This window comes from Drosophila grimshawi, unplaced genomic scaffold (assembly GCF_018153295.1).
Source record: "Drosophila grimshawi isolate 15287-2541.00 unplaced genomic scaffold, ASM1815329v1 contig_1148, whole genome shotgun sequence".
NCBI classification, from domain to species: Eukaryota; Metazoa; Arthropoda; class Insecta; order Diptera; family Drosophilidae; genus Drosophila; species Drosophila grimshawi.
In genome coordinates this window covers 2,866-289,085 of record NW_025062646.1, presented here as the reverse complement: position 1 = coordinate 289,085, position 286,220 = coordinate 2,866, and the positions used below count along the sequence as shown (strand labels likewise).

Genomic DNA, 286,220 nt, shown 5'->3' with positions numbered 1-286,220 from the left:
AAATTGGACTATTGTGATAAAATACGAAGTAGGCAGATAAAAAAACTATTTGTATATTAACAATGAGATTTTGCACAATGATGCCAGTAGGGCAAAACAAACTTAGTTTGAGATTAGCTTTTAGTTAAAGTTTTCCTCCCCAATGTGTCGGTATATACGTCTATTTCGCTGAGACAAAAGTCAGGTATTGATCAAATATAAAGAAATCAATATTTAATTATTTTAATAAAATGCATAGATCTGCGATTACTTATTTTTAGAAGTCACCAAAACAATGTTTTCCACAAGAAATTTGAAATTAGGCTTAAAAAATTTGTGAATTAATGAGAATGTTCAATTACACTATAAAACAGCAAACTGTCTACGAACGCAACTTTTTTCAATACCCTTGAAGCTATACTTCGAAAATACATTTGTCTATGATCGCGTCAGACAAAATGTTAAACTTTGGATCCAATGTCGATAAGAACAAGCTGATAAGACCATATACCTTCAACAACTCAAAAGCTAGACACAAAACTAGAGGCCAGTATCAGCAAAGCCGCCCACTGCATCCACAAATTGGAAATGTGTATATCTTTCACAATCTTTGAGCCAGAGACACAAATTTTGATTAAAAGTTTTCTCCGCCGTAGGTTGCCCTATGGGCACTCTTCACTATCTGAAAATAAAGTGCTAGTCTCTCAATGATCTACACAAATTTCGCTCGATTCGGGTCACTATAACATATAGCTGTCATATATATGCTCTTGCCGTCTTTTTTAAATTTAAAAATTATATTTATTTTTGCAAAGTTTATATTTTTCAGTTAAGGGATCGTTCTGGTTCTGAAAAAAATTCATTTCTAAAATAATAAAAATAATAGAATGATTTGCTCATGTCAAATTACCACACAACATTGTTGTAATTTTCTTTAATTGCTATAAACTCTTCTTCCAATTCAAAATCGTCTCTTCCATTCTGCATTTTCTTTTGTCTAGCCTCAGATACACTTTCCTCTACAATCAACAGGAACTATGCAACTAACCAAACAATTTTAATCACGTATCTTAAGCACAGTAGGTGACAGGTTATAAAAAATATTGAATGATCTTTGATCAAAAAAGTCAAACTGTTGGCAAGCAACTGTGGGAGCTTTTTTTTATAAAACATCTCTACATTTCTGTTACAAGTTTTCAAGCACGCCCATCCATGCCCACAAAAACGATAAAAGCCTATATCTCTCGCAATTTAAGAGTTACAGTTGCCAAACTTGGAAGGTATATTACTAAGATCGTACTCCACTATTTTTTTTTGTCACGCCCGCTTCCAAAATTCCCAGAAGCCTATCTCCCGCAATTTAATAGCTACAGTTACCAAAATTGAAAGGAAGCTTACTAGGAACCTTCTCTAATAATTTGTTTGGCCCACTCCTATCCCCAAAATTTTCATAGTCCCATATCTCCGTTTTTCTTGTTATCCGCTGGAATAACTTATGGTATCAAAGTATTTCGCAGTTTTTAATAGTTTAATAGCTCATTATGCTTAACAATTATTACTAAGTCATAATTTTGTAATAAAATAAAAAATAATTGCGTTAAATTTTCCCTAAAGCGCTCGCTCATTTTTTGTAGCCTTTGAGGCAGTCTTCTGAGCGGATTTTTCTGCTTCAAATATTAATAGCGTTAGCACGACCAAACAAAAAATGTCTTTTTTAAAATTGAAGAAAATGGAGATAGATTGATAAGTTTTTCAAATAATATGCCACAACAATGACAAAAGTTGTATTCAACTATTGACTCAAACAGTAAAAAGTAAGAATGCTATAGTCGAGTAATCTAATTTTATTGTCAAACTCGCCTTTAAACATTTTTAGATACTAAAGTGAGAAAGTGTTCACATTTCTTATATGTGTACTTGTAAATAAAAAATGCTTGCTCCTACTGATATTATTCAGATCAATATAGGAATTCGCTTTAGATATATTTTCGTAGATTCTTTCTTCTGGCTGTTACACACTTTTACACAAAATTATTGTACTCTTTTTACCCATTACATTTTATATTGATTCAGAGAAAAGACTTTATACCAGAAAAGTTAACTTATCGCCATAGTGATTGATAAGAAAAAGACTTCGACTCGCCCACCCAATACATAAAAATCGATATCTTCCACAATTTTGGAGCTAGAGCCAACAGACAAATTAGTGACAGACTTTTTCAGTTGACAAGGCACGCATATCTACTGTCGTCACACACCTCTTACTATCATCTAGTATTAGACTGGTATCAGAGTAATCCTCAATCGGTTACGACCGATTGCACAGTTTGTAGAAGAAAATAAAATAATTACAGTTAACGATTTTTTTTAAAACGAAAATTAAATCTAAAAATCTTTAGCCACATAGTTTTATGGATCTTTTTTATTCTATGAAAATACAAATTGTACCAAAATAAAAATTTAAAATAAGTTTTAGGGTCCGTTATTCGGTTTTTGGATGGATGTGTAGGCCAGGGTAGATCTACCAAATTTGGAAGATGGATAACTGGTAACCAACTTCAAAATTGATGTTAAAAACATTCCAGCTGTGCTTATACCTGACACGCGTAAAAATCCAAACAGGTCAACAATATTATTTTCCCATAAAATATTAGCAATAAATTTCTAGCATAAAAACTAGAGTCACCCAAATTTGTAACTAATAATACTAATATTTTAAGGATCAGCCAAAAATTGCTTGGCCACGACTTCAGCCGCCCCGCATAAATCAAGAAAGCTTGTATTTTCCACACTAAATTCGACTATCGCTTGTCGGCTACGTAGGATCTCCATCTTTGCAAAAAAAAATTGTGCTATTTTATGAGCATCTTATTTTTTACATATTAAGTACTAATCTACTTATTTGTTTCTGAATTTTAATACAATGAGGACGGGAATTCTTCATTGTAACTGTTACTGTTTTTTTAAGATTAATTAATAATAAGGCAACTTTGATGGTGTGTAATTCCTTAACTAATAATTGGATAATTTTCAAGAATCTATTCTCTATTGATAAAATACCGCCCATTTCACATTTGTCGCACCTTTGATTCTTGCACGGTTTTTATAAATTGTATATTTCGTTTACATCATTTACTTATTAAACTTAATCAAATAAAAAAAGTCAATTATACCTTTTATTATACTTGTGTACGAGTTAACTATTTTTATTTGAATAAAAATAAAAATTACATTAAAATTAAATATTGGTTAATACTATTACATTTCATGTTGGATAAATAAACAAATATTAACACAAGGCAATACATTTAACACTATTTAATATGTTTCTGTTGTGTCCTTAACACTGCCTGTACTTTGAAGAAAACTTTTGTCAATTGAACAAAGCTTGCATAAAAATTCGCCCCACATGCGTCGCGTCACTGGATCTAAAATTATGAAATATACAAAAATAACAAACCCTTGCAGTGTTGCTGTGAGACAAAAAAAATATGAAAACACAATACCAGCCTTCATTGTTGATAAAAAGCCAAAGCACCATGTGAATCCCATTAAGAAAAATAAAAGTACTGATAGTCGTATCTGATATATTAAAATAGGTTTTTCAGTGTGCCTAATTGGTACGCTTGACCTAACTAATATGTTATATATAATAAGACAAAATATAACAAAGTTAGCTATTATAATGATCGAAATGGGAAAAATTATGCCGAAATAAAGCGCGTATCCTGATGGGTAGCATATTGCGCCTTTACTAAAAGAATCATGATCCAGAATAATCACTAAAACTACAGGTATGATTGGCACACCCCAACAGAATGCGGCGGACTTCATAAAGAATCTGTGCGGTCTAGTTCCCGCAAATACCTGAACATATCTCTTGAACTGTAAATATGCAATGACCATCATCCAGAAGAATTGTACAAGCACAGAGTAGTGGAGTAAGGCGCCAATGGCTACACATCTAGGTACAATCTCATTTATAATTAAATGTAGTGAGTATTCCTTTGTATTGACAAAGCAAAGAATTATCATTTGCAAAGCTATTGCTGCCGATAGTTGTAGTAGTACCTTAGAGGACGGTTTTTGTCGCCATGAGTTAAATACTGCAGCGGTGATGAATATGCCACAAATGCCGAGAAGAGATAAAGAACAGCCTGTTACAGTTATTATATCAAGTGCCTGGACATGATCTGCATACTGAATATTGACTTCAATGTCTTCCTCCACTGTAAAATTAACGCCTACTAGGTATGCAAATGGTGTTAGATGGCTAACTTGACATAAAACGATATCTCTGTTAGTGCTTAACAGATTTGAGACCTGAATGCCATCAGAGGCCCAATTTTCATAATTCCAATAGCTACACATTTGTGTAGTATCATTGTGCTTATATGAACTATTATAAACTCGAAAAGCGAGCGGCAAATCCTCAGGTAAATGCGGACTATGGCCGGGTAATGATATTGATACCACACGGCCGAATGCAGATAGTGGTGTATGATTGGCTGGCAGCTGAAAAAGTTTATCGTTCGAGTACACTTTAATAACCACAAGAGTTTTTGTGTTTTTGGTGGCATTTGGTGCATTTGAAATTGTGTCCAGCTGGCTTAACAGTTTTTCTGGTACGTAGGTGCCAAATTGCAAATTTGGCTCGGAAATTAAGTCCTCAATTTCATAATCAGACTCCAGAAAACGGAAGTGCTCATTTTTAAATGCTCCTTTCAAAGTTATCGGTATGTCACTGTTATTATTATTTTGAAATATTGCAATTCCAGAAATATTGGCAATAGACGGATTAATTATAAAATAGATCAGATTGTGTGATATTTTTACAGATACTCCAATATCCACATAATCCAGCACTTCAACATCACTGCTATTGTCTAATTCATTAGAATTATCCACGGGATTGCTTAAGCCTGTATCACCAAAAACTGTTTGCAATGATAAGGTGTTCATTGCATTTTCAAATGCCTCCAGAAGTTTGTTAGTTGAGTTTAATTTAGCTGACATCCGAATCGTAGACTCTCTTACATCTATCAAATAATTGTAAATAGCTATAAGATCCAAGGTAGTTTCTTTAAAAAAATTGTGAGTAGGAGGCAAATTCAAAATATTTCTATCAACATTGTTAATCGAAGCTTGCACAATGTTAGCTGCAAGATGCAGATCAACAGGTAAGAACTTTTTTGCAGATTCTTGCAAAATGTGCTTAACCTCTTTTACTACTCTTTCCGGTGAAACTTTGATTAGTTTCGATTTTTCTAAACTGTAAAGAGTTTCTGTTACTTTTAAATTATTATGCTCAAGCTGACAAGTTATGTTTTCCTTCATTAGCTCCCAATAAGCACCATGTAAAAAATTGCCCTGGCAGCGACGTGTATATGGCATGCCATTACTTCGAAAACATAGACCCGACAATGTTCCCACCTGTCCTCTAACTGTCTGCTGCCACTGGTATATTACGCCGGTATCCAATCGAAACATATTTGGAAAACAATACTCTGTGCTACGGACTACATTCAAGCCGTTGGGGCTAAAAATTGAAATAACCTCTTGCAAAAGAGTCCAAACTCCCATGCGTATTGAAGTGTCGTGTCTTATATTATCATCATTTTCTAAGCTATCAGATTCTTCGCTGCTTTCCTCCTCACTATTGTCAACTGCAGAATTCTTAAGAGAAGCTGTCAAATGGATCCAACAATGAACATATGGACTAGATATCTGTTCAATACTCATGATACGAGTATCATGTATAACAAGGTCTCGAGCAACAACTTTGCTCCTTCTTCGTAACGTGTCTTGAACATGTTTTCCAAGCTTTTTGGTGTATTTAAACGGATTTTTACACATGTTCTTATTTTCATTTATACACGTTATATTTATCCTAGCAGCGAAAGCATGGCCCCGTATTTTTTTTGCAGCCACAATTCTTTCGGTGGTTACTAACTGAAAATTTAAAATAGAATGGCCTTCACACCAATACTCGCCAGGGTTGTCATTAACTAACTTCAATTTAAAAATTAACTTTGTCTTATTTTTATTTTCCCAAATAAGATCAATTTTGGAGCTTCGTTGAATATCAAAATCTGCATTTGTGAAACATTGTATACCATTGTGATTTCTATTGATACGCCAAAGATAATCGCTATTATAAACTATCAGAATTAATTCTTGTAACGTTGCGTCGAATTTCAAAATAAGTTGCGTCGTATTAAATTGATTTTTGATAGTTTCTTTGTACAAAATCGGATGTGTTTTTTTATCGTTATCAACAATTCGCATGATTTCATTCTGGTTCATTAGAATTAGAAACCCATCTCCAGATTTGTCAACAAAATGGTCTACTTCAAAAAATTCTTCCTTTTCAACTCTTCGTATGCCGTGTTTTAGCATCAGTCTTAAAGTATTACGATTCTGAAAATATTCTTTGAGTCGCACCTCTTTTTGCTCGCCTGACAATTTTTTTGGCCAGTTGATTCCATAGCATTCGTTGGGCCGATAGCTAAGAGCCGCTAGTCCATCGGGGCATCCTGTGCTTGATATAAGATTGCCGTCAAAAACACAAATTGTATGCAGTAAGTCATCACAATCGGTAGCCATTACGATCAACTCTTTTTTTTTTTTATTATGACTTTCTAGGCGTCCAGACATACAATTTTTATCAGATCTAAAATCTGAGACTTCTATTTTGTCGTCAACTACTTGCCCCCACCGCTCACCAGGCAACTGTACCTTGTATGGCATGGAATTATTTTCGCGTTTAAATGGTAACCAAAATTCTAAAATGCCTCGATCATGCATGAATTCTATTAAACTTGATGCTTCAAGCTTCGAATAATCAAATGGCAAAATTATGCTTGAGCCATAGCAAAAATGTTCGTCATACTTTTTTCGTTCAGAGGACGCTTTAAGACAAATGGGATCATCACTTTCATTATCAACTTCTACTAATTCCTCCGGGCAATATTTGTTTTGGTGTTCTTTCACTCTGCATACAACACTTTCTGGCTTCCATTGACCAGTTGTTGTGTCGCATTCACGCAAAAAGAGTTCCCAATCATCTTTCCAGCAAACAAAGTCTTCAGAAGTTGTGTAACGTTCTCCCCGAAATTTCCAGTATGCTGTGCCACCAGATGTTTCGGTTGTATTATCATCACACTTTTCATACTATAGGTATTGAAATTAAAACATTTGTGCAAATTCAATGGGATATTTCTAACCTTTTTTGTTAATCTGCATGGTAGATTTAAGCACATTACAAGAAATATTATGGCTCGCTTAGTCATTTTGCTAAAGACAAGAATATGTATATTATATTCGCTGAAGATGCTTTTAAGATTCCTACAATACTAAGTTCTTTATCGCAAAAATCTAAAAACCAAAGCGCAGTTGAGTTATCTTTTATTCTTTATCTCAATTTTGTTATCTGCTTCGAATTTTGTGCATAATACCCCGCTTATATAAAATGGGTGCCCGGGTGTTTTAATTTATGCAAATGGAAAAAGTAGATAACATAATACACAGTATTATTATTACAGTACCACAGTAATATTATTTTGAATGTACAAAACTATCCGTATCAAATACATTTAAAACTGATTCTAGTTTTTCGGTAAAACTTTAGCTTACCAATATTAACAGATTGCTGTTACATATTTTTATGAATGATCATTTTTTTTATGATTGCTGAGACCTTAAAGGGGCTGTACAAATCTACAACAGCGCGTGATAGTTCACAAACCCAAAGGTGATACTATTTAAAAAAAAAACTACCCTGAATTGCGGCATATGCGTGCCAACAACAATATCTTCATATGTAGATACATAAACTCATAGATCTGAAGCTCAACTATAAACTTTTGTAGAAACACAAGCTCACTGCTCCCTTTGCACTCATGCACGCAGAAACACAGGAAATGATTCCACTTGCTGCCATCTGGCTTATTGAACACAAAAAAATGTTTTCGTTAGCAACATCTGCGTAGCACAATTCCTATAGTTGATCGATCGCCCGTTGTTTCGACCATTTAAGATCAGCCACCTGATAGGAGGATGAAATCCATCCATTCACTGCTTATTATACATAAATTAAATAGATGCTCCAACCTCTGCCATAATTGGGAGCACCGATAGGCGGAAAATGGTTGGAGATGAGCTCCATGCTCGAATATATGAAGGACTTAGAGTAGTGTAGTGGCAAATTCGTAGTAAATACCAGCAGGATGATGCTCTATAAAAAAAAACCAAATTCTTGTACCGCTTAGTATAACTCTTTAATATTTGTAAAATTTCAACATGATTTTGGCGTGATTGCAGTAGGTATATACATTCTTCAGCAATGTCATTAGCCGAGTCGATATAGCCATGCCCATTCATGTGTCTATGCTCCTTTCTTATACCCATTTTAAAAGGTTGGACTCCTTTAGTTTTGAAGATGTTCCATACGTCACCATGTCTGCGTACGTTCTTGGTGCCCATGATGTGGATATCTGTTTCCTTGTGCGGTGATGCTTTTACTGTGCTTATACACATATACAAGAGCTTTCAATTATAAAATCTCCTTCGACGGTCACTATGGGCAAAAAATCAATCAAATGTAAAACGCTAATCAGCCGTGCTCCAATTTACCTAAAAATTTTCCGTTTCAACTTTTAACAAAAAATCTTCCGTTTCCATTTTGTGTGCTCCAATTTACGCGTAATTTGATATGCGATGTGAGTTTCAATGCCACCGTTGTTTAGGCGAACACATAACTACAACAGCTGTTTTAACTGTTTCTCTTCGAGGCAGAAAGAAGAAAAAATATTATAATAATGCTTATCTAAATACTTTCATTTCGATTTGATTTTGCCTTCAAACAGCATTTTCATCAAACATACATCATACATGTACAACAAACTAATTACAATTTTCACTTGTAATATAAGTAAAAGCACTCTAATACAATAATATTTAATTCTTTGTGAAATATTATTGGTAAAAATAAATTTAATTTGTCTTGTAAAATAAGAACAAAAGCATTCAGAAGTGTAATACGCTAAAAAGATGTGAGACACAGTTCAGATAGACAACATCACTATCTTACTTATAGTTCTTAGTTGATATAATAATTGATGGGCACATTAATGATGTAAGTGGAATTTTTAAAAAGAAAATAGATGTTGTAGTTACTATTTATGTATTTGAAAGATCTCATTGTCAATATATAGAAGGGATAGGTGTTAATTTAAAATATATTTAATAAAATTGTGTAAGCTAAAAAAACGTTTTTTTTTTTTTCAATTTGATTGTCGGTTATTTTTAAATTGTAATTTGAATTATTTCCACTGGGTTTGTTTACTTATTTAGTGGTGGACCGAAAATACTGTCAGAACTTTAAGAGGAACAAAATGATTTAGGAACATCCCCTAAAAATGAAAACAGAATGTTTTCCCATATTCGCAAATTGAAATTCGAGTGAATATATCGATTCAGCGAAGAACTTTAAGTGATGCTCACTTAGAGCACCTTATGTGAATAAGAGTTTGGTTCTCCGAATAATTTAAATGTATAATTGAAATTCATTAATTCATTATTTTCCGTTGCGTAACTAATACAACAAATATAATTTTTAGCAGCAGCGGCAGCAAACAACTTTAATTGATTATGAATTGTTGACATGTTTGAATTTAGAGCCCTGCGCGTCTTAATAATAATAGCTTATTGTTAGTCTTAATTACATATGCACATTATGTTAAGTGAAGTTTGAGCTGCAGCAGCCAGCGCTAGCAGCGCTCTCATTGTACAGCACTCTCTTTGTGAAGCGCTCTCTATCTCTCTATAAAGTGCGTTCGCTGATCGGCCGGCTGCTGCAGCTAATCAGTTGCTTCGCATAGCTCTAGCTTATCGATTGGTTTTAGTTGTTCTCGTTGTGAGAATGTTTAGCGGCGGCTTCAAACCTTTATTTCAGTAATCGACCGTTAGTTACTCTTGTTGAGAAAAGGTTTAGCAATTGGCTTCAAACCTTTAATAAACAAAGTGTTTCCTATATGTAGATACCTAATTCTTGAATTCTTGAGTAACTATACGATCTATAATTGTGCTAGTTCTTTTGGGTAAAGCAAAGGTCCTTTAAGAAGCCAGGGACATGGTTCCAGCCGATTTCACATAGGATATACATATAGTCAGTTGCCCAATAGTAAGTACTAAGGACGGCACATACTAAGCGGGTCTGTACTAACAGATTTGACCTTCTTTTCAGTAAGTACTTTTCGAAGTAGCTTGCAAACAATTGTGAAATTATTGTCGTGATAACTTCTGCGAACTTGGCATCTAAAGTAAAAAAAAAAAACAGATATTTAAATACCAATCTGAAAATATGATTAACCTGCTTTTTTTCTTTCAAGTATAATGCGCATTCTCAAGTTGCAATCACCTAGTGTGCTGTTACTGCTTCTGAGCTTTTCTTGGCACCATACAAGTCATGTAAGTAATGTAACATATAATGGACTCAGTACTGAGTTACAATGTCGAGGGTTCCAACTAATTTGCTTTAAATATTTGTTAATAAATAAGAAAATATGAATTAATATGGTATTTCTTATAGCTTTGATGGTACGTAAGTTCGATATTGGAAGCACTCGCCTTTTCCTCGCATATGTATGCATGTTAACTTCTATCGATAAATTCTTTAACCATTTTTCGACCAAAGTAAGTCAGCTTGTCGATGAAATGTTGTGTCGTTTCTCTTGTGGGAATTGATGGTGCACATTCAGCATATGTTGCAACCTCGACGCCGGTGGCAATCGCGAATCTTTATCAAATGCAAATGCCAATCTTTATCAAATGCATAGAAGGACGGCTGCGTTTTGTTTCCACTCAAAAAAGTGTATTTTTCGGAACCTGAACTCATGTTTGTTTACTACACTTAGGTCGGTTAACACTGGAAACTTGTCTTTTAAAGTATATTTTCAAATTAAAATTCAGTACTTTGGACTATTTCTTAATTTTAAAATACGTTATCGGTTTTCTCTTCATCACTTCTGCACAGATCACCGCTGATGTCTTCTGTAACCGTATTTCTTTGTCTTTGGGTCTCTTTGACTCTCTGACTCTCGCCTTCCACGGATTATGCTTATTTGCGAATGGATCTAGGTTCTTTAGATGCTTTGCAATCGCTACATATTTGTTTTCTCGTAGTTTTAATTTCATACCAAGACTTGGGATTTGGTTTAAGAAAAAGAATATTAGTGGATCCTTACTAATGCGATTCTTAATGTTATTAATGACTATAACAACGTTCCCAAGCAACTCAACTTTGGTTTTAATAGTTTCAGCTGACATGGTATGATAACGTTTCTTAATTACCACTTGGAAAGCCCTCTCGTAGCCTTAATTTTTTTAAGCCTAACTCTAACATGTCTCTATAGCTGGGATGTAATATTAATCTTTGTGTTAAACTAGTTTGATAGTCCTTGACAGTATTACGGACATCAAACATACAAATTGATGGAAAATAGTGTTTTTCACATACTCCAGTTGTTGATAACCAGCAATTTTGTTTGTAACTTTGGTAATTTGCCTTTGAAAACTTTGTTTGCTTATTTTAAAAACAAGCTGTTCTGCGACTGTTCTCAATGAGTGAGAACTGAACAGAGCTCCATGATTTGATTTATATTTATATTATGATATAGTAATGTTGTCTACCTTAATTAACTTTCGCTTATGTTCACGTCAGACAAAGAGTTAAATTTTTTATGCTACATCCACTGGCGGGCAACATATATCTCGGATTTACTCGGATATTATAAGACAACTGATTTAGATGCTATTTAATATACGGCAACAGTGCCGGGCGATTTGCATACAGACGAAATGAAAGATTTTATTGCGCTACCGCTCTTTTCTAACCTAACTTAATCTTAAACTCGCGCTAACAATCACCAAATTTATAAGGTATATCAGAAAAAACTGCTTTCGAGAATCGATAAAAAAAAATGTAATAACCACGCAAATAAGTAGTGTATTAATCCCAATAATAAAAGAAGAGTTACCAAAATTGGGAAGTAGATTGCTGGTGACCTTCTTCAAAGAATTATATTGCCTTCAAGACACTCTGTATACTCGTATTTCATTTTTATTTTCGATATTAAAGACAAGTATCTCAGGAAGGCGCTCCACATACGGGTCTTGGATCCGTTGTCTTAATTGATATTGTGGATCTTTGATTCTTTGATTCTTCAAAAGTAGTTGTGAAACCGTGGAGAGAGCAGAGCTTTTAAAATTACAAATTTTTAAAATAATGTGTTCACCTATACCTCTTCATATTTTCCAAAACGCAAGAACTTGCACTATATACATGTGCACACACATACAATGGGCATACATACGAGCATTTTTTGGCGTGCTGGCTTGAATATTCAAGACTTGTTCAATTTATAAAGAGTTGGATTCAGGTTATTTTCTCGACGAAGTTGTTAGACCACAGCATTTTTATTTGTTCTGCTTTAGTGAGGGATTGTATTTATACGCAGTAACAAACACTTTTATTTTTTGTTTTAGGGAGCCGTAAAGCGCAGCATAGATACATCGGCTTCCTTTGCAATGATAACAGATGATCGGTTGCCGAAAGATGTCGTGCCACAAAGTTATGAACTTCATATAGAACCTAACTATGAAGAAAGTACCTTTAGCGGGCTTATAAAAATGAATTTGAGTTGGACTGCAGACTCAAAGAAAATTTCGCTTCACGCTCATTATGATTTAAATATTAACGATAGGAAAATTGTTCTACGAAAATCTAATACGAGTAGCAGGTATTACGATAACATATTTATAGATAATATAATTGTATACTAATTTAACATTTTGATCAATCACGTTTTTAGTGACCCGCAGAAAATTACGGTTCTGCGCGGCAGTCGCTTTCCAAAGAAAACAATTTATATAATCTACCTTAAGGAAACAATAAAACAAGGTACAGAATGTGTTATAGAGATTCCTTTTGACGGAAATATTTGGAAGAGTGCGAACGGACTTTTCAAAGGATCTTATGCAAATGTAACCTATTTGGCCACCTACTTAAGGCCAAATAATGCGCGACGCTTGTTTCCATGCTTTGATGAACCAGGATTCAAAGTAAGCTAACTTTCATATTTTAAAAAAATTACAATCCTAAAACAATAATAACAATTTATTTACAAAAGGTTCCGTTTGCAGTCTCCATTACAAGACCTAAGGATTTTGTTACGGTATTTAATACAGCACTAGCTCGATCTGATGAACAGTAAGTATTTATTATTTGAAACATAAAGTGTAAATCGCCCTTACTGCTCAGAGCAGGTAATGTTGTATGTATTATATGTTTAGACTCAATCGTATATAATTTTTTTATGTATCAAATGTTGTCAAAAATTAAAAGTAAAACGAAGAAGTAGAACGGAGAGATAGACAGAGAGAGAGAGAGAGAGAGAGAGAGAGAGAGAGAGAGAGAGAGAGAGAGAGAGAGAGAGAGAGAGAGAGAGAGAGAGAGAGAGAGAGAGAGAGAGAGAGAGAGAGAGAGAGAGAGCGAGAGAGAGAGAGAGAGAGAGCGAGAGAGAGAGCGAGAGAGAGAGAGGACAGAAACATAAACAGATATAAGTTTACAATAGAAATGAAGAAGTGGGGCATAAAGGTGTATGAGAGAGAACAAGGTTTCAAGTAAGCAATTGTCTTTTTAAAAAAACGGAAAAACTAGAAAATTAGTTTATTATAATTATTTAAGTTGCAGTTTATTCTTAATTATAAATTAATAAATTAAGATTATCGAGGGCAGTTTTGAGTCAAGGTTAAGGCAACCTCGGTTCTGCCCACTACTTCTAGGTTAATGAATGTTTAACAACCAGAACTAGACCGCTTCTCCAGGCTTGCATTAGCTATAAGATTTCGGCGACGAGGCTCATGGAAGAGCTCCTCCAATCAACCAAGACACGACAATTATGTCTCGTGTTCAATTTATCTTTTAAATTTAAAAATTAAAATTTTATATGTTTTTTCGTTAGTACTTACTATAACAGTGACACCTTTAATTTGCAATTATTACTGTCCGATAATTTTTTTTATATTATACATTGCAGCTTAACTTTAAAGGACCAAGTAATAGACTATTTTGAAAAAACTCCACCAATGTCTTCGTTTACATTTGGCTTTGTGACATCGAAACTTCAAAAATTGGATATCAAATTGACAAAGAATGCAACATCGTTGTCAGCACCTGTTATTAATATTTGGGGTATTCCAGAGAGTGCAAATCAATTACAGGTATGATGTTGATATTTATCATAGATTAAATTCTTAAAGAATTATTATTTTTTACTGACTGCGCTATGGGTAAAAATAATTTTTTTTAGTGATAATTTAAAATATAAACTTGAGGCTTGAAATTTTGCTAAAAATTATAATTTCGCATTTTTTTATGAAAATAATTAATAGATGCATATATTTACTTTAACATTTTGTTTATTCAAAACCTTCATTAAATCTTTAATTATGAACGAAATTCAATAAATTTAATATAATTACGTTGCGTTAAGATTTGCCAATCACAATTATGTTATGATCATCAAATACAATTCTTATGTTGGACGCAAGACAAGACAAGGGTTTGCATTTCAACTGGTTCAGTTTGTTTGAATTATGAATACCTTCTATTCTTCTCTATTTATCAAATGCTTTGTTTTTTCTCATTTTAAGTTTGCAATTTAATTTCCCGCCTTTAATTTTATATCATTTAATTTGTGACTTTAATTTTAAATGTTTATTTATTAAACCCTTTTATCAAAATCGTGATCTGTATATTGTTAATTATATACATTTCTTTTATTCTAGGGCACTTACGAAAAAATCATACTTATTTACAAATTGATTCAGGATTATTTTGAGATACCTATCCCTCTATCTAAAATTGATGTGGTTGCCATACCTGACCTACCAATAGTACGGCCAGCAGATAACTGGGGTCTGTTGCTATTTAAGTAAGATACTTGACTTGATTTTGCAGCATCAATGTAATTCTGATTTTTGTTTAGAGAAAGCGATCTTTTGCAAAACCAATACTATTACATAGCGCAGGAATTAATATACCAATGGATTGGTTCGTGGGTGACTCCTGAGTGGTGGACTGATGCACATCTTAACAAAGCACTGGCAAGTTTTTTAGCATCAGAAATTGTAATACAGGTATGCTTTTAAGTTAAAAAAAAATATATTTTTCAAATTAATCCAGTATACTTACAGATAGATGGTGGAATCGAGTTTAACGGAAAGTATCCAATGACCACGCTTTATTCAGTATACTATGAATTCAGTAAAAGATATCCCCATTCACGCATTACTGGAATGAAACAAGAAACTATTTCACACAAAACAGAGCTTGTTATACGCATGCTAAATTTCACATTAGGAAAAGAATCATTTAAAAAGGGTTTAAAAAAATGTATTGAAGATCATCAAAATCAGACATTTGTCGCTGATGATCTTTGGGATGCGCTTACCTCTCAGGCGATTAAAGATGGACGTCTTCAGAGCCAATACAATGTGGCGGACATTGTCAGTCCATGGCTTACAAATCACCGCCTACCCTCAGTTCGCGTTAGCAGGGATTATGAAAAAAATTCTGCAAAGTTACAACAGAAAGTTTATCTTAGAGAACGGCCTCATGATGTGCCAGAGCAGGACAAAATGCTTTGGTGGATTCCCATTATTCTTAATCGAGAAGATGCAATTAACTTTTCAAATTGCAGTCCCTATGTATGGATGGAAAAGACTCAACAGATTAATATCCAAAACATGCCAGGAAAGGATAAATTTATTATTATAAATCAAGAAGAAATAGCTCCATTTCCAGTCAATTACGACGAAGAAAATTGGAAAATGCTGTCGACTTTCTTGCAAACTGATATTGGTCGAACTTTAGTTCCAACATATACTAGGTGAGTTTCATACAAAAAATCTTTTTAAAAAATCCTACTAATTGAGGGTGACTTGAACCCGAAACTTTCGCTTATAAGCTATTCATTCGATTAAACAATGCGGCAATGCGGCAATCGACAGCTAAGTTGTGCTAAATGTATGAGCAGTATTCAACTTTTGAATAAAGACATGCACAGCTTAGTTTTTTTTTATATTTTATTTGCCTTCAGTAACTGCTTGCATTTTAGTGTGGAGAGAATTTCGGTAATATAACTGAAACCTATAATTTAATCTATTTAAAATAATAACAATACATCTCATTGTCGAGCTTTTTCCACTAATCTATTTTTAATTGTTAAAAAGAAAGGGGAATTGATTTCAGGCTGTCTTAAGCACATAAATACGTTAAAAAAAAACATGCGTCCCATCGGTACAAATCAATAAAAAAAAAGTTTATTTTAACACACAATTTTCAACGTTCTATGTGTAGAATTAATATACAGAATGTAGATAAAGGGAATCTTACTCTGCTTTTTTACATTTCCAGAGCTAAAATTACTACATGATGCTTGGAATCTCGCTTACGCCGGTGATTTAAGTTTTGCTACTGCCTTCAATATGACTTTATTCATGAAATATGAGCGCAATCATATTGTGTGGAATCCGGTCTTCACTTTCATTGATCAAATTGGTCGGCATATAGATATGGCAGAAGTCCATAAAAAATTCGAGGCAAGTAATATAAACAAAACTAAATTAGTTTTGGTAAAATAATGTCTTCTTCCCATTTGCAGACATATGTTTTAATTATGCTATCGCCCTTATACGAAGAACTAGGTGCTGAGAGTGAAACCGAAGAGAGCTGGAAAACAGATCTTCGATCGTTGACTAAACGATTTTTGTGCCGCGCAGGCTTTCAACCTTGTATCGAAGAGGCAAAACATGCGTACAGCGTCTGGCAACAAGCAGCCGACAGGGACTTCGAAATACTGTTTGTATATCGTTACACAGTTATTTTCTTACATTTATATTTGACATGCATTGTAGGGTGCCAAATCATTATATGTGCCCCATCTTTAAGTGGGGTTCCATTGATGAGTGGCAATTTGGATTAGAGCGTGTGATCGATTTCCCAAAATCACGAAAGCAAAGTGAAAGAACTTACTTATTAAAACAACTGGCAGGTTGTGCAACCAACTCTGAAAAGATCAACCGACTGCTAAAAATGTCGATTCTAGACGACCACTCGAATTTCACCGAAAACGATCAATTCCTAATTTTTACTTCATTAAGCTCAGGTTCCAGCGGTTATTATACATTATTTAATTTCTTATCTGAGAATTGGACAACGATTCAAAGAAAGTAAGTACAGTTATGTTTATATAATGCTATGCATTTTTACTTTTCATTCGCAAACTTAGTATGTTTTATTTATTATTATAATTTTTAATTTAAATGCTCTCTTATAATTGCTTAGCCTCAAAAACTCAATTTTATAAGTTGTTTTTTTCTGAAATTCCATAGATTTTTAAAATTAATAATATATTCTGCAAATTTACTATAATTGTAAGTTGTCTATATCGCATGTGTTCTAGGACAGCCATAAAAAGGTAATAAAAAATTACCTACCTAATAGAAAGTACAGTAAATATAAGTGCTCAAAGAGCAAATCAACTATGCGATTGCTATACTTGACTTGCACTCGCTATGCTCATGCTCTTTCTGCTGTTGCTATAACTACAGGCAGCACAATGAAAATTTGTTTTGGAATGGCAGAGTAGAGCAGAATGGAAGAATATTTCAGATATTGGCTGGCTCTGCAGTTGCTAGAGAAAAATGATTAATATTTAAAATGGTTAATTTTAAAAATAAATTTAAAAAGCTAAATAAAAAAAATATGCTATTAAATTAAAAATTTATTTAAAAATTAAGCAATCTGTAAATAAAATAATATAGCTAGGTTTTTGTGAAATTGTCTAACATTTGTTACAAAAATTTGGGAAATCATAATCGGACCAAATAAATGTTTGAACTATTAAATTATCGAAGTTAAGACCGAAAGAAATAAGGTAAAGGAGAAAGAAGAAAACTATAGATAAATAAAGCGAACAAAATTATTATAAGAGTCAGAATCAAAAAGAAACAAATATAAATCCATTAAACAGCTTAAGTACTAATTGATCATGCAGCATTATTATTAATGCCTTTGCTAGTAACTGGACTCTGAAGAGTTTTGCGTTTGCAGCGGAAAATTACTCGTTCCACAAAATATGGAATCGGAGCAGACGCAACTATTGGTGGTACCCGAATATCCACTGGAGGTTAAAGTTGAGTAATATCTAAGCAACGTCACAGTCAACTAACGTGACTGGACAGAATAAAATGGTGAAGATGAAGGCACGTTTAACTCCAAACAACTTAACCCGAAGTTAAAAACTCTCCTTAAAAATTAAGGCAACCTGCCGGCAACTAAACTTAACCATAATTTAAAAAAAAAAACCAATCGATTGAGTGTATGAATAAATATTACTTCAAATTTGTTATCCAAATAGGTAAAATAATACTATTAACTGCTGCAAAGTTTTCCTACCAAGAACTCCTCTTTTTACCAATTATTTCAATTTGATATACCATCCAATGCTTCAAATGTAGCACTTGAAACTCGTTAGTTTAATTTAGTATATATTAGTGGTCCATACATGCGCTAATCTTTTGATTGTACTATTGATTAATATGCTATAAAACTATTAAGGAAACTAATTGCTTTCACCAAAATGCAAAATTTGTATTTACAAATCAGACGTTTGTATACACCTATTATAAGAAAATATTATTGTTTCCGTTCATTAAAATACCAGTTTTTGCTTTCAGACTTCAAAATAACACGAATTTATGGGACCATTTGATAAGTTCAGCCACTGGATTTTTTTTAACTCAAAAAGGCTATGATATGGTCCAGCAGCTATACGAAAAGCATACTGGAGAGTTTGGGAGTGCACAACACATTATTGAAAAGTCGCTTCGCAACATAAAAGAAGAAGCAAAGTGGAGTGAAGAGAACCTTCCAGTTATTCAAACTTGGCTTGAAAGCTTTTTATCTACGAATTAACACTGAACGAAGTGGTATACAATTTTTTTTAATTTCATTAAACAAACTATGGTTGTTGAATAAAAATATATAATATGTTGTCTACATATAAAGAATCGTCAAGTCCAATGTTGATTATGTGCGGATATTGTTTGTTCTGATGGAGCCTGCAAGCTTCTACTATCAACATAGCTGTTGATCTACAATATATGTGTTGTCTGCTAAGTGATTATATGCAGATATATGCTCTACCGAAAATATATAATACATAATATATATATATATATATATATATATATATATATTGAATGTCATTAGGAAGCTTCTAAAAACCGTGCCACCTGAAGCCGAAAGAAAATGGCCAAGACGAGGATGATCAAATATATATAAGAGAATTTTGATGTGCCTATATATACATGTACATTCCAGCTTGCCCTGGTCTTTATTAGCCCAGATGTCCCGTTTTGTAGAGATCTTCAATAAATACTATTGCAACTGCTGAATTCAACACTAACAGAGCCAATAGCAGAAAACTATAAAAATGATTGCGCTTTCGCTTTGCTCTGCTCTCCCATCTGCAAGATTAATAGGAGTATCCAGTCTGTTGTTATAGTAGTTGCAGAACAAACAAGGCCGAGAGCGAACTGTACAGCTTGTGCTCTTGATATATTATCGCATATTTGTGATGCTCTTCTGCTTCGCATAGCTGCTACGGAAACTACTACGATTGCTATTAATCTTACGTTAGGTAATTTTTTATTACGAGAGCTCAAAATACCCAGAATACAATTGTTTTTTTCTAGTTTTACTGCCAAATTTCAACCATAGAGCTTGGCAACATTTAAAAACTAAATGAAACTCGTTACATAATTCTTGGTTACATTGACCCTACCACTTAATTATTAAACATATTTTAAAGTGTTCATCAAAACTTTTTATTTTATTTTTAGAAAGTCTTCGAGCTTCCCTCGCTTATTTGTATTTGAAAACTTACTCTTTAAGAACGCTATCGCCTATAAAAACACTTGAATGCACGAAGCATCGGCTAGTCGATTTCCAGCTGTGTTTCATTACGGACAAAAGTTTGGAGATTCAGCGAGTTAAAATTTTCCTTATTTTAGACGTATATTGTTCCTAGTTAATTGAAGGACCAACGCTTAAAAAAAAGGCTCGTCAACAGAATCTGTTATAACGAATATGGTAAGTCTGATGAAATCAATTCCTAAAGTTTAAATTCTGTTGTTCAGATTAAAACGCAGAGAAGTTATACTGTTTCATTAAAATAAATTGATTCATATTTAGGATATATATTATGCAATATTATGGATTCAAACCACACAAACAAACCTATAACTATTTTAACTAAACTAGTGAAGAACTTATTGAAGAAATACTAATTTACTTATTTCACCAGCCATCTGTTTTCAACTGCGTATTATATTAAATGTATTTTTCGCCATCCAAAAAAAAAAAAATACAATTAATTTTTGTAGTAATTTATATAAAAAAAACATCAGGATATTGGTGAAAATTGGTTGTATATATTGTACGAAATAGTAATGTCTTAAGACAAACAAAAAGTTGTATTAAGTCCATTGGATGCAAATGTTTGCCAAAAGATTAAAAGTATTTAACAACTCATTGATGCGTCAATAAAGTCATGAATCATTGAATAATTCAGCTTAACTTCGAAGAATATAACTAGTTAATTTCGACCACTAGGCGGAAAATTTGAGACAGATTATAAATTGTGTTCTATTTGCCAAAAAAAAATATTTTTTTAAAGTCTAAACAAAGCTATATCTAAATAAATATTCCAAAACTATGATTCACATTAATTGGATTTAGACGATTTGTATATGCACCTATGGATATTCATAACATATACGAGTGTATGCACTCAAGCGACATATTAAATGCTTATATACTTCAATGCCATGACATCTGTATGCAAGCTAAAAAATGATTCTGACAATTTTTAAAAATATTAATTAATAAGAAAAATACATCCATCAACTAAATTTCCAAGCAATGCAATTTCCAATGAATATGGTACGCTTGTATCAATGTATATGAATGTAGGCGAAATATACGCATAAATTTATGAAGGTCTGCTGAACACTATTTTATACATGTATACATATATACGTATCAATATTAAGACCAACTAAATCAGCATAATATAATTTGACAATATTATATTATTTTAGAGGGAGTGCATTTCAGTTCACATAGGGCAGGCAGGCGTTCAGATTGGTAACGCTTGCTGGGAGTTGTACTGCCTGGAGCATGGTATTCAGCCTGACGGGCATATGCCCTCTGACAAAACAATTGGTGGAGGAGATGACTCTTTCAATACCTTCTTTAGTGAAACTAGTGCCGGCAAGCATGTGCCACGTGCCGTTTTTGTTGACTTGGAGCCAACTGTTGTTGATGAAGTGCGTACTGGTACCTATCGACAGCTGTTCCATCCTGAGCAGCTAATTACTGGTAAAGAAGATGCAGCTAACAACTATGCTCGTGGTCACTACACAATTGGCAAGGAAATTGTGGATATAGTACTAGATCGTATCCGCAAGCTGGCAGATCAATGCACCGGTCTTCAAGGATTTTTAGTATTTCATTCATTTGGTGGAGGAACTGGCTCTGGATTTACCTCACTGCTTATGGAACGTCTATCAGTTGATTACGGAAAAAAATCAAAGCTAGAGTTTTCGATTTACCCAGCTCCACAAGTACGTAACTCATTTTTTTGAAACGTTGTATCAATATCCGGCATAAATTGACTATATATATATATATATATATATATATATATATATATATATATATATATATATATAAACATATGTATATAAGACTGAAAGAAAATATTTTTCCGAGCTTTGGAAGAACAAACCCAAAAAAATGATATATATATATATACGTCTTAAATACACCATTAATTTTCGATTTTAAAGGTTTCAACTGCCGTTGTCGAACCATATAATTCCATTTTGACTACCCACACCACTCTGGAACATTCTGATTGTGCGTTTATGGTTGACAATGAAGCCATATATGACATTTGCCGTCGCAATTTAGATATTGAGCGACCCACCTACCTGAACCTAAATCGCTTAATTGGTCAAATAGTTTCCTCAATAACAGCATCGTTGCGCTTCGACGGAGCGCTAAATGTTGACTTAACTGAGTTTCAGACCAATTTGGTTCCCTACCCACGCATTCACTTTCCTCTGGCCACATATGCTCCAGTAATTTCCGTTGAGAAGGCTTATCATGAACAATTAACCGTCGCCGAAATAACTAATGCATGCTTTGAACCCGCAAACCAGATGGTCAAGTGTGATCCAAGGCACGGAAAATACATGGCATGCTGTATGCTCTATCGCGGTGATGTGGTGCCCAAAGATGTCAATGCAGCAATTGCCACAATCAAAACGAAGCGCTCAATTCAATTCGTCGACTGGTGTCCGACTGGCTTTAAGGTGGGTATTAATTACCAACCGCCCACGGTGGTGCCAGGAGGCGATTTGGCCAAAGTTCAACGTGCAGTATGCATGTTATCTAATACTACGGCCATAGCAGAGGCCTGGGCCCGTTTGGATCATAAGTTTGATCTAATGTATGCCAAACGTGCTTTTGTACACTGGTATGTTGGAGAAGGTATGGAGGAAGGCGAGTTCTCTGAAGCCCGAGAGGATTTAGCCGCACTTGAAAAGGATTATGAAGAGGTGGGAATAGATTCAACCGCCGATGTCGACGAAGGTGATGAATACTAAAGAATGTAATAAAATACAAGCAAAATACAAATTGAAAAATATTTAAATCAAAACATGACCGCCTATCTTCGGTACGTCGAAGTTTACACACCTTTGCAGAGTCCACCTGCTAATATCTTAATCACACTACACCCAATTAAAAATCAAAAAGTTGTTCATACAAGCATTATCCTCCGACCTATTATTCCTATTGGAGCTGAATAATATAAGTAGATATTTATATAGATCAATATATATTTGGTTGACAAAATATATTTATTTGATCACAGTATCTTAGTAAGCAAATAAATAAACAATATTATGCAAGAAATGTAGTCCGATTTGGTTGATTCCGAAATATAAAAAAAATTAAAAAGAAAAAATTATTCAATGAACTATATTACAAAAATATTATATTACCTCTGCAAGGGTATAAAAGAGAATTTTACCACAAACCTAACCAATTGAGCTGTCAGTAAATTTTTTCGTATATTTACTTTTCAAAATAAAATATTCACTAAAATTAGCAAACAACAATGATAACAAAAATGTGTTTTCATTTTATTAACTTCACTCCTGAATGACATCCTTATGCTTTTTTTACATAATTTACATATATTTATAATGCCTTTATTTTACACGTGAATCGTTAATATTAAAAGGTTTGTTTCCAAACTTAAGTAGCCGACCAATGTATTTCTACAATGTGTTCCTTCTATGTTGTTTTGGTTTCTGTAAAGGTCTGCGGTATACAGTAAGTATATCAAAGTTTGATCGGAAATCTAAAATATACACATATTTTCTTATTGTAAAAGATTTATATATATATATATTATATATAAATAGCCAAGCGGCTATTAAATCTATTGGTGCGATTTCAACAGAAATTAAATATAAAATTAATTAATTAAATGAATAATTAAAAGTTTTACTATTAAGACATGCTGCAAAAATTTGAAGAAAAAAGAAAAGTGGATGTAATTATTTATAAACAATTATGTTAGAAGTATTAGCAAAGCACGGAATATGACGCCAATGACACAACATTATAACACTGTATATGTTGAACACATTTTTCTAATATATTTAAAGTCTGCAACAAAATAATTTATAAAAAAGGAAAAATGGACCATCTGATGATGAACTTATTTTCTATCCAAAAGTAAGTACATTTTTAATAAGCCTGGATAAGAATAACTGATCGAGTTTACGAAAGCAATTGATAATTTATTCAAAGAAATAATATGAAAAATTCCGTATCAGAGTAAACAAATTGTGCAACTGAGTCCTTGACCTTGACCTTGAGTCTTTTTCCATCTGTTAGTAGTGTAAATCTTTGGTAAGACATTTTTAAAAATGATGTCTTCGAACATTAAACACAGTACTTGTCTGCACGTTTTTCGATGTAATCCTTCTTTACGTTATATAAGTAACATGCAACGAATTACGTAAAAGAATCATAATTCAGAGTTTACCAGAAAACTTCAATGATCAAATTGGGCTACAGTTGGAAAGACAAGTTGTTTTTATTATTTATTTTTATTACAAAATTTCACGATAACATTTCTAAATGGGTAGTCTATCTGATTTTGATTGTAGTATCAGGCATGTAAAAATATATAAATAATACCATCATCACTTTTGGAAATACAAATCGTGCATTAGAAATTCGCTGGCATCATGAATTAATTATATGATTTGTTCTTTAACTTTTTCAAGAAATCCTTAGCTTGTTTATCACCTTGTCGATACTCCAGTGCTCGGAGTGCCAAAGAATCTTAAAAGAAAATATTTTATAAATAATATATATTACACTTATTTAAATCAAAATGTTTACCTGAATACTCTGGTCTACAAAGATTCATGACAATTTGCTCGCCCTCATATGCTGTAATATCTGCAAACGTTATATAGCATTCCGCTATATATTGACTTGTCATTCCAAATAAATCTTTATCCTTAATAGTAAAAAAAATCAGGCTATCTTTCATTTGGCGTTGTTCTGCATTCAAATTACTGAATTATTAAAAAAAAAATATTAAAACCATTTAAATACTAGTCTAAACAGATTTACTTACAACCGAAATGTTTCGTCATAAAGGGGAAAACAATTTTTATTGTGAACGGCAGTTTTTACTGCTGCAATGCCAGTAAATCGACCAGTAGGAAACATGTACACTTTTACAAAGGAATCACACAATCCATTTTTATCCATAGAAACCAAATTTCGAGCATTTAATATTTCCAACTGAAATTCAAAATTCATAATTCTGTGCTGCTTTTATTATAACATACTCACAGATAATCCAGTTTCGGAAAACTGAGACCTAATTGTAAGTTGTCCAAATTGCGATGATGATTGTTGTTTTTGAACCTTAAACCGGTCGAGGTAATATTGATGGATAAGATCAGAAGTTTCGGACGCATGCAGATCTAGTGTGTTTTCAATATCCGTTAAAATTTTACAGTCACTCGCTAAAGCTTCACCAATTTTAAAGCAAGATATCATAGTGCGTAGAGTTTCCCTTAAGTTTTGAAAGAAAGCGGGAGGACGGCGTTTCTAAAGAAAATATTTTTTTAATTAACAAATATTTTAAGCCGGAATTTTCGCATACTCACATCAAGATTAGACTGAACAAGATCATATATTATAACTGCTAGTTCTCCCCAAATTCCATCTAATATTCTTCCAAAGTTTACTTCATTAAGAGTATCATAAAGGGTGGCCAGTGATCGTTCTAAATACATCATTAGCCTTTCCATAGAATTTGAGTCCTTATGGATGATTTCCGCTCCTTCAGTTAAAAATCTACGAATCGGTGGAGCCATCTTATGGACAACATGCTCTATTAATTCAACGATTTGATTGCGTTGTGTATCAACGGCGTTATCAATAACAGCCTTAATAGTATCAGCGCAGCGTTCAGCCTCCAAATTCGACCTAAATTCTCCGATGCGTTTTATTACGTCATCAGATCCGAGTTCCTTAAAAAAAAAATTAAAAATATCGGCATTAAATTATCTCTACAAATTATAAAATAAGCAAGTAGCGCCAATAACAAAAATGAAGTATATCTTAACCAGTACAAATCCTTTTAGTTTTGTTTCATTTTACCAAACATATTGTCATTTTAAACAAATATTTTTCGTTACACACATTCTTTTCTTATAATTCCATTTGAGGTCTGGATAGGGTCATCTCCGAACTGTATACTGTCTTAAACTAAAAGCCGGATATTTTCCAAGTTTAATCTAGATTGCTTTTAAACAGAGCAAGTTCAACGCATATAAAACTCTGAAAAATGGACATGGCTATATCGAATCGGCTTATAGAGAGATTTATAACGACTCATTCAAAGTGTTTGCTTTGAGTATAAATCTGCTATGTACATGTGAGAACGGATATTAATTTTAAAAAAGTGCTTCTCATAAAATGTGCGTATGTTAATGCGTATTTGCAAAAATGGTTAATAAAATATTGAAAATTGTATACACCACTTATCAAGGGTGCATAAGGACAGTGCTACTTTTTGCTGGCTTTACATTTAATTGATACCTTTATAAATGAAGGTAAACTCTGTCGAATGTAGTCCATATTGTTAATGGCTAAGCACCATTCTTCCGATAAAACTGAGATAAAAACATTATGTTAGGAATCTGATATAAAAGATAAAAATCATATCTACTTACTGAACATTTCTCCATCCTCTCCTACATTGGAAATGCTCTCCACTCGACGTGACATGCGTTGTGCATAGAAAACGCAACATCGGCATATATCCTGTTAGACGATGGTAAATTTAAAAATGAGTAAACCATTATCTCAAAATAAAATATAGGATGGTTACTAACGTTGATAATTTTTGCTACAAATGTGTATGACCCTTCAATTTCTGGCCAGTCCAACTGTTGCCAAAATATTTTAATCTGATAAAATATAGCTAAAGTGTCCACAGCAGATGAACTATATTTAACAGTTTCATCGACAGCGTGGAGTTGGTCCAAATCTATAGCTTTTTGGATGCGGTTTAAAGCTTTTATAATTGAAATATCTAGCCAATGGGTTACACCTCTTTCAAACCATTGATAAAAATCTGCCATCTGTAATTTATTATTGGGACAGAGTGATCGTCCTTAAAAAAATAAATTAAATTATTTAAGTTAAGTTTATAACATATTTAATATTATTACCTAATGTATTGTATCGTTTGAGAACCAAATAAACTTCAAATAATGTTGTTCCCATATTCACGTTTTCAATGTTCGGTATATCTTTAAACTGATCGTCGGGAACATCTAACATTTTAATGTTGGAACATACATTTTTGATGATTGGTTCAGATATCTCCACCAGTTTTAAGTCATAATATAGGAACAGTGTAGTGGAATAACTAACCCGAATTTTACTGAAAACAAAAATACAAAAATGTGGATGAATAATTTTAATAGTAATTATAAAATTAACTTAAAATCAAAATCATATATGTGGTATACCGCAATACGCTTAATTATTACCCAAACCGTTGAAAACAATACTAGTGTCAATTGCTTTGTACCGGATATCTTCAGAAACAAAAAATTATTCAATACTAGTTTCAATATATTATTCCTACAGGAACTTAATGAAATAATTATCCGATGAACAATTTCTTTCAAAAATGTTGATAACATCTATGGAGGAGACGTATTTAGTTATGATAGGATAATAAGAAATATGTTCTTAAATAATAACACTTTACCTGTACGCACACATATACACATACGTGTATATAAGCACAATTGTTTTTTTTACATATCGGACTAAGAAACGATTTTATATAAATTTTATTATTATTTACAATATTCTTTTAATTTGCGGATAGAATAATTATTATTATAAGATTTAATAAGCAACTCATCATATTGATTATTTTCTAATGAAAAAAAAATAAAACTAAACAAAAATAAGTATTAATTTGCAATTTTTAAATGAAATCGAATATGCGCTCGGACTTTATGACTTATTTTAAGAGACAAAAAATACAAACTGCCTAACCTACAGTGATTTTTGTATTTTATTATGTATATATAAATATTTAATCTTATTCAGCATCACCAGCTTGTTAATATAACCATGTCCACATGATCGTATTTTCGTTTTAAAGTCTGCCTTTAATTTTTACAACATTGTTTGAAAAAGTTAAACTGTTTCAGTTTTAAAGCTATCTTCTTGGGTATATATTCAACTTTTTGCTGAACACAGTACTTAGTTCTGAGCCAAACGGATTGGATCACTATTTTCCATAGCTGCTTAATCAGCCAAATAAGCATTTTATTATGCGCCTCACATTGAGAAAAAATCACCTAAATCAGACCAGTTATCGCACTTGATTCATATTCGTTTTATTGTTCGGCTACTCTCAGCGTATAATTTTTTTTTTATTTAGAATAAACAAGTAATCATTATTTAGGTTCCGTGTTTTAAAAATCACAAAATAACAAAATGGGTCTAACTACAATCAACCCTCCGAATTTAGTCTTTCTATGTTTATAAATTGTGGGAAATGTAATAGTATTTAATTTAAACTTCGGGGTATATTGTCGCAGTTCTATTTAAAATTGTATTGGTAATGACTGCACTACAATTCAAAGATTTCAAATTAATAAGAGGAATACTGGTGCATAAATTTAAGTTATAGTTTAATATGAAAAATATAAAATACTACTTACTGGTAGAACAATTTATCAAAATATTCCATTGCACGCTGGAGATCTGAGCGAATCATTTGTATTATTTGTATAACGTACTGCAATTTATCTTCATCAGACTCATTATCTTTTGTTTTTTTACTGCCTTCAATAATATGTTCCATCCATTCTTTCGCACCGCTATTTATAGCATCAACGATGGCGTTGTCAATATTGTATGTCTCAGAGTCCCCCTTTTCTATCCAGCCATAGACAGTTTGGGGAAATATATCAATTGTGCCCGGTATGTCAAAAGTTTTTAGCTTCGACAGAATATCTAATACTTCACTGAGAGCTTTGAGTATTTTGTTGTCACTGACATTTTTAGATCGTAGCTTTCTTAACACCGAAAAGCAAGATGGCAGTAATCGCTTCGCTCCGTCCCAAAAGGTTTTTACATCTTCACAATCATTCTGTAAACAGCTTATGACTGGAACCAAAATGTCGAGTATAGAATTAAATAGTGCAAAGGTAAGTTTGTGGGTCTCATGAACGGTACTATATGCGTGCCACTGACTAAGTGCACAATCAAAGGAGGAGAGTCCACTTTGAACAGCGTGTTGAGTTCTGATAGCTTCAGCCATCGAACTAAATTTTCCGCTCCACCAATAGTTAGTCACTTGAGACGTGTCCAGCTCATTCATGAGTAACAATTTTAAGAGATGCTTATGCTCTTGACAGGCTACATTTTTGTTTTTTTCAGCACTTAAGGTAATGTTGACCAACACAGATCCGCGGCTTTTAGTTTTGCTCCCTTTTTCCAGATTATACCAAACTGTGAGTCCAGATGCTGGAATAGACTGTAAGAATGTATTTTAAAAATCAGCGAGTCGATAAGAGCAAGTGAGAATACTATCGGACTTAACCGAAAATGTATTACCCTGAAACCAGAATAATATCAACTGAAAACAAATGGAAAGGAGAGACAGAGTGGAAAATTGTCAATCATAGACGATTAAAGTTTTGGGAAACAAGCTCTAAAAATTTGGGAAATCTAGGACATAGACAAAGCACGGTTGAGCGGACTGCACGGTGATAACAAAAAGACTAACTGAAATCCGAGCTGAGTTCTCGCAATTTTGTCAAGCTTGACATAACCCATAAGAAGCGCTTAGGAAGAGAATACGCCAGGAGCGAGAACTAAAGTGTTGATAGATATACAAGAGACTATCAAAAAGAGTAAAGAAAATCCGATGGATAGTATTACCGAATTGGTCCGCCCTATATTTCCCACCATCTAAAAGCTAGAGCTTCCAAATTTGAAATATATATTCTAAAAATCCCTTACAAGATATTTGAAGTAAATGTCCGTCCCCGCCCGCTTATTTTCATGAATACCTCTCTCAGTTTCAAAGCTGCAGTAACCAAATGTAAAATGTAGATTAATGACAGTTTTTTAATAGTTAATGCAAGCCAACCCAAGTTCATCTCACCACCACATCTGCAAAAAGTTTATTTGTTGCCTGGGACGAAATGAGCAGGCATGATAATGATCGGCTGCAAAACATTGATGAGCAATATTCAACAATATTCATATAGCAATAAGGAACAGGACAATGGTTATACTAATAAGCATCTGCTAATCACGCATTCATATATTACCCCAAAGTTGTTGTATTTAAAAAGCTTAAAAAAATCAAAACGAAGGCTAGAAATATTATTCAAGAAATTATTACTGAAGTTCCAAATTGTAATAATTATTACATTAGTCAACTGTTCAAATCAAAAATGTTCAGCTTATGACACAAAAGGCGTCAAGTCCACAAAAAAATGAATCAGGCTTTTCTTTACCAATTTCGTTATTTTAGTAGATTTGAAATTGATTGGATTAGATTTCCTTCCCATGAGTTTAACTTTCTATCAGTTTTGTGACTGTCGACTATTTAACTTTTTACTAACGCATATTTTAAGAATTCATGCGGAAGAATCTATTTTTATATATATTAAGCTAAAATTACCACTTGTATGTCTGTTTTCTAATAACATTGTTTAGTGAAAATCTTAAAAGGGGTATTATTGTCTCGATTTGCGAAATGGCTTGTTCGAACAGCCGCCTACGCACTGTGTCATGATCCCGTTGAAACCTATCTATGTATGCATACGAATATGTGTGCCGAGAAACGAATACCATAAATTTTGCGGGCTGAGGTTGCAAAATGTGGTCAGCAGTTAAGCCACCCCACTTTACGAAAGGTTACACATCGGGCCCAAAAACTAAAAAATTTAAAATCGACCGCCAGCTCCTTCATACATTATTTCATTATGCATTACTATCAACACACAGTGACTCCTTAATAAAACATGTATTAAATTCAATAATTTAAAATTATTTAGAATAACTAGATTAATAAATTAAAGTGGTCAAAGTTTTTGTTCTCAGTCAACGACAAAATACGAAATTTTTCGAAAACAAAAAATACCATAATCGGTGTAGATTTTCGGGTAATGCCTCTGATCGCCGTTTTTGAAGTCTAAGGTTCATACATTTTAAATAAAAGTTCCATAGATTCAATTGTACTTGACTAATCTAATCTAATCTCTTCCGATCATTCTTCCAACATTTGTAGAGTAAACTAACAATTTTCAAAATCGGAACAAAAATTTACATGTTAGCAGATAATCTCCGGCCTACAGTTATGTAATCTTCGATGTACCTAGGAAACCCGTTCATTCTTGTTTTATAATAATAAAATTTAAATATACTTTTAGATATACTCCCGTAATTAAAAACTCCATTGTATTGTTACTAATATACTTTACCTTTAATGAAATCATTGCACGGCCTATTAGTTCGTTATCATGTTTTCCAGAAGAAGCAGTAACGGCAATTTCTTTCATAAGCTTACTAAGGCCTCTTACGCCTTTGACATCCAAGAGTTTGTTAACCTTATCTTTGACAGTCTCCGCAGCATCAAAGTCCCTAAATAAAAAGATAATTATAAATAATAATTTTTAATTCAATTAAGTAACTTACAAAATAATTTTAACCTTAAGCGAAATATACACGAACGACTAGAATAAATTCATTGAACTTTTCTTTTAAACTAACTGAAATCTATCTATACTATATATACTAATACTTTTTTCGACACCATTACAGCTATAATTCATATCTTAGAAGACATAATTTATGCCCGCTTCAGTCAAACTTGACAAATAATTGCTGGTCCTTAAAAAATCAGCATATATATTTACCGACCCCGACAATACCGGACCCATCAGGGCCCAAAATCGGCAATAACATGTATATTCCACTTCGTTTAGTCTATACACACTCTAGAAAAAGCGAGAAAACATTTCACGGCCACACCTCATCCAGCCAACAAAAGTCGGTTAATATATATTACACAACTTTAAAGCTTGAGTTATCAAATTTAAAATGCACATTAATAATTATTCAATGGCTACCACCACACAAAATGTTTTTATAACTAACTTACACCCTATTCATTTGTTTGAAAATGAATGTCGATATTGTAATGGTATAAAATACCACAAAAATTACATAATATAAGACTTACCAAACTTCGATAATCAGGGCTTCCTCGCGAGGACCTTCAGTAATTGGTCTATTCAAAAAATTATTAAATAAAAAATATATTAATTTATGTGAAACTAAAAATCGTTACTATCGATTTGCTGTAACATCTTCATAAACATAAAATTAATTACTCTACTCCTTAAATATATAATGCTTAGCGATTCCGCCAACCCAAGTCACAATACCAAAAATATATATCGAAGGCTACAATAAAAAGTGCTCTTGTGGAGAGCTCGAATATCAAGAGTCAAGCAGTTATTCTGCTTAAAAGATCACCACATTTTAATGTATGCAAGTGCTCGAATTTTTACCAAAAACCACTACTCCAATCCCAAACAAAAGCGTGTCCACAAAAGCAGCAATAAAAAGGCAATTAAAAATATCTACTGGAATAGTAATGCTTAGTGGTAGGTTCTTAGATAACATGGCTACGAGGAGCAAAAGAGCCAACGAAATCACTCTGCTCTTGTTTTTGTTATTGCTACAACTGTAGATAACAAAATGTAATTTCTCTGATCTTGCTAATTCTATTGCTCTTGCAAAGAAAGAGCAGAGCAAAAGAACATCCATTTCATTATTCTTCAATTATCTCGATATCTTTGCTAAAGTTCGTAGCAGTAACTCTTGTAGAGCAATATTTTTATTGTTCTTGCTGCGGAGTAGTAAACTTAAACCCTGTGTACAGGATTCTAATCAAGCTCTCTTTATATATATAATTATACATATTAATTGTTTGGTCTTGCTAATTATATTGCTTTTGCAAAGAGAGAGCAATGCAACAAAACATTAATTCTTCTATAATCTCTATGTATTTGCTAAAGTTCGTAGCAGTAGCAGATGCATAGCAATATTTTGATAGTTCTTGCTGCGGAGTAGTAAATTTAAACACTGTATACTGGATTCTAGGCGACCTCTGTTTATATACATAACTATGCATATTATATGTATATATATGTATATATAAGTTTATTTATATGTACTTTTTAATAGAAATTTAATAGTATTGCCCAATATGCATATTATATGTATATATATGTATATATAAGTGTATATATATATATATACTTTTTAATAGAAATTAAATAGTATTGCCCAATATTGCATATATATAAATTTTTTAAAATATATTACAAAAACCACTTACAACGAGAAGTGTTCCTCCCATATGGGATTTAGAGTACACGGTTTTACAGATGAGTTATAACGGTGCGAGTTGTTTGATTCCAAGTATAATGTAACAAATGGATCGGAAAGCCCATTTGGATCTTTTGACATTAAATTTTCTGCTTTTATGATTTCAACATTTAATCTCAATTTGGGTGGTTCTTTCATCTTGGCAATTTTAGAAATTTCCAAATGCTCTGAATTAGGTATTTTAAATACTTCTTGAGCAAACTCAACTAGGCTGTTTGTACAAACATCGTTAGTCTCGCAACCAATGTTATTGTAAATCTCAAATAAAATTTCTTCGTACAAGTCTTCAATCTGAAAAAATAAACAAAAGAATGCATAGTTTATTTTTATTTTAATTATTTTAATATGAAAATTAAAACAGTCGCCAAGATAGTCACGATATAAAAAAAAGTTCGAGCAAAAAAAAAAAAAAAACAATAAAATATATAACAAAAAACTTGTCCCATAAAAGAGGAGGCCTCGGCGGCAAAGAAATCAGGACAGACATCATTACAGAGCTGAACGGTTAAGCAAGAAAAACAATATTTGCAACTCTGAAAATATTGCACTTTACAAAGTTTTCTTTTTTTTCAGTGTTTTAATCTTGTTTTAATCTTCATTAAAAGTATAATATTTACAATTAATTTTCAATCCTCCAAAAATATAAAAAAAAGAGCTTACTTTCTTTTAATTAGAACTAACTTATGATTGTTATTTAAATAAATATGTATTGACCCTACTAGTATTTTACGGGCGTAAGGCACATATAACTTAAATGCAATGGGAAGAATATTTGAGAAGATTTTTCCATTATAAAGAATGCCGTGTAATTTTTTAATAGTGTTCTCAAATTTGTATCGCGATTAGTTATAATCATATAATCTTGATCATACACCATAATTCTCTACTCGATACTGCTTGGTACGCTGAACCCAGTTTTTAAGTAAATTATTGTTCTAGCTTTATTGGCCAATTTCCGTTTTAAATGTTTTGCACACTCAAAGTAAAAAAAAACGCAGCGCATGCTTTTATTTGCAAACCCTCAGTGATATCACCGACACACGAGTGTCTACAATCTTTTTGCATTTGTGTCTACAAATTTTTTGTATGTATACACGCATCATAGATATCGGCACTCTGAAAAATACACGCCCATATTTACTCTCTCATCGATTATCATATGTACATGTGTCTGCTGATAATAATCAGATCAATATGATAATAGTTTTTGGCTATAAATTAAGATTAACAAATCTTGATCTAGCAGTTCGATCTAGAGCGGATCCTAACCTGGATATTAGATTATAACATGTTGACTTCGGTATAATGTTAAGTCATATTTTAACTGAGAGTTCCTACGGCAAAAATAAACTATCGGATCTGTTGATTCTCACATATGCACTGGCTACAAGAAATAGATAGATTACTATTTTTATTAAGATAGCTTAAAAACTTAGAGAGAGTTTTCATACAAACAATCGAATAGATGGACATGGTTATAAAAAGAACATATAAAATAAGTGAATAAGTGGGGTCGATGTCTCGTTCAATGCGCTACACACCTTACGACTAAATTAAAATGCTATGTGCTAGTGCATTAGAAGAGCTGCTTTTCTTAAGAAAAGTAAATAAGTTTGTACCAGGCAAAAAAGTGTATTGTACCATCTCACCATTACGCCCATAATAATATCATTGATGTACCAGCTTTGGGATACATCAGAATATGAGTTAAGGAATGTGAACTCTAACTAAAATTGTATACAACCTATTTTTGTGAAACCACTGATACCCTTAATAAGAAAAGTAAATTAAGTGCTTCCCAATAAAGTACTTACGGTCATTGAATGACAAATTGCCTTCGCGTGAGATTCCAGTAAATGCTTGTGAACACCACGAAAATGCTGGTTTGATATGCTTCCATTTCTGTTAAGCATTCGTTTACGTCGCTCTGCCGTTTCATTTAATGACAGCGTGGAACTCACTTTTTTCACCTGTCTTGTCTCATGGCCAGCAGTACGATTTAAACTTAGAAATTTTGAATTTCTATCCGTCGAGTTTTGCGAACTTATATTAGGCAGAACACGGGGCAGAGACAACTGACTCATTTTGAATATACGAATTGACTAAATTGAATTAAATAATGCTTTAAACACACTGCACTTCGGCTAGTAAAATATTTGATGCTCATCTAGCGGACTGTGCCGTTTTTCCTGAATATATTCTTGGTCATCGTACAAATAATTTTTGCATATATATATACATCTATAAACGCATTAAAATCACTATAGTAGTAACACTTCTCCAACACTAGTAGATGGAAGACCCGTTAACAATGCCAATGCCGAAAACTGAAAATCGAACAATTTATCACTTTGGCCATGAGCTGCTTTGAGTATGCATGAGCAGAATTCAATTTCGATTTTGTTTTCTAAGTATCTCACAAGATAAAGAGAAAAGCATTATGTAGTAGTGCTTTGAGTAAATGTTTTATTTTTGGAACTAAGAAAAAGCTCAATGATAATGAAAAATGTTTATTCTCAAGTATGTAAAAAAAAAGCTGTTCAGAACAAACGAAATAAATGCTTTTTATGTACATACAAAATATTTGTACATATAAACATACTATGTAGATAAGTAGATGCTAAAGCAAACAGTTTTGTAGACTATTTGGCTGCGTCTTTGAAAATGAGTTAATTTGTTTGTAGTTCGATATTATGGTTAATTAAACAATTCGAAGAGATGAATTTTGAACTTACATAAAACAAATACGTCTGCTGTTAAAAATTATAATCGATGAGATAACTTTATAAATCCGAATAAATTCATAATAATAATTAACATGTCACTAAAATTTATCCATGGAAATCTTCTGCAATCTGAACTTAGACATATAAAACGTGGGAAGTCCAACAAGGAACACAACTAAAACAAATGAAAAAATGTACTTTAAAATACAAAAGATTGTCTGAGATAGGTATCAGAAATTAATAATCATGCCAACAACACCTAAATATATTTACATAATATTATACACTTGCATGAGCTATTATAATTTTGTCGTGAAGTTTGTAATTGAAGGAGGTAAAATATTGATCATCTTGAACGGCCGAGTTAATATAGTCCCTGTCCATCCTTTTTATCAAGATCAGATTATTTTGCAAGTAGCTTCCTTAGAAATAATTGATCAGGTATTAAAAAATGTGTAATGCTACTCAGAGATATATGTTCTTTTTTGCTTATAACTATAATTAAATATAGATGCAATAAGATGAACATCAGTGGTTTCTTTCTTTTTTTAAACTCTGATACCCAAGGCATAAGAGTATATTGGTTTTGTGAAGCGTACATCACTGTCCGTATTTATAACAGTAACTTTTTTCAAAAACCTTACATCTAGAGATTTCTCCCGATATGCAGTGTCAAAATTCCCGTCATTATAAATCTGAAACGGCTTATTCTCTACAGTTTTTGAGCTACAATCACAAAAATTGGAATGTAAATTACAACTAATTAAAAATATATCTACGGCTCCCATGATTAATAAAATTCTATATATTCAATAATGCTAATCAATTCTACAATTTTTAAGCTAGATTCATCAAACCTGGAACATCGATTGCTGGTGATATCTTTAAAGTATCAACATATTAATTTCCCAGCCACAAAACTATTTCGGCCTACACCCACTCGCATCAAGACGTTGAAGATGGATTACTAGCTATCAACTCACAAGATGGGAAAAACTTCTTGGTCACGATCAAAATTTTGCAGTTAAAGTTACCATACTTGAAACTAGCCACTTACTTAGAAATTAAATTATACTAATGCTGGAGACATATGTACCAGGCATATTCTATAAAGCGGGGATTAGATGCCTGTGGGTAGTTATTATTATTTAGGCCACTCGCAATTCCGAGAGAAATCGAAAAAAAAAAATATCTTTGACTTACCAAACATATTAGCAACCCCTTCCTAAGATTTATAAAAAAATACATTCGAATTAATTTTGTAACCGAGAGCCAAGCCACTTGTAAGTCTTGTATATAGCAATATATAGGAAAGATTTAATACTTACATTCATACAAATTGATGTGTCAAAAACAGTTTCTGTTATATCATCAACGGGTAATAGATCTTGTACGCTTCCCGCGCTAGAAGATTCAACACACGCATTTTCGTCACTTTTTGTTTCCAACCCGCTGTCGGTACAAGAACCGTCTACATCCCTTGCAATTACAGTCTCGTCATCTTCTTGAAATGGAGACAATGAAGTCTTAAAAACAGTTTCATCCAGTTGCGATTTCTGTCGCAACAAAAAACCGAAGTTTTCAAAGAAACCACCATCAGCATCCTGGAGCCTGCAAAAATATTTTAAGTTTATTAACTTTTTTCTAAATATTTTGGTATGAAGTAAATAGTCTTTGAAACATGTGTGGGATCAAAATACAATATATTGGCTTCAACCAAATACATTTTCAAACAAACTAATTGTTGGATTTGCTAGATCCGATCGCACAGTTTCACAGCGTATACAAACAAGATAACGATATTCTGCAGGAATCAAAGTTTTTATTTGTCTAACGACGCGACTCATTCTGCAGTCTAAAACGGAATGGGTATATGCTATTGTGAAATTAATATTTGAGTACATTCGAATGAAGGAACAATGCAAAAGTTAAGATAAGCTAAATAAGAGTTGCCAGATTGTTACATTACCTACAATAGAGTCACATTTGCAAACAAATCTCAACCAAAATCCATAAAAATAGTAATCAAATAAAGCAAACCTAAATTCATTCCAAAATTTAACCAAATGTAAGACAATTTTGATGTGTTCACCATGTCTAGCTGCTTGCACTTTTATAAGTATCACGCATCATTGTAATAACCGCTTTAAGTAAGATTTTTGTGCACATTGCAAAATAAGTTGTTTATATTCTTTGTATATATTTAACCTACTTTATTTCTTTTTACTGTGACTTAAATTATTGAGCAAATTTAAATTCTTTAACGCCCAGATACGCCTTTATAAGAAATCAAACGAAAAGATTCAAAAAAATTATGATATTAAGACTTGCAATGAAATATTTAATCATTTGTAGATGAAATCCGCCCGAGATTTAATACAAGTTTGCCAGGTACTAAATTAAATCAAATCTAGAAACTCTGAATATTGTACGATTGGGTTGCTATGCTCGTGCAATAGATTTCATTACAAGTTGTACAATTATTTACAAAGTACAAAGCCAGGTACAATGGTCACTGTGGATGGCATGCTAAGCGAATAATTTGTATTTTCTGTTTTTGTTAACAGTCATTTTTGGTATACTCTGAAAGTTACAATGGTATATATGTAATTTGTATGAAATCCTCTTATACCTCCGGTATTAGAGTATAATAAAAAGGTTATTAATTGAATATATTTACATTCAGATTTACAAAAAATTAATCCTCAAAATAAAAAATAAATACGTACGCATATATACAGGGATACAGGGTACCTTCTGGTCCAGCACTCTCGACTAGATCGGTCTTGTTTAAGTTAATTATCTGCAAGTGTCTGTATTCTACGGAGCATCGGAGATTGCTGCCCTTCATTTCCAAATATACATATGTATGTGAAAATTCACACAAGCTTTTGAATTGAAAATACGCGTCCAAGTTTCTATGTCTTTTTTTGCCTTCCTGTTTTACATAATTTGCCTTACAGGTTTAATATAGATATTGTATTCAATTTAAAAATACTGCAAGTATGTCGACCGATGCACTGTTTCCGGGTTGCATTTCTGGCTCCAGCAGTTTGAATTAAATTTTCCCAATTTATTGCATAATATGTTCACACATGTGCGCCCTTTATCCATTTAAGTTGACACCAATTAATTCAATAACTCAATTTGTTCTACAACTTTTTGGCTCCCTCAACTATAACATTCTAACCTACATTTAAGTAATCTCATTATCGGAAATGTAGTTCAGTTCATTGATTTATACATGCTTCTGTCAATAAACAATGTATTACCTATCTCCTCCACACGATTGTATGGATTTAGAACACTGTTGTCTTATATTTTTTAGTCTGTCACGAAACTTCATTTGTTTTCAAATTGCACTCTTTCACAATGTATAGCAAATATCATAATCTCATATAAAAATTAATTTTGTTTATCACAGAAAACAACAGAAATTTCTAGCTGCACAGCAAAAAAAACTAACAACTTTCAACTTGACATTTCCGTTTAAACTGTTCGGATGGTAAGAGGTTCAAACCTACGCAGCCAAAGCTAGCGGTCAAAAAACACAAAAACGTCATACATATAAATATTGACTTCACGGTTCATGACTTTGCAGACATACATATACGTATATATGTACATACTAGCATATAACCAAGTATGTATGAGTGGTTACATTTACATGCATAAAATAAACTAGCTCAACTATGTATGTATGTATGAATGTATGTATGCAGACGGAAAAACCAATTTTCATGACTTCGTTTGCTGGCAACCCTTAACAACAACAACATAGTGTGAAACGTGAGTATTCACAAATGTGCATGCAACAAGCAAAGATTAACATAAATACGTGCACTCGAGTTCAAATTTATAGTATATAAGCAGACAAAACAAAATACTTTCGTGACTAACTGTATATGTATGTACATACATACAGAGTCATGTCAATCCTCTTTTTAGTGCAGGAAGGCCTAGTAAATAGCTGAATTTTTATACGCTAAAACATAAATACAGAAGGAAGCATAACCAACATATAAAATATTTTCTTGATCAAAATCAACAGCGTGGTCGATCTAGCCGATCGATCTGCTGCTAATCTGTCTGCAGTTCCAAACCGAGTCGATGAACCCGCCGGTGATTCACCAACTAATTTTTGTGGAGATGCTAAACGGATGAATCTGAAAAAATAGTCTATTGGATTTGATGTATAATGTAGCCAAATGCATCTGTTAGTCTGTATAAATTAACAAATCTCCGAATATAATACGCGCATATCGATAGCTTTCAAGAATATCGATACAAATCGATATGTGAAAGCTATAAAATATTCTTTGAAGAGATTTCGGCCCTTCCTTTTGCTATATCGGATAAGAAACACGTAAGTTATGACCTAAAATGATGCGAATGTCATACTGATGACAAGCAATTTTAGTGTGTTCGTACAGATATGGGTAGTAGTAAGATGGGTGTGTGGATTGATTTAACTTTGGGCTTCTGAATAATAACATGCACTGCGTGAGTTACTTTGTCTTTAGTACCTGCTTATTTTTTAGTGTGCAGAGTCCTTTGATGAAAAATTTGACAAAACAAGAAGAATCCGTATTTTAATATTTCTTACTAATTCACTTTTTTTTTGCTTACATAGACTATTCGATACCCTGCTATTAAAAAGTAGTGGCTTTAAAAAGCTTTTCGCTTTCACAAAAATTATACAAATTAATTTTTTAGTGTGCAGAGTCCTTTGATGAAAAATTTGACAAAACAAGAAGAATCCGTATTTTAATATTTCTTACTAATTCACTTTTTTTTTGCTTACATAAACTATTCGATACCATGCTATTAAAAAGTAGTGGCTTTAAAAAGCTTTTCGCTTTCACAAAAATTATACAAATTACGATGAGAAACATTATGGCAAAGTTTATGGATATCATCAATACAATTATTTTATTATAATATAATTTTTTTATAATTTAGAAACCAGTAAAATAAATACGTCATTTTCAAACCTATATACCTCTGCAAATCGGGAATTGCACTGTACTTACTCCCAAAATTGCTCAGAACATTTCTTGGCCACGCATATCCCGCCCCATAAAATAGCAAATACATCTCCCTTATACGGTATTCCTCACACATAACAAGTTTTTTTTTATATACCGATTATTTTCTACTCAGATCGAAAAACAGTTTAAGCGAACGAACAGAATACTGTGCTGAGAACCAAAATATGTAAAATTTGTATTGTTAGTTTTTAAAGTATTTTTCAGGTGTGATTTGTATGCAATGGGAGATTTAAAAATTCTATGGAACAAAAAATTAAAATACATATAAGAAATTCAAATTGCAATCTTCTTTTTATTAAATATGAATATAATGTAATGTAAACTTATTATTGTGTCTCCTCTTTCGATTGATCTGACCAAGCAGAAATTCCGTTACAGCTGTATCCGTAATGTGCCCTCATGTTCAGCAGGATGGCTTTTCCTACAAGACAACCCTCTCCACTATCACTTTTGGCGAGCTTGGCAAAGATTACTTTCAATAATTTACTGAAAGACAAATATCAAAGTCTGTTTATTTCTTTTACATATGCCTGTGTGATGTTATACATATGCAGCTCTCCGCATGAATGTCTTCCTCAACGCTTTTCAATGAACTGCACCAAAATGCTTTTCTTTTACCAGCTTGCATAGAATTTTATTTGCCTCTTCTGCCATTATAAGAGCAAAGTTTTCTCATATAACTAAAGTACTCTGACCGTTTCTTGCGATATGCACTCTAAGTATTTATAATTTGTTTTTTCAAACAACAAAACCAAAATATTTGGTTTATAATACAGCTCTCATTCTCATTACTCCTGGACGCCAGTAGCTCTAGAGTATATCTACAACCTTTCAGGAATACCGACTGGTTACTCATGGGATTCTGTATTGGTTTTAAAGACAACGTGGCGTCCCCATTGATGACATATTGAAATTAAGAAACCTGACAAAAACGAACAGTTTTAATATGGGTTGGTAATTATGAATATATGTTTGAGCAGCTCGGAGCAGTATATTAACGAATCGACTACAGCACTCATACCTCAATATGTTTCCCAGAGAATGTTTACTGAATATTCAATTTAATAACGCATTTAATTACTTAATGTACAAAAGTTTAGATAATCAAACAGATGGTGACATAAGAAGGAAAAAATAATAAATAAAAAACGTTATTAACCAGCCATATCCGACCGGGTAGACTATATATTTCTTCTATGCTCGTGGGCGACCGAATAACAAGACGCGACACGACCCACGCCCATCTGCTGTCAACGCTTGGATCATCAGAGAGCCGGGAACCTCCAAATTCGCAGAACCTATATAGCACTTATGTCGCAGGATAGTCGTGCACGTAGTAGAGAATGTCTGGTTATCTCAATACAGACGCCGAGTGCCTGGCTGATTTCAACTTTAATAAAAATACTCAAAAAATAGATAGAGATGCTGGACACAAGTCAGTTCGTCCCACATGTCGAGATGGGCACGTTGTCAAGAACAAATGTCCAATTACAGGGCAACCTCATTTAAAGTAGATACGATAGTAATGCAACCTTAGAACTAGAAAGGAAAGGTATGTCTCATGGTGAAACTATCATCATCTTAAAAGTCACTGTTTCACAGTAATCACAGTCACATAATCGGCAAATAGTTGGATTTACTCCAAGAGTAATCGAGCGGAGGGATTTTTGTGTCTGAAACACCTCACCATTAAATGCTATACCGATTTTCGTCTTACATTGGTTAAGGAGTGGTAGACCTTAATTTGGGCTAGGCACATTCCAAGTCGAAAATTGTGCCATGGGAAAACATGACATCTGAGAAAATAATATCTGGTTCGAGTGGTAAGAACCAAACTAGACCAACATGAAAGTGGCAGCAAGCATGCACTGAACTTGCTTCCAGGTCACAAGGACATAGCTGGAAGTATAGGCGGCTGTGTAAGCAAAAAAGGAAAGAGCCCGGCTCCAATTAGGGGACGTAAGATTGGAGGAGATGACAGGAACTTGGGAATCCATAAAACACATTATTTCATAATGTGTAGCACTCGCTAGAAATCGAATAGAGTTCTGGGAAAGCATAACTTATGACAGGAGAGATGGAGACCCTCAACTCAAAAGAAATCTTAACGTATCTTTATTACAAGAGCACAGATAATTTTTAAAGATTATTCACAACCCAAAATCAAATCCGCAGAAACGTTTTTGTATTCTAATATCAAAGGCGTATTCGACTGCGCCGTATTCACTTGTTTTAAATTTCTTATAAGCGAATCGCACAGAGCGACATCTTGTGAGATAAATTGGAATTTTTCAAAGATATGAACAACTGTTCACATAAGCAACATCAGCATTAGTCTCAGCTGTTAGTTAGATGTATAAATCGTTGCGCACAGAAATGAACTTTTCAGTAGAAATTAGACGTTGTAGTTGGTAATTTTAAAACTCCTCTCAGTTTTGCAACATCAGTTTGTCAATGAAGATAGAGGTGATGGCTCAATGTAGACTAAATATGCAACTGTTGGCAACTCTGTGCACAAAGCAAAACACAAGTTGTGGAAACTGCATTTGACCATTGAGCTGCTTCTTAATTTATATAAGTAATAATTATTTACATGTAAAGACTTCCATGGATTCAAATACTAAATAAAGCTATCTTGTTTAAAAACCTTCTACGAAAGATGAAATTCTTTATGTTTTTCAAAATCCAAAGTCTAGGCAATGGGACTCCTTGGGATTCCATAAATACTGCTAACTTAAAATACATGTAATTTAATATAATAATCTTGAATATAATATTTTATTTTTATTTAGCTTGATTTATAATTTCAAATCTTGGCACTAGGTTTGTTTACACTAACGCCGTGAATGCCAATTATTATTAGTTGTAGACCGAAAAATACTGCCAGTATTTTGAGTGGAACAAAATGATTTAGGAACATCCCCTAGTGATTAAATGCTACATTTTCAGCACGGCAAATCTTTTTGGTTCCCAACTAATAATTTGGCAAAAAAAAAAAACACAGCTGACTTAATTATCAGTAGTGGAAGAGGCAGAGGGTATACATAAGTAGATTTTAAGCTCCAAGTCGCGTTTGCGCATTTATAGCTTTGATTAATATAAGAATTAGGTATTAAGAGAAATATTTATTGTTTACATATAAAGTCAAATTAAATATCATTAAACGTACACACTATTGTCGATACTTGACACTTGACGAGTCAAATATGTATTTAATTCCTATGCGACTAGTTCTTTGTCCCTCTTGATGTGAGTTGGAACTTATCCGTTTTTTTTCTGGTCCTGGATCGATCTGCTGTATCTCATAGCTCCCATATGATCAATCGGTCGAAAGATGAGTTATAAGTGGTGACATCGAGACCACCACGTAGCACGTAGCACTACATGGCACACCTGATGTTACAATATAACTACTTTAAACATCTAAACTTATTTCACAAAATATATTTTCTTCAAGTTTGGATTCGGATATAAGTCGGAAGATTGCAAGGGTATATAATTTTCGGCGTGCTTAAGATAGCCGTTCATTACTTGTTCATATTTGAAGCGCAACCGTCGCCTAAATCTCTAAAGTCTTCTGAGTCACTCGGAATGTAATTTTAATTTATTATGACACACGCTATACTCAATGACGTCAGTAAGGGATAGATTTTTATTTTTGTTGAGCAAGTGGAATATTATTCTAATTCATATTCTCAACATATTTCGATGTGTCTTAATAAAATAAATATGTTTTCTCGATAAATAAATAAACTAAAACATTTTGTGCATTAAAAAAGTATCGATATTTTTGAGCTTAGGCGCTCCGATTGTGTAAACAGTTCGCACGGCTTTTACGCAACAATAATACTCGAAACGCCGAACAAAACCGGATCTATGTGCTTACCTTAATTTCTAACTGTATGTGTATATTTGTATGTGTCATTGTTTGATCTGAGCAGAATCTCATTTCTGAGATAATGAAAGAGATGCACATGTACATATATATGCATATAAATGTCTATGCAATATATATATTATAAATATATATATAGGTATATATACAGTCCAACATGTGTTTATCATTTACTAATATGTATGCTTGTATGAATCCATGCTCACATCACATAATTTCAAAATTGTGACTCACAGGTGTACATGAATAACCTTTATACATAATTATAATCAGATGAATATGTACTCACTGGTGTTCGTGCTCTGTGGGTGGGTTCATTTTAATTTCTTCCAGTTTATTAAAAAACCCTTTCCACATAAGTTCCTCATCCATTTTTATTTTTTTTAATTTTGTCGGAATCAAGTAGCGAACAACTCAAAGCGCAGAGGCAGGCCAAAGCGTACTGATGAACAAAATCTGCTTCGGCTTACAGTTTCTCTTAATATCATGACGCTCGACATACATGACATAGCTGCGGTAAAAAATATAGCACCATAATAATAATCTGCCTTTGTTAGATTTTTTGTAATTCACTCAACGCTATATATATATATATAAATATATATACCAAATATATATACATATATCTATATATATATTTTACTTATATATTTATATCGTTCTGCAAGGGTATGCAATATTTTGTTTGCCTAAGACAGCTGTATTTTTAATACTCTGAACTGATAAAAGTAATTTTTTGTATATGCTGTATGTAGAGACGACATGTGTATATATGTGTACCGATGTATATACATGTGCATACAACTTTATATATGAGTTACCAAAAAGATCGTACAAAAATCGGGGAGGGGAAAGCTGCCCTCTGAATCTAAACTTCACATAGGCGCGCACACGATTGGTAATCAAAATTTCTGAAAAATTACAGTTCGACCCTCTTTGCAAAATGGAAGATATATATTTATACGAGAACTTACATTCGATATTATACTCTAATGCTAATCAAGAGTTTATACATATAAGGGGGTCGGAAATACTTCTTTCTTCATGTTCCGTATCTTTGCACAACTTAATCATATAATTTTTTTCCCATTTTAAGTGCGTTCAGGGTATGAAGACAGTTAGGCCTGGATGTCTTTAACCTAACGGACGACCCACACTTGAATGCTGATTTTTCGCAGCAGTGAGATCTGAGACGGGGGCTTATAAAATTCAGATCAGAGATGGGGAAAACCCGATGAATGCAATTTTTTCATCCAATCGGGTTCACATTATTTTCAATTGTAAGTTAAACAGAACATCGCGGCTAAATGGGGAAATTACTTCTAGTATTTTGCTCACAATCCACAATAGTAATAAAATTTGTAGTTGAAGCTTGTAATTATTATTGATATAACTTTAACATTTTTAATAAAAAATTCATTTATCAATTACAGCTTAGAACAGAAAAAAAAACTAAACTTATCTCTCTTGTGCTGGTAGTTATGTGACTAATGAGCAAGTGTTAGAAGTAACCGCGACAAATTTAAATATTGAGTAAAATGAGGGCGATAATATGTGTTACCAATAATAAAGAAAAAACCCTAGTTAAATGCAATTCGTTGACTCGTTGCTCATTTAAAAATAAAGCTCTGTGTCATCCACGAATTTTTTCAGAAACAATTCTTCAGATTTATTGGTACGTTAAAAACAGGGTTTCAAACCGTAACGAATTTAGGTTCTGGTGCATCTGATTCCATTTTAACAAAAAAAATTATCAACGTAAGACATATATACATATAACTCTGTCGGTTGGGAGCAGCAGGTCGACAAAACCTATTAAAAATTGAATACAAAATAAGGGATTACGAAGTGGTACAAAAGCATTTTTTATATGAAGAAGCATCTACGACTCCATAATAAACGATTCATACTTACACCTTACTAATGCGATCGACAGCTTCGTTGTTCCGGTAGGTTGTTTTGGTTACAAAACGGTCTTTTCGATACAAAGAATATATATTCTCGCATTTGAGTTTTACAAAAATTAGAATTTAGGATTCGATTTCGAACTTCAATCGGTAAAAATGCAGTTCCGAGTCCAATTTCGGTTTGACACACTGGTCATAACGCATATTTGTTAAGTTGGTTTCCAAACTCAATTTAATTGAGTCAACAACCCTGATAGACGGGACTCTTCCACAAGTTTCAAATGCGCTATGATATATTTTATTATCAGAATATTTATGTTTTTCTTGTACATTTTAATATATAAATTGATATCAGTGCTGTTGAGATTGAGGCAACAATGGGTATAATGAAAATGGTAACTTTAATTATTTCACATACTCAGTTTACACTTTATATAGATGAAAATAAGTTTTATTAATATTAGCAGTGCAGCTACAAGGAATGAAACAAGTAAACCCTTGACTTTAAATTGTGTACAAATCGATTCAATAATATTTGAATGAACTGTTCAAAAAAAGAGTCAATCGATTTATATAAATATAATAAATTACATAAAAATGTTATCATATTATTGTAGTTAAACCTAATTACCGGTTGTTGGCTTTATTTTCAGCTTAATTTTATCATTCTAATTTACTGCTTGTACACACATTATTTTTTTAGAAAATCATGAAATCAGCTAATCATGGGTGCACACAGGCATGAGGATTCTAAGTGGCGTACATTTAGACGTCCAATCAGTTAATTATTTTTTCCGCAGCTCAGTCACTTTAATAGTCATTGTTTCGCATCCTATCATTTTCATTAGTCTGCAACATAAGAGTTTATCATGTAATACATTTAGGAATAAAAGTGTATGCAGATATTCAAGGGGTAATGCATACTTTTGGTAAATCCCTTGTTGTTGAAATTTCGGCTCTAAATCGTACATCACTTTTCATTTGCTCAGTATTGAAATCCCGGTTATTTAACCTTGCTTTAGTTGAATGGCTGTGTGGATGTTCGTCTCTTCGGTTGTTAGGCCCATGACGTGATCCAAAATGGTTTTCTCGATCACTCTGCACAGTTTCTCTGTCCTTCGTTACATAGGCCGCACTAAGTGGTCGCTGGCAATCGAATCCTCGCCGATAGTCGCTATAGCTGTTGTGATAATTGCCGGCACCACTTTTATGGACTGAATTGCGATCACGAAAATTATTTCCACCGCTAAAATAATTCTTTTGAGACATATTAATAGTTAAGCTACGGCTGTCTCGCACATCGCGTTCCCGTTCTCTATCATCGTTTTCACGGACATAATGTCGGTTGATTGGTACTTGAGTTTGGCTAATGGCATCTGTGACATGGATTGTGGGTCGCTTTGACGAGACCTCCTCTTCTTGTTTCTTTTCATAATGGGAAAAATCATCGAAAATGGATGTTGAATGCCTATAGGAGTGTAATATCTGTAACACCTCTATGCCTTTTGTGTTTGGTATCTCCTGTGTATCTCTTGAGTTCGTCACTGATTTATTGTCATTGTTTTCGAGTCGAATATGTCGGAGTTTTCCATTAGGCACATCTTTGACATATATCCATTTAACTTTAAACTTCCCTTTCCACTTGTCTTGAGACCAAACGGTGGATGTGGAATTGTAATCCACTGAAGTCATCATTTGTGCCATGCCACAAAAATGGCCTGAGCTGTTTACGGAAAAAAAAAGCAAAACATTACCGCCCTCTTTGTGACGTTCCTTAAAAGCATCATCTAGGCGCTTATTGCCATGATCTGTTGAGCACCAGATCTCATATTTTATACTGCGATGAATGTCATCTTCAGAATAAGATTTTATGACAAAAAACCTAGAAAAACGGAAAACAAATTAATTCTTGTTTAATCAAATTGCTGGCAGATTTTTTTTTTACCGTGCGGAAGTTGCTTTATTTAAATCGATTTCTGTTGGATTATAGTTGTTCTTGTCCTTCAATTCGTCCAATAATATTTGTGGATCAGCCGTCGCCTCTTCAGGTTTAGATGCACTTGGTGCAACATGTGGACTATTTTCATCTCGGTTATTTTCATGTCTAACGTTTGTGTCATAGTCATTGCGAATTCCACCGAAATTTCCTCTACGATCGTTAAACCGCATTTGATTGCCGACAGGGACAGTTCGCCGGACAGGTTGAGCAGTAGTACTGCTCGTTTGTCGTATTTCTTGATGATGAACAGATTGCGGCGGTGCAACCCAGTTTTTTCGTGCTTGTCCATTCGGCGAAGGTTTAGCGCAAGCAAAATTACTGTTATTGGCCAACCTATGGCATTCATCTTTTTCAGATCGAGTGGCAGGTGATGGTTCTTCGCTAGTCGTTACAGAAAAATTAACTTCCGAATAGGACAAATCAATTGGTAAAGGCGGGGATGGTACTAGCGGTGGATTACTGTTTGGCATATCCCATACATTAACATCTAAATTATGCTTTCCGGGTACCATGGGGGGTGGCGGCATGCCGGGACCTTTCTTCTTATGGCTGGAAGCGGTAAAGGTTGTCTGTGTGTGCAAAAATGACAACAGAATAGATTTTACATTCACTTTACGAAAAAAAAACATATTCTACAACTTACTTTCGAAGTTATTTTTGCTGGTTGCGAAGCGATTGAAGCCCATGTTGTCTTTTTTGGTGCAACGTTAATTGCGGGAATCTTAATTTCATCCAAAGGTTCACACGTGCGATTGTCCAATTTTGATGACTGTCCATCCTCATTTTGATTCATCTACATTGCATTAAAATATTATTGTGAATTTAGCTATGATTATTTTTCCCAACAATGTGACAATTTTTTTTAGACTTGTCCTTGAAATAATAAAGTTTTTGATTATCTATATACGCAATTAAGCTTCGATAGACTACTTTTGATAGCCCAGATTTAAATTAACTGAATTCGGGTTAGTCATACTTACAATTTTAGTTTAACTACATAAGAAAATTTCACAATAATATTAAAAAGACTGCATACCCGTATAGAGGTCGCAGAACTTTCTGCAAAAAGTCGTCTAGAGCTCCAAGCATTTAATTGCTGATCGTCACGTTTTGGATTATTGTGAGAACCTGGATTTCCATATTTTTTTTTTGTATCTGAAAAGTATGAAATTAAATCATTTAATTATAATTGCCAAAGTATTCTTTTGTTTCTATATATGTTATAATAAATCAATTATTATTAATTATTGATTAAAAGAAATCAATTCAAATTTTTTCTGTGTAGTAATTTGTCATACTCTCCTGAACAATGCTATATTTTCTTCTAGTAATCTCACAATTAAATTAAAAATAACAAATGTTTAATATCTCTAAGAAATGTTATTAAGCCAGAGCCGGAAAATAAAAAATTAATAACGTTTGCACTGCTTAACACTTTAAATGCATAAAAACTCATTTTGTTGCATATAATAAGTACTCATCACGTAAGTATAATTAGAGTGATATTTATTAAGTTGTGTAACTAATGAGTAGCTTTCGATCGAAATTTGTAATCAGGTATTTGCATCGTGGACGGCTATATAAAGAAAACGCTAATTTTATTTTAACTCCAAAAGGAAATATGGCTTTCAGTTGGCACGAGGGCCTTATTTTTCAGATAGAATTTAGAAACTCGGAGACACACCCTGTAGCTCTGTCAAGCACATTTTTTGTATTTTTGTACCTGTATTGTATTGTATTTTTAATTTATTTTTCTGGATTAAGCTAGTCAGTTCAAATTTTAATTTTAAAATCATAGTTAAAAGATCGCCAAGCGAAACCAAAGCTGTTTCCCTTTTACGAAAAATCATATAAATTCTCAGTATTCGGAAGAGAGAGCTGGCCTTAGAGACAAATGCGGATATCACTTGTGGCTCGATTAGACCGCTACAGATTTCTAAGGGCACAACAAATTTAGAATTCTCAATCAAGCAAGACTAGACCTGAAGGGGCAATACAAAGGAAAAAAAAGGATCGTGTCAACGTGTCAGCAGTTCAAACAGAAAAGGAACAGGTTTACATTTTTTTGTGTTCAGTTCAGTTTTACCTGAAAATGGTGTAAAGACTGGGAAAAGTAAATTAAAGTTTTACAAGACACTTGGCAGAGACGGTTTCTAGCAATATTATCCATATTGAGCCTTAAGCGTAAAGATTTAGAAACCAAGAAGATCACAGGATAGTGAGGTAAAAGGGAACGAGAAACCTGAAGTCTTACGTTGAAGCGTTCAATGATGTTAGCTGGTTGGTTGGGCAAATAGTTTTTTTTTTTTTAAATTACATAGACCTATGGGAAGACGTACAATATCCAAGATAGCAATATTAATTACGAGAGCATTTGCAAGAAACGTAAGGCCCAATAAAGCATAAAGATAAGATTGCTTTCCATAAGGTTATATATGCCCCGGATTAATTTACCTTCTTCAAAAGATCCAGCCCTTATGGTTTGGGCTATACGTTGATGTTAAATCAGTCAGCTAAATCAGTCAGCACTTACAGTTTATTCATATACATCTATATCTACATAGATTGGTAATTACCTTCTGTGGGGGTTAAGGGAAAAGCATTTTTTAATTTACCAGGTATGCTAGCATTAGAAGTCAACTTAACTGACATTTTGTTAAATTCGGGATGAGAGAGTATACGTTCAAATCATTATCAAAATTACGTTAGATATTTGAAACATATTCTCAGAAGTATGGACGAAAGTAAAAATGAAGTCAAAATTGGAATTATTGGTGAATCTGGGCTCGACACACTAACTGTACTATCGGATAGAAAAGAATGCTCTGTATGCACACCCTTTGGAAAGCCTTCAGATCTTATTATTGAAGGATCTATTGAAAATGTGAACTGTGCTCTTCTATCGCGCAATGGACGTCTTCATGATATTATGCCATCGAATATTAATTATAGAGCTAACATCTGGGCGATGCGTAAGTTGGGATGCACCCATATAATAGGTACGCACACCGTCGGTTCGCTGCGTGACAATATTTATGCTGGAGACATTATTGTCCCGCACGATATAATTGACAATACATCAAAACGTGTTCAAACATTTTATGACGGCGCTGTGGGCAGCCCATTTGGCGTGTGCCATCTCCCAATGTATCCAGCATTTTGCGAACGTACAAGGGACCATCTCTTAAGAGCAACCAAAGATCTAAAATTTCCTATACATTCTAAGGCAACTGTAATCACATTAGAAGGGCCTCGTTATTCTACTTTTGCAGAAAATAACGCATATCGCAATTGGGGAGCTGATGTCATAAGCATGACACTATGTCCAGAAGCAGTTTTGGCTAAAGAAGCCGGTATCCTGTACGCATCTTTGAGTTTCGTGACCAATAAAGAGTGTTGGTGTGCTAAACAGCCAATAGCAACTACCACTGAAATAATATATACATTCAAAAAGCAGGTTGATAAAGTTCAAGCAATTCTAATGAATGCTATTCAAGAGATTTCAAAGATGGACTGGACAGAAGACATATTAAAAGCTAAGGTTAATTTTACAATTATTATTCGGATCTATTTACTTATTTCTATTTAAGTTGCAGATTTTGGTGTGCAGCAATTTTTCTAACCGTATCGAATAAAACCGATCTACTAAATATATGTAATAAAACTTGACTTTTCGAACTTCTTAATTTATTGATCAATATTCAACGCCAAAAAATTGATCTTTATATACCCTTGCAGAGGGCATTAAATTTTTTTCATAAAGTGTCACGTGTTGAAAGATAAGTCGTGGACACCACAAAGTTGATCAACAACAAGCCATGTCTAGCAAGAAATTAATGACTATATATTGTCTATGACTATATATGTCTATCATATTTCTTTAACCCATTCTCCCTAAGTTTTAAAGCCATTTTGATAAATCTTGGTAAACTTGATTCGGAACAGACCGAATCGGAGTTTCGAATTGCTAACTTAAATTCAAATGTCATCAGACTATCTCCGGTTTAATCGGCGTTCTTTCTTGTTTCTATCAATTAACTTTTTTACTTTCTTTGTTGGACATTTTCTGAGAATCGCCAATTGCTCATTCTTATTCAATGCTTTAAAGCTTGTATAATTTTCGTTTCATTAATGATTTGAATCATTTTGAAAATATACCCATTGTTGGGAGCAGAAGCAACAAATCTTTAGATTTCTAATTCAAAATTTACGCAGAGCTTTGCAACGATGCTTCTGTATCGAATTGTAAATAGTAATGCACACTATGTAAAATGCACATAAGCCGGTGATTCAAGCCTCGAATTTATAAACAATGAAGAATAAATATGAAAAATATCTGATATCGAAGGAAAAATTAAATATTAAAATTAAACTTAATACATGTCCTTTATATTGCATCTGACAAAGTGGCTATCTCTCTCATAGGAAATATTAGTTGAAAGCTAAGCTGTTATATTTTTCAATTGGCCTGAAAGCGTATGTAATTAATTATAATAATGAACAACAAACGCATAACAGTAAGTAGACACACTACGGAAAACGTTACAAAAATTTAAAATTTGTAGAAGCGTTTTGTAAAATAAATAAATGTATCTGATAGATTCCGAAATTTCGAAAATGTCTCACAGTTGGAATATTTCTCAATCTGCAACAAATCACTAAATTTACGGAGAAAAAATAATACTTTAGAGGGCAAAGTTTCTATCCAGATGTACCCTATTTTTTAATAAAAGTTAGTAAAATTTGGTCTCTTTTTTTCCATGCACACATTTCGATCGTCTTGTATCTTTTAAATAATTTGAAATAAATTATGCATATTTTTTATTTGCTTTTTAGCTTCAAAATAAAAATAAGAAATGTTTTGAAATATTTGAATGCCTCATTTTTAAAATTGACCGGTTGGTCTATGTGATTTCTTAAGCCAAGGATATGTATTTATTTATCTTTCAAGTAAATGTTAATAGACGAATAATTGTTTGGAGTATTATTTCGATTTCTTTGATTATAATACTTCTCTAAATGTTTCTAAATTAAAAATTTAGGATTACAGAAATCTTATATCAGTACCTGTATTGGTATATCGGAATGTGGAATTATGTTACAACACACTGTTAACATTCCATTAGTGCGGCTGTTCTATCTAATGAAGGTTTTGGAACCAAGCATATATTTGTGTTAAGAGAAAAGTTCCATAATTTTGTAATTATATTTGTTCTTTAATTTTCACACTACTATTATATTGATCGTAGCTTTATATGCTAGTCAACAGTCAAGTTGGCCCTAGACTAAGAATGCTATGGACCACATGTGTTAGATATTATGTATATACTGTTGGTCAGAACACTGTTTCAACAGTTATTAAAAGCGTAGCTGTATTTGACATTAAAAATTCAAAAAGTGAGATAATCTTCTAATAAGTTATAAAAAATAAAAAACATTTTAGTATGCATTTTCCAATTCCAATAAAAATATCTCTATATTCTCATAATTCAGTGGAGTATATACAGTTAATTTGTTAATTACTTACCATGATTGTGAGATGTTTTACGTCCTTTGCCCACGTTACCCAATGGTAAACTATTATTTTCTTTTACATTAAACGGTGGAAATTGGAACTGCATTGAGCTTTGAGTACCTGTTATATTAGAGAGGAGATAAAGGCGCATAGTAGTGTTAGTTTAGAATATAGTTCATTTTACGCTACCCGAGTTATCATCGATGGCTGGAGAAGACAGGTTTTCATAGGAGGCCTCATCGACTTGTTGGCTCCATGGTATATTACGCTCCTCAACAGATTTAGCTGATACATTTTGGGATTTAATAAACCGCAAAATGGCGAAATAAATAAACAAACATACAAATCTTGAATAGTATCGATATATGTTTGTATGTCCAAAATCAAATTTATTCAAAATACATATTAATAATAAACCATACATATGCATTTAAATAGACATACATACATACATATTCTTATAATTTTTAATGTAGAACTAAAGAAATAGTCTGAATGTGTATATTTGTATGTAGGTACATACATATGTATGTTGAAATTATGTTTACATATTGATTAATTTTGGAGAAATCCGGATTATATTATAAATGTACCTGCAGTTCCTGATTTATTCTGAAAGAAATAAACAATTAATTAATCTAACGTCAAAATTTAACTTCACACAGCACACACATACATGTGTGCACAAACATATATGTATATATTGTATGTACATATCTACATACGCAAATACGAATGCAGATATGTATATTTATTTACATGTACATACATACAGCAGATGCATAAAACTCCAGAAAATTTTCGGATCCTTAAAAGTTATAATGAACACACACGCACACAAGTGAATGCACAAAGGTATGCACACCTATGTATGTATGTATGTATTGATGTACATATACAAAATTGCTATTACCTGATCCACGCCTGACATTTGCTGCCGAATTCAGCTTTCTTTGATAGCTGCAAATATTAGAAATTTGAATTAAAACTGATTTTATGATTTGAAATGTGTCTCACCAAAAAAATAATAAATAAACACAACGGACTTCAAATTTGCAGTCAAAAACTCTTTAATAATTTATAGTATGTATTTTCCACATACAGAGCTACACTCATTTACACATGTACATGTAAATCGCACACATACATTCACAGACACACTCGCATACACATTCATAGTATTCAACCGTCAGAAGCCGATAATTTCTACAGCGCCGTTGCCTTGTATAAGGGTTGTCATGTTTTACAGAAACACACCTACCCATTAAAATGGGAATATATCCGAATAAGAATTGAGAGTCTGCCGAATTATGGAAATATCGGAATAGAGTTTGTATAATAACTACAGTGAAATTTTTCACAACAAACTTGATGTAATCTTACGTAGCTTACGTATCGCGACAAAAAGCTTAATGTTGGTGCGTTTAAAAAAATATGTTACTCTTCCAAGATTTTAATAATAAGGGTAATATTAAAAAAGGTAGAAACGACCTCTTTTACGTATCCTTGATCACCATGAAAAGCCCAATTTGATCTTGTCATGACCTTCACACAGATGGACGATTGAAATCATAATTAGGAACTAGTTCTAAAGATATACACAATTTTACTGTTGAATACGAATATATAATGACATAAAAATGGCAATCTGTAAATATATTTTTACAGAATATCAAAATACTTTAAAATAAGTAAGAAAGCCCTAATCGAGACTACGAGATACCCTTAAAACCCAGCTGTTAAATATGCTCTAGCTTAAATGTCAAATTTCCCTTTAAAAAGTTTTTGGGGGGGCGGCGTCAAATGTAAATACACTATGTCAAGAAAGTGTTTTGACAGAAAAAATGCATCTTTTTTCATATCATTTGGAAAAAAATGTACTTTGTTATGTATATACATACATATACTAAAAATGCTTGCGCCTGCCTATAGTAAGATATGGATACATGCAGGATCACCTTTTGGGTCATAACTTGGGTATTCCTTTTCCCTTTTATGGTAGTTTTAATATTTTAAGTTATTAATTTAAAGATTTGGTTTTTATTGCTATCGGAAATAGTTTTGAAGTCATCGATAAGAAAATTGATATGCGCGTGGCAGACAAGAACTTTTATTTAAAATTTAGTCGGTAATTCTTATAGTCTCTGAGATCCATTTGTTCATATAGACGGAAATGGCTAGATCGATTCTGCACTTACATACAATATAAATATTTGAGATTTGCAGTATTGCGCGAAGCAAGTCACAAATCTTTTCACATCCTTTACAATAAAAAAATATTCGTTTTGTGCTGTTTTGGTATTTCCCTTTTATTTTCGAAATTAGAGAGACAACTTTGCGTGAAAAATATAAATAAATGAAGCAATATAATACCACAACGAGATTAAGTAATATATAAAATGCAATGATTTCAGCTTTCTTGAGACCCAGCCACACCAGCCAGGAAAACATCAGAGAATACCGGAAAGCTTATTTAATTTTAGTTCTTTAATTAATTTGAATTCAAATGCTAATTACTACGCTTTGAACTTCCAGTCTGCACTCACAACAACAAAGATTTAAATAACATTGAACTGTTCTGCTGTTCACATACCTGATCGATCGATCATATTCTAGTAGTAACTAGTAAGAATTCCGTAGTCGAGTAAGGTCGACTACGAATACCCCGAATCCAGTTGTTAAATATATTCTGATCTTGCCGTCCCTTTCTCACACGTGCAAGCGCATATCAATTCAGACTGAAAGCAAGCGCCTGCTGATACTAATGAGATCAATCTGAGAATACTTTTTGGATAATAAATTTATTTAAAATTTCGGAGAAATTTATCCAGTCAATGTGTACGATATACCAATTAATGCTATCGGAAATCACAATGTATCGATATTAACGAAATTAACAGAGTTATCGATGAATTGAGATAAACTTGATCTGCGCGAAGTATACGAGCTAGCCAGCTCTAGCTAACTAGCTTCTAAACGGATGCACAAACGATCATTTGCACAAAAACATTATATCCTTTTTTCCCATTTTCAATGGGCTCAGTAGAGAACCAAGTGCCAAAATTCAGTAGAGTACCAAATGCTAATATATTAAATTAGAAACCTTCCTCCTCCCCCTTAATAACGTCTCCTTCGATAATATTATCGATAATATTATCTATTATCTTATTATCGATGTATATAATACTGTTGAGTGCTCGTTAAAAAGGCATAATGCTGGGCACATATTATTATGTAATAATTTTGAAAATAAATAAAAGCAATAATTCAAATTTAATAAACCCTACAAATAGTTACGTTAATGCTTCCTTCGCCGTTCGATGGCAGACATTTTCATAATATATGTACATGTACAGTGTCTCGCAGTTCAACTGGAACAGCGCCTAGCAAAAAAGTTAATTGCCTGCCATAAACAAATTATTATACTACCTAAATGACTATATGACCCCCATAAACTGGGGTTTTCCCACCGGCTAGGTCGGGTTATGTAAAAAAGTACCTTAATTTGTAGTCACATATTATGTGGAACAATGGCGTTATGGACACCTGGATGCCATAAAACCCAGAATTTTTACGTCAGGTTGATTATTTTTGGTATAAATAGACCAATCCTTCGTAGTCAGATTAGTTATATCCTGCATCTCGAGTGCAACCAGCCAACAAGGACTATGTGCAAGCGGACTACCATTGAACAACGGAAATTGATCCTGGAACACTTCAGGATTGGATATTCATATCGCCAAATAGCTAAAATGGTAAATCTGAGTACCACAACTGTATTCAATATCATTCGGCGCTTCGTCGACGAAAATCGGATAGAGGACAAGGGCAGAAAGGCACCACACAAGATTTTCACCGAACAGGAGGAGCGGAGGATCATCAGGATATAAAGGAAAATCCTACACTATCGGCTCCAAAACTGACTCAACAGGTGCACGATGAAATGGGGAAAAAGTGCAATGTGGAAACTGTGCGCCGGGTTCTGCGCAAACATGACTTTAATGCCCGAGTACCACGGAAGAAGCCCTTTATAAGCGCAAAAAATAAAGGGACTAGGATGACGTTCGCCAAAACCCACTTGGACAAGGATTTGGAGTTCTGGGACACAGTCATATTTGCAGATGAGTCCAAATTCAACATTTTTGGCTCGGACGGACGGAATTATGTGTGGCGACAGCCCAATACTGAGTTGAATCCCAAAATCCTAAAGGCAACAGTCAAGCACGGCGGAGGAAGTGTCATGGTATGGGCATCTATCTCGGAAGCCGGCGTCGCAAATATGGTGTTTATTGAAACAACAATGGACAAGAATGTGTACCTCAATATATTAAAGGAAAATTTACTCCAAAGTGCCGAGAAGCTAGGAATCCGGAGTACTTTCCAGATCTACCACGACAACGACCAGGACAACAACCAAGAATAAGTCCGGATTAGTACGGTCTTGGCATATCTGGAACTGCCTCCACATGATAATTCCACAGGCCCAGTCTCCAGACTTAAATGTTGTTTAAAATTTGTGGGCTCTGCTGGAAAATACCATCCGGAATCACAGATCCGATCTCAAGAATGCTCTGCTGGATGAGTGGAGCAAAATCAGTCCAGAAACGACCCGGAAGCTGGTATCTTCCATGAATAATAGGTTAAGGGACTTTATTAGGGGTAAAGGATATCATACTAAGTATTAACATCCTTATTTAAGTTTTTATACGCCTAATATGTTACTTTTCTAAGACTGTTCCAAAAAAACTTTGACATGTATTTTGGATATGTTTTCAGTATTTGACTAATTTCAGTTAATTATTTAATATTTTAATAAAAACTGAAGCTTCCTTTTCAAACGTGATATAACATAAAACAAATTGGCATTTAAACATTTTGCGTTTATTGTTTTGTTTAAAAGTTATAGCACTTTAAATATTTTGCTAGGCGCTGTTCCAGTTGAACTGCGAGACACTGTATGTCGAAGTTTTATAGGTGGACCAAAACTATCGAAAAAAAATACTATTGATTATGGCATGGAACAAACTGATTTTTGGAACATTTACTATAAATGCGGAATTTTGTGCAAAATGAGTACCTCGCCTTATGTCAATCCAACATATTTCTAACGCACTGAACTTAACGTTATATTAAAAAAAACACGGAAACTTAAAGAGTGGTTTGCCAGATTAATTGTACAATAGTAAAATTAAGGGTGTGCTCACAAAATATTGTACTTGTTTGCATTGTGAGGAAAGGAAATCCTCTATGTGCTTATCAATAACACAATTCACAATTCTTTTCCATTTATATTTATTTGTTGATAAAGTTGAAAGAAATATGTCGATTTCGAGCAATCGCTTCAAATATAAGCACAATTCTTCAAGGCAGGGCCGTTTCCGCCGACAAAATCTTGACACAGCTACTCGCACAGCTCTAAAGCAACTGCGCTCTCTCCTCTCACTGCTTGCTTGAATATGAAAAATATGTACAACGCATGTGGGTGTTAGGATTCGTTGTAAAATAGCTACATTTATTTGCATTTGTGGTAAAACCGAGGATATAAACTTTTAGGATCACGCATATCTGATGTGTACAGATATTTTACTCTGACAACACTTGCCAAAATTACACTTGGAATTTTGAGTGAAGGGATTTTGAAGCAATGAGGGTTTAGAAGAGCCGTAACCCATATGTAAGATATTGAACAATTATTTTATTCGGCCTATTTCGAAGGTGGTCTATGCAGCCGGGCGCCTTCAATCATACCTTCTATGCTTTTGTAAAAATCCTCATAGTTCTTCCGCTTGCTTTTCTTAATCTTGTTATAGGAGGTCAGACTTTCATGGCTTTGGTCCAATAATTAATCTCTCTTTCCTTTATTGCAGATGCGATGGGTGTTGAGATGCAGGCTCTCATGGCTGGCAATGAACATCCTTTTCTTTTTGCCGAGTGGTAGCTTTCTTCAAAAACATTTATTATGCTGCTATTAAGATTGCTAATACCTCGCTCTAGGTCCAAGGAACTTACGTTTATGCTGAGTTCTAGGGGTTGAGATTTGGTTACCATTTATTCGTATTATTCCAATAGAACGACATGCCACTCCCTAATGTGTTTCTTCTGCAACTGGTTGATCAGGGCAGTATCCAATACTTCTTCCCAGATTTTAAATACAAATGTACTCCTCCATTACTGAAGCTCCTCTGTGAGGTCGTGTGAGTACATGGGCATATCCACATTCTCAATCGCATCCCTCATTTCAGTCTCCCTGTCTGTTGGGGCTGGGTTATCCCTCAACTCTGTTTTGTAAGCCCGCTGACAGTGATGGTTCCGTAGCGGAAGAATAGCTGATGCCGTGTCGCAACATTGTTAACCGCAGCGCATAACGTGTTGGGGGTGTCCGTCGGCGGTGTTTGCGAGATGGTGTTTACTCGAAGTTGACCTCCCGAGATGAGGCCGGTCATTATCCACAACAAGCTACCTATCTGGTGGCCCCAGCTCAGCGTCCTCCAAGTTCTTTAGACCAGAAAGAGTAATAAATACAATAAGCAGAAATTTCAACAGGAACTCTTGCATAAAATAGTTCGTCATCGAAAGTATGTCGCAAACACAAATTGTAAATAAAAAAAAACTTTATCTGTTATCTTTTGGTGTTGCTGTGTAATGAGAGCGAACGTTTACTTTAACTTGCAAGGAAGCAAGCAAGCTGATAATTTAAAGACTTTGTAAGCGATTTTAAATAAATGCAAGTGGTGTGAGTCAATATACAAACCCTTATGTATCCGATTTTACTTTGAATTTACTTTTGCGTATCGAGCAACCTTCTGTTAGCACGATCTATGTGGCGGTAATAAAAGACATAAGTTAAGGTTATATCAATGTTTATTAAACAAAATATTAGTAGCATTAAAAATAATAATTTATAAGTATTTTTATAAAATTACGTTACTTATATTTACTTATTTTTATTATAACAAAATCTATCATCAAGTTTCACAAGCATTCGTATCGAAGAAATAGCCTTAATCAAGCCATCTGTTATCATGAGAAAACCATTTATAATTCAGTTTAAAACGTTTACCGCTGATAATATAGTAAGTCATTTCTCACTACAAATTTAAAATTTGTTTTTCATTCATCTCTATGTATAAGATTGGAATATTAATTATATCAAAAATAATACATTCGACAACTCAATAAAAACCATGAAAAACATTGTTTAACAAAATAGAGAATGCTAATTTGTTATATTTGTTGCAATTGGCACAATACTGGTAAGCAACAGGCCATAATTAGCGTGACAATTTTTAAATAGATCTTTTAAAATAATTACTTAAGTTTTGAAAACAAAAGTAAATAAAAAAAAAAAATAGAAAAAATGTTTCTGACTATTTCACAAGAGATCTCCAATCTTATAAGGATCTTATATTAATGATCAGCTATATAAGTTCTGAGTCTTGTTAAAATTTTTTGTCTCTAGCGAAGCTTTCATTATAAATAATAAAATCTTTTATGCACCTCGGAATAAAGCGGTAGAATAAAAATCTCACAATTGAAATTCGTTTATTTTTAAAATTACTATAACAAAGATTATCATTAAAACATACGAAGATAGCAGAAGGCATTACGTGTCCCTACGTATCATCCGAAATAAAAAAAATTGGAATTACACTGATGGTATGCTTGCATCGTACAATACAGTGTTTAATTTTAATGTAATAATAGCTTGATTAGAAGAAGAAGAGTCATAGAAGACATCAGAACAGAAGAATCGAGTTTTGGAAGCGCTTCGTTAAGGTCGTCAGTATGAAGTTGTCAAAGTGTAGCCTGCATATGCAATCAGAATCTGATATAAACATATCGCCGCCTTTCAACGAGTGACATTTTCGTGATCAAAACATGGGGACGCCTAATGTTAATATTTAAACAGCTGCCTTCTTTCAACGAGTGGCATTTTGGTGATCTTGCAATTTGACGCTCTTTAAGTGGTCAAATCATTAACATGCATAAAATATAATACTCATACTTCAATGTAATATACTTATAACTACATTAATTATTATTATTAATATTAATAATATTATGGGACATAATCAGTGCTACATACATACATGTATATATTATCGTTATCGCAACAAACCATCCATGCCCTAGAAGTTGATAAACGGTCAAACATTGCCACAATAGGTACGTAGTGAGATATCATTCACCTACACTATTGAATCAGGTGACAAGGCGTGAACTGTTTCCAAATAATTATTGAGAAAATTAGATTTCCCCAGATTGTATTTTCTTATGTTTGGTGAACAAAGCTCTCTCTCTCTCTCTCTCTCTCACATTTCTCATATAGAGAATCGCTAATTGAGAGAATATGTGACGCAAAGCTACCATGTATTCAAAAAAAAAATTACAAAAAATAATGCGATGACGGCAAAAAGCTCAGCCCATACTAAAGCCTACCCGTATGAAACAACTACAAATGCCTCGGCCCTTACATCATTAAGAATACGATCATCACACTGCCAAAACAAACACTGTGCATATCAGAAATCCTTCCAAAAATAATACAAAATTCTTAGGGCTGAAGAAAGCAAATAATAAAAACAGTGCATACAAAAGTTATCAAATAGGCGACAAAGTTTTTAAAATTAACGCTTAGGGAACAAGCACACACCACTCTGTTCCCAACAAATTTTTGAGGCTGACCTCGGTATGGCGATTCCTATTAAGGCGAGGGCTGTACAAGTTAAGAACAGTTATTACAAATCGCTCATGCACTTATACCAACCCGCTCCAGGTGAACACATTTCATCACCGTTGAACTCAGCCAATGATGCTAAACCAAAACCATCGATCAGTGCCAAGGCATATGAAAAATGAACGACAGGAGCGCCAAATTCGGACAAATACAAGATGCCAAGTAGCAATACGGTTTAAGTTTGTAAAGTTAATTTCTAATAAGGCAATCGAAATAAACGATATTTCTTTTTAAAAATCAATTTAAGGACCGTCTAATTGGCTCCCATGCAGGAACCGGTATGTTAAAAAAGGATACTCGTATGATTAAAAAGTGCCAATGAAATAGCCATAGCTCGTAAAGCGAGCCTGAAGAAGCCGCAACATAAGGAACACTATCACGTGACAAGTGTCAAAAAGGATATGTTAATTAGAAAAATCCTGCAGTGTCCGTATGCAGATTCCTCATCATTGTGGGACAAAAAGGAGCAATTCCAAAGGATTGCCGAGAGCGAACCGCCTGATTGTTAATTATACTGTAAGCATAGACTTTAAGAAAACAAACAAATCAAATTTAAGATAGAAAAACAAATCAAGACAAAAATATGATATTTTCTTTTATTTTATTATTAATTATCTTAAGCCTATGTCCAAACAAACCATTCCAGCTGCGAATTGGTTTTCGAATAATGCGTAACAAAGTATAAGCATAAAGTGAGGCGATTTTAAGCTTCTCTCGCTCGAGAAAGAAAATTTAATAATAATAAAGTAAATGGATAAATGTGTTTGCTTTAATTGTGATGTTATGCGTGAGGGACTAGGAGCACGGCGTATCACATATATGGATCCCAGCCATGATATAGCATTGCTAAATTGCTGGGCAGTTTTGCCTCGTTGATCAAACGCTGAACTTGCGTTTTCACATCCGAGTTCTCCAGTAATCCGGGCACCCCGCCTTCCAGTTTATGTTTGACCAACAAGAGAGCCCGTTGCGCCAGTATGTTCTTCGATTCTTCATTGGACATTTGCTGTTGTTGCTCTGTTGAGAGCACGCCCCAAATAAATAGTGGATCGTACAGTAGGACCTCCAGTATGGTGATCAATACGGACTTGTAACGCCTCAAAATATGCATGGTGGCCTCGCAGGACTTCGTAAATACACCATTTGTGCCGCACACACCCATCGGAGCGACCATATCGCGTGTTAAACGAAACGGCACCGTCTCTGGCGTATTTTGAATTTTGCCCTGCTCAAAAGCAATACCAAAGTCAATATGCACCACTTCGGCGGTCTGTGCATCAATGAGAATGTTCTGCGTATGGCGATCGCCCAATCCAAGCACATAGCCCACCATGGAGGTGGTCGCCACGCTATTGATGTAAGCCAGCCGGCGTTCAAACCACTCGCCCGGTATTGGAAATTTCTCGAGTAAAAAATAATGAAACACTGGCTGCACCTTCTCGCAAATCTTCTTGTAGACACTTCGCCGTACATCGGGTGTCTTTTTTAGCGCTGCCGCTGCCATCTGGCGACATTTATTATTGTTCCAATCTGTGGGTCGATATTTCATATGGGCACCGCCAGTGCCATTACCAGCCAGATAGGTACCGATCGGTATTGTGTTGCTTACCCACTCGATGATGCCACATCGCATGGAGAGAGGCGTCACCTTGTAGGTGCGCAATTGCAATTTACGCTCAGCGAACTCCGAATCACTGTTGAACAGTTCGTTGACAATCCCGAACACCTGCTGCATGACAGCATCCTGGCGTAGATCATCCTTGCCCTTGATCAGTTGAGCACGCACCACACCGTCCGAACAGAGGCACATCAATTTAACTGGTGCATTCAGACCACCACAGAATTCATATTTACCCGTCCATTTCACAATGCTGATTATATTGTATTCCTTGCTGGGCTGCACGACCAGCTCAATTGTGGGACACTGCACACGGTCCAGTTTGAGTTTATTTAGCTCAACTATCATAGCGGGCATCATTTCGTTATTGGGCTTGCCATTTGGGCCAATATAGCTATTGGCAAACTTAATTAGCGCTGGAAACATAAGCTCGAATTGTTTGCTAGCCTCGAGGGCGGCCGTATTTGCCTCACAGCTGCGAGCGATAATCTTTTTGGCGATGTCGGCGCGTTGTGTATTGGCATATTCGCCATCGAGATAGGCATAGACCAATGGATATAGCTTGTAGAATGTTTGCTGTGGGTGATCCTGGCCGCAGCGTACAAGTAAATCGACAAGAATCTTGTGAAAAGGGGCATGTTTCGAGTTCAGACGCCCGGCAAGCTGACTGACAACGCAAATGAACTTGTAGCTGGGCACCAATTGAATTGCATCTTTGATGGTGTTCAACATCTGTTCATTTTGATCGTTTGTGAACCAGAGTGCGATGATGCGATAAATTTCCGCACTTGAGAATCCTTTATCAAGTTGACAATATTCAATATAATGTGTGATCGCTGTGCACAGATGCTCGGTGAGATTGTTTTCGATGCGGTTCAGTTCCTGTGCGTCCAGATTGGCGAATCGTTTTAAATTTAGTGCACCCAATTGACGATCACGATCCTCACGCTGCCGACTAGCCGTAACCGTGCCAGCCAAGCGACGATTCTGCTGGATGATATCGACAAGAGTTTTATACTCCTGCGACTGGCGATAGTCGTAAAGCTGTTGATATTCACGATCCGCATATTTGGCTATGGACGCATGCGCTGCCATCCGATTATCAATCTCGAACTGCTCGAATTTATCCCAAACGATCAAATTGGAGTCCAGTTTCATAAGCTGTACCTTGTGCGCCTTGAAATAATCCAGCAGCTGGAGTGATGTATTAAATGTCTGTCGCAAAGTATTGGCAAAATTATCGGCATTGCAGTCCAGCTGGAATTCGCCCTGCATTCGTAGAGCCGTCACACGCTCCACACAATACTTAAAATCGCTATTCGTATTCACGTGATGCAATATGGCCTTGGCGATCTGATAGTTGCACGTCTTCATATTTACTTCTGCATCCTCCAGCAGCGCCGATAGCTGTGTAGGCATCTTGATGTCCGGCAGAGCACGCAGTGTGGCAATATACTTGGTGGCCAAATTCAGTTTACCCGCGGCCTTGCACTCGCCGATGCACTTGAGCAGATAGGTGTCTACCGGATTTTGAAGATAATGTTCTTTGATGCGTCTATCGGCGCGCATGCCAGGCATTTTGAACAGCGTTATCTGATGGGCAAGTATTTGTTCCTTGCATCTAAAGTTGCCATAGGCGAGATTGAGTTCCGTTCGCCACTTGTTAAATACGTTCTTTTGTGCTGGGCTCAATTGTTGACTAAACTGAATCTGCCAAAAATCTTCGGTCTGTTGCAGCATGCACAACCAAGTCATATATTTGTAGACAGACTGTAAGCACTCCACGCTGATATCCCGCAATATAGCCTGGACACATTGATAGGCATTGTTGATGGCTGTTACTGTGGTCTCCTTCTCCCGTTTGCTGATGCTCTTGAGTGCCAAATAGTGATGCTTATTGAACTCCAGTTCCATGTTGTTCGCTCGATTTACCTTCTGATGACCATCAATCGGGGCGTCCCAATCACATAGACGCCACAGTACCTCATAGTCCACCCGTGTTGTCCCGTCTACGGCGACACGCTGATAAAGGTCAGCTAGCGATAGCATTCCATTCGACTTCATAATGTCAATACACATTTGCCTTGTCGGCTCGTCCAGATTATCCGATTCCAGCAGAATGCCCGATAAGTTATCATTCAAACTAAAATAATCAGAGCGCGAACGCAACGGATCCAGGAAGCCGGGAATTGCATCTAGACAGCCAATCGATGTATATGCAATTTTTGCGGACAATTGGAAGCTTTCATCTGCAAGGATATTTGCATCGGCGGTTGCATTTGCGGAATACGCCCACAACTCCAGATACATAATGCTAAGGAAATACGCCTGGCAATGATTGCTCGCCTTGACCACATTCTCAAGATTGATGGGTATACTCCAATTGTTAACAAGACGAATGCATTCGCATATGTAGAGGAATTGCTTGATGACACGCTTATCCTGGTAGACACCCTTGGCCTCGCTTGCGGCGCTCTCGAAAAAGTGTTCGAGCATTGAACACAGGCTGTCCAAATGTTGCTCCTTATTGCTAAGCAAAAGTTTGATAAACGGTTGCAGACAAGCCTTGGCAAATGTAAATGACTTGGCCGCAAACGCATCGAATCCTTGCCAACCGCACTCGCCAAACACCAAACCCATAAATGTGCACAGCCATGGCCTATAGTCCAACTGTTCACTGGATTTGAGTACGGTCAGCCAATCTATTACCGGAATGCTGTCGGATGTGTTGAGGAAACCCAAATTATTTGGGCTAGTTTTAAAGATACGCAAATGTGGATGATCCGATACTAATTTGCTGCCATCCTTGCTGTCGACCACATGGCCAGCCACTTGGATAAGCGCCTTCTGTGTGCTCGTATTGAAGTCATACAACTGCTTTTCCAGCGTCTCCATAATGACGTCAAGAAACTGCACAATCGGTTGCTCAGACGACTGCAACTGCTGAATGTCTTCAAATTCGGTTTGAAAATAATACGAGTTCCGCTTCAATTTGAGTGGCCCAATTTCGGCTAGAGATTTGACGGCATCAATGCTGCCTTTCTTGCTGGGAGACTCGCGCACCATGTGAATGAGACGATTGATTAGCTCAAACAACAATTGCTGATGACTCTGCAGTTCGTCCTTGTGCTCGGCAATATATTCACGTAGGCCATGCAAGGGCTCCATTCTATTAGACTTGAGGAATGTACGCATATAGTCGACAACGCTGAGCTGTTCAAATCGTGGTACCGTCATCTCGCAAAGATCACGCAGCGATTGCAGATGCGTCCCCTCGCTATCCTCATCCACCAGCAGCGTCTGTACATTTAATGTCATCTCGCAAAGATCACGCAGTGTTTGCAGATTTGCCGCCTTGTCAGCCCCATCTTCATTGAGCTGCAGCTTGAATATATTCAGGAATTTTTTCAGAACGTCGGCTGCCAATAACTTCAACTCTACCGTCTTGACGTGTTGCATGGAGGCAATCAAAAGTTTGCCTATTTTATCAAAATCGATTGTGTTGATGTTGTGCGACTGAAAAGTGCAAATATTGAGCCTCGATTGAATATAAAGTAGGGCAACTCGATGCAGTTGTCCACACTTACTGTGCAACAGAAAACCGCAGAAGAAGTGCCAAATGTCGCTCACAAAGTAAGCGCAATTGACTTGAATTAAATCCGCATCCGTCTTTATATTTGATGATGATCTCTCCATAGCCGCATCCAGTATTGCATCAGCAATGGTGCAGTATGAGAAAAAGTTGTGCAATACTTGATCGGCGAGCATAGCCAGATGGCAAGCGGTCTTCAATATGCCAAGGAGATCAACTAAGAGCAGCCTATGCTCAAACATCAATAGGGACATGGCCTGAATACGCTCATCCCTTGACCATCGTTTACCACTAATGTGTTGGTTCAAAGATTTAAAGAGCGAAGATGCGCTAAGATGAAACCACATTCGTAGTTTATTGTAGGGCGCAGATTCGCCAAACAACCGGATCCATTCGTCCTCATCGTGCAAATGTCTGATCGTTTCATAAAGGCTTTCCACATTGAGTGCAACATCCAAAGGATGCATTCCAAATAGCTGTATATTATGTTTGAGATTCTCCAGATGCTGCCGAAAGTCCTCATTTTGCGTTTCAATGCAATCGCTCCATTCTGACACCATATAGGCCATCAGGATAGGCGCAGCCTCCCGCTCGCTTAAAAGTGTTTTAAAACGATTTATATCCTCCGGCGTGCGATAGATGAATGAATAAGCCATTATGTTTTTACAATTAGCTTTAAGAAATGCCTCCTTTGTGTCATAGCCCAGATAATACGGAAATTTAGACACGGACCGGCGCAGTGAAATCCATTTTTGGAGCATGGTATCCGAATAGGGCGTCATAAGTTCGCACATCGTTAACTTGTGGCACTGCACTAGGCTTCCTAATGCACTGAAATCGTTTGCGTTGAGTTTATGGGTCGCACAGTACGACATTAGATCCTGCAAACTACGCTCCTGATGGAATGCACTAAAGGCAAAGAATGCAGATAACGATTGTATGGCCACCGAATGATTATTCAGCAACATGTCCTTGCCGGTGAACGACAGGTCTTTAAAGTCAATGGACCCGTACAGCTGATCACAAAATATCAAATGTCTATTATGCTTGCTAGTTGTATCGGCATCGCTGTTCGAAACACAATAGTTCGAATTTAGGAGTATCGTAAGCGTTTCAATTGTCGCATAGCGCACTTCCAGCGTTGGCATTGCTAAAAAATTGGCCACCGATTGGCAAATCACCAAAAAGTTCTCTGAATTGTAAATGTTGGGACAACTCTGTGCTATTTGGCCCACGGAGCGTACAATTTGGACAGCCAATTGGGTTGGATATGATTTTTTTAACGCTATCTTCAACAACGACATCAGCGCTATCATTATAACGTCCAGCAAATGCTCAATGTCATAAAAAAAGTGCGTAAGAGTGGGTATTTCCTCAACCACCTGGCTCATGATATCCACATTTGTATTGTGATGCTGAAATATGTTCTTCAGCTTGCAGGCCAGCCATTCAAGGCATTCCTCCGATAAGCCCTTGCAGCGACACAGCATCTTAATTATCATCATTTCATCATTAAGCGGACTGCGCTCCATGAGGTTCTTGACCAGATGGGAAATGGCATCGGTACTATACGTGCTGTTTGCACACATGCTGCCAAGGATGCAGACGCATTTTGTGTTCAGTGCTGTACGATCTGTGCTCTTCGTGTGATCCTTGCGTGTGTAACTATGCTTAAGCAGCACACCTATGAACTCGAGCAGCATTTCCATCGGCTGTTTTTCTAGATACTCCAATAGTATCTCATTCGAATTGAATACTTCGAGAATGGCAATCTGTTCATCTAGAATCTCATGAAAATCACTCTCGTCTATGCGATTAATATCCGGCTGAATAGAAGTGTATTGAATCTCCGTGTGGCTGAGAAAAAAACCAATGCGCTTCATGAGCGGACATTGCATAAAATTCGACACGTCAAAGACATTGTAATGAAGCAAACGTTCCATGGTGCAAACTAACTTATGCAAATTCTTTAGATCCTTGATCAAGGAACTGGTGCTGGACTCATTCGTGATTGCCGGGTCGAGCATGCGCATAAGCAACTCATAATTGTGCACATACAGGCAGCTCTTCACGCTCGCCGGTGTTTCACTGTGCGCCGTAATAGGTCCTCGTAGCCGCGACTGAAAAGGATCATCCAGGCAGACCAGCTGCTTATTGTACTTGTATAGCAATAGCTGCAGTTGGGTAAATTCTGCTTTCTCTGTGGCTATTGGCGAGTTATTGTTATTGCTGGTGGCCAGTTGCTGCACTTGGTCTTCGTCAAGGAAATTAATGATGCCAATGGCGAATGTGTCCGCCAAAAGTTTCTGATCGATAGCAGCAATATTATTGATTATTTGCGTTGCAATGCTCTTCTCGTGATCGTAGGCCCACCTAATGAGAGGCTCCACAACAGCGGTGGCCTTATCAATGCCACACTGTTCGGCATGTGTGAATATGACGCGAATGGTAGCGATGCACTCATTCCTTCTCAACATCTCATTCGTTGTGATGCTTTGAAGCAATGTGGTGCAGAGTTTGGCGCTCAGTTTATCATATTTGATCAGCGACTGCAGTATGATCTGTTTCTCGATTATCTCTTCGGCAGCCGGACGTGTCTCTGAAATGAGATGCGTGGCAACTTGTGCATAAAAGTCGGAAACTATCGTATGCGATTTCGAAAGCTTCTGCTCCTGTTCCTTAGCCAGCATGCTCGCCAGGCAGAGGCGTACATTGCGCAAATTATATGCGTTGCCATAGATTTGAAGAACATGCAATGTCGTCTCACGCATCTCCTGATAATAATTACCCTCGCTTATTATCGAGCTACTCAGCTGCAACAGCTCGGCAAATATGGCAAACCACACAGCACTGAAGCTAGTTTTCTGCATGTTAATCAGATTGATTATAGAAGTCATGATGTCGACCTTTTGACGTTTGCTAGTATTTGCGTCCGCATCTTTATTTTGATTCGGTTCCACATGCCACAAAACAATGTAAGTGACAAGTGCGGACAGTTTAATAAATATCAGTGGAAATTTATCCGTGTTCAATACGGATGGTTTGTTGCGACCCATAGTGTGCTTCCTAATCTCCATTTTAATGATGGTATGCAACTTTTGCATGCTCTGTGGCCAATCATCTCTGATGGGCACTTGAAATGTGCTGAAATCGTTGCTTTTTAATTTCGGATATAGAGCTTGCAGCGATAGGATAACGCACTCGAAGAATAACTTTTTTGTATCATCACAGAATTTGTCCTCGTTGTAAAAGTCACAGAGTTTCGGTATAATATTCTGCATGTGAATGCACAGTGTGTGATGATAGTTAACCGATAACTCGCCAACGAATAGATAATATAGTCGTACAACATCCTTTATTCGTTCGGCATTGTGGGCGGTTTGAGTGTAGCTGATTAGGGTTGGTAAATATTCCACCAAATCGTCGTGCAGTTGAGTACGCTCCTGGGCTATTTCGACGGTTTTTGTGATGCATTTCAATATCTTGGAGCGCAGGAACTCATCGTCATCAATATTCAGCTCAAACAAAACAGAGAGAATATTACTATATTCGCTGACTTTCAATTCCAAGGTATACCTAGACGATAAGTATATGCCTCTGTCCAGTAAATTAACGAAATTCACTCCAAAGTAACGGACAACAATGTCACTTTTAGTGCCGTCCACAAAGGCATCGAATATCGTTGACTTTGTCAGAAAATGTCCGCTGCTCGCTCGGCCCATCTCCAAATTATAGTCGATGATACGGTCCATGACATTGCCGTACAAATAACATTTGTCCGCCAACTGCTTACGAGCCTTTTCCGACGTCGCATCTCTTAAGTTATTCGCGTGCTTTAAGATCGCCTCCTTGACGATCACAAGAAGGTTTTGCCAAGAAAGCTCCTCATTGCGACCCAGCACCGCGTTTAAAGCACTCTTAAAGCTGTTCAGTTTCTGGTCCAGCTGTTCAATTGCCTTGTTTCGCGCCGGCGCCTTGTCCGAACGCAGTTCGCAGGCAATACGCTGTATTTCGTTCAATTGTGGATCCATAGATTTCCTATTAATCAGGACAAAAGTTTGTTCAGTTTTTTACGCTTTTAAGTCAAGCCTACTGTGGCAACAGTTTTTGAATGAAAACATTTTAAGTCGATGCTATTTTTGTTGCCCAAATCACAGCGTGTAATTCACAGTTAGTTAGTTTAGGGTAATATATTTCTGATATTCATTTTAAATTTTAGTTCTAAACATACTAACGGAGAGGTGATATAAATAGATAGCTGCCCTTCGAATAATAAAGGCTAATTGGCTCCCAACCGCGTAGATCCTACGTCATAAGCAAGAAAACAAATAAACAAACAAATACAAATCTGTGTAAAAAACAAGCTTGAACGAGAATTCTGATGAAAACATTAACGTGCAAAGATAAAAAATTGTTTGAAGAAAAGAAAAGAAAAATAAAGGAAGGAACTGGAGGTGCATTCAACGAACACGCATCGAGGAAACGGTGGAATCAACAATCGCTCGCTATTATTCACCTTTAAAAAACACATAGGTGATTTGATTAGTTAATATTGGATTCTTTGATACGAAGAAATAACATAAATACATAAAAAGAAATCTCCCAACAGATGCGGCTTCTGCCAAATTCTCAAGTTCTCATTAGTATTCGTCTAAGATAAGGGCATCCGCTGACGCATCCTTAGGGTCATTTAATACGGTCTTGAACGTCGAAACCATAATCGCAAGACTGCATTTTACGTACAGTGACAGTCCCATTCACGTTATTGAACAAGAAATGGGTATCCTAAGATGGGTCGGCTCGTCCCTATTAGAATATTACGATCAGGTAAAGAAAAAGCTCACCTTGCTAGCCAATAAGGTAAACATGACTTCGACAAAAGCTTAGCGAAAGGTATGTGCAAAAAACTTAGGGGCTATGCCCTGCGGATGTTCATATCAGGCCTCAAACGGAACCTGCCTGATATATTTTTTGCCGCACATTTGCGATCCAAGAGTCCGTTTTTCAATCAGGGAGGGCAACGTCAGTCTCATCAGACTCCAGCCAAACTCATTAACAGATGACACTCCGAACATATGGATGTGGATCCATACTCATCAAATTTTAGACAGAAAATCTACTACCAAAAATCCTCAAGCTCAGGCAAGCTAAACGAAGATACCGAGAAAAGAGGTGAAGTAATTCAGGCCGCATGACCACGCTGAGAATGCAGAGAGTAGATCATGTTGCTTCCAGCCCAGGCCAGGCTACAGAGTTTAGAATAAGTCGGTTGCTGAAACTATTGATGAACTTGAGGATGAAAGTGAACTTGATTACAAGATTAAATTGTTAATCGACAAGGTTGCGTCCAATAACTTCATCAGGTCCCACAAGTCAGACCCCCATTTACTGTTTAATCCATTCATTGCTCAAATTGTATCACTCACAAATGCATATTGCCAATTTTGGGTGTAAAGTCCAGTTTTTTTTATTAAATAGCTTAGACAGACAATAGTTTAGTTTAGCTTACTTAAAATCGTTATCATAAAAAGGGAAGGTCGATGAAAATGTCATTGATGAAGACGGCAATACGATAAACTGTCTAGTAATTGACTTCCGCAACTTATTCGCAAAACAATTACCGATAAATACTCAATGTCAAACAAATTGATGATATTGGCAGGCTTTGAAATCGGGCTACCACCAAATGTCTTTAGCCGAACGACGTCATTCTCCGAAAATGGAGAAAAGTACGAATTTTGTGGACTTTCCTTCAGTCTAAGGAATGCAGCATTTTCTAAAGGACAATTGACGATGTTTTATGTTGTTCATAAACGACGTCATCATATTTTAAAAAAATCGACTATAAAAACACCGACCACAAAAAACTTTTTAACTTGACTACTGGCGCCTCAGCCTATGGTATCAGAGCAGTCCTTTTCCAAGCTGGTCCACCTATAACAATGATTTCTAGAAAACTTTACGATTATGAAATGAACTACGCAACCAAATATAGACTTGCTATCTATAGTTTGGGACCTGGGAAAACTTCGTCATTACCTCTACGAGATAATATCTACACAGTTCAGAAGGCGCGCATCGACGAGGTCGGCGCTATTATATTCTATAAGTCCGGCAAAGATGGCTGATGAATTATCGTGCCAAAATATTAACTCTCTAGAGAACAATAGTCTCGAATCCGAATCTGACCTATATAATCGGGTCTACAGAGAATCCAGCAAACTGCTTTATGAATCAAATTATCCTAGAGGAAGCGGGATTTTCATTAAGGATTCATCCATTCAATTTGTTTGGAGAAATCCGGATTATATTATAAATGTACCTGCAGTTCCTGATTTATTCTGAAAGAGATAAACAATTAATTAATCTAATATGAAAATTAAACTTCACACATGCACACATACATAACTACATATGCTAATGTGAATGCATATATGCAATTTTATTTACATATACATATGTATATAGAGCAGATGCATAAAACTCCAGGAAATTTTCGGAGCCTTAAAATGAATGCACAAAGGTACGTGCTCCTATGTACGAATGTATTCATGTACAACACAAAATCCCTATTACCTGATCCACGCCTGACATTTGCTGCCAAATTCAGCTTTCTTTGATATCTGCAAATATTAGAAATTTGAATTAAAACTGTCTATGCTTTGGAATGTCTCGCCAAAAAAATAACAAATAAACAAAACAGACTTCAAACTTGCAGTATTCAACCGTCAGAAGCCGATAATTTCTACAGCGCCGTCGCAACATTGCGTAAGGGTTGCCATGTTTTACGGATACACTCAAATACGCATATCTACAGTGTCTCACAGCTTATTTCGGCAGTGTCTAGCAAAAATTTTAATTGCCTGCCATAAACTAATAATACAATATTTTTCAAAAATTCCAAAGACCTATGGCAGGTACATATATTAACCACCATAATGACTATATGACCCCCATAAACTGGGGTTTTCCCGCCGGCTGGGCCGGGTTATGTAAAAAAGTACCTTAATTTATGGTCACAGCTTATTTTCAACAGTGACATTATGGACACCTGGGTGCCATAAAACCCGGATTTTTTACGTAATGTTGATTATTTTCGGTATAAATAGACCAATCCTTCATAGTCAGTTTAGTTATATCCTGCATCTCGGGTGCAATCAGTCAACAAGGACTATGGGCAAACGGACTACCATTGAACAACGGAATCTCATCCTGGATCACTTCAAGAACGGATATTCACATAGCCAAATAGCTGAAATGGTCAATTTAAACAGGTCAACTGTATACAGCATCATTCGTCGATTCGTCGACGAAAATCGGATAGAGGACAAGGGCAGAAATGCACCAAACAAGATTTTCACCGAACAGGAGGAGCGGAGGATCATCAGGAAAATAAGGGAAGATCCCAAGCTATCGGCTCCAAAACTGACTCAACAGGTGCAGGATGAAATAGGGAAAAGGTGCAGTGTGGAAACTGTGCGCCGGGTTCTGCGCAACCATGACTTTAATGCCCGAGTACCAAGGAAGAAGCCCTTTATAAGCGCCAAAAATAAAGGGACTAGGATGACATTCGCCAAAACCCACTTGGACAAGGATTTGGACTTCTGGAACACAGTCATATTTGCAGATGAGTCCAAATTCAACATTTTTGGCTCGGACGGACGGAATTATGTGTGGCGACAGTCCAATACTGAGCTGAGTTCCAAAATCCTAAAGGCAACAGTCAAGCACGACGGAGGAAGTGTCATGGTATGGGCATGTATCTCGGCAGCCGGCGTCGGGAATTTGGCGTTTTTTGAAACAACAATGGACAAGAGTGTGTATTTCAATATATTAAAGGAAAATTTACTCCAAAGTGCCAAGAAGCTAGGAATCCGACGTACTTTCCGGTTCTACCACGGACAAGCCAAGCATAAGTCCGGATTAGTACAGTCCTGGCATATCTGGAACTGCCCCCACATGATGATTCCACCGGCCCAGTCTCCAGATTTAAATGTCATTGAAAATTTGTGGGCTCTGCTGGAAAATAACATCCGGAATCGAAACATATCCAGCAAACAGGATCTCAAGAATGCTCTGCTGGAGGAGTGGAGCAAAATTAGTCCAGAAACGACCCGGAAGCTGGTATCTTCCATGAACAATAGGTTAAGGGGAGTTATTAAGGCTAAAGGATATCATACTAAGTATTAACATCCTTATTTAAGTTTTTATACGCCAAATATGTTACTTTTCTCTAGACTGTTGAAATAAGCTTTGACCTGTATTTTGGATAAGTTTTCAGTTTTTGACTAATTTTGGTTAATTAATTAATATTTTAATGAAAACTGAAGTTTCCTTTTCAAACGTGATATAACATAAAACAAATTGACATTTAAACATTTTGCGTTTGTTTCTTTGTTTAAACTTTATAGCACTTTAAAATTTTTGCTAGACACTGCCGAAATAAGCTGCGAGACACTGTATATCCGAAAAAGAATTGAAAGTCTGCCGAATTATTAAAATATCGAAATAGTGAGTATACATATATATATCGCATCACTATAGGTAGGCGCCAGCATAATTGTGATAATTAATATATATATTTAAATATACATAGATATCAAAATCGCTGCAAAATTAATTATCATTTGGAAAAAATGTACTTATTAAGTGTATATACAGAAAATGCTTGTGCCTGCCTATAGTAATGCGATATATGCAGTATCACCTTTTAGGTCATAACTTCGGTATTTCTTTTGTGGTATTTTTAATATTTTAAGTTACTAATTTCAAGTTGTGGCTTTTATTGCTATCGGAAATAGATTTGAAGTTATCGATAAGAAAATTGATATGCGCGTGGCAGACAAAAACATTTATTTCAAATTTAGTCGGTAGTTCTTAGAGTCTACGAGATCCATTTGTTCATAAAGATAGACGGACGGAAATGGCTAGATCGATTCTACACTGTGTTATGCCTTGCCTGTCGAAAGCACCAATATATCGCTCAGCCGGCAAGCTATCGGCTCAGGGGTAGTTCGACCGCGATATATTGGGCGGCAAGTTAACAAAAAATTTGTATTCTTTTTTAAATAAAAAAAAAACAAATATTTCCATCAAACCAGTCCGCTCGCTGCTGTGTTGGCTGTGTGCAGCCTGCGTGTCCCTCTCTTCCTAGTGATTCCTCCTCTAAATTTCCTGGAGAAATTCCCTTTCACAATTATTCCTTTTTCGCTGGTTTCTTATGCCCTCATCTCACCCAATCACATTAATTTATCACTGTTCATTTTTTCCAGACTATTTAATTTACAAGTCATGTGATACATGTGCCATCGTGTTTTCTTACATTTTGTTGGTTAACACTAGATTCGCTTATATATATATTTAATACAATTTTATCTATTTACTTAATTTAAAGCTTACAAAATATTTATGATTTTTCTTTTCCTTTTTGTATTTGGCTTCAAAAATGCGCATCACTGAGTGACAAATGAGCATCACTACTGCTTTGGTTAGGGCCGATCAGCTGTCTTTGGCTCACTCTGCCGCAGTTAGGCGGGAACAAACTCACAGGTGATTTGATATAATCCGAGGCGTCTCAGGGTTCCGGGTTCCCCCATCAATATCCCTCGCCTACCGATCTATCTGCCGACCATTACTACTCACATATAATACCTACATATAATATAAATATTTGAGATTTGCGCTAAAAAAAAAATCACAAATCTTTTCACATTCTTTACAATAAAAAAATATTCGTTTTGTGCTGTTTTGGTATTTCCCTTTTATTTTCGAAATTAGAGAGACAACTTTGCGTGAAAAATATAAATAAATGAAGCAATATAATACCACAACGAGATTAAGTAATATATAAACTGCAATGATTTCAGCTTTCTTGAGACCCAGCCACACCAGCCAGGAAAACATCAGAGAATACCGGAAAGCTTATTTAATTTTAGTTCTTTAATTAATTTGAATTCAAATGCTAATTACTACGCTTTGAACTTCCAGTCTGCACTCACAACAACAAAGATTTAAATAACATTGAACCGTTCCGCTGCTCACATACCTGATCGATCGATCATATTCTAGTAGTAACTAGTAAGAATTCCGTAGTCGAGTAAGGTCGACTACGAATACCCCGAATCCAGTTGTTAAATATATTCTGCTCTTGCCGTCCCTTTCTCACACGTGCACGCGCATATCAATGCAGACTGAAAGCAAGCGCCTGCTGCGCCTGAAAGCAAGCGCCTGATACTAATGAGATCAATCTGAGAATACTTTTTGGATAAAAATTGATTTAAAATTTCGGAGAAATTTATCCAGTCAATGTGTACGATATACCAATTCATTCTATGGGAAATCATAATTATCGATATTATCGAAATTAGCAGAGTTATCAATAAATGGAAATAAACTTGATCTGCGCGAAGTATACGAGTTAGCCAGCTCTAGCTAACTAGCTTCTAAACGGGTGCACAAACGATCATTTGCACAAGAACATTATATCCTTTTTTCCCATTTTTAATGGGCTCAGTAGAGAACCAAGTGCCAAAATTCAGTAGAGTACCAAATGCTAATATATTAAATTAGAAACCTTCCTCCTCCCCCTTAATAACGTCTCCTTCGATAACATTATCTACATACAGAATATTATTTCATAATTTTATTTATAACGCAGTATTATCTTATTATCGATGTATATAATACTGTTGAGTGCTCGTTAAAAAGGCATAATGTTAGGCACATATTGTTATGTAATAATTTTGAAAATAAATAAAAGCAATAATTCAAATTTAATAAACCCTACAAATAGTTACGTTAATGCTTCCTTCGCCGTTCGATGGCAGACATTTTCATAATATACATGTATGTCGAAGTTTTATTGGTGGACCAAAACTATCGAAAAAAAATACTATTGATTATGGCATGGAACAAACTGATTTTGGAACATTTACTATATATGCGGAATTTTGTGCAAAATGAGTACCTCGCCTTATGTCAATCCAACATATTTCTAACGCACTGAACTTAACGTTATATTAAAAAAAACACGGAAACTTAAAGAGTGGTTTGCCAGATTAATTGTACAATAGTAAAATTAAGGGTGTGCCCACAAAATATTGTACTTGTTTGCATTGTGAGGAAAGGAAATTCTCTATGTGCTTATCAATAACACAATTCACAATTCTTTTCCATTTTTATTTATTTGTTGATAAAGTTGAAAGAAATATGTCGATTTCGAGCAATCGCTTCAAATATAAGCACAATTCTTCATGGCAGGGCCGTTTCCGCCGTCAAAATCTTGACACAGCTACTCGCACAGCTCTAAGGCAACTGCGCTCTCTCCTCTCACTGCTTGCTTGAATATGAAAAATATGTACAACGCATGTGGGTGTTAGGATTCGTTGTAAAATAGCTACATTTATTTGCATTTGTGGTAAAACCGAAGATATAAACTTTTAGGATCACGCATATCTGATGTGTACATATATTTTACTCTGACAACACTTGCCAAAATTACACTTGGAATTTTGAGTGAAGGGATTTTGAAGCAATGAGGGTTTAGAAGAGCCGTAACCCATATGTAAGATATTGAACAATTATTTTATTCGGCCTATTTCAAAGGTGGTCTATGCAGCCGGGCGCCTTCAATCATACCTTCTATGCTTTTGTAGAAATCCTCATAGTTCTTCCGCTTGCTTTTCTTAATCTTGTTATAGGTCAGACTTTCATGGCTTTGGTCCAATAATTAATCTCTCTTTCCTTTATTGCAGATGCGATGGATGTTGAGATGCAGACTCTCATGGCTGGCAATGAACATCCTTTTCTTTTTGCCGAGTGGTAGCTTTCTTCAAAAACATTTATTATGCTGCTATTAAGATTGCTAATACCTCGCTTTAGTTCCAAGGAACTTACGTTTATGCTGAGTTCTAGGGGTTGAGATTTTGTTACCATTTATTCGTATTATTCCAATAGAACGTCATGCCACTCCCTAATGTGTTTCTTCTGCAACTGGTTGATTAGGGCAGTATCCAATACTTCTTCCCAGATTTTAAATACAAATGTACTCCTCTATTACTGAAGCTCATCTGTGAGGTCCTGTGAGTACATGGGCATATCCACGTTTCAATCTCCCTGACTGTTGGGGCTGGGTTATCCCTCACGCTAACTCTGTTTTGTAAGCCCGCTGACAGTGATGGTTCTGTAGCGGAAGAACAGCACATGCCGTGTAGCAACATTGTTAGCCGCAGCACATAACGTGTTGGGGGTGTCCGTCGGCGGTGTCTGCGAGATGGTGGGCCAAATGGGTGCTGGTGTCCCAGACTGTGGCGCCTCTCTAGGGAGAGTCCCTGCTGAAACTACCTAAGATACCATTTGACCCGAGAGTATCCAAGATTGACTGGCTGACAACGATAGATGCAGGACATTGCTGTCGGGATTGTGCGACCGTACATTCTTGCGTTATGGCTCAGGCAACTTGTTGACGTGGATCTTGGGCCTCTCCCTATCTAGGAGGCGGTCCTAAAATTCACTTGAGACTTTTTCGCGTAGGAAATGTTGCTGTTATTATTACACTACATGTTCTGGCAAGTTTCGAAGAAATAAATGTTCCACTCGGGCAGAGATTCACAGTACCCGGGTAAGGCTAAAAAAGAAAAGTCGGTCGCCGTTTGCCTGAGCTTACCTTCATCGAGTGGGCTAGTTTCCAGCCAGACCCAGTCGAGTTGACTCTCAGCACGGTTCGATGAACACCTTAGTCCAGCCCGGAGATAGTAATTTCCGGAGAGGTTGGGAGAGGATGAGGCTATTCTTTTGAAGGACTAAGTATCGTACTCGCTGTTTGTCCGGGGCTGCATAATAAAGAGAAATCTTGCTTACTCGAAATTGACATCACTTCAGCGTCATCCAAGTTCTTTAGACCAGAAAGAGTAATAAATACAATAAGCAGAAATTTCAACAGGAACTCTTGCATAAAATAGTTCGTCATCGAAAGTATGTCGCAAACACAAATTGTAAAAAAAAAAAAACTTTATCTGTTATCTTTTGGTGTTGCTGTGCAATGAGAGCGAACGTTTACTTTAACATGCAAGCAAGCGATTTGATAATTGAAAGATTTTGTAAGCGATTTTAAATAAATGCAAATGAATGATAATAGTTAAACGTATTTATTATTTAAGTAGAACTAGTGAATATATCAATGTCTCAACGCTCAAAGTTGATGACAAGGTGTGAGTCAATATACAAACCCTTATGTATGCGAGTGCCAGACTTTGTTGTCTGTTCGTATGGAAAATATGCTCGATATTTTACATTAAATTTGCTTTTGCTTTTGTATTGAGCAACCTCCCAATCTACATATGAAGCGGTAATAAAAGCATCAGGTTCAGGTTTTAAAAGTTTATTGAACAAAATACCAGTAGTATTGAAATTAATACGGGAAAAATAATTTATAAGGTTTTTTGTTCTAAAATTACGTTACTTATATCTACTTATTTTTATTATAGCATAAAATATTTAATCAAAATTTCATTATAAACAATAAAACTTTTTATAAACGTCGGGATAAAGCTGTGGAATAAAAAACCCAATTGGAATTCGTTTATTTTTATAATCATACCGAAGATTCTCATTGTACAAATTAAAAACAGTTATTAAAAATCGCTCAATATGCAAGACCGGTAAAGTACACACGCGTCAGGTCGGCTCACTCAGCCAATGTTCTTACACCGAAATCATCGATCACTGCTAAGGCATATGACATTCCACTCAGTCGGGACACCCAACACCTCCACTAATCGGCAACGGACACAAAGCTACAACGACTAAGCTGACAACTACTAGAAGCCAACAGCGGTAGCAGTACGAGGCTTAGATAATATTGGCTTAAGTTCGTAAATTTAAGTTCTAATAAAGCACTCGAAGTAAACAATCGTTTTTTTTTTTTTATAAAAATCATTTTAAGGATCGCTGCGGTAAAAAAGGATACTCGTATGAAGTGCGAATGAAATAGCCATGGCTCGTTAAGGGCGACAAGTGTCAAAAAGAGTGTCTAAAAAGTATATGTTAATTAGAAAAACCCTGCAGTGTCCGTCGGCAGGGTACGGCGAGGGAAAGTGTATGGAAGGAACGCAAGTCATCTATCAAGATTCCTTATTATTGTGGGACAAATGGGAGCAATTCAAAAAGATAATCGAGAGCGAATCGACTGACTGTTAATTATACTGTAAGCATAGCCTTTAAGAAATTAAAGAAAACAAATTTAAGCTTGAAAAACAAATCGAGACAAAAATATTATCCTTTTATTTTATTATTAATTATCTTAAACCGAAACAAACACACCATTCCAATTACGATTTTTTTTAAGCATAAAGTGGTGCGATTTTAAAATTTTCTCGGTTGGAAAGGATAAATATAAAATAATAATAAAGTGCAAGCGAATGTTCTGCCAAATTACACCTCCTACATAGGGTAATGCTTGATAGACATAGAATCTCTAATAAAAGAAACCCTTTAGGGAGGCGAAATAATACGCCAAGCTTTGCACCCCTCTGAAATAGAGTGAAGACCAAGAAAAGGTGCCCGAAATAACACGTTTCATAAGGGAATTTTCAGGAGATCGAACCGCAAAAAAATGTCGAAAGAATAATGACAATCTATAATAGGCAAGAACAAACTTATATTATTTTATAACCCTAGATATCCGAACCAGAGTAGTAGGAAAAACAGACAGTATTTGAATCCCAGAACACCCCTAAGAATTGGAAAGCAATTTTGCTGGTAAGTGACATTTTAAAACTCTCTATAATCAAATGTTCTCTCTAACTCATGGACCTCTGTGTGTTTTGGAATTTTAGCAAGCGGTATATCAGCTGATCTGCATTACTCTAATTGCAAACTCATTGACAGCTTCACTTTTTGATCGCGTTTCCAACACCAAGCTTGTCAGCTTTCCCGCGTACATTTTAAGCGCCCCGTTCGGAACAGTGCTCCACTGCAGACACGTGCAAATCGCCGTCATACGGACCAAAGCAATTCACTCATCGCTATATCGAGGGAATATTTTGGTGCTGGGCCACAGCGACACTTACTTCGCTACATCGAGGGAACATTTTGTGCAGTGTGCTGGCCAGACGAGTGCGCCCATATTAGCGCTACGTCGCATCGGCCCCAGCAGCGAGTCCCTCTCGCTGTTGCATCGAGGGAATATATTGAGCTGGTCCATAGCGAAGACCGTGACAATGCTGCTTAAGGGCAGATTGTCGCGTAGTCGACCCCCATTGGTTAGGCTAAATGGCGGCAGCCTGAGATATGTGTCGGAGGTGAAATACCTCGGCATTGTGTTTGGCGAGAGGATGTGTTTCACTCCTCATATCGCATATGTGAAAGGGCGATTGCTCAGTGTGGTTGGACAAGTGCGTCGGATTTTGAGAAGTGACTGGGGCCTCAGCAGAACTGCTGCTCGCGCCGTATACGATGGTCTATTTGTTGCCTGTGCAACTTATGGATCGTCGGTATGGTGTAAAGTAGTTTCGACTGTTGTAGGCAGAAAGAATGTGCTGGCTTGCCAGCGTGTGATGTTGTTAGGGTGTCTGCCTGTATGCCGCACTGTCTCCACGGAGGCAATGCAGGTGTTGTTAGGAGTAGCCCCTCTGGACTTGGAGATCAGGCGTCGTAGCCTGATCTATAAGATCAAGAGGCGGTTGCCGTTGCTGCAGAGTGAATGGTTAGCGGATAGGGATGTGGGAGTTTAGGGCTTAGTGAGTGCAAGAAATTGGTAAATGAGTGTGTTCTGTCTGACTGGCAGGTCAGATGGGATACTAGCGAGAATGGGAGGGTCACTCATAGGTTTATTCGGGAGGTCACATTTGCTGTTGACCGTCCAGACTTCAGGCTTCACCTGAGTTTTGGATTCTTGTTGACGGGCCACGGGTCGCTGAATGCATTCTTGCATTCAAGACGACTCTGTGATAGCCCGGAATGCCCTTGTGGCTGGGTGGGAGAGACATGGGAACATGTCCTCTGTGAGTGCCCTTTGTATGCAGATCTGCGAGATCTAAGTGTGCTTGGGATAACGCGGGGTATTAGTGGGTATGACGTAAGTCAAGTGCTCTCCACTTGTGAAGGGGTAAGGAGAATGAGTGAGTTTGCACGGGCTGCATTTGCCAGACGACGTCTCATACGTGGAGAAGTTGGGTGAATGCTGAATATCTGTTGGGGGTATGAATGTGGGGGTGTGTGAATGGATTGCTGAGTTGCGTTCGGGGGTCACCAGTCCCGACTTTATGGAGCAAAACTGGAAGTATCCTTGTGGTACGAGTTCTGACCGGAGGACTGATCCGGTACCACGGGCGTTAGGGTGTACAGGGGCGGTCTCGACCCTCGGCTCTCAGCGCTGTTGTTGGGGATATCAGCTGGCCGCCTAGCGGTCTGAATTCGTTCAGTTATGAATGCCGCTGGTTGCGGAAGAGGAATAGGCCTCGCTCCCCACAGTGAGAAAACCATGTCCATAAAGCATGGCCTATACTGTTCCATCTGAGATTTGGTGTTTACATCAATTCGCATTCTATTCCGTACAGTGATATCTTTCTTTCTTTTTTGGGTCACCAACCCGTAACTGTTTTGGAGTTAAAATTGGGAGTACCCTACGGGTACGATGCCTGACCGGAGGCTTGCTTTTCGGTACCACGGGTAATCAGGAGCCCGCGGAACATAGTTTCCGTCCTGGTTTTTGGTTGCGGCCCTTCGGGGAGTTTCGTGGTGGCTGTGGTTTGACACCCAAATGCGGATAGAGCTATTGACTCGGCGTGTTGTTGCGCTATACAACAGGGTGCCGTGACCCATAGAGCGGAAGTCGTTTTAGATAGGCGGCCCTCCAAACCAAGGTGGAAGTTCACGACCAAACAGTAGTGACTTCAAATTGGTACCTGCGGAATATTAGTTCCAATGGGGCGGTAATTGACGCTTGAATTAATTCCGTGCTTGGCACCGTGAGATTAAGCCATCCCGGCAGGTGCTCACGTTAAACCAATTGACTTTAATGTCCACAACGGCAGGCTCCTCTCGTGACTGCCCTCGATATTCGAATTGCTTCTCATTATTCAAACATACGTAATAAGTTAAATTCGTAAAGTGGTCCGTATATAAATTAGCCCGTATTCGGAAAAGAAAAAATTAAACACAAAATGCAGTCAATCGAATTGTCCTAATCCTTAGTCAATATAAGACTGGGTACAGACAGTAGCAGTTCCCAAAGGAATACCCGATCAAGTTTGATTAGAGATTTTCCGGAGACCGAATTTGGTTGTTGGAAAAAATTTTTACTAAGAATAATGACCATTTATATTGGTCAAGAAGAAATATACAAATATTACCTAATAACCTTAGCAATTCGAAACAAAATCATAGGAGAAGCTCACAGCCGGGAAGATAATCACCCGGAGCGTTTAAAAGGAGTTAAGAACTATCATTAGAAATAACTACAACTAAAGACAAGGTAGAATAAATGTCATACAACATTTTATCAACTCTGGACTCAGCCGCAAGTACCCAGAATCAGCTATCGTCAGCATATTTCAGCAACGCAGGATTCAGTCAGAAATAAGACCACGATCACAGCCAAGGCGCATGGATAAATACGATACTGGGACAACAGCGACAATGCCGCAACGACCAAAGCGACAACGGCAAGACGCCAGCAGAGTTAACAAATTTAGTTCAAATAAAGCACTCAAACAGTACGATTCGGTTTTTTTTTTACTAAAAACAAAAAGAAATCGTTTAATTTACATGATAACTCACAATAGCGTTCGATTCAATCGAAGTAAAAAATAAAGTATAACAAAGGCTAAGTAGCACGAAAACAGACAAAAAAAAACAAAAAGTCCCCCAATAGTTGCGAAAGGTGCCACGCCAGTACCAGGCCGTCATTATAATGTAAGACAAGGGGATCCGCTGACGCATCCCTAGCGTCATTTAATACGCTCTTGAACTTCATGGCCATAATCGCAAGACTGAATTTACGTACACATTCACGTTATGCAACAAGAAATGGGTATCCATAGGGTGGCTCGTCGCTATTAGAATATTATGATGAGGTAAAGAAAAGTTCACCTTGCTAATCAAAACGGTAAGCAAGACCCCCTAGAATAGAGAATTATATGATAACTCACAAATTACATTCGATTCAAATAAATAACAAGAACTAATTGGCTCCCACCCGCGTAGTACCGGACGTAGATCCATAGGTCCAAGAAATCGACTTTCAAGTAAAAACAAATAAGCTACCAAAAAAAAAAAGAAATAAATCAATCTATGCAACAAAATGAAGGTGTATTTCAACACATGAAGAGCGAAACAATGGAACCTGCGATCGCTTGCTACTATTAGCATTGATTTGATCAGTGAAAATTGGATTCTTTGTTAATAAGATAACATTTAAATACATAAACTCAAAATAAGTTCTCAAACAGTTGCGCCTTCTGGCAACTTCTCAGATATTATATTCGGTTCATTAATGAGTATTATTTACGACTCGACCACGGCGACGAAGACAGTGACGATACCGTATGCCTTCGGTTAGTGAATGGTGCCAGTGATTTTTAATTGTCTGACTGACGTAGTTTTGGCCGCTCACCAAACTGCTAAAAGCATAGAAAGGAAATATCGGCTGTAATAAAAAATGCAACCAAACTGAATTTCCAGACTGGTAAAGGTTAAAATCTATTTTCAATCAGAGAGGTAAACATCAGTTTGATCAGACCCAAGCCAAACACAAACCTGAACCTATAGATGTGGATGCACACTCATCCAAGCTTAGACAGACAATATATGACCGGGCCAGGATGGCAGAGTACCAGTCCAGGTCAAGCCGCGGAGGTTTACAACGAGTCTGCTGCTGAAGAAGTTGCCTACACAGTATTTATCGGGACCAGCCGCGGCAGCGATAGTAATACATTTGTAGGTTAAGATATTTTTCATATTGACAAGCAAGTACCGCCAGTAGCCCGATGTTAAATTACTATTAACTTAAATTTCATTAGAGGACCATCGTGGGACTCAGACGGGACAACTGACACCTCCACCAATGCGACAAAGCTGCAGCGACCAAAGCGCCAACGATTGCACGCCAGCAGAATCAGCAGTCCGAGGTTTAATTTGATAAGTTAGAGTTTACAAATTTAGTCCAAATAAAGCACTTGAACAAAACAATCCGTATTTTATTTTTTTATACGACAAGGAATCGATTAATTGGCGCCGAGCAGGGATCAGTACGGGGATTTAAATTATCGCAAGTTGGTGAAAGTGAATTAAACAACCACTCCTTATCAAATGCGCCTCAAGCAGCCGCTAATACAAACATAAGTTTGCGATAAAAAGCCAGTGTCATGTGTACCAGTCACGTTCTATCAAAAGCGTCTCAAGCCGCAGATACGAACACTACTAGTGACAGTTTGATCAAAAGCGCCTCAAGTAACTGCAGATACAAATACGAACAATAAAAAAGCTCAAGTGCGAAAAATCTCCGTACCGGTGACACAACAATACCGCCGACAACCCTATAGTGTTCGTCCGACGGGTACCGCGAGTGACAGTATCTGGAGCAACCTGAGTCACCCATCTCGACTCGCAATCGTCGTGGGACAAAAGCGACAAATTCTAAAGGATCATCGCGGGAGATTCGCCGGAATGCTGATTATCTTGTAAGCATAGTGATTAAGAAAAAAATTAAGATTCAAAAATATAAAAAAAATTAAGAAAACCAAAAAAAGGAAAAAAATAAATTAATTAATTAAGATTCAAAAATATTCAAGTTAAGAAAACCAAAAAAGGTAAAAAAAAAAGTAAGATTCAGAAATATTAAAACTAAGAGAATTAAAAAGTTTAAAAAAACATAGAAATTAACAATTTTTCTGTAAAATCACAATCAACAAAAAAAAAACAGAAGAAACATTCTTAATAATCAATTAATTTTGTATAAATATTATCAATTTAAAAATTCCTAAAAGTGGTCCGAATATAAATATACCTTAATCCGTAAAAGACAACATTACAAAATGCAGTCAAACGAATTGTCAAAATCCCTAGCCAAGTTGAAGCTGGAAGCAGCCAGTACCAGCTCCCAAAGAAATACCCAATCAGGCAACGCAGGCAATGCAAGCCAATGCCTGAAAGATACTATTGAATCCTTGATAAAAGAAACTCTCCAGGGTGGCGATATAATAAGGCAAACAATAAATACCGAAGGTCCGAGATTAGGGAAGAGCAGGAAAACGTTCCCGAAATAACGCGGTTGATTAGAGATTTTTCCGGAGACCGAACCGCATTCGGTTCTTGGACAAAAAAATGTGGAAAGAATAATGACCATTTATAATGGCCAAGGAGAAACCTACAAATATTACTTAATAACTCTGTCAATCCGAAACAAAATAATAGGAGAAGCTGATGCAGTGCTCAAATCCTATAATACTCCCAAACTGGAAAGCAATTTCCAACTGCCTTACAGAACATTACGCTGACAAAAGAGACTTAAAAACTCTCGAATACCAAATGTTCTACCTAACTCAGGGACGTCTGTCCGTTCAAGAATTCTACCAGATGATATATCATCAATTATCTCTTATCCTTAACCAAAAAAGCGTACAAGAATGCGTCTTCAGAGGCGTCCAGAGGTAATTAGAGCTTTGACGAATAATTATCGAGGTTAAACCTTAGATACGTCCGTGAGAGGTTTAAATGGAGACCTACCTGGACTCTTAGCAATCAAAGAGCCAAGGGACCTGAGCCATGTCTTGCATCTGTGTAACTTGGTGGAGAACAAAGGACATAGAAATGGGTTCTTACCCAAACCAAGACAGCAAACATCACCTTTACCGCCCAGAAATCATATTCCGTTACATAAATGGCCCCAAACAAATAACTCTGTACAATGGACGAATTTCAACCTAAACCTATATCACACCTCTAAACCAAATATGAATCATCAGATGATCCAACAGCATAAACAATACCCTCAACCATTCCGTGGCCAAAACACAATGCCGCAACAATTTTTCAATCCTAGACAGGGATACCAAGCGCCTTCGCGCCCATTTTTCCCAAAACCAGAGCCAAAACCTGTACCAATGTAGATAGATTACTCCATCAGAACCAAAAACGTTAACATGAACAAGCCAAGGACCAATGACTTTGCTGGCAAATATCCCATCAACGCACCTAGCGGTCAACCTCCTAAGATTCAACGACAGTTCCATATCGCGACCGGACAATCAGAAGGCGGGGATGAACAATCAAACCAAGGAACAAGTTTATCTCGAATCTGCCGAACCGGAAGGAGCCTACGCCCTACCTGTTGAGGAAGGAAATGGAATTCTGCCCTATTGCCAGTGCATAACGAGGAACGGCAACCCATTGAATTTTCTGATAGACACAGGCTCAAATCAGAATTACATCCAACCAAGTTTAGTTCCAAATCCGAGACCAAACCAAAAAGCATTTAATGCAACGTTCGTTGGTAGACAAACAAAAATATCCCACCACACTTTTTTTAGTTTATTCGGTCAAGGAAATAGACCAATCAAATTTTTCTTGCTACCGACCTTCAAAACCTTCCATGGTATCCTAGGTAACGATACCTTCAAACAGCTGAAAGCTGTTATTGACGTCAAGAACGAAGCATTAATTATCGACGGAAACTATCAGATTAAAATAAGACAACTAGAAACACAGGCAGTAAATAACATAAAGTTACGGACATAGCACATGACAAACAAACAAACAAAAAGATTCATAGATCACGTTACTAAGACCCGTACAACGCTGTTCGCAGAACCAGACGAGAAATAAGAACCACATCAGATTCTCCAGTATATATCAAGCACTACCAATACCCTACTTCGATAATAGGAGAGGTCGAAAAACAAATAGATCAGTTGCTGCGAGACGGCATAATAAGACCTTCACGGTCACCATACAACGCTCCCGTGTAAGTAGTACCATAAAAGAGCGACGCTTCGGGCAAAGAAAAGTTTCGAATAGTCATCGACTATAGAAAACTTAACTCTGTAACAATTTCGGATCAATACCTGCGATCCCTGAGATTGCAGAAATCATCGCACAATAGGGCGAAAATAAGTATTTTTCCGTACTAGATCTGAAAAGTGGATTTCATCAAATCCCTCGCATCGCGGAAACTATGAAGTCACCAGACTTCCGTTTGGACTAAAAAATTCGCCATCAATATTCCAACGAGCATTAGACGATAACCTAAGGGATAACGTCGGAAAAATTTGTTACGTTTACATCGACGATATTATTGTCTTTAGCAAGTCGGAAGACGAACACATCAAGCATCTAAATTTTTCACGACCTTAGATAAAGCAAATATGAAAATTTAAATCGACAAATGAGAGTTTTTCAAGACTGTAGTCGATTTCCCAGGTTTCACTATTTCAGCAGATGGAATTAAAACCAATTGCGAAAAAGAGCTATCAAAAGTTTTCAAACACCCAAAAGCCTCAAAGACTTACGTTCTTTCTTGGATTTATCAAGCTATTACAAAAGATTCATTCGGGATTATGCCAAATTGGTCAAACCCCTCACAACTCTCCTAAGAGGAGAAAACGGTAGACTTTCAAAGAATCTCTCCCATAAAGCGGAGTAACACTTGACAGTAATGCAATTAAAGCAATTGACAAAATTAAGAGCACGCTCAGCTCAAACGGCGTGGTACTAGCGTACCCCAATTTTTACAAAGAGTTTCATTTGATAACAGATGCATCAAATTTCGCCATCGAACCAGTCCTAGAGCAAGAAGGTAGACCCATTACTTACATATCGCGCACACTCTCGCAAACAGAAAAAAATTACGCAACTAACGAAAAGGAAATGTTAGCTATTGTGTGGGCACTTCAGAATCTGCCCATGTACCTCTACGGTACTTCAAGGGTAATAATCTTTACAGACCATCAACCTCTTACCTTCGCACTGAGTAGCAAGAATCATAACGGAAAATTAAAAATATGAAAAAGTTACCTCGAAGAGTACAACCACGAATTAAGATTTAAGCCAGGAACTTCTAACGTTGATGCAGACGCTCTATCCAGAAATCCCCCAAATCCCGAAATAAACAACACAGCAACATCAACTGTACAAAGTGATGACAGCTCATCACACAATCTCATTCCAGTAATGGAAATCCCAATTAACGTCTTAAAAAATTCAATTTTTCTTATTACCATCAGAAACATAATCATACAAATTCAAAATACCCTTTCCTACATATCACAGACGCATCGTTAAAAAACTAGACTACTCAGAAGACGACTTAATAGACATTTTGAAAAAATAGGTTAAAATCCAAAAATTGTCAATGGATTTCATGACGGAAAATATTATGGCGACAATTCAGAACATATACCCCTATTATTTCGGGAGTTACAAAGTGAGGTATACCCAAAAACTAGTTCAGGACATCACATGCGAAAGCGAACAAACAAAAATAATAACAAATTCTCAAAGTACGCACAAATTAAAATTTTAAATTCAAAAGCAGCTGAAGATAAAAAACACTCACTGCGTGAGGTTATGATAGCTTTCGGTACGCCCAAGCTAGTTGTTATGGACAACGAAAGAGCTCTAAATTCCGCATCCATCAAATTCTTACTAGAAAACCAATTAAAAGCAAAAATCTACACGATACCACCATATAATTCAACAGGCAACGGTCAAGCTGAAAGATTTCATTCAACACTTACCGAAATAATGAGATGTGTGAAAAAGGATGACGGAGTAACAAATATCGAAGATTTTATATTTAAGTAATCGCAAAACCAATAGATACATTTTTCGAAACACGAATCAGAGACAAATTAAAACACAAACAAATTAATGTTTTAGAATACCATAATAACAAGAAAAAAAAACTATAAAACAATACGAAAAGGGCGCATATTTTATGGCAAAATAGACAAAAGATTAGACTGTAAACTGACCCCGAAAAAAATAGTCGATGAAAATTGAAATACCACCATACAAATACAAGGTGAACGGATAATCCATAAAAATAAAAACATAATATTTTACAGATTCTTCCTACCAACATGTCTCGGACTAGCGACCATATTGGACTACTCGCATTCAAAAATTATACCCATAAAACAGGAGTCGCAGCAGTAGAAAACGGCACTTACAAAATAATTAATGTATTCAACATTGAAGAATACGAAATGGCGTTTGGTAACTTATCAAACAAACTTAACGAGATAAATAAAACACACCCACTCTTCCCTTTACTTGCATTCGAATTTGCAAAATTAGAATCAGACTTGAGAACATTGAAACCAGCACAAAGAAAAGCCAGAGCAGCAAATGCATTAGGCACAGTTTGGAAATGGTTGGCCGGCACTCCGGACCACTATGATTACGAGATTTTAGTTTAAAAAAACAGACGAACAAGTAGAAAATAATAATAAACAATTAAATATAAATACAAATCTAAGCAAAAGAATGAATGAATTAACCGAAACAACAAATAAAATTGTAAAAGAAACCATAGACAATAAGAATTTTCAAGATGAAATAGCTACACTTTTGAAATATAAAATACAAATTTTAAAGAAGAATTTAATAATTTAATACATTGGGCAAAATCTAATACAATAAACTCAATAATGCTGTCAGAAATAGAAACAGAAAAAATTTCAAACCTATTAGAAGAAAAAAATACATTTTTTATTAATCCCGAAGAATTGTCAGAATTTGCTAAAATCAAAACTGCCACAAACTACAAAAAAAAAAATGGATATCATTAATAATCCAATTTTGTCAAAAGAAATTTTTAGAACCTTATTGCTATTACCAATAAGAAAAATACAATTAAATCAATAAGTGAAAATTCGATAACATAATTAAGTGTATCCAACAAATTTTTGGAACCAAAGAAAATTGTGAAACTCACAACGGAAAAAGCATATGTAGAAAAACTAAGTTAACAGATCTAAGTAACGACACTTGTATAACACGAATCTTCAAAAACAAAATAGCCGATTGTAAATTCATAAATAGTCAACATGTACCCGACCACGAAGAATTGTTCACCGGTTCGATTCTGCTTAAGAAGAACCAATAGACTTAAGGGGAACATTCCTCATCCAGTTCGAAAATTCTACAGTCAGGATATAGAAGACCTTTACTTGCCGAAAGTAATGACATCCGTGGAAGCAACACCACCATTGCTGCAAATAACAGACGGAAAATCAGAAGTCGAAGAAGTACTCTCATTGCAAATGTTAAAGGAAATAAACATTAATAATACAAAGGAACTAAAAACACTCCGAAACAGTAGCACAACCACCAGAAATAGTAAATTTTGGACTCTCAACCACGCTCTTGAACATACTATCGATCATAGTCACCTGTTGGATCAAACAAAAATCTGGCACAAGAGAAATAAATAGACAGGAAGACAATCCCCCGGAGCAGAGTCAAACCATCCAATTAAGATTCTACATCGCGTCCGAGGACGTCCGCATTTAAAGGGGGAGGAGTTAACATTCATTATTACAAATAACTAAATCCAACGCATTCGAATAAATATCATAAGAATCGCGTGCCTAGTCAGCATATTTTCGGCAACGCGGGACTCAAACAGAAATTTGCTGCAGAAATAACTAAGGCGCATGGAAAAATAAGACACGCCCCGTCAGCACATTCCACTTGAAGACCATCGTGGGACCGAGAACGGATAACTGACACCACCAGTGACAAAGTTGCTGCAATCAAAGCGCCAGCAATCAAAGCGACAAAGCCAAAGACGTCTGCAGGATCAGCAGTCCGTTTAGTTATGGTAAGTTAGAGATTATGAATTTAGTCTAAATAAAGCACTTGAACAGAACAATTTCGCTTTTTTTTACTAAAAACGACAAGGACTCGATTAATTCATACAACCGAATTCAGTTCAAAATCCAAAACCGAACAAAAAAATATTTAATGAAACTTCCGTTGGTAAGCCAAGATATCTCACCACACGTTTCTTAGTTTATTTGGTCAAAAAATGGCCCAATTAAGTTTTTCCAGGTACCAACTTTAAAAACATTTCACGGCATCCTAGGCAGTGATACCTTAAAACAGCAGAACGCTGTTATTGCGGTCAAGAAGGATGCATTAATTGTAGATGGAAATTATAAAAATTAAATAAGACACTTAGAAATACAGGTAGTAAACAATATACTCGTAAAAGTACGGACAGAGCACACGATAAACAAGCAAACAAGTCATACAACTTTGTTCGCAGAGCCAGACGAAGTACTGACCTACACCACCAGAGTGTTAGGCGAATTAAGAACGGCATCGTATAGCAAGTATTACCAATAGCCTAATTTTCTAAGGGGAGAAGTCGAAAAACAATTAAACCAGTTGCTAAGGCTAAGAAATTCGCTATCAATATTCTGAAGAGCATTAGACTAAATACTAAGAGAGCATGCTATGTCAACGATATCATCGTTTTTGGCCGAACCGAAGACGAACTCGTCAAGCATCTGAATACGATCTTCAGGACATTGAAGTTGAAATATTTCATTCAACATTAAACGAAATAATGAGAATATAATTTTGAAGATCTAATACTTAAATCAATTTAGATATACAACTAATCAATACCTTCAACAGTAAACGCAAAACTAATGGACATATTTTTAGTAACAGAAGACACCACCTACCCCCAAAAGTTAAAGTAGAAAAGAACCAAAGTCAGAGACAAAAAACAAGTTGAAGATCTATAATACCAAAGCACAGTCCACTGTAACATTTAGAAGAGGGTGGGCTCAAATTTTACAACCAAATACAAGAAAGAAATAGTAGAGAAAAAATATAGAAATACTAACCATATAGGTGGCCGAATAATCCATAAAAATAATTTAAAAACATTATATTTATAGATTTTTCTAATGTCTTGATGTAGCGGCCATATTAGACTAATACCATTCACATACAAACGGGAGTTGGAGCCGAAGAAAATGGCACCTATCATACCTTTGACATCGAAAAATACGAATACTTTTCTACTCCACAGTGATCCACACCACCCCTTTCAAACTGATAACAGAAAAGTCAGAAGTCAAAGAAATACTGTCGCTACAACTGTTATGGAATATATAAATATAAAGTAAGCAACACAACCACGATAGCACGGAAATTATCAGTCTCAGTCACACTCTCCATCTGAATAGTGGCCGTGGTCACATGTTTGAAAAGACAACGTGGGACTCAGACAGAAATACACGCGCCCCGACAGCACATTCCATTAAAGGACCATCGTGGGACTCAGACGAGACAACTGACACCTCCACCAATGCGACACAGCTGCAACGACCAAAGCGCCAACGATAACACGCCAGCGGAATCAGCAGTCCGAGGTTTAATTATGATAAGTTAGAGTTTACAAACTTAGTCCAAATAAAGCACTTGAACAAAACAATCTGGTTTTTTTTTATTAAAAACCACAAGGAATCGATTAATTCATATGTCGATGCTGCAAAACAAATAATGGTGTTAAAAAACTAAATTATAAAATGAATACTTGAAGTACCTGAGGTATGATGTGGGTTATGTTGCGCTTCGAAAAGTTCATGCAATCACTGAAATAAACACTCGTAATATTGTAAGTCAGCTCCGTTGTTTTTTTTTTTTTAGATTTCGCCGAATGGTATCCTTGCACAGTGGTGCCTTTTCATTTTTCAGTCCAAATTCATATCTTCTAAAGTAATAAAAATATTTTCAAAATGTAATTAGCGATAGGGAGTGATAGAAAATGTAATAAGCTTTAAAATAAATGCTCAAGCAGGCTTTTTATGTTTACTTAATCGGGTATTACCTAGTGCGCCTCTTACCAGAATGTAACTTCTGTTTCCATTTTTTTTGGCTTGCTTATAAGATTGCTTTGTACAGTTCTTTACTATGTAATGTATATATGAAAATAATAAACTTCAAATAATGTATTCTTTAAAAAAAAAAGTGTATTTTGGTGTAGGAAAAAAAATTCAAACCAGAAAATGTATCTTTCAGATGCATTTATATATGCACATTATACACATACATATGTGTATATACATTTATATATATATATGAGGAATCTCGAGGCGTTCAGTAGATTGAAGAGGCTCTTACCAGCGCGACTCTCGCAGTCCATCCAGACATTAAGATATATTTTGTTATCCAGTGTGAAGCCTTTTTATTCCAACAGCACTCCAGAGAAATAAAGTATTGCATTAGTAAGAACATTTAAAATACATGTTGAACTCAAAATGTTCATCATATTAACTGTACTTCTGTCATTTATAGCACTGAATGGTTCGGTGGAAAAATTTTCCTCAACTCACCAGCCATATGAATTTTGAATCAATCATAGAAATGAAGCATATGATGTTGTGGAAGACATGCTCTCAAATACCGAGTTTGTTCACTGCATACAGGAAGTGCAGGAAAGCGAGCAGAAGTTTCCAGATTTATGTGTTGAGGATGCATGTTTATTTAAGAAGCCATGGAACCCGAACTATCATCAATCAAGTAATCCAAATGGCACATATAACTTAAGGCGGACTTTTGCAGCTTGTCGCAGATGGCCATAGAAATAAAAGCATGAATAGCCGGTTGTGATACTTGTAAGATGACGATAAACTCGGAAAAAACGATCAACCCAGTAATGGTTGCGAAAAGGAAAACGGAAATTCCCGAACAAAAGTTGTATTGGATGTTTCGAGGTCACGCCGTGGAAACGTTGCTCATTTGTTTAATCACATGTCCAAGTTTATTTTGCTAATGGAATTAAGCTTACAGACTTTCGAAGACATAACAGTGTGAAGCTCGGAGCGGCACAAATCACAAAAGTTTTCGATCAGGAAATATTACGAACTCATATACTGGGAGCGTTATTCCTCAGTGGGAAATCTTTCAAGGTCGGAATTTTCATCTGGTGAGAGAGCAGAGTAGAATTATTTTTTGAATAAATTATAATTTAAAGATGCAAGAGACTCAACACTTACCAGATCAAGAGGTCTTAACCCCCAACTTTGTCCTCAGTGATTTTAACAAGCGCATCAATGCCAAGTTCTGCACAAATCAAACCACTTGCGCGAGTTGTAGACACATTCACAACAAGCAACAGGCTCGGCTTTTTCATGGGAAGTACAGTAATCAAGTTAATGCCCGACTAGCCTTGGCCAAAGAATATGGAACTATTTCAGGGAATGAGCGGCGTCCAAAAATGACTGATACAGGGGCCTAGTTGTGAGAGTACAATAAAGTTTCATAAAAATGTTTATGTTGTTGCGTGTTGTTTAATTTGGGGTAAAAGAAATGCGCAGTTTATGCAAAAGTGATGCGCATTTATTGCACCAATGATGCACACAAAAGCTGACATTATTTATTAACAAACTGCTGCACACTTTCTCCAAAACATATTGATAATTCTATTTAACTCCTTAAAAAAAAAATATTATACACTTAAATGCGCCACATTGTTTAAAACTTCCCTCGAGTTGCATGCATATGCAACAGAGGCACAAGAGATCCACGTGGTCGGAATGTACAGACTTTATGAATAATATAACATTAATTTGAATTCACGGGCACAAATGTTCTTGATCCTTAACCTGGCGAGATTTCCTGGCAATGATAAGGTTGTATTCAGACCCCAAATTGATATAAATGTATACACACAAACTTATATGTAGAAATGTATATACATATATATTTATATATATACATACTTAAATATATTTTTAATAACTATCTGAGCGCTTTACAATATTCGAAATGAATGTAATATTTATGTATTTAATTTAGTGTTAAGTTTCTGCGCGCCGAATTTGAGGAAATTAGAGTTGCCAGACAGTTGATAGACAATTCGAAGGTTGGCTCAGTGGTTTTGGATAAATAAGTGCTTGTAAATTTGGTAACTGAAGAGATATTATAAGGTTGGAATAATTTTAAAATTGAGGGAGAAAAGAAAGAATTTACAGTTAAGGAGGACCATATAGCTTATTAAAATCAAAAGCCTACACGATGTGAAGCAGACGTCCGAACGTGTTAAACTTTAAGAGTGGACGAAAATATAAAATTTCTTTGTGCAACAAAAGGAATTATGTACATCATCTGGCTATGCACAAACGACGAAGATTCTAGCACGGCGAAACTTTAAGGGGCATTATAAAAAATTCTGTGTGATATGGTTTAGCCAAAATTCTATATATCGTTTTGTGAGGATTGGCATTTCTAATTACCTATTACTGATAACAACTGAAAGACTTAATTTTTAACTTTTAGCATTCGATGCTCATATAGCTCACCATGACCCAACTTATCAGATATTTAATGCAGTCGGATTTTAGTCGATATGAAGTCTCTATGCATTGCGTGCTTTGTGATTGTACAAAAATACTATCGATAAACTTAAACAATATTTAACCCATCCCTTAGCCAACTCATCTTTGCCTCGTTTGTCAAAATTGCTATTTTGTGCGTAGGAAATAAAAGAAAATGCTCAAATCACTATTATGTATTCTTTTAATCTTTGGATGTCTTTGCCGCATTCACGGTGTAATGTTCCACTTGACACCGAACACACAAAAATGTCTTAAGGAAGATATACAGGCAAATCAATTAGTAATGGGCGAATATGAGGTCTCCGACGTTCCCGGTCAAATAATAGACTACATTGTGAGTATAATTTGTATTATATTCCCTCTCCCTCTCTCGATATTTGCAATTAATAAATATTTTAGGCTCGCGATACCAAAGGACACATCCTGTCGCAGAAGGAACACATTACTAAAGGAAAGTTTAGCTTCACATCCGAGGTTTTCGACGCGTACGAAATTTGTTTCATTTCAAAAGTGCCACCACGTAAGTAGAAATATTGTCAATTTTCAATGTGATGTGACAAATGAGTTTTGCTTTAGACCAACGTGGAATTAGTCAAGAAGTCTCTTTAGTGACTAAAAAGGGTGTTGAAACTAAAAATTACGAAGGAGTAAGTCAATTAATCAGCAAAAGTAAACAAACATTTATCTCATTAATTTTTAATCTACCTACACGAAAACTATAGATTGGAGAGGCTTCTAAACTCAAACCGCTTGAAGTGGACCTTAAGCGCTTAGAAGATCTTTCCGATTCGATTGTACGCGACTTTGCTGTAATGCGTAAACGGGAGGAGGAAATGCGGGATACTAATGGTAATCACTTAAGGACACCATCAAATTTGCCCTCGTAAAATATATTATTTTTTGTTCTATTGCAGAGAAAACTAATAGTAGAGTACTGTTCTTTAGCATTTTCAGTATGTGCTGCTTGCTTGGCTTGGCAACTTGGCAAGTTCTATATCTTCGCAGATATTTTAAGGCAAAAAAACTCATTGAATAGTTTTGTACAAAGGCGACACGCTGTTATGTATGTTTCAAAGAGCCTGAGCTTCACAGCTGTACATCTCAATTCCTTTAGAAATAAAGTGTACCAAATCAAAAATAAATAAAACTTCACGTTTTCATAATAAGTTATGGGATTGTGATTTTCAACATTTTTGTTAAGTTTTTTCTCACGACATATATATGTATGTATACACACGATTAAGCTTCTCAGCTTAAACCGACATCCAACTGCAGTGATAGTCAATTAAATACTTTTAACTGATAGTTCGCTTATCATATAAAAACTTTGATGGAATTACTGTCTCTTTTCCGAGCAGATATATATTTATTTTTTGTAATTTAACCACTACCTAAACTCTGGACATTGGTAAAACGATAGTTGTATTTATGCACATTTGAAGTTACAGTAATTTATATTCATTTAACATTTATTTCAACGATATATAATAAGTATAATACTTGGGATACGGATTGTAAATTCCATTTGGTATTATTCTCAGACAACATTTTGAGTGGACCTTCTAAACGGTTGTCTCTTTTAGCAGCACTGTTCCATTTGTTTCTAGCTTACCAAGACAATTATCTTCGCCAGGCTCATTATTGATCGAAGATATTGATTTTACCGCAACATAATGAGAGTTGGAAATCGAACTAGGAGCATCTACATTCGATTGTTCCATCCAGAGACTTTCACTCACCAAGGTTTGATTCATTAAACTCTTTAATGAATTTAGTGTTTTTTCTAAGTGTGAGTTATCCGGTCCTATAATAACAATATAAAATATATGTTCAGTCTATATACCTTATTGATAAAAATGTTAAACAAAAGTAATCTGAAACAAAAAATATTATTCAAAGCGTCTTAAGAAAATAAATAAAAAAAATAGAAAAGTTAACATTAACTAACTTTTATTATTAACAATGATTATTATTATAAATAATAAAATATACAAATAAAAATTTAACGAAATATGTGTTTTTAAAAATGTAATTACATTAGCTCTTTCATGAAACACCTAATATAACAAATTGAAATTATGTTTTTAACAATTTTCTAAGCTATTTATCTAATCTTGTAAATATAAATATGTATGTGTATATGTACATGGACAATTGGAAGATACATTTATGTTTAACCAGGGGCCAAATATCACTTGTCTACATCCCAATTATAATATGTATTTCCTGGATAGGTAATTATAGTTATTCAATTTTGTGATATCAACCAACAAGTAGATAATTTTCAAAAATTGTGCTTAACAGATTTGACTGTTTTGCAACATATTATCCATATAAATATACGTTTACAAATACATGTACATTTTTACATTCACAAGTACATATCCATATATAATTATACATATAGATTAAGTAAAATATGGCTGCTACTTGATTTATCTTTGGTGTAAAATTAAGTTGACATTTTTATATTTGCAGGAATTGTCATATTTTTTTAATTAAATGCGTAAATCATTGAAAGGGACATCTTCGACAGAATTAATGTCTAAACAAATAATATCATGTTAATCTCCCATTGAGTTCAATGGTCAAAAATTAATTTCTTGCCTTATAAAACTTTCAAGTTTTCAAACATTTTTTTACTGATCTTGAAGTAACGCACTTTCAACTTTTGCAAGAAATTCGGGTTGCAAGGGTTGTGTAATCTTTAACATACCAAAGATATCTGATCTTTCTTAATTTTGATTATTCCTCAAATAATTTTAATTGTATGCAAATCCTAATAAAGTCTCCGTTGGTTCCTTCTTGTGCATGGGTGGGATGCATAAGAGAGACGACAATTTTTGGCTTTGTGTTTGTAGAATTTGCTTAAGTGACTTTAGGATCATTGTTCTATTTGTTAGCATGAAATACTAATACATAGATAAACTTAATGTTGGTATATGTTATTTTGAGTTTAAATGTGTCGAAAGGAATTTTTGTTATTATTTTTTTCTGTTCACTAAATAAATAACACAATTATACATTCACTTAAAAAATATTACAAAAATTATAGCAACAATATTTAAAAATTATAAATATTTAAGAAATATGTATGTAAAATTTTAGTAAAATAAACAGACTTTAAAATACTCATTTACAATAGGCATAATAAACTTAAATTATTGAATACTACAACACATAGAAAAAATACTAGGATTGCGATTTTGACTGTTTGAAAACGTTTTTGGGGAGCACATAACATCAACACTATTATTATCGCCCTTTCTATCAGTAATAACATCCCTTTTCGTGGTATGCATTGATATTCTTTGAAGGTCTTCTAATCGAGACTTTAGCTGTAGAGGCGTAACCGTGGCTTTTGATTGTTTCTCTGCGATTGCATGGACCGACTGCGAAGAACGCAAGTCGTCGCTTCCATTTTGCTCAGAGTGTTGCTTCTTATGATCGTCATTAATATTATCCATACATAGCTCGATTTTGTGACTATTGCTTGAGGTAGTTGTGGATGTGCTTCTAAGCTCAGGATATGGTGAATGAGACTCATTGCTTTCTGGCGTATAGGGGTCCACGTGTGAGTTTTCAATATAAGTATTAAGATGATGTGTATCGATTCGGTTTACGATTATATTTTCTGATAGTATAACACTATTTGGTAATATCCTGTATGGATGCTCTACAGGTTGCTTTTTCATTATATTACGGCACACTGGACAAATGGGACTTTTTGTTGCACAGTCAATTTCACTGGACTCAACGTTACATACCGGGCTACACATGCAAACATACACATTATCTGAGTCAATTATATTGATGCTAATGCTTGGGTAATCTGATGAAAATTGTTTTACATTGTCGACATCTTCAAAGGCTAATGCAGAGGTTTTTCCAAATTCAGTTAAGTTGCCTCTAACAAATTCTAAGGGACAGTCTTGCGATATTACTTCTTGCTTTTCACCTTTACCTTCTTTAAGTATTGTTTTATATATTTTGTTTAAATAGGGACAAGATTTGTATGGAACAGGTGATGTTAAATCGTTGCTTTTTTTAGCATGTCTATTTTTACAGCTGCAATCACATGATCTATAAGTACCTTTGTTTGGCTTTAGACGAACAGTTAAGTAAATGGGCTACATGACAAGAAGAGAAGAAAACATATTAGATCAACTGAATTTATATATACACATAATAAGTTTATATATATATAGGCAAGTCTAAAAGCTTATACCCATTTTAAACTTTTTATTTACTATTTGTATTAGAAATGATTTTTAGTAGAACAGTGTCGAATGTAATACGGTTCTGATACTGTACTCTAATTTCCGATTTCCACTACCACTAATTTTACTACCAAATGGAAACTTTATGTTTATCTGTCGTTTCGATTTTAGTGGTAAGTATAAATTTAATGCTAATGCAAGAAAAAAATATTAGGCACTGATAAAACTGATAGTATTTGATTTAAATTTTCAAGTCTTCTTGAGTTCGACTATAACAAAGTCATTATTATGTCATAATACCTTTCGTTCTTTCTATTAAAACGATAGACTGTTTTTAGCCTTTTAAAGGCTATTTCAATTTTGCTTTAAATTTTCAACGCATAGAAGGGAATGTATCCGACCCAACATTTTATTCTGCTGTCAATGTATATAAGCAGAAATCCAGTTATAAAGCTATGAAAGTATGAATCTAGTAATACACTCATATTCTTACCTCTTTCGGAGCTAAACAAAATCTTTTAATACAAAATTACTATACAAGTGCACAGTATTCCAGTTCAATGCCAGTCGTGAAGCAGAAAACATTAATAAAATTGGTTTGGAACGTAAAAAAAATTCCGATAATCTGGACTAAAATGTAGTTGTCGGCATGTTAAATCCGGTCTATATAATATTCACACACCCAACCTCGCCCCTAAACGTAGGAAATAGTCGCCAAAAGTAGAAGGCAATTACTAGTCATCAATAAAAGTTTTGATGAACACGTCCACTTCCGATTTCAAGATATAAAATAAATAATTCCCATTGTTTTTAAGGTAGACTCACCAAATTGCGAAATTGTAATCTACTTTAAAGTTCGTATTTTAAATTTCCTGACTATATGTTGTATATTTTGCAATGTAACTATTAAATAGTTCTTACCTTATGATCACCCATGCACACAGATTCTCCAATCATATCATATTTCCATTCATCCCTTTCGATTATGTCTTTGACTTGCAGATCCATTAAAATTCGATCGCACCATGACGGACATCTTGTTGACATATAATCGGTAGGCATTTCTGGATCTTCTTCAAAGGGATATGATGGAATAAAAGTTATGGGATATTCAACCAAAATTCCCGAAAGAGGTTCCAATTCTCTGTCAAATTCCTTTAACTACAAGAGCAATAAAGTAATTGAAAAAGATTTGCTTACGTATAATAAAATATTACCCAATGCTCTTTAAATTTAAGTTGATGATCGGCGTGACTAAATTCTTTTTTGCCTACAGTAAGTATATTGTTGCCATCCGAGTTGCGATAATTCATTTTAGTGCTCTCATTCTTAATACTTTGGACGCGATGAGCAGTTAAATTTGTAGTTAATTCCTATTTACAGAAATAAATATTATTTCCATATACAAATAAAGTAATATATATGAATTAATACCTTTACAACACCTGCAGTGTCACATCTGAAGTTAAAATCTCCAAATAAAAAAAATGGGACGGATCTATTTTCTTCATCCAGATGGAACCTAATTATTAGTGATTAAAATACAAATAGGAAAACCAACAAGAATATATAAGATTTTTACTTAAGTTTATCTTTAATTTTTTTGCGAGCAACCACTGTCAAATATTTTACAACTTACATTTAGAATGTAATTCTGGGGCCCTACGCTAATTGATTATTTACAAATTCAGCTATCTCGCAGGGATAATTTTCATGTAATGTAGATGAAAAGTGTTGTTGTCTTCGTTTACTTTGAATTTCCAATGATATAATTTATTTGTGAACAATGTGAATTAGAAAAACATTATGAGTTATAGCGAGAGGCGTTGTTGACGTTTATGTTAATGATTGGTTGCCCCAGCCACCCCGCTAACCAATTATTTAAGGTATATTACTACTAATCTCCTTCAAAGATCGATAGAAAAAATTCGAAGACCTATCCAACCAACCTCTTAAAATATATACACCTGATACTTACTCCATTTTAAGACTAGAGTACCTAAGTTTGAAGGTATATTGCTAGTAAACAACCTCAATCATAGGCAAATATATTTTTTGACCAATTAAAAAATAAATAGTTTGAAGTGGTGTGTTCAATATCGAGTAGTTTTTGTCAGTATAAAGAGTAAAAACATGTATGAATTACCTTTCAATCGTATGTACTAGAGCTCTTCTCCTTGTTTTGCAGTATACAGAAGGAAAATCCTCACATGCTGCCAAATTGGATGCATCATGAAAAAGGTGTATATTCACTAAATCAATGGCAGTTCCATTAATTTCCCATCGTGATCGCATAAACCCTTTCCGAGACCATTTACACTAGGATGAAGTATATAATATATTTTTATGTGCAATAAGCTACATACGCATTTGGATTAGCATCGTTCGTTTAATTATAAACAAAATATTAATACCTAGGTTATACACTGTGCATATTACTGCATTTAGCAGTTTATATTATCATTTCACAAAACAATTCGGAAATCTTATACGATAAATGGGTTTTGCAGACCAACTTCGTGAAATTAAGTTAAATTTCAGGTAAGATGGGAAAATTCAGATAATTGGGGTACGCATGAATGGGTTAAAATATAATCTCCTGCATATAGGCTTTTAGACTAAAATTATATATATGAATAACTTGTCATATAGTTGCTCGAGTCACTAAGCATAAAACACATGCAGTCGTCACATTTTCTAAAAAGTGAATGCATAAGAAATCATTGCGATCCCAGTCTGAAATATCTCTACTTTCTCTGTGCTCCGTGGACGAGAGCGAGGTGAAAGTTGCCTGTCTTTAAGTTTTGAATGCTTAGTGCTTTAATTTTAATTTTTATAGATGTGCAAAGAATTGCACATTGTGTAGGGCTGCCTCTAACAGCCTTAACTCGGAACTTGAATGAATATAAATTATTGACAGTCGAAATAAACTCAAAAATCTAAATTAAAATATAAAATAGAAAAAAATACGATTATGAGTGAAATAAAATCCTTTACTTTGATTACATATATATACATACAGAGAGTTTTGTGATTTCTCCGACCCAATAAAGTATGTACATATTACTTAAGGGTATCACTTTCCAGCTGCACATATACACACACACATATTTGCAAAGCATTGCAAATCTGAAAAACGAAAATCAAACCGCAAAGCATTCAAAACCAAAACCGAACAGCAACAGTGAAAATTGACAACGTTGCTAGAAAGCGGTTACTGCTGGTTTCGCACACACATATGAAGATTTCTGAGTACAGAGAATTTATGCAGCTGCGATAGCAAGCAAAGGAATGAAGTGTGTCATGCTGGTGCCCACAAAATTCAGGTAATTGATTGTTGTTGCGGTTTTGGTTCAACACACACTAAAATTACTGTGTGTAAAAAATGGGCCGACGGCGACATTTAAGTTGAATTATATTCCAATTATTTATGTATATTGCCATTTTGTATTACGCATAAATTATTTGGGAAACTTCCTCTAATCTGCAACTAATTATTATTATTAATATTGTATAACTAAAAAACATGTTAGGTTTTGTGGAATATCTTCATTATATTATTAGTAATAAAAAAAACTTACTTCCGGGAAAAAATGTTGAGGAAATTTTGATTTCTCCTTGGTTGGAACTGATTCAATATTGCCAGAATATATGTGTTTGCCTTCGTCCAGTTTATCCTCCCATTCATGAGATTGAAAATTCCAAATTCTCAAGGAACATAAATCCTTGTGGCCAAAGTAAATGTTGCCAAGAGCCTATGGGACAACGTGAGATAGAATACATTCTAGAGAGAACAAAAGCCAAGCTACTCACAGTAAAATGTTCCGCTGACTTAAAATCTTCGTCCATATAAATACGAACGTAAATAAATTCAGTCTTCGACATGGCCTCACATAAGCATCGGATAAACTCTTTTACGTTATCCATTGAATTCTCGTACGTCTTTCCGCCCACCTCTTGAAGATGTAAGGCCAAAAATCTTGGACTGATTTCCGTTACTTTGGCTATGAACTCCTCGAGCCATATTGTAAGAAGTCTTTCTGGCTGCGCAGCGAGGTGGTTTATGGAACGATTTACATTCAAACTTATTTACTTCAATACAAACATTGGTATGCACATACATACATGCATACATACTTGCATTAGGACACAAATATGTATATAAGAATCAATAAGTATGCATACAATTAAATAAAAAGTACATACATCTTCAAACAAACTTCCGACGTTAGCTGTCACAAGCAATAGTTTAGCATCTGTAAGGTCTTCATTTGTTTCCATTTTATCTAATATTCCCCAAATTTAATTATATTTTGGTACGTTCGAGCAGAGAAGAGCAGGGATGTAAGAAACACATTGATAAATCGATATATTTAGATAATATCGACAATGTGAGGACAATATTCATCGCTATCGATTCGATATTTCTTTAAAATCGGTATCGATCAAGCTCTTTCATCTGTACTTTAGCGGGTGAGCCGATTTAGATGAAATTTTGTTTGCCAGACCGGCTTGAAATGATAAGTATTTGATATCACTGCAAATATATATCACACCTCAGAAGTAGAGTTTTGAGATTTTATGTTGAAGGGACACGAGTGTTACTAAGCAGCAAGAGGATTAAATTTATTTGAAAAGTTAAATAAAGTTTTTTTTATCTATCCCCAGGAAAAAAGGGGAAAGCTTGAATAAACAAAACAGTCAAATAACTCTCGTAGCATTGAAAGCTTTGAAACACAAATATTGGCTTAGTTATAGAATATTTGAACTAGTTAGCAGTTCTAAAGTTCACAATCTAATTCATTACGATTTTGTAGTTGTGCAATTGGATCAATTGGTCAAAAGCTTTAAGTTATGGGATCAAGATGGGCCTTTCAGATGCTTTATGACTATGCACACAAATGTTGAATATTCAGTGCAAAGACTGTCGTGAAATAAGTAACATATGCATAGAAATTTCCTAAAACGTACGAGACATATTTTGAATTGCTGACTAAACTTTAGATGTCGGCAGTTTAACATCAGTCTACAAGGGTGTGTAATCTCCGGCGTGACACAGATAACTGATCTTTCATAACGAAGAAAGTTTATGTGTTAGCTAATGAATTTTCTTTGATGCATATGAAATGGTTTGTTTCAGAATACAGCCCTGAAAGAGTGCACAAGCAAAAGCAACACAAGCATTGTAATGATACTTTCATTATAACCCAATTTTATAAATGATCAGAAAATACAGACAACAACTTGCTTGGCTATTGAAGGTGAACGGTCGACTGTTGCGTGCAGTTAGTTCAAACAACTTATCAAGCAAGAATTTAAAAAAATTGACAAGTTTTTTTTTAATTTTATCTTTAATTTCTGACCGTACTAGATATTCCTGTATATTTCAAAATCTTCGCGTTTTGTAGTCAAATTTCCCAAGTCTCGAAATCGCGAGCTTATACAAACTGCCAGGAAGTAACGTGTAAGAGTCATCGATATAACAGTTTCGTACTGTCAAAGTGTCCGTTTTTATTTAACAAAAAACTATAAAAAAAAATTTAAAAAAAAACACTAAAAATTAAAAAATGTATAATATATCAGATAGTAATAAAATGTATTATCTATATTATATTTATATTTTCTTCAGTGTCTTACATCATTGAAAGAATCCCATTCGTTCCGCTAGTTGCAAATTTTTCTGATGAGTGTGTGCTACACCTGTCGCATATCTATAAAATGAAATAAACTTGAAATGCGTCAGGTATACGAAAACTTAGTCGAAATTTTAAGTCTGTAGGTGGGCACGCTCATAAAAATGCATTCAAGATATAACATACTGTAACATACTTTTGCACAGCATCAATATATCATACAAGCCATTTTAATTGAGTTCAGAGTGAAACGAAGGTTTGTGACTAAGAAGTAAAAATTGTAGCTTGAAAGAAGCCAAAACTATCATTTGGGAAGCGCAAACAAAAACTAGGTATACAATTCATTTTATTATTGCTGGGATATGTGATCTGCTACATCTATCGTGCCCGTTCTGACCCTATAGCTTCAATGTCTTTTGAAGTCAAAACATGCATCCCTAGGATACTACATATTTTCCTAGCCAAGGCGACACAAGCTGCTAGGATGTGCTTTGACTCTTCCTCGCTTTCACAAAGCCGGCACAGTTCGCTTCTATAAATACCCAGTTTATATAGGTGATTTCTTAGTCTTCAATATCCTGTGAATAGACCGGTGAGTATCCCAAGCCAACGAGTCAGAGATGCAATGCAGTACAGCGGCAGGAGTATTCTCGACAGAAATGGAAGTGAAGCTTTTATTTTATCAAGCGTATTGAATGGTATCAAAACTCCAAAGGTTATGATAACAAATTATAATTTTGAAAATAAACATTGAAAAGATTAAATTTAACATTAAGTGTTAACTAAATTCTCATGACTGTCAATAGGAGAATAGTTAGACACATAAGTCGATCGCTGATCGTGGTAGATCGTGCACACCACATACATGTATATTTCTGGTCTAGGCTTTTACGGAGGAGACATTTTATAATTGCGGGTGACTTCGACGGTAGAGAAAAAAGTAATAGCAATTCTTTCGTTGCCGTTCAGAGCCTTCGCAAGTTAAAAATTTGTCTTGCAATTGATCATTTCCAGGCTGAGTAAAGCCCATTTTCTTTTCCCTTCCTTTCAAAGATTATCATAATAAGTGTATATAAACCAATATTAGTTTATAGGACAAAATCTTAACTATTTGATACTCAAGAGAACCAAGTTATCTACAAAAAAATTCATTTCTTAGCACAATCCTTTCATACGCCCCCCGGCAACTTATTTTTAAGTCTAACAATAAATATACTCATTCGGTTCCTATTTACATTTAAGCAGTGAATGTCAAATATTTAGTTCTGTACCAAATTTATCGGAAAAATATTGGCTGCTACAAAATGAATAAGGAACATTTGTAGGGGATGCGGAAATGATGCGGACTGTTCGGAACTGGAAAAACACATATATCATTTTCGATCACACGCTAGATGTTTTGCTTCTCCTTTATATATGAATAAACAAATAATAATTAATAAATTATTATATAAAATTTGTAAGATTGTCACAAATAAATGAACAGAAAAAGGGTGCATTGTTTTAATGAGTACAATGTAATTTGATTATACAAATCAAGTGTGTATGGTTATTTAGGCACATTCTGCCTATTTTTGGCTCTAAAAATATCTCAAGAGTTAAAACTGATTTTGGAAACTGATTCTAAAACGAATAGTGTTGAAATTTTTTAAATAATTTGTCATGTTTCATTCTATAATTCCAAAGTGGTTTATGTACTTCTATATTTGTGACAAATTTTCTTCTTGCAGATATCATGAATGTCGAGAATATGAAATTCTACAATGTTTCGATAAATCATAATCGAACTTTGATGTAATCTCAAGAATTTGTGTCATCTATATTTTGTATTACATTTTCTGTGCTGAAATGAAAATTGAGAGCGAGTCATATTTAATATAGTCAAAGAAATTAACAATGGTTTCTATGCAATTCGTGCTACAACCGCTTCCCGGAACTGATGAACAATTCATTGAAAGGTAAGAATTGTCAGAGAAAATATGAAAATATACGCATTCTTGAATATGTACATACTTATGTACATGTAGTATTGATCATCTGCACATGTTTCATACATGCATATACATATATACAGGTACAGACCGATATACACTTAAGCATTTATTTACATACATATATACGCAAAATCTTAACTCAATAATATATTCATGCCTAGCAATAAAACAAATGCATATAATACATACTTAAATGTGTGTGAGTGAGTGTTCATTGGTACATCATTTTCGGATTGAACTGAACTTGCATTGCTGTGCACGTATGTACGTATCATATGTAGCAGTAATAAATTTTTATCTAAAAATGAGCATATGTATGTATAACGATTGAATATACATGTGTGCATTTAATGGTCTGATAAATATAGGAGAATGCCATAACGTACTTATTTGTGAATATAACATTCTAAATTTATTGAACACGTATGCATGTGTGTGTGTGTGTGTGTGTAAATGCGCACATGTGTGAATGGTGCATACATTCATAGCATTTCGGCACTCAACATACACACTTTGCTTGTAGGTAGACAATTGCCCCTATGCAGGACTTGTGTATTTTCAATCTAACCACCCTTAAGCGAGTTTCAACTGTTATAAAACTCAATGGGCACCCTATACCTGATGGGCTTATGTATATATTTATAAATAAAGATATATATGCAAATGTAGCAACGTGTTTTTGTTTACTTGCTCTGAGTTCCCATAATTTAATTACTTGAATTTACAAATTAGAAATTATCCAAAGTTTTAAATAAATCCATAATCAGATCAACTACTTTTAAGAAGTTTAAGTAGCTATACATCATCCAAGACAGCCATATACATATTTTGATATTTATGTATATTGTATAATTGTCATTGCGCATATTTTAACTTCCTTTGTATTACAATTTTAAAATGTTGTATTTTGATTAAAAATGTATTCCATGTGTGCATGTGCATGTAATAGACGAGAATGCTATTTGTTATTATGTTTTTTTTTTTTCTCTATGATTTTCAAATATATTCTGAATTTCCAATTTAGAATACGAGAAGTCACGGATAAAGTAAACCGCTTCGGTTCCGGTACTCATAGGATCTTTGAGCAATTGAAAATTCCAGTAAGGGAAGTGGTAATTGGACCTAATCATATAGGAGTTCTTTTGGAAGACGGGAAAGCGTTTCGGGTCGCCTTCTCAATCAATTCCGAAAAGCTTGATTTGACTAAATCGGACAATAAGTGGTATGGTTATAAGCAAACTGCACATTTCTTCGTTCGTGTTAATGATTATGCTTGGTTTAAAGTGCCCCATCTGGTGGAGTATCGGCAACTAATGCTCCGAAGGCACCAACATCATCACGGGCAATGCCTCGTTCTCGGGCACGACTGCTTCGTGCAACAGGGAGAACAAGCTCAAGTGGACAAGGATCTGGATCAAGAAGTACAGGTGTAATAATTGGAGGCAGTACATCGAACCGACCCCTAGTAACAGTGCCAGCCACATATGTGCCTGAAGAACTTATATCTCAAGCAGAAGTCGTACTACAAGGAAAGAGCAGAAATCTCATTATTAGGGAGCTTCAGGTATACAATTTAATGCATTTATCTATTGCAGACTAATTTCCGCACTTACAAAACCTTAAATTACAGCGCACAAATCTTGATGTGAATTTAGCTGTAAACAATTTGCTTTCACGTGATGACGAAGAGGCCGAAGATACAGAAGAGGGAGGCGATAATTATGTTCCTGAAGACCTAATTTCATTATTGGACAATGGTTTTTCGGGTGACAACAATAGTGTCATCATTGATCCATCAGACGGACTTTTTTCGGAAGAAATATTTAGTAATTATTCGAGCATAAGGAAGTAAGTTTTTTCAATAATACAATTTTTACATTCCATATATTTGTTTGCATGTTTTTCTGAAACAAGAATCACTAGCGTTTTCGGCAAGCACACAAAATTTAAACATGTCAGCTATTTAACTTTGAATGCGTATCCACAAAGCTTCAAAATAAAATAATAAAAAATAAAATAAATAGTTAAATTTGCAAGGCACTATAATTTTAATTTAATTTAACAAGTCACTTGGCAACCTTAGTGGAAAAATATTCATTTAAAAACTGAGTAAACTAAATTTGAGTGAAAATATAAAGATTGTCTAACGACTAATGGTAATTTATTAACTAAAACATGTGAAGAGCTTAATTATTTTGATTTTGATTAATCGGAAATTACACAAACTGCATTAATATGTTTTTTTTTATTTTTATAATAATTTGTTTGAGTGGTGAACATACTCAATTCACAGGCTCATTGGCTTATAGAATTGTAATTGCAACTGAACTGAAATTTGAGCGAAAGTGATTTTTGTGTCACCGCCAATTTTTTATATAACAATATACAAACAAAACTAACAAAAGTATTTTTCTCTCTTAGTCTTCTTTTCGATCGAATTCGTAGTGAACGGAGCAACGCAGGCTCAACTGCAGATAGTAATCAATCCAATCGGGCATCAACATCTTCTAGCGGTGTAATAGCAGGCAGTGGCAGCCTTTCTGCTCAAATATCGTCTGCTAATGCTGATCGCGAAGCTTTCAGTCGATGGCGTGATCGTCAGTATTATGGCCCACGACGATGGATTAGTAAAGACGATTATACGTGGGATAAGGATACTGGTAAAAAGAAAAACCAAAAGTGACTTGGATATAAATTTATATTACCAAAATCAATTTCTTAGATTCCAAAAAAAAAGAACCCTCTACAATGCCATCGCCGATATGGATATCAGAAGAACTGCAACCATGGCCTGACAAAGTTTCAACACGTTTTAAGACTATTGGAGCATTGTATTCCGAATTTATTGCGCTCTCAGAAAATGGGGAATTGCATCAGTGGCGTTGGTCTGACCTGGAACCCTTCAAATCCGATGTGAGTAGGTTTTGCCTTCGATAATAATAGGGGGAACAGAGATGCTTAAAGTATGGCTTATTCTTTGAAAAAAAAATCCAAATGAAAATCCATTTTGATTAAACTTACACTTAAATATTTATTTTGTATGTAAGGATTTACTGAAAAGACTTAAAGAGCATTAGCTATCATATGATCTATAAGTTGTATAAAAACAAGAAAGAACTGTTGTCTGAGAGACGAAATCTGAAATCCATGTTAATCATTTGTCCAAATATTAGCAACTTGTTAATTTCTAACTAGTGAGTTTGATGCGGACTTTATTGTAAACAAACAAGTTTTTCATTCCAAACTCATTTTTCGACCGATATCTTATGTAAGGTTCCTAGTCAAGCATAGGATATGCCTGCATCAAAAAGATGAAACTATTTTTCAAGTTTTCTCGTGAAATTCAATTTCAAATTTAAACTTAGCCGCTTTATTTGATTGACAAATGTTTATCAGTTGAAAAGATACTTAGGTTTATGTCAATTCGACAACGAGTGATAATAAAGGTGGCTTATACAGCTTTTACTTCTATTAATTGGTAATAAAAAAGCTTAATGCTGTCTTTGCTTAATTATGTATATAATATTTAAAAATTTGTATTGATATGTATGTTTTCTAATTTCAATGGTTATTATTTCAACTTCAGTAATTGTCGTTCGAGCGAACACATCTGAAAACTACAATTATATCTTCAATAGTTGAATATATATTTGCACTATATCCAACTTGCTATATATAAAAGATATCATCAAAATATGTTAATTTTACTTTAAATTTATAATTTTCGATTTAGACGGACAATGTTTATCATCCGAAGACCTTGGCACTCAACATAGCAGAAAAAGTAGAGCTAATATCAGCAAATTTTATTAGATGCTCTATTGTAACTGAGTCAAATCGTGTTGCCACTTGGATGGATGAACAACTGGGATACCTCGGAGTTAAATTGGAGCATACCGCTACAGCTTTCAATGAGTTTAACATCGACCCAATCGCAACAATACATGTTTGCTCTTTATACACAGCTGTTAGAACTGATAATAACAATATCTATTGGTGGGGTGTTCTACCATTCGATCAACGCCGCTATTTGTGGGATAAGTTTCGAACAAAAACCAAAAAACCTTTTAAAATGGTTGTGGCAGACATTAACGTTGGATCACAAGTTATAATGAAGAAGTGTCCGATTTTCCAAACTGGATCAATCGGGTTTACCTGTACCAATGGTGTACCCAAAGTTGGACAGCTTTTAAACTCAGTGTGGGATTTCTCGGATGTTTGTCGTATGAAAATCTTAAATATCGGGACATCTTCAGTTTCAGATAAATGCCAAGCTACGGGAACAATTTCGAATACCCTTACCAATATTACAGATAAGGATATCTCCAAGACAACACCTGTACAAGCCACAAGTTCAACCAAGAGTGGACAAATTAGTTCGACCAGTAAAGAATCGACAGATCGCATCGATATGCCACCACCACCTTCTCCTGCGTCCAGTACTTGCAGTGATACCGGCAGTGTTACTTCTCATAAGCGTACTAAAAGAATGACAACTAAAGATGATAGTAACAATTGTCAGGAGGGTAGAAAAGATGAGGAACTGTGGCAGCTTAAGGATGTTGTCTTCGTAGAGGACAAAGTGGGACCGATCGGAAAAGTTCTTAAAGTCGACGGAGACTATGTTGCAGTCCGATTTCCGCCATTAAGTTGTGTCAGCGGCGTCACCGGATTGGGCACTAAAGATGAAGGAAAAGAGGATGACTGGCAACAATGCCGTCTATTGCGACGCGAAGATGTCCAAGTCTTTCGCACAGCCGTCTCGTCGCGTGGACCAGATTGGCTACAAAAGCAGCCCAAGAAAATAAATATTGGCGCTGATCCGGCAAACGCAAACGCTCAGCTTTTAACAATAGCGGTAGATACGCGTGGCATTCATGTGATTAAAAAAGTGTTTGGGAAAATACATTACAGCCTTTACAACTTGTACAACAGCAAGCAGGAACAAAACTGTCAATTTCCCACAGACTGTGCGTCATTTATTGGTGCATCCTCTAACAACATAACAATGGCCTGCAACAATGATTGCAGTGGGAATAGCAGTACAATTGTGCTTCGGGATGGCAATGGAGCTCTTTATCCACTGGCTAAGGACTGTATTGGCTCCATAAAAGACCCGCAGTGGTTCGATTTGCCTCCGGTTAAATCAGTTACAATGGCCACAATATCGCTGCCGCCCGCAGCATCTTGCATCAATCTTAAGTCAAAGGTATGCATGACTGCCCTGCTTTTTGAAACCCAGAAGCTAATGCCACATATTCTGCGTTGTGATGTGAAAAACTGCATTGCTCTGCTGATGCGTCTTGAAAAAGAAGACCGCAAAGACACTGTTTCCGTTGTTGAAGAGCGCTGCGATGGTAACCGAAACATATTCCATGCCTGTGTTATAATGTGTGCCCCAACATCCAACAAGGATTCACAGCACTCACCGGAGTTGAGCAGCAGTACCGCGGAGAAAAAACCAGTTGCGTCAGGGGTTTCATTGCCACGAACTGGACCGGGTTTGTCATATGGCGGCAGCGCATTTGCTGGCAATGGGAGCAGCTTCAGCGAGAACTCTAGTTTTTCGACAGTAACGGCCGGCGTCAGTTCATCATCGTCAACGTCTGCAACATTGACCAGGGAAAATCGAATTAGTCTTCGGGACATGATGCATCGACTCATTAACACTGAGCAATCAACAGAGCAAAATAGTCAGCCACCGACGACGAGTGCAGGCGAAGATCACGCATATATGCCATTGCCATGGTCATTGGAATCGGGAGCGGCGGCTAGCAATCTTAGTGCTAGCGGAGCTCAAAATGCGGATATAACCGATGAAGATGTTTCTAAAGTACTACCATCGTCGTCCCAAAACATAGGTGTTTCAAATAGCAAAATGGGAACACCAAATTATACATTCGACCTAACACAACGACGTGAACACGCCATCCTCATTCTTCAACATATGTGTGCCAGCGCTGCGATGCGCCCTTATCTTTTCCAGATGCTTAGCGCCAAGGATGCTCAGGGTCAGACCGCATTCATGCTGGCCGTTTCGTGCCGCGCTTATGAGGCTGGTATTATACTACTGAGCACTATACTCAGTGTTTCTGATCAAGACACACACCTTAAAGAAGCAATGATATTCCCGAGTGGCTCGCCAGCTGACCAATCGCCTTTGCATGTTATCTGCTTCAACGACACTTGCTCGTTCACTTGGACAGGCGCCGATCATATAAACCAAAATATTTTTGAGTGTAAAACTTGCGGCTTAACTGGCTCACTCTGCTGCTGCACCGAATGTGCACGAGTTTGCCACAAGGGGCACGACTGCAAACTGAAACGGACTGCACCAACAGCTTACTGCGACTGCTGGGAGAAATGTAAATGTAAGGCTCTGATTGCCGGAAATCTTACCAAGCGTTTTGCGTTACTCTGTAAACTTGTTTCGAGCACTGATCTGGTTACAAAATTCAACTCAAAAGGTGAATCCATATTGCTATTCCTCATACAGACTGTGGGCCGTCAGATAGTGGAGCAAAGGCAATACCGCTTTAGTGTAAGGGTTCGGAATGTGAGTAATAATACGGGAAGCGCCAATGGAAGCAATACAGTTATTACCAATCGAAAACCGTCATCTTTAGACATCGATAGCGATATGCCCGACCACGATCTTGAGCCACCCAAATTTGCTAGAAAAGCGCTTGAGCGCCTTTTAATTGATTGGCAAGCGGTGCGTTCAATGATAATGAGCGGTGCAGAAAGAAATGAAGCTAATGCAAACGTACATGGAAATCCTGGGGACGGAGGAAACTCTGAAAGCTTTAACGTTTTTATGCAATCCCAGCATGGCTCGACACTGATCGACAAGTTTACACATAGCTTGATAGTGAAATGTACAAGCGATCATTTGGATACTCTATTGCTGACACTGGTGCGCGAGTTGCAAAACTTTCTTGTTGTTGATCGATGCAAAGAGGCCGAGGAGGTTGCGCGACGTTTCGTGCGGTCTGTAGCTCGTGTGTTTGTTATTTTCAATTTGGAGAAACAACCAAATCCCGATAAGCGCAAAAGTCACACATCATGCAACAAATACGTGCAAAGTTGTGTTAAGGTTTTTCAAACGTTGCACAAAATTTCGATTGAAGAGCTGTGCGAGGTCTCTGAGGCCCTCATTGCACCAGTTAGGCTCGGCGTAGTGCGACCAACAGCTCCGTTTACAATGTCTTCATCTAATTTGGATGTAAGTTGCTTTTACATTGAACTCGTACTACCTAGCTATAATATAACTCCTTGAATTTTGTAGAATTCTGATGACTTGTTCAGCGTTGAGCCGCTGACACCTTCCAATGTTGAGTCAGCAGCCGAGCAGATTGTAGTGCATGATGCTATTAATGTTCAAAGCACTAGCTTCAATGTACAACAAAACTATGATGTTGTTGCAATGGACAGTAAGTATATTCTTATTAACAAAACAATATGTCTTTAATTCTCCATGTAATTTTAGCTCTTAGAGATCCTTCCGAATCGGAAGAGATTCCCAATCGAGAATCAAACTTAAGTAGTCATGACGAAGACATGATTGAGAGCCAGCGAAATGAAGAGGGCATGCAGGATGACGAAAGTGACAACGATTTCACTTTTAACGACGCTGAAACCGAGTCGGACTCGGACGATAACCAGAGCAATCAAGATGCACAAAGAAACGTTCAAACAGGTGCAACTGTCGGTTCAGAAACAGGTAAATCACAATTTTCTAATTATTTGCTTTAATACACATGCGAGAATAACTTTATTCGTCAAGGTGATGGTTTTATTACTTGAAAATATCTTTGATACTTATTCGGTATAATTATCTGATTTTAACCAATGTTGAAGTTTTGAAGCCGAGAGCAATAATATCCGTAAACTATCACAATTTTAGGCGGTTGACGTGTTGGCCAACATTTACATTTTTTAATAATATATTTTATTTATTTACGGTCATTTACAAAAGGTTCCTTGCTATACGTTTGATTGATTTTGTCCAGGTGACAATGAATTATACTTTAAATCATCTCTGCCACAACATTCTTCATACTTTAGTTTTTAGAATTTGTTTTCTGAATCACGAATTTTTTATCGCAAGAGAGAAACCTCTATTCGTGGATTCTTTCAATAAACATATATACATTTATATATTTGTTTGCAATTAAAAGTTGCATTTACAAACACAAATGCTCCCAACCATATGGGGGAAATTTATGTTAATATAAATGAAATCTACAAATCAGCTTTGTGTTGCGTACAATTAAATTATACAAATCAACAAATTATATTTTTTAGATATTGGAGTTCTCTTTCTGGAGGATGAATCTGGAGATTCTTCCGCTCAGGAGGAAGATGGGTCCGAAGATGGCGAATCAGATGATCAGTCTGATGAATTTAGTTTCAACGATCAGCAACTCGAGCGCCGCAATATCAACCCTAACTCACGCAATGATCTCACTCCACAAACAATGCAATGGGCAATCAGAAGCCGCGATAATGCTCGATCGTCTGTTCGTGTTCCAACTGGTTCCAATTTAGTTTTCATTGACCCAATGGCATTGCGTCGATCTGCTGTTCCAGCCAACACTGCAGTAAATACAACATCCGCCGAGTCTCACACAATGGCAACCACCGCTAGCAATTTAGGCCGAGCTTTTGGCATTACGATTCGCCAAATATCCGAGCTCTTAGCTATTATGTCATACAATGTGACCAATGATATTGAAACTTCATTGAAAATACCCATTGAGGAAGCCGTTGCAGTTCAAGTAAGTATCTAAAATGATTGACTGCCCACGATTATTTCTTAATCACTTTTATTGTTTGGATATTGTAAAAGGCATTTGTTGAGAAACGCTTGAAACCAACATGGGACTGGATGTTTACTGTAATGGACGGAACAGAGGCGCAGCTGAAATTTGGTGCCTATTTGACGAACTACACTGACCCTAATCACCCGTTGCATCCTCTAAACCTGAGTGCACAGGCTACAACAAGCCAAACGTCAACTTCGACTTCTTCAAGTGTGGGAGTTAATGTTATCGGTAAAACCAAATTTAACATATGTGTGGTGCATTATATTGATCTTGTTTAATTATTAGGTTCAAGTTCTAGAAGGGATTTCTTCACATATTGTCTTTCTTTAATGCGCGCTCACACATCGGAGCATAGGGATGCGCTGCCAGTATTAGATATAACTGCGTTGCGCCACATGGCATACGTGCTGGATGCATTCGTTTACTACATGCGCAACGACTCTAGCTTCTACGATAGGAACGATTCTATTGCTGGACGTGTTAACAATTTATCGAACTGCATCGAAAACGATGATACAGACGACGAGTTAAGCAACATTGAGGAGTCTAATATCGATAGGCAATATTCTGCCAACTCTTCGCCCAATGTTAACATGCGAAAGTATACATTCTTTGCTCGGTCTGATTCAACTTTGAGTTTGGGTTGCTCGGCACCGGAAGGGTTTGATTTACCCCTTGATATGGCCATGCCACTGGCGGACAAACCGCACCTACTGCAGCCAAATTCAAAGCGACAGGACCTCTTTGCGAATCTTCCGTTGCATGTTGTTCCTACTGTGAAAAACAACACCGCCAAAAGAAAAATGTCCCATCAGGGATCTATTGACCAACCTCCCACAAGGTTAGGATTCTCCAATTTTATGAAAATTGAAAATGAGATTGGTGTAAGCCAGCATATGCCGGAGCAGGAAATTAATGCAGATGCACTCGAAGCGAAAGAAGACAGCAGCACATATAAAGACGAAGACGCCGCTGATTCCAATATTTACGTTCAACTAAAGAAGAAACAGTGCTTAGACGATTCAAAATTACATAAGGGCGTTGAAGGTAAATAGTTTATATTTCATTTGTTGAACTTTTATACTATTGACTAACCCACTTTAATTATTCTCAATGCACAAATTTCATTATATGTGGGCACATTTATTTTAAAGTTATATGAACAAAGAGATGATTGCTTTGTATCTAAGATTTTGGTAGAATTGAGCAGTTTCTTGACAATCTAGACTTTTGCACTAACCATTAATTTTTAATTGACTGTTTATGCTAATTCTCGGGTTGCATTACACATAATGCGAATAACTATATCTATGATATACGAACATAGTTTTTCCTATAAAAACATGTGTTCATATTATTGGATAAATGAACACTATAACAACAATCCCACATACTGTTGTTATAGTGGAATTGGACTATAACAAAAAAGTTATGCTGATATTCTTCACATTTATAGATCTTAAATATTTGAGCTAGACTTTGCTCCGATAAATTAATAAAAAAAAAAGCGATATTAATAAGACATTAATATAAAAATTTACGTTTATTTTTTTTAAATAGGTAATCACTACATTGAAGACCATGCAGATGCAGTTGATGTACAAATGATTGATGATACGCCAGGAACTAGTAGAAAGTCGGATACCTTAATTACAACTCGGCCAGAAGTGATCATTGCACCAAACAAAAGCATACTACGAATTGGTACTAGGGATGACTTGACCACATTAGAGAACTCCCTATCAGAATCTTTACAGAGTTCTTTATCTGCAGTTCGTAGCGTTATTGTACGAGCTGGCGCATCCAGTTTTAAATTAGAATCAAACGACAGTAGCTTGCCCGAATGCAAAAATGCATCTGCCAGCACATCACATGCATCGCACCATACGTGCGATTATAGTCGCGAAAAGACATCATCCCAGTCAGTAGTATTTCCGGTTCGTGGCTCTTTGTTCTACAAAAGTAGTTCTTCAGAACTGCCGTCGTGGAATTTTTTGCTGAGTCGTTGGAAACTGGCTCTTGATCTTTTTGGACGTGTTTTTATGGATGACGTTGGTATGGAACATGGATCTGTATTGCCAGAACTGAGAGGCTTTCCTGTTAAGGAAATGCGCTTTAGACGGCATATGGAAAAGCTTCGAAACGGACAACAGCGGGACTTGGTTCTTTGCAAGCTTGAGCGGAACCGAGAGAGTTTAATAATCCAAACCTTTAAGGAATTAAATGCTCAATTCGGCACACAAAATCGTCGAGCTCAGCCGCCCATTACATTCAACAGAGTAAAGGTGACATTTAAAGACGAACCAGGGGAAGGGTCGGGCGTGGCGCGCAGTTTTTATACTTCCATTTCGGAAGCGTTGTTGGCAAGTGCAAAAATGCCTAATTTGGATTCAGTGCAGGCGGGCGGTACTCATAGTAAGTACGGTGTACCATTCTCGAGTATACTGCGCAGTAGAACCGTGTCCGGCTCAAGTCGCGATCCGCCCACATTACAGAGACGTGGAACAGGCAGCAAAATATTATGGCGTACGGCTCGGGAGCGAAAAGCATTAAATGCCGACGCAAGACCGTACACCCCAACTACCAATGCAGGTATGGAATAAACGAATACAGATTTGCATCTGAAATATAATTAACATTTGAATTTAACGTCAATATAGATATTTCTGCTACAGAAACGTCAAACGACCATTTGTCTGTCCACCTTCAACAGCTTGGAGAGCGCCTCTACCCCAAAGTGAGTAAAACTTTATATCGTATATATTCCAAGCTAGAAATAAATAAATTTATATTTCTCCCAGATTCACTCAATTAACTCATCGCACGCTTCGAAGATAACCGGCATGCTTCTGGAAATACCCACTCCTCAACTTCTGTCTGTATTGTCCTCGGATGAAACGCTGAGACAAAAAGTTAATGAGGCAGTTGAAATAATTAATTTTAAGCAAAAGTCTGAGATAAACGTGCAAAATCAACAAAAAAAATTGCCATCAGCGGCACTTGCTGAACCTATTGATGATGATAATGAGCCATTATTTTACTCTCCGGGTAAACGTGGCTTTTATACTCCACGACAAGGGCTTGCGTCTTTTGAACGTATCAACGCATTTAGAAACATTGGCAGGTAAGGCCAGATTTATTTGCGAAAGATTAACAAAACACAGATTCTTAATGCTTCTTGATTTTTTTCGTTAGACTAATTGGACTCTGCCTCTTGCAAAACGAATTGCTACCGCTGTTCCTCCAAAGACACGTATTGAAGTACATGCTTGGTAGAAAAATCAAATTTCATGATTTAGCCTTTTTTGATCCTGCGTTGTATGAATCGTTTAGACAAATCATACAAAATGCTCAAACAAAAGAAGGTGAAGAAATCATCAACCGAATGGAGCTGAGCTTTGTGTAAGTGTGCACATTCAATTAGATGTTTACAATAGAAGTAAATAAATATATATTTTTTCCCACTAAAGGATTGATTTGATGAAAGAGGAAGGATGTGGCAACCGCGAATTGATCCCAGGCGGACGCGACGTTCCCGTAACATCAGCTAACATATTCGAATACATAAGGCGTTATACTGAATATAGACTTATAAAATCACAAGAAAAGGCTCTGGAGGTAATGATTATAAATGCTATTAAATTCTGGCTCTGGCTCACACATGTATATATATTTACAGGCTTTGAAAGACGGTATTTTTGACGTATTGCCAGACAACTGCATGAACAGCCTGACCGCTGAAGATTTACGTTTGCTCTTGAATGGTGTCGGTGATATCAATGTTTCCACACTGATTTCCTATACGACTTTTAATGACGAATCAAGTGAGGGACCTGACAAACTTCTCAAATTTAAAAGATGGTTTTGGAGTATTGTCGAAAAAATGAATACGCTGGAGCGCCAGGATTTAGTAAGTATTATTTCTATATGTTTTTTTTTATTGATGTATCATTACGTTCCTATTTTAGGTATATTTTTGGACAGGGTCGCCAGCCTTGCCAGCTTCGGAGGAAGGATTTCAGCCCCTACCGTCTGTTACCATACGACCTGCTGATGACTCTCATCTTCCTACTGCAAATACTTGTATATCTCGGCTGTATATCCCTCTTTATTCCAGCAAATCAATTTTACGTAGTAAAATGCTGATGGCCATTAAATCCAAAAACTTTGGATTCGTTTAAGCAAATAACTAACAATTTCTGGTTTGATATTGCCGTATATTTGCTTATTACGAATTTTTTTAAAATGTGAAATTTTGAAATATGACTTCCACATTTGTAACCAGCAACATTTGTATGTATATCCATTCCTTGTTTTTGGATTTGACTTTATAACTATTGAAATAGTCCTGTTTAAAGATATTCTATTGAAAATGAAATCAAATGTTCATTCACTTTTTTAAATAATTCGACTGGATGAAAAACACTAAGGATGTGTCGAAAGAAACAAAGATTAAGATGTAGGCGTTGCGTTAGGGCAAGTTTGCGTTTATTATTAAATTTATTTAAATGTAGGACATGTAATAAACTACAATATATAAATATGTATATTAACCAGGGAATAAAACTATATTGGTAATCGCAAAAGCATAAAATAAAAAGGTATGACTATAATAATTTGAATAGGGTCACATACGCACGGCGCATTTAATGCAGAATTTTTTCATCATGGTCTTTGTTGTATACAAACTCTGGATTTTAAGATTGGATAGTTGTATTTGTTTTATAGTTATAAAAGCTAACTTTGGTTTTATCATGATTTGACAGCCAAGAATATGTGTAAAGGTACGATAAGCAAAAGCATATTCCGGCGAATGTCGTTGATCGATGACGACCTTGCCATAAGGTGGGAACCGAAGGCGGATGATTGTAAATTCAAAACAACAGGATTTGACACACTCTTGAATTTCATTTTCTTATTTGCACAATTTTATTGCATTTATAAGGGAAGAAACTTAATACAAATGATGCACGAACAAGATGTATTTAGTGCATTTGTTTGATTGCTCAAATATTAAAGAAAATAGAAGTCCATCTAAAAAAAAAAACACGTTCTTTTCTATTTAGGCTGCATAAATTGCATCCGAAGTGCAGTTGTATTTATTTATTTTGTATTTGACTGATACGTTGTATTTTCAGTATAATATATAATTTCTTTCTTAATAAGGCTGAATGCTTTTGATTCAAAAGGCAATACATTTTTATTTCCAGTGCACACAGTTGCGCTTCCAGCTATTGGTACCTTTAGATTCGTTAAGTAAAAAAAAAAATTATGACTCGCAACGTTGCAGTCTCTTTATGTTATGTTTAGCGAAGGCGACCTACATTTAAAACTGCAAGAGGAACATTCTTAGAGCAAGAGCGAAACGAAATGGTTGCCAAATTCAAAAGTGAAACACTAAAATATAATTTAAAATTTGGAGGATATTGCTGCCAACAAACACCAAGCAAAACACTCGTTGTCTGCGGTAAATAATTACTAAGAAAAAACATTAACATTCGTCAAGGTAAATAAAAAATCTGCGGTAAATAATAGGAAAAAATTGTTTTGTGATAAATTAAACCTCGTCCAAACAAAGAAAATAACATTAAAAATATTTAAGAAACGTTGAATTGCAATTTGTTTTAAACTTGAATGTAAATTATAAGTCTGTTGCTCTTTAAAAAATTTCGCAATAATAAAACTAAAAACTCAACTAACTCCTAAAAAAAGACCCGAATCAGCTGATTCGAAAGGTTTTCGACTTACGATATGTAATTTAGACAACCACATGCAAGACACTTCAAAGTAAAATGTTTTGTTGTGCATGCTTTAGATATTGCATATGCATTCTTATTATATACTGAAATATATATATATTCCATTAATTCGGCTTATTTTGTTTGTTCCATTCGAGACACAAAAACTAATTCCCAATTTCGTTCACAACAATTATTTCATATTTATTTTAATACTTGTGTCCGGTACCTTTCTCTTGAGCTAGTATGAAAGTCATAGATACGCTTTATGAAAGTCGGGTCCCAACTTACAAAAAGCTGAGAATACCCTTGGGTATATAGTAGGCGTGTGAATTCAAATATTTTGGAAGCAATCTGTTAAAAGACTCAATACTTATTACACAATCAATAATTTTTGTACACATATCTTAAAAAGTTATTGGAGCCGAGAAAAGAATAATTTAATCAAGATGTTGCGCATACCAGGTATGCCCCTCCTCCCGGGGACGCTCTTTCGCGAAGTGAGTACTGATTGGTCTGATATAAAATATGTGGTTGCATATATGCTGTACACCTCTTAATAGGTCAATAAAGCCTACTACCCGAAATCGCAAACGTTGCTCAATTTTCGTGGCATACCGATGTTAAGTGATCGCCATGTGGCGATGCCCGAGGATCCAGCCGGCGTTGTCATCGACATTGCCTGTCCGCCGGCGAATGCACACGCATTATATCCACCTCGAACGGGCCCACGTCTACCGCCCTGGCTAGCCTACGACAAGAAGGTGCTGTTTTTTCGCGCCTATTTAAAGCAGACGCTGCAGGAGAACTATCATGCACCGTATATGGTTCGACATTTTAAGGTTTACTACTATATGGAGGATGGCACTCTTGAGATATACGAGCCCAAGGTTGAGAACTCTGGCATTGTACAGGGGTGTATTCTACATCGTCAGCGTGTCCCCAAGCCACCGCCATGCGAGAACGAATTCATATCGATCATTGACCTCAATGTTGATCGCACTGTGCAGATTTACGATCGCAACTATCACTTTGTCGACTGTGATCGCTTCACACGCGATTTTCTCAACAAGCGCGGCATTGTGGTCCCAGATCCTGTGATGGCTGCCATGTAAGCGATAAAAAAGAGAGGGAAAGAGAGGAAAAGAGAGAGAGGGAGCGAAGTACATTTCCTCATAATTCACTTTGTAATTCCCTCAGTGATCCTGCCGCGGGGGTGAGCAAACGTGGTCAATCCCGACCCAGCAATCCACCCGAGAAACGACATCCATTTGCCCAGTTCCTCAAGTATGATCGACAGATACTGAAGTTTCAGGCATATTGGGATGATCGCACCGACATGGGCGATGTGCGCAAACTTGAGGTGTGCTATTATCTGGCCGATGATACTATCGAGGTGAAGGAGGCTCACATAACGAACTCAGGACGCGATGGCCCCACTGTTTTCCTCAAACGGGGACGCTTGCAACGCGTAAGTAAAACAATTAAAAGTGCTGTAGTCGAGTGAGCTCGACAACGATTTACCCTGAACCCAGCTGGTAAATATATTCTAAAACTATTGGAAAATTTCCCTATAATAAGTTTTGCGCTCAAATGTGGGCAGGGCTGCTATTGCACTCATTTCTTAAAGCAAGCTCATCCACTGAAGTAAAAAAAACGAGAAGCGCATGTTTTGATTCACAAGCCCGAACTGATTCTAGATGACTGGCAACAAACACGTGCATATACATAAATACATACATACATATACATATATACGTATACGCAATCGTAGCAGGGTAATGGGGCTCTGCAGAATATACACAAAGGCATTTTGATCAGTATGAGGATATATTTTGGAATATAACTAGGGTGTTTCTTAACCGATCTTTATGAAAATTAGGAAGTTGATCAATAATATGCATATGTGTATTCTGTATAAATTAAAATATTCTGCCTTTAAAATTGTAGCATTTATTGCAATCGGAAATTTAAATATATCGATAATAGAGAAGGAGTTATCGATAAAAATAAAGCAAAATTGATCTGCGCCTGGTATACGAGAACCTACATATATTCCAAATTAGAAGTATCTAGCTCTTATAGTCTCTGAGATCTGCGTGTTCAAACAGACGGGTGGACGGACAGACGGATATGGCTCTATCGACTCGGTTGTTGAGCCTGATCAAGAATATATATACTTTATGGGGTCGGAGATGCTTCCTTCTGCTTGTTACATACTTTCGCAAAAAACCATTATCAGGGTATAAAAAATCTTAAACGGTTACTTGAATGACTTCGCCTGACCCTGGCCGTATATTTCACCATATATATTTATCGATTTTGATTTCTGATCACCCGTTGACCATTTGCCTGTTCTACAGGAATTTGATGGAATGTTGATGCCCGGTCAACAAACTCCGAAAACCTTGCTTAATGTGTTGGGAACAGCGCGGAATGTGCGCTACTGCGTCGATCCTTTGAATATGGGTAACAAGGAGATATTGTATTACGGCCAACGGGATTTGCAGATCGGCACCGTGATCAATGTGTATGGCCGTGCTGTGGTCATCACCGACATGGATCCATTTACAAAGCAATACTATCGCGATCACTATGGGATAGAAGACTTTACGCCGATTGCGGTGCCAACGAGATCGGATGTTTGCAAGCCGTATGACAAGTCGAGCCGAGTGCTGCCACCGTTCAATGGCTGGGGCAGTTTCGAGGACTCCGCCGGTAATTGTGTGTCCATTGTGGCCAAACGTCCTAAAACCGATTTCAGGAAATTCATAAAACTCGATCGCTATGTGCTGCGTTTTGGGGCCAAAATGTTGTCCACAATACGGGAAAACTGCGAGCGGATCTTTGTGATTAGCTATTACCTCAGCGATGATACGATGCAGGTGCAGGAGATAGCGGTGCGCAATTCAGGATTCCTTGGCGGTGTCTTCATGAAGCGGGGTCGCGTCCTTATTCCCGGCCAGGAGACGTTCACCTGCAAGCAGCCACAATATTATAAGCCCTGCAATTTCTTCATTGGTGGTACCATGGTCATCAGAGACTTTATCTTTTATTTGGCTTCGGCTGATGAGTTCACTTTGATGTATATGGAGCATCATCCGGAACAGTTTCCGCACTGTGATATTGAAAAGATTTTGGAAAAGGTGCGTAAATCTCTAGAGACACACATGTCACAATTTGTCGCTTCCTGTGTCCCTGACTGCACTGATCTGGAGCGAAAGATGGAGAAGTGCACCGTGTTTGTTTCCTTCGAGAGCCTTAAGAGTGCTTTGATTGCCATCATGGGCAATACGATCAGTGATCATGAGATAATATCACTTTGCCGTCATTTCTCTGGGGAGCAGGCTCCTCCAAATGCTTGCGCCAGAGATAAGGTGCGTGCCTGCGCTCATTTGGAGATCAAGCGTTCGCTATGGAATGGTAGAGATGAGCTGATGGAGCATTTCCACCACATCAATCCCACCAACAAACCGTTCCTGCCGGAGAACCAAGTGCGGTCAACTTTGCGCGGATTCCGCATGCCCTTTACTCTGGAGCTAATCGATAATATATTGTCCGTGCTGAATCGCAATGATTGTGATGATATAGAGGTCTGCGATCTGATGAATTTCATTGATGTCTCTTGTACGAAGGGCTGTGATATGCCTCCCATCAATTACGCATTTGAGCTCTGCCCCAAATTACCCTTTCAGTACAAGGGACGCGTCGTTGACTTTGGGTGCTTCATTAAAGCACTCGGTTGTCCCCTCAATCTGTCCAGTGGCAATCCTCAAGCGATAAATATGATTGGCGATGCTAGAATTCTGCCACCATCATCTACAGTCGATTGCTAAACACGCACTCGATGCTTAATCGTTTCAAGTGATTCGCATGCTTAGTTTCTGAAAAAACATTTCAGATGTTAATTCAAAATTTAATGTACGATATCGGACAAGCCGGATATTGACAACTATATTATGTAAGGGCGTAAGCAGGAGATAGGGGTCCATGCGGCTATCAATTTACAAAGTTTGGTCTCCTCTACAAAAAGGTGGGTACGGCCTGATTCATGTCGCATAATTTAGCATACCTTATTTTGTGGCGAATGATAACACTATCCGCAGAGCGCTCTATAATGTACATACCAAGACATTTTTAATTCGAATTATTTACGAGATAGAGTGGTGTCAGAGCCTGTGACAAAATGTATGGTGATCGGCGCCAGTGGACCATTTTGAGAACATATTCCAATGCAGATTAAATTTGTGCCTAAAATAAGACGACTAGTAAATCGATAATTATAATCTTATGGCTCGTTCGAAAAGTATTCAAATATTGTATTTTTTGTTGTTCACAAATGGAGATAAAAAGTCGACTGTGCGATTGTCTGTGTATTACCCATAAGTTTGGAAAATTTAAATTTCATACAAATGTGAACGTATTCTCTCTTCAAACAAAACACTTTTTACAGCGAAAAATGGTCATCAAATCGACAGGAAATGGTTATTTTAGCAAAATGCCCAGAACGATTACGTACAATCATTATTACGGGCAGGGTGTCAAACCGAAACGAATTGAGATTCCAATTCCGATTCTAGTACAAAAAGTATAAAAATTCTGGTACAGACTCCGGTAGAGGTTCGGTATTCAGTTTTGTGTAGGTACCTTGCTTTTTATGGTATGCTTTTTATGGAAATACTAGATCATTGAGCATTTGCAGTTGAACAACTAAATGATGAATATCGGAAACATTTATTTTATTTCCGTCGGTATTTGAAAGTCATAATAAAATTGGGGTGTCAGATGTCTCCAAGGGTATGGTATCTTCAGTATGCCTAAAATAGCCGATGTTATACCCTAAACCCATTAAAAATTATTAAAACGGGTAGAATGAAATTGTTCAAATGTATGTAAAAGGCAGAAGGAAGCATCGCCAATTCATCCGAGTCGAACTAGTCTGTTCCTCCATCTGTATGTATAGAAATTTAAAACATAAGTTCCCTGCTTGAACATATTCACATTCACATACATAAGGATCGACTGTAATGATGATCTGCTACGATTTAAGCTTGAAACTCTGGTTCCGTGAAATATTACACGACTAAATCCGATTAAATATAGGATGTTGTCGATTTTACAGATCATTTGATTGTGCTGAATGTTGCACAAGATTGAAGTTTTTGAGGTAATGAATCAAAAACATTTTATGTCAACTGCAGGAAATTTTCATAAAGATATTCATCGCCTACCAAGCCACTTAGAATTTGCGTACTTTTAATAAAGAGGCCAAATAATTTTGGTATTGGAGCGGAGTTTAAATAGTATTCAGGTATGTTAGAAAACTGAATAACATTTGTCTTTCATTTGAGATTGATTCAGTTGTACCTAACTTTCAATGTCGATATATTTCGACAAGTTTTCTATGTAGAAGACATCACAACGGCTATAAAAGCACTTGTGGGTATATTCAAATATACCGATGACCTTTTCCTTACGAATATTTGTTATTATAGTTTCGACATTTAGATATTCTTTCCATTGTATATGGTTAAATAAGATACGGAAAGGCATATTACAATTATAATTCATTCGATACACTTTGTGTCATAGAATGAAAATTTTAATTTTGTAATTAACTGAATTGATGCAGATACCTTTGACCCATTAAATAAGTCTAAAATTTTCCAATTTATTTGGGTCCATCAGTGTTGAGTAGGGAGTATCACATAAATTATTTGTTGCAAACAAAAATTTTCATTGTATAAAATTAGTTCGATGCTGTGAAATTGAAAAACTATAAGTGAAATTTGTTAAAAACGTACAAAAATATAATAATAATAATTACAACAAATGAGAACTTTGCAGTCGTGAGTAACCCACGTCGAAATAATCTGATACCATAAGGAATATCATCTCATAAATGGTGCCACACAACAGGGTTGGTGTAGCCAAGAAATACTGATCTTTGAAGGAGATTCTTAGTAATCTACCATCCAAGAGTGCCTTTAAAATTACGGTAGATATAGGCTTTAGTGCATTTGAGGGGAATGGGCGTGGCTGAAAACTATTAGGAAAGCTTCCTTGTAGTCTTCCTTCCAAGTTTGGTATATGTACCTTTAAAATTGGGGAAGATATAGGCATTTGAGAATTTTTGGAGGGTGTTACTAGCAATATACTTTTTAAATTTGGTGACTAGTTTCAAAATTCTGTGAGATGTATGGTTTTATCGATTTACACTAACAGGTGTATCGATTCGGGGAGCCGAACTGCGCCATTTCAAATTTTACAAGTAAGATACTTTTAAGATTTGGTGACTCTAGCTTATAAATCTTGGAAGTTATATGTATATGCCGATCTTTGAAGAAGGTTACCAGTTTGGAGACTTTCTTTATTTTTAAAATTGTGAGATACGCAGACTTATCGACGTGGCAACCTTGGGCGCTGGGGTGGGCGTGGCCATAAAATCGGCTTATTGGTTATCTGTTCTGTAATATTCCTACCAAATTTGGGAATTGGTGATCTTATCATTTCATAGCCACCTAGTGTACGTAGCAGTTTGTCTGACTCGGGCAAAGAGTCTCTTAGGATTTCGGACACAGACGGACGGACGGATAAAACCAATATACTATGATACCTTCGGTATCAGAGAAGCTCTAATCTACAATGAATATAAATTTTGGTGTGCCTAAGGTAACCGTTCCTACCTTTTTATTTTTTGGGAACATCGACATATTTTAATAAATTAATTTTTCATGAAAATGCAGACTGAGTGCACAGAATTCAGTAAAGTGTACGAATTAGTTAGCACAAATTTCCAAGGAGTTCCTTTCTCGTTTTTGTCTTTAATATCTTTTAATTTACAATACCGGATTTAATAAGTGTTACTTAGTTTTATAACCTTGAAAACTGTTCACGTTACTTCTGCACCTTGTACCTTTACTATTTACTCTATTCATTTATAATGATGTGAAACTTATTTTATAGTACAGCAATCCTCTTTTCTATACTAGTCTCATTTTGTAGATAAATTCTGTTCAACACTGATGATTGGCCAACCAGTTGCATCATAATTGTTTGTTGATAATGTTGCTTCGCAAAGAATACTTAGAATTCAAGATCTTGAAGTTCTCTTTGATACCAAACTGAGCTTAAATTTCTTAAATCCTTTCAATCCACCAACCGGCAAGAAAGTTTTTTTGTCACCTGTTCTGTTTAAAACATATACACATACGTATATAGTTTTGAAAAGTTACATTTACTAATGCGAAGATGCCAATAAAGTGATTAGTTGATTGTAATGCTACTTATTTTTTAAATGTAATCCATGAAAGTGGCTTTCGTGCATATAAATATTAGTTCTGAGAATAACAAATGAGGTCAAAACCTAAACTAATAATTCAAATATAAATATCAGTTCTGAGGCTAACAAGCGGGGTTAAAACATAATCTAAAAACTCAAGGAAATTTCATCAGAAATGCAAAATATATAGAAAGTAAATGTTAATATTGATATTCATATGTATTAATAGTATATTAATAAGTAAGCCATATTGGTATAGAAGATATTAGCAAAATCCGTTAATTTATACCAACTTAAATTTGGCACTGTATGTATATGAAAGCATTTCCGACACTCATTAAGGTTAATTAATTTGACTATAAAATAAATAAAATAAAAATTCTACAAATTGGATAGTGAAAGTTAAGTTATTTGCAGCAAATCCAAAAAGAGCTTGAATCGCCTGTTGCACGTACGAAAGAAACAGAAAATCACGTCGCAAGTCTGCAACACTCTTATGCATACGTAAGTGAATTCGAAAACGGGCAACAATGTATGGATTTGTAAAAGAAAACGAGAAAAATCGGTTATAATTACTAATGTATGCATGGTCGACCCTTATCTCTTACATTCGAGGCTTAAAACATACCACTTGGCATACACACCGTTCATTTCAGTTTCGGTAACAGTCTCAAACAAATGATAGAGCTCCGTAGAAAAATGAAAATACATTTGTTAACCGTTTTCGTGTATGGGTACATTGCAGTGTGCACCTGTTCACCGGACCTATCTTTACCGACGGATACATATGTGAACGCATTGCAAAATTCACATAATAGTATTGATTATGGTGCGTGAATCTGAATGTGGATATTCTGGCTTAAAGTCTTAAGAATTTCAAAATAGTTTACAAAAATAAAAAGTGCAGTTGTCAAAAGTATTGATATACTTTAAAAAGTGTTCTTAAAAAAAACTCATTAAAAAACAATTTAAAATATATTTTGTGACAAACGATATTTTATTTCATATAGGAACTCCAATATCTGAAATTGTTAAATTACTTTAATACACTGTGGATTATTGTTTTCTTCACAAACGTTTAATGCCAGAAAAGTTCTGGCTCGAAAATGCATTCATCACTAAATGGATACCTTCAATTGATATTAGAAATGATTGAAGCAGATTAAAGGCTGGAAACAGTGATACTTTATCAAGAGGTGTTTAGTTTCCATACTTATGATAATAATAAAAATAATTAATATCATTGTGTTTTCCGTGCAGAAAGAGAAACACTGTCATTAATTTTGCGTCTTCTGGATCGCTAAGATCCCTGAATTTTAAAAATTATTATAAATCTGATTATTAGCTTATTTTAAATGTATATTTTATAATTATGTATTTTTAGTATATTAAGGAATTGGATAAAATATACAATTTTTGAAGTTGGGGAAGGGTTTTGTTTGTCATGATTGGAGTAAAACTTATGTGAAAATGGGCGAGTCCTTTTTTGAAGGAATAATTTGAGGTTGCCAGTTTCAAGTAATTTGACTTTATATATACATAAGTATAAGTAATGTACTTACATATGTGTGTAGAATAAGTGTGTTTTGTTGATGATGACCTTGCTTATGTGGAGTTAGAAGGTTGAAAAGTATATTGATTATGTGCAATTCGTAAATTTACCAGCTACGTTATTTTTTGTTCCATATTTAGCGAAAGCCATTATCTCCCATAATACAGTGGCCTAATTTAATTTAAGACTCATCAAATTTAAAAAGTAGATTGGTGACATTTCTCATGAGTCGAGCCACGCCCACTCACTGCGGCAAGAATATTTATAAATTTCAATAGGTCAAAATTGTGGTACTTTCTATTACATGTTTTAGTTGTCACTTGGGAAAATCGGTTGTTTTGCTATAGAAAGTGTATATTATCGTCGTAGGGCTGCTTCTGCGATTTGTCTGATTCGTATTTCTAATCTATATTGCTTTTATATTCAATTAGATGCTAATGGAGGAGGCTATCAATACAACCCACCACCAGATAATAGCTATTTACCACCAGATAATAGCTATTTACCGCCAGCTACGTCGCCACCGGCTCCTGTATACGGTCCTCCACCATTGCCATATAACTCACAACCACCAGTTTTTTATAGACCATCTTATCCAACACCATATCATACGCACGATTCGTTTTTGGATAAGCTGAAATCCAAAATAAGTCTCCTAACAATTGGAAAATTAATTTTAAAGCTATTAATATTTAAAAAAATAGTTAAATTTATCGGAATAATTTGTTTGCTTCTGGTGTTACCGAAGCTAAAGAATATGTTTCACGATAGCATGCCCATGGAGGAGGACGTAATGAGCAGCAAAATTGTGCAGACTGATCAAGGTACGACTGCTGAATTACACATTTATGGTGAAAATTTAATTTTCTTATATTCGATTTTCAGATCAATTACAAAAACAAATAAATGAGGTTTATGAGTTTATAATGAACTCCATCCAATACCTCGATGAAGAAAGTACCTAAAATGTAAATGTCATAAATCGTGACAATTTACATATGTTTTTACTATCTGCAAAAGTATTATTTATTTATTTATTATAAAATTGAATAATTTTTGAAAAAATAAATATTTCTTTAAATAAAAATGTAGTTTATGTATACTGGGTTGATCGAAGTATGCAAAATCCGCTGAACTAAGTTGACGAGTTGTCAAAAAGATAAATATAGTGTATACCGATACTGCATTAAATTCCAAACACGAAACTAAGATTTACAATATTTTAGAATGTATTTTAAATCACCGTCTCAGTAAAGTCTTTCTGTCTGATACAGAAAGCCGCGTTTGATTTCTATAGACGGCCAGCAGGCAAATACCAGGTTTTTAAACTTTTAATACAAATTACCTGTGAGCAGGTGGATTCCGGGCTGCGGAGAGATAGCCATTAACCATTGCTCATTTTTTAATTTATATTGAATAATTCGATGTGTTCTATCGCAGGTAAGTAAAATAACACATAAGTAAGTTGAAAAAAATTATTTATTTTGGCTGATTTTCATAAGCAATTAGTTAATATTTGTACTTAAACTCCATGCGGAACAAATATTGAACATTAACCTGTGCAATATCATATACGATATACTCATTATACAGCAACGATGACTTCAATTTTTCATCAGTCACAGGATTTCCAAGTGGAATTTCTACACCATCATCCCGTACAAGTGAGCCTTTTGGATCTGGCATCGTGCGACCATGGCCAAAGCAGCTATGTTTACCTTTTGGTAATTTTTCCACATATTTAGAGGCCGTACATTCCATCATGTCACCCAAGGCCACTTCAGACAATAACATAAGGCCCGTAGAGTTGTGCTGACTGGTACAACAATAATTTGCTGATTTGGACACCATATCTGCAAAATAAATACCCTTGCCGAACATGTAGCCAGTTGGCGGAGCTTCGGGCGGAGCAATTTTCAGGCCATGCGACAATATTCCAACAAAGTTTGTTAGTCGAGAACCGTGCCATAGCAATTTACGATTGTGCAGTTTCTTGAATGGCTTAAAGCGCCGAGCTTCTCCTTGACGGGCAACCGTAAAAATATCTATAACTTGAAGCTCATATGAACTATGTGTAGATGCATGTGTATTTTGCACATACGTGTTCAAAGTTGCAAATTCTTTACTATTTTTGTCTAGTGGTTGTAGTTGTGTTTTTAACTGTTCGTAATGTTTATCCAACGGATTGATGTCCTCCATAATATCCTCGCTCTTAATTAAATTGTAGGCAACTTCAATCTCCGCCAACGAATCCAGCATTTGACGTAAACTTTCGACCTGTTCTATTGTTTCAATCAAAGGCGGCGCATGGACTCCAAAACAGTGAGGAATTAATGTGTAGAATCGATTACTGGCATCAATAAATCCAGAGTTAGTGCCATGTTTTTGTATTAAATCATATATTTCTGTAACAACCGAGTACGCTGACTGAATTTGCTTCAAGCTCAGTTTTCCCAATGGCATTTTTTCCATATCTATGTGAAATTCCATCATAGTTTTCTTCATAGATTCGACATCAAATATAAGCTTAATTAGACTTTGAAGCGATGGTTCAAGTTTAGAATCAATATTTTCATTGCCGGTGTCTTTCACTACATTATCATCTTCATATTGAATGTCGATTGGATACATGCGACCCGGAATTTTTACAAAATTATTTCTGTTTTTGAAATCATTTCCTGTTTTTTCAGAATATACGTTACAAAAACAATTTACAGCCTCTATTACCGTTCTAAAATCTTCTACCTTTGAACCTCCAATAGTCGTGCCAATACGACCCCAAGAGCGGAAAATCCAATACCTGTGGAATTAAAAAGACAAATATACTATGTGCCGAGTATAACTCTATGACGCAAATAATAGACGTACTTATTCTTAGTATCGGCTTCCAAAAGTTGCAATTTATAATATGAATTTTTATTACGCTGTATGTCTGTTAAGCCCAGGACAATATTATACTTATCATCGCCTTTGACATACACATGCGCTATATCCTCCAGACCACTATCAGGATCCACAGCAAATCCATTCTTTACCTTAAGAGTCACCGACTTTGGTACAGATTTTGTGTAGATACTTTTCGACTTTGAACTCTTTAATTCTTCTTGAGGCAGACGGGCTGATGGGTCTGTACCCCAATCGCAAAGAGTCATGCTACTTATGAAATTAAGGGCTCCAGTGCCATCAGATTCAACAGAATCAAGATACTTCTCAGGAATAATGTGTATACCAAGCTCTTTTGCTTTTTTCATACGAGAGCTCATCTTTTCCACTTCTTTTTCTGTAGATATAATAGCTATGGTATCAACAAGTATTTTAGTATCGAATTTTCCGCCTAACTTTCCGATGCGTTTTTTTATTTCAGCCTCACTGTCTTTCATACCGATTAGTGATAGTTTAAAATTGTATAATGGTGGTCGTTCTCGTTTAATTTTGGGACTGAAAAAAAGGTAATTGTCCAGAATGAATTGAATTTTTGTAATACAAATTTTTTGTTTACTAACCCATCAATTTCATCTGGATTTTTCTTTATAGCAATGTCCTTGGCAATAGTTGATGCGCTTGGAGCCACGTACTGAATAATTCGCGTTTCGGGTTTTTTTTTAACATCGCTCCAAAAATTATAAGTAGTTTTCAAGTCTTTCGGAACCTTACATGCACTTCGCTTGGGTTCTGTGAATAACTTTGTGCACTTAGTCCATTCTGAGATGTTGCCATTACAAAGGTAACCCGATTTATTAAAAATAAACTGCGTACTCTTGCATTCTGGACAAGATTCAATTGCGCCAAATGTCAGTAAATCTGCTGCTTGATCTAAAAGTTTTTCAGAATCACCAGCTATAGGTGTCTGTCCGTTGTACTCCAAAAGCTTCTCAATATCCGTTTTTTTCATTTCGTTTTTTAATACATCACGGAATTTGAATAAATTATCATTCTGTTTTTTTAGCCTTTTCTTCTTATCATTTTCTTCGGCCTCATCTTTTGGCTCTAGCTTCGGTTTCTTGGCGTCTGGTAAATCATCAGACTTTATTAAACTGCGATCAAAAAATTAACATTTATCAATTTGTAATTAAATATAACAAGTGTATAGCGGCGAATTAGTTGAACAACATGAATGAACGACAATGAAATGTACTCACGGCAACAATTTTAAGACTTCCGCTTTGTCGTCAGCTTTTAAGCCTTTATATCCAGGAAGAGTTTCACCTGTATCAAACCAACCAAGATCCGATCGCATCTTAGCAAAGCACTCCAAATGATGCCAAACTTTTTGACCACCGTATTTCATTCCAACTTCAGTATCGAAAAGGGTTTTACATACTCGAACTTCATCTTTGTTTATTTTTAGTTCGCATCCACGGCATGCTGCCCGTCCCGATTTAGAGTACTCGATCCCGAAATCTTTAATTGCTTGCTGTTCGGCCTTTGAACGCTTACCCGCTTTGCCAGCAACGGCTACTTGTGCGTTACCTAAAAACAACAATTCTTTGTAAAGCCTTTCATTCTTTGTATTAATTATACATACCAATAAGTTTTGTCAGCTCAGTTTGGTCATCAAATCTCAAATTTTCAAAGTTCTTTATATCCCCCACAGTGGCTGGACGCTGTTTCTTTAAAAAACAGTCCTTATGAAACCAGTTTGGAACTTTTCCATCATGAAAGGGAGACTAATCAAAAATATTAGTAATTGTGTCAGTGTACACTCAAGTATTTCGATGCACTGGCGAACTATGGTTGATTGACTATGTTTTACGAGAGCAAGTTAGTTGGATGGCTCTCAGGGACTGTCAGCTCATGTCCACCATAGCAAGGAAATCGTGTTTTGGCACAGAAAAAATATCTTTAGGAGCGAGTCAGCTTTCGTACAAGCAAGATCTCCCCGTATTTTTCGTACTGAATGAGTGTGAAGTTTGCCTCATTTTTTTTATGATTACATTTATTTAAAATCAGCCACTTACACTAATATTATTAAGCGTCATTACAAACGGTGACATTTCGAACAACTTTAAATTTTGGGTAATGAGGATAAATCGTCGCAACTAATAAGCACTTTCGCGCAGTGCAATGCTCAAGTGTATGAAATTTGTTGTATCGAAGGCTACCCCTTTTTATTTATTATACGCAGCAGATAAGTTGCCAATTTTGTGTGTTAAGGCATTTAGGTTTTCACTATATGTCTTAAGAAAACTGATAACAACAGTTCAACAAGTTAAAGGTGGAATAATAGTTCAATATTCAATGACAGACAATGGTCTTGGCAAACTGACATTGATTGATTCCATAACATATCCATGTCTACTGGCTTCCAAGTGCTGTAGTGTTGGTGTTAGAGGACGATTTTTGGTCTTGGCCAGATAACGAGCCAAATACAGCTCAAACTGAAAAGCACTGACTGCTGTAATATATGACCATATATCAAATTTATATTATATACGTATAAGTTTATACTTGTGTCTTAAATAATATTGAAGCAAAAGCTTCAGTCCGAAAATTGGCTTAAGAGCGGCTGCAATAGCAGGAACAGCAGTCGCTACTTGTATTAATGAAAACAGCAGACGCATTCATGAATGTGGCACATAAATAGTTATGTTTGTATATATGTACTCTATGTACACATTATTGTAAACGTGCAGGAAAACATCAATCAGTTTTTGCAGCCAATCTCGTTTGGAATAATACATTTACATCTGAACGCTTATAATAATAATAATACCATTATAAATTTCCATATGCACGATGGACTTACTTGGACCATAGTAGCAAGGCGTAAAGAATCTTTTGGAATTGGAGTCTTACATCCTTTACAAGAAGCACGGCCACTTTTTGCATATTCTGCCGCGTAAGGCAATTCAACGTCCATTTTGGAGGCTTTTGATTTTGCTTTGCAGTATGAAGCAAACTATTTCACCACACGCGAGATGTTGCCGCTAAAAACAATAGTGTGAGTTTAAAAGTGATATCATCGTGCGTCGATGACTTATCGATTACTTATAGCGTCGTTCTGGAACTGTGAAATAAAACACAAAAACCAAATTTCTGTGTCACCAACAGCGATGCCATTTTAGCATTTAGCTTGAGTTGGTTGAGAAAGTAAACACAAAAGCTATAGAGCACGTATTAATGTGGCATGTCTAAACTATATAATATTCTAATTTATATTCCGCCAAGCGAAGAAGAGCACTTTGTAATTGTACTTATGGTCTAAGTTTTCCTCTTATATAGAACTTTAAAATATTATGCTTATAACTAGGCTGGTTCCTCTTCAACTTCAACAACTCAAATTTTGTTGTCCTGTTTTAATGTCACATCAACCGCCTTTGAAACCTTGTTAACATTTTTACGGATATGATTCAAATTATTTACGGACAATTCCTAGTTATGCCGATGTGCGATGTGAAATTATTGGAAGGCAAAATAAATCATAAAAAATAATGTTGTTTGCAGTCTATGGCGGCATTAGATTATTTAATTATAAATGCCGCGAGGTTGTCATGCGATTAAAATTATGGACAATGTCTGTCGACGCAATAAAACAATAAAATCGACACACTCAAAATGTACTTACATTTACAATGATTTTCGTCAGATTGAGATTTTAATCTTCTTCGCTTAATGCATACATTTTTTTTACTTAAACTAAGCAAAACTGTTCCCAATTGTGACAGCCAATTGCAATAAAGTGCTTAAAGTAACAATTCCAATGAACTCCCGGAATCTTTGCTTTAAGACTATCTGGTTTAGTAAAACGAGGTGTATTTAATCAATTCGCCTGCTCATTAGCGGCCGAAAAATTCCATATTATTTTGATTCACTGTGTTTGTGTCTGTCATTCTCGTATGCGGTTTCTAAACAGAATTTTAGTTCCATTGTTTTATTAAAATATTTCCTTATTACATCAATATAAATACAGAAATAAAATATAATTACAATTACCATTCCATGATTTTTTTATTTTGTTAGTGAGAGGTATTAACCTAAATCGGTTTGACGCCGATTGACGGACGATTGTGTTAGCGATTTACAAAATTGCATTGACTACCTTAAAAACAGATGTTTGAGATCGTAAACAAAAAAATGGATAGATTCAATTACGATACGATTTGTGACTCTATACAGACCTGAAGTAAGATGAAGACGGAAGCATTCGTTCTTAGCCTTTACCCAGATCGGTTGTATTTTTGCTATTTTTTATGTCTGTGTGTTACTTGGTGCCAGGCTGATTTAAGCTGTTGTTGGCTGTGGTCGAACGTAGTACATGTACATGTGCTGGTTTCACACAACGGGTAAAGGTTGTAATCAGCAATAAGTCGAGCTTAAAGTGGTGTCGGGAGCGATGCCGCGAAGCGTAGTCGAAAATTGTTTGAGGCAAACTAGCCCGTCATATATATACTCGTATAGGCTAAACTGGCATCTACTGGTATAGCGGAAGTAAAATTTAAATAAATTAAAGTAGAGGAACGAGGAACACAATTTGTCTTTTCGAAAGTCTTAGTAATAAACGAGTATACAAATAAAAAAAAAACGTATTCGGCCTCCTATTACACTACCTGTAAGTCCTTCTGGTGCTCCTCCTTCTAATGTTGCTTCAAAAAACTAAAACCCTGTTTCTCTAGCTTATCAGAATGTTAGAAGTCTTAAGACTAAACTTTCTAAACTATAAGTTGACAATCTTTCTTTTGAATTTAATATTCTAGTATTTACTGAAAGTTGATTAATGGCTGATTTTTCCGATCTTCTATTATTTTCTAATAGATACACCCCTTATAGATGTGATCACGCATGGATGGTGGATTGCTGTTGATTCTAAGCTTGCGTCAGATTTTTTCTTACTTCCATTCATTCTAGACATTGATAATACTTGCGTAATGCTTGTCATTATTTATCACGTGTTCCCACATTCCACCTCAATCAGATGTCTCTACCTGTTTAAATCATCTATCCGCTATCCAATATCTGTCCTCTATGCTTTGTGACAGAGACTATTTGATTGTATGTGGTGACTTTAATATTCCTGAAATTATATGGTCTGCTTAACTAATCGGCGAGTTATGCTAGGCGACTCGGTGATTCTTCCCACTTTCTCTTTATCGTCGAACTCTGTAATGATTACAATAGACTATATCATGTAATCAATCCAGCGTCTATTTCTATAATTAATAACTCAATTTTAAACGTCGTACTCGTGACTAGCTTTTTCGCATGCACTTTTTTTGCCTGATTTGGTTTTTTTCTCGGGTTGGAACATTTTGTATGAATTACCCCCAGAAATAGTATAAATATTGATCTTTTAATATAAATATAATTTTCAATTTAATTTTTGATGTAATTTCATTAAATGTGTTGCTTTTTGAAAATTTGTTTTCATGTCGACTGACTTAGTTGACATTAAATAAATAAATAAAAATATTTTTAAAAAAGGCTAAATTGACTGCACCGCTGCCAACAAGCGCATACGATTCTGATAATTTGTATGGCCTAACGCTATCGATGACAGTATAGATATTTCCACAAATTTGATATCGATATTATTATTGATAATATCAATGTAAAAAACTACTAAACTTTAGGTAGGAAGAAGTAAATCCAACACCTTGGATATTAATATATATTAATATAGTGCAGTAAAATGACCGAAATTTCGGAACCACTGACCTTGGCCAGAGGTAGGGCACACATGTTTATTTGAGGTGTGTATTTAGTCTAATAATAAAACATATTTTTTACAGATGTTAAGAGGTCAATCGAGCTATTAGAAAAGCTTCAGTCTAGCGGAGATTTTCCAACTACAAAATTGGCCGCATTGCAAAAAGTGTTAAGCTCCGACTTCTTGAATTCTGTACGTGAAGTCTATGAACATGTTTTCGAAACTGTTGATATCCAAGGATCACACGATGTTCGTGCCTCTGCAACAGCCAAAGCTACCGTGGCTGCTTTTGCTGCTAGTGAAGGACACGCCCACCCACGGGTTGTAGAGCTGCCAAAAACAGAGGAAGGTAAGCAATTAGTGTACTAAACGAGGAGCCAGGATTTGAATGCTATGCATACAAATATTTGTGTAACCTGAAAAGAGAATCTTCGTACATGTACATACGTACAAATATGGATGTGTACATACATATGTTTAAATACAGTTTATTTGTAGTGAACTTCTCTACAATATCGTGCGTGTTCCTACATATAACGGATATTTTCAACAGATTTTTATTACGCATTGTTACCGAGAAATCTCGAATAGTAGATACCCTGAACACAGGTCATAAGTGACACACATCTCAGAAATTCGATTTTATTGTTGCTTGGTTGGTGAGTCGCAAAATCCTTATATTTTCTGCATTCCGGTGTCCCGGGGCAGTCTTGAATGGATCCGGGGAAAAGATTTTCAACTTTAAAGAGTGACCAGCACGACGACTTAAATTTTGTAGAGGGTATGGGGAAACCTTTCTCATCAAACATCGCTGCCAGCTACGTAATGGTATAATTTTAAAAATTGTTCTTGCAATTTAATAAAAGTGCGCTTACTTGAATTTTGCAGAGTGTAATCCAAATAATTAAAAAAATAAGGTAAAAATGTTGTAGCCGAATAAAATCGACTACGAGATACCCTGAACTTAACGGATACAAATATTCCCTTCAAACTCGAAGGTGAGCATTTCTTACAGACTGCACCATTTCTGAAGGGTAAAATGAACTAAGGAAGCGGATTTTTTGACTACAATCGAACTTAAATTGCTTGCGACAACCGCATCTTCACCCATTTTTATTCATAAATATAATAGATGCGCCTTCTGATAGATATGAATATGCGAATTCGTTTATAACTTGGGTGTTTCGGAATATGGCAATGTGAAATATTAAGAACACACTAGAAGACTATATCTTTTATTGCGATCTGGAATCGGTATGCATCAGTATTCTCGGAAAAGGGCAGTTATCGATCAAATGAAATAAACATGATCTGCGCGCGGTATACGACAACTTTTGCTCATAAGGACCAACAGATGTATAGATGGTCATGCCTAGATCGACTCTTCTGTATACTCTGATCAGGAATATATATACTTTATGTTGTCAGAGATGATTTATTCTGCCTTTTATTTTATACAACATAAAATCAGTTGGAAGCACATTAATATTATTTTCCTATTACATTTTTCTCCTATCTTTCTGTCTGCAGGACTGGGTTTCAATGTTATGGGTGGCAAGGAGCAGAATTCTCCAATCTATATATCTCGAATAATACCTGGTGGAGTTGCAGATAGACATGGAGGACTTAAAAGGGGAGATCAATTACTCTCAGTTAATGGTGTGGTAAGTACACTTCTTTGAAGGTTTACAAAAATTGAAAGCTTCTTCCGAAACAGGGTTATGCTGATAAGGTCATTGTTCAAATCAAGTAGCATATAAGGTCATATAAGTCAAACATTTATAAACAAAACAATTCTCAATATATTTTTATTTAAACTACAACAATTGTTGAGAGTGTATAGATCCTTTATGATTTATTTCGTAAACTTAAGCGATATTTAATATGATGTGACAAGTGATGGACTAATGCAAGGAATCTAAACATTTCTCTCCAACCTCGAAAACTTTTCCGTTGCGAGGTCAACATCAATGGAGTCTTGACTGGTGCTTATAGTCAATCACTTATAGCTACTACTATACCTTGTAGAGTTATTTGAATCTTTTTACAGCGTATCTCCTAGTCGAATTCTCTCGACTAGTCTAGTAATTTTTGGTTCTTATTGTGTATTTGTTTTCTATTTCATTGCAGTCTGTTGAAGGTGAAAATCATGAGAGAGCAGTTGAACTATTGAAGCAAGCGGTTGGCTCAGTAAAGCTTGTCGTACGTTATACCCCCAAAGTTCTTGAGGAAATGGAAATGCGATTCGACAAACAACGTAATACACGTCGTCGTCAATAAAACCGGTTAAATTTATTATTATAAACATTTATCAGACAAGTTTTATTACAAGCTTTGTGAATCTCATACAAACTAAAGTCGCTTTCTTTAGCTGTAATTACGAGGGCTGCTGCTTACAGTTTCTAATTGATCCAAATGAGTCTCATTTAAGAGGTAGAATAATATCATCGCGATGCATTAAAAGATATTTATAAAATGAAAATATGTGTCAAATATTAGATACAGCTCAACAGCGACCTTGTATATCATTTGTCATAAGTAACAGTGGACAGAAGACATCGACGACCCGATGAGCGACTACAAAAATTAGATGACACATTTGTGGAGAGGCATCCAAAAAAATAAGCGATGAATGTCATCTTTTTTTATATTCATTTTGCGTTTAGGTTGGGAAAACTGCGTATGATTAAATTTATAAGATGTCGTTTTTTTTGGAAAATATATAGTCACTTTTTGCGTACCTGCATTCAACCAAACCAAACCACCATGGGTGTCCAGTTTTATAAAATATATTGTTGTTTTAGTTGCATTTTTTCTAAGGAGCGAAAACGGCTCAGCAGTAAATTTTGCTCTGGTCGGGTAGCCGCTTGAGTTTGCATATGTGTGTGCAAGCCAGCGAGCTCTTTCGAGTCGAGCACTCCTGCATATTTAGGTTTCATGTGTGTGAAATTGAATTGAATTTTGAACAATTTAGAAAGGAGTCGGAAAAACTCAAAAGTCAAATCATAAAATATAATAATATTGAATGCCATAAAGTGTTTATTAAGGACAGCAGCAACCTTCGTAGTTTTGTGTATCTTGGTTTTTTTTTACATAGCCTGTTGGTAATGATTAATTCCTTTCAAGAAAGCAACCATTAATCAAAAATGTACCGAAATCATTATTATATAGTCTTTAACAAACAAATATTGTACCATAACTTTCAAATTACGTTCTAATTACGCATAGTAAAAATATATTCTGCATTATTATACATCGTAATTGATTGATTAAACAAAAATCGGAATAATTAGATAAGCATGCAACTCAAAGATGCATCAACTGAAATAAATATATAAAATATAGCTATGCTTATTGGAACTATGATAGCTGAACAGCCCAGATCAGCTAATCACACGAAAGAGTCTCAGAACCCTGCTTTGAGACAGGGCCCTTAACTTTTATAACATATGGCTCAAACGGACGAATAGTGAGATTTTAGCCTTTCCCTGGCAAGTGGCTGATTATTAACCTGTTTTTCTGTGAATTGCTTATCTAACGAAAACCACAAAACTAAAGAGTATTGGTCTGATAATTGTTGTATACAGCCAAAGTGCTAGGGCCCACTTGAGCTCAATGGCTTTTCTGCAACCAACTGCTGTTTTGTGTTTTCTTGTTATGTGGTATTTATTATTAACCCGCATTTAGTTGGCCAGGTTGACAATATTGTAAGGTTACTTGTCATCAGGTTACACAGTTTTGAGGGAACTTTCCTAGACATCCCGCCCATGTCGTGTATCAGTCTATTTACTGCTAAATTCCAAAGGAAAGGCGATAGAACGCCTGAGGCGTGCCCCTGCTGGCCTGATCCTGGAGAATCCAGAATCCTGCATACGAGCAATACCACAAATCGGGAGTCAGCTTTCAGGTCCATCAGGGCTCCAGTTATCGCTTCTGGCATAACGTGGTTAAAAGGTTAAATTCTTTAGGGAGTTTCCAGCAGCGTCTGAAATAGACTCAATACGCGAGCAAGCTTCTGACTCTTATATCCTTTAGGCCTGCCTTGTTGCTTTTTTGAAGACTTCCAAGCTAGACCAATAAACCAGTTAAGGTTATTATTTTGCGCTTTCGCTTTATTAAAAACAAACCCACATCTGTAACGCATAGTACTTGGTTGTGTCGCTCAACAAGGGTGCTTTTTCTTGAGGTTACAAAAATGAAACAGAGCTTTTCTTGAAGATTTCGCAGTTATTCTGGTCTTAATGAGCTTTGTAAAACTTCTAATTCGATACATCTATTATTCAAATTCACATCCAGCTATCGTTAAAATTTTGTTGTTATTATGTTAACATGTACGATCTGCTTTCACCTAATAGCTAATAACTGGTACATCCTAGCATACAGCCTTTGTCTCCCACAAACGAAGGTTGTTGGACTAGTCCAGTGGTTGAGGTTTATCTGCAGGTGCATTACTGTTCTTCCCCTCGAATGGCAGCAAATCTTCCCTGTTCAACTTTCCTACACATAACTAGATACCGTGGCAGCAGGAATGTATCCGACATATACTACACTCTGGGTTGTCAGCAGAGTCTCCTCCGGTCGTTGTATCCGATTAATGCGCACGTACGGTAGGTGTAGGTTGTCGTAACCATCATCGGTACATTGCGGAACCAATGTTATACAATTAGCAGTCGACACCCTAGGGAGTCAATTGGGGGGTTTTTGCAATGTATCTCAAGATCTGATTGTCGAATTGAAAATATAATTCGGATCCAAAGAGATTCTGAGGGTCAAAGAGATTTACAAAGTAAAAGTAAAGTTGACTGGGGCTCTTTTAGATTTTTTGAGGACATGCCTTGAAAGTCTTATTTTACTTACTATATTAATAAATCTAGTTGAGGTAAAAATTCAAATTGAAATGTCGGTTTAAACCCAACTGACAACTCTGCGACGAATAGAGAACAGCTAATCTGAATTAACCAGACTGGTATTAAGTAGGTGTGGATGGCAACGCCAACTGCAATCGAATTGCAGCCACATGTAATTTTAATGGCTTACGCTCTTTCTTCTTTATCGATTGATTGATTGAGCAGTCGGACCCTGCAACGGCAGTGATTGACCAGTCGGACCGCTCCATCCCTACAACGGAAGTGTAAAATTTAAATGTATTACTTGTTAGTTATATTTAATTTCAGTGCTTGCAACTCATCGTACGTACAAATGCTTATGTTAGCACGCCTCTCACCTGATTAGATATACAAATCCTTGCGTGACGTTCGGTCGATTGTACTTCTTCGGATAGTTGGAATTTATAGGTAGAATAAGCAAATTGTTCTTAAAACTTAAAAGAATTTTGAATTCATTGAACTGCCTACATGAAGAGCCATGAAAATAATTTTGAATTTCGATAACGATAATGAATATTACACTTAGAATGAATATGATTTTCTAATCTTCTTAATTGGGCAAATTCTTCATTCTTAATTTTAAACAAACAGCAAGTGGTAGAAGCGACAACTATTGTTAACTCGTACAGTAATACAAAAAGGACAAGTCATCGCAGTCCTTGTCTAATTATTGAGTGAGCCAACTCCTTGTAGACTACTAGTTTGTATTCTAATGCCACTGACAAAGAAGAATAATAAAACAATTCAATGCCTGTTAGTTTTGTCAAAATGCACACGATATTGAAGTCTACGTTTCCCACTCACGCAACAATTTAAGCATGTTTGCTTTAAAACCATCATCACTACCCCATCGCTCTCAAAATCTTTTTACATTTTTTTAATGTGCGTAAAAATGTTAGTATGTGTTATTGTTTAGGGACATCATCTGAAGATGCCAGAATTATGCAAAGTATTGGACACGATCCTAAATGTCGCTCTAATTAAATCCAACTTTTGAGCTTCAAGTCTCTTCTGCTGTCAAATATCGTTTGCAAAAACAGGGCAGATTGAACAGAAAAGAACTAATAACGAAAATCCTTAAATTAATAGGAAAAAGGATCTGTTTTTAACGTGAATTCCGTGAGAAATGATTATATGGATTTACAATATGAGACATTATTATTGACGATTTTTCACAACAAAAAAAACTTTGAGAAATATTATTTATTTAAATAAATAATTATGTTAATTTATGTACAGAATTACAATCCATATTCATTGTCATGCTAATTGTATAAAAAAATTATAAGCTATATGCACAAACACAAATTTAATACAAAATAATTTTATTATTACATTAATTGCCAAAATAAAAAATGTATATTATTAAAAAAAAATAAAGAATTGACTTCCGGGCAGGTTGCGTTTGCTAATTTTTTCACATAACTCAAATGAAAACAGAACAGATCTAGCCAGAAAAAGGCTAAAATTGTGGATAGTTTGATATTAAAATGCCTTAACAGCAATGTTCAATTCGACATAAGGAGCTGACTATCGATACTTAAAGATTTATAAAGTGAGGCCTATCGAACATGCAACCTTGTTATTGTGAATCCAAACATCTGTGTGTGAGAACAATAGCAAATGCAATATTTTTGTGTCTGATTTAAGGAATTGTTTATGTGCTAGCTAGTAAGAGAAATTATTGATAAATATTAATGTATGTAATTAATTTACGTGCTTGGATACACTTATACGTAACTGATATGTTTTGAATCCCACTACAACAAAGATATTGGCATACCGACGGTCGACATGGGGAGTATTGAGAAGGCCTGTATTTCCGGATTTCTTTGCCGTCTTTGCTCAGAAATGCATAGGACAGTTATACACATTTATGGAGACCATGGTCAGCGCTTATGCCTTGTCGAAAAAATTAACGGCTATTTGCCCATTACTGTAAGTAGTACCACAAATATTTTGATGTTCCAAAATGCATTCAAATGTTTTATAGATATCACCAACTGATCCTTTACCTAAGACCATATGCAAAACATGTCTATATCGGGTGGAACAGCACTATACCCTGCTAATGAGACTAACTCGAATGAGAGAGGAACGCAAACTTAAATTGCTGGGTTATAAATCACAAAGAGATACGGTAACTTAAAGATACTTGCATCCGGTTACGAGTTGTTTTCTGAACTTATTCATTTTTTAAAGGATAATTTCTCGATATCCAGTGTGGAATGTTCCGATGATGAAGAAACAACATCTACACGAAATAAAAGTACACCTGACTCGGCTACATCATCAAGCTCCAAGTCTCCAAGTCCAACTTCAATTAGAAATATCAGAAACATTAATAATTTAGACACCGCAGGGACAAGCAGTGGGCAGATTTTATCAAATGCCACTGGCATACCTAGTACTACAGAAAATGACGCGCAGGAACATTATCCAACTACTTAGAAGACCCAATATTATTTATCTTTGTTTAACTTAACCAACCAACTTTAATATGTACGTATTACTGATAAATGAATACATATATATATATATATTTATATATATATATGTATTTAATAATATCTGTGTTGTATAAGCATAGTTTTTTTTTTTTCAATCTTGGAAATGACATTCTTCAATAGATTCCTAAAATTTGGAGGACATTTAGTCAATAACGGACTGCTGTATCAAATATGTATGTATTTTACTATCACTGAAGAAATGTGAAAAAAAATTTAGTTACACAAACCAAAATGTTTTATTGTGCATTGACAATTGCGATCCAAGTGTGATCAAAGGCTGAGTTAAGATAATCAAAGAGCGATCGAGAAACTTATAGACATGGCTTTCAACTCGGAATATAAACTCGTCTAAACAGCGAGTTAAGGGGACTGGGGAATATATGAAACCTCGAAGCACATATATATTTGTCAAAACTTTAAAGCAACTGTTACCAAATGTTAATATTATTGGGCTGATTTTCAATATGTGTTGTGATGAAAATGTGTTTAGAGTATTTGTGCATTTCCGATTCCATCATTTTTTGTGCACATATGCACTCATAAATACAAACACATGCACATACAATTAATGTACGCGCATATTTCACTTGGTTAATTGGTTGGACTTCAAAAAAACGTGGTCAAGGTATCTTCTTGTCCAGCTTTCTTTGTGGAATAGCAGCTGCAGCACCGAAATGTTGCCAAAATCTGCAAATACACAATCATTCTCAGCTCATAAAAATTGACGCATTAATACAAGGCCACCTTCAGCCACTCAGGTGCAATCTTAACATGCGTGGAAGGCCATCTGATCGCTGCCTGCTCAGAAAAAGAGTTGAGAAATCAAGAAAAGGAACCTGAAATGGATGCCAAAAAAAAAACAAATGTATTAAAACTTAAAACATTTAAGTTAACATTTTGATTTTCAAAAAAAGTAAAGAAGTATTCAACACAAATTCATGGAAACGCGGATGTAAGTAACTTATATGGTATATACATTTATGTGCAAATATCCCCTCTTATTATAAGCAGGGTGTCAAACCGAAACGAATTTGGGTATCGATTTCGATTCTGGTATATAAGACACTAGAATTCCGGTGGAGTTTCGGATGTTTTTCCAAACTTTTTAACGGTTTTCGGTTACGTGTTGATCTTTTTTGCGGTATGCTAAATAATGGCCCAATTCCAGAGTTTAAAAAAATAAGAGAACGTTCGATCAGTGTTAGACAAATGTATATAATATAGCTCGCACAAAACAAATTTAAATGCGCTTCGGATCCCGTTTTTAGTTTGACACCTTGATTATAACACAAATGTCATTTATATTGCCAAATCTCAAATGTTGAGCCATGATTGACAGTCTCGCAACAACACATCAAGTTTCAGGCGTCGTGATTCATCCCGTTGATTGGATGAATATGGTTAAATAAACATTGGACCGATTTCTCATTTTCTTAGTCACAGCAACTTCAACAGGCGTTGTGGTTGTATGGTTTATTATCTACCAGTGTCCAATGATGACTTGGGTCACTGCACTACGGTTTCTCTTAGTATCCCTGCGTCCCGGCACCCAGATGAGGTGGATGTGAGCTTCTCTTGCCAGCTCGTGAAAAAATCTGTGATATTTACTGCGACTTATCAACTTTTCTCTGGATTCCATGAGTGCTAGTAATGAGAGCTCCTGCTTGATCGCGAAGATTAGGGAGCTTGAAATAATGGTTTAACTTTCGGTGATCAGAGTATACTTTGCCTCCTACTCAGCCGCCTAACTCTGCCATCGGTATAAATATGATGTGACTTGTACTATCCTGGGTACAGTACATCAGGTCATCAGGTAAAGCCATCAAACTGATACTCCATATATATTGTGTAACCATCGGAATATTTACATATTTGATCTTATCACCGAATTTTTTGAAAAAACTGCTTCTATAGGTATTTGATTCAATCGTGTTCGTCTAATAAAATACGTTCCTGCTTGCGAGATCTGTAATTAAGAATATTTAAAGAACCTCGCATTGGGTAGAAATTCAAAAGTCGGATCACTGATTAAATGTCTGAACTGGGATAGGTGCTACTAGGCTACTGAGAAAAGAGTACGATATGACGGAGTTAAAGCTTTGAACGAAGTATATTTAGCGAGCTAAATTGCTTTTACTATTAGTTATTGTTAGAAATTTGAATGTGCTTTTGGATTCAAAGTGGGAAATGACGTTTACTTGGGAAGTCTCTTGAAACAGATCCCGATGTCGTTGATAGGGTTGTTTGATTTATATTTGCATTTTGCAAAACACAATCATTGATTCAAGATTCAAGATTCAAACAAAATTTAAAACTATAACCAAGCTGAGCCGTTCAATCTCATTAATTTTAAAGCAGAAATGCATTCAGAGAGTTTATAAGTACACACAAATAACTATTACTATTACTACTACTATTACAATATTTGGGTAAAAATTAATATATTTTTAAACACATATTTGGCGTTTCCAATTTTTCTCAAGTATAATTATTTATATTTATTTAAAGGTCAGGTCCAGCAAAGAAAAAGAGCCTGAAACCATTTTGTTGACCAATATTATCGCATCGCTTCTCGCACGCACTGCATTGGCCTTGAAGTTCTTTTCTTGCGCCCAATAAGTTTTAAATTAGTTGTTTTAACTTTTTACAAGACGAGTTACAAGGTAAAAAGCCGGTCACAAACTCGTAAACGCTGGCCAGAGTAAGTTCAGCAACGTCCTTAACCTTCCCGATCCCTTCTGTGTGCTCAATTAAATCTTGCAAATAAATAAGAGAATGAATTAAAAAGAAAAAGATTGTCTGACAAGACAGCAAATCGGAACTGAGACCTAGATATGTAGAACAGCTCTGGTCGCTTTAGGAAGCGTTATGGCAAAAAAAAAACGAGGTTGGCTCTAAACTACAAGGGTACGTATATATATATATATATATATATATATATATATTATATATATATTTATATATATATATATAGTGTCTCACAGCTCATCAGGGACAGTGCCTAGCAATAATTTTAATTGCCTGCCATAAACTAATTATACAATATTTTTCAAAAATTCGAAAGACCGATGGCAGGTACATATATTAAGCACCATAATAAATATATGATCCCAATAAACTGCGATTTCCCCACCAAGCCGGTGGCCTCGTTATGTAAAAAACTACCTTAATTTATGGTCACATATTCCTTGGACCATGGGCGTTATGAACACCTGTGTGCCATAAAACCCAGATTTTTTACGTCAGGTTGATTATTTTCGGTATAGATAGACCAATCCTTCGTAGTCAGTTTAGTTATATTTTGCATCTCGGATGCAACCAGCCAACAAGGACTATGGACAAACGGACCACCATTGAAGAACGGAATCTCATCCTGGAACACTTCAAGATTGGATATTCACATCGCCAAATAGCTGAAATGGTAAATCTAAGCAAATGAACTGTATTCAACATCATTCGTCGCTTCGTCGACGAAAATCGGAAAGAAGCCATTTATAAGCGCAAAAAATAAAGGGACTAGGATGACATTCGTCGAAACCCACAAGGACAAGGAGTTGGAGTTCTGGAACACATTCATATTTGAAGATGAGCCCAAAATTCAACATTTTTGGCTCAGACGAACGGAATTATGTGTGGCGACAGTCCAATACTGAGCTGAATCCCAATATCCTAAAGGCAACAGTCAAGCACGGCGGAGGAAGTGTCATGGTATGGCCATCTATCTCGGAGCCGGCGTCGGAACTTTGGTGTTTATTGAAACAACAATGGACAAGAATGTGTATCTCAATTAATTAAAGGAAAATTTACTCCAAAGTGCCGAGAAGCTAGGAATCCGGCGTACTTTCCGGTTCTACCACGACAACGACCAGGACAACTGCCAAGCATAAGTCCGGATTAGTATAGTCCTGGCTTATCTGGAACTGCCCCTACATGATAATTCCACCTGCCCAGTCTCCAGATTTAATTGCTATTTAAAATTTGTGGGTTCTGCTGGAAAATAACCTCCGGAATCACAGATCCGATCTCAAAAATGCTCTGCTGAAACTACCCGGAAGCTGATATCTTCGATGAATAATAGGTTAAGGGAAGTTATTAACGCTAAAGGATATCATACTAAGTATTAACATCCTTATTTAAGTTTTTATTCGCCTAATATGTTACTTTTCTAAGACTGCCCCGAAAAAGCTTTGAGATGTATTTTGGATATGTTTTCAGTTTTTGACCAATTTCAGTTAATTAATTAATATTTTAATAAAAACAAAAACTTCCTTTTCAAACGTGATACAACAGGAAACAAATTGGCATTTAAACATTTTGCGTTTGTTTTTTTTGTTTAAACCTTATAGCACTTTAAATTTTTTGCTAGACACTGTCCCTGATGAGCTGTGAGACACTGTATATGTATATAAATAAATTTTTTTTTAAATCAATATTAAGCGTAGGACAATATTGAAAATATATTTTTATTGTTCTTATTGCATTCTTATATTTTAAATCTTAGTCTTGTAGACGTTATAATTTAATAAACAAAAAAAGAATGAATCTTACTAGTTAAGAACTACTCAGCTATTGAGATTTTTGAGCAAGTGTATATACAATAGTGGCCACTTAATAAAACAGGTACAAGAAGAAGTTCTGTATTCAAAATCTTTTACAGGACGCGATAAATATGTGAGTAACCAAGACATTGAAGGTCTATATAATCTTGATCACAACCACTAGTTCTCAGCTTAAAAGCAATCTGGATGAAACTTTTATCCGTCTTTTTGCTGAAGGATCGATTTTTGTGATTTTTGAATCATTCTACTCAAACAATTTTAGACATAAGACTTTAAATTGATATGTACAAATTCACGCTTTTCACTCAGTCGTCGTTGTATTTAACAATTCTCTCTGGCTTCATAAGCGTTATTTGTTAACAGGAAGTATACAACTTTATTTTCGGCATATTGTTCTAAAATATTAAATCCATCTTATTGGCTGGCCGTGGATTTGTAAATATATACATATATATTTTTAAATTAAATAATGAAATATATACCGATTATTTTTTGTTGAAACAAAACTTTTAATTATTTACAAAATATTTTATAATGCAATCGGTTTGTTTATAATTACCATGTTCCCTTACATGATTTGACGAAAACTTATAGTGCTTAATATTTATTATCGAAGAGACTGTTTGCCACTAAAAGAATATCACTTGAGATTTTTCCACAACTAGATTCATTAATATGTTGCGCAATTAATGCTGAGCGAAGCGGCAACAGAAAATCGGCGTATACATTAGAACTAAATTGATAACTTTCAATTGCATCATAAATTGCTTTAAATAATGGTTGCTTGTTAGAATGAAAATATCCTCTATTACCATGTATTAACTTTATTCCAGAATGTGAAGTATTGCATATACTCATATACATGCAGTGATCTGGACGATAGTTATATTCGCATGGCATTATATGGAGTTTGTCGGGATGATAATAAAACAGAATATTTATAATATCTTGGTCGCCCCAGGTAATACGTAGCTTAAACTCCTTATAAATAGGAAATACATGAGGTTCCCAATTGAATTTTCGCATGCGTGTAAGATTCATCAGCATGACTCCAGAGTTTACTCCAAGTCGGCCATAGAACGGATGACGTGCAAAGCGGTTGTACCATCCAATATTTTCATTTTCGTGCTCTGGCGTTAATGCAGCAATTTGACTCTCGTTGAATTTTCCAAAGAACTGCCATATATCAGAAATCGGAGATAAAAATAAAATATCCGTATCCACGTACAGCAGCGAGTCGACATCCGTCAATAGAGACTTGAATTAAAATGCAAATATTATTTTTTTTTTCTGAGTTGAATTAAAAATCTTAGCAATGAAACTTATTACGGGGATATGTGGAATGACACTAATTTAATTTTTTAAAAATCACAATTATCGCTATGTTCTATTTTCTTTTCTTAAAATGTATCTTCATTACAAAGTGAAGAAAAGTATTTTAATTTTTTTGTGAAGATACATCTTTTTAGCACTTCGGCCAGAATGTAGCGCAATCAGTTACCTGCGACGATAACAGACAACTAACTTAATATTAAATGAAGCGAAAACTATGCAGAGATCTGCAGCAGTGCAGCTCAACTACAATTTTATGAAAGCCCTAGAACCATATTATGAGGTCCTGTCATTTGGTACTTACCGGCAAAAATAGGCGCTGTGCTGCACATGGTTTAAAAAGGTTTTTCCACTCCATTTCACTTTTGTTTGGAAATTTTAATGGCAAAAGCTCGAAGTCAAACAGTTGCGGGTATAAATCACGCCAGTCTGTCAGTTTCTCCCTTAATATACCAGTTAATGGATCTTCTGTAAATACTATGAACTTGAGGTATTCTTGATAATAATTAAAAAGGATAGCTGACTTTATCATAACTAGAGTCTCTTGAGCTCGCTGGCCACAGGCGACTGCAACGATGTGTATGGTGTTTTTGTGATACCTATTCAAAATATTTAAAATAAAGCAAATGAAAATATTAATCAATTTGAATCAGTAAACAATATCAGAATATTTAACATGGAAATCTTAAAATCTAAATATCAAACAGTTTGTATTTCGGTAAGATTTAAGTTTCTAGCACAACAATTCTGTCCTAGGAACAATCAGTCAAAAGACGAGTTCTTATGAGAACACCTTTTTTATCTATGAAGATATCCAAACCGAAAGAAAATCATAGAAACAATAATTATTTTTGTAATCATTTGTTACGTTTTGATTCTAAGATTCGAATTTTTTTGTCTATTTCGGCCGTTGTATTTATTACTACTTTATTTCTGATCAGCATCAATACTCGAGTCTATAAGGAAGTTATTGTATTGTATTGTATTTAAAGACGAAAACGATTCCATATTAAATAATATTTAAAGTGCCTCAATTCAATATTTTAAACGATTTAAATTAAGTTAAGAGCAATTGGGCTATCTTGTGACCATCTATGACAAATTTTACAACCCAAAATTTTTAAAAACTAAAGTATATACTTTTAGTATTCATAAGACCTCACGGATACTTACATTTCGTTGTGTCCTGTGCTGGTTTCGGATGATCCCATGTAGTCCCAATGAGGACGTTCATGTAATATGTAGAAAAGCGTAGAGAGAGCCGTGAAACTTAGGAAGCACATATAAAAGTGGCGCTGAAATATGGTAATATTAATAACATTTTAAATATCTATTTGTTTTGTGTACCATTTTGATCCCAAAATATTTATCTTTGTATTTATTTACAAGTCTGTAAATTTGGCACCGCCCAACACAAATCAATTGTCAATCGGCTACACATGGCCGCCGGTTATGATAAATAAACCCATAATGCACACACATAAATACATCATTCAAGTCAGTCTTGTAATTAAATACTAATTGAATAGTGATGCACACGACTATCGGGTATTTAAAAATCGATACTCTCTGCAGAGCGTAAGCCTATTATGGGCTATTCACATGTATAATCATTTCAAAGATGTAGGCTCTTTCGTTGACAATAATTTGATATCGATAAATGCTGTTTCCGAGACATAAATTCAATTCGATTCCAATGCGTGTTCCTTTTCCATTAAATTGCACCCAGTATTTTTACATTAACAATTTGTTCATAGACAAAAAACACGAAGTATGAGAAACTACAATACGAAGAAGAAATACAATTGAAATTTTAATTAGACAAACAATCTCTTCACTTCAAAATGTTTTACATGTATTGTATTCCGTATAACGCAACAAACTCTCATCAAAAAATTGATCGTCTTCTGCACGAACTTCTTTCAGAATAAGACAATCCACTTCTGAAGAATGATTTTTACAATTATTGAAAACCAGTTAGAAAGGTGTAATTGTCAACTTTCGAAAAACAAGGGACCCGAGCGAAGCCGGTAAATACCATATAGTATAAGTTTCAATATGTATTCAGTAAATTCGATTATTAACTATCGATATGTCAATTCAATGACAGAGCCATCACTTATTTAGTCTGTGATTCATAGTTTAGTATTAAATTACTACCATCTGGATTTTGGTAAAAATCAAGTGTTCTGACTTTATTAATTTGTTTTTATCGAATATGTCATACCATCAAAGTGGAATGCCTGATCAATCGTTTTCTTTGGGACGTATTTCAAAGGTATGTGCTGATTATACTTGACGAACATACAAATATGTGTCCTGTGTGTTCTCTCTTGTAATCGGTGTAATGATTGTTTTTTTTTTAACACGCATGTTGTCATACACGCTCAGAGGCCATTCCCTAAAATATGTTATTTCTGTCTGAGCGAAGGATGGGATATGAAAGAATGACAAATAATGATAATTAAATCATAATTTAAGCTAGGGAAACGGTTTTATGCGTCATTCAATGGCACATCTTAAATTCAAAACAAGACGTGGGAAACTGACCGTAAAAACTTATTTCACAATATCAAAAAAAAAAACTTCTTGATCTCTATTAGCATTAAAAATAGGGGCGAATATGTAATTTTTACTGCGTTACACACATATCTAGAAAATTATAATATCCCCTGCAATGGTATTAAATGAGAAGTTGTAAACATTTGTAGCGCTTATCACGAAAATGGAAATTTTTTTCTTTGCATACCATTTTCTTTTGTTCTTAATAATCTTATCTGCAATTTTTGTTTTATTATTCATTTGAGAAAACAAGCTTAATTCACGAAACCCCAATTTTGATTATTTCAAATTTTCTGTTGCCTTGCTGAACATTGACCGTTTCTTCAAAGAGCTGTTCGATAATCGACACAATCAGTTCGAGCGACTACCTATTTAATGAGTTAGAACTCACAAAAAAGGCTTTGTTTCCACATTCAGTTTAGTTAGCTCTTCCATCTTCACTACAATCATTGCTAGCGACAGTTAAATATTGGTCTTATTTTCATCTGTCGCGCTTCACGTAATGCAGGATTCTTTTTATGAAAAATATAGGCTACATTGACGTGTCTGGGGGTAATATCCCCATACTCCGATAGACTTCTCCTTGTTAACCACCTTCCCTCCATAACTAATCGTCGTGATATGCTCGGTGTTATGTTTATAGTTAAATTACTAAATGATGAAATATATTGCGCTATGTACTACTAATTATTCCTTGAATGAACCTTTTCGAGTAATCTGTAATAACACAATAGACTTTAACAAGTATCAATTCTGAGTCCTCTATTTCTTTAATGGGGAATTCAATTTTAAACGTATTGTCTTGTAAATAACATGCATGCATTTGTGGTTAAGCATCTGCTAATTCATACTAACAATTTTTCCCAAATGCATGCAACATATGTTAGACCATACCCCAAGAACTTGGTAAATATTTCCAAATTTAAATATATTTTATTTTTAATTTATTTTATACTTTTTTTTGTGTTACATACGTGCACACACTCATACATTAATTATTCTCACATTAATACTATACGCACAACATATAAATATTTTAATGAATAAGTACAAAGCACAATAAATTTCTACAAAATGATTGATGGTTATTTTTATGGGTATTATTGTAGAGTTGATAAGGACAGAAGCGGTCATATTTCTGCAGACGAACTCCAGGTGGCCCTTTCCAATGGCACGTGGTCTGCTTTCAACCCGGAAACAGTCCGACTTATGATCGGGATGTTTGATCGCGAGAACAGAGGAACTGTGTCTTTTCAGGATTTTGGAGCTCTTTGGAAATATGTAACAGATTGGCAGAGTTGTTTTCGGTCATTTGATCGTGATAATTCTGGCAATATTGATAAGCAAGAACTTAAAACGGCTCTTACTTCCTTTGGATATCGGCTCTCTGACCATCTAGTGGAAGTCTTGCTCCGTAAATTTGATCGTTTTGGCCGAGGCACCATACTTTTTGATGATTTTATACAATGTTGTATTGTCCTCTATGTGAGTATTTGATTGAATGTCACATTATTATAATTAAAGCAAAAATAAGTCTATTCCAGCTCTGTTTACTGTCGGCTACCACCGATAGTAGAAGAGTTTCTACAATTTCCGCCTTACTGTCCGTCCGTCCTGGGTGGTGCTCCGAAATCCATAACATCTATAAATGCAAATGTATAGTCTATGCTCCCCCATCTAAAAGCTGTAGTAACCAAATTTTAAAGTTGCTTGGGACGACAATCAAAGATTGGTATATAAATTTTCCAAGACCAGTCACGCCCGGTCCCTCCGTCAATAAAAAATGTATAGCTAGAGTCCTAAACTTTGGAAGGTCATATCGACTTCCCCTCTGAATCGATACACCTGAGTGTAAAACCCATTTATTTGGCACAATTTTAGAGATTAGAGCCACCTGTCTGCCCGCTCAGTTGAGCCACAAAGTTTAAGTTTAATTTGTGAATCAGTGTAGTAATAATTATACATTTACAGATAAACTAAACCACTTTTTAACGTCATTCATTTTATTTTTTCAATTGCAGACGTTAACTACAGCCTTCAGACAACATGATACCGACATGGATGGTGTCATCACAATCCACTACGAACAGTTTTTAAGCATGGTCTTCTCACTTAAAATATAATATTGTCCTATCTTAATTTACAAGATTTTTCACAACATGGCCCTTATGTATATATAAATGTAAATAGTAGTAAGTATTGCATAGCAATACTTCAGACTTACATTTAAAAGTAATGTTATTCCTTAAACATATTTGATAGAAATTTAAGACAAAATCATACACAATCATTTAAATTTTAAATTGATAATTTAATTGACAAATTTTTGATCCCTTAAAGCCTAAAATATTATTGCTGAGCCAATGAACATGTCCGTTGAGTAAGACAATGCGATTTTACACTTTAATAAAAAAACAAATACATGCATATATTTCTAAAATCAATCAGATTTTTAATTAACGTACTATATAAGCGAGATAAAAGTAGAACGATTACGGCAAACTTCGCACGAAGGTACTTTTTTAGCTGTTTTCTCTTTTCGCATCTGAAATAATTCCAGGAAATATTACAAATAATAATATTTAAATTGAAATGTTTTCTGAAATGAAGAAATGCATCTGATTAGAGAAATCTTCAATGGATAACTAGCTTAATCGCTCGAAGTTATTAATTTTTTTTGGCAGACAGTAAAAGATGCTATTTTTCGGATAAAATATCGTATTTACTTTAGTAAATTTACTCTTTGAAGTACATTGTTTTATAAATTTTGACAATCTTCGCGTGGGTGACGAAAAGTCCGCCTGTCTTTCAATAATTGCTATGCTCCAAGCTGCCACATCTAATGCATGCCCCATACTCGCGTTTTGGTTTACGACATTCTATTGTATGTTTCCTCCATCCCACTTTCCCCTTGGCATGTAATCCCTTTGAAAGATTGGTGTGCTCCCAGTTGAGTGTGTCATGTACATGATAATGGTTGGGATATTATTGGTCCTTAGCTCGGATTACTCTAGTAAATTAATCGAAAACCCCAGGTGCAATAAAAACATCTGGAAACTTTGTGGGACGGTACTTCTAGCCTGCTGTTCGTGTATGTATGAAATGTGCATTCTTTTCTGGCGAAGTAAAACGACTGTGCTTTTATTAATGGGAGTGGACATGTTAGCCCAGAATCACACGTTGGTGGGGCTCTACTTCGTGTAGCTGTATGTATATAATTGTAAATATTTAATGTTTGTTGCGCAGTCTAAGTGTGGACATAGTCGTCACTACAATACTTTTCTTCAATTGATTAATGTTTCACAGATTCCTTGTATTAGATTGGATCTAATCCGTTTGGCTATATCTACGAGAACTTTCATTATATTACATTATCTTTCTGGCTTGTTGAAAACCCCATTAATATTAAGAAAGACCACTTAGCTGATCCTTAATCCTTAATTTGAATCGATTTATCACGTCGACAGCCTACCTTTGAAAGTGTATGTTTTACAAGAATATCTAGGGACCCCATCATATATTGATGTTGATACTGCGTAGCCAGCTCATTGTTATATCCTTGCTTCGAAATCTCGAACTTTTCCAAAATAATTGGTTTGCAGATATGTCTCTTTCAATGATACTCTGAGGTAGTTAGTTATGAAAAGAACCAAGAAAAAATCCAAACATACAAAAATTGGGGTAAGTGAGAAGTTGAACCTAACATACTGCTTTGCAAATATGCCTGCTCTATTCCTTTTGTCGTGATCAACATCCTGAAAGACCTTAAAAAGTCCTGTCGGTGATAATTGTTTTTTAACTTCTTTTTATAAGTTGAGAATTTTTGAGGGTAATCCACCAAACTAAATCAAATGCTGGTTGTGTATCCAAATACGCTGTGACTGCGTATTCCATGGAGTGGAATATTTCCAGTGTTAAACTTACCACTCTGTTTAGTTGCTATGATCCCATGACTAACCCAAAATTCAGACAGGAACTTTGATATAACTGCTGTATAAAGTATGCGCCGAATAATGTATATTTCTAGCAGGTTTTTATTTCGATTTTTACTCACTCGATAAGTTAAATGTAATTGTCATTTATACACGAGTTTCCAGAGAATCTTAGACCTGTCTAACTCTGTTCGGTAAAGCAAATTTGACAGACGTACGCAAATGTTTCCTGTGGTTCCGGAGGGTGTTCTCGGTGTTAGGGATCGAAAATCTGGGATGAACTTGCCTTTTGTAGCTAAATTGAATTTCTCAATCAGGGCAGCTTCTTCTAGGAGTCTATCTATATGAAAAAGAGACATTAGGGAGAACAGAGTGGTAAATACCCTGAAAAATGAAGTACCCTATATGGTCTGGTAAATATGTACATTTAGTAAGTACTAGGTGACAACCGAATAGATATTTGAGCAATATATCGTAGCTCACATAAGTACTAAGAGAGAACATAATTAGATTAGGTCCCCCTTATGAAAACACACACCATAAAAAGGGAACACAGATGGATAAGTCACCAACCAGGGTGCAGACCTTGAAGTTGTGGCCCCACCGATATCCCATCATAAGCCTCTGGCTAAGCATGGATATAGCCAATTTAAGCAAATAATAGCCATAGGAAAGAACGGTCCTACAATACCGGTATCCTAACAGGCCACTGTAGACTAAAAGACCCGCTAACTAATCTAGTCATAGTCAGCAACGAACTCTCCCGGCTTTGCGATAATGGGAAATAATCAATCATAGCTACAAATAGATATAGTATATTGGGGAAATATGTCTTGGAGGACATTCGCATTCGTGCAGGAAGTGAGTACATTAGATCTATCAGGTCGCATAAAAAAAAAAAACCGCTATTAAAAATTCATTTTTTTGCTTGCGAGCATCATGCCAACTATTTTATACATCGAATTTAGTTATACTTTAATATTTTATTCGTTTGACAATGCAGTAAATCACTTATGTTCAATTATTAACTTAAAATATTTTTCTTTAATTTAGTTATTAGTTTAAAATAGTTTTGATATACGAGTATATTGCCTATTACCATAAATGGCACAAGCACTTGAATTTGCTCCACAAATAATTATCGTTTCGCAGTGTAGTCAGGTATCTTGAGTGCATTAAAACGCAAAAGTTGTTGGCCTGGCGAGATTAATTGTCTCATAGGTGAATCCCACCGATTTAAGTCTCGCGGAACGAATGGGAATTTTCCAAAGATGTGAAACACTATTCACATAGGTGGCATGAATACAGCTGTGGCAGCTGTTGTAAACTATGTGCATAGAGCCTGACGACTTGTGGAAACCAAATTGACCATTGCGATACGTCTTAATGCAAAACGCTTTCAATTGAAATTATTTTTTGTTTTTCCAAATCCGGAGTCAAGGCAATGAGATTCCCCGCTTTCGTCGAAATTCACGTAATTAAATTAAATAATCTTAAAAGTATATTTTATTTTTAGATTTCTTCGTTGTCGGCAATTTTTTGATCGTAATTTAAATTCTTAACAACGGGTTTGTTTACATTTTCGCAGTGAATGCCAATTACTATTAGTGGTGGACCGAAAAATTCAAACAGTATTTTGATTGCTATAAAATGAGTTTTCGGTACTACAAAACCTAATGGACCGTCATTAAAATTGATTATTGATCAGAACTCTTAATTGATATTAAGATGCCTTGAATAAGTTCACACCACCATAAGACCTCTTTGAATATTTTCAATTTATTAAAACTTTTATAATTTTACTGCATGACCAAACCAAAAATATAATTATTAATAAATTATGAATATGCCAAAAAAGTTGTAATAAAAGTTATTCGCATATAAGATATATAATTAGGTTCAAATAATTTCCGTTTCTTAGACTTTAATTAAACATTCAAAGAGTAAAAGAGAAAACACATAAATTTTTTTAAGTATTTTCGTAGCATCATCAATAAAATATTTTGATAAATATAAGACATATTTAGGTTGACGGTTCTTCCAATTAACCTCCAACCCATTTTTTATATATTCATATGAAGTCTTATATTTTATTTTCTTTGGAATTGAAAATATTTATTACCTAAGCAGAAGCCCGAATTTCACAATGCTGAAGCTAAGTCAGAATTCGATGGTGGTTTACAAATTTGTTTCATTTCAATCGTTTCGTGAACTGAATCATTTTAGTTCATACGATAGTTTTAATTTCATTTTGTTTCAGTAAATTACTTTGTTTCGTCTGTGAAGAATGAAAAAAAGTACATTGTCGGCTTTCGTATGAGATAAAATAAATTTTTTTCATCGAAGCAGATCGCGGTACTAAAGTAAATTTTTTCAATTGTGTAACTTATGTGTGCTTTATTCGATTAAAATATTCCAGAAACCAAGTCAAAATGTCCGAGCTTCAATCATCATTGCTGTTGAAAAAACAATTGGCAGGTATGTGTTACACATGTCTAATATGTCCATATGAATATACATACATACTTGTGTATATACATATTTAAGAAAGGTACATACAAATACATATGTATGTGCATATACAAAAATATCAGGAACACAAGGGCCAATTGCAGGTATTAGTACAACAAGCGTATTGTACATAAATACATATACATTTACATCTACATATGCATACATGTATGTACGTACATATGTATGTATGCACATAAGAAGTCTGCCTCACCACATTTATTTGGTTGGACCACATTTCGTTGACAACTAATTACGTTTAAGTGTGCGTATTTCTACATATGTATTTATATATATACACATATATGTATATGTAATTATGTACAACAAAAAAATATCATAAGTTAGTCATGAAATGTGTAAGACACTGAAAGAGACAGCAGGAGCGCATATGTACATATGTATGTAGTATGTATATATGTATATGTATGTATATATGTATGCTCGACTTGCCGACGAGTCAGCATATGTACCTATGCGTATTATGTCCATCTGTCTGCTTCTATTCACAATGTTCTCTCAACTTTGCATCGATATTGACTAAATGTTGATTTTTGATGCAGCCAGTATATATACACGCATTGGAATTGGCCGAGTCGCACTTGTATATCAAATAGCTGATATAGGACATCGAAAGATGATGACTTTATAAGCATCTGTTTTGTTTATGAAGAAATCCTGATGCGTGCTGTAATGCTTCATAATATTTGGGGAATAAAACGCATCAGCATCGGACATATAAATCATGTAGTTTCCATAGCAGCTATCTGTCGAAAGAGGATTATCTGTTTGCATTGAATACCCTTGCACAAGGAGTATTATAATTTTGTCGTGAAGTTTTGTATCGTACCAGGGACATTCCTATAAGGTATATATAATTATATATTTTTCTGATCATCGTCAATAGCAGAGACTGACAGTCCGTTGCAAGCTGTTTCTATTTATTTATTTTCTTATAGTTAATGTATTTCTCACAGACTACTTTTTCATTTAGCTGCGTTTAGAAACTATCTGTCGAAAGATGAGTTATATGAAAGACTTTTTCACGTGGATAAAGTCGATCTAAGTATATCTAGAATTTTTTGCGTAAGCACGTCAAACCCGTGGATCCCTTTGCACAATATTTTTTATGGGCACATGATAGATTTATCGTTCACCACTCGTATCAAAATTTTTGTGAATGAAAAATATGAATACCAAATTGATTTAATTTAATAATTATATGTTTTTGAAGACGTCTTTTCGACTGATTATCGAAAAATAAACATGTAACTATATACAATATGTATACAAAATGTTTGCATCGCTAGGATTTTTTATTTTGTGTCTTTGTCTACTTCTGCTGAACGTCGTCCCTCTCTTTTCAACAAAATACTTAACTTCTTTGTCTACTTCCAATGAACGTTACATTAATTTCAACCACTCTCTTCAGAAGAACCTAATTGAAAAATATCACAAGATGTCATCCCAAAAAAACCGACCACAGATGAATGTCGTTATTAATAAGTTTGGTGACTCTAGGAAGATATCCATAGGCTTTTGGGGTTCTCGGGGGTGGGTGCCAAGACCTGAAAGTAGTATGTAATTGTGGTGAACCATTTGCTCACATGAACTGGTCGTAAGGACTTGCGTGCGAGCCACTGAATTGCCGAAATTACTCTCTACCATTTGGGAGCTCACGCAATGTAAGGTTTAGTCTATACATGAAATGTAAGCATGCATCCTACGCTTCGCAAGTGAATGTAATTTTCGGGGTGCCAAAGGATCAGGTGTGTTTAAAAGTAGTAGTCAAGGTTAAATTAGTAAGGGTAAGGAAAAATGTTTATAAATCTTATAAAATCAGACTGAGTGTTTGAAAACCCTATTTATACAATATATATATAAGTTTAATCAGTTTTAGAAACAACATAGATGAATGCATATATTTTAACATTACAAAATTCTTACCATTCCTTTATTTCAGAACTAAATAAAAACCCAGTAGAAGGTTTCTCAGCTGGATTAATTGATGAAAATGATATATTCCGTTGGGAAGTCCTAATAATTGGACCACCAGATACACTGTAGTAGGTTTATTACAGTAATTATATATATATATATATGTTTCTTACAATACAATACAGCAATGAACACATTTCATTTCTAAGCATTAATTTTGCTCCCTCAATTAGTTTCAAGATGCCTGGGGCAATATATTGGTAGGCAATCGAATTGATCTGATGTTCGTTTTTCCAACTTATTTTGTTTTTTTAACGTATGTGCTCTGTTCTCGATTAGTTTTGTTTCATTGTTATTATATTATGGATCGGACTACTGTATTATTCAGATAAGGTAAGGTTGGCGGGTTGAATGATTATCATGGGTCTTCCCCATAAGCGAAACGTCTCCCCTGTGACGCTTAAAACAGCTTTGCAACAAAAAAATTATTGGGGCTGATGATGATTTTTTGTCCTCCACTATTATAATATCAATGTTTGAACTAAAATGATCCGTACTTAGCCAATTAAACCGTGAATAAATAGTCAAATTTTTAAGAAAAAAATAAAATCCGTTTCCTGTTGCTATATTTATGCAAGAATATTAAATATTCCCCGCAGATCATTTTTTTCTTTTTGTTATTGCCAATTTTATAGTTTATAATCATTTTTACTAGGTGAAGTGCCCATCAAAACGAGGTAAAAAGCATATTATAATGAATAAGTTTTGTGCAAATGTATGCCGCAGGAAACAGCTTCGAGATCCTCTTGATCAGTATCAATAGCCAATTTGATCTACATCAATTTTATTTAATTTGACTGGTGCGTCTTCCCTGTCGAAAGTATCGTTTTATAAACAGTTTCGAGCATATATATTTGAAATTCTAAGTACTGATATCACCTCTTAACAAAACTCTACAGCCCCGTTAAGAAATAAAGTACTTGATAAAAAGCTTAACACTTTTGGTACAATCGTACCAATTGTATAAATGGTCTCGCATAGTTTGCGTAGACTTAATAATATAAAGTTATTTAACATATAAGGTTAATAATGTTACATAGGAGAACAAGCTACAATTATTTAAGAATTCATTTCCAATAGCGTAGAAGCACTCTTTTCGTGCATGATGTTTTGTCTGATGTATACTACGAATATCTTCTAATATGCTAGAACACTATCGACTATAACACTTATTTTTTGATTAATAAAAGTATAGGCGCGAACTTATACTCAAATCCTATCTTTGCGCTCGACGTTGAGAAAAACTTCATTTTAATATTGATATCTTTTTTCTTTCTTATCAACAGTGAAGGAGGTTTCTTCAAAGCGCATTTATACTTTCCTAAGGAGTACCCCCTGCGCCCACCTCGAATGAAGTTTGTTACGGAAATCTGGCATCCAAATATTGAAAAGAATGGTGATGTCTGTATTTCGATTTTACACGAGCCGGGAGATGATAAGTGGGGCTACGAAAAAGCATCAGAGCGTTGGCTCCCGGTGCACACAGTGGAAACTATTTTGATATCCGTGATATCAATGTTAGCGGATCCCAACGATGAGTCCCCAGCAAATGTTGATGCTGCCAAGGAATGGAGAGAATCCTACACTGATTTCAAGCGCAAAGTGGCACGCTGTGTCCGAAAAAGCCAAGAGGAGTGTTCGTAGAAACCGGATTTGCTCTATATTTGTATATTTATATTAAAAGTTTGATACATTAAAATGAATAACTGAATTAATAGACATATAAAATTAACATTTTATATTATGATCTATGATCATGTCTTTTGAGCCATTTGGAAAACACATTTTGCAATTCTCATTTAATTTTTTTTTTTATATGAAACATCTATTATAGATATGATCCTGGGAATTGTTACATTTAAGTCTTCGAGTGGAACTTTACAAAATAAGCGAGAGTTTTATATTTTTGTTTCCACTAATATCAATACTTGCCGACAGTGGGGAGTATGTCCTTGAACACGATGAGGTAGATCCCCTTACTCAATCAACTAAAATGTAACTTCAAAAGAACGGTGCTGATAGCTTACAAACAGGGTTTGGACAATAATGAAAAGCAAACTGCGATATGACTGACAGATTACTTTGTCGGCATAACCGTTAAGAAGTCAGAACATTTTAGACAACTAACTCTACAAAACTGTTGATTTTATTAATATTATGGAGAAACGGAAAAATTTTTCTATTAAGGAAGGTATTACTCAGCTCTAATGAATAGAAATATTGTTGCTGTACGAATAATTAAAGGAGAACAATATTTCATGTTCCAAGAAATAGTTTAATTAAAATTTTTCATTTTTAATGAATGAAGCATTTTATTTGATATTAAAGATAATTACATTTCCGTGTCAGTGTTGTCATCCCCTAACATACATAAAAGCTTTGGAAAGTATTATGAGAAAATAGCTTAATGCAGGAATTCATAGTGGTTTTGGTTGTATAATTATTAAGCATTGAACCAAACGAGTTAAAACTAATTAAATTGACATGTAATTTGATGGCAGCAAGGCTGCCATTATGTGTGATCTACATATGCATGACATTCCCTACACTGAAGGGGAAAAACTAGGAAGCATTTTCCATTCAATGTGTTTTCACTTCATCTCACTGTGCATCACTGATTATGAACATTTTTATACTTAAAACAGCAGTTTCGCACACCCACTGCAATTGACCCAATAATCCTATTGTATCATAAAATGTCAAAAAAGCTGCGTTTTCGAGGACAATTGGAGCTTACCGATGCGAAACAAAATAAGAATTACAAAAATTAAAGGCAAAATTATATTTGGAAACCCCGTGGAGAGTCTAATTGAATTCATAAGTATATGCAAATCTAAAAATTAATCAAATTTAATTATTTGATCAATTTTGAATACTAGGAGCTGATAATTGTAATCTCTACTCTTTCATTAACCTATAATAGGTAATATTAATTGTAATATATTTAGTGAAACACATATCTTACAAACTATGGAGTCACTTGATTTAAAATTATTTAAATTCCCAATAAGTCACTTGTCACTTGATTTAAAATTATTTAAATTCACAATAAAGACAATACGTACATTATAACATCGCTTTTTCCGAATATGCATAATACAGTTTTAATTTACCTGAAATTGTCACTATCTGTTTATTCCATACACGAACTAGTATTTTTATTTTATGAGTATTGTTCTGACCATAATTCAGTTATGTGACTTTAAAAATATTATCTACGATAAGCTTAATACTGACTTTAGTTAACTAAAGTATAACAACATTTACTTTCTACCTCCAGTTGACTGCGAACGGGAATCTCTGTAGTCAAGCATTAATAGTCGCCACATTTCAAATAAAAAATTAGGAAAGCAACGTGTTGTCTTTTTTTCTTTGTTTCATTAAGTGGCAAGACATTAGTCTTAATGGGGAAATCGATGTTAGTACACTCAACCTTAAATTACCCTACGCAAAACAAATACTTTATAAGTACTTGTAAATTAAAATCAAATGCGACGTGAATTCATTTCTTGAATACAATATTATTAGCACTGGATTGGCAAAGCCTACCCTGACAAGTAGAAAAAAGCCAACATATCCTTATCCCAAAAGCAAACATTGATGACTATATAATTGTAGTAATTTTAATTTATAATTTCTTTCAAGTTTTTGAAAATTTAATGTTGATTAAATTTAATATATTCTTAGAAGACAATGAATTTCGAAACAATAAATAACAATCAATCTGAATTTCGAAAAAAAATACAATATTTTCTACGGCAATTAATAAAATAAGCGACAACATGTGTTAGTACTTTCTGTATACTAAGCGAGACTTGTCGCAAGTGTCAGTCCTTATTAATCGTACGTATTATGTAGGAGAAATATATAACTGATAAAAATGGGGATATAAAATGATATCTACGATAAGATATGCAAGTGTTTGAAACTAAAATATGACATAATATTTAATCCAAATGCTTAGTGTCTTATTTTTACTTCATTGCATGTTTTTCAATAAAACTATATACGTATCTACTTCGCCGCGCACTGACTGACTATCGATCGACCGAATGCCACACTCCAGCATCGATATCTTGTATAATATAAAGTGTACTTTCCATGCGTACGATCGAAAATACCACGCTCTCTATATCTTCCATATTACCGATCTGGACAAATAACTTAAATTTCGTTAAATTAAAAAGTGGTTAATACTCCAAGTGGAAAAAGGTGGTTAAAGATATTAATTGAAAGATAATATTTCCGATGAATCGTTCCTTGTTTTGGTTGTAGCTAGACAAATATTTGTTTTAATATAATTAATAAAATCATTAGCCTGCTCGATATTAAGTAAATTGGATCTTTATTACATTTGAAACATTTAGCAGTTTCTCAAACACATATACTTATCTGAATACCTAGACCTACTTTTCTATTGTAGCACTACAAAATTGTCGCTACAAAACGATTTAATTAATAATGCTAATGTTATTATAAGAAATTCGAAATTAGATTTTTTTTTGTGTTGTTTGGGTGTTTTTACCCATACTGCATTGGACGGGAATCAAACTGAACAGTTTCTCTGACGTGCACATATGCTAATGTTAATATAGTTAACAATTTTAAATATCTAGCTAGAAGGGTTTTGAAACAATTGCGCTTATACAGACACGGACTGGCAGGCAATGCCCACAATCAATACACGGGTCTACCTTTTGGTAACACGGCTTAAGAAAGCTATATTATATGTAATGGATAGGTCTTCTAAATGCTTTTTGTAAATAGTAAATGCAATATATTTATTTATCCTCGCCGACTGCTAATACTAGTCTAATACCTGCTGATCGGAATCGATAGGAGAAGATATTTCCCATTTTTGGACACGGAGTGGCGATAAATTTCGTGACCGAAAATATATTTATGCCGATCTTAGAGCTACTTCGTATCCAGCATTGGTGTCTCTCTTCGAGTGGAACTTTACAAAATAAGCGAGAGTTTTATATTTTTGTTTCTACAAATATCAATACTTGCCGACAGTGGGGAGTATGTCCTTGAACACGATGAGGTAGATCCCCTTACTCAATCAACTAAAATGTAACTTCAAAAGAACGGTGCTGATAGCTTACAAACAGGGTTTGGACAATAATGAAAAGCAAACTGCGATATGACTGACAGATTACTTTGTCGGCATAACCGTTAAGAAGTCAGAACATTTTAGACAACTAACTCTACAAAACTGTTGATTTTATTAATATTATGGAGAAACGGAAAAATTTTTCTATTAAGGAAGGTATTACTCAGCTCTAATGAATAGCAATATTGTTGCTGTACGAATAATTAAAGGAGAACAATATTTCATGTTCCAAGCAATAGTTTAATTAAAATGTTTAATTTTTAATGTATTATTATATTCCACACATCGATGTTATATCAAAGGTCGATACAGTACAGTGTATACAGATATTTTCTGAGCATACATATATCTTAATATGTTTCTTAGTTGCTGCCGTATTGTCTCTCGACTTTATTTTCGTCTACTTACATATACCAGTTCCGATAGTACAGTTTATATACTAATAAATGGCACAACTCCCCTTTCCGCATTCCTCAACTTGAAATACTCGAAATTTACACTTCGTCCCTAGTTTGTACCAATAGGGCGAGTTAACCCGATAAAAGTTCATCTCTATGGGATAGCATATGTTTAATCCGCTCCCACAATATTTTTTGCATAGTTGCTTCTTGCTGAAGTCAAATAGTACAATTCCGTTGAGAAAATGAAGTGACATATTTAGAGGTTTTATCAGACAAAAGTCTTCTTCGGAGACAATATTACTTAGCCCCTTAAATGAGTAAGCGCCCACATTAAGATTTTATATCCCTTTATAAAAAAATTCCCAAAGTCCCACACCACTAAAAATTAATATATTGTATATATAACAGTCTGAACTAATAATGAAGTTAAAAAGGACACACAAACGTGAACTTTGAATTTTATAAGCATTATAAGAATTACACAATTAAATACAATAATTAAAAAAGTAAAATGGAGTGGTATGAGCTCCATTAGGACTTCAATGGGCGTTGTCTATGCTAACATGTAAATCATAGTAGGAAATGTTTCCGGTAGCACATAATTTAATCATATTTCTTTTCACATTGCTTTTCAGACATTCACTAAAGAATGCAAAGATCTTTGCCTCCACTGACCCCGGTGAGACCCAAGTGCTCAGCTTGCGATCATAGCACTTAACTCCCACTAGGCACATATTTTGACCATAGAGCAATACACAGATTTGTGGCAGCATCTTTGTATGGTACCATCCATAATAAAGTGTGAAAGAGATAGTATGATAATTGATTAATAAATTAATCATAGTACAATTTAATGAGTGTACAAGGGATGGAAGATGAAGGTTTGTTTTGTTTTGCCAGAATTTTTCAGATATTTAATTAATAGAAGCATTGAGCTGATTCCACCTCCACATCGTCAGTTTTACGATTGTAAATATTGGTATTCACACTGAGACGACCTTGTATAATTTCGCCATGGTTTAGCTGATTTGAAATGTACAGAGACTTAAGCATACACAATATGTGCATATAAAATCAATTAAGCATTTATCGACAACCTTATAGACTATTTACACCGGAATGGTATTTCACCAGACGCAGTTGTCCCATTGGGAAATAGACAGCGAGGGACGGCCCCTGTAAAAATATCGGCAAGTTGTATGTCGATTTGGGAGAGCATTTGTTATATGTTAGTAGTTCCGATTTTTTTTTTTATCAGGTATGCATTTGATCAACCAACAGTTAATATTTGATTTTCGTTGTATACAAATTTGAAAATGTCACATTGAACCAGACCTAAGTTCATCAGGTCTTCACATTCAATTATATTTTCCATCTATTAATAACATATTGTTATACTTCTATATTAGTAAATTAATTTATATGTACAAAGATTCGACAATGCTTAACCAGATGTTTCATAGCCGACATCTCCTTCTCGTGCTCTCTTTGATGAGCTCCTGACCTATAGTATCAATAATTATTTGCTGGAGACACAGCGTCAGAATAAATCAGCTGATCATTACAGCTGACACTGTAGCCGGTGTGAACAGCTTTCACTCCAACTTCAACTCTAACAGATTCTGTTAACTCAGTTGTATGTATGTATTATAGGTGTTTACGTTAGCGGATGCAAAGGCCTCTACCAAACTACATATAAGTGTGTTTAACACGGCTGTACACTTAACGCTTAAATCTATTTTGGAGTATATATATACATATTTGTGTACGTAATACATTAGCATGCTTTATTTACATTCATACATTCGTATGTACTTTTGTAGTCGAGCCTAGCAATCTGCGTATGCATATGTTTATATACAATATGTATATATATATATATATATTTGTTTTATAAATATATATATTTATGTGTATGCATTTGTGTGTTTTTGTACAAAGGTGATAAATCTCAAAGGTACACCCACAAATTTTTAAAAATTTCAGTTCCGCCCATGTGTTGGTTGAAGCTGCTCACTTTCACAGTTCACTTCCGAGGAATTAAAGCTTTAAAAGCTACTATCGCCAGCTTTAAATTTACTTTTAATGCAAAGCTATTTTTGCCCACGCGATTCCTTTCAGTCGACTTTTACATTTAACCGCGCATAGTGTTTTATTGTTTTTTTTTATTAAATGTTTGTCATTCACTGAAAATTCCATTGAAATTAAAAGTGTGGTAATGTAAGTCTTAAAACCAAATAAAATAGCTTTAAACTTGTGCTTATACATATATAAATATACGTATGTACAGATGGCCAAAAGACACAAATGTATATGTGTATGTACAAATGAACATGTGTTGGGACCTTATCCTTATGGGACTGTCAAGTGTAGAACTTATGTACATATGCAAGAAAGTAAACTTGGTTGCTTATGTAAAAGCATCAATAAATCAAGACATATATAGCTATCTGTATATATGTACATAAGCGAGTAACAATAAGAGATTTGAATAATCTTATGAGTGAGCAGCAATAAATATACACCAATGCGTAATACGTACGTGCACAAGTGTGTACATATGAATTTACAAGCTTGGCGCCACTGAGCAGTCAGCCAACATCCTTGATAAAGATGCATTATGTACATATGTATGTACATTCATATGGACTATTTAAGTTCGTGTGCATGTGTACACACATATTAATGCATTGTTGCCGCCGCGTGCATTTTTGAAGCGATTGTGATTAATATTGCTGTCGTTTTTTTTTGCTTGTTTCACATGCTTTGCTTAGCTTTAAGTGCATTTGTATGAGTGTGAGTGTGTGTGTGTGTACACACATTCATATGTGTATGTGTGTGCTTCGATTCTAAATATATGTGTATAATAATAACCCTTAACCTTCGTGACTAAGTCGACAAAGTACATTAGTTAGTTAATGTTTATTCATTGCGCATTTAATATAGAAGAATTTGTATGCATAGTATTCAAATTGGAAAGAGGATACTCAAAATACACACATATGTATGTACAGATATAAATAAACCCGAGTCAAATATCGATACACATACGTACATATTTATAGGTTATAAATGAATATGTTTCATCAACTGTGCATGTGTCTTTTTATAAATAGAAAAAGGTTATAATGAACTTGTGCAAAGGTATAAAACAGGCAGTATGAAGCATCTCCGACCCTATAAAGCATATATATTCTTGATCAGGATAAACAGTCCATATATATTTAATATATTTTTTATTTAAATGGAGCATATCCCACTACGGATTACTCTGATACCAGCTGACTTCAATAAATACAATGTTTTCTTGTTGAAATATGGGGTTTGGTTTGGTTACTGAAACTCAAAAACTACGAAAAGTTTAATTCTATAAATAACATTTGTTTAAAAAGTACAAAATCATAATATTTCGAGCAAGAAATTTAAATGTCAGCAGATTAACTCTGATCTATAAGGGAGTGTAATCTTCGGAGTGCCTAAGATAACAGTTATTTCCAGCTTTTGTAGTAGAAAGTTATGAGTTATCTCCATTAAAAACGGGGAAATAACAGGGCACTTCATGTATTATCTTCAACTTCAACTATCTTCGTAAATCTCGAAGGGGGACAACACATAACTCGGGCATTTGCTCCAGTCGAGAGAGTGCGATTAGAACAAACGGACATTTTTTGTCGACTCGGCTATTAATTCTAACTAAGAATGTTTACACTTTATGTGCTCGAAGGTGTCTTCTTCTCCGTTACATACTTTTGCCCGTTGTGCCCTTTTAACAAATTTTAAATGTGTTCAAGGGTATAAAAAAACGAATTTCAAAATGCCATCTTTCCAGCTCTTATTGATAGCGATATAATCGTTGTGGATTCTCAGCTTATATATGTGTACATATATACGAATATACATGCGTATATATATATATATATATATACATATATATATATATATTAATATGAATATATTGAGGAGTACGTGTATGTACATATATCAAATTTCTATACTAATTGTATGTAGTGTTGACTTTTTCTGATAAGGCTCGTATACATACATACATATACATAAAATACAATAGAATAACGGAGGGAAAATTAATTAAAGTGAACCTTAAATGCTCGTAATTTATCATCTCAAAAAATATTTTTTAAGTCTCAGGACATTTATACAGCATTATAAAACAATATTACAGACAGCATTATATGACATATCTAAAAATTTATATAATTGTGAATTTATTGGTGAATATGCTTATTACCAATATTTTAGAGAAAATAGATCTTTTGGTTCACCCTAATCTGGTTGTCAGTAAATAATCTTAAATCGACATTTCTGACAGTACTTGGGTTTAATCTATTGCGATGGGATGCATATCAAAAGCTGTGCTGCCTTTAATATTACTTAGTCTATGCTTGTCATCAGTAAAAAATACTGAGCACAATGAAGACGCCGTACAAAAAATACCGACTAAATACAAAACGTCGCATCCAAGTGACAATATGATTTTCAATTCAATAGCAATATTGATTGAGGTTATCACTGATATGTATAAGGTTGCAAATAATGATATTGCAATTCGAGTCTTCAATTTGCTTGGAGATTTCATTTCGAAGATGGCCCAAGAGGCCAAAATTTATGCAGCGCTATCATTTCGCGCGTTGGCCTTAAATCATATTGAGTTCGCGAAAGAAGAACTTGCTGGAATTGCTCAATTGATTGAAAACGCATCCCAGTTTGTTAATAATACAGTAATCAATTACAAAGTACATGCAAATCAAAAGGAAATAAATGGAAAGAAAAACCAAAATGTTACATATAAGAGTCGTGTTTTTAGTAGCGCTTGTTATATTGTGGATGACTTGGTTAAAATGAGTTTTACAGAACTACATACTTGCTGCAATGTCACCATGAAACCAATAATTTCGTTATGTCAGGGCTTACGGATATTACTGCTCACAGGCTCCGGTTATATTTCTGATATAGCTCACATGATTAATCGCATAAATTTTTGCTTGGGTAATAAATCCTTTAACCTAGAATATAAAACGACATGCGTTCATTTTGCTTACAACGAGATTGCCAATCTTATTCAAGGCTTAGATAATATATTTCGTAAATTTTTAACTCTATTGCGTTTGAGAATTGTATACTCAAAGTGTTGTATTTCATTAGCAGTAGTCGAAAAAATTGAGAAAAATAAAAATGTTATTATTGTGTAAAATAATTGTCTCTTTTATTCACATAAAAAACTATTACTAATATCCTAGTTAATAATGCTCAAATCAAATATCCCAATCTTTTGAGCACGCTTTTCATAATTTGTAATCTTTTTTTCAAGTTCAAGCTGTGGTGTACAATCTAGAATCATTTCTGATTCACCATACCAAAAAATCGTGGGCTTACTTGATTACCGCATGGATTTTTAAAATAATATTTTCTGTAAATATTTTGATTATTCGGTGATCCAACGTTGTGTTCTCTTTGTAATTCACCCTTTTAATAAAAAATTGTATTACCTGTTGATTGCATTTTTATTTTGATTGGATGGGTATGCCTTGGTATCATTGCAAAATCTTTAGATTTCTGCTGCTTGAGTTGCACGAATTTCAGCTGTGTGCTGTTGCAGACAAACTAGAGCTTCGATTTTTTCGGGTTTGTTTTAAAGGGTTACGCGTTGGTTGTCAGAAAACGTAGTCAGTAAAATGTTTTTAAAATTTCAAATTATATCGACTTACACCAGCAGGTATATCGCTTGTCAGGATATCGATATATTTTTGAGTATGTAGAAAACTGTGCAAATGTAAATCTTCTTAATTTTTAGAGCCTTGCTTGTTAGAAGCTGCGGGTTGGCCGTGTCCAAACATGTATTAGCCGAACTATTTCCTAGTGAAAAAGTATCGTATTGATGTTAAGGTTACCTTGATAATTATTTTTCTTGGATCAAAAGAAGGAGCTAACAGACTATGGTTCGAATAACTCACATAGTTTTTGTTGTGTTTTTTTGATTAATAAAACCATTTGGTGAAAGATTCATTTAGTTTTAATAGCCCAGAAAGAAACTGAACTTACCCTTTTTGTGTCCAACAGTATTTGGCTAACACTTAATTTATAAAGGCAAAATACTGTTTCTATGTTAACAAGTAAGAGTGCTGTAGTCGAGTGAGCTTGACTACGATATACACGATGTACCTTGAACCCAGCTGTTAAATATATTAGTTTTATTGGAAAATTTGCCACTAAAAAGTTTTGCACCCATTGTGAGCAGATCTGCAAGTGCATTCCTTTCATATGGCAGGTACTAAAAAAAGTAGGGCAGCGAATATTTTTATTCACAATCCCGAACTGACTGGCTACAAACACGTGCATATATATAAATACTTACATATATACATACACGCAATCGTAACGGGGTAATGGGGCTCTCCAAAATACACACGAAGACATATTGACGCTCGCGTCGATTATAATGCCATCTCTTTCTCACACATGCGCTCGCATATTGATGCATACCGAAAATGCTTGCGGCTGCTGATAGAAGTGAGATCAGTATGAGGATATATTTTCGACTATAACTTAAGTGTTTCTCATGCGATTTTGTGGAAATTTTGGTAGTTGACCAATAATATGCATATGCATATTATGAATTAACTACAAGATTCTGCCTTTATTGTAGTGTTTATCATAAATCAAAATATATCGTTATTCGAGAAGCGGAGACAGGTATCGATAAATTAAAGCAAACTTGATCTGCGCCGGGTAAAGACCCTATATTCAAAATTGAAGTCTGTAGCTCTTATAGCCTTTGTGATCCGCGTGTCCATACAGACAGACAGACGGACGGACGGAGAGACGGAAATATCTATATCGACTAGGCTGTTGATCCTGAGCAGGAATATATGTATATACTTTATGGTGTCGGACATGCTTCTTTCTATACAAACATTTGCACAAAGCCATTATATCCTTTTTACCCATTTTAAATGTGTCCAGGGTATACAAATAATGTACAGAAATGCAAACAGATGTCAAAGGAGACATTTTAGGAATTTATTAATTAATAGTTGGTAAAAAATTAGTTACAATTAAGCGAAAAAACAAGAATGGTTCTGTTCCTTATTGAACTTTAACCTTATTGAACCTTAACTCCGATGGATATTTGTTTCGGTATGTTGTGGAAGAGGCTCTGTAAATCAGGCCTAAAAGTTCCAGCATGCCAATGGAAAACCCAATTGTCTAATCTTTCTATCCCTTTCTTGGTTGTTGTTGCTACGTTTTCTTTAAATCCTTCTGTCACCTATTACTATCGTTATTAGGAAAATTGAAAAAGTTTTCAAGTTCATACTGACTAAAGCGCAGACTATCGAATCGGCTTTTTATGCTTATCAGGAATCAAAAATATATATGCTTTATGGAATCGAAGAATGAAACATTTCTGCCTGATGCATACAATGGTACAATTTTATTATATCCTTTCTATCTTTTATTAATAAGAAAAGTGAACTTTGTTTCAATATGTTATATATAAATTTAAAGAAAACGCTTTTTTATTTTTTAATACCTGCAATACCAACCGAATGAATGGGTACGAAACTTATACAGATTTTATTCAAATTAGTTAATGTATGATTCCCCTTTACGTAAAATGTATTTAAAACAAAAAAGTTTAAAAAATTTGAATTGTGTTGATATTTTCCCTTCTGTTCATATAAAAAAAAAAAATTTTTTTTTTTTTAATTAATTCACAATGTCATCTTTATATTGATTCATTAAATTGCAACTTTTTTTGAGAATCATATAATAGGATTAATATATTTTTATGGTATAAAAACATTGCTTCAAGCTTTTATTCATTTGACCCTGTGGAAAATCTACAGGTATGCAATGATTGTGAACTCTGTTGCTTTCAAAATCACGATTTTCAACTTGACTTCGACGACGGAATCTACGTGAGGAAACCAGACCCTTTTTCATTTTTAAGTCAAAATATGTTTCTAGTTCCTCAAGTTTACTGAATAATAATTCGAAGTCACGCTCAGCATTTTTAAGAAATTTACATCGAATTTCATAATTTCCGAACAAAAAACAATTGCAAAGTCTTTGTATGCGAAACTCAAGCTGTCGCATAATGTATTTGCTAGTGATCTCAGTCATGGCAAACACATCCAATGCAACGGTGAGATCATGTCCTGCTGCACACTTGAAGATTTGTGCCGAATAAAGTTGCAAAAATTCCATATACCCCTTACAGCAGCCTATATCACTCTTAAAATTCCAGTTCTGCAAAACAAATTGCTGTACATCGGCATAGTATGTAAAGGTTTTCTGGATCGCGAGTAGTGTGTTCTGCGTGTATTCGAGTGCTTCGTCAATAATCTCAGAAAACATTATGTGAAAGAATTCCATTTCCTCAAAATAATTTGTTAGGAGAAGTTTTACCAGCGTAAGTTGCGTTGTAGGCATTTGGCGAAGCTGCAACAAAAGGGTATAACTTGAATTTTTGGCAACTTCATAGAACATTTCGGAATCATGTGCAAAAATTCTAGCGATATCGGCTGCTGTATCGAAGAATGCCGACAAATCATGTAATTTTATTATCTGATGTTCGGTATTTTGATAGTTATCGTCTAAGATACTTAGCATTGTGGAAGTTGTTAAATTTTTCTGTAGATTTTCACGAAAATTCCTCAGCTGATTTTGAAGTGATTGCTTAGAGTCCTCTGCTAACCTGATTGCATTAAAAAATGTTATTGGTATATACTCTCCTCCATTTGATTGCGTCCGCTTGTCAAGTCTATTGGCCACAGCTTCTCCTTTTAAGATTGGTAAAATCGCTACCACACATGTCAGCCATAAAAGCGTATAACTCCAGCGGCAAATCATTTTCTAAATTGAAGAACATGTCATGCACATATGTATATTAAAATATGTTTGCTATAAGGTGTATTAAAAAATATCTTTTATTTACAAATTATTATTACTTACAAATTTATTTGAAGTCTTCTGTTGAAAAGATCAAGAGCGAATGACAAAATTCACATGTACATTCTACACACATACTAGATAGAGAAAGAATGCACAAGTATTAAAGATCACAAAATCTAAAAATAGTTGTTATTTAAATATTGCGTGTAGTTTTTGTTTTTTATTTTATTTATATTTTAATGCCAAATGTTTGGTATAATAATCGTACTGTTGAATTCGATAATAAATGGTTACAATTAATAAATAAATACTCCATGATATTTAAGGCAAGATCAGTTATTTAGATATATTTAAATAAATATAAGTATACTTGTTTACATAAGTAAGTGTGTACAGTGGTGGCCATATAATCATGTTCAGTAAGTATTGGCCAGAAGTGCATATATTTTCCGTCTTCATTTTCAGAGCCGTTTAAATATTGAATTTTATTATTTTTTGTTTGCAAAAAAAAGAGAAACTGAATAGCTAGCTATATCTTTTGCTTTGATATAAACGGATATTTCGTCTCGGCTTTCCCAAGCTATACGTTTGATAACTGGCTCAAAAAATGTGGAAGATATAAGCTCGAATATTTGGGATAGACTTTGCCGTAAACATACATGAACATGAACATGAGACATGAACGAGCCCTACTGTGCGCCCTTCTGTGTTTTGATATTTCTTAATGGCTACGTGGGTTCTTTTGTAGGGCTGGCATCTGCTGTTCCCTGATTGTTTACATTCACTTTCTATTTAGTTGTGACCAAAAATAGCACAAAGTTTTTTTAGAGAATGAGCAGATATTTTAAATGGTAAAGAAAACATATATAAATCTCGATAGTAGATGAAACCTTTTGACTTGAAAATACTTTTTACCCAGACCTGAGTTGGTCCAAAAATCTTTGAGTCAGTAGAGTTTAACTAACTCCCGATTATAAATCAAGCCATTAAAACTGACATATTCGCACTACTTTTTTAAAAAAAAAAAATATGTTGCTATCGGTTGTAAGCAACTGCGGAATTATACGGAGACCAGGTCGGCTAGAAAGCGAATTCCCAGGGTGCTTAATCTGTTACTGATAAGTGCCGAGCAGGAGCATAATAAGTGTTTTAGAGATTCTGCTTCTTCATCCACTTTGTAGCTTCTGCAGAAGTAATTTTAGGGGACTTTGAGTATATTGCCGTGAGTGCCGACTATGCAGTAAACAGTTAATGTTCGTATGAATGCAGTGTAGCTAGGAAAATAGCAAAAATTAAGTTACCCAATTTAAGAAGCGTTATTTTAGTCTCCTACTGTTGTAAGTTCACCCACAGCCGGTTTGACATCTTGATTTTGGGATACAAATGACGGCAACATTTTAGTATTATTGCAACTGTATGACCGTTATCTACACTTAAAAGATCTTAGTGTCTATTATTGAATTATGTATTATGCTATTTTCTACTCGGGAGAAAATGTATGTAAGAGGTCTTGGATCTTTTGCCAAGTATCATCTATTCGATCATTTTTGTTGTATTAGTATTCTTATTGCTAAAATTTGCATACATTGAATTACAATTTGAATTATTCAGGAACTGAAATAATGGACCTCAAATGCAGATATGGGTACATGTAAAAAGTCACATAATGTCGGATCTGAATGTACCAGAAACAGGAAGCAGCAGTGCTCCAGACCAGGGGAATATTTTAAAGTCTGCTGGAAAAACACAAGAAAATGTTGATGATTTTGCATCCAAAGCAGAAAGTGCTATTAATTATAACTGTGATGATGATGACGATGATAAGGATGTTATTGTTGCCAAAATACAGAAAGGTTGTGAGTACAAAACAATCGAGCCGACCAATAAAGAATCAAGTTCGTGTTTGGATCGCCAATTAGATAAAATGCACATTAACTCGAAAGATTCAATCAAGGGACTTAACACAGGGATTGGCGATCAGTCTAAACGTCAATATCTTAAGTCTGTTGGAACCAAACCAAAAATTCACAGTGGTGGGGCCAAGGCGAACCAAAACATTAAAGCTGATAATGATAAAAACGTTGAAATTTTGGAATGTAAAAACCTTAACAAAAGCAAGGAAAGTAGAATTGTGCAAACTGTAATGGCGCAAAGTTCTACGTCCGGAAATGATTCGCCATATTCAGTTCGTGACAGTCCACAAAAGAGTATTGATACAATACCTGTTAGGATGGGTTGCTTACAGAAAAATCTACCTATCCTACTAAAATCGCAGTCGCTGGACTTATACAATGATGATTGTGGTTCATTTACTGTTGATCAACAATTCCGTAATCGTCTTCTTCCAAATATTGAGGAATGCCGGCCATTTGAGAGCGAAATTCAATCATCAAGCACACCTAGCACCGAGGAAACGCAACAATGTCAAGTCGATAATTTGGACAAATCTACAGGAGAGACACGTCAGCGTCCAATACACCGGCCAAATATTGCAGCATCAATATGCCAACAACAATCAACAGAAACACGTCCAATTTATCCGAACGTCCCATATAGCCCATATGGCAGTCCATATGGTAGTCCTCGGTCAGTTCGACGTCGGCCTCCCTTACGTGAATCACGTCGAATATCTATTGAGAAGTCAGGGAGTTTTCTTCAGCTAAATCAATATAAACTTATGGATCAAATTGGACAGGTAATTATTAGTAGTTGTTAGTCATTCAATTAATAAAAGATTCCGTTGGCAGGGTTCATATGGACTTGTAAAATTAGCTTATTCTGAAGAAGATTCTACACATTATGCTATGAAGATTCTGTCTAAGAAGCGTTTACTACGACAAGCTGCTTTCATGCGTCGGGGTCCAAAACAAACCACATCTCCACTGGATCGTGTCTACAGAGAAATTGCAGTTTTAAAAAAACTTGATCATCCTAATGTTGTGAAATTAGTGGAAGTACTAGACGATCCATTGGAAGACTCGCTGTATATGGTTTTTGAGTGGGTTAAAAAAGGAGAAGTTCTCTCTATACCCACCGATAAACCATTACCAGAGGATCGTGCGTGGAGTGTGTTCAGAGACTGCCTTTTAGGATTAGAATATTGTAAGTACAATTTTATTTAAGACCAAGAATAAAGTGCTCTATTTTCAATCACTAGAGTGAAAAAAGGGTGTTGGCTAAGATTATTTGTCAGATGTTTGCATGGACATTAATTGATTTGGCCATCCCGAAATGCTGTCCCCTATAAAATTACTAATGAATAAATAAATGTTATTGTGAACGAAAATACGCATGCCAAATAAGGTATTTTTAACTGTGCTCGGTCGTTTTTCTTTCATCACAGTGCACTATCAAAAGATTATCCATGCGGACTTAAAACCTGGAAATTTGCTACTGACAGAGTGTGGGCATGTCAAAATTGCTGATCTGGGAGTTTGCAATGAGTTTCTTGGAGAAGATGCTATAATGAGCAATGGCTCAACAGGAGGTACACCAGCTTTTCGAGCACCTGAGACACTTGTTTTGGGAAAGGTACACAATATGAAAAATATTTGGTCATCATTTGATAACTTTTCTTTTACTTAGAATGTGTACTGTGGCCGTGCAGCAGATGTTTGGGCTCTGGGAGCAACCTTGTACTCTTTGGTATATGGAAATGTACCGTTCTTAGCTACATCGATACCCATACTGTATGAGAAAATAAAAAACGATGCAGTGGTGCTTCCAGATACACCAATAATAAGTGGAGAAATAAAACACTGCATTCTTCGAATGCTTGAAAAGGATCCAACATATAGAATAAATTTGCCACAATTAAAGGTACATATAAAATCGATGTAAATTTAAATGAATATCCATACTTTATTAATTTTTTAATATTTTAACTTAGGTAAACCCGTGGGTTACCAAAAACGGCGCTTATCCCTTGCCAACTGAAGATGAAAACTGTTGCTTGGTACAAGTAGACGACGAAGATATAAACTCGGTTGTCCGCAGCATTCCAAAGCTTGATACTCTTATATTGATTAAAACGATGCTAAAAAATCATTCCTTTGGGAATCCTTTCATGAAGAATATATCCGGAAGGGCATCTCAACCGGGCGGTTCCAGGTTGGAAAAATTCGCACAATCAGGTAGATCGAATTCCGCACCAGGCTCTTATCATATGGCATTAGAAAGGTACGAATATAACACCGTTTGTTTTGTGGAATAGTATATATAAACACATTTCTTTCTAGAGAGCCATCTATGGACAGTGTACTTCCAGCGCTGTCTGAACATTGCTCTAGCAAACAAAATGAAGAAATGTAATGAATTAAACAAAAAGCACACAATAAATAGCGAATACATGATATAAGTATATAAGTATACAAGGGACCGAAAAACCGATAATGAAATCAATTCTAATCTATAAATATAAATGAATAGCTAAAAAAAACAGCATTCATCACTATTTATAAGCAATACATGTTTTCAATTTATATTATAAAAGTTAAATAATCCTATATTGTATATTACAGATTTTCTGTTGTTTATTTTTTTACAGGAACTTAGTATACTGGGCTAGTGCAGTTTCCGTTTGTTTGTATGTCCATAAGGTTGGAGTTACTTAATTTTAATACAATGACTCAGTTTATATGAATGACGGACTAAAACAGATTTCAGATTTTTTCATCTTAATGTTAAACCTTACATTAAGATTGGTTTTTGATGTCCCCGTTATTACTTTTAATGTATGAAATAATCTTAAACATAATTAATTCATGACAACAAGAAAAAAGTAAATAACTATAAATCATTTTTGTTTATCTGAGGCATACTAAATATGTATTCTTAGAGTAAAATCAAATTCATTTTTATTTTTTTTAATTAAGAACAGAAATTATAATTTATTAGCATAGACGATTTCTCAGTACTCTTGCAGCAGTGAAATACCTGCAGAAAATAGATGAACAAAATTCTTTTTATAGGCTTTCCCGATTTTTTGGGGCAAGAGTAGGCGGGACCAAGGAATTTTTTAGTGAATCTTCGGGTATAACGCAAAGTAATCTACCTTGCAAATTCATGAAGTCGAACTCCGGCGGAGGTGGGTGCTACCGTGAAGATTTAGATTCATTGGGAGAATATTATTGGTAATACCATGCAAGTTTTATAAACAAAGCTCTAAAACTGTGTAGCATATAGGTTCCCACAATGTTCTAGAAAAGTTCTTACCACTAATTTTTCTTAATTATGTAACTAGCTGTAAAACAATGACAGATTTAGACTTTCACGACTTGTGAGGGTGTGGGGTCAACCAATTAAGAAGCCGATTCTTGAAATAGTCAACGGCTATCTAGGGTTTGAGTTTGGAGTATCCTTAAGACTGTGGGAATACATATGTGGATCAAATCGAAAGTGTTATCGATTTACGCTAACAAGTCGACGTCGGACCTCAAATGAAGCACTTTTTCTCTGCCAGTCATGAAGTATTTCTTCTCAGTAAAACTTCTTCATTGGCGAAAATTATACGGTAGAACGTAGAGCCAGACGGACATTGCACAAAACCAATATACTCTTCCACCTTTAGTCTCATAGTAAACAAATAATTTTTGTCTGAACGTATACTAATGTATTTACTTTAAACCGATTACCGGCCAAGCCGTGCCTATGATAAATATTCCCTTGTCCTATTTACACTGGGAGGTCTGGTGTGAACTTTTAGTGTTTCATAATTGAAAGTTTAAATTGAATATATAATATACTCAGAATATTACTATTGAATAATAATAATAATATTTAATCACATTATTTTAAGATTATTGGCACTAGTTAACTTCCTTGGTGCCACAGAAGATTGCCTTAGGCGGGTTGTTGAAAACTAATGCTTTATTGATATCACAAAAATAATTTAAAAAACCACAGCCAAGACTGATTTTTTTGAGTTAAGTTGCGGTAAAGATCATATTAATAAAAATTACATTGGTCATAGAGAATTTTATTTATTTAATGAAGACTTTTAAGTCAACACACGAAAATTAAAAAGTATATTTAAAAATGTATCTGTTCAAATTAAGGAACCAAGAAAAAATGTGAAACTTATAACTCAACTATTAAGCTGTGAATAGGCCAACAGCATTTTTTGCAAAGACTGGGGAAACCCCCCAAAGCATTCAATCAGACCAAAAATATTAATTCAAAAGGTTAGTAAGCTATAACGAACAAGTTAAGAATTAAATAACTGAATCTATAATTGCAAGCATATTTCGACGAAAATGTAGAGATGCAAGCTTAACTTAGTAAAGTTCCCACATTAATGCTAAAGAAATCTAGTTGGTACCACGAAGAGTATATAGTACAAACAATCATTACACTGGTTCAATTTTGTTTTGATGAAATGGTTGTTGTAGTGAGTAACACAATATCCGTAATTTAAAATTAGAAAGTTAAATAATGTTTATAGTATCTTAGTTTTTAATGTATCGTTACACTTTATTGATCCACCGCATGATAAATCCAACACCTTAAATAGCTTTATTGACCAATAGGTTAAGTAAGGTTAGTCAGGTTACTCGATGAGGATGTGGAGTTCGCTTAAGGGCCTATTTCTCAATTGTGGTGTCTGCTATTGGCCTGAAATAAGGATTAAGGACAGATGATCAATTTATAAGTCTCTGAGTAAGCATAAGGTGACTTTCTGATGTTAATCGAAAAAAAAAGTTATTGGAGTAATTTTTGAATATTCGTCATCCGTCGTTTAGTTACCTACTATGCCTGATTGGTCAAGTACCCAAAAGAGTCGGACAAAATAAAGCTAGAAACATACTACACCAACCATGCTAAGTGTGCTTCTCCGAGAATTCGGCAGCATCCGTTCTTTTTTAATTCAATCATCGGCGAAGATGGTTTTCTAGCTATGTTGACTTCCAGACGGGTCTGATTTCCCAATGTAGGTCGGACGAGTTGCACGCTTTAAGAGTTTAATGATAGTGTTGTTGAATTAAAGAAGTAGATCATTTAGAACCAGGTAAGGGGATGTGACATTTCATTGCAATGTGCTTCTCATGACCTACTTTATTGTCATTGCAGACCTGATTAAATTGGCATAGCTTCCCAATTTGCTTATCTGTTTTGAATGTTGGCCTCGTTGTAAGCCTATGTGTGTCCCCTTAAATTTGTCCGAATTGCACTTGGGCCTTGTGAGACAGTTGATCTGACAGCATTAGAGAAATGATATACTCATAATTTCCGTTACTTTTAAGAAGAATTTTGAAGGGTGTCGAGCTTATACAGACATGTAGGAAGAGATTATTTTATCCGGGAGCTCACAAGCCACAAATTCTTTCATATAAAATCAGGATTCTTAGATGGGTTTCACATAACCAACAGTTGGGTCAGACATTTATTGATAAGACAGTTGTTTAAAATCTGTCCTTTCGGGTCCTTCTTGGAACGCCAGCAAAGAGCCAAATCTTGCAATGCCTAAGACAGCTAAGCTCTCAGAGAGTTCACGGACACCTTAGCTAGGCTCTATATTTCAGATAGGTTCTTATGCGCGAAAGAAGCTCTAGGGACTTCTCCGTATATTTCAAATCTAATTCTCAGTAAAGTGGTTAGCTTAAAGTTGATTTTGACAGATTTTGTGATATGATGATCAAATTTCAATTTATGATTTAAACATAAATAATTTACTTAAATTAATCTCTCAAGTGCCATTCTCTCGGAAATACAATTTATATACTCTGAACAATAAGTTATTGCTTATGGAGTAAAAGACAGTGATAAACAAAATTAAAGGCCTTACTGAACTTAATGAAAATCAAGTCAGTTTGCATCTTTTTCTGAAATGATTTATCCCCAAAAAAGAAAAATTCAGAACAGGTTAGACATTGATAAGGGGTCTTTATATTGACCAGAAAAAGAATAAATCTTTTAATCAATAAATTATTAATTTGTTCAATAAATAAGCTTTCTTTAATTTCATAAGTATATATATATAAATAAAATAGCTATTCCTGCAGGAAACGATAAGTAGCTGTAAGCAAAGCCTGATGGCAACTTAAACAGTTTGTTATGCTGATATTATTAATAAATATAAAAATATTATTACTTACTAAAAATAACAAAAAATAAAAAATGGGAATAAAATGTTTTGGATCTTAGCTAAGATTGTTGAGCATCACAAACTCAATATTTTCTGTAATTTATTGTTTTTATAAATTTCTGAATTTATCTTATTCTATACAAAGTTTGACCAATTTCTTAACTTGCGCATTAAATTTTTCTGAGAAACTGCTCATTTTATTGTTTAAGCTTCAATTCAGTTTTTATACAAAAATATACTTTATTTTATTTCAAATAAAAGTCTAATCATTTTAATAGTTGTTAGTAATGGAACTTAGTCTTTTCACATGACCAAGAAATTAGCTTATGATTTTTCCTATTGCAGTTATGTCATGTATTGTTTCGATGTTTAACTTATATGCTTATGTGATATTTATGCAAAATAAAATGGACCTCAGCAAAATTTAATTTCTATATGTATTTGTTTTTGTCTTTTACTATCGATGATTCGAAACAGGTTTTAAAAAACTGAAAGCATTCATCTATAAGAACTCCGTTGACCTTTAACGGCAAGAAAACATACAGGACTAAAACACAATATTTCGAGTCACACGAGCGTCTAGTCGATGGTAATATGTGAATCTTTGGCGAATAAAATGTTGGACCTCCGGGATTGACAAATTTATTATTTAAATTTAAAAAAAAAATAATATTTTATTTGCCCACATTTTACGTTGCGCGTTACACTATGGGCAGGAAAGGTTTTCATCACTAACACATACAAATCCATTTAAAATGACAGAAAGTGTGGACGGAGATGTGAAGTGAGTATTCAACAAAAATAATTCCTTACATAATTTTTTACATCATTTCCGTGACATCAAATTACATTTAAAATATTACCAGATGAAAATGGCATACAGCCCTCAAAAAGGCAATAAAGTAATTGCACTAGAAAATCTAAATCGATTGGACGCTTGACCGAAATAAATTAAATTTTTTATTTGTCTTGATTTTGGACATTCTGATAAAATACTTGCTCGAAGATGAGCGACCATTTGCGTATGACCGGAGCCTACTAAAGGCTGGACAACCAGAGTCGTATCAGTGGAACTACCACACTTCGGCCTGAGTGTCTTGAGTACTAATCAGGGCAAAAGATTTTAGTTCCGTCTCCGACCTCTCGTGTGGTGCTAACTCCACAATTCTCGTCGATGATGATGGAATGCGATGTATTGCAGGCTCTAAGTCAAGTTTGTGCTTGCGAAGATGACTCTACTACAGGCATCGACCGCTTACCAGCATCTTGTTGCTGTAGGGATGTGGACGAACATCAGGGCTTTTTCCGTTAGGTTCCAAAGGATTATAAATGTACGCGAAAATAATAATAAAATATGAACATGTATAAGGAGAGCAACCACCTTCTATATTTGCGTGTGACATTAGTATGATTGCTGAACGAAAGTGGGAAGACTCTACTACTACCATCGGCCGGCACGACGGACTACGTTCCCTTAGAGAAAATATACCAATTGTAAAACTACTTCAGTTTACGATTGTGATAGTTAGTACTGAGGCGAGCAGTTACCCAGTTGTGATGACCGTTAGATTGGGAGTCTGACAGACATATGTATATTCTGAAACCGAAAATATACACTCTTTGAACTACAGTTGTAAAGAATAGACTGAATTAGATTCTAGCAATAGTCCAGTCAAATAACACAATAAATTATTACGGAGCTCAAATTTCTTATTATAACATAAATTGCAGCGTGATCCCTCATACTCAAAGAAATAGTATCCAGCGTTGTAAATAAATGCGATAAATTGATGGTACCAAATCGATTATCGGACGAGTCTAACTGACAGTGTCTTTCGGAGGACAGAGTAAAATAATAACCTTTACTTCTGCCGCGACTAACAGCAGAGATCTTATTTTGGAGCGTTTAATCTAGCCACATTTTAAGTCCAAAATGACCAAAAGCCAAGACGATAAGTTGCTTGCAGATTGTCGAATTCATGCAATTCATTACCTGGGGAGTAAAGAGGAGTTTTTGTTTTTCCAACAGAGTGCAGTCGTTTGATGGGCAAAGTAATACAGGCAAAATTGCGGTGTAACATTTTTGGCCATCAAGTTGACGTGTCCGGAAATGCAAACCCAGTGAAAGTGCTTGCGAAATGTGAGACAGAGTTCAAAAGATGCAACTCTCGTAATCGGATTGAACAAATCCAAGGCAATAATATACATACAGTGTCTCACAGCTTATTTCGGCAGTGTCTAGCAAAAATTTTAATTGCCTGCCATAAACTAATAATACAATATTTTTCAAAAATTCCAAAGACCTATGGCAGGTACATATATTAACCACCATAATGACTATATGACCTCCATAAACTGGGGTTTCCCCACCTGCTAGGTCGGGTTATGTAAAAAAGTACCTTAATTTATGGTCACGGCTTATTTCCAATAGTGGCATTATGGACACCTGGGTGCCATCAAGTTCGTTATTAATAGGGGGATGCTACACATCGACCCAGAGACTCTGATAGCTATTAACATTTACTTTGCATTTGCAACGGACGTATTTTTTTCTTGCGGCTCGTAATTCCTTGTTTGCATCGTTATAAGACAGTTTCAATGGTTTCTCGGCTATGGAGAATGAGTTCAAATTATTAAACTTTTGTATGTATCTATCTAATGGATCCAGCGAACTCCCATGCCTACAAATACATCCACAATATTCGCTCCCAATTTCCTGATTCTGGGATTATTAGCACTTTTGATGCAAATGAACATTCCAATGTTAATGTATCAGCAGAATCAAATGGTAATTTAACCAAATTAATAGCTTTACCGGGTGCTACTACAAAAATTTGCAGATCGATCAGTCTAAGACAGCCGGTTGGAAAAGGCATCGCTAAAGAAGTGGAATGGCAAGATTTTACTGAGTGAGGAAGCCATACAAGCAATGGAGAAGCTCACGATAACCACTGCCCCTATATTCGTTTGTGCGTGCTTATCCATTCTTTCCCTTCCATTGAGGAGAAGGAGGGCTTTGTAGCTGCCAAGACCATTATCTGCATTAATGAAAAAACTAATCGGGAAGCTGTCACTCTGGTCATTGCAGCTACAAGCTAATATAGAGTATCGCAAGAGCAGCGAAAACATAGTATGCGATATGTTATTGGGGAATTAAATACGTCATTAAAATAAAGTTCCATATATTAAGATTGAGGACGTTAGCTCATCACGAAAATTAATGCGAGTACCCTATTGTCCAACAGCACTTTTATAGAAGATGCTGATGCTGATTGGCATGGCTAGCCAAGTAAAAGACTAAGTGAGACAGTGTATAAATTACCAGAAAATAAAGCACTCAACTTTCTTATGCATATGTGTGTTGCGAAAGTGGTAGTATCCGAACGGTACCTTTAAAAACGACATGCCAACTTTTGGAAAAGGTATCCGCGATCCATAGGCATAGGGGGATTTTTGATCGTGATTCATGATTTTTCAAAGTTCACGTTGTTAATAATGATGTGTGATGCTACGGTACCAAAGTGGTTAGATTCCTTGTAAGTGGGGATTTTTAATAAGTCTCATATTCTATGTCATTCTTAATGATCGTCAATTTTTGTCCAACACCTTAAATAGCACCACTGATCATCAGCAAATTTTAACGGAATATTCCATATAGCATTAACCCCTTTTAATATCGATCAAAATCCTTGGATTACAATTTCGGAAAATTCAAAAGCTTAAATTGTTATGAAGTAGTATTAACAAAACATGCGGCGGTGCTTCAAGATCATCAAACAGTTACTCAAAGACAACCAACTAATTCTCAGACACTGACCAAAAAAATGAGAGCGAAAAACGCATTGAGCGCTAATATACACTGTGCAAAGATAGGAACTTATCGACCGGCCTCCACAACAGATGTTTAACAACTGGTACCACGAAAATGATAAGCACAGTCGCAATGAGACCACCTTGTATAATTACACACTGGTTGTCTGTTCTTGATAATCGTAATAGTGGCTAAGTGATATGGCTACTGGCAAGTAGTTCTTTCGATTTTATTAACATTTAAAAACCTAAATGCGATTTTATTTTTATTTTATTCCAAAATATTAACATATTTTATTTATTATTATAAAGTTTAACTCATAAAACAAAAGTTTAATGTATTATAAATAAATTAAATTTTCGATAAATATAATTAGATTTAAAAATTAAATATTATAATTTAAAAAGAGATTTAATTGATTAACAATATTGTTGATGAACTGTTTAATAAATATATTTATATTATGATAAGGATGCTCCGTATGTGTACCATTTTTCGCCAACCAAGAGAATTCATCGATTGAAAATTGTTGTGCAAAAATCGATATATAGCTGCTTCGATGCTTTTGTTAGTATTTTGATACAGCTGTGCAACATTAGAGGAGGATTAATACCGATTTATTTATCAAGAGGCAAATGTTCATAAGCATATATTTTGATTTTGCTGTTTGCATAGAAATCTAGACAATAAGAATGGGTATGTATTTAACATTATGCGCTGTTGCATTCCACCTAAATAGAGAATACAAGAATTGTTATTGAACCAATAACTACAATCATAAATATGCAATGCACTAACGTATGAATAAGCGTTTCGTACAAATGTATTTATACAATAACGAGAATTAAGAAGCTTTAAACTCATTGTCTTAGGTTGTAACGACGTTGTCTCAATAACCAAACTGCAAAAGCACCTGTCCCTGTTAAGGGATGAATACACAAAACTACAACTCAGTTATGTAGAATTAGAACGCAAATACAACGAAGTTGTTGCCTCAACAGCCGATGCGGAGACCAATGGTGAATTCAGCAGTTTTGTGTCACGACTCGCACTAACGGCCTCTTCGCTATATGGACGCTCCATATATTCCGACATTCAGATTAAAACCAACAGCAACGGTACAATTATGCCGGCACATAAATTTGTCCTTCATGCACGCTCGGAGAAATGGAGAAATGAGGCATTGGCCAACGCAAAAGAGTTAGATTGGAGCGATTTGGAGGAGGATATAGCAACAGCGCTGTTGCGTTGGATTTATACTGATATTGTTGATTTACAACACGATCGATTGACATTGGGACTTTTGCGAGTGGCCCATCGCTTCTCATTACCCGCTCTTTTGGGGCTCTGTGAGAGAGCTTTGGTGGCCTCAGTGGGTGTACGATCTTGTGTGCGGTTCTATTGCGTTGCTGAAGAATCGGGTGCTGCTATGCTTCTTGATTACTGTTCGGGAATTATATCCACGCACTGGGATGATTTGACCCCGCAGGACTTTGAGCACATGTCTGGACCACTACTCTTTAAAATGCTCAAAAGCAAAACCAAATATCCCCTCCATGCGGCAGTAAGACTTTTGCGCGAAGATGTTGTTTGCTTGTGTCTTGCTGAAAATGCTTCTGTGGTAAGTAAATTAAAAAGACCATTTCGATAACTATTCGCTTATCTCGATATAAGACTTTGCTTAAGCCGCCGAAAAGACTTTTCTTTTTTTTTGGCACAATATGTGGGCGAAGAAGAATTATATTATCTAAATTGGTAATTATAATTTGTTGTCTTGGTGTCCCAGCCTTATAAGTAAATCTATTCATTTTACTAAATAAGAACAGCTCTATTAAGAACATCGAAAATGTTAGACATGAAGTCGTATTTTATTTTGATCATCAACAGCTCCACCGTTAATAAAATAACTTAATTTACATTCTCGCTCTGAGATCGGCGTGGCTTCAAGTAAATGGTGTAAATAACTCATTTGTAGGTCTTTTTAATTAATTGTGTACCCTGATTCAGAAGGTAGAAGAATACTTTGATTTTGTGCAATATCCGCTCGTCTTTCCGTATATATGTACCCAAGTTTTTCCAACTTTTAATTTTGAGTATGCATTCGAATACAACAATAATTGAACCACTGTTCAAATGTGCACTTTTAATTATTAAAATTATAAATAAATAACAACTTCATTACTTACAGCCAATTATTTATTAAAGTTGAGATTATTTTATAAATATATTATGTATATCCGTTCCGCATACTGTCATTAATGGCTTCGCAACATCTTGTCATTGAATCAACCAAGAACTGGCATAGTTTTCCAAACTACACTCCAAAGTTATACGTTGAAAATTACTTTGACGTCAGCCCACAGATTTTCAAAAGGGCTGAGGTCACGTGTCTGCGCAGGCTATTCCATTGCTTTCTTGCTGGTGTGTTTTGGGTTATTGTCTTGTTATAGGATCCATATTAGTGGCTTCTCATATTCATCAAAGAATCAAAAATATGAACGTAAATGTATCGGTTTATAATGGCATTATTTCAATATTTAGAATCTAGTCCATTCAAGCCCTTACCATTATGCATCACCCTTCATGTTTAGTCACTTATTGTGAATTTTAATCCAAAATTCAGTATTGTGCATTTTAAGGGCTCTTGATGTATAGAGAGCGAGGCATGAGTTCTCCGAGACTTAATCGAACTGATTGCACTGTCGAAATTATATTATTCGAACACCCAAGAAATCCACCGACTCCTTTATGGAATTATCCATCCAATATATTTTATTTTATGATTTCGTAATGGATTAATTTTGAATTTGTTTTAAATTTAATGATCGAAATAATAAATAGTACACAAATCTGCGAGACATAACGATTACTTTAAAGAGTGTGTAAGGAGTGCTCTTATTTTTTCGTTACTTTTGCCACTTTACCTCTTAAATTAAAGAAAAAAGTATATAAACAAGAAACCGAAGCAGTATTACCTTTAACGTATAGGTGGAATAAAAAGCAATATATTAAAAATACAAAACGACGTAGCGGTACTATTTTTTCGCATCTGGGTACTACTTTAATAGTTTTTATTTCCTTTAGAGGGTTAAATTGAAAGAGATACGGTTTTGCCCTTTTGTCATTATTGTTAAACTGAGCTGAGTTTTGAAGTTCTCTGGTTGAAAATGTGAATTTATTCGTATTTTTGAAGGAAGTTTGGAGCCGACCTGAAAGCTCCACTGTATTATTTGGCTCCCATAGAAACAATCGGTAGTATGAATATATAATTGATTTCCAAATATATCCACACCAATCTCAGAAGATTTAGCTCATATAAGGAAAATTAATTACAAATTTATGATATCGAAAAATCCATAGAATTACATAAAATCCTGTTTGAAAGCCAATCGAGACACATAAATTTAATAATTAACATTTGTCTTAAACGTAGATTAGTTTAGGTTATGGCGCTTGTCACCTGAACTGAAGCACTTCCGTGACTCTCTGTAATACCGCTCGGCCTACACCCCATCTGCTTTACTTGTGGCACCGTATTTTCGTCCGTGGCTTTTTAAAAATCTGTTTAAAAAGCTGAAATATCAGGAAGTTACGCTATATTTACAAAGGGATATCCCTAAAATCTGAACTTTCTACTTCTGAACGCCGGGCAGTGATAGAATCGACTCCTCTTATTCGTCGCAGTAACTTCAGCAGAAGTCAAAATTTAGAGGTCGACAGCTTGACTACCTTTTAAAGGGTGTGTTATCTTCGGCATAGCTTCTTGTTTTCTTATATGTTCATTGAAAGTTTTACGTAGCTGTTTACCAATTTTCACATTATTTATTCTATTGTAGTATACATTTGCAAGTTTTGTTTACTCGGCTTTTCATCTTTCAAGTATTTTAGATCTGTCGGAGCACTGCTGACGCAAAAAGCAGAAGCGTATTGAACTTGCGCAACACAGCTGCATAAATTCTTACGATGCTGCCTCAGCCGACACATGCTGTCTTTTGTTGTTGTTATTTCTTTGTGTTTCTTATTTACAAGGAATACAATTTTAATTTGGATTTCAAATTTGGGTGCTAAAAGTGCTTAAAATGGATCTTTCCTCCAGTCAAAATTAAATTGATTGTAATCAATACATAGTTATTGAATAGTTGGTTTATTGTTAAAATGTAATGCAAAAATTATAATTTAATTGTGAATTTGAGCGATATACGTCAAGGGAAAAGTTTGTGGCTCAATTTCGGCGAGTAGAAAGTGCTAACCTCAACAAGGGGTGTTTTGACAATCTCTGCATGTTTATGTCAGAACAAGGAGGGAATTAGAATCTAATAAATATAGTCTAAGCATTTTAAACATGTCTACTGTTGGCACATTCTTGGAAGAAAAAAAAGGCAAATAACTGAACCCATTTTTTTTAAATATTCAATAAGTAATTATTTATTTATTTAATAAACTAGACAAATTTAGCAAAGGCAACAACAAAAACAAATCCATTTAAAAAACACTCAGCCACACATCATTTTTATTTATCTTCAAGATTTCAAGTATGCGTCAAGAAATTGGATTGCTATTATCACAAAACGGCATACAAGATATTTTGTTAATTATATAGATTATCACAACAGCACAGAATTCATTATTATAAATTGCAAACGTTTATATTTTAAAAAGAAAACATTCAATTAGGAAAATGTGGCACCAAATATCGAAATGGCGTTCAACAAAATAAACACGCTTAACAATTTTCCATTAAGAATGAAGGAATTTGAAGAGTTGCACAGTTCTCCACGGCAATAACAATGTACGTTTTTTGATCCCGCCAAATTGTTACCTTGAATTTCTTTGCATCCTTCCTCGTATACCTCCTCCACTAAGTGCTCCTGCTCCCATTGCCTATTACGAAATATCTGCAAAGAATCAAAGTAAATGTATTTTAATATAAATGGGCATACTTTTTTTTCGATGGCAAACAAAATGCGAACCTGAGTAGTGTTCTTTTGCTGTGCACAGCCTCTTGTAATGGTTTCCTGCCGCTGTCCATTTTGAATGTGTAAAATGGAAATAGTTTTTAAACACATCGTAGAATATGGGCATTGAACCATGTAAGGAGACGACTCTTCAAATTTTGAACACAATGGTGTAATAATAGTTGCATTGTCAACAAAATATTTTTCCACAGTGACGGAACATTTGTAACATTGTAATATATCTTTTGCTGTGCACTTGCCTGAAAGTAGAGTTGATGTATTAATATTGACCACATTCTCGCATTATAGACTTATAAGCATTATTTGACATTTTTAAGTAGAAGAGATTATTGGTTTCATGCTGTCTGTCTACAGACTTGTATCTTGAAATATATATTTGTATATCTTTGTTATTTACTTATTTAAAACTCACAATGGTTTAATATTTACGGAAAATGTAAATGCATTCGTCAGGGAATTTTCAAATTGATTTTGAAATCAATCGAATAAAAAACAAAAGCTTTCCTCTAACTTTTCAGAAAATGTAATTCAAATTAATTCATGTTTATGTAGAACTTCGACTTTAGTTTAAAGCTAGGCGCATGAAAATTGAATTTCCACACAGATTACAATGAAATTTTATATAGATCATAGAAATGAATTTGAATCTTAGAATTAGTCACAAAATGTACAAGTTGTATTGTCGATATTTCAATGGTAAAAATTAATGAATAATTTGGAAATGGCTTAAAGTATTTATCCAAGAACTTCTATTGCAATTCAGAATCTTTAGTTCTTATAGTCACTTAAATTGATGTATCCCTAATAAACTGGTCATTACTTTTTAAATAGATAGATCGATATCGATATTTGTAGTAATTGTTCAGCCCTCGACGTTCTTCAATTGACCACGCTCACTTTGTTCTAAAAATCTAAAATACCGGTATCTTCTATAATTTTTTAGCTAGTCTCAGTCAGTTTGAAACGGATATTGCTAGTAACAACCCTTCGAAAGGCGGACCACGACCTCTCGCGCCCCCACCTGTCATTTGTCACCTGTTATTACATTGGTATCAGACTATTTTGCAGCCGGCTACGCCCGATGCAACTTTTTCACTTTCCAATGTTTATTTTGCCAAAAAAAGGTGCCATTCCAATTACCAATTGTTTTTTGTAGCTGTTATGGCTTCTTAGTTCTAATGATAGGTGCATTGAACCCGAATTTAGAATGCTAATTTTCAGCAGAGATTATAAATTAGTCTAGAGTTTGGAGACGGACGCAATCAGAATCGACTAACTTATATCTTATATATATTGCTCAATATTTGCTTTCTTTGAAGTTCGATTTAGAATTATATGTAAAGATATATATAAAGTGTATATATGTAAACAATTGGGGGTATGTAAATTTAGAATAAAACATCTATTAATATATTACGATATAATATTAAAATACCAACCTAAACCAATAGTAACAGCGAACACAATAACGGTTTGGCACAAGTAACCAAAACTATTGCAGTGTGCAGTCCAACTCATACTTTTAATCATTTGGTATATTCTCACATAAGTATGTGCGTGTAATTATGCTAATATCTGGATATAAAAAACAATATGTTTACGCATGTATGTACATATGCATATGCCTTCTTCCGTTCAGACAGTAATACATGTGTACATACATACATGCATACATAAATAAATTCATACAGCATTTGTAGATTATTTTTCTGTCGTGCGATAAAGACATGCAGATTTCTGTATGTGTGTATAAAATATGGCACAATTTATGTATGTACAAACTCTGGTACATAAGTATTAGTGTCGATTCACAAAACAAGTCACCGGCAATGGAGAAAGTGCTGCCGAATTCTATTTACATACATATATACATATATATATATACATATATATATATATGCATACATACATATGATGTACATATGTATGTGCTTTGAAAGGAAAGTTGAATATTTTTTCCACTATTATTATTATTTAATTTCCGTTCATCATAATTTAAAATGGAGTAGATACATAATATACACATGTATTTACTTTTGTAAATTATTTGCTTTAGAACAGCATTAAGTCTACAAGTACCACGCACAATTATCAATAACATAAATGTTCGCACACAGCAACAATGAAACAAATAAAAAAGCATACAAGGTTGTTGCTTATGTCTAAAGAAAGGCTGGATTTAAGATGCTCATATCTGCAGTGACGTCACAGTTTCACATTTATAACGCAGCACTGCAAATGTGAGAAATAAGATTGCGCAGGCCGTGATTCAACAGAGTTGCTCATTTACGTCACACTATACAAATGGCCAAGTGCATAGTCAAAATATCCTTGATAAGCACAGCACAGAACTTAATAGTTACTGCTCTAATATAAAAGTAAAAACTCTTGGGATACATTCAACAATATTTTCAGAGACATCAAAAGATTTATTTTTACTCCAAGTAAGGAATACATTTTTCTGTAATTTGCACAACAAATATATAGTCGATTTATTGGATATTTCTAACTTCCATTACATAACAACTCCAACAAAACATTTTAAATGTAATTTATTTATGTCAGGTAAAAATCTTCAGTTTTTGGGGGCACAAAGCACAACATTTTGTTCTCGCTGTGAGTTTCAATCGCTTTTTTGAGTGAGCTACACGGCATATAAGATCTGTATTATTTATTGTTTAAATTTATAAAAATAAACTGAAATATATTTTTCGTCTTAAATTTAATTATTAAATTGCACAAGAGTCCCAAACAATATAATTATCGTTCATCACATTATTATCCTTCTTTCGGAGGTACGCAGGCAGCCCTGGTTATCGTACTGAGGTAAACGATGTATTGCACGAACAAAACGGGAAATTGCTGTTTCTCTGACATATTTTACACTAACATAATTTGAGGTTTGCTCGCACAATGTTTATGTAAAATAAATTTGCTAGCTTGTTTTCAGAACAGATTAAAAATAATTCAAAATGCATCAATGTTGATTTTTCATAAGAAAATTGCTATTTACTTTTGCAATTGCCTGGCAGATCAACAGCGTCCGTTCTCAGTATTGCGCTTTTGCGAATTGTAGCACCACTCCCGACGCACGACAATCCAGAAAATCATACGGAAAGATTTTGCGGTGATGCTTTTTTTAAATACGCCAATTTTATGCTGCATAAATAAGGAAGTAGATCGGGTTATTTTTATGTCTGCGAAATAATAAACTAATTAGTTAAAATATTTGACACTTTTCTTTAAAAAATATTTTCAGCTTCTCAGAACAGCTAAATGAAATGCGAAAAATCATCGCTCAAGAAACGAAATTCACGGGCGAATTTCTAAAATTCGCAAATGCTTTACGAATGTTGAATGTAAAGAATGTTATCTCTTTTGGAAAAAACAGTTACTATAGATAATCTCTGAATGACTTTTAATTGAAAAGGTCTGAAATAATCGAAATTATAATTTAAACTACAAACATTACATTTTTCAATCGATCTTGAGATACCGGTAATTTGGCGACTAACTCAATATTATATCGATATTAAATAGTGGTTAATTTATCTTACAAATTTAGTGATTCTAGCTCAAAAACTGAAGAGAATAGAGACATTGTCGATTTATGAAACGGAGGGGATGGGTGTGACTGGTGGCAATCTTTGAAGGTCGACTTCAACAAGATTATGCGACTTCAGATTTAAAGTTGTACAGTCATGTGCCTCTTATCGATTTGCAATTATCGATTATATCAATTTTGTAGATCTCCAATGAACCTAGCAGAAACACACGGCCACAGAAAAGTATACACGCAATGTCTCAGACTTTATTTCGACCAGCGTCTAGCAACAATTTTAATTGTCTGCCATAAACTAATTATACATTATTATTCAAAAATTGATTATTTTCGGTATAAATAGACCAATCCTTCGTAGTCAGTTTAGATATATCCTGCATCTCGGATGCAACCAGCCAACAAGGACTATGAGCAAACGGATATCGCAAAATAGCTGAAATGGTCAATCTAAGCAAGTCAACTGTATACTACATCATTCGTCGGACAGAGGACAAGGGCAGAATGACGTCAAACAAGATTTTAACCGAACAGAAAGAGCGGAGGATCATCAGGAAAATAAGGGAAAATCCTAAGCTGTCAGTTCCAAAACTGACTCAACAGGTGCAGGATGAAATGGGGAAAAGTAAAGTGTGGAAACTGTGCGACAGGTTCTGCGCAACCATGACTTCAATGCCCGAGTACCACGGAATAAGCCCTTTATAAGCGCAAAAAAATAAAGGGACCATGATGACGTTCGCCAAAACTCACTTGGACAAGAATTTGGAATTTTGGAATTCATATTTGCAGATGAGTCCAAATTCAACACTTTGGCTGGGACGGACGGAATTATGGGTGGCGACAGTCTAATACTGAGCCGAATCCCAAAAACTTAAAGGCAACAGTCAAGCACGGCGGAGGAAGTGTCATGGGATGGGCATGTATCTCGGTAGCCGGCGTCAAAAATTTGGTGTTTATTGAAATAAGAATAGACAGGGATGTGTACCTCAGTATATTACAGAAAAATTTACTTCCGGTTCTACCAGGACAACGACCCAAAGAATAAGTCTGAATTAGTACAGTCCTGACTTATTTGGAATTTCCCCCACATGATAATTCCACCGGCCAAGTCTCCAGATTTAAATGTTATTAAAAATTTGTGGTTTCTGCTGGAAAATAACATCTGGAATCACAGCATATCCAGGAAACAAGATCTCTGCTGGATGAGAGGAGCAAAATCAACCCAGAAACTACACGGAAGCTGGTATCTTCCATGAATAATAGGTTAAGGGAAGTTGTTAAGGCTAAAGGATATCTTACTAAGTATTAACATCTTTATTTAAGTTTTTATACCCAAAAATGTTGCTTTTTTAAGACTGTCCCAAATCAGCTTGCACATGTATTTTGGTTACGTTTTCAGTTTTTGACTAATTATAATTAATTACTTAATATTTTAATAAAAATTGAAGTTTCTTTTTCAAACGTGATATAACATTAAACATATTAGCATTTAAACATTTGGCGTTTGTTTTTTTGTTTAAAATTGATAGCACTTTTTTGCTAGAGACTATTCGAAATAAGGTCTGAGACACTGTATGTTTTAACTTTAAAGTATGTAGTGAATTAAGGGTGTCAAAGAAAATTGCGTTTAAGCAGTATGGCGGAAATTCCACCAACGAATATACTCTTATAATTTCGGTATTAGAGTATTCAAAGTAATTTGGCGTGCTTCCATTTGAGTAAAACATTTCCATTTTCGGTTTCAACAAAACATTCTTCAGATTCTTTTTTTTGGGGTTCCAAAAATAGTAAACATAATTCGTATTATATTTGTTTTCAATTAAATACGGATCTGATGGGAATACCAAATCATTGAAACAGTTTCGCGAAGATTTAACTTACGACAATGACAGTTTGGAAGGCATGTGATTTATATATTTGGATTTAGAACCACACAAATGTTTTTGCTATATAGATATAGATTTCCGATGGAAGTGTTATAATGATTTATTACTAATAAACTTAATGTGTATAGAGCAAAAATGCAAAATCGATGGAAATTAGAATATCATTTCCTCCGTAATAGAAAAAAATTAAATTTCAGAAATTCTTAACTAAGATTTTGGATTTATTTGAAGATTATTTATTTATTTTATAATTACTTAATATATGCTAATCAATATCATTAAAACGATTAAAATATGAACCTTGATATATTTTGATATTTGCAGTTACCAGAATTGGTGAATAGTTTGTCCGAGCATGGGCAGCTCCCATTACAAATGGCCCTATCAGCTAAAAATATTCAGATTGCCAAAACTCTTGTAAATAATGGATCTGCTGACGTTAATGCCTATGATGCCAAAGTAAGTAATGTAATTAACCTGGATTTTATACTCTTTCAACAAACATTTTCGTCCAGGGATCGACACTTCTTATAGATGCTGTAAGGAGAGCTGATCATTTTGCTGCAAATTTCCTCTTAAGCCAGAAGTGCCTTGTTGATCTTTTGTCCAGGTACTTTAACTAATTGTGTCACTGAATAATGTGAAATTAATACCTGCTTGATTATTCAAGGCCATCAGCCGATACTGCTCTGCATATCGTATGTAGCTATGGGGAGACCCAGGCCAACTCCAATGATTTTACTCAAATGACTGATATTGGAAAACAAATTATAGATTGCAAGCCCAACGTAAATATTAAAAACATGCACGGTCAGACGGCGCTGCACCTTGCGATCACATTTAATAACATGGTTATGGTGAACCTATTGCTTGATGTGCCTGATATAGACATTAATTTGCGCACAAATGACGAAAAGTGCCCTCTTGAATTGAGCTTAACCGCATTTAATAAGGAAAGCTTCAATCTTGCTGAAAGGCTTCTTAAGATGGGAGCAAATGTAAATCCCTTAAAATCAGACACAAAGAATAGCCTATTGCAAGTACTCACCCTAGCCGGACAAGATTTCGAAAATGCAGCAATATTTTTGGCTGATTTTGCAAATCTTAATCACCTGAATAACTGTGGAATGTCCGCCGTTCACATTGCTGTCCAACAGAATATGCCAAAACTTGTGGCTAAACTGCTCAACGCAGGCGCTTCGCCTAATATACAGACGAGTGCAGCCAAAATGAAATCGCCACTGCACGTAGCAGTCGAAGTAAATGCCCGGGAAATTATTGAAACCTTCGCTAATTTTCGCAAAGATGACTCCGAGAAGATAGATTTCAATTGCAAGGACGTAAATGGAGACTCACCACTCAGTCTTTGCTTAGCCTTGGATCGAATTGAATTGGCTCCAATACTAATTGCCGGTGGTGCAGATGTTAATGCGAGAAATAGTCAAGACTTGACTTTGCTACATCAATCTATCATAAACGGGGACAGCGAAAAATCAGTGTTTTTGTTGGACCAAGGTGCTGAGATTAACGCACTAACAGGTAATATATGTATATATTTATATTTATATATAAAAGAAAAGATTAAAGTTAATCACACGAAAATTAGGCATCCCTATTTGAATCCAATTGGCTGAGTTTGCATATAAATCTTTAAAAAAAAAAATTAAGTTGATTGCTAAAACCCCAAAATAAAATAATCGTATAACAGTTTTCCGTAATTTTCGAACCATGAGCGTTTTAACTGTCATGTCATGTCCATGTTTTGATATATGGGATAGATATATTCCACGCAAATACGTTTAATGCATATTTTATTTAACTTTTAGGTGAGCAAAAGTCTGCATTGCAGCTGGCTATAAGCTATCATTTACCAAAAGTAGTAGATGCCCTATGCATAAAGGGAGTGGATCTGAGTACCTTAGATAATACCACAGATTCGCCATTATGGACAGCCCTAGAATTGGGATTTGAGGATGTGGCGCAGATTCTTGTACGACACGGGGTTGACACCGATTGCTGGAACGATGGTCCTGATGGCTGCCAACAAACGTTGTTGCACCGTGCAATTGATGAAAATAATGAGTCCATAGCAATGTTTCTTGTTCGAAACCAATGCGATTTAGACTCTCCGCGTCAACCCGGCCCGAATGGATCGGGAGGAGAAGAAGCACGTGACAAAGCCTCGCCCTTACATCTCTGTTGCCAATGGAATCTAACAAAGGTTGTTCAAGCACTTATTGATCATGGTGCCAATGTTAACGCTGTAGATTTTGATAACAAAACAGCAGCACACATCGCTATTGAGAACCAACATGAAGATATAATCAACATTCTTCTTTGCCACCCTGGAATAGACCTAAAGTTGCGAGACAAATCAGGCCTGACACCCTTTGCAACTGCTTTGGCCATACGCAATCACAAAGCTGCACAGCGCATACTCGAGAGACTTCCAAATGCAGCTGAGATAATGGATCAGCGTGGTCGTAACTTTCTTCATGTGGCCATCCTAAAAGACGACCTCGAAAGTGTTCTGTTTTTATTGTCTATACAAGTTGATGTTAATTCGCGGGTACATGACGCATATCAATCGACTTCACTCCACCTGGCAGCTGCATCGAAAAATGAAATGATCATTCGAAACTTGATTTTAGCAGGCGCCCGGGTCAACGAACGAGACTCTGTCCAGAAAATGCCACTGCATATAGCAATTGAACGTGGAAACCTATCGGCAGTTTCAGCGTTGATCCAAAATAATGCCGATTATGACGCAATTGATGCCGATGGAAACAACGCATTACATCTTGCAGTGCACAGTGGCCAGCTTGCAATTGTACGAGAGCTACTAACCGAATCGCGGGTAAACGCTGAGGCGACCAATGCCAAAGGTCGAAATCCGTTGCATGAGTTATGTAGGATTGGGGAAGACAACTCGGGAGCAGCCATTTGCGAGCTATTTCTTGAGTGTATGCCAAAGTATCCAATTAATGTGCCTGACATGGACGGAAACACACCATTGCTACTTTCATACATGCGAGGTCAAGCTCCACTTTGCAAGGTGCTCGTAAAAGTCGGTGCTTGTCTTGGCGCTCAAAACCGTGATGGCATTAGTATTTTCAATTACAAACTTGCTACAGATCAATTGCTTAGCAAACTATTGGACCAATTACCACAGGAGTCGCCGTGGGCGGAATCAGAATTGTGCCAAGAGTGTGGCTTAAAGTTTTCACTTACTATAAGGAGGCACCACTGGTAAGAAAAATGCAAAATATGTTTTATTTAGAAAATAATTAATTCAGAAACTGAATCCGTTAACCAAAATGTTCCAATTTGAATGCACATCAAATTTCGATACCGGAACCGATATTATATATATATTGTTTTTTAAATCGGAGCACGGAAAGTCATGTTTTTGATATGTCTAGTCAAGTCAATAAAACCTAGACGATTCCAAGATTTTAAATGACTTTCATAAATCCCAAAATTTTTATTGCTTATATCCTTTTATTGGGGTTGTCCTCTCTTTATGGTGTTCATTCGATAGCAACCAAGGATGATACCCTTAAAACATCCGACAGGGATTGCTCCTCTTAGGAATGATATACCGATATGCTATAGTCACTGAAAGCAAAAAATTTTCTCCCAATATCAGTCTATTCCCCGGATCAAGCGCATTGCTCTTGGAGTTGCTACTTAATCCAGATTCAGAGGCCCATTCCATGTTGTTTAATGAGCGCTATTCAGTTATTCATTACCATCTGCTTCTACATTACTAGGATCAATACTTTGAAGATCGGTCACTCGGAAATCAGGTCAATTTGGAGGACAAGGTTTTTGCTTCCAATATTTCGCCGCTTTATCAGACCGCTGCCTTTTTGCGCAGATATCCTATTGCCTCTGATCCCATCCATTTTCTACAGCCATGGCGCTGCTTTGACGGACTTATTTTCAGGCTTCTGCTTGAGTGATATGGCAACCTTCGTTTTTGATGACATTACCTCCACTGAAAATTTGTATTGGTGATTTGTTTTGCTTGCTGCTTGGACCTGGGAAAGCGCCCGTTTCGTCTACGGATTTGCTGGATGCTCATCGCGGTGGGTTCACATTTCAGATTCCAGATTGCCTGAGAAACGAAACTGTGGCAGACCCATTACAAGAAAAACTCTGAAATGTGACCGCTGACGACACGCCGTGATGATTTGAAGCCTACGCTTCACACTGACTGTTGGCTGACATCCTGGCCCATATACCAACTCCTTGCAAGTTCAGTGTCTGTCAATCATTTAGAACTCTGCTATTCAATATATATGTTCAGGAGTCAAAGTCATATCCCCAAGTGTCTGCTTGCCATTTATTGCTGTTTGCAGAAAGTGGCTTTAATTTTAATCGAAATCTTCGTTGGCCTCCTACATATTACTCTTTCGTCGATAATGAAATGTAGGGTTATCTTAGAAATAGATCGCACTTTTTTTGGTTGTCCGGATTTGTCTTACTCTTATGACTCCCTCAAATGAAGATCAAAAATTCAAAATTAATTTCGTGTCCTTTGTAAAAGCCTTATCAGCATTTTCTAAGTGTGGTCACGAGATCTCTCTCCTCAATTAAATCTCTTAGGTTTCGGAGAAATTTCTGAACAAGGTTTGCTGGACTGATGATACAATCTTCCCTCGCCGAATCTAAGATTTATTTTCGTTTATTGTCTGTTAGTTATTCTTTAAAATATTTTTTTTTTATAAATCTTAGTTTCATATTTCGATCTCGTCATCAAAATTTTTTTTAAACATTTAATACTGAGACTCAATAGCGTTTTGCAAAATCACTTTAATTTTATGTATTGAATTTAAAGCTATAATAAGCCCGATAGTGCAACACTGTTTAATAGTTTGTATATTTTATTTTATTTTCAAACTAAAACCAACATTTATTCTTAACTTTCTTTTACAATTATTCTTATTCGATTTATAACATTTTGAGTGCGTCAACCGCATTTGAATATTAACCAAATAAATTAACTTTCTACAAACATTTTCAAATGTGCAGTTTTTTAAATATATGTATTTGTTTCATTGCAGTCGACATTGTGGGCGAGTTCTGTGCTCTAAATGTTCCAATAACGATGTGCCCATTCTGAAGTTTGGCATAAATAAGCCTGTAAGAGTTTGTAACGTATGCTTTGATGTTCTTCATGGAGGAAGCTGAAACGACTAACATTAAAATGCTTGCTTTTGGAATTATTATGTGGAAGTGGTAAATCAATTTTATAAAATCATATATGTTATGCTCTATGCAAGAAAAGAAAATGCACATATATAAAGACTTTTTTTTTTCAAATTTTGAATCTAAAAATGATAAAAAATTACAATAAAAGGTTGGCTCTTAAAAATGGTAATAATTAATAGCAATTTAAGCATGTGACAGGCAGCATATAAATTGGTAGCTTACCATATGTATGTATATCGCACAGAATGTTTCATCATGCTGTCAGATATATATGATATATATGAAAATAAGCGTTACTTATTTACATATATTTTAATTCCATATTTACTATACGATTATTTTTGATCTTAAAACTAATTTAAATTTTTTTCAGATTTGGGAATAACTAACAATACCGGACTCTAAAACCCATATGGCCATTACATGCATATTTATATATACATACATACTATATATATTCGAAAACAATACTATGTATATTCGAAAACAATACTATATATATTCGAAAACAATTTAAAAGACATTTTGATTTTGTGTAATAACTTTTGTTTGTATTATCAGTATATAACGAATTGAACATTTTATAGCGCAAATTTGTAAGCATATGTAAATAAAAGAACAAAAAAGCAACAAAAAAAAAAACATTTATGTACACCTAAAATTCACTCAATCTTGCCATTGTCGGCCAAGTGTTCCAATGGGAATTTCTGCGAAAATGCTTTATATCTCCAAAGTCCGCAGGAATATTTGTCATCAAATTTTCACTCGCCATCTATATATTCAGTATAGTCGCTCGGTAAAAACAGCTATATTGATGAAATTGTTATTTTTTTAAATTCATTCCTTCTACTAATAATAATTTTGAAGGAACAGTGCAAAGTACAAAAGTAGCTACAAAATTTAAAAAAAAAGAAGGATGCTTCGTGAAGACTTCCCGTTGAGATCAAAAATACAGCACAATACATTTTAGAGGATTTTCCGGCAATAAGCTGGCAGAGTTTCTCTCAGCTAGGGGCGACACCACCAGCACTCGAAAAATTGAGCCACAAATTGATGAGCTGAAAATGGTTTGTTTAGTTGTATGCCAACTGCAAAAACAATGTTAAATGAATTACTTAAAAACTTCAACAGTTTTACTCAAGGGTTCGGAACAATAATAAATATTTTCTACATTATATTGTCAACTACTTGAGCTTCGAAAAAAGGCTATGAGCTACGCAGTGGTCCAACTCAGCGACATAGTCGAACAGTTCCTCCATGCAGTTCTCGGTTGTTTTCGAACGTCCATTAACACGGTCGTTGCATTCTTGATATTTGTTGTACAAGGATTCAATATTTCCTTTAGTCTGACACTTATCCTATATATAATAAAAAATACAAATAAATTTATTATACAATAGAAACACATTCCGCAGAGGCGAACAAGGTTCTTACCCTAAGAGCTGTTTGGGGATCAACAAGATCTTCTTCTTCCTCATCAGCCCTAACCACGGGAAGTCCGAAAAATTTCCAAAAGGCCATTTTAAATCCTGCAAAAGGGCTAAGAATTACAATTGAAATTTATTCATGCATATAAATAAGCTATTATGGATAATAATATCTTTCCTTATTAATATATAATTGTGGAGGCAAAAAAAAACGTGAATATATAGATTGTTATTTGACTGTTTCACATGTATGAAAACTGGAAATACATTTAAGAGCCATAAGAAATATCTTATCGATTAACAATATTAACAAATTATACGAACCCTGACGTTTTATAAGATGTTAACACAGCTCGAAACAAGTTAAAACCTTTTTGTGCATCAATTGTGATGCAATCAATATGGATATTTTATTTATGGTGCTGCCAGATCGTTAAAAATTGTATTCATATGTTTAATACTAATATTTTTCTAACGGCGTTGATTAGTATATCTTTAACAGCACCTATTATTTAATTTGATTTTCAATTTCAAGTAATATTCCAGATATTTGGTTAAAAGAAAACAAGACTTTTTAAAATCAAATACTCATTCGCCAAAAAATACTGATTAAAAAATAATCGATATATTTACATATCGATAACATTGATTTTACATCCCTTCGAGGCCTCGTTTTTTCTGTGTATTTTTTGTTCGACTGTGTTTTAATACTTCATATGTTGTTATATATCGCAAAATTTGTACGTCGCGAATGGCATAACTGCAATGCTACCTTAATAGCATTGACTTTAGCGTCATAAAAACCGGGGAAGTCACATCCCGTCGAGGGAAAGATACCTGCTACATTTTCGTTCCCCTGCTAATACACACCCGGATAGTGTGGGCCCGCCGACGTAGCGGCGGTAGTCGTTAAATACAATAAATGTAAGAACAAAAGTTCTTATTCTCTTTTCCATTTCATTTTTGTAATTGAAAATGTAAATATAAACACATCACAATCCTAAGTCTTTTTCTTATTTAAGATTTCTTAAACGTGGCCAATTGCTCTCCTATGGATACAAGCAATAACTACCACTCAATTAATGGCGGAGAATCATCAGCGGAACAGGCACATACTACGATGCAGGGCTATCGTGATGGAGGTGCCTTTAGTTCTTTGTCAAGTCAAACGAGGATGCATAGAAACTTTAAATTGTTAGCGGATCCGCAGCTATTAAAATGTGGCACCAAGCTGTATCGATATGATGGTGTTGTGCCTGGCGACCCCACTTACCCCACAGTTACACCTCGCGACCCACGAAATCCACTCATTCGAATTCGAGCCAAACCTGTTGAACCGTTAATGCTGGTAATTCCACGGTAAGACGCAATTTCAATAGTGGCATTATTTTAAAGAAGTAAAGTATACATTTGCTTTGTGCACAGGTTTGTCATCGATTCAGATTACGTTGGGCAGCCGCCGGCTATTGAAGTAACGGTAGTTAATCTTAACGACAACATCGACCGGCAATTTCTTTCTAGCCTTTTGGATAAATGCGGGCCCACTGATGAGATAAACATATATCATCACCCAACGACAAACAAACATCTAGGAATTGCGCGAATCGTCTTTGAGAGCACTAGAGGAGCACGCCAGTTTATTGAGAAGTATAACCAGAAATCGGTAATGGGAAAGGTAAGTTTGGTGTTGGTGCTACAAGCAATGCGACAATGTCGACTTTTAATTGTTTTTCTAATCTAAGTTGTTGTGCAAAGTTGTGCAAAGCCTTTAAACTAGAACTTATTAACAATTTTTTATTCAACAGATTTTAAACGTATTCTGTGATCCTTTTGGTGCCGTTTTAAAAAAAACTATAGACAATCTGACAAATCCCACTGTACCAAGACCTGTGATTGGCACCATACAACATTCGACTACTCTAATTGCGGCAAAGGAATATTTTAATGATTGCTCTGAAAAGGACGACCCAAATTTGGTATCAAGTAGTGGTCATAATTCGTTTCATAAGACCACAGTGTTTGGAGAACTAGATGGTGATCGTCACAGAGAACGGGAGCGAGATCGAGATCGATTTATTAAAGATCGTGTACGACACTCCGTAGAGCGAGGTTATGACAGGGAGCGTGGAACACGTAATAAATATACCAGCTCACGTCATAGTCGTCATTATTATTCTCGAGGATCAAGAGAAAAGAGTCCGGAATCAAGCAGGGATCGCTTATATAATGCACGAGACAGAGACCGAGATCGAGAACGAGACCGAGACGTAAGGTCATATGACTATTCGCGTGCAAAAGGAAGAGATAAATATGGAGAGCGCAATAGATCAAGAGATCATTCTCGGGATCGGGTAAGGGAGAGAAGAGATTGTCGCATTAGTTCATCTAAAGAACGGGATTACCGAGAACGAGATCGGGATCGAGATCGATCTATTGAAAGTGATCGCAATGATCGAATTAGTGTTAAACACGATAAACGGTATTCAAGTAATGAATGCCCCAAAGATGAAAATGGGGCCTCGTCAGCGTTTAAAAACCAACAATATTATTCTGGCATTCCTGTCTCTAATTTAATACCGTCTGATAATTATGGATATGGTCATTATGGCTACACTATGGGCGAAAGTATTCATTCATGGTCTAGCTCCTATAGGAGATGGCCGGCGGCACCACAACCAGATTCACAGCCTGCTCCGCCACCGCCTCCACCCATGGAAGAAGAAGAAAATTGGGACGACCCACAACCTCCGCCATTGAATTCGCATCCAAACGATAATTCGCCTGCAGCTGATTTGCTTGCTTGCATAAAGCTACTATCACCGAAGCGATCAAAGTCAAATAAATCGAATAATCTTCTGGAGACTGTTGCCGAATCGGAAGTTAGCACAGAGAATGTTGATTTAGACACACGTATTGCTTTGATATTCAAAGGAAAGACGTTTGGAAATGCCCCACCATTTCTGCAAATGGATAGTAGTGATTCTGAGACAGATAAGGCCAAAGGCGACGGAAATAATGATACGGTTGAACTGCATTGTGATTCGAATAGTTCCCACAACAAAAAATCAACAGAGAAAAATGTAGTAGCCTTGCAGCAGCACGGCGCCAGTGATATATCAAGTGACGACGACATTTTAATTAAAAAGGAAACGGTTAAGCAACCTCTTGAGAAGTTTGAATCAATTGACAACAATGATGACAACATGTCCTTGTCCAGTTTATCCTCACATGAAGAGACGACAAAAGTCTCAAGCCAAGCTACGAAAATGATGTTTTCTGCATACACAGATCCTCATGTTTCTCAACAAAGCAATTATTATTATCATCATTCAGCCTATAGCTATGGACACTACCCTTCTGCCATAGGCGCGAGCTCCGAATTTACTGGGAAGTATTTTTCGAATCCTGCATATATGCAATCTTCATATCTACCTGGAGTGGTGTCTACTGATGGATTCAATTTAGATCCGTATGTGCAGGCATATGGCTACCAGCATACGCACACAGATCAAAATGACGAAATGAAACAAAATGTGAAAAAGGTTATGAACTTTATAGTTGAAGAGCTGAAACAAATCCTCAAAAGGGATGTTAATAAGCGCATGATTGAAATGACAGCTTTTAAAAATTTTGAGGTTTGGTGGGACGAACAAACGGCGAAATCGCGCTCAAAACCCTTATTATCAGTTGGCGATTCGGCTACTGTGAGTAACCACTCATTAGATAAACATTCAAGCCAAGAGAAGCCTCCCGACATTAACCATTTGATCAACACGCAAAGAGAGATGTCAGATTTCCAATCATTTACCAGTATCGGTATACGAGCAGCAATGCCAAAATTGCCATCATTTCGACGTGTACCAAAGCATCCTAGTCCCATTCCAGATAAGTCGGAGAGGGATCTTAGCGATCAAGAAGAAATGGTACAGCGTTCCGATTCAGACAAAGATGATTCAAATATGGACAGTTCCGATGCTCAAAATATTAACATAAAGCGACGCTCATTGCAAAGGGATGTTGGCAAATTGCGGCTGACGTCAAGCAATTTGCGTAGAAAAAGAGAGGGAAGTGCTTCAAGTTTCTTTTCGTCATCAACATCATCGACATCCAATAGTGATGGTGAAAATGATGCTGAAGAAATGGGCAATCGAGCTGAAAACGAAAGGAGTAGCGACGACGAAACTTTTGATGAAGACATCCCGTCAAGCAATGCAAATGAAAGGGACAAGTTATCAAAAAGGCATCGACGTGCCTTGAAAGCTGCAAAGGGGGGCCAAATACATAACGTATATTCAGACTCTGAGGAAGATAATCATTCGATAAACCGAATATCAGCAACTAAGCGAGGTCGTACGAAAAAAATGGACATATACTCTGATACTGATGATGATGATGATGATGATGACGATATTGATACTGACAGAAAGGATAGATCAAAACTATTTACTGCATCGAAAACTAATGTTATGTCATCCATTCCATCCGACCTTGAAGATATTAGTAAAGATAGTTGTTTCGGTATCGAAGAAACTGGCATTGCTTCTAAGTTTGTATCCGAAATAAAGACTGATGCCAAAAAGGAAACGGAAACGGAATCCCGCCGATCGCCTACACCTGTCCCGCCACCGGATTACAACGAGGAACCGGTTCAGAAGTCCGACGGTCCGAGTACAGCAAAACCGCATTTTGAATATGATCGTATTTATAGTGATTCTGACGAAGAGCGCGAGTATCAGGAGAAACGGCGTAGAAACACAGAGTATATGGCTCAAATCGAGCGAGAATTTTTAGAAGAGCAAAAGAAGAATTCACATCAGACAGATGGTACATTAAAGATGGATCTAAAACTAGAGATTAATAAAGTATCAAGCTTTGAAATGCCTGAAACACCTGATATAACAAAAGTGCCTCCGACACCAGGCGCAAAATTAGTATTTGAGGACTTAACATTGTGCAAGAAAGATGTTTCCGATGCCAATGAGGAAAGCAAACATTTTGTGTGCGCAGTAAAGCCTGATATTAATGTAAAATGTGAGGATAACAAGAATGTTCAGTTCAATAGTAAAGATAATTCGGTTGTAAAAACTGGTGCTTATGAAACACAAATTTGTAACGGGAAACAATCACCTGCCTCCTCAGACAGTGGATCGAGTCAAGCATCCCAAGCTAGTCAAGTGGCTTTAGAACACTGCTATTCCTTGCCACCGCACGCACAAGGTGACTTTTCCGCCGGTGCTGCAGCGGATCGGTTTGATTCGAATAACAAAAAAGAGTCGGATGGGACGCAAGTTGCAAGGCCAGGCCCAGGAAGACCTCGCAAAGATTCTGTTCGTGCTCAAAAGAAAAAGAAGGAATTGACTGGCCGACAGACCAATAAGAAAATGAAAATTGAGTCGCTGAAGGACACACGTTCTGAGTTAGTTCGACAAACTTCCAACTTTATTCCATGCGAAATGTTTAACACCCGTGATCAAAACGAGGAAATGGTCATTTTATACACTTTCCTTACAAAAGGCATCGACTTGGAGGATATCAAGTACATTAAGACCAGCTATATCGAGCATTTACAAAAGGAGCCATATGCGTAAGCTACGAAGCCTATCCGAATTTCGACAAATATTTAGTAATTATTTTCGTTTTCTATTTCAGTATGTTTTTAAACAATACTCATTGGGTTAATCATTGCACCACAGACAGAGCATTTTGGCCATCTCCTCCCAAGAAGCGGCGCAAGGACGACGAACTGATGCGTCATAAAACGGGATGTGCACGTACTGAGGGCTTCTACAAGCTGGACGTACGTGAAAAGGCTAAACACAAATATCACCATGCTAAGGCCAACACGCATGATGCTCAAAATGAAGACAGATGCGATGAGCCGACGGCACTAACGAATCATCACCACAACAAGCTAATATCAAAAATGCAAGGCATTTCTCGCGAAGCTCGCTCGAATCAGCGACGTCTTTTGACGGCATTCGGTTCAATGGGCGAGTCTGAGCTTTTAAAATTCAATCAGCTCAAATTCCGTAAAAAGCAGCTTAAATTTGCCAAGTCAGCAATCCATGATTGGGGATTATTTGCCATGGAACCAATAGCGGCGGATGAAATGGTTATTGAATATGTTGGACAAATGATTCGACCAGTTGTCGCTGATTTAAGAGAGACAAAATATGAGGCAATTGGCATAGGTAGCTCATATTTATTTCGAATTGATATGGAAACTATAATCGACGCGACAAAATGTGGCAATTTGGCAAGATTTATAAATCACAGCTGTAATGTAAGTATTACGTACGTTAAAAATTGATTCAATTGTTAATTTCATGTTTTTTTATTGCAGCCAAACTGTTATGCCAAAGTCATTACCATAGAATCAGAAAAAAAAATTGTTATATATTCAAAGCAACCCATTGGAATTAATGAAGAAATAACTTATGACTACAAATTTCCTTTGGAAGAGGAAAAAATCCCATGTCTTTGTGGAGCTCAAGGGTGTAGGGGTACTCTAAACTAAAGCAGATAAACTTCGGCTTTAGAATATGCTACAAAATTACTGAACATAAATGTTAATTATTGGTTTGAGTCATAAGAAATAATTACAAATATAAGAAGTTCACAATATTATTTTATAAATGCAGTTACATTTAAATAGAAATTGATTTTTATCTTAAGTAACTTAAAAGCATTGGCTTGTCCGTTAATTTTAAATCAAAAAATAGATTTTCATTTTATAAGATTATCGTACGTAACGTTTTGGTTAATAAAGGTAAAATTTAACATGATAAGTACATATATATATTTATATGTGACATGCCACACAAGCGATTTATGTTTACACTGTAAAATAAAATAAATTATTTTGATCGCAGTGCGAATATAGTAACAGAAAACTACGAATCGATTTTCTCATACCAGATACGGCATTCAAATATTCAAATATTTAGGTTATCTGATTTTAATGCATTCATTTTAATAGCAACAGTTGTAGCTTGTAAATACAATAATAAATTTATTAATGAATGCATAGAGTGTATTAAAGTAGAATATGAATAATCTGTATAAAGTTAAATAACACAAAAGCAAGTGTAAATTTTTCCTATTTGTATTAAATACATTATTTAAAACTATACGAAAATAATTGTTATTTTAACATTGTAATTTTAATCTGGCTCAAGTATTTGCTTAACATCATTTAATAACCCGGAAAACCATTCTAGTACTAAGCATACAAAGCTGAAATTGAACAGCTACTCAGCTATACACACATTCTGAAATAATTGCGATGGAAATATGAGAATGATTTCGTTATGGGCAAATGCCATTCGCAAGAAATAAAATATTACAGAAATAGTATTGAAGCTGACAAATTTGAGGACTTCTAAAAACAGTAACAAAAATAATTGTATTCCTTAACTAAATATTACATTACCATTTCAAAATAGGAGCATACTGGTAATGATCAGTTGGCATTATTATAACGGAAGTTTGCAGCGAGATCTCTCCAACCCAAATGGTGTAACTACTATTGGAAACCATTAATGGCCCAGTTGATATAATCATGTACGTCTGCTAGTCCCTTAGCGAAAAGGCTTTTTAATAAAAGTTTTAAAATATCCATAATTCTTATGCGGTCAGCATCAGATATCGGAATCGGCGGGTTTGGGTTAAGTGACATAGGAATTATTGGCCGACGGATGAGTTTTTGTATGAAAAACAATCTTTTTACTTGCCAAAATATCTCAATCAACCTTACCAGCTACGAGTGTTATTATGGTCCTAATATTTTGCGGACAAGTTATCGAAAACAGACAAATAGATGTTTTAATATATCATGAAACTAATCGGCCTCAACTGACAAGCATTTAACTTCTTATACCGACCCCATAAGGTATGGCCTAGCTATATCGACTCCACTTTTGGTGCTGATCAGGAATATATATACTTATTTGGGTATGAGTCTCCTCAATACCTTTCACAATTTATCGCAAAATAACAATATCCAATGGTAAATAAATATTAATTAGATTTATGTCTGAAGTACCTGCCAACTGACAATTGTCAACTTTTGAAGTGAAATAGCACTGTATATTAAAAAATAATAGAAACAGGCAACGTGGATTTACTTAATTAGATTCGAAATGTTTCAATGCTTGTCATATCATTAGTTTTTCTTTAACATTTAACGATGATTATTTTGGGTAATTATTATTCTAATAAAGTTTATTTTGCTCAAGATTCGGACATTGATGTCTTAAAGAAAATTAACTATTTGAGCTTTGTTTACATAAAGAAAAGCTTAAATATACTACTTAAATAATTTCTAGCAAGAGAATGAGTTCACAAACACACAATTGTTTAAGATGAAATGTTAGCGATTTATTGCAAACTAGTTTTTAACGTTATTTGCATGTCCAATTGTGCTTGGGCTATGTCTCCCAGTGCAAGTTGGATTTTTTCTAGCAGCAGTTCTCCTTTTTGAACGACATGTTCAAGTTGCTCTGCAGTTTCCTGGTTTTCAATCTCTAGCCGCTTAAGGCTGGAATTTTGTAGTTCAATAGAACTGTCTTCATTGGGCAATGACTCAATCAAAGTATCGATATCCTTAGCACATCGAGCTATTAGTTGTGCGAAAAGCTGTGCATAATCCTCCTGCGGCGGGTTTTGTATGGGTGTCTGCGAGCCCGTCCTGTCAAAATTTGCAAACTTGCTGGGGTAGGACGTTTGTTGAATTACACCAATAGCATTGCAGAAGTGCTCGGCTTGCTAAAACAGAAACAATAAAACATTTTGCTTACAAAGCTATTATAAAACTTGATTCAATACTCCCATACTTGATTAACAGTGTCCTGAAGCTGTGTCAGCCTATCTGCCATAGTTGTATTAGTTATCTTTCCTGAAATTTTAATATCTTGCAAGGCTTGATTGCAGCGCTGGGCGAATCATCGGTGCAACATCGATATATCGATATTTTTACCGTGTTTTCCAACACTGCTTTACTGAGTTTATTTATTCGGGATGACAGCTACATTGTTGATGTATCGATTTAATAGATATAATTTTTTCTGTATGCAGGCCGGTTTTTACGATATATCTGTTTACATTTAACGGCGATCTTTTTCAAAATTATTTATCAATTTTATTAAACTAAATTTGAAGCTGTTCTCTTGGCTGCTGTAAATTAAAAAAAATCGTGTTCGCGATTGTAAGAGCAGACGTTTTGTTGCTCCCATTCACTCTAGTAAATGTTTCCGTATAAAATTTGACGCTGAGTGATCTTACTCTTAAGATAATTTTACATTATTATTTTTAACATTAAATGTGAGTAGAAAAGTTATCTAAAGCTTCGAGAACCTCAGAACCGGAGATAAGCCGACAAAGCCTGCGATATGTTAAAGTATTATTATTAATAAGCTGGAAAGTTTAGTATTTATGTTGATAGAGATCATATAACTCGTTAATTAGAATTAGTGGCAGTTTTCAAGTCATTGCATAACAAAACCACATAAATGTATAAATGTACAAAAATGTCATAAATGTCATGTGTGCCTCAATTTTTTTTAGATTCAATTTATTAGCGAAAAAAAATATGTAAATTAATATGTATGGATTTCATCTAAATATACACATTAAAATTTAAATCGTGGAACTGGTCGTGATATATATGTTCTGACTAACACGGATGATAAGCAGCTACAGGCAAAGGATGTCATGAATGAGAACATAAAATGTATGCTTCGCTCACCGAACAATTTCTTCGCTAGTTAAAATTGCTTCACATGTATTTCGAAATCGGGATCAATCGGGATCAATCAATCTCCGATTTCTTGTTATTACTGATATTTTAAAATACATTTAATTAAATATAATAATCTTTCAAATAATATTTTTTTTTTACTAAATTTGATTGTCGGCCATTGTACAAATTGTATTTTCAATTCTTTGCACTGTGATTGCCAAATGATTAAGGAAAATCCCTGACGTAGAAATTATGCTGAATCTTCGGAACGCAGTATCATAAAAACTAATGATTGATGCTTAAAGTACTTTCTGTAGGAATCAAGCATAACATAATATTCAGCATCCATTGTCTTACCAGCAATTAGCAATTAGCTCAATGATTTTTCTTGAAAAAACTTTCGGACCGTCTAGAATGTAATTACAATGTGCACCATTTAATGTCTGTCGCCTTATTTCTTGAGAGAGAATTACTAATGTCTCTGACACTATTAATAAGTGCTGAAAAATAGTCACTAAATTTGAAAATGCAGTTTCTAGTAATCACCTTTAAAGATTGGCTCATGCATTTCGTGGTCACATGGTCCACATCCTTCGGCTACAGCCACAACGCCTCTAAAAATTCTGAAACGCCTACATCTTTCACAAAAATTTGAAGCGATTACTTTAAATTAAGTATAATACTACGGAATGACTGGTGAACAGTATTTAAATTGAAGAAGTCACTGGAATGTCTGGCAGATGATGGTAGGGAACTAGCCAGGGGTGTGGTTCATCACTCTGTCCGAAACCGAAAACCCAACGATTATTCACATAATGTTAAGCTGGCTTGTACAACAATGTTCTGTTGTAAGAAATTAATTTAAATAGAAGTTCCAACCAGAGATCAACATGAGTATCTATAAGAGTTTCCTATTCGGATTCCCTTTGTAGATAGCCAAACCGATGTTACTGGACGATCCACGCCTGCCATACGGGAAAATGGTAGCGCCCCTACGATTTAGAGCAAATTTTGAACAAATTACGAACTTTTGATTTATTTGATTGGAAGGTATGCTGCTTTAATGGAAGAAAAATCGCACAATTTTCCTGAAGCAGTGAAAAGTTATTTACAGCAATGGATTTCTTATGGGAATATTTCTTGTTTAATTGGCAAAGAACATAATTAACTATTTTAGATTCTAAGCATATTAATATATGTATTAGATATTATTTCAAAGTCTGCAATTGGCAGGACATATTTCATATTTAAATCCAGAAATTAGCTTTAAAAGGTCTTGTCATCGGAATCAATGCGAGAGCGAGAAAGAAAGAAAGCTTCTTAGGGTAAATTAACAGGCCCAACAGTAAACAATTACGTCGAGCGGCAATTTCTCCTTGCTTGCGATCTGGACCTAACTTCATGGGCAAGTTTTTCTAATTCTTCGATGCTAATACTTCAGCTGTCACAAATAACGGGTGGATACCAACCACTAATTTTTCATTTTATTAGAGCTTCAACTTCAATCTTCCATACGCGATTTCAAATCGCAATAATATTTAAACAAGAAATCGGATGAAGTCAGCATAAAAAATGAGTTTTCATTGTTACCATCCAACATCGTATTTATAACTAGATAATTTAAACATATAAATAAAAAATAGTAAGGAAAAAAACAATAAAAATAATAATATAAACTGAGACAAACTGCAAAAAGCATTTATTTGTAAAACACCGACTTTCTTAATTTTATCAAAAAATTTGTTGCTCTTGCAATTGCATTAGAAAGTCATACATAATTCAGTTAAAAAAAAATATTTTAATCTTAATTAATAATTTTAACATTTCGCAATTTTGTAACGTTTGTGATTTATGCGAAAAAATAATTTTATTTGTGCTAAGTAACATGAATGAATTCGTTAAAATCCAAGTTAATCTAATTAAATGGAAGATTATTAAAAATTTGCAATATAATTGAAAAGTCCAAATAACTATTGACCGCAAACATATCCCTGCAGAGCTCGCATAATTTTAGATTAGGATCTTTATTAGATATATATAATTATCTAAATCTTCAAGAAAAATTACATACCTCTTTAAAAATATTAAAAATGTACTCCGGTCATATATATTTCTCAGAATAATTCTCTTTATTAGTTCCATTTCATTCTTTTGTTTTGTTTTCTTGCTTTATATAACTTATGTATAATTTTATCAGTTTCTTGCAATTATCAGATATTCATAAATATATATATATATTTATTTATATATATATGTATATATGTATGTATATATATATATATATATATATATATATATATATATTCATATATATATATGTATATATATATATATATATTTATATATACACTTAAGTTATATGTATCTTATTTTCATATCATTGCTGCTGCCATTCCGTTTTGTTTTTTGTGTTTATTATTCATATTTATATCTTTTTATATACTATGTTGTATAGATATTTCTTTTTATATTTACCTTAAAGCTTAGCATTTTTATATACTTTTTCCCTCAGTTATATTTTTGATAATTCCCGTGCCAATTTTGACCTTCCATATACTTATAATTTTCTGATGGTAAAGCTAAAAACTTTCATCTTTAAATATATTTAAGAAAATAATATTAAAATACGAAAATTTCTTGATTTTGTTCGTGTTATTGCTTGCCAAATATATTGTTACTAAACTTAAATATCTCAAAATAACAAGAGGAAGCTTTATACATTGCTAAGCAGCTGACTTATTGAACACTTGTTGTGACTTTATTAGGTTAATGTTTCTTGTTAAAAGTGGAACAAAGCTTACCCCAATGTCAATTGTCAATCTGACTGAAATAATTCCCTGCAATCTAGTCTAGTTTATTTAGCACCTGGGCGGGGACTACATTGATTGGGTAAGTAAACTGATTGGAAATAATAATATTCAAAAATAATAAAAACAGAACAAACAATTGTTTTTCAAAATGATAGAAACGCCTTTTATTTAACTTTTTTTTAACTATTTAGGTTTGTGTATAATTTTAAATTTTTCTTTTCGTTATTTCTTCTTTCGGCAAATATTAAAGGTATATTGTTATTGTATTTGTTATGCTTTATTAAAGTTAATTAAAATAGTTGTTGCTCTTATATTTGTTTCCATATCTCTTGTTCCATATGTACTATGTATATCTATTTAGATTCAAACTAGCTTTACCATTTTTTCATTAAATATATCTTCACTGTTTTTTTTTCATTGTTGCAGAAAGTTTACGCTTTTAATTACAATTATACTTCATGTATGTGTATATATACATATATTTTTGTGTATATCATTTATAAGATTTCTTCGCGCTATTATCATCAATATACTCTTTTATACGTTTTTACAAAATACATATTTTCTTGAATCTGACAACAAAAGCTTTAAGCCCAAAATCGAAAGTTAAATTCGGTAGCAATGCATAGTATTAAAAAAATCAAATGTGAAAATACAAACGTTCGATTATTTAATGTATTCGCAAGTTTTAAGTTGTATTTTTGAAAATGTGTCCTCAGCACATACCAGAGTGACGACTTGATAGTGTGAAATCCCAAAAATGACAAATCCTCAATTCAAAAAAATACTAGAACAGCAAACAGAATACAAAACCGTTAATGTTACAACTAATGGTGCTTACAATACGATAAAAGTACGATAAAGTACGCATGTATGTATATATGTACATACGTGCATGGTTAATTAATTGGTAATTATTTGCCTTTTCACTTTCATTATTAAACAAAAACAGAATTTCAACTAAAACGCACTAGAGCATTTCAAACTATAATATTATAATAAACTAATTCTAAATCAAAACAAACAAAAGATATTCTTGAAATTTGTTGTAAAATTTATATTAGTTTCTTTTGATACCCACTTGTAGATAAACTGACCCCGAAACTTGGACCCTTTAACTGATCGATCTAATGCTCCCTTTATCAAATGACAAATGTCAATCGGAGACTGTGGATAAGGGATCCAAGCAGTATCCTGTAATTTATAGATTTATTTTTCATTTTGTGTGTGTGTGTATATTTTAATAAGTTTACTTTAATGCATACAATTTTACTAATTAATTTTAAAGTGTTTACTGAATTATGATAAACATATGTGTATAGCTTGAATATTGATTTTTTTTTTTTTAAATTTTTAGAAATTGTTAAATGTTAACGACTAAATTACCTTGTATTAAAACTAAAATGACAATTTTGCTGTTCTGGTTTGTTGTCGTTCTTCAGTTGTATTTTGCTTTGTATTTTTTTTCTTTTTTTTGAGAGCAGTTCCTATTTTTTCTCATTAAAATTTATAATGTTTGTACATTTTTTATACGACTGCTTTACAAAATTATGTTGAAGTAGCTGGTTTTGTACAGTTTTATTGAAATCTTTGTTTATTGTATATGGTTTTGCTTTGCTATTGCTTTAATTTGTCGTTTTTTTTTTTTTGCTTTACCCGTCCACAAGAAACAACATTTAAAGAAGGCGCCGAAGTGTTTCAACAGCATAGCAGAGGTGAGGAGTCGTTGACAAGCCATAGAAGAAGAATAAACCGATGTATATATATATATAGGATTCACACTTGCTTCCGTCGCTTGTCTACCCTTTGTCTTTTAAAGTGTTTGCTAATATTGCACATACGTGTTTCGTGTTTGGTGCCTTCTTTAAAGCTTATATGTTTGATTATGGTTAATATGATCACTGTCTCAAATAGATTTGCTAAAATGTTCCTGCGCAAATTGTGGGGGTTTCTAGCATCTGGAGTCCAAATTTACTGAATTCTAATTTCTTTTTTCTTTCTTTAATTTCTAATGCTAACAACAAAATTTATATCTACATATGTATTATTGTAACTGTAATAAAATTGTAATTACTAAAAGAAAGAAAGCAAAATGAAAAGATCTTTTATGTATGCCCGTTATTATTTTTTTAATATAAACAAAGAAAAAACTAAATAACGCTTAAAGCAATATGAACCTAGAAAGACAAACCATATATATTTACACAGTTTTCAGGTTTTAATATATTTGCAACGTAGTTACCATATTTTCTTCTAAAGTAACGTACAATCAATGTTGATAAAGTGCACATACTTCTCTCTGCGTATTTAATGTATGTATGCATATGCCGTTATTTTCATCTCTTTTTATATTTTTTATGTGTGTTTTTGTGTATATGTGTTCATTAAAAATCAAAATCAATTAAACGTGAGTGTAAAATATTTTGTTATTTAGATTTGGGACCAAGTAAAAATATTAATTGAAAAACGCGCAACTTGCACTGCATTAGCCTGCTTTGTTTAACTAGTTAATTATATTTAATTTTATATACTTAGTGTTTTAACACGCTTTCTTTCATCACTCCCGTGTGCTCTAACTATATATCTTTTTTTCAGTTTTTTTTTTCATTATTTGCCCAAAAGGAATTTTACATTGTTTTTTTTTTATGTTTTGCCTTTTTACGTTTTTTTTTTGTTTTTTTTTTTTTACATTTTGGTTTGTTTTGTTTTTGTTTTTGTTTTTGTTTTTAATACATATACATACATAATTAATTAATCAATAATTAAAAATTATGAAATAGTTGTTGCCTATGCGGTTTACTGTTGTTGTTGTTGAGTTAAATTTTAGTTTTATGTTTTTTTCTTTTTTGAATCTGCGCTTGCATTTGAATTTTTCCCTTATTAGTTTGTTTTCCTATTTTTTCTATATGCAACACATTACAGACAAACAAACAAACACAAATTACACTTGTTGTTCTACATAAAACTTATCTTCTTTCGTGTACTTTTGATAACAATGTTCTCTAGTGTGTTTTTTTATTCATTTTTTTTAGGAGTTGTTCTTACAATTGGGTTTGTGTACGAAGGTTCTCGAATACAAACAAGTATGCAACTTGCATTTTGGAATAACAACTAGATAAAGTCGAAGATCTTTTTTTGTTTTTTTTTTTTTCTTCACAGCAGCGAGAAGAGGAAGATTTGTAGTTATTAATGTTACTTGCTAACGCGCTGATACGCGTCTGGTTCAAGTTTGACATGATGACGATGACAATGATGATGTTGATTTTGATTTTGTGTGTTATATGTTGTGTGTTGTAGTTGCTGCTGCTGCTGTTGTTGTTGCTTGCGCTACTTCGTCGTCGTGCTTGTTGTTGTTGATTGTAGTATTGTTGTTGTTATTATTCCGAGAGCTGGTTTTGCACAGTTCCTGTTGCTGTTGCAGTTGTTGTTATTATTGTTGTTTGTTGTTTGCGTTGCGTGGTATTTGGTTAACGTTTCTGTACTATTGTTGCTTGTTATTGTTTACATTATTGTTAAATTACAATTACAATTATTTATAGTATTTATATATAATATACATATATTTATATATACACACATATATGAATTTATATGCGTCGATATATATATATATATACTTATATATGCATCTGTGTGTTTGTGTTCTGTGTGAGTGGTGTGTGTATTCTTGTTGTTTCTTTCTGTTTTAGAGCTTTTTGTTATATATTGATTTGTTGGTGCGTAGCGTGTATGTGTGTGTGTGTGTTATGTGTGTGTTTGGTGTGTGTGTTGTGTTTATTATATACTATATTATAATGTGTAGTTGTTATTATTCCTACGGCTACTGTTACTGGCACAATCTCGCGGGCAAATTCAAATCTTTTGAATTTTTTCACCAACCACAACCGGATTATTGCGCCGAATCTCCTGTGCGCCATGCTCTCTGTAGTCGAATGTGCAGTTATGTTTATCGGAATAACGATGCACGGCACAGTACAAACCGCCGCAGCGACACTGAAAGCCTATAACAAAAAACCGATAAAAATGATTACTCTCGATTAATCGAATTTGTGCGCACACCAAACCAAAACAACACCAGAATAACAATAACAAAAACTTACCAGTGAGGCCAACTTTCTTGCGGCATTCACCACATCGATTCTTCTTCTTTTTGGCGTCCTTATCATCCTCCTTGTCCTTGTCATCCTGCTCGCTGGCAGCAGAAGCAGCTGCTTGTGTATTGGAAGTATTTGGACCGGACGCCGATATTATGGCTTCGCTATTGGTTTTGGCTGAGACGGTGGCGGCTTCCTCAGTGATTTTCTACATAAAGCACGGGTGAATGGGAAATGTGGGAAAAAAATATATGGAAAAACATGAGTCAAAAATGCCAATCAGTGCACAAAAAAAAGAAGAAAAAAACAAAAAAAACAACAAACAATCTAAAATCTCTGCTCCAACTGTTTTTTTTTTTTTTAAATAGAAAACACATTTCTACGTTTTATTTTGAGCTAAGTGAAATCTATCGATTCCGATTCAAGTGATCCCCACTCTTCTTTTCTCTTTCTCTCTCTCTCTCTCTCTCTCTCTCTCTCTCTCTCTCTCTCTTTCAGCCCCCCTTTAAGCACTCTTAAGCTAAGCAAGCAAGCCGTTTAACATATTTAAGTGTTGTGTTTTGTGACTGATTCGGCGTTTTTACCCGCTTCTTGGCAAGGATGGTGGCATCATCATTATTACTGAGTTTTGTTGACGGCTCCAAAGATTTCGATTTATTCTGCTGGACCAGCTCACCGCCGCTGTTGGTCGTTGTACTTTCATCCTTGCGTTTGCTGTGCTGGGAATCGGTCGGCTTCCGCCTCGACTGATCAGATTCATCGCCGTTGGGCTGATGTTGGTCCATTGTGGCTGTGCGGCTCTGACGCAGCTTATTGGTTTTCTCGGCTCGGCTGCAGCTGCTGCTAATGGTGAACGGGAACGTCGTCGTCTTGCCGCCTTTTACTACTTTCTGCTGCTGTACGGAGTAGGCCAGTCGCGGTGCAGGTCTGCTGCAGCTTGCAGTTCCCACCGCCGCAGCGCCACCAGCTTGAATACGGGATTTCTTAGGCCGCTTGTTGGACTGGCGCACGTTGCCACGAGTGCCAGTAGCAGCAGCTACTGCAGCAATTGGCGCTTTTCTTTTTGGTGCTCCGCAAATTGGCAGCGCCTTGCGGCCGCTGCGTTTTGGCGCTTTGACGGGTTCCACGTCTACGATGGCGCCGTGCTGCTGAATGTCCCGGCCGAGAACTGAGACTGAGGGTGGATGTGTGGAAAAGGACAGAGCGAGTTTGTTGGCAAGAGATGCAGCACAATTCTGGCCGCCGGACGACGGCGATCGCTGTTGGGCCTTGTTGTTGTTGTTATGCCTAAGTTTCTTGATCTGCTTTTTCAGCTGCAGCTCGCCAATGCGCAGATCCTTCCGGTCGCTGGTGCTGGACGGAAACGTGTGCACATTAGTCGAGAATTTAACCTTACGCGAACCACCACTAACAACGTCAGCTGCTGCTATTCGACTGCTTGCTGCGCTTTTGCGCGCCAGCGAACTCTTTTTGATTTGAGCTTGTGCTATGCTTGATGATGACGGCGGGAGACGCACCGACTTGGACGACTTGACACCAGAGCAGGATCGAGAGCTAGAGGCGTTGACGATGGTGACTCTTAGCTTGCGTGTTGCTGCTGCTGTTGATGCCACGCCTGCTGAGGGAGCGCAGGCGGTAAAAACGAGAGATTAGATTAGACTGCCAGCCAAGCAATTTAAAAACAGTCTACCCTTTGATAAATTATTACGGCTGCATGGTGGCGGCTTCATTAGCGAAGGTGAACTGAGGCCACCAAATAATGCGCCGGCCGAGACAGGATCAGCAGTTCCTCCAGCCGATGCGTTCGTGCGTCTGAGGTGATATATTGCTGCTGTTGGCAGCAATTTACTGGTAGCAGCAGCAGGAGGAGCAGCAGATGCTGAAGTAGTTGCCTCACTACGCCTCGACGGCTTGAGGGAACCACTTAAATTAGGCATTTCAATGAATTTTAAATTTTGTTCGAGAAATTTTGAAAGACATCCAAATATCGATTGTATCGATTCTATTTCTATTTTAGGGGACACAATTCCCCCTAGTGTCAATGTAGGTTGACAGACATACAACGGAGACTTCACGTTAAATCGACGTCTACATTGATATTCAATCGATATCGATAACAAAAATAGTATTTATTGTGGGGAAACAATTCCATTGCCTACTTTTAACTACGAACAGGCTATATAGAAGAAAAATACTACAAAATCGCAGTTTTGATCTGCCATATATTTATTTAATAATTTCAGTAATTCTCTCTTCAACTTTCGTCACACAAAAACAACGCTTCATAAATCGCCGATAATAATCTCGGAAACGCTTTCTGAGCTTCGATTATTATTCCAAAAAGATGTGATGCTAGATCTCACAATCCAGCAAACAATTCATGAAAGCGTCGCATCGACTAAAAAGTGACTACATGAAAAATAGTTTTTTTGGGCACTCCTCTCGTCCGTGGGCTAAGACAATGTACCCGAAGGTAACGCGGCGAACAATTTTATACTCTAATACCGAAGTTATAATAGTAAATTGATCTTGTGCAATGTCAGTCAGTATGACCGCACCTTTTTGGACTGTTGAAACTTGGAATATATACTGGTCTGCGCCCGCGTCAGTAAAAGTGTAAAAAATGGAGTGGTCCACTAGGAGGATAGGAAATCGATAAAATCAATAATTCCAAATCGATAAAGCATATAAACATATATCACAGACAATTTTAAGGCTACAGTCACAAAATTTGGTTGGTAGGTTGTTGGCGATTTCCTTCAAAGATCGACACATGCACCACGCCCACTTACGCCGCCCCTCAAAATTTTAAATGGCTATATATCTTCCCCAGTTTTTGAGTTATAGCCGTCAAATTTCGTAAGTATATTACTGGTATCCGCTTAAAGAACTGATAAAAAATATTGTATGATCTCGCTCTCATACCTTCCTCGATACTTCGGAAGTTGTAAATTGATAAATCAGCATATCTCCCACAATTTTAAAGATAAAATCACTCATCTAGGAAGGTAACTTACAGGTTGCCTTCTTCAAAGATCGGTCTTTCTTGGCTACACCCACCCTGTTCTGCGACACCTGTTATCAGAAGGTATGACTTATTGGTAACAGAGTATTTCGCAGTCGATTACGCCCGATTGCAACGTTCTTTTTTGTTTAATAGTAGTAGAGCAGATACGGACTTATACTAGGTAGGACCTAAAACGTTATACATGTGTGCGATCGCGCAGACCATTGAGTGTGTGCGAAGATTGAAGCAACACTCTATCCATGTGTCATAGGGATACCCAATGTTGATCATTTTGCCATTTCTCGATTGGGAGATCCCAATTGGGACTACCCGCCTCAACGTTCGGCTAAAAATCGAAAACTTCATGTCTCTCACAGATAGACACTGCACATTTTGATGATGGATTATTTAGCTGTACTTAAGTCGCACTTAATAATGGATCTGTGGTTGGGGATTACCTTGTCAACTCCACCGTAGTACTCAGCGACTCGTGATCCGCACAGCTAACATTCTCGATATACTGGAACAATTACTTTTTAAAACACTTAACACTTACAAGAGACTAAATTTATATCCGAAAATAACCAAAAAAAAATGTTCATAGCTTACTGATCAAAATACACCACAACAAAAAATCCTAAACAGCTTGGCCTACTAATGAAAGCAGTTGGAACAAGAAAGCCCACATCAACGGGTTTTTTACAATATATATTAAGACATCCGGCAAAAGCTCAGACTCCTCTAAGAGTCTAAATCAAACTCACCTCTTTAACATCATTGTGTGATTGTTGTAAGCTTTGTACTGTGGGCTGTGCGGTATTGGTTGTTGCAATGGCCGGACTGAATGTGGGGCTAGGTTGTGGGCTTGGAACTGAGACAGGTGTGCTATTCACAGGTGGCTGTTGCTTTTTTCTAAGCGAGTCCTGCACGGAAAGAGAGAGACAGAGGGAGAGATAACAAAGTGTTAAATGGAATTATCATCAAACATGACCAATTTGTATTATTATACTCACCTTGTAGCAAACTGAACACAGACCATCTGTGGCTGGATTACCATAGAAGCCGCATCCAGAGCGGCACATAGGTTGCATTGGATTCGACTCGCGTTCCATGATGGCTAGTTAACCAACTTTGCGACTGTGTGTGTGTGTGTGAGTCTGAATTTAAAAGTTGATTTGACGATGGTCGTCTACTCTACTCTACTCTTCTCTTTGATTTCTGTTGTTAACTCTGTCGTCCAGCGAAATATGTGGCGGGTATTTCCTGCTGTTTTGCACAGCTGCTGCGGCGGCGTCAGCAACTTTGACTCGTTTACTTTGCGTTTGCGTTATTGTTGATTTTGTTTGCTGTTATTATATATGCATATAATCAGTATTACTATGTTCACTAAACTCTTGCTTCCCGTCCAAACAATTAGCTTTTAATTATTTGCTTCGCAATTGTGATAAGCGGAGCCAAAGAAAGTATTTTCACTTAATCGCAAAACTGTAAAATAAGCAAATGCAAAACAAATTGTCAAAAATTAATTCATAAAAATACTTAAATGTACTATTCAAAATACTTAGAATAAGAATAAATATAAATCGTATATGTGCATCAATCAGCATCAGCAGAAGAGAAAAGTTGTTAATGAATTGGGCAAAGCTCAATTTTCCCTGTAAACCGAAAGCTTTCTTTGCTTGGCAAAAGCTCTATCTCTCAGCCCTGTCTCTGTCCTACCATGTGCAAGCAAGTTGAAAATGGACTTTAGCGGTTCCTGGGAGGAGAGGGACGGGAGGGGAGGGAAAGGTGTGGTGGCTTAGTGTCTTCCATCTTTGATGATATCAGAGAGTATGAGAAAGGGACCAGTTTGGCCAGAGACAACGGTATTTGTTACCGCTTAGCGCCTTCACAACATGCCTTAAATAAAATTATATTTTTGAAAGATGCAACAAAGTTCCATACAAATTTTTTGATGGCGCAAAAACAGAGAGCATTAAAGTTGCAATTGTATTTTGTACCATAAACAACGTACAAAATTGCGTCTGGTTTTTATTTTTGGTTTCTCTTCAAGGCTGTCAACATACACACAAACTAACACACAAATACAGTCAGTCGCACACAATACTCACACGTAAGTCCATACCACAAAACAACAGAGAAGCAGAGAAGTAAACCAAGCTCAAAAACCAGTTTCATCCACTATACAGCTCCATATTCGAGAGTGAGAGCGAGAGAGAAAGAGAGAGAGCAATATATGTCGCCCAATACATAGACAGCAAATTAAACAAGTTTTATTAATCATTTTGTTACTACTAATAAGAGCCCCACCTCACGGACGCGGCGATGTCCGAAATTGTTATAAAACTAATATATTTAAAACTACGACCAAGTGAGATCCGGAGTCAAATAATCAATTGTATGTGTTTCCTCCCTTTATCGATATGTATAGGTATATATGTGCATATTCATATCACTTTCCCAACTCACGACGATAGTAACTTTACACCTTTCAAACACTCACGCACACACACGCACAAGGTGTTAAAAGTAGCAAGACAAACTCGAAACAGGCAAAATAACATAAAAGATCGATTTGGTTATCTCAGCTGTAAGAATGTATAGTTGTACTCTCAGCTATACTTGTTACCGTCCATGCAGATAAAAGTCTAATTTTAGAATTGTTATAACTTATATACCTAACGTAAGAATGATCTTCATTTACACTCTACTGTATTACAAAAAACAAAAAAATGTTAGCTTAAGCAAACATTGAATATTTTGAAACAACCCAAAATGTTCCTCTATTTTTTCAATGGCCTATATTCCAATGTTTCTTTAGCGAACTTTAACTTTCCTTTTGTCATTTTCTTATCGATTTTTTTCTCTAGCGACTGGTTAATTATCTCAGCAGTTTGAACACTCGATGAAAGTGCCACAGATAACAGTAGAATGTAAGAATGATTTGCCTTTCGCATTATAAAACTTAGGCCAACAGATATTTTTAACAATAGACAACAACAAAAAGCTATAGCTAAAATAAAATAAAAATAACAGTACAATTATCCAGGAATTCAAAGATAAATGGAGAAGGAATTATTAATAAATTGAGATAAGACATTATATAAGGGCACTACTATTATTTTGACCGCAACTGTAAAATTAGTACATTCAATCAAACATAAGGCAAACGAAATACAATAGCTGACAACAGACTGCTGTTAATTTCATACACATACCGACATTATGTTAAAAAAATATATATATATATTTATACATACATATATATATATATATATATATATAAATGTGTGTGTGTAGATAATTTCCGGCTGTTGCGGTTAATTGAAAACCAAAACAGCTGACTGACGACAAGTCTTCTCTCCTCACTATCTCTATCTTTGGCACTCACCCCAATCATCAAAAAGTCAACTACAAATATACATACATATGTAAATGTACATATACATATACTCACTCACAAATACATAAATCAACTCCCCACACAACAATTGGCTGTCGTGTGACGCTCTCATCTACGTAAGACAATCAAAAGTGAGAGAGAGCAGCAGCAGTTGCTCGTGAGCGAAAGCTTTGCGCATATGTACGTACGTATGTGTCCGTGTGTAATGTATGTACATACGTCAACCAACATGAGCAGAAAAACAAGAAGAAAAGCTATCCTCGGTACGTCGAAGTCTAGATACCCTTTACTAATGCAAAACCATTTTCTGGTTGTTTCTATGCTTCTTGAGATGTAGAAAAAAAAAGCTAAAATCAGCTCAAAAATAAATACCAGTTTCCAAACCATAAAGCTTCAGACATCGATAACACACTGATTTGCTCTGAAGTGCAATCGATAGAACATATTTTTAAATCAGTAAATTAAGACGGTAATCAGATTTGAGCGTAGATCAAAATGATTGAAAAGTGTAAACCGGTGACACCCGCCCTTCAAGGATTCTAAATAGTTTTTCTGCCTCTTCGATTTCCGATCCAAAAATCCAAAAAAATGTATATCATCCACAATGCAGCCATTAGTGGCATAAATACAAACATAAGCAAGCACACAGTTGTTAACCAAAAAGAGGGAATCGAAGTGACGTCATTGTTGCTTTTATCAGAATTTAAATATCACACACCGGCGGTGGGTTGGTTGCCCACAGTAACCAATGTTTGCAATCATTTATGCATGTATGGAGTACACACATATGTATGTGCACGCTAAATGCCAAATGCGCATTTGGGAGAATTGCATAAGAGAAATAAAAACAGTGCCAAGCACTAAGTGCAAACAACAGCAACAACAACAATAAATTAAATGTAAAAGCGCACTCCGCTGCAATAGCAACAAGTAGCAAGTAGCCAGCAAGAGTGTTCTAGTCGAGAATGCTCACTTGGAAGGTTATTAAGTATCCAATAAATGCCCTTGTCACACGACCGTTCTTTTGCCAACTGTCTTATACAGCCTGTACAAATTGGCATTTACACTAGTTAACAAAAATGTATATCGGTGTTCAACATTGAGTATCGCTATCCACCGCGTCTCACTCCAACAAAAACATTCAACTATTGAAAAAACAGAAAGAAAAATATTCAAAGGATTCTATATAATTATGTTTACTCACACAGGTTTTTTTTTTATTTGTGTAACCGAATTTTCAATTTAGATAGTCAGACTCGATAGAATCCAGATAGATCCTTTGCGTGATGCTCAATTAGCATAAACTAAGTTAAAATCTACACAACATAGTGAAAATTACAATTTTCATAACATTATTATTCTTGCTTTTTGGGAAAATTTTTCAATGTTTACATAAAAGCGTCATAATTCAGTGACTATTTGTAACATGAATTAGGGATAATTTCCTGGAGATGCCGGAAAATAGATTTAAGGCTCGATGTCGAATTGTGTAAGTTCAACTATATTATTATAATTTTTGAGCAATTTGAAGATCACTGATTAGGATGACGAATTTTCGGGATTAGTTAAGGAGTGTGATCCGAGTCAAATGAATTAAGTTAGGATGGCGGAATGGCCAGTGCATTCGCCCCATCTCAACATGTTTTTTTTTCAAATTTCGAGAGTATTTTTCATACTGTCCCATCTATTTATGCATCTTATACATAGAATCCATGTGCTAACATTTTTTTTTAATATAATAAAATTAAAATTAATTTTTTACACATTGTATTATATTTTTAAACCTTGATTGCTGGCCATTTTTAAATTGTAATTTCATTTATTTTCACATTTACGCAGTGAATTTCAAAAGTGTTAATTGATGCTTGTTGCGTGGTGATCCAGCATTATGTTAATTACATTTATGATCGATCTCAGATGCTTTGATTATAGTAATTACAATTAAATACACACGTGAGATGCAACTCTGTATGTTATTTTGTGCATATTGTATGAATACATGATCGTTAAAATGCACGTGTGGATGCAGAACTTAACAGTGTAGAATGAAAACATGATTTGTCTTCTGATTGACTGTAATATTAAAACGCTTGGAGGACTAACACAAAGTAAATGTTAATGTGCTGTTGACCTGCATTGAAATCACGCAATGTACTACAACAGTGAATAAGATGCAGGTAGGGTAAAAACCAAAACAAAATAAGAAAAGTAAGACAAACCTACACAGGCATGCACTCACACACACACACATATATATATATATATATATATACATATATATATATACGCGTGTACGCACGGGGCCAAAAGTTGAGTCACATTTGCATATTAACGTGCGAGTTAAGCGGACAGACACAAAATGCATCAACAAACACACACATACACACACACACATGAGATGTTTGTAGAAGAAGCGAAGATGAAATGCTCAACATCAGCTCCGCCACCGCAATGAATGGTTAAAAACTTTATCACAGACACAAACTCAAGTCAGAGAAGAGCGCGTAAACAAAATGGCGGCCATCTGAGCTTGGCCATTGAGCCGCCTTAGCTCCGGCTCAAGAATGTGGCTCTCTTCCGGCCGCAAATGGAAAATGAGAGAACTTAAGTCAAGCACAAAGAGTGGAAAGAGCCATTCTCCCTGTTGAAAAAAAATACAATCAATCAATGTGCTCGCTGCCGCTGTTGCTCTATCCAAGTTGCAATTTAAGCATGGCTCGAAATACGAGCTGATGCTCAGAAATAAAACTAACATTTGTCCAAAAAAAATACACAGCTTTTAACGATTAGCAGATTATTTCTTAATAACATTAAAAATTCGTTTAAAGTAAAACATATTTTAAAATTCAAATGCTTTCATTTTATATAGCGCAATAAACTACTCAGTGCCCCCAAAAATACTTATTAGATTGCTGTATTGACTTTCAGCGGCAATAAAATGGAGTTCAAAACATTTCCTTCTAGATAGCTTTAAATGACTCAACAAACAAAACGAACAGAAATCGGACTCAAAAAATAGAGCAAACAAGAATCGAACTCAACGAACGAAACAACTTAAATGAAGAAACGAATCGAACGAACTAAACGACTGGGTTCTTATAGCCAACACCTCTTACATTCTCGAATGGCTACAGAATATAAAGTTGTATGCAGCAGTAAACTGTGTACATTAAAGATTCGTAACTATAATGCAATATTTGGAAATTCAACACGAATGATTTCATGATTTTTGCTCGTTCAATTAAGTGAGAAGTTCAATCGAACTAATTCAAACTGTCAAACATTCACAATGAAAGAGTCAAACGAGAGCCAAAAATTCAATGAGCACCGATCTGATCAACACTGTGCAAATATAAGAACGAATTCGTATGTTTTGCTGTTGCTTACAATTCCGCTTTGTTATTCATCCGACTGTGTCTCCAAAAATGTGAAACCCGAATATTGCCGATTTCGATTTCGCACAGTTGTCGACATCCACTCCCAATACATGCGCATTTTTATTTTGAATTCTTTGTGGTCAGACTATGTGTTAAGGAAGAACTGAAGGTCGTTGAAATCAATTGAGCTTTGTGTGGTTAAAGGTTAATGAACCGTGTACAAACAGACTATTTCAAAAAACACAAAAATGATGGATATAGAGCCATATGTTGATGGGAAATTCAGAATGCGAACAAACAGAACAAACAAAGAATCGGACGGACGACAATGCAACGAACGAAACGGGAAGCTTCGCAATTTACACTATATACATACATTCATACATTTATTTAGCAATTATTTTTTTCGACTACCATTTTGTGTTAACGAACTTTTCCGTTGGCACTTGAACTTTGCAGCCGAACCCGAAGGCTAAAGCTGCGTCTGGGACTGAGGTTGAGTCAACAATGTTGACGTCCAATTCGCTTAAGTTGGCAGCGTGACACATTAACAAGCAAATTGCACATCATTTGTATACCCTGTATGCATGAAAGATAAGGGATATCATGAAATTTTGCAAACTGTATGCATCAGGTAAGTGAAAGCATTTTCAACCCTTAATCAGCATCAACAGACAAGTCTATTAATCAGCGATCTCAGACGAATAACCAATTCAAATTTGGAATATAAATTGTCGAACACTCACTATGAATTAACCCATTAAAATCCACGATCATTGAACATAATTTTTTATTAAGGTTTATTTATTCAATATACACAACTTAAAAGATATGAAAAACAAATAACAATGCATACATCTCTTAAGCCTTTGTTTCCAAGTCGAGTGGAAACCCTTTTAAACTCATCTGTTGTCACTCCAAAAAAATGATTAAATAAAACTCTTCAGAACTGACAAGAATTAGTATTTTAGTATGCAAAACAAAAATGATATGGTATTTTATACATCGACGTGCTAAAACTGCGAAAAAATGTGCAATGTGTAAACAAACAAAATCATTTTGATCGTTGTCTCTACTTGGTTCACATGTCTCTATTGAGCACCTTAGTCATGATGAAACTACAGACCAAATTTGTGAAAATGTTCTACTTGGATGTACATTCATACAGCAGATGTTTATCATTTAAACATTTAAATAAATAATTAAAGTTTAAGATGAAGAAAATTATAAAATAACATATTAAATCCATAATGAAGAATTTCATCATAATTCACCATTTGACTTTTCCAGAAAGGACCTCATTAATAGGATAACTGTTTGCTGTGTAACAGTTTCGAAAATATGTCAGCTATACAAACACACTGAATTGCCCTCCTTGAAATGTGTCATGGGATCATTGAAAGTTGGGAAGGACATCTTGTTTAAATATTAACAAATTCTCGCTTGGGCACAAATAAATGTACCATATTAAAATAGTTGTTTATTGCGCAGTTTCATCAAAGTAGATAAAATGAATAACGCTTATCAACATTTTATTTTGTTTTAGTACTTCTCGTAGTACAGCATGTCAATTCCGAAAAGTTTAAATTAACAAAACTTTAGTAGTACGTTGGATGAGTTTAAAAGTAGCGTCCTCGGTTGAATACGATGGTCAAACACATTCTTTTGTTATATTTTTAAAGCTGTTTATACTATTCTGCACTAAACTTATAAAATCCCCATGGTTTTTCGTTTAAAATGATGGTGGGCTTTAATGGGTAAAACTTACAAGTATTTTCCAGTTCACATGGCCTTATTTGTAGTCCTTATACATTTCAAGATATCCATCTCTATTGCATGCATATAAATATTTTCACAGATCTCTAATTTATTTATTTAAAGTCAACTAACATCATAAACAAAAAAAATACAATAAGGAATACATAAATTAAATTAAAAAATACCATCCGCAGTGACGTTAATACATAAATAAATACATATGTATGTATATCAATGCATTCTTTTCGATTGCAAGAAAACTTTTTCAGAGATCAAAGATCTTTAGGTACAGATTCTCTGCCATTTATATTCATTGCCATATATACCATGATATATATATATATATATATGAGTATGTATAAATCTACATTGGACTAGATTGACAAAAAAAATTTATTGGGAATTTTAATAATATAGTTGGAAAAAGCATACGTCAAGTGTAATGAAGTTATAAATGTATTTAATATTACTGAAACTTTACCCAAATTTGTGCTTGTTTAACTATATATTCTTCGATTAGGGACTATATTTCAATGAAGGAAGTTTGAGGTCCATGCATTGTTTGAAATAAAGTTAGTTGTAACATAAAGATTAAATATAAATGACATTTGAGGAATAAATAAGGAGAAAGTGATCTTACTCTCAATAATAATATAAGTAATTAAATTTAATTTATGTAAAAAGAAAATATATAAATTGGCCATCTGGCCCAGTGTTCAATCGACACAAATTAAAGACACAATTGCATAACTTAAAAATTAAAAATGAAAGAGAGAAGAGCCAAAAGACAACAATACTAGTAGCTTATATATGTCAACACATACATATACACATAAATACACACACACATAACTATGTACATTTGTTGAGGATTAAGCTCTAAAAATAGACACAGCAAGCAACCTAAAAGCGACAACAAAAACATTGGACATTGCCGTTTTTTGAGCCCAGCGCCGAAAATGTTTTCGAATAACAAAACACAAGACATGCAGAGATCGACTTGGAGACACCCTGTAACAGAAAAAAACCGTCCGCTATTCTAAATAGTAATGTGTGCACATAATACATCTGCAACATAAAATACACATACACAAATAAAGTATTTTGTACAGCACTGAAGTTTTCTGCAAACTATTGTGTACACACTGAAATGAAAGAGAAAGAAAACCACATCTGCTCTATACACATATACACATGCAAAATGAATTTTATGTATGTGTGTGTGTGTGCGGTTGTCCCAAGAACGTTCACAAGAAACCAAACAAAGAAGTGTATAGTGAAAATGAACAAGTGGGGAGGAAGGGGCAACAAATACTATTGTGCAAAGGTCAATGAGAACGGGCAAGACAAAAACAAGAAAATAAAAAAAACGTTCAAATAACAGAAGACGAAACGATGTAAAATGATTATAATTAATTGATTTTGAATGTTGAATTAATATTAAATTGTTCTCTTTGCCATAAATAATAAAGACACTTATATGTTTAATATTGAAGGCAATTAAATATTGTTAATAAATTAAAATATTGAAACAAAAATTACTTGAGCATAAGCCAGCAGATTTTTCTTCACTTCGTCTTGGTGTGGAAATCAAAGAAAATAAAATAAGTCTATTTAAATATGTTTCGTTTTCTGCTGCTTAGCACAAAATGTTTTCATTCATGTTCATAAGAACAAGGGATGAATCGGATAACCGTTTTTCACAGAATGTTAGTTTGGAGAATGCTATGTTCATTCAGACTGCTAGCATAAGCATAACCAGTTGCAAATTGACATCCAATCTAAGATGAAAGTATTTTTTTCAACAATAACAAAAAGTTAAACGATATGAATATAATTTGAAAATCAGCTAGAAAACATTTTTCATAAAAAATATTCAAGATACCAGACAGACATCCCCAAAAAATAAACTGTTTTCAGTTGTTGACTGACTATCACTGCACACAGAGACAAAGCCAGAGAAGAAACCAACTCAATTGGGATCGAATCAGACGAGCCGACAACGGCAACGGCGATCGCAGTAAGAGCTCAGCGCTGCGAGAGGATGGGGCGTGGTGGGTTGGGGCGGGGTGGGGCGATGCGGACGCGACCTAAAAAGAAACCAACACAACAAAAAAATGAGGTCGTGGCCACGCACGCGTCGCTATGCCAGAGGCAAGAGAGCCAGCCGACCGAGCAGCTGACGCTGACGTCGACGTCGACAGTGACGTGCGCTTATCAGCTCATTGCTTTGGTACGCGCGTAGAACAGAGACAGAAAGAGAGATATAAAACAAATACAGAATGTAAGAGTGAGAATGAGAGAGAAAGAGGGATACCAACGTATTAATGAAAAACACGTATCGTTATAACAAAAATTTTAAAGCTCTAGATGAATGGTGTTCGCAAGTAAATACCCTGCAAAAAAAAATGCACATAACCGATATATTAATAAATAAATATAATATAAAAGCTATAAATTTGGCAAATCATTACTCTAAAACCCCGAAAGTAAAAATGCACTTTTGTAAACCTATAAAGATACGAAATAATGTAGAGTGTATGTGAAGGGAGAGGAGAGAGAGAAACTGATAGCAGCGCATCGTTCATTTTGTTTGTTTTTATTTTATTTATTTATTATTCGCTTTGTTTTCGTCACCATGCCTATATATATTCGCGAGCATATGAATATATAAATATGTACAATATCTATATATATACGAGTGTTTCATTTAATTTGCACACATCTATTATGGCAAATGGAATATATTTTATCGCACTCTATCTAATGAATAACACGTGCTGTTTATCGAATTTCAAATGTTATGTACATAACAAATAAAAACATATCCACCTAAAATTAGTCATCGAAGATCGAAGTTCGCTCACTCGAGGAGCTAAGGGCACTCCACCAAAGAGCTTTGAACTTAATGCTGTTTATACAGATTGCCAGGGCTTCAAAATGTACAATACTCGTCGGAAAAATATAACATCTTGGACAATTTTCAAGTAATTGATGAATCACTTTCAACAACAATATTTGCCAATATTAAAGGATAGTTTATTTGGTAGTCTTATTGGGTTCCTTCGGTAACTTCGCCTATAACAATAATTATAATTATAAAGTATATGATAAAACTGTTTGATGGTGTGTAACAGGTTTTAATGTAGACTAAAGTTCTTTAACAAATTTAAAAAAAAACATATTTTCGTTACTACATAATTTTCCACCAAAATTTCAATATGTAATCAAATATAAAATTTATAGTGGACTTCCGGAAAACGGCTTAAAAGTAGTCTGCCTTTCTGATTGTAATAATATAATATTGTTGAGAAAGTTAATTAAAATTGGGCTTGGTTTGGAGATTTTTTATGATAAAGAGGTAAAAGGCAAAAGTCCGCTAATATCCGTTACCAAACGTAATTTTAAGTGTTAAGCTACGCAATTAGGCTTACCTTTACACTCAGCTGTCTCTAATTATATGGACAACATTGTATTGGAAAGAATGCATAAGTGTGATGCATAGATGTGTTTAGAATATCTGTTAACAAGTCATAAACCTGAGTAAAGGATAATATTAAAATCGATCGCCCTCTCAACTAGAGCTTTCTTACTTGTTGCGGCAAGCACATTACAGTTAATAATCGCAAAAAAGCAGGAGTAGCCGATGAATATAGGAGTGCGGTGGTCGGGCAATCGATAAAGGAAAGTGAGAGCGAACCAAAAGATCGAAGAAAAAGTGAAATAGATAAAGTTAGATAAATATCTAAGCATCAAGTGAATGCTTTAAGATTAAGTTGAAGCAAGCGTCTCTAAGTGTGTTAAATTATCCAAATAAACGGTTTGTACCCAAGGCCTAAGTATATAATTACAAGTACGTAGGTATATGTGTTTATATACATATATTCAAATATAATATAATAACAGCAGCGGAGCTAGCTTTGTACTAATTTGCTTACTTAGAGTGAAATGTGACTGTGATGCTGAAAAATCAGCGATAAGAATCAAACTCGATACACGCGCCCAACGCTGGTTGAGTAAATCGAAGAGAAACCAAGTAAAAGCGCTCTAGTTGCGAGAGCTCAACGAGCAGACACCCGACATATATATAAAGAAATGTATATTCACATATTCTTATGGGAGCTGAGTATTCCCAGCCGAATCATTACATAGCACTTAGCTGGGAGAGATCTGTACATACATATACAGAGTATAAACTGACCATTTAAATTGTTTGCATTTGCCCAAATATTTTGTGTTTTTGTATTTTTTTGTTGCAAACTTCGCTGGCTAAAGAAATTGTGATTTTATTTTCGTAACACGTTTCGTCATCGTATTGACAGTAGCTGTTTAAGTAAACAGCATGATTCACACACAGCTGATTCAGTTTGTGTTAAATGCATTTAAACCTTATCCAAAGAGTAAACTATGCCAATTGAATGTTTATATGGGTATGTATGTATGTATATGTATGCGGATTAGTGTCAATTGAATTTGCATATGGCAAGAAAACTGACTATGCCCGTATCAAAAAAACAACAGAAAAAAAAAGAAATGTCATGCGCCCACACATGAAATGTAGCTCGGCTGATAAGAATATAAAGATAATGCGTGCCAAACACACATACATACATATAAAATATACATACGTACATTTACATTTATATATTTATACGTATTTGCTGCTGGCTCATTGTACTTGAGTCGATACTCATGCATAGTACTGTGTGTGTTGGTGAGTCATGCAGTGAGAAAAAATTTTCTAATCACCAACAGACTCTAAAATGCATACATGTAAATAAATTTCCTAAGTAGAGATGAGCAAAAGAACGAATACTTTAATATTCAAGATTTAAAATGGCGCGTCTTAATAACATTGCAAGTGTACATATGTATCCATAGATACAGGTATGTACTTGACCTAACTGTCGAAACAGTTGTAATGCACATATGTACTCACACATATGCATACATGCAACACATATGTGCACAGTGTGTCCTTCGTGGCAAAGACAAAAAGCAAGCGAGAAACACTGTTGGCAATGTGGCCAAATTTTTTTCGTTTCCTACAATTTCACATTAATTAAAAAAAACTAAAGTTTTAGTTACGTTTGGCTCGATATTTATGTACATACAATATGTGATTACGTATTTTTTTTACTTCGTTTTGAAATGAATTTGGTTTTGCTTAGCTTTATCTACGTATTTATATTTTTTTTTACGCGACTGGCAACGACGTCTGTTCTATGACATTGTCTATGGAGGCACACAGGCCCACACACCAGCCGCACGCACTACTAATACATTTACACACATATGCATGTATATAATCTTGTGCGTGCATGTGAGAGAGAGTGAGAGCGAGAGAGTGCGGTTGGTCTGTGGTGAGCTCAGCACTGCGCTCGTGTTGAAATTCAGCATGTTAATAGTGGTGAATAAGCGCGCGTGAGTCTCACGACAACGACAACGTAGGCGAAAATTAAACAATTTTTTCATCAGAAATCATCATGACCAATGCTTAAGTAATTCACACTTACTTGTTTTACTTTTAGTTATTAAAGATGGCTAAAAACGTTTAGAGAAAAAACGCCAGTTTCATTCGAAGAATCACAGTTGTAACGATTTTTTCTCTTTTTTCACAAATAATACATATATATCTGTGTAATAATTGCTAATAAATTAAGAGCTTTTCGTATGAAATTGCACAATGCAGGGTGGCAACTACAAATTATATATATATATATATATGTATTTATATCACAAATTTATGGTTAACTTTCTTTTTAATTTTTTCTTTATTTTTTTTATTATTTTTTGTGTATTTTTCTTTAATTTAAATAAACAATTTTTCTTGCACACAACGCAGACGACGACGACAGCGACGACGAGGTAAAAAGCGACGCTAGCGCACAGTTGACAGTTGTTTTGTTAGAGGGCTCTCGACGTATTTTAGTAATTATTTGTGTAACAGAAAATGTAAAAATCATTTACAATTTATGCCAAATGAAGACGGCGCGCACGCACACACACACACACACGCGCGGACAACACAATGCCAGCGCCAGCGAAGCAGCAGAGACAACAGCGCGTTCGTTTATTGTGGATGACAGTTGTAGTTGTGTGTGTAGCAAAAAATCCAACGTGGATTTGATCCTCCAAACTCGATGTGAAGTCTCCAAGGTTCAACGCACGAATGAAACGGCAAAGCAAATGGCAAAACAGTCGAGTCAAAATGAAATTCAGTCTGTTATACTCAAAATGAAATGTTGAAAATGCTAACGCAACAGATTCTGCTAACGTGACTTGACACTGAAATTTTTCATTCCATCTTGGAAGAAAGAATTATATTTTTGTTCATTGGCGAATGTAAGCAAGCACAAACATGTACATATATAAAGACATCCTTAAACCTATTAGAATTGGGCAACATTTTTATATCATTTTGGCGATTTAACAGAGCGAGTTGAATAGCGTAGCATACAAAACCCAACCATATACATGTGTTTCATGCACACATTGACGGAAGTGAGAGCAAGCGTGTATATACGAACTAGAGAGAATTTGACCAGCTGTGGTGAGAAATACAAGGAAATATTCTGTAGTTGTTTGTAAGCACATGTATGTGTATGTGCATGAGTATGAAGCACACAGTGATAAAATGCCAATAAATGAAATCATATTTTTTCGTATTTCATTTAAATCGTTGAATCGCAGTCAAAGCAAATTGCAAAAATGCACAGCATAACACATACGCAAACAGTATAAAAGAATAACTTCTTAATTACACATTACATTGTGTTGAACTTTATACCAATAGAATCGAGAACTGTGAACGGAGCCTTCTCTAAATGAGCGGTTGTCCCACAGTAATGTTAAGCTATATATATACATATATTTATATAATTAAATATATATATTTATATATATAAGCTATATATATACATATATTTATATAATTAAATATATATATTTATAATTTATATATATATATATATATATAAGTAATTGTACATACATTGTAATTTTTAAAAACGCTGTCGTAATTTAGGCAAATCTATAAATATGAAGTTTACATACATATGTCTATATGTTGAATACACAATTGCTATAAATACTCTCTACTCTAAATGAAGTTTGGAATTTAAACTTTAAACTAAAATATGATATAAATTTATTGCTAAGCACATTTTCTTATTGAGACCTTTAAAAAATGATTTAAAACTTAGATCACTACAAAATACCTGTTAAGAATTTACATTTATGTTAAGGCAAAATCATGTTAATCACACAACTCGACTATAGAAATTAGACCTCCTATTGCGAGTCGACACGCTGGCTGGCAAATAATGAATACCCTTACATGTTTATATTACATGCATTATCGAATTTCACTTTTTAAATACATTATGCTGTTCCTCTGTCTTAATCGAACTGACTACAAATAAATGCTCGTATTTATTATTTATTTATTTTACACATATACACATTACAAATCCATTTGAGACCCAACATAAGCTAACATAATTACAGGGTATTTTACATATTTCGACATGTACAGATACATGCGAATGTGTGTGTATGCGTATGTACACTATGTACTTGCATAGACCAATGCAGCGCGCATAAAGGGAGAGGTTCTTAAAGCGCAGACCTTCATCGTTCAATAGTTGAACTGTTGCTACATATTTATTTATAAATTTGAAAAAAAATGTACCAGACATTCACATTGCGCTTAACAAACTTATATATTTAATCATATTCGGAATATTATGGTTTTAAGTTAAACGACGACACAATTTCGAAGACGCCATATTGTAGCCACACACGTAAAATGTTCGAGAGAGAGACAGAGGGAGAGAGCTGTTCAGAGAAGTCGCTGTTATTGTCATGTTGTTGGCATTGCCATTGTGTTTTTTGTTGCTGCGTCATCAATGCTAACTGCGCACTTTTACAAAAAAAAACTTATGTAGACTTGCATATTGAAGAAATACAGGAAATAATAACATAAAATATGTGACTGTTGTTAGTTGATGTTTTTTATCATCGCTGCCAGCACGCATATTGCAAAATTATACAAGTCGCGATGGTGTGGTGAATTTCCGCAGACAGGTTAACATTTCTGTTTGCCTACAATTTGTTATTTTCGCGTTTGCTATGTACATTTGTATGTATGAATGTAAATTTATGTATGTACATACTAAGTAACGAAGACTGGCGTTTAATTTGTTGTTCATGAAATGCTGTTATAAATTATGTAAACATACTTAAACACATACATGTATGTGAATGCTTGCATATGCGATGTACTTTTATGAATATGAATGCAATGTATGTTTCACATTTATATATACATGTATGTATATTTATATTTGTTGATCTACATAAATGTTTGTGTGTACGTATAAATTGATATGTACATATTTCAATAAATTAGTATTATGATTGTGGATATGATCATTTCTTTGATTGCAATTTACATACACACATATGTATATACACACATGTATGTATGTACCTAAATATCTACGCAGTCTTGAAAAATTTTCTAGAGTAAAAGGGAACTCGACTGTTAGATATCCTGCACCTGCAATATGTTTCATAATCAATAAATTTCTTAAAATTAAATTAAATGTTTAAATTATGCAAATGCGTACCGAAATTACCATGAAGATACGATTTCTTCAAAAACTTCGTACTGATCAAACCCTCGTTATCTAATTGAATTGGTCTAGGGTATAAATTAACCAAAGTGCTTGCACATTGGACATACATATGTATTGAACATTGCATGATGCACATGTGCATACATATACGTACATACATATGTATGTACATGTGTATGTTAGGCTATCAGCAGCAGACAGCAGCTTTTCTGTAGAAAACGAAAATAATTTCCTGTTTCATATGTATTTCTTTGTACGTATGTATTGTGAATACTACAACAGAGGGCAAATGATAAACGTCAGAATGAGAGAGAGAGTGAGAGAATAGGAGAGGAGCAGCACTTGATTTCGTCAATTTTTGAATAGCACAAACAAAGCAAAGCAAAACATTGTATTATTGAGCAAATTCAAAATTTAGCAATAACATCAATTAGTCACCAACAGCCGTGGTGAGAAACTTGATTGCTCTCTGCTAACAGCAAATGAGAGCAACAGCGCAGTTAACGCTAAACATAACAAGCAAACGTGGCTGCGTATACATATGTAAATACAAACATATACACAAATACTAAACACATAGATGTGTGTGACTGCGTTGCTGTTGAAACTTGTGGGGGTGTTTTGCTGAGGTGAACAACGCACTCCACGCACAACAACAACAGGCAGCGTCATGTCATCTGCGGCGGAGTGCGGAGGTAGTAGCACTCATTGTGTTGCACTTTATGGCAGGCGAGATACAGGCGAGGCAAGCACATTAATGGAAATGCGCAGCAACTGTTCGAAAACAAAGGTTTTATAGCGCTGCGTAGAAGACCGATGAGATACAAAAATTAATACGCGCTTGAGTTGATGTTGATTAGCAGCGAATGCACTCACTCTCTTGCTTGCCCGATTGAATGCTTTGGGGCATTCAACTTGGACAGGTGCGAGACATGTAGTCACTGTATTTATTTACCGTTGCTGCTATCAACAGCTGTGAGAAAACCCGAATGAGTGACAAACAAGAGAGAGAGAGTGAGGAGGGAGAACGAGAGTGAGAGAGAAGAACGCATGCACCTGCCACATGCCACATGGAGACATCCATCAGAACTTGGCAACGGCTCGCAATTTATTAAACTGCGAGTTTTCTGCAACTGCGTAGCGATCTGCTGTAAAATTAGTAAGACAAAAGTAAATCTACAGTAATATAGTATATACATATGCGTTATGTATGATCAAAAGTCTACGGCAGCATCCAAAACAAGGTCCTTTAGATTCATTGTTCAATAAAATGCTACATATAAAATAAAGTTTTTTTCTAGCATTTCTTGTTTTACAGTGTTGATTTCGGCAGAAATTCTTAATTGTTAGTAAACATTTTGACAGTAAGAAACAGGAACCGAAATAGACAAGCAAAAGCGAGAATAGGAGGTAAAGAGATTGAACATAGATTGCTATGAACCAAGAACAATAAAGAAATGTTTTGTGTGTGTGTTTTCTAACATTACCATTCAAATTAGCTGCGTGTGATCTATAACAGAACATATGGCTGCATTTAGCAGTGAAAGTTTGCATTTTACAGTGCAAATCGAAAATATGTTCGATAAATCGTTTTGACAAATTAGCAGAAATATTTGGCTAAATTTCAAATCGCTGATTACTGATACTGCTTGTAAAGTGAGCAAACTTATATAACTGTGAACATCAGCAAAATAAGAAAACCTAAAAGAAACCAAGGAAATAAAAACATCTGTTTCTTTGTTTTTTGTTTGTGTTTTTTCTTTTCTTTTTTGCTGACGCCACTTAAGTATGAGCACTAGGCATACAATATGTTCACTGCTTAGTGGTATAAGACTATTATTGTTGAAGGTGGAGTTTTCTGATCAAAATTCAAATAGATTTTTTTGAATACGTCAGGTATGCATATTTTTGCTGAGGTGAATTACTAAGAATTCTAATTATTACCAAAGAATAATAATTCTTACTAAGGAATAATAATTATTACTAAGGAAATTTTGTTCACTTCTAATATATAAAAAAAATTTAAATAATGTGTTTGAATAGTGAATATAATTTTATAATATTCAATATTATTATTGTAAGCAACAAGCGATGCTTTTGTCAAGTTCTTATTGCAGACAGCTGTGATTTATTCAGTCACATGCTGAAGTTAGTATTTTGTAGTTTACAAAAAGTGTAATTTTCCATATCGAAAGATAGCGGAAAAAATCGGAGAGTGTGATATGAATTTGGATTTTGCAATTCGAATGGATCTGAATCAAATTTTTATTCTCAAAGCCATGAGAAGGTTTTATTGTATGGTGTATCATCTCAAACTTAGGAACATTCCCAAGACAATTTAGGTGCCACAAAGAGTGCAACTGAGTATAAAGTTTGCTTGAGAAAGCGTTTCCCGACATCAACTGCATTTTCGGACAATTTCTAGCAGGATAATACCTTAGTGTTGAAAAAAGTTGGATTCAGAAATATAAATTAACTATAATTGAGTGGCTGCCTCATGATCTCATATGCGTCTTGGTGGTAGTTTCAAGACTGCCTAAAAAGAAATATCTGTAAATTAATAAAAAAAAAACCAAAAATTTCAATACTTTATCATTATAATAACATTGTGTAATACTATGAATTAAGTTGAATTAACTGGAGAATCGAATTTTAACTTGAAATAATGCAAATCGAATGCAAAATCGATTGTTGTGGGCTAAGAAAACTGTCGATAATATTATCGATATGTTGGTTTTTACATTTAATTTCTGATAATACCATATATTCTCTTCCACATATATTCTTTTCCACACCAGCATCACTAGTCGAGTCGTCTAGATGATTCTATGGTAACTAGTCACTCAATTTTGAAGCTTTCTTGATATTCGTATATTAGACCCGAACGGATCAGATCACTATATCAGATGCCCTGATACCGAACCAAATTCACTAAACATGTTTGGTTTTGTAATTTATACAGAAATTTAGATGTCGGCGAGGTGAATCCGGTCTGAGTTCATTGTTAAAGTTTATTATTAACTTTGACGACCGAAAAATGATAAAATTACTTTAGTTATGGTTTTATGATTGCAATATATTAATTTGCATTTAATATTACAAATGACGGTGGTTGCACATAAAAAATATGATTTGTCAACAAACATACAGAGATTTCATCAATACAACATTTGTGTGAATGAACATACTTAATAAAGTAAAATCAGTTTAAGTGGACGGAATGAGACTTAAATACAATGCAGATTCATGTATAAAAATTGCAGCTTTGTTTTTGATATGTTCTAGACATTATTTAAGGCACTAAGCTAGTGGAAATTTGTTGTGTACATATAAGGAGCTTTCGGTTTGCCTTGTGTAAACTTCCAACGGACGGAGTATATATGCATATATATATAGATATGTATATATATTTGGTCGTATTGTGACCGCAACCAGATTTTTTAGCCTACTGGCATTGTGGACACAGTGCTGTGGGGTGTTGTGGGTCGCGAGCCGGCCAATGAGTTGGCAGTGGATGCGTGTAGTGAGGCCATGGTACCCATCTGAGAGGGAAACAGTCAAATGAAAGTTTATTTTTATAATTTTCTTTTTTGAAACCACGATAGAGACTTACGCGCAAATGCGCTAGATCCTCAAGCTTTGTGAGATCCACCAGCTCGAGGAATAGCGAATATACGACGGCCCAACCATAGATGGAGAACAAACAAAAGATGCTCCACAACAGTACCATTATAATATTGTAAGCAAAGTACAAATCATTAACAATGGCAAAGAAGATGAGGGCTAAGGCACGCCAAACGGTGAAAATGGCAAAGGTCCACAGCCAGGGCATAACTTTCCTTTCGTATTCCTGTAGAAAGTATAATGAACTCAGTAAATTTCATATATAGCATAGGAACTTAGCTTACCTTGCGCAGAGCTACGCACAGCAAAACGCTAGTTACAAAGTTGATAATTGCCATAATTAGTGAGAATAAGGCAAACACGATCAACATGTTGCGCACTGCAAATAATATGAGTCAAATTTAGTCTATGAAATGTATGTATTTATAAATACCGTGCTTGTTGCCAACATAAACAAACTCGTACGATATGATATAGTAGCCATAATGTGTGGAGCCTGGGGCAGCCATCGCATAGCAGTATATATCAAATATGGTGGTGCCAATGGTGAAAAGTGAAAGAAACTGCAAAGATACAAAATAATATGAAAATAAGAAAGCTTTAATTTATACATATGTCTCCACTACAAGCCTTTCCAAAATCCACCAACATATTTCAATATATATTATTAACACAAAAAAGCAGTGTCTTGTTAACATTACATACATGCAATATAGCAGATATCTAAGTTATTACACAAACATTATTAAAACATTTTAATTATAAACAAAAAATATTTATGCACAGATGTAGTTGATCTTTGTTCCTTTAGAAGCTTTGGATTCATTTAATAATAAATAAGTAATAAAAATAAGCATATAATAAATATATTAGAAACAAGTAAATCAATAATATTAGATTCTTCGTCTTGATTTAAATGCTTTACTGTTTGAAATGAAAATCGGGTTTTATAGAAAATATTCTATTCTAGCTTTAGTGTTTGAAATGAAATTGAAATCGGATTTTAAGGAATATAATAAATATTAATTTATATTTATTATAAATCAGTGTAATTCCTTTTAATACCTATTATTTACTAAAAATACAAACAATTCGATTGCTAACACCCAAATCTGAACTAGGTCGGGTTTAGCTATAATTATGACAAGGTTATAACTGTACTTGCTTTTGTACTGTTCGGTTACAAGTTAAGAAAAGAATCTTACGACAGCGAAGAGTCCAATTAACATGGCTCCTTTTTGTATATCGATGTACTGATTGTTCTTCAGCAGGGGCCGCTGGTACCAGGGAATGCGCACGGAGCGTGTTGAGCGTGACATTTTCGAATGTAGATTTGTCGATGATCTGAATCAAGGATAAACAAGGATACATGTATGTACATATATCTATATAAATACATTTTACATTACCTGCCCGTCGCATGGGAATAAACCGATGGGTTTGACCGATAAGTTGAGGGCGTTTTCCGGCCGTAATTCATGTTGAAGCCTTTGCAATGACGTCACACGATGCGGAATATTGCAGGATTTGCTACAGGCACTCGCTTAGCTGTGAACATAAAGTGCTCTATTAGAAGAATTCATTAACTTTTTGATAAGTAAACAAAATTGATTTACGGGCGTGTCTGCTTAATTTGTTATTTTGGGTGTGTCAAGCTAAGTCAAAGCTGAAGCCCAGCTTAAATGTGATCAATTTTATGGCACGTAGTTGAACAGCGTTATTATTGTATGGGTTCAGTGTGAAGGGGTTTCACTCCATTTATTTGTATGCACTTTTTAGTTGTTTTGTTCATTTATTTACGTACACAAATATTAAATATTTCGTTGCTACACAAAATCAACAACAAATTCACTGAATCAGAAAAGTGTTGCCCATTTCCTCTTTAGCGTTGCTTTGATGCACTCCACTGTGGCACAACTGTTGAGCAACAGGTGTATTGATTGCATGCCTATCGATATACATTCTCATCAGCTGTGTGTCAATATTCGTTGTGACTGTCAAATGGCATTGTTATGGTTTTTCCAAAATTTCAATTCTAACGCAAATGCCAGAAAATCTCGACAACTTCATCTTTTTATATTAATGAGCTTATTAGTTTTGCAGATATGTCACTACCGCGAATAACGGACTATGAGATACTGGAGAAACTCGGCGTTGGCAGCTATGCAACTGTCTACAAGGCGCGCCATAAAGTGAGCCATATTAATTTTTACTTTGAATGAGTTCTCAAATCGCAATTAAATTGTATCATTATCTGCATTCGTGTAGAAGCAGCGCACCTATCATGCCATCAAGTACGTGGAAATGTCCACGTTGTCGCAAAGCTCGCGCGACAATCTAATTACGGAAATTCGACTGCTTCGTGATCTCAAGCATAAATACATTGTGACGCTTCAGGATTTCTTTTGGGATGACAAGTGAGTATTTCACTCCCAATTTATGCTGCAAAGTATACAGCATATTCTAAGGGGAAATATGATTATTACTATATAATTATAATATTTATATTTTATATGTTTTACTTTATTTATTACTCACACCTATTATTATTTGCTCGGAGGTTAGGAGTTACAGAAATTTGTCTTGAAAAGAAATATATTTTGAAGACAACCTTTATTACTGTACTAAAACGCTTATGTCTCCTTTAGATAAGTTAATAAAATAGTTTATTCCCACTGGTGATTATTTCCCAGTCTAACCGGTAAGGGGAAACTCAAATTTCAATTAAAACCTAAACCTGAAATATTAATGAATCCTTTTGTATACAAATTAGTTGTGTATTTATTTCTCATGTTTTGTAAAGGTTGTAGTGCTTTTTAAATTTAAATTTTATCCGCTTTGCTGATAGTTGAAATTGAAATGTACATAAAACAGCAAAAGTTGCGTCACATCAATAAATCACTTATCGAAAGCAATAAACACAATCTTATAAATGTGTATTTACCCATTGAGGGCCAAATCTAAAAACTTGGAAAAACTATGTTTAGTTATATTGAAAACAATATAAATAAATTGAAAAATATTTAAATAAAATCATTTTAATTGTACTCTTTTGAGTTTAAATATTTTAAACTCATCTAGTGTACTTTAATACTTTTTATTTAAATACAACTCTACGGTATTTAAAAGAATCTTTTGAGTAAGCAAATCAAATCATCTGATTTTTTTCAAGCTACGTAAAATTTGCAGAGAATAATCCGTAAACTATACTTTGTCGAATTGCCTCGAAAAGCGCAAAAAGATTGTGAACACTTTCATTCTATTTTTATTTGAATATGCTTAAAGTGTTGTGCTCAAGCAGGTCCAATTGCCGGCAATGGGTTAAAGTATCGGGAATCTACGGAGTTTAGACATTAAACCTTTGAAAATCCAAAACTATTTCCCACTAGTGGTGATAATAAAACAATTGAGATATAAAATGATAAGAAATGGTAAATAACAGAATATGCTTATCAAGTTTCATAGACGAAAAGCTACTCAAAATGTAAACGCCCATTTCCAATGCGATCGGCAAAATCATTAAAAATAGTTGACAAAAAACTTTCTGGGCTCTCCATGTAATGCATATTTTTTGGATTTTAATATTTTAAAAATTGTTGAAGTCACTTGATCTAAATATAAAAAAAATCTATTCAAAAAATCTAAATATATATATTTGCGTAAAAATGATATGATATGAATTCTCCATACTCTTGATGCCTAGGATAACTCACCTTTATATTCAGAAAATACATTTCTAAAAATCAGAGTTTTTGCTTTTCTGCAATTCTGATCACAAGCAAAGAAACTCCAAAATTAGATTTATTATTGATAACATTACTACATATTTTAACATTTCATATATTTAAACATTTATAAATTCATTCATATTTAACTTGAACAAAACCTGACGATTTTACGGCGATTCTCTTAAGCTAAATTAAGCTAAAAAAAAAAATCAACGTCATTTTTTCAGAGTATAGCTTCAAAAGCGCAAATAAAGTTGCATCTGAGTAAAACGGCGATTAATTCCGATTGCCCATTGGCAGTTGTAATTGAAAAATATTTAAATGTGCTAAACGACTAATTGGTTATTTCGCTGTCTTTCAAGGAACATCTACATTGTGTTGGAGTACTGCAATGCTGGCAATTTATCTGCATTTATACGCACCAAAAAAGCGCTGCCGGAGTCAACATGCCGTTATTTTCTACGCCAGTTAACCGCTGCCGTTCAATATATGCGATCCAATGACATCTCTCACTTTGATCTCAAGCCGCAGAATCTATTGTTAACGCGCCACGCCAATCATGTAACTCTCAAAGTTGCAGATTTTGGGTAAGTTTCTCGAGAAGAAGCAGGCGGATATCTCTAATGAGATGCGTACTTCTTCTTGCAGTTTTGCGCAACACCTGAAATTGGGCGAAATAAACCAACAGCTGAAGGGATCACCGCTCTACATGGCACCGGAGATAGTGCGAAAGCATCAGTACGATGCCAAGGCCGATCTCTGGAGCGTTGGCGTCATTCTCTATGAATGCCTGTTCGGCAAGGCGCCATATTCGTCGCGGACCATCGAGGAGCTGCTGATGCGGATACGCAAAGCGGAGCCCATTGTGCTGCCACCGCATGCACGGATCAGCAATGAGTGCCACGATTTGTTGCGCCGCTTATTGGCTCACGAGCCGGCGGAACGCATCTCGTTCGCTGATTTCTTCGAGCATCCGTTCTTGGATCTGAAAACGTTTCCCTCGGAACAGACACTGAAGAAGGCCGTTGATCTGGTCACCAGGGCAGTGGAGTATGATGAGAAACGTGATTATAAGGAGGCTTACTATTTGTACTGCAGTGCATTGCAATATTTTGTGCCGCTCATCACCGAGGAATCGGATGCCAGCCGACGGCAGGAGTTGCGCAATCGTGCGCTCGCCTACATGAAGCGCGCAGAAGAGATCAAAAATGTTCTCATCGAGGATGAGTACAAAATGCTTGCACAACGTCAACAGCAGCAACAGCAGCAGCAGCAGCAGGATCAGCATGAAGAAAAAGCCAAGGCTGCAACAACTCCAACTGCTGACTCCAATCAGTCAAGCAGATCGCGCATGATTGAAATGCTTGAGCCGGATGCGCGCTATAAACAGCTTTGTACGATATTTATATGCACTCAAATTAACTAGAACTTAGTAACGAACTCTTCTAATGAGGCTATTTGGGGCTGAACTTGTCCAGCAGGAAGGATATTCTTGGTCAGCAAAAGCAGCCAAGTCGATCCATCCAAGTCAGTCTGTCTAGTATATAATAATAATAATCAAGCGTATATCATTTGAGCGATTAGCCTCACCGTTTATCGGTTGTCGATAAAAGACTTTAAGAACCACCGTTTATAAATTCGGAATGAAAGCATATTCCGTGTCTTAATATTGATTATTATATTTATTATTATCTATTATTTTATTTGTATCAGAAGATCGGAATGTTCGTCTAAGTAAATAGGTATATCTATATATATATATATATATCTATAAAAAAGGGATTGATTATTGAGTAGACACCATTTATATTTCGCTATTATTATTACATATTTGAATCGATCTATCTACGATTAATGTTTTATAGTTCTTCTATCGAATTCGAGTCCGTCTCTGAAGACTGGTCTGGAAATCGGGCGCAAAGGCGAGCTGTATCTGTACGAGCGAAAACTGGACGCTGCCTTGGAGGCATATACCTCTGCGCTGGGTATTCTGGTGCCGTTTGTGAACAATGAACCGAAGGGCGAGCGTCGCAATCTGCTGCTGCAACAGGTGAGTAAAGTGTTGGATAAAAATGTACTCTGATTAATCAATTCGCATATGGTTTCAGCTGGATTTCTGGATCAAGGAGGCTGAGAGTATCAAGAGTATTTTAAGCGCTAAAAATTTGGATGAGGAGGAGCAAAAGATGTCCACGGTACGCAGCTGCAGTATACAGTAGAAAGTTAATCATTTCTAGAACATAGCTTGGTAGAAGTTGCTTAGTTATCTGTAATGTATCGTTTATTTAGCTACAAATGTGGTCCAGTCTAGAATATAATGTGGTGGCTGGCGTAATGTGTTCTACTCAACCATCTTGTCCGGCTAATCTATCTTGTGTGTCTAACATGCTTGACTCCCATTCTCTAATCCAAAGAAGAGACTGCAAATTTCTATAACCCTTTTAAATATTTGTGTTTAAACTGTTCGGTGCTCTCTTTTGCTAAATTAATTATATACCCTTATTTACTAATGTTAAGCAATGTTCAAACACAGTTCTACATTCCAGAAATAATATCACCATATGGCTGGCACATCGGGCCACACATTTATTTATTTTTATGCATTGTGATTACCTTAATTAAGATGGTTTAGACAAAAGTCTACGTTAAATATGAATTAAAACTTATGATCATAGATAATATACAAATGTTTTTTCAATCTTCATTGCACTTTCAGCTTTTCGAATAATGATGCCGAGTTATTATTTCCACATTATTATAATAATAAGGTTTGTTGCTGCTGCTGTCATCAAAAGTCTATTTTGTTATCTAAATATTCAATTATTGAATAGAAGCAACAAATGCAATAGTGTAAAAACCCAATATGTCAATCAGGGGCCATAAAACTCGAACGCAATTCCCTGATTAATTGTAAATCTGAGACAGTTGTATCAAGTTCTTTCAATATTCAATTCAATATTTATAACTCACTTATCGCCGACCATAAATATGTGGCCTATCGCATCGATGTCTCCTCCTATAAAAGGCGTGCTTCGCCGCGATTGGCGTCAAAAGTCTCTTCGCGTGATTCGAACAGAGAATATGCTTTCGACAACGCTCCTCCTGCTGCTGGCTGTTGCCTGGGGCAGCGCCTATGCTGCACCTCCCCTCGGAGGCCGGGTGGTCAACGGCACAGACGCCGTCGTAGAGGACTATCCCTTTGTGGTGGGTATATATATACCCAAATTATTGCGATTATATATTAATGGAAATAAGGACATGAATATTGCAGATCTCGTTGCGAGGTCCCACTGGCTCGCACTCGTGCGGCGGATCGATCATTGCGAAGCAGTTTGCGATGACCGCGGCTCATTGTACAGCCGGACGGACTGCTGCTCAATTGTCCGTGCAGTATGGTACGACCAGTATTGCGGCAAGTGGACCCAACGTGGTTGCCGTCAAGCGGATCATTCAACACGAACTCTACGATCCGAGCAGGAACTACGCCAATGATATTTCTCTGCTGCAGGTGGCAGAACCATTTAACTTCGACTACGTGACTGTGGCGCCCGTGCAACTGCCACCTCTAAACTATGCCACGCCACAGATAGCGAAGGGCGGTGCGGGAACCCTCGTTGGCTGGGGCCTCGACAAGGTGAGTTGAATGATTTAAATAGTAAATGTTGGATTTATTCTTATAATTGTGTTGCTATGCTTAGACTGGCGGCCAGGTTCAGAAGAACTTGCAGCAGGTGCAGCTGAAGGTCTATTCGGATGATGAGTGCGTGTTGCGCCACAAGGGCTCCACAGATCCACGCTACCACATCTGCGGTGGCGTCGACGAGGGTGGCAAGGGACAATGCAGCGGCGATTCCGGCGGTCCCCTAATCGAAGATGGCAAACAGGTGGGCATCGTGTCATGGAGCATCAAGCCGTGTGCTGTGGCACCTTTTCCGGGTGTCTACTGCAAGGTGGCCAACTACATCGATTGGATTCAACGGAACCAAATAATACTGGCTTAGATCGACAAATAAAAACCCATGAACTTTGATTACTATTTATCGGTTATTCTCGATTTATTGCTTCTCGACTTAATCCTCGGTTCAAAGACGTTATCGCTTCGAGCTTCGAGTGACCAATAAATATTCAATGTAATACTAAAAATAATTGTGAACCGAGCAAATGATGTTCTTCAAATCTCAGCCATAAATTTTGCATTTTTTTTCTTTCATTTTGCAGATAACTTAATCATGTAGCACTTCGTTTTATTATTATTAATTATTATTGTGATAGATCCACAGATAAGTATCAAAATCATAGCCGGCAAAAGACAGGGAAAATCTAGTTTTCAAAAAGTCAGTAATCTAATAATTTACTATTTTATGACTTGATTGGAGAAGGCGTGTGACGGGGCTAGGATTCCAGGGAGGATATCATAAGTTATCCTCTTCTACATTTGCTGACAACAGCTAAAAATCAGACAAATTAGATTCCATTTAATGATATTTTTTGTAAAGTTCTTCAAACTGTAAGCCAAGACTCGAACCCGTTTGGTTGCTGTACAAAATCAATGACATGCCGTGTGGTACTTTTTATAGCAAACTCTTTGACCACGCTTTCATGCATAGCATTTCAACAAGGCAACAATGTTCGACGCACAGCGTGCGACATGTTGAAAAAGAGCCGAAGTCTCTCTGTTAAGCAACTGCTCTTTAACATACCAACTTATACATGTTACCGTTGACAAAGCCATGTTCAGTGTCAGCAACATTTCCACAATATAAGACAATATAGCTATTTCTTTTATTATTGCTTATTGTTTATTTTTAACCGATAATAATGTTCGAACTTAGCCAAACTACATTTATACATTCTTTTTATTTATGACAAAATACTGGTACGCTGTTGACACAAAATCGATATTAGCAACGGAAATGAGTTTGGGGTTAATGATTTAAAATTAAATTACATTTTTGTTGTTCAATTTTAAGCCAGTGTCTGCATTCAATCAATTTTGCGATCATTAAATGGGACACACAATATTGATATGCGACATCGATGCACCGATGCACATAAGTACTGGGAGAGGAGGCGGGTTCGATGCGCACTTTGTTCGTCGTTGGCCAGTCGACGATTTCTGTTCAAACGCGACGCACGCTTTAAGCGGACGCCAAAAACTGCTGGCGCAAGTTCAAAGTAGGCTCCAGTTCAAAGTGGTCTCCGTTTGAGGCAAAACAAAGAGTTGAGATTATTTTTTAGCTAACACTAACATTTATATGCAGACACTGAGCGACGAGAATGAGTGCTTCATTTGTGCTTCAAGTTGCCGCTAATTTGCACCTGTGTCAATTATGATAATGTTCTTTGATGTTGAGCATTGAATAAGCGAGGCCAACAATTGCCCTCCATGGAAATTCGTTCGTTTAATTACAAATAATTTGTCAATTGGCTGTCTAAGCAGCAGCAGCAGCAGCAGCATCATCAGCAGCAGCAGCAGCAGCAAATGTCTGCAGTTGAAATTGAAAAAAGTGTAGCCATTATAACATTTTTGGGCAAGCTGCAAGCACAAATTTTAGCAGCCACCTGCCCCACTTTCGCTTTAGTCGACACAACAAAAAAAAGCATCCAAAAAGCCCAAAAGTCTGCTGCAAATGCACACATAAAATAGGCTCAGGGTTTTTTGTGTTTGTGCTGCAGTTCGCAAATGGGAATTATGGCATTTAAATTGAGTTCAATTTTGTGGAAATAGTTAACGATCTATGTTTGAAGTGCAACTATTTGATTTAAAAAATGTGTGGTTTATATGCTGCAGGCTGTAAAGAAGTATTACGAAATGTTGTACAAAAATATAACAATATATTTGTATATGCAAAAGACTCTAGAAAATGTTATATATTATGCTTTTGGTGTAATTAATCTTGGTTATATTTGTGTTTTTTTTTTATATAATAGTTTTGTTATTTTTTATTCATTTATCTATGGGTACTTTGATTACCAGAGCGGATATTCACATGTGCAGAAAATCTTCAAAATATGCTCTACAAATTTGGTTAAAAACGTTTATAATCTGCAATTAAAAATGCAGAAAGGCAACTTGATTCTTGTTAAGTTTTTAATTTTCTTTTCATGTATAAACATGTCTTTTCTTGTATAAACATCATTTGCATACCTAAACTTAAAGTCTCTAATTACACATTACTTATTATTACAATTATAGCTCCTCAATTAGCAATTTCCAATTGCTTTTGATTTTTATTAAAAAGTAGAGCAAAAATATATATTGTGAATTATAGTTGCTTCTGGTCTTTTTTTTACCTTAATCTGTCCCTTCAAAAATCTAAAGAACTAATTCATTCGTTTTGCTGCTAAGCAATAAGAAATATTTATAAGATTTTGGGGTGATGAAGAAATAAATGAATGACGAAAGAATGCTATGCATTTAAGTATATAATTTGCAAATCGATTATATGCAATTATCCGATCTGGATAATGACATACATAATTACAAACAAAATTAAATTAGAATTAGAATATAGAAATGAGTTTTGGGACTTACGCGTACATATTTCACCGAGAGTCTATTATTTTATTATGTAATATATATGAAAAATAAATCTTTTTTGGGACTGTTTGAACTGACCTTTTAGCAAATTTGATGATAAATGAAATTGCGAAAGAGACTGGAATTAAATTGTTATGAACTGTATTTTTATACATTTCGAGCATTTGGGTGGCAGTAATAGCCTTTCAATTAAAATGTCGAAATTAGTAAAATAGTAAAACTTAGCTATGTTGTTTATTAGCTGGTTTAAGTACTGTATTCAACACAGATTATAAACCATTTTACTTAAAGGTCATAAACACTAACCAAAAAAAAGTTGAAAATAAACTTTGTAAAAACATAAAATCAAAGAACTAAAAGCTAAAACTAAAAACAAGATAGGCGACAAGACAACAAAGGACCCTCTACCAAACAAAACAAAAACAAAAACAAACAAAAAATAAATAAAAAATACAACAAAACGAGTGAAAATAGCAAAATTGCAATTTTCGTGATTGGGCGTGTTTTTTGCCGTGTGCATCTGGTGTCCGTGTCAAAGGTTGCAGCTCATATGAAAATGTCGCACGCTAACCAAAAAGCAATGACAACGAAAGCCGTATCTGTTGCCAAGGTCGCATCAACTATGGAGGCCTTTCAGGCCAGCCGGACGGCAGCATCTGCAGTTCCTGGTCCGCAATGGGTGGTTCTCTTGTTGGCCGCCATTTTGTTTTGCAGCAGCAGCTTTGGACTGGTCGATGGTCTCAAGTGCCACATGTGCGGACAGTACAACGAGGGCGTGGGATCCATAACTCCCTGTACGAACTACTCCAAGGAGATTGAGCATCTCTATCTGAAGGAATGTACCAAGAAGAGCGAGAAATTCTGCGTGGTAAGTTTTCTTATAGCAGTTAGCTGAAATCTTGCCAAGTTCATTTTATCATTCCGAGTTTGCATACCATTCTCGATCTGGCAAATTGCTAAAAATACATCACTGTGCAAATCCATACAACATATACATGTATATTTGCAACAACTTTGAGGTTAGATAGATAGATTAGGATAAATTGCTGGCATCCATTCTCGCGTCCATGAACCACCTTAGAAATTCAGCTCCGAGCCTTTTCTCACGCAGTCTTAGAGCCAGATTCATCACATTTTAAAGGTTTTATTTATATTAAAATTAATGACAATCATTTTCGAAGCACGAGCCTAGCAACACTCACCTCCCACGATCTCACTTGTATTACTTATTAATTGTGAACTTATTTTTTAATTTAATATTTTTAAGTTAAGCTAGTAGATAAGATTATTGTCGCATCAAGAAGCCTGCCATTGTTTAATATTATTTCGAGGCATCTTCATTACGCATAGAAACGACATGTCAGAGATGTTAAATCAGAGAAGGCCATTGTCTCATGGTCATGGACACATATATATATATATATATATAAATAAATATCTAAGAATACATATGTACCTTTTAGTCTGTGTGGCAAACGAAAAAGACTCTTGCATTGATGTGTGTAATTATAAAAGAAATTAATAAATGTGATTTGCAAATATCATACGCAAATTTGTGTTCCATTTATATATGCTTATGCTCTTCAAGTCATTGAGATTGACGTGTTTACACCAGCAGACCGACATTTATTTACACGTTTACGTTACAAACCAACTAGCTTGTGGAAAAGATAAGGTTTTAGGAAAAACGTATTTGGGAAATTGAAAACACAAACTAGAATCAAGAATCAAGAAGTAAATTAAATAAAAATGAATAATGTAAAGCAAATTAGCGTTAGTAATTATTATTACCAATTAGTAGTAATCATTAATAGATAATTACTTCAAAGCCTTTCTGCTTACACATAGAATATGCTATTTGGAAATATATATATTTTATGCAAATTATTTATACCTTATCCTTTGCGGTCTTGTGTGGAAGTAAGTGATATCTTGCCGGATTGCCGTAATGTATATCTGTGGTAGATGTGTGTGTGTGCGTATTTTAGTGTGTGAGTGTGCTTGGGACTGTGTGCACAATTTACCCATAAATTTACTCGCAATGTGTGCTCGTGACTCTCCCGGGTGTCTAGTCAGAATGGCACCAGCAGAATCCCAGCCACTTAAGGGATTGTCCGTTTGTTTGCTTTGGTAATAATTAAATATTTAACAGCTATTTGCCACACACAGCTGCCTGCAAATTGCCTCAAACTAATGCACAGTGGCAAGTGTAGTAGATGAAAGCCTACACTTAAGCTTATTGAAAATAAGCCAAATTAAAAAATATACTTACATATAAGATAAAATATTAAATTTGATTATTACTCATACAATATCATATATGTACATAAAAAACTAGTTTTAGTATGAATATATATATTTATATGTATAGAATATATATATTTTATAAGGTCACAGATGCCGGGTCCTGCCCTTTACGTACTTTACCACAACTTAATGAAATCCTTTTTAACAATTTCCTTTTTTCTCTGAGTATATCGTAAAATGTTGTTATTAGCCCGATTGTTATTCGAGGGGGTCTAAAGATTAATGACTGCATTTTAAAAGGGCTCGTTTCCTTAACCCACGTACTATACAATGCTTTTACTTATAGCCTTATACATTCTGTCCCTTATTTAAAGCCTTGCAGTTTGTTCTTGATAGTTGCCATTCATTTCGACATTTACTGCAAAGTGGCTAATTAATAAGCAACATAATTTAAGCTAGCCTTAAACTGATGGGTGGCAAGGAATGTAAGGTGATGCTCCAAAAAGTAAAATTAAAGTATTGTGAAGTAAAACAAAAAACAAAAGGATTCCTTGGCAAGTCGAAGAAATTACACCCTTTCATATATAAGCTTAAAAATGTTATGTTTTGAAAACATAATATCTTTTATCCTAACAATTTTGTATCAGACCATGTACATTAAATAAACAAAATAGTCACAAAATTATCATATCATGTTTCGGAGTTATCCCATGAAAACAAATTTTAGATCAATTTTAAAAATCCGCCAAGAACCCTATAAAATCTTTTGATTTTTAAAAGTTTTTATTTGAAATGCATAAATATTAAATTTTATATTTAATTCAATTTAATTTATTTTACTTTGTTTTGTTATGTTTTTTTTTATCTTTCTGTGATATTGGTCGATATTGAATAAATAAAATAAATATTTTAAATATACTCACTAAATTATCATATCTTTCGCAAGTGCTTAAAAAATGTTGTTTGCAATTTTGAAATACCCACAGAAATCTTATAAATGTTTTCTTTTTTTAAATTTAAATATTAAGTTGTATTTTGAATTTAACTTAGTTGGATTTATTTTTTGTCTGTTGCGACTGATGTTAGTCGAGATTAAATAAATAAAATAACGATTGTACATGTACGCACTAAATTATCATATCTCTCGCAAGGGCATAGAAAGTGTTGTTTACATATTAGAAGCAGGCAAAATACACACATAAGGACAAGGCACTGACGATTACGATTAGAGCGTAGTAGCAGCCGGCGCCCTCTTATCGTTGTTATATAAAAGTTGAAGGGTTTCTGGGAGCTGTTATGGTCGTGCTGACAGCTGCGCCTGAGCCTCGGCATGTGGCATTGTGGTTGGGCGACTGCTATTGTGTTGCTGTGACAGGGCTTATGATTAGTTTTATGCTAGTCGGCTGTTGGTTGGCGCCGACTGCCGGCAATCTGCTCATCTTGTAGGATTTACATTTAAAGCTAGCTGCAAGATGGATGATCTGACTTGCTTTTGCATACAATATTTCTGCCTTACTTTGCCATTTACAATTATAAAATGCAGGGCATAAGGTCGTTCACACATGAACACGAGCGAACGCACACACACACACACACACACACACACATATATATATATATATATATATATATATATATATATATATATACATACATACAAATACGTGGCATCTGAGTTGGACAAACAATGCCGCCATTGTTGAAGCTTGTTTGTTTTAGGCTCCAGCACGTACTCAAATACAAAACAAGCAAGAGTGCTCCAGTCGAGAGGGGTCGACTAGGAGATAATCTGTACACAAGTCATCATCTATCATTATTCGTACTCGTAGAAAATATATATCTATATGACGTCACTCAATTCTCATTTTGCATTGTTTCATAGTTAAAATTATTTCGCTACTGCTATTGATAATATTAATATTAATTGACTTGATCTGAGTCTCTAACTCTTCGAGTCACTGATGTCGGCGCGTTCAGTCAGTCAAACAGACAAAATTGGCTACATCAACTCGGCTTTTGCTTTTGCTGCTGATCAAGAAAATATTTCCTCTCTGGTGACGGAGATGCTTCCTTCGGCGTGTAGCAATGTCAATTTGCACAACTTCATACCCTTTATCGATTTTTAAAAGGGTACAGGGTACACAAAAATAAAACAAAATTACAAAAATTACAAAATATCGTCTATATGTAAATTTTGATCACGTGACGACAAAGTAGAATTGAAATAGGAGTAAACTCAAAGTTGCGCTACGTAATTTATTTTTCTCTTATTCTCTCAAGCAAGCGACTCAAAGAAAAGTATCAAATTTGTACAAATTTGTAGCTAAAAAAGTTGTGTCAACCACAATAATATAAACAGACTATGCTCTGTTTCCAATGGAAGAACCCAAGGCTAAATGGGTATATTCTACGCCTTTATAGCTCCTCCCCACTAACTGAATTTTATTTTAAATTAATTCATTTAGTTGTGAGGAGTTGAGCCCCGGTCTACAAAGGCTTGCATAATATAGTATTTTTCACGAGTTCTTCTTTTGGAACTTGACTGACTCTTACTACTTATTTTGCGGGCAATATTGGTTTAATGGAGCGTTTTGACTCTAATTCAGCTGCCAAGTATTAACTTCATCAGGGAAATATTGTCACTTGCCACAATAAAATATATAATTTGTCACTAATATAAAATATGCTCTATTTTCACAGTTAATATACATTTTATTTCGTTGAAAATGTGGAAAAGTGTTCTTCATGGCAGAAAATGGCTTTGCATTTATATCATGCGACTTTTTCTTTTCACATTTTTAATTACTTGCATGTTACATAAGAGCTTAGGCTATCATGGCAGAAATGACAAACGGCTTTTTTCGATTGGTGCGTCAAGTTGAAGCTTTTTCCTTTTCGTTTGAGGGACTTTGTGCAGATGTACTGATAAACTGTCATTGATGAAGGGTTTCGAGACAGAACGTGGCAGCCTGTGCGGTTAAGTTATGGCGTGTCAAAGCCACTTTGTCAGCCCATTGAATACAGCCAGCCAGCACCGACTGGCAGAGAATAGCATAAATTATGACCAGGAATCTGTCTAATTTGCAGACACATACATCAGCAATAAAATGTATTGTACGTGTTGTTGTGCACATAACGAAGATTGCAATACGGTAAAAAAATACATAATGAAAAATGATGCTGAACACCCAGCATACAAAAAGGAAACAAAGCCTGCCTGCCTGTCACAAGGTACAAGCAGGCGAGCTAAAGCAGCTGCGTCCCCCTAAAAAGCTGTGAGCATGGCAAATTAAAATGGCTCTACGCAAAAACTTGGGAGATAATTTTAGTGAGTAACAGATTCAACACAAATGTAAATAATAGTGCACACATATGTTTTGCAAAATAATAAAATATATACTTAAACTATAGCTTAAAAATGGTGCCAATCTTATTTGCACACATACAATCAAGTAAGGTTGAGGTTAAGTAAACTTTTAACGATGGGATATCTATAAAATGATTCACAAAAAGAATTAGAGTTTTTAAATTTATCGCAAATACATTTTTCAAAATAAAGCAGTGAAAGTTTCGTAGCTTTCGCTGGGGTTAAACAATACTTCTAAATGTAGATTTGATCATTATCTTTGTTCCAAGTTTAGCGAGTAGCATTGTAAGTTTTTTTATTTTATATTTATTATATTTATGCACAGATGCTATATTTTAACAGTGCTTTTTTGTTACCAAAGCAGAGGACGTATTTTATATATAGCTTCATTTATAGCGAAGTTTGCTGTGTTTTCTTTTATTAGATTAAACACACACTCAGAATTTATATGCATATATGTGTATCTATATGATATCTATATGATACACGCGAATGCTGGCAATAAAGCCCACATGTGTACAAGTTGCAATTTATTGCGAGAAAACATAAACTATTTGATATCTTTCTGGCAAGCACATAACTAGAGCAAATTGGATTTATAGTCGTAATTGTAAGCTGATTATATCATAATAAAAAATGGAATCTACGTATAAATGCGATAAAACAAGTACATTTGGCAGTGCGAACCAGACAACAATTATTTTAACACACACTTCACATAATTGTTGTAAAATTTACATGCAAATGTTTTATTTTAGTTTTGACGGCCTGTTTTTCCCCTCGTTGTTCCAAAATCCACAGCTGGCGCGTTTTAAGTTTGTCGCTGTACAAAGTGGTGAACATGAGTGAGATTGAATTGATAAATGCGCTCAAAACACCTCCTAAAGGCAACCAGAAGCCAGCAAAAAGCTTTTCCCACAGATAGTACATAAAAACGCGAAATGCGAAACAGCTCACAGCGCTTGGGCTCAATTTAACCAAAACAAAAAATAAATAAAAAATTGTCGAAAAGTAAACCGTTTTAACGCCAGCTGTCTGCCTCAAAAATGAACGCACACATTTACCGATTTGCAGCACACACAACCTATTTCGTTTTGCATGGTGCGCAAATGTTCGTAGCGGCCATTGAAAATGTCAGTTGTCTAGTTGCCCTATACGAGCACTTTAAATCTTAAATCAAGAGCCATGACAAGATATGACCATCTCTCTCTCTCTCTCTCTCTCTCTCTCTCTCTCTCTCTCTTTCTCTCTGTCTCTCTGTTGGCTTGCCGGGGGTTGAGGTCGATTGTCTACCACTTCCCCCATTCAAGTCACTTTCAGTGTACCTTTTTTGGAATGTCGAGAACACACTTTCCACACTTGTGAGTCACATGTTGGCATGTTTTGTCGAAATCTGTACTGTAAGCCAACATGGTTCAAATGATTCGTTTGAAGTACACAAGTGCATATCGGTCAGAACATGTTTGTTGTGCTTTGCGGATAGCTCAACTATGTATTAAAATGTGGCCTGGATCGTAGGTATTTTGAAATGTTCTACATATCTGGTAACTGGGTGCCTGCCTGCCTCACTGTGCCCTTTGATTCGCTCTCACCTCGTTTTCTTCAAGTGTCCGTCATCCATACATACACACACACACACACGCTCACATGACACACACACAGACGCACACACACACAAACGGACGGACGCACTCACACATATACTCTGCAATCAAAGGTATGTTGACGTCCAATTTGGCCACTGTTGATTTGTGTCGAAGGTTTTTTCGTCTCAGGCCACTTGCCCGAGGTCGTAGCCGCTTTTAGGTTTTATTGCCTGCGCCTGTCAGTTACGCAACCATTCTGTGGCATAGCCTTTTCTTTTTTTTCGTATTTTTTCCGGAGTCAGGCTTTTTTTATCTAGGCAACAAAGCCTGAAATGTTTACACGTGATTTATGGCGCGGAATTTTCGGTTACGTGGCTTCTTCACGTCATCGTCTGCAGCAGCTATGCAATTTTAATGGTTTTTGCTGCTGGCCAGAGTTGGACACTTTACGAATTGAAGATGGGTTCAGACGGTTCCATCCGTATAACGAACGGACAGGAAGACATGACTCTTGTGGGGTCAAAAATGCTTCCTTTTGACTTGTTTGTTGGTGAATTTACACAACTTTATATCAAAAGAGATGGATAATTTCCATCAAAATGTTTTCAAAATTGAGAAACAAGATTATGGGGATCGGAGCTGCCTCTTTCAATTCGTTTAACATTTCGTGTCAAAAGCATATACGTAAAACTACTCCTCGCATACATAAAAGGATTCAGTAGTCGCACTTAAAACGATTTATTCTCACACAGAAAATAGGCAAATGCCTGACTGCACACATTTTAAATAGAGAGTGCGAAAAACTATGGCATTGAGGCTCTTTGTTCATTAGGGCAGAGTGAAACTAAAAAATGATGTGTACTCGTTCATGTCTGCGTCAGACAGGGTGTTAAGATTCTGGTGCCAAGCCCATAGGAGGGCGGGCAAATCGATAACACTTTGATGTATCTTAAGTTGGACACACTAAAATCGTTCATGTATATTGTGTATTTTTTATTTAGTGGTAGAGCACCGAAATTAAAGCATAGATTACTAACAACCACAACCATAATCCATATACTTGTTGAAGAAATTACTTAATAGAGTAAAGAGGATTCGCCATACTTTTGATCCCAGGGGAACTCACTTATTATTCAGAAAGTATATTTCTACAAGCGAGGGTTTTTCTTTTCTAAATTTCAAAGTACAGTCGTTTTTAGATTTTAAAAATATCTGTTTTACTTGCAGGATGTTTATTGGAAAGGATTTTTTCCAAAAATATTGGTTTGGAGTCGTCGCTGGAAGGGGTCGTCAAAATAGTCAAGGCAATTTTCCCAGTCGATTTTCATTTTACCGCAACGTTTTTTTCTGAGTGTAAGCAAATTTTTATAATGCACAGTAGTATTTAATTAAAAATTCTTGTAAAACTACTTTTGAGTACACCATTCTTACAGTTATGTGTGTGAATAGTATTTGTCGATAAAATTATATGTCGATATAGTTTTCAAACCAGCATTCGGCTAGTTTGCTGCTGATCCTAAGTCAGAAACTCATATCTGGTTATGTCAAAAATATAAAAAATTCTTACAGCTGAAACAAAAAAAGACAAGATGCTGAATGCGGCAAGCACGAAAAGTCATGACTTTTTACTTTGGACGACAGTGTTCACAATAATAGTGTCCATGATGGCGATTGCGGTATTTTCGGGACTTTATCATTCAATGGGGAAATTCAGATCGATGCTAGTAACTCTGTTTTTGGTGTTTATGATTCACTATCTCATCGGAGATCCTATCAAGTTTGCATTGCTTTCAATAGACGCCTCCTGTTGGCCTACGAAGCAGAGCAAGTTCTCTACGGAAAAGGAGGCCACCCATCAAAGTCGGCTCGATTATTTAAAGTTGCGAGTACGAAGCTTACGTGCTCATCTATATATTACGGAAAGCCACCGTGACGAGAACACAAATTGCAAGTACAAAAAAATTATCCATGACCTTTGGCTATATGGCAGATACTTTGTTTTTGTGGTGTTCATGGTATTGGTAGCATGCGATCCGTATACGTATCACACTAAGGATAACATTTACCGACTCTTCCGTGATAATCACACCATATACTATGGCTTGTATGAGGTTTACGATATTTCCGATGCCTACGCTTTCATCACGTCGTCACTGTTAAATGCATTTCATCCGGCCGATCGTCAATCTGGCCTATCAGTGTGGGTGCACGGCGAGCAAACATTTATGCTAGGAGTTGTGCGGCTACGCCAACTCCGTCTGACAGCTCAACATTACAGACTGAGTGAACCGTCGTTCTCCAAAGAGTCATATATGCCTGAATGGAAGTCGCCGTTTTTAGAGTTACCCTACTCTAAGATTTATTGGCGTATCTACGGGCCTTGGTTGCCTAGAAGCCCTGCAACTTCGGACGATTTTTTGATGGATTTCGTTCATAAGGGGTTTTTCCGTAATTATCCTGAGTTAATGGGATATGAGGTACTACTTGCTAGGAGTCGTCAAAATAGTCTTAGGATTCTGGAATACCTTAGTAAGAGCAAGTGGCTTAATTACAACACTTCAGTACTCTTTATGGACTTTGCGCTATACAACACTGACGCAAACATTTTAAGTGTGTGCACAATGCGTGTGGAACAGACACCCTTTGGCAGCACTATTAATCATCTAAAAGTGGAGAGCGTGAAGCTGCTGGAAAATATGAGCCAGCTGTCAAATGCGGCGATAGCCTTGAGTATGGTTTATGCCATCGTTTTTCTCCAGTTTTTCAAAGCACTTACAGTGAAGTTGTGGTTCGAGCCAAGCGAAATTCACAGCACGTGGAACAAAGTGGATGTAGGCATATTTCTGCTCAATACAATTTTGTTAGCACTTATTTGCATTCGTGAAGGTATAGTATCGAGGGTTCTGGAGAACATTGAAGGTGACAGCAAAATGGACTTCGTTAAACTGAAACATGCATCTCGCTTGCACGTGCTAATCAGAGTGATGATTGGTTTTCTTATCTGTATAACAACCTTGAGGTTGTGGAAGGTGTTGCAATTCTCGACAGTCTTTCAACTCTTCACGTACACAATTAAGCTCGCGTGGAGAGCTGTGGCGACCATTCTAATCGTAATATGCATATTTATATTGGGCTTTGCAATGGCGGCGTCAACCATAAATGGCAACAATAGCTACTTTTTTTATCGACTGACCAAGAGCATCGTCACTTGCATGTGCTTCTCCTTCGGATTTAGTGTTGGTGTCCATCCAAAAGATCTATTTTATGGTGGAAAGATTCTCGGAATTATCATGTTTACGATTCTGGTATTCGTTATTGCTGTAATGCTAGTTAATGTTTTTGTATCGCTTATCAACGACTACTTCTCAACTGCCAAGGATCAGAGGGATACTCGATATGAACGCCATATAAGCATTTTCCAATTTTTGTACGTCGAGTTTGCTTTTTATATTCAGTGGTGGCAAAGGTTTCGAATTTTTCGCAAATACTATCATCGTCACAATCGCACTGTTAAGGAAAATATTCAGAAGCATCTGGATTACCTTGATAAATATAAAAATCGAACAGAAGGTTTCCATACTTTCGAGACAGAGAAAAGGATGGCGCAGACTGATTTGGTTTTGGAACATGAACAATCTAGACAGCAACAGGAACGAATTTATACAATTGGGGCTATCCTAAATACTCAAATTGATATTCTCAATAATTTGTTATCTTCGAAAAGTATGGTTGATCAATAGAAGCGATTATACCAAATATATAATCGCATGTCATTTTACGAAATACGATTGACCATTCTCCTATTTAAACTGATGAACCTATCAAGATCCCTTGACAACGAGGTTCGGGCTTAATGGATGCAATGTATCGCCCATATAAATACATCATTGATTATCTCAATATAGTTTGGTTACAATATGAACATTTTTATAATGACTTGGACTGCTGTCCTTTTAAATTGGTTGAAAAGTATACATGTATTCTTGCCTAGCTAGTACATATTTGACACACTTTTGTTTTCACGCCTCTTAAAGGTTTTCCTAGCAGTCTACACTTCAAATTTGGTGACCCCCGTTCTCAAATTGTGTGATATATAAGGTTTTATCGATTTACATTTTCAGATAGATCGCTTTTAGCGATATGGGGGAAGGTGTGGACGTCGGAGGTGGGTGTGGCTGACGAAATTCTGGTTTTACCGATTTTGTTGTCTCCTAATGGACGAATCACCACAATTTATACACATTTTGCGATGAGGGCACAGACAAGTATATTTGTATATGAGGGCACAGACAAGTATATTTTTCAAGACTCCAATGTGAAGAGTATCCAAAACAGTTCACACAGGCGGACGGACATTTCTAGTTCAGCTCGACTTTTGATTATAACTGAGAATATGCATATATAGCTTATGGGGTCGGAGTTGCCATTGTCATAGTACTATTTTTACCCATTTTCAATGGGTGCAGTGTATAAAAATAGGATCATTGTTTATTGCTAACATTTATATTTAATAGAGCAAATAATTGAATACATTTATAAACGTACCAAATGAAGAAGGCAGAATTCAAAAATTAGGACAGCAATATAGCAGCCAATTGATATTGCTAAAAATTCGGAGAAGCTCAGAATCGTAAGCGGTTGTTCATAGTCGAAATAATTTAAAAATGAGGTGTTTCTGTAATAGCAAAACACAATGGTTATAGTAAGAACTGTTTTGCATATCCAAATGCATGTGCGCTCGTAACTGTTGCAGGAGTCATCGCTGAAGCGCCACGGTCCCAAAATGGGTTGCATCATAAACCAGTTGGTATAGTAGAACTTGCTATAGAACCGAAACCCTAATATAAACTTTTTGAAACCCTTGGCTTTCGTCATGTGATATATTTGATTTTTGGCCAATTGTTTTTTATCTGCTGCTAGGCAAGAGACTCGAATCTTCTGTCCACGCTTTAACCACATATGTAAGGGAAATGTATAGCTTAGATCGCGCCGCAGATCGTCCACTTGGATGTCCCGACAGTACCAGGTTGGATACCTGCCCGATATATCATGGCTAATAGTCAGTTCGCATGGCAACTCCACTTTCCGGTCGCTAACACGTATCATGCATGACGTATTTAATACCAGATTTGGATCTATCGGGTTCTGATATATAATGATCTTGTAGCGCCCCAGATTCGATTTAAACACCAATTTAATATTCGCTGTAGTCTTCCCTAATAAAGTGCCAGCCGTGCGCATATGCACGATCACATTTTCAGTACTTGGGTCCACCTCATCCCGATCAAATTTAATGACACGTATCAAATTCATTTTTTTCCGGTGCAAACGTCGTGTGGCCAGTAGCAGCAGGGTAATGGCGCTTAAAACCACAAAGCAGTTAAATAACACGCAGACCACATTAAGAGAGTCTTCAATGGCATAGTTTCGTATTTTTTGTATGGGAAATGGCCTGATTGCGTACTCTTTTGAAGTAAATATGGACAGATGATCATTGTCGCATTGAAAGGTGTTTGGAGTCTGTTGTAAGTTTTGTGGATAACATCCTTTCTTCAACCAGTGCGGATTACCATCGCGCATACCCCACACTAAACACTCCTGTGCACTGAGGCGATAATGGTACTTGGCGGTTGCAGTATCGAATGAGTTCGCCTTATATACCGCTATGTAAGCAAAGCCCTCGCCAGAACACCGATTTTTTAAAATAATATTAGTCTCATGACTACCTTTGGGCACAAAGCAGCTCTTGTCGTGCAGATTAATCAGCGTGGGCTCCACATTCATTGTAACTAGTACCCGCAGTACTGCCGTGCTGTTCATAAACTTTACCAGCATGTTAACTGGGCCCTGCAACTTTACTTTGTATATTAACATATTGTTATGTATTTCATCGGAGTGTTCGAAGAGACGGATGTTCTGATATTCGTTACGACGTAGATTCAATTTATACCATTGCTTTGACCTAAGTCGGAGATTGCTGGGTCGATTGCGGCCAAAAATGTTGACAGCCAAAACAGCGTTAGATGGGGACCAAGCTTCGGGTGCCCACCAGAACATATTATAATCGAAGCACCAAGTATGTAGCAGGAGATCGTTGGTCCTAAGCATCCAGCGATGAGCCTCCACTGATGGAAGAGGTACTTCTATAGTGCAGTACGTGGAATTGGAAGTGTATATGATATGGTCATAGGATTCATGCATTTGCACCATATAACTAACATGTTGTGTGGCATATTCGTAGGGCTCCTCCGGTTGAATGTAGCGAGTTGATTCCTCGCCAATTATATTCCAGATTTTGAAGATTAAGCTGACTGTGTTTAAATACCTGCTAACGCGTAATGTTATTTCCTTATCGAAACGGGTCCAATTGACAAACTTTTCGTCAAACGGGCCGTCGAAATCCCACAGAGGATAATTTTGTTGTGTTATTCCCTTGTTCTCCTTCAAGCAATATTCGATGATATTGGTTATTCCCTTGCCCAGTTTGAGACAGGACTCCAGTGACATATCTAATATTTCGGTATCCTGTCTGATATAATCTAAAGTAAATTCTACTCTCTTTAACATATATAAAACAACTAAAACCTCCAAGCTATCTACCACCGGCACAGCTGAAATATAATTATGGCATATTTCCAGCGTATTTATCATTTCCAAAAATGTATGCGTTCTATCCGTTTCTATAGTTTTAAAGTATTTTAACACATCATGTACGTTATTCTGGGTTTCTGACAACTTTTGAAGTATGCAGAATGCCCTCTGAGTTCTCCCATCCAAAAGCGCCGTCTCAACGACCTCAGGTCCTTGCAAATTCGTGGGCTCAACTGTAATGGAGACAGTCGTATGTGCGCAGGGAAAGCCAGTGACACAGATGTCAACAGTTAATTTATGCAGAACAGTAAGGTAAAGAAAACTGTGGCCTGTACTTGTTATGTCCGAATATATGCTTCCAAACTTAATGACATACAAAATCGGCAGGTTATTCATAGATATGTAGTTACTGCAATGTATAAAAAATATTGTGACGCATTCCAGGCCAGTTTCAGGCGTTGCTGTACAGTTTCCGCCAGTTGGTGGCATCCAATTCTGCAATCTGAGCTCATTGTGTCCAGTTCCAACTCGATTCGCAATATTGAGTTTGATCGTAAGCTCGCCGACCAAATCTGTTGGAAGTGTAGTCACCAAGCGCTGTTTTTCCTCCATATCGACGCCATTTACTGTCCAGGTGTAGGTGACGGGCTTTGTGCAGTTGTGGCAAACAGCGCGCAAGTGCAATACAGAGCCGGCACTGTAAAAATTGTGCTGGCAGTTCTTTATGCACTCAATCTCTACCCAGATCGGTTCTGTTTCACTGACTAGCCGAACAACTTGGGTGGTAGTATGGCTGCGGCTCCTTATAAATTTATTGATTACCGTCAAAGTGATAATGTTTGTTGAGTCTGTCTTAAGACTTTTAGTCGGAAGTTGAATCGTCGAACCTGTAAAGCTCCTAATAAAACAACAACGCTTTCTAATAATAAATACTTACTAGAACTTTCGAAACTAAGGGTTGTCTTGTCATTTCCGTCTTCAGAGCTTAAGAACCAACTATACGTTAGCTGCTGAGGGGCATGCAAACTTACAGCCGGCTCACGACTCCTTGAGCCATCAAGATGCAACCACTTACTTTTGTCACTTACTTCTCTGTAATCGCCGCCTAAAATATCGGCAATTACAGCAGGCGCTGTCACGTTAATATAACACTAAAAAATACTGTTGTTATGCTAAGTTATTGCTAGGTGTTGTTCCATATACCTACTCTTGCTATTACCCAAGGTCCGTAAAGCTCCTTAAACTTAATCCGCACCGTTAGTATTAGATTGGGATAGTCTCTTAGCAGATAATCGTACCACAATGTATATCGAGGTATTTTAAACAATAACTGATTACTGTAATCTGTGGTTAAATAAGCAACTGTAAAGAGAGGGATTTAACGTAAGATAATACTGGATACGACCAGTTGCACAGCAGTCTTCTTACAGTTTTCCCCAATGTTGTAAATGGCCCAAACGGTGGTTATTAATCCATTAGAAGGGAAACAACGGCTTTTTACAATCGCTTGAATGTTTGTAAAGCGCGCGACATTCACCGGCCAGGGTTCATACATGCCTTTATTAAACATTATTACGGGAATGCAGTATACGGATATCGGTTTCACGACATGTACTTTGAGTGACAGATCTAGCAATTGAGGATTCTTTCCCAAGGACTTAATGGACACACTTAATGGATTTGCACCCAATGTAAAATGCGTAGCATTAAATACAATATAACGGGCGTTTGTATACGGCAGATGCATATGTCTTCGGATGCTTAGCTCTTGAAGAGTTTCCGTTAAGTTGGTTGTATGCTGGCTGCGTAATGTTCTCGGCCCTGGCAGATCTGAGAGTGTCATATACGCAATTATATATGTGGGCGTTGATATTTTTATCTGCAAGTCATCAGTGCCGAGTTTCTCAAAACTTAGAACAATATTCTCCGTGATCCCATACACGGCACGTACATTGTAACTACATATTGGTTTGATGTGCTCAATGCGCTCGATGTCGTATCCAGTTCTTTGGCTCCGATAATTACAGATTGTCTGACCCACGTAAGGAACGCAAAAGTCCTTTGGCGTGCATGTGTTTTCGTCTGTATTGCAAAGATTCTTAACTTGCTCACAGTATTTGCCGCGAAATGCTTCCTCATAGCATGTGCAATTTGGCTTGCCCGCGACTATTTCGCATTCACCAGCAAAGTTGCAGTACTCTGGAGAGCAGCGGTTTAACGAGCTAGCCAGGGCGAATAACTTACACAGCACAAGCGCAAAAAAGTCTGCTTTGTTTATACTCGTATGCATGATGGTGGGCGATGTTTTCAATTTAATTTGTAATATCTCAAAGCCTACTGAAAGCACTAATAAATTGACGGTTTTAATTTGAGTAAATCGTTAAATATATCCGTATATTCAGAAACATATCGCCCTAAATTGGTCAGAAATTATTTCCAAATAAAAAAGAAAAATTCTAAGAATTAGAAAGGCTTGCCTTGAATCGATATGTGCAATACGACGATTTTAGTTCAAGACGCAGAAAACTTTCTTAAAATTAAAATTACATGAATTTATAAACCAAAATTAAATTGTTTGTATATGCGGTAATAATATAATAATAAAACACTAATTTTTATTAAAAATATAAGCAACAAAGTTGATAATTTTAGAGTTTCTCTGCTTAAAAAAATACTTTGCTTTGCTTGCTATAAAAATACATCCTAAGTATTGAACAATTTTTTTCTTTCTAAAATTTAGAAAAGTGAATCTTAAAATTAAGAAAAGAAAAACCCTGGTTTTTAGAAATACACTTTTTGAATAATAAGGTGAGAGTCATTAGGGCCAACAAATTTGAATATTCGAAAAATTTGAGCGACTTCTTTTGACTGTAGTCATTAAATACTTTTGGAATTGTAATTGATAATATTTTATTATTATGTTCACGCATGTACTAAATGCGCTAAATATAAACATAAACTCCTAAGACAATATAGATATCAAAAAGGATCACTTGCCATTATATCACTTCTTATTAAGTGTGAGAGCGCCTTTATCCATGAAGAAAGGTACACATGTAGGACTTTTAAATGTTAGAACTACTATTTAAGGAATAGCTTTTTGTTAGTGATATATTGAATTAGGCAAACATCGATGAAATACATACCTGCTTAAAGTTATTTGAGTATATTTGGGCAGCCGTAGACTCTGTAAATACAAAAGTTCTTAAAACTTCAAGTAAATCTACCTATTTTTGATTGCTGGTGGTTACCAGATAAGTGCAGCCAACAACTAAATCAGTTTATTGCATTACGTCTATGCCATGGCCAAAGGCAGCTCAGCTTTCGACATTTTTGGCAATCATATTAAATTGCGATTCTGAATGGAGCGGGTTACGGGTGCCATTTTATTCAAGAGTTCATTGGTACTTGTTTGTGTGGGCGTTTTACAACAAATTCCACTTGCCACATATTTCCAGTGTATGAGGCAAATGGAAACTGTCGGATTGAAAACTTGCTCGACGGCTGCACGGCTCTTTCTGGTTGAAAGCTTGCCTATATTAAAGTGCATCAACATCAATGCACATACATAGGAACTAAACTATTAAGCATTCTTTCACTTTGGATTTGGTGTACGGAAGGAATTCCATTTGATTGAGAGGGGGTAATAAATTCTCCTATGCAGCGGACCATTCTATATACCGGACAGCGTACCGTGCTCACTGAATGTGAAAACTCCATCGTGAATTCAGGTCTTTTGAAACTTTCGACTGGCAAATCAATTTACTTTGTAATTTAAACACATTTCTATTAAACATATATGTAAAAAGGCCCGTTAAGTTATTAAATTTTATAAAAACTTTTTTTTTTCATTAATATCAGTAATCCAGTCGAGAGTGCGTGAAAATTCTATTCTAAGGCGTGCTTAATTCCCCCAGAAACGAAAGGGTTTTCTTTACAACAGGGAATCGAATTTTATTCAGGTTTTTACCGATAAGCTGCAAAAACTTGTTCCTTTTAAAAATGCGAATATTTATGTTCAAAAATTTTAATAGTCTCCGAGCCGAAAGGATAGGCAGTCAAAGCGACTTGGGTTGTGATACCCCCGTAATTTTGGGTTGTATATGCTTCAATTACCTGTTTTACACATTGCTAATGGTTACACGGTATAAGCAGCTGAAAACAGCAGCTGGCATGGGTGTTGGCGGAACTTTGCTCTGGTGATGAGATAACAGTGAATATTGGAGGCTGGCAGTAATTCACCTTCAGTATTTGGTGTTTGTAGCTCTTATCAGCTCATAGCTATGTCCAACTGTGTACTTTTGTACTACTAGGACGTCGCTCTCACATATGTACTCGCTTATGTAATATATGTACATGCACGCTTTTCCCATAAGTCTAATATTGCCACACAATGGGATCATGTTTCACATCTCGCATTAGTGGAATAGCATAATGAGCCCCCTTTGTCAACACATACACGGGTTGATTGCTGCCTGTGGGGATCATAAAACAAAATGAGTCCGAGAAGATGGTACGCCAAATTGTTAAGTGCTGCCCATCAGCAGAGCCAAAGAACTTTCTGTAAGGTTTTGCTTCTGCGTTGCATCCACTTTCGAGCCATTTCACCCCTAGTTTCGTCGACGATTAAGCAGGTTAAGTGCTTTATTGGATAACAAAGGGCTGCCACGTGTTGTGTATAGCGTTGGTTGGGGGCTCTTGGTCTCGGTTAATGTGGATGTGTGCTAACAAGTGAGATGCAGGTGCGTTATTGTTGTGGTGTTCATAGGGTTTAAAAATAAAAATATTTTGGTTTAAATAGTATGATGAATTTAATTTTGTTTTCATATATTTTAAACAGTTTTCATCCTATATAATGATATTTATTTCATTATTCTTGCATATGTTTTTGAAAGCTGTTTATTATTTAATTACTATTATTTCATAATAGACAGTAAATGCATATAAGTCATATAATGGCGTTTTTTTTTTACATTTTATGCTTAAATTTCTGAAAAGTTGAAGAATTCGTTAACTAATTTGAATGTGACTGATATTGAATGATCAGCTGTTGATTTCGACAATTTATCGCAACTTTACATATTTCTGTTAAATCTTACTAATTTATGTAAACCCAACATTGTAGTCTTAGTAAATATCGATAGCTTCACTGAGGGGTCCGAGTTAGAGATTCGAGCAAGTCAGACCCGCACTTTTTGTTCCGGTCACAAATAAAGTTGCTAATTAAATAGTTTAAACACCGCCCAGATCTGAAGTTGCATGTTATATAGTTTATTTTAAGTTATTATACAGATCTCTAAGGTATAACGATTCATTTCTAAAGTTCAATTCTAGCAGCAATTATAACAAGACGCTCAATTTCATAGTACACTTTTCTTGCAAACCTAATAGCACGTGCAAATCACAGTAAACAATCACATTCAGTGTGAATTGCCAGTTTTCCGAACACAATAGTTGTGTTTGTTAAAACCACAAATGTAAGTTTTTATATACCATTATTCCAAAAGGTGCTTCGAAATGAAACTGGAGACATCGCTGATCCCACAATATGTGTACATGTCAGCTTCAATAACTGAGTCGCTCTAGCCATATTCGTCAATCTTCCTTTTCCTGTTTAAAAACTATCTTAATTGATCCTTACACTAGAGTTTTTTCATCGGTCAAAAATGAAATGAAAATAAAAATGGTTTCTTTTACTCGCTAGTTACAAATGATATATCTAAAATGTTGGGGAAAAAACTATAAGCATTGGAATTCTAAATAAAATAGCTGCAATATGCGGAATCGGGCTATGAATGGTTTTGTGAAAAGTTTGTCATGCTGTTCGTCTGTGTGAGCATAATTTTTTCAAAACATTCTTAAATTTATACACTTGAAACTTGAAATATATATTCATCTGTGCCCGCGTTAGACAAAGTGTTCAAAGTAGTGGGCTGCCTTCATTAAGGTGCAAGCAAAACGATAAAATCGATCATTGTCAATTGACAAAGCCATAGATCTCGCAAAATTTTAAAGGTAAAGATGTCAAATTTTGATTTATAGATTTTGTAGCTAAGGGTGCAAGACGTTGAAAAAAATATAGTAGGGATATTTTGTTAAGATTGGTAATAACATGTCTTGGTCATGGTGGCTACGCCCCACAAAATCGATATCGTATAACCATGTCGCCCGTTATCAGCTGATATCAGAGTATTTCGTAGCCGGTTAAACATTACAATTTTAGTATTTTACTATTAACCATAAACATGCATTAAATTAATATTAATACAAATTAGTCGTAATTTAAATGTTTGATTTCTCTCTGTGATTTTTCAGAAATATGTTAGCGAATTGTCGACTGTACGCGATTGTGCAACGGAATGCGTCGAGAAAGGTAGATAATGCTTATTATTGCTTATATTCGAAAACAATTTATTTGCTTATGTATGTTTATTGGCTTATGTATATATATGCGTTTAATAAACTGAATCATTTTTTTTTTTTTTGTATTTTACTGGATATTGAAGCCAGCATGGTATTCCAATTAGTATAATTAATTTTTTTGCTTACAGAAATTTGGGAAACCCAAACCTATTGCTGCAAGGAGGATGGCTGTAATTCAAGTGGCTACCTCAAATATTCTATTGTTTTGGTGACCATGCCAATCATAATGTGTTTTTTTTAAATGATATCTCAATAGAGCAACGTTCGTTTCAAATTTAGAAATTAAATAGAGTTACACATGAAAAGCTTTTTAAATGTAGGCCTTTATCTAGGTTTTGGTTATATACTTGTAAGAATTCCATGTTTCGTTATTAAACAATTTTTAAATGGGACCTAAACAACAAATTATTGATCAACAAATCTGTACTAAAGAAATATTTAAATCATGTTGTTATCATTTTTGAATTGTTATTGCTAACTTTGAAAATCTGATAATAATTTCGGCGCTGAATTATAATAAAATATTTAAATTTTTTTTCTAATAGTTCTATAAAAATGTTAATATCTCCGAATTGATGCTGATTGTACTCACAAATATACGGCGAGTATGTGAAAATATACAAATTAGAAATGTCGGTGTCACTAGTACAATAGCATCTTGAACAAGTTAAAAGTCTTCTTGTGTTAATAAGGGAGGGGGAGATAGTTGGGCTTTAAACTGTCCTTGAATTACTAGCTTTAAATTTGGAAATAAAATACGGTTTAATTCTTTACATTTTGAGGTTAACCAAAATTGTGAAGCTATCTTTTAGAAAACCAATACCAAAGTTTTAAAGTTTAGATTGAAAATTCACCTACAGAAAGTTTAAGCTGATTTGTTTTTTTTTTGATTTGATTTTATATGTTTTATATTTTCATAGTGCTGTCATAGTAATATTAAATTTAAATGTCTTCCTAATGAAAACTTGTAAAACGATAGTTATACAAATCAATAACTAGAAATATAGAGTATTCATGAAAAGTATACTATTATGACCGCTCCAACCGATTATTTTGATATGGTGTCTGAATTTCAGATAAGATGAATTATGAAGCTCATATACTTTCCAAAAATCCATACAAATATATATAAAACTGCATTACAATTATATAAAAAATAATAAAAAAAAACTACAATAAAGTTTGTCTAAAAGTAATTAGGGATGATTATGACATTTGCTTAAGAGTTTGCTTACTGCATGGAATAGTAAAGTAAATAATGCCGATTAAAAACATATACTAGAACATTAAAGAGGTAATGTATAAAATATGTTCAAATTTCAAACATGTACAAAGAATTTTCAGATGAATATCCGAATGAATACAGGATATTCATTATTTAAGCAGAGTTTTTCAATCATAACCGCATACCAATTGAACTTTATATAATATATATAGAATATATTTGTGACAAAGGAATCAAACAGTAGATTTGATGGTTCTGCTGTTAGGTATACTCACACATTGTAGCCTTTTAGTGAGAAACTCTGCTTTAAAGGATATATAAGTATATTCGAGTGAAATCTTCAATTAATAAAGCTTTAAAGTATTACTCAAATATCGAAGTCACAGTGCACATATTTTGTGGTCTGTAATTTTGTTATTTGATTTTATAATAATAAAAAAATATTTGTGTTGTTAATTGTATTTTTAATATAAATAAGCACTAAAATATAGAATAATTTTAAAAAGTTATTTTTTACTAAACTCTTAAAATAAAAAATCTACTTACTATGTACTTACAAATGCCTACAAATATTAACTATAGGATGTTGCGAATTATAATAATATATACAAAGCAAATACTTACAAATAAGGAAAATATTACAAAATATTTCACTCTACTGCACACGTAATTCTAAATTATTTATAAATTTAAAAGAACAAAGAAGCAAAAACATAATTTTATTTCTATCGAAAATCAATTTATTAAGCAAAAATTTGGAATATACCATGTAAAAATTAGTCACAATTTCAAAATTTATATATTTATTATATTGGAAGATTAGAATAAATAATTGTTTATGTAAAAATTAAAAAAAAGTGAAATTTTAAGCACTGATGCATTTTAATTTTTAATAATTTAGAAAATCTCTCAAAAATATTCATAAATAAATATGCTTAGCAGGCATACGTAAAATAAAATCATTAAAATCAATAACGTTATCCGATTCTAGGTTTTCTTAATATGAAACAAAAACTTGTAATAAATGTTAATTGTTAATTGCTTAAAGACACAAGCTCAAATATAATGTAGCAGTTAATAAATCGAAAAGTCGCTTTTCCATTTTATCATCTTGCAGTGCAATAATTTACTGATTTGAAGATGGACAATTATTTAAATAAGCATTATCTTCGGGTCCCACACCGCTAAAAACCTGAGTCCTCTTGCTTATATTTTACAACTCTATATAATTATAAATACAAATAATAGAACGATTATTCATACTTTCCATCCTATTTTTTTTCTCCCTTTTTTACGCCGAAAACGGTATAAAGTTATTGTATAAAGTATGTAACAGAAAGATAAATTTACAAGCACATATATCCTTATCAACAGCGAATTCGATTAAGGCATGTTCCGACCGTTCAGATGAGCAAGCAGATTTGAGAGGCTATAGGTGCCAGAGTTTTTGTTTTGGAATATAAATTAAATTTATTCTATCAATAGCTTCAAACGATTCCGATCGATTACCGATAGCAAAAATATTCAACATTTTCAAGATATAGCCTTTTTATTATTTTTTATTTTACAGTAGAAATATGGATTAAGAAACGTGGACCGAAATCTGTAAGAATATGTGGTAGACATTGACTAAAATATGCATATTATCGGCGTCAGAATATAATTTATTTATTTAATATAGAATAAAACAAGAGAAAACATTGCAGTCGGGCGTAACCGACTGTTATTCCAGCGATAAGTAACAAAGAACAGGGTGGGTGTAGCCGAGAAGTACAGTCCAAGCTTGCCTTTCAGATTGCGGTAGATATAAGCTAGTATCGTAGCTCTTAAATTACGGTGTGCGCGGCCGAAAAAATTATTAGAGAAGGTTCTTAGTGATCTTCCTACAAGTTGTTAATTGTAGTTCTTAAATTGGGAGATATAAGCTTTTATCGTTTTTGGGGCAGGGGTGGGTGTGGTCCAAAAATGTTTCCGGATTTTTGAAGGGTGTTACTAGCAATATACCTTTCAGATTTGGTGACTTTAGCTTTCAAATTGTGTGGCAGGTGTGTCGGCTTAGGGAGGCGTGGTGTGGTCGTGGCCATCTAATTTTTTTATCGATCTCTTAGGCGAGTTACAAGTAACATACTTTTAAAATTTGGTGCTTCTAGCTTACAAATTGTGAAATATATGCACATTTAATATTTTTAGAACTGAACTTGCGGGGCGATGCGGGTGTAGGCGTGATCTGAAAATGTTTATGCTGATCCTTGGAGGAGGTTACCAGCAAGTTACCTTTCAAGGTGTTGGCTACAAGTAACATATTTACCTATTTTAACGGATCTAACTCAAAAACTTTGCCATTTAAAATGCTTAAGGGCGAGAGGTGTGGGGGTGGCGGAGGTGGGCGTGGCATATGCCGAACTTTGATAGACATTGGTAGGACAACCTACCAACCAAATTTGGTGACTTTAGCTTTAAAATTGTGGTAGATATGTGGCTTTATCGATTTTCGAATATCGATTTCTTAGCCCTCTAGTGGACGTATCAGTCAAATTTTTGCACTTTGTCCGATGCGAGCACAGACCAGAATATATTCCAGGTTTCAAGTCTCCATATCTAAGGGTGTCGAAAAAAGTTGTGTTCATACAGACGGACAGACGAACGGACAGACAGACACCATGACGGACAAGATTTCAAAATTAAAATTGTAAAACTAAGGTTACAATTAAAAAATGCACTTTAGAAAGTAATAATAAAATTAAAATTTAAAATGGTTTCACATTCATTGCAAGGATTAGAGAAACTCAGACAAAAAGACAATCAGTTGGTATAAAATAAAAGGTTGGACATTTTGTAGATTAGAAAGAGAAAATTTAGATAAGAGAGATAGAGAGGGACAGGGAGAAAGAGGACGAAAGATGACAAAGAATAAGAGTTGGATTGCTGTGGACTGCTTTCAGGGATGCCAAAACCCTTAGCCTCCACACTTCTAAGAATAGGAAAGGCTTATCTTTTTCAAAGTTATTGAGCTAGACTCAAATACTTTCAAATTTGGAAACGCGCTTCAAACATCGAAAAAAATTCAAACGGATTTGAATTTACAATTCACACAGTAAAAATATAACCACTCAAAATCCTTGTAATTACTTTTTAATCGATTTATAGCATTGATAAACTGCATGACTTCCAGAGTGTGCTCTATTGGAATGAAACTTTGAGTGAAGCCATGAAAACCACTAAATTAAATGTGGAACTTATTTGCTGTTTGATACTGAAGGCAAATGAGTCTTATAATTTATGCTATTGACTAGTTTCATTTAATATTTATTGGCTGGCAGATTGGATTGCACTGGGTCGACGTCGTCCTGCCTGATCGTAACCCAACTCTTATTTTACTTCCATTAGGAATGGCCTTCATTTGTCTGACATCTTTCTAATGAAATTTCAAGCTCTCCCAATCCACAGAATTTAATTATTTAGGTCGGCTGAATGTATGAGACTGGCATTTAACTTATGCTTGGGGCAAACCGCTGCCTGCAATGTGCCAGTCATTGGTTTAGGGCAAAAGTCACACAATTTGGCTGTGATAATGAAAACGGACAAGTATAAGTGAACGAGCTGAATTGAAAAGGCAGCTGCCAACAATGGCTGGCAGAAAATTGAATTTCACACCCCCCTGAACATAATAATGTGCTGCGCATAATGCGATGCTCTCTCAATATTTGGATTCCCTGCCACAAAAATCGCAGTCGTACAAAAACAGCAGAGTCGATACCAAAGCAAAGTTTGAAAAAAAATAAAAAAATTAAACAAGTTAGAATGCTCTACTTGAGAAAGCTCGACTAGAAGATACCCTGAAGTAAATTGTGTAACAGAAAGACGGATAATTT

At 35.2% G+C, this 286,220-nt stretch overlaps 30 protein-coding genes and 3 long non-coding RNA genes across 52 annotated transcripts; 17 read left to right on the top strand and 16 right to left on the bottom strand.

Annotated features, from left to right (window-relative positions):
* The first annotated feature begins 154 nt into the window (after window positions 1–154).
* LOC116806034 (endoplasmic reticulum aminopeptidase 1) lies at window positions 155–19,093 on the top strand. Its single transcript, XM_032741813.1, is given in 13 exon segments — window positions 155–184; window positions 10,371–10,449; window positions 12,526–12,779; window positions 12,852–13,101; window positions 13,170–13,249; window positions 14,079–14,262; window positions 14,830–14,975; window positions 15,030–15,180; window positions 15,238–15,936; window positions 16,462–16,644; window positions 16,707–16,903; window positions 16,960–17,274; window positions 18,784–19,093. Coding segments are annotated over 12 exon segments (2,772 nt in total). The 5' UTR covers window positions 155–184; window positions 10,371–10,374; the 3' UTR covers window positions 19,022–19,093.
* Window positions 3,152–7,330, bottom strand: LOC116806049. Its single transcript, XM_043214297.1, has 2 exons — window positions 7,206–7,330; window positions 3,152–7,152 (listed from the first exon to the last, which is right to left on the bottom strand). The coding sequence occupies exons 1-2, from the start codon at window positions 7,269–7,271 to the stop codon at window positions 3,298–3,300; spliced, it is 3,921 nt and encodes a 1,306-aa protein (XP_043070232.1). The 5' UTR covers window positions 7,272–7,330; the 3' UTR covers window positions 3,152–3,297.
* Window positions 19,094–19,672: 579 nt separating the features above from the next.
* On the top strand, window positions 19,673–23,022 carry LOC6569996 (tubulin alpha-2 chain). The gene is made up of 4 exons (XM_032741828.1): window positions 19,673–19,748; window positions 19,951–20,200; window positions 21,211–21,735; window positions 21,961–23,022. Exons 2-4 carry the CDS (start codon window positions 20,198–20,200, stop codon window positions 22,780–22,782), a joined length of 1,350 nt encoding a protein of 449 aa, XP_032597719.1. The 5' UTR covers window positions 19,673–19,748; window positions 19,951–20,197; the 3' UTR covers window positions 22,783–23,022.
* Window positions 23,023–24,287: 1,265 nt separating this feature from the next.
* On the bottom strand, window positions 24,288–45,332 carry LOC6569931 (protein unc-13 homolog 4B). Of its 5 annotated transcripts, none has more exons than XM_032741769.2 (15): window positions 45,185–45,305; window positions 37,278–37,560; window positions 33,174–33,514; window positions 32,010–32,057; window positions 31,249–31,408; window positions 28,471–29,288; window positions 26,953–27,167; window positions 26,614–26,894; window positions 26,452–26,542; window positions 26,318–26,391; window positions 25,381–25,746; window positions 25,061–25,321; window positions 24,840–25,009; window positions 24,599–24,777; window positions 24,288–24,538 (listed from the first exon to the last, which is right to left on the bottom strand). In XM_032741769.2, exons 1-15 carry the CDS (start codon window positions 45,265–45,267, stop codon window positions 24,447–24,449), a joined length of 3,462 nt encoding a protein of 1,153 aa, XP_032597660.1. In that variant the 5' UTR covers window positions 45,268–45,305; the 3' UTR covers window positions 24,288–24,446. The 5 variants fall into 5 exon arrangements, with proteins under 5 accessions (XP_032597660.1, XP_032597661.1, XP_032597662.1 ...); XM_032741770.1 differs by lacking the exon at window positions 45,185–45,305 and adding an exon at window positions 39,222–39,310; XM_032741771.1 differs by lacking the exon at window positions 45,185–45,305 and adding an exon at window positions 37,674–37,690.
* A 1,854-nt stretch (window positions 45,333–47,186) lies between these two features.
* Window positions 47,187–55,445, bottom strand: LOC6569929 (YTH domain-containing family protein). Its single transcript, XM_043214354.1, has 10 exons — window positions 55,334–55,445; window positions 55,230–55,276; window positions 54,910–54,928; window positions 54,506–54,601; window positions 54,329–54,436; window positions 49,838–49,956; window positions 49,445–49,594; window positions 48,748–49,370; window positions 47,727–48,684; window positions 47,187–47,651 (listed from the first exon to the last, which is right to left on the bottom strand). Exons 2-10 carry the CDS (start codon window positions 55,245–55,247, stop codon window positions 47,613–47,615), a joined length of 2,130 nt encoding a protein of 709 aa, XP_043070289.1. The 5' UTR covers window positions 55,248–55,276; window positions 55,334–55,445; the 3' UTR covers window positions 47,187–47,612.
* LOC6569930 (purine nucleoside phosphorylase) lies at window positions 51,501–52,470 on the top strand. Its single transcript, XM_001996166.2, has 2 exons — window positions 51,501–52,342; window positions 52,398–52,470. The coding sequence occupies exons 1-2, from the start codon at window positions 51,536–51,538 to the stop codon at window positions 52,434–52,436; spliced, it is 846 nt and encodes a 281-aa protein (XP_001996202.2). The 5' UTR covers window positions 51,501–51,535; the 3' UTR covers window positions 52,437–52,470.
* An 8,190-nt stretch (window positions 55,446–63,635) lies between the features above and the next one.
* LOC6569928 (serine/threonine-protein kinase ATM) lies at window positions 63,636–74,918 on the bottom strand. Its single transcript, XM_043214351.1, has 3 exons — window positions 74,840–74,918; window positions 74,586–74,604; window positions 63,636–72,301 (listed from the first exon to the last, which is right to left on the bottom strand). Exon 3 carries the CDS (start codon window positions 72,292–72,294, stop codon window positions 63,865–63,867), a length of 8,430 nt encoding a protein of 2,809 aa, XP_043070286.1. The 5' UTR covers window positions 72,295–72,301; window positions 74,586–74,604; window positions 74,840–74,918; the 3' UTR covers window positions 63,636–63,864.
* A 20,791-nt stretch (window positions 74,919–95,709) lies between these two features.
* LOC116806029 lies at window positions 95,710–97,815 on the bottom strand. Its single transcript, XR_004365500.1, has 5 exons — window positions 97,737–97,815; window positions 97,279–97,516; window positions 96,404–97,205; window positions 95,826–95,993; window positions 95,710–95,768 (listed from the first exon to the last, which is right to left on the bottom strand). It is a non-coding gene; the product is annotated as an uncharacterized LOC116806029 (long non-coding RNA).
* Window positions 97,816–98,693: 878 nt separating this feature from the next.
* Window positions 98,694–99,811, top strand: LOC6569927 (transmembrane emp24 domain-containing protein bai). Its single transcript, XM_001996163.2, has 5 exons — window positions 98,694–98,953; window positions 99,019–99,139; window positions 99,196–99,266; window positions 99,342–99,468; window positions 99,534–99,811. The coding sequence occupies exons 1-5, from the start codon at window positions 98,774–98,776 to the stop codon at window positions 99,653–99,655; spliced, it is 621 nt and encodes a 206-aa protein (XP_001996199.2). The 5' UTR covers window positions 98,694–98,773; the 3' UTR covers window positions 99,656–99,811.
* A 194-nt stretch (window positions 99,812–100,005) lies between these two features.
* Window positions 100,006–107,162, bottom strand: LOC116806021 (inositol polyphosphate-5-phosphatase A). Of its 3 annotated transcripts, XM_032741764.2 has the most exons (9): window positions 107,046–107,159; window positions 106,653–106,883; window positions 106,421–106,594; window positions 104,986–105,158; window positions 104,274–104,361; window positions 104,057–104,212; window positions 103,761–104,000; window positions 102,713–102,749; window positions 100,006–100,423 (listed from the first exon to the last, which is right to left on the bottom strand). In XM_032741764.2, exons 1-9 carry the CDS (start codon window positions 107,118–107,120, stop codon window positions 100,182–100,184), a joined length of 1,416 nt encoding a protein of 471 aa, XP_032597655.1. In that variant the 5' UTR covers window positions 107,121–107,159; the 3' UTR covers window positions 100,006–100,181. The 3 variants fall into 3 exon arrangements, with proteins under 3 accessions (XP_032597655.1, XP_032597657.1, XP_032597654.1); XM_032741766.2 differs by lacking the exon at window positions 102,713–102,749 and having other exon boundaries at window positions 100,328–100,423; window positions 107,046–107,160; XM_032741763.1 differs by lacking the exon at window positions 100,006–100,423 and having other exon boundaries at window positions 101,742–102,749; window positions 107,046–107,162.
* Window positions 107,163–110,263: 3,101 nt separating this feature from the next.
* LOC6569925 (E3 ubiquitin-protein ligase hyd) lies at window positions 110,264–123,880 on the top strand. The gene is made up of 19 exons (XM_001996161.2): window positions 110,264–110,430; window positions 111,491–111,688; window positions 111,751–112,030; window positions 112,097–112,314; window positions 112,888–113,126; window positions 113,189–113,379; window positions 114,200–117,691; window positions 117,755–117,899; window positions 117,956–118,189; window positions 118,774–119,246; window positions 119,318–119,522; window positions 119,580–120,341; window positions 120,855–121,886; window positions 121,955–122,031; window positions 122,096–122,418; window positions 122,490–122,696; window positions 122,765–122,912; window positions 122,974–123,204; window positions 123,263–123,880. Exons 1-19 carry the CDS (start codon window positions 110,369–110,371, stop codon window positions 123,473–123,475), a joined length of 8,730 nt encoding a protein of 2,909 aa, XP_001996197.1. The 5' UTR covers window positions 110,264–110,368; the 3' UTR covers window positions 123,476–123,880.
* Window positions 123,881–125,441: 1,561 nt separating this feature from the next.
* Window positions 125,442–129,445, top strand: LOC6570028 (EF-hand domain-containing family member C2). 2 transcript variants are annotated; one of them, XR_004365506.2, is made up of 5 exons: window positions 125,442–125,532; window positions 125,596–126,143; window positions 126,233–126,503; window positions 127,396–129,065; window positions 129,139–129,445. XR_004365506.2 is itself a non-coding variant. In XM_001996160.3 (4 exons), exons 1-4 carry the CDS (start codon window positions 125,482–125,484, stop codon window positions 128,866–128,868), a joined length of 2,343 nt encoding a protein of 780 aa, XP_001996196.1. In that variant the 5' UTR covers window positions 125,442–125,481; the 3' UTR covers window positions 128,869–129,445. The 2 variants fall into 2 exon arrangements, 1 of the variants encoding a protein (XP_001996196.1); XM_001996160.3 differs by having other exon boundaries at window positions 127,396–129,445.
* Window positions 129,005–134,877, top strand: LOC116806043. Its single transcript, XM_032741829.1, has 3 exons — window positions 129,005–129,065; window positions 134,298–134,690; window positions 134,752–134,877. The coding sequence occupies exons 1-3, from the start codon at window positions 129,023–129,025 to the stop codon at window positions 134,829–134,831; spliced, it is 516 nt and encodes a 171-aa protein (XP_032597720.1). The 5' UTR covers window positions 129,005–129,022; the 3' UTR covers window positions 134,832–134,877.
* A 450-nt stretch (window positions 134,878–135,327) lies between these two features.
* LOC6570027 (poly [ADP-ribose] polymerase) lies at window positions 135,328–139,815 on the bottom strand. The gene is made up of 6 exons (XM_001996159.2): window positions 139,613–139,815; window positions 138,392–138,533; window positions 138,006–138,336; window positions 137,370–137,900; window positions 136,735–137,304; window positions 135,328–136,666 (listed from the first exon to the last, which is right to left on the bottom strand). Exons 1-6 carry the CDS (start codon window positions 139,724–139,726, stop codon window positions 135,376–135,378), a joined length of 2,979 nt encoding a protein of 992 aa, XP_001996195.1. The 5' UTR covers window positions 139,727–139,815; the 3' UTR covers window positions 135,328–135,375.
* A 2,580-nt stretch (window positions 139,816–142,395) lies between these two features.
* LOC6570026 (protein lin-7 homolog C) lies at window positions 142,396–145,758 on the top strand. Its single transcript, XM_001996158.3, has 4 exons — window positions 142,396–142,529; window positions 142,593–142,859; window positions 144,041–144,174; window positions 144,641–145,758. The coding sequence occupies exons 1-4, from the start codon at window positions 142,493–142,495 to the stop codon at window positions 144,788–144,790; spliced, it is 588 nt and encodes a 195-aa protein (XP_001996194.1). The 5' UTR covers window positions 142,396–142,492; the 3' UTR covers window positions 144,791–145,758.
* Window positions 145,759–148,977: 3,219 nt separating this feature from the next.
* LOC6570025 lies at window positions 148,978–150,127 on the top strand. 3 transcript variants are annotated; one of them, XM_032741767.1, is made up of 5 exons: window positions 148,978–149,095; window positions 149,168–149,334; window positions 149,390–149,536; window positions 149,599–149,898; window positions 150,027–150,127. In XM_032741767.1, the coding sequence occupies exons 2-4, from the start codon at window positions 149,191–149,193 to the stop codon at window positions 149,845–149,847; spliced, it is 540 nt and encodes a 179-aa protein (XP_032597658.1). In that variant the 5' UTR covers window positions 148,978–149,095; window positions 149,168–149,190; the 3' UTR covers window positions 149,848–149,898; window positions 150,027–150,127. The 3 variants fall into 3 exon arrangements, with proteins under 3 accessions (XP_032597658.1, XP_001996193.2, XP_032597659.1); XM_001996157.2 differs by having other exon boundaries at window positions 149,002–149,067; window positions 150,027–150,097; XM_032741768.1 differs by lacking the exon at window positions 148,978–149,095 and having other exon boundaries at window positions 149,117–149,334; window positions 150,027–150,096.
* Window positions 150,128–154,961: 4,834 nt separating this feature from the next.
* LOC116806046 (glucoside xylosyltransferase 2) lies at window positions 154,962–157,301 on the bottom strand. 3 transcript variants are annotated; one of them, XM_032741832.1, is made up of 5 exons: window positions 157,145–157,300; window positions 156,971–157,092; window positions 156,322–156,396; window positions 156,102–156,265; window positions 154,962–155,722 (listed from the first exon to the last, which is right to left on the bottom strand). In XM_032741832.1, exons 4-5 carry the CDS (start codon window positions 156,153–156,155, stop codon window positions 155,063–155,065), a joined length of 714 nt encoding a protein of 237 aa, XP_032597723.1. In that variant the 5' UTR covers window positions 156,156–156,265; window positions 156,322–156,396; window positions 156,971–157,092; window positions 157,145–157,300; the 3' UTR covers window positions 154,962–155,062. The 3 variants fall into 3 exon arrangements, with proteins under 3 accessions (XP_032597723.1, XP_032597722.1, XP_032597724.1); XM_032741831.1 differs by having other exon boundaries at window positions 154,968–155,722; window positions 156,102–156,396; window positions 157,145–157,297; XM_032741833.1 differs by lacking the exon at window positions 154,962–155,722 and having other exon boundaries at window positions 156,202–156,265; window positions 157,145–157,301.
* A 699-nt stretch (window positions 157,302–158,000) lies between these two features.
* Window positions 158,001–160,803, top strand: LOC6570024 (programmed cell death protein 6). The gene is given in 4 exon segments (XM_001996156.2): window positions 158,001–158,048; window positions 158,050–158,075; window positions 159,469–159,844; window positions 160,381–160,803. Coding segments are annotated over 4 exon segments (537 nt in total). The 5' UTR covers window positions 158,001–158,015; the 3' UTR covers window positions 160,483–160,803.
* A 3,724-nt stretch (window positions 160,804–164,527) lies between these two features.
* Window positions 164,528–168,584, top strand: LOC6570023 (ubiquitin-conjugating enzyme E2 G1). Of its 2 annotated transcripts, XM_001996155.3 has the most exons (4): window positions 164,528–164,654; window positions 164,711–164,769; window positions 166,766–166,868; window positions 168,087–168,584. In XM_001996155.3, the coding sequence occupies exons 2-4, from the start codon at window positions 164,724–164,726 to the stop codon at window positions 168,442–168,444; spliced, it is 507 nt and encodes a 168-aa protein (XP_001996191.2). In that variant the 5' UTR covers window positions 164,528–164,654; window positions 164,711–164,723; the 3' UTR covers window positions 168,445–168,584. The 2 variants fall into 2 exon arrangements, with proteins under 2 accessions (XP_001996191.2, XP_032597725.1); XM_032741834.2 differs by lacking the exons at window positions 164,528–164,654; window positions 166,766–166,868 and having other exon boundaries at window positions 164,753–164,769.
* Window positions 168,585–174,441: 5,857 nt separating this feature from the next.
* On the top strand, window positions 174,442–185,746 carry LOC116806045 (calcium/calmodulin-dependent protein kinase kinase 1). The gene is made up of 7 exons (XM_032741830.1): window positions 174,442–174,537; window positions 182,839–183,922; window positions 183,975–184,329; window positions 184,571–184,758; window positions 184,813–185,046; window positions 185,117–185,406; window positions 185,466–185,746. Exons 2-7 carry the CDS (start codon window positions 182,861–182,863, stop codon window positions 185,536–185,538), a joined length of 2,202 nt encoding a protein of 733 aa, XP_032597721.1. The 5' UTR covers window positions 174,442–174,537; window positions 182,839–182,860; the 3' UTR covers window positions 185,539–185,746.
* Window positions 177,540–178,887, bottom strand: LOC116806048. The gene is made up of 3 exons (XR_004365508.1): window positions 178,375–178,887; window positions 178,041–178,188; window positions 177,540–177,942 (listed from the first exon to the last, which is right to left on the bottom strand). It is a non-coding gene; the product is annotated as an uncharacterized LOC116806048 (long non-coding RNA).
* On the bottom strand, window positions 180,040–181,329 carry LOC116806047. Its single transcript, XM_032741835.2, has 2 exons — window positions 181,288–181,329; window positions 180,040–181,188 (listed from the first exon to the last, which is right to left on the bottom strand). Exon 2 carries the CDS (start codon window positions 181,183–181,185, stop codon window positions 180,109–180,111), a length of 1,077 nt encoding a protein of 358 aa, XP_032597726.1. The 5' UTR covers window positions 181,186–181,188; window positions 181,288–181,329; the 3' UTR covers window positions 180,040–180,108.
* A 7,956-nt stretch (window positions 185,747–193,702) lies between the features above and the next one.
* On the top strand, window positions 193,703–209,282 carry LOC6570022 (rabankyrin-5). Its single transcript, XM_032741729.1, has 8 exons — window positions 193,703–193,817; window positions 193,994–194,742; window positions 203,867–204,001; window positions 204,058–204,152; window positions 204,213–205,081; window positions 205,369–206,791; window positions 208,612–208,786; window positions 209,133–209,282. Exons 1-7 carry the CDS (start codon window positions 193,814–193,816, stop codon window positions 208,736–208,738), a joined length of 3,402 nt encoding a protein of 1,133 aa, XP_032597620.1. The 5' UTR covers window positions 193,703–193,813; the 3' UTR covers window positions 208,739–208,786; window positions 209,133–209,282.
* LOC116806020 lies at window positions 197,587–199,667 on the bottom strand. The gene is made up of 3 exons (XM_032741730.1): window positions 199,537–199,667; window positions 198,092–198,336; window positions 197,587–198,016 (listed from the first exon to the last, which is right to left on the bottom strand). The coding sequence occupies exons 1-3, from the start codon at window positions 199,625–199,627 to the stop codon at window positions 197,792–197,794; spliced, it is 561 nt and encodes a 186-aa protein (XP_032597621.1). The 5' UTR covers window positions 199,628–199,667; the 3' UTR covers window positions 197,587–197,791.
* Window positions 209,283–209,866: 584 nt separating the features above from the next.
* Window positions 209,867–210,582, bottom strand: LOC6570021 (cytochrome b-c1 complex subunit 6, mitochondrial). Of its 2 annotated transcripts, none has more exons than XM_032741731.2 (3): window positions 210,511–210,582; window positions 210,194–210,299; window positions 209,867–210,117 (listed from the first exon to the last, which is right to left on the bottom strand). In XM_032741731.2, exons 2-3 carry the CDS (start codon window positions 210,278–210,280, stop codon window positions 209,944–209,946), a joined length of 261 nt encoding a protein of 86 aa, XP_032597622.1. In that variant the 5' UTR covers window positions 210,281–210,299; window positions 210,511–210,582; the 3' UTR covers window positions 209,867–209,943. The 2 variants fall into 2 exon arrangements, with proteins under 2 accessions (XP_032597622.1, XP_001996189.1); XM_001996153.3 differs by having other exon boundaries at window positions 210,194–210,288; window positions 210,511–210,560.
* Window positions 210,583–210,911: 329 nt separating this feature from the next.
* LOC6570020 (histone-lysine N-methyltransferase SETD1) lies at window positions 210,912–217,316 on the top strand. Of its 2 annotated transcripts, none has more exons than XM_032741739.1 (6): window positions 210,912–211,110; window positions 211,192–211,545; window positions 211,612–211,861; window positions 211,992–215,770; window positions 215,836–216,469; window positions 216,530–217,316. In XM_032741739.1, exons 2-6 carry the CDS (start codon window positions 211,238–211,240, stop codon window positions 216,701–216,703), a joined length of 5,145 nt encoding a protein of 1,714 aa, XP_032597630.1. In that variant the 5' UTR covers window positions 210,912–211,110; window positions 211,192–211,237; the 3' UTR covers window positions 216,704–217,316. The 2 variants fall into 2 exon arrangements, with proteins under 2 accessions (XP_032597630.1, XP_001996188.1); XM_001996152.3 differs by having other exon boundaries at window positions 210,913–211,110; window positions 211,209–211,545.
* A 1,227-nt stretch (window positions 217,317–218,543) lies between these two features.
* On the bottom strand, window positions 218,544–219,124 carry LOC6569984 (mediator of RNA polymerase II transcription subunit 21). The gene is made up of 2 exons (XM_001996151.2): window positions 219,021–219,124; window positions 218,544–218,952 (listed from the first exon to the last, which is right to left on the bottom strand). The coding sequence occupies exons 1-2, from the start codon at window positions 219,060–219,062 to the stop codon at window positions 218,566–218,568; spliced, it is 429 nt and encodes a 142-aa protein (XP_001996187.1). The 5' UTR covers window positions 219,063–219,124; the 3' UTR covers window positions 218,544–218,565.
* Window positions 219,125–225,716: 6,592 nt separating this feature from the next.
* Window positions 225,717–231,321, bottom strand: LOC6569983 (AN1-type zinc finger protein 6). 3 transcript variants are annotated; one of them, XM_032741728.1, is made up of 4 exons: window positions 230,850–231,321; window positions 230,601–230,759; window positions 226,836–227,037; window positions 225,717–226,736 (listed from the first exon to the last, which is right to left on the bottom strand). In XM_032741728.1, the coding sequence occupies exons 1-4, from the start codon at window positions 230,946–230,948 to the stop codon at window positions 226,588–226,590; spliced, it is 609 nt and encodes a 202-aa protein (XP_032597619.1). In that variant the 5' UTR covers window positions 230,949–231,321; the 3' UTR covers window positions 225,717–226,587. The 3 variants fall into 3 exon arrangements, with proteins under 3 accessions (XP_032597619.1, XP_032597617.1, XP_032597618.1); XM_032741726.2 differs by lacking the exons at window positions 230,601–230,759; window positions 230,850–231,321 and adding exons at window positions 227,414–228,447; window positions 228,520–228,850; XM_032741727.2 differs by lacking the exons at window positions 230,601–230,759; window positions 230,850–231,321 and adding exons at window positions 227,414–228,444; window positions 228,520–228,850.
* A 15,184-nt stretch (window positions 231,322–246,505) lies between these two features.
* On the top strand, window positions 246,506–257,111 carry LOC6570039 (serine/threonine-protein kinase ULK3). 3 transcript variants are annotated; one of them, XM_032741774.2, is made up of 8 exons: window positions 246,506–246,517; window positions 252,736–252,832; window positions 252,909–253,057; window positions 254,731–254,955; window positions 255,017–255,762; window positions 256,234–256,418; window positions 256,477–256,563; window positions 256,902–257,055. In XM_032741774.2, exons 2-8 carry the CDS (start codon window positions 252,746–252,748, stop codon window positions 256,998–257,000), a joined length of 1,578 nt encoding a protein of 525 aa, XP_032597665.1. In that variant the 5' UTR covers window positions 246,506–246,517; window positions 252,736–252,745; the 3' UTR covers window positions 257,001–257,055. The 3 variants fall into 3 exon arrangements, with proteins under 3 accessions (XP_032597665.1, XP_043070214.1, XP_032597666.1); XM_043214279.1 differs by lacking the exon at window positions 246,506–246,517 and adding an exon at window positions 251,989–252,011; XM_032741775.2 differs by lacking the exons at window positions 246,506–246,517; window positions 256,902–257,055 and adding an exon at window positions 257,085–257,111.
* LOC6569982 lies at window positions 250,077–252,511 on the bottom strand. Of its 2 annotated transcripts, none has more exons than XM_032741776.1 (7): window positions 252,257–252,504; window positions 252,050–252,188; window positions 251,846–251,984; window positions 251,074–251,203; window positions 250,925–251,019; window positions 250,630–250,866; window positions 250,077–250,558 (listed from the first exon to the last, which is right to left on the bottom strand). In XM_032741776.1, exons 2-7 carry the CDS (start codon window positions 252,118–252,120, stop codon window positions 250,457–250,459), a joined length of 774 nt encoding a protein of 257 aa, XP_032597667.1. In that variant the 5' UTR covers window positions 252,121–252,188; window positions 252,257–252,504; the 3' UTR covers window positions 250,077–250,456. The 2 variants fall into 2 exon arrangements, with proteins under 2 accessions (XP_032597667.1, XP_001996185.1); XM_001996149.2 differs by having other exon boundaries at window positions 250,080–250,558; window positions 252,445–252,511.
* A 323-nt stretch (window positions 257,112–257,434) lies between the features above and the next one.
* Window positions 257,435–258,404, top strand: LOC6570038 (chymotrypsin-2). Its single transcript, XM_001996147.3, has 3 exons — window positions 257,435–257,572; window positions 257,640–258,002; window positions 258,067–258,404. The coding sequence occupies exons 1-3, from the start codon at window positions 257,450–257,452 to the stop codon at window positions 258,367–258,369; spliced, it is 789 nt and encodes a 262-aa protein (XP_001996183.1). The 5' UTR covers window positions 257,435–257,449; the 3' UTR covers window positions 258,370–258,404.
* Window positions 258,405–261,219: 2,815 nt separating this feature from the next.
* LOC6570029 lies at window positions 261,220–281,544 on the top strand. The gene is made up of 3 exons (XM_001996146.3): window positions 261,220–261,777; window positions 281,016–281,073; window positions 281,252–281,544. Exons 1-3 carry the CDS (start codon window positions 261,460–261,462, stop codon window positions 281,362–281,364), a joined length of 489 nt encoding a protein of 162 aa, XP_001996182.2. The 5' UTR covers window positions 261,220–261,459; the 3' UTR covers window positions 281,365–281,544.
* On the bottom strand, window positions 275,432–276,007 carry LOC122322380. Its single transcript, XR_006246541.1, has 3 exons — window positions 275,908–276,007; window positions 275,638–275,851; window positions 275,432–275,587 (listed from the first exon to the last, which is right to left on the bottom strand). It is a non-coding gene; the product is annotated as an uncharacterized LOC122322380 (long non-coding RNA).
* Window positions 281,545–286,220: the final 4,676 nt, after the last annotated feature.

Coding starts and splice junctions, on each gene's coding strand:
- LOC116806049 (XM_043214297.1), bottom strand. CDS start 7,271: ATGACTAAGCGAGCCATAATATTTCTTGTAATGTGCTTAAATCTACCA. Junction 7,153..7,205: donor CATGCAGATTAACAAAAAAG/GTTAGAAATATC, acceptor CAATACCTATAG/TATGAAAAGTGTGATGATAA.
- LOC6569996 (XM_032741828.1), top strand. Junction 21,736..21,960: donor CGATTTACCCAGCTCCACAA/GTACGTAACTCA, acceptor TCGATTTTAAAG/GTTTCAACTGCCGTTGTCGA.
- LOC6569931 (XM_032741769.2), bottom strand. CDS start 45,267: ATGGATGAGGAACTTATGTGGAAAGGGTTTTTTAATAAACTGGAAGAA. Junction 26,895..26,952: donor CAAACGATACAATACATTAG/GTAATAATATTA, acceptor TATTTTTTTAAG/GACGATCACTCTGTCCCAAT. Junction 24,539..24,598: donor TTGTAGACCAGAGTATTCAG/GTAAACATTTTG, acceptor TTTTCTTTTAAG/ATTCTTTGGCACTCCGAGCA.
- LOC6569930 (XM_001996166.2), top strand. CDS start 51,536: ATGGACGAAAGTAAAAATGAAGTCAAAATTGGAATTATTGGTGAATCT. Junction 52,343..52,397: donor AAGACATATTAAAAGCTAAG/GTTAATTTTACA, acceptor TTTAAGTTGCAG/ATTTTGGTGTGCAGCAATTT.
- LOC6569929 (XM_043214354.1), bottom strand. Junction 49,371..49,444: donor CAGCAAAAATAACTTCGAAA/GTAAGTTGTAGA, acceptor TTGCACACACAG/ACAACCTTTACCGCTTCCAG. Junction 47,652..47,726: donor CAACAAGGGATTTACCAAAA/GTATGCATTACC, acceptor CTTATGTTGCAG/ACTAATGAAAATGATAGGAT.
- LOC6569928 (XM_043214351.1), bottom strand. CDS start 72,294: ATGGATCCACAATTGAACGAAATACAGCGTATTGCCTGCGAACTGCGT.
- LOC6569927 (XM_001996163.2), top strand. CDS start 98,774: ATGCTCAAATCACTATTATGTATTCTTTTAATCTTTGGATGTCTTTGC. Junction 98,954..99,018: donor GTCAAATAATAGACTACATT/GTGAGTATAATT, acceptor TAAATATTTTAG/GCTCGCGATACCAAAGGACA. Junction 99,267..99,341: donor AAACTAAAAATTACGAAGGA/GTAAGTCAATTA, acceptor CGAAAACTATAG/ATTGGAGAGGCTTCTAAACT.
- LOC116806021 (XM_032741763.1), bottom strand. CDS start 107,120: ATGGAAACAAATGAAGACCTTACAGATGCTAAACTATTGCTTGTGACA. Junction 106,884..107,045: donor TCGGAAGTTTGTTTGAAGAT/GTATGTACTTTT, acceptor CTCGCTGCGCAG/CCAGAAAGACTTCTTACAAT. Junction 106,595..106,652: donor AGTCAGCGGAACATTTTACT/GTGAGTAGCTTG, acceptor GTTGTCCCATAG/GCTCTTGGCAACATTTACTT.
- LOC6569925 (XM_001996161.2), top strand. CDS start 110,369: ATGGTTTCTATGCAATTCGTGCTACAACCGCTTCCCGGAACTGATGAA. Junction 122,419..122,489: donor GCATTTAGAAACATTGGCAG/GTAAGGCCAGAT, acceptor TTTTTTCGTTAG/ACTAATTGGACTCTGCCTCT. Junction 122,913..122,973: donor CACAAGAAAAGGCTCTGGAG/GTAATGATTATA, acceptor ATATATTTACAG/GCTTTGAAAGACGGTATTTT.
- LOC6570028 (XM_001996160.3), top strand. CDS start 125,482: ATGTTGCGCATACCAGGTATGCCCCTCCTCCCGGGGACGCTCTTTCGC. Junction 125,533..125,595: donor CGGGGACGCTCTTTCGCGAA/GTGAGTACTGAT, acceptor ACCTCTTAATAG/GTCAATAAAGCCTACTACCC. Junction 126,504..127,395: donor AACGGGGACGCTTGCAACGC/GTAAGTAAAACA, acceptor CCTGTTCTACAG/GAATTTGATGGAATGTTGAT.
- LOC116806043 (XM_032741829.1), top strand. CDS start 129,023: ATGCGGCTATCAATTTACAAAGTTTGGTCTCCTCTACAAAAAG. Junction 129,066..134,297: donor TTGGTCTCCTCTACAAAAAG/GTGGGTACGGCC, acceptor ATATTCAATTAG/ATGCTAATGGAGGAGGCTAT. Junction 134,691..134,751: donor AATTGTGCAGACTGATCAAG/GTACGACTGCTG, acceptor TTCGATTTTCAG/ATCAATTACAAAAACAAATA.
- LOC6570027 (XM_001996159.2), bottom strand. CDS start 139,726: ATGGACGTTGAATTGCCTTACGCGGCAGAATATGCAAAAAGTGGCCGT. Junction 138,534..139,612: donor GCCTTGCTACTATGGTCCAA/GTAAGTCCATCG, acceptor ATTTTTGATTAG/TCTCCCTTTCATGATGGAAA. Junction 138,337..138,391: donor TGAGCTGACAAAACTTATTG/GTATGTATAATT, acceptor TGTTGTTTTTAG/GTAACGCACAAGTAGCCGTT.
- LOC6570026 (XM_001996158.3), top strand. CDS start 142,493: ATGACCGAAATTTCGGAACCACTGACCTTGGCCAGAG. Junction 142,860..144,040: donor GCTGCCAAAAACAGAGGAAG/GTAAGCAATTAG, acceptor TTCTGTCTGCAG/GACTGGGTTTCAATGTTATG. Junction 144,175..144,640: donor TACTCTCAGTTAATGGTGTG/GTAAGTACACTT, acceptor ATTTCATTGCAG/TCTGTTGAAGGTGAAAATCA.
- LOC6570025 (XM_032741767.1), top strand. CDS start 149,191: ATGGGGAGTATTGAGAAGGCCTGTATTTCCGGATTTCTTTGCCGTCTT. Junction 149,335..149,389: donor ACGGCTATTTGCCCATTACT/GTAAGTAGTACC, acceptor AATGTTTTATAG/ATATCACCAACTGATCCTTT. Junction 149,537..149,598: donor ATAAATCACAAAGAGATACG/GTAACTTAAAGA, acceptor CATTTTTTAAAG/GATAATTTCTCGATATCCAG.
- LOC116806046 (XM_032741831.1), bottom strand. Junction 156,397..156,970: donor AGCACAGGACACAACGAAAT/GTAAGTATCCGT, acceptor TATTTTGAATAG/GTATCACAAAAACACCATAC. Junction 155,723..156,101: donor CACAGCGCCTATTTTTGCCG/GTAAGTACCAAA, acceptor TTTTAATTCAAG/TCTCTATTGACGGATGTCGA.
- LOC6570023 (XM_001996155.3), top strand. CDS start 164,724: ATGTCCGAGCTTCAATCATCATTGCTGTTGAAAAAACAATTGGCAG. Junction 164,770..166,765: donor GTTGAAAAAACAATTGGCAG/GTATGTGTTACA, acceptor CCTTTATTTCAG/AACTAAATAAAAACCCAGTA. Junction 166,869..168,086: donor GGACCACCAGATACACTGTA/GTAGGTTTATTA, acceptor TCTTATCAACAG/TGAAGGAGGTTTCTTCAAAG.
- LOC116806047 (XM_032741835.2), bottom strand. CDS start 181,185: ATGATTTGCCGCTGGAGTTATACGCTTTTATGGCTGACATGTGTGGTA.
- LOC116806045 (XM_032741830.1), top strand. CDS start 182,861: ATGCAGATATGGGTACATGTAAAAAGTCACATAATGTCGGATCTGAAT. Junction 184,759..184,812: donor AGACACTTGTTTTGGGAAAG/GTACACAATATG, acceptor TCTTTTACTTAG/AATGTGTACTGTGGCCGTGC. Junction 185,047..185,116: donor TAAATTTGCCACAATTAAAG/GTACATATAAAA, acceptor ATTTTAACTTAG/GTAAACCCGTGGGTTACCAA.
- LOC6570022 (XM_032741729.1), top strand. Junction 204,153..204,212: donor CTTGTTGATCTTTTGTCCAG/GTACTTTAACTA, acceptor TGATTATTCAAG/GCCATCAGCCGATACTGCTC. Junction 205,082..205,368: donor TGAGATTAACGCACTAACAG/GTAATATATGTA, acceptor TTTAACTTTTAG/GTGAGCAAAAGTCTGCATTG.
- LOC116806020 (XM_032741730.1), bottom strand. CDS start 199,627: ATGATTAAAAGTATGAGTTGGACTGCACACTGCAATAGTTTTGGTTAC. Junction 198,337..199,536: donor CGCTGTTACTATTGGTTTAG/GTTGGTATTTTA, acceptor CTCTACTTTCAG/GCAAGTGCACAGCAAAAGAT. Junction 198,017..198,091: donor AGCAAAAGAACACTACTCAG/GTTCGCATTTTG, acceptor GATTCTTTGCAG/ATATTTCGTAATAGGCAATG.
- LOC6570021 (XM_032741731.2), bottom strand. CDS start 210,280: ATGGCCTTTTGGAAATTTTTCGGACTTCCCGTGGTTAGGGCTGATGAG. Junction 210,118..210,193: donor ATCCCCAAACAGCTCTTAGG/GTAAGAACCTTG, acceptor TATTATATATAG/GATAAGTGTCAGACTAAAGG.
- LOC6570020 (XM_032741739.1), top strand. CDS start 211,238: ATGGATACAAGCAATAACTACCACTCAATTAATGGCGGAGAATCATCA. Junction 215,771..215,835: donor TTACAAAAGGAGCCATATGC/GTAAGCTACGAA, acceptor TTTCTATTTCAG/TATGTTTTTAAACAATACTC. Junction 216,470..216,529: donor TTATAAATCACAGCTGTAAT/GTAAGTATTACG, acceptor TTTTTATTGCAG/CCAAACTGTTATGCCAAAGT.
- LOC6569984 (XM_001996151.2), bottom strand. CDS start 219,062: ATGGCAGATAGGCTGACACAGCTTCAGGACACTGTTAATCAA. Junction 218,953..219,020: donor TTCAGGACACTGTTAATCAA/GTATGGGAGTAT, acceptor TTTCTGTTTTAG/CAAGCCGAGCACTTCTGCAA.
- LOC6569983 (XM_032741726.2), bottom strand. CDS start 228,766: ATGCCTAATTTAAGTGGTTCCCTCAAGCCGTCGAGGCGTAGTGAGGCA. Junction 228,448..228,519: donor CCGTAATAATTTATCAAAGG/GTAGACTGTTTT, acceptor GCGCTCCCTCAG/CAGGCGTGGCATCAACAGCA. Junction 227,038..227,413: donor CCATCCTTGCCAAGAAGCGG/GTAAAAACGCCG, acceptor TGCTTTATGTAG/AAAATCACTGAGGAAGCCGC.
- LOC6569982 (XM_001996149.2), bottom strand. CDS start 252,120: ATGAATTACGGCCGGAAAACGCCCTCAACTTATCGGTCAAACCCATCG. Junction 251,204..251,845: donor TAATTGGACTCTTCGCTGTC/GTAAGATTCTTT, acceptor GTATCTTTGCAG/TTTCTTTCACTTTTCACCAT. Junction 250,559..250,629: donor AGGATCTAGCGCATTTGCGC/GTAAGTCTCTAT, acceptor TTTCCCTCTCAG/ATGGGTACCATGGCCTCACT.
- LOC6570039 (XM_032741774.2), top strand. CDS start 252,746: ATGTCACTACCGCGAATAACGGACTATGAGATACTGGAGAAACTCGGC. Junction 252,833..252,908: donor TCTACAAGGCGCGCCATAAA/GTGAGCCATATT, acceptor GCATTCGTGTAG/AAGCAGCGCACCTATCATGC. Junction 254,956..255,016: donor CTCAAAGTTGCAGATTTTGG/GTAAGTTTCTCG, acceptor TTCTTCTTGCAG/TTTTGCGCAACACCTGAAAT.
- LOC6570038 (XM_001996147.3), top strand. CDS start 257,450: ATGCTTTCGACAACGCTCCTCCTGCTGCTGGCTGTTGCCTGGGGCAGC. Junction 257,573..257,639: donor TAGAGGACTATCCCTTTGTG/GTGGGTATATAT, acceptor TGAATATTGCAG/ATCTCGTTGCGAGGTCCCAC. Junction 258,003..258,066: donor TTGGCTGGGGCCTCGACAAG/GTGAGTTGAATG, acceptor TGCTATGCTTAG/ACTGGCGGCCAGGTTCAGAA.
- LOC6570029 (XM_001996146.3), top strand. CDS start 261,460: ATGAAAATGTCGCACGCTAACCAAAAAGCAATGACAACGAAAGCCGTA. Junction 261,778..281,015: donor AGAGCGAGAAATTCTGCGTG/GTAAGTTTTCTT, acceptor GTGATTTTTCAG/AAATATGTTAGCGAATTGTC. Junction 281,074..281,251: donor AACGGAATGCGTCGAGAAAG/GTAGATAATGCT, acceptor TTTTGCTTACAG/AAATTTGGGAAACCCAAACC.